At 43.9% G+C, this 283,553-nt stretch overlaps 16 protein-coding genes across 25 annotated transcripts; 8 read left to right on the forward strand and 8 right to left on the reverse strand.

Moving 5' to 3' along the window:
- The first annotated feature begins 21,047 nt into the window (after positions 1-21,047).
- LOC125023273 (thrombospondin-1-like) lies at positions 21,048-28,857 on the forward strand. Its single transcript, XM_047610429.1, has 22 exons — positions 21,048-21,200; positions 21,292-21,375; positions 21,590-22,149; positions 22,250-22,328; positions 22,419-22,508; positions 22,617-22,726; positions 23,033-23,158; positions 23,582-23,678; positions 23,785-23,958; positions 24,054-24,230; positions 24,317-24,490; positions 24,576-24,856; positions 24,940-25,158; positions 25,272-25,379; positions 25,767-25,926; positions 26,016-26,134; positions 26,448-26,682; positions 26,779-27,006; positions 27,101-27,372; positions 27,468-27,565; positions 27,670-27,809; positions 27,905-28,857. Exons 2-22 carry the CDS (start codon positions 21,312-21,314, stop codon positions 27,910-27,912), a joined length of 3,519 nt encoding a protein of 1,172 aa, XP_047466385.1. The 5' UTR covers positions 21,048-21,200; positions 21,292-21,311; the 3' UTR covers positions 27,913-28,857.
- Positions 28,858-28,861: 4 nt separating this feature from the next.
- Positions 28,862-56,619, reverse strand: fsip1 (fibrous sheath interacting protein 1). 2 transcript variants are annotated; one of them, XM_047610432.1, is made up of 10 exons: positions 56,354-56,619; positions 56,207-56,264; positions 55,953-56,125; positions 55,769-55,850; positions 55,601-55,690; positions 54,926-55,065; positions 54,602-54,682; positions 51,416-51,577; positions 38,857-39,009; positions 28,862-31,467 (listed from the first exon to the last, which is right to left on the reverse strand). In XM_047610432.1, the coding sequence occupies exons 1-10, from the start codon at positions 56,513-56,515 to the stop codon at positions 31,336-31,338; spliced, it is 1,233 nt and encodes a 410-aa protein (XP_047466388.1). In that variant the 5' UTR covers positions 56,516-56,619; the 3' UTR covers positions 28,862-31,335. The 2 variants fall into 2 exon arrangements, with proteins under 2 accessions (XP_047466388.1, XP_047466387.1); XM_047610431.1 differs by having other exon boundaries at positions 54,602-54,721.
- Positions 56,620-56,706: 87 nt separating this feature from the next.
- LOC125023274 (sushi domain-containing protein 4-like) lies at positions 56,707-63,061 on the forward strand. The gene is made up of 11 exons (XM_047610430.1): positions 56,707-56,867; positions 57,479-57,620; positions 58,534-58,725; positions 58,877-59,068; positions 59,594-59,785; positions 59,963-60,157; positions 60,345-60,536; positions 60,836-61,030; positions 61,109-61,241; positions 61,359-61,753; positions 61,839-63,061. Exons 2-11 carry the CDS (start codon positions 57,503-57,505, stop codon positions 61,862-61,864), a joined length of 1,830 nt encoding a protein of 609 aa, XP_047466386.1. The 5' UTR covers positions 56,707-56,867; positions 57,479-57,502; the 3' UTR covers positions 61,865-63,061.
- Positions 63,062-63,105: 44 nt separating this feature from the next.
- Positions 63,106-67,964, reverse strand: LOC125023276 (sodium/bile acid cotransporter-like). The gene is made up of 6 exons (XM_047610433.1): positions 67,757-67,964; positions 65,376-65,801; positions 65,042-65,246; positions 64,513-64,691; positions 63,540-63,739; positions 63,106-63,417 (listed from the first exon to the last, which is right to left on the reverse strand). The coding sequence occupies exons 2-6, from the start codon at positions 65,753-65,755 to the stop codon at positions 63,362-63,364; spliced, it is 1,020 nt and encodes a 339-aa protein (XP_047466389.1). The 5' UTR covers positions 65,756-65,801; positions 67,757-67,964; the 3' UTR covers positions 63,106-63,361.
- Positions 67,965-70,631: 2,667 nt separating this feature from the next.
- Positions 70,632-78,018, forward strand: LOC125024065 (protein max-like). Of its 2 annotated transcripts, none has more exons than XM_047611721.1 (4): positions 70,632-70,848; positions 73,046-73,153; positions 76,487-76,625; positions 76,728-78,018. In XM_047611721.1, exons 1-4 carry the CDS (start codon positions 70,813-70,815, stop codon positions 76,910-76,912), a joined length of 468 nt encoding a protein of 155 aa, XP_047467677.1. In that variant the 5' UTR covers positions 70,632-70,812; the 3' UTR covers positions 76,913-78,018. The 2 variants fall into 2 exon arrangements, with proteins under 2 accessions (XP_047467677.1, XP_047467678.1); XM_047611722.1 differs by having other exon boundaries at positions 70,634-70,848; positions 76,502-76,625.
- A 2,832-nt stretch (positions 78,019-80,850) lies between these two features.
- Positions 80,851-87,066, forward strand: LOC125023147 (ras-related protein Rab-15-like). Its single transcript, XM_047610199.1, has 7 exons — positions 80,851-81,201; positions 85,304-85,364; positions 85,461-85,521; positions 85,594-85,671; positions 85,799-85,888; positions 86,052-86,117; positions 86,218-87,066. Exons 1-7 carry the CDS (start codon positions 81,078-81,080, stop codon positions 86,374-86,376), a joined length of 639 nt encoding a protein of 212 aa, XP_047466155.1. The 5' UTR covers positions 80,851-81,077; the 3' UTR covers positions 86,377-87,066.
- Positions 87,067-87,195: 129 nt separating this feature from the next.
- gpx2 (glutathione peroxidase 2) lies at positions 87,196-88,918 on the forward strand. The gene is made up of 2 exons (XM_047610200.1): positions 87,196-87,848; positions 88,184-88,918. The coding sequence occupies exons 1-2, from the start codon at positions 87,627-87,629 to the stop codon at positions 88,535-88,537; spliced, it is 576 nt and encodes a 191-aa protein (XP_047466156.1). The 5' UTR covers positions 87,196-87,626; the 3' UTR covers positions 88,538-88,918.
- Positions 88,919-90,420: 1,502 nt separating this feature from the next.
- LOC125023808 (signal-induced proliferation-associated 1-like protein 1) lies at positions 90,421-125,189 on the forward strand. The gene is made up of 21 exons (XM_047611321.1): positions 90,421-90,727; positions 106,510-108,212; positions 108,318-108,448; positions 109,570-109,758; positions 109,915-110,089; positions 111,778-111,881; positions 112,150-112,307; positions 116,053-116,632; positions 117,459-117,733; positions 117,833-118,093; positions 118,200-118,343; positions 118,452-118,606; positions 118,704-118,786; positions 119,012-119,406; positions 120,227-120,412; positions 120,898-121,060; positions 122,040-122,241; positions 122,394-122,543; positions 122,735-122,852; positions 123,152-123,230; positions 123,343-125,189. Exons 2-21 carry the CDS (start codon positions 106,721-106,723, stop codon positions 123,484-123,486), a joined length of 5,184 nt encoding a protein of 1,727 aa, XP_047467277.1. The 5' UTR covers positions 90,421-90,727; positions 106,510-106,720; the 3' UTR covers positions 123,487-125,189.
- A 3,655-nt stretch (positions 125,190-128,844) lies between these two features.
- On the forward strand, positions 128,845-168,977 carry LOC125023321 (regulator of G-protein signaling 6-like). 4 transcript variants are annotated; one of them, XM_047610502.1, is made up of 17 exons: positions 128,845-129,199; positions 132,182-132,277; positions 155,231-155,330; positions 156,318-156,368; positions 156,452-156,558; positions 157,831-157,882; positions 158,398-158,462; positions 159,465-159,541; positions 160,258-160,339; positions 160,671-160,745; positions 161,667-161,768; positions 161,917-162,089; positions 162,395-162,520; positions 163,045-163,231; positions 164,244-164,333; positions 166,432-166,491; positions 166,801-168,977. In XM_047610502.1, the coding sequence occupies exons 2-17, from the start codon at positions 132,194-132,196 to the stop codon at positions 166,849-166,851; spliced, it is 1,482 nt and encodes a 493-aa protein (XP_047466458.1). In that variant the 5' UTR covers positions 128,845-129,199; positions 132,182-132,193; the 3' UTR covers positions 166,852-168,977. The 4 variants fall into 4 exon arrangements, with proteins under 4 accessions (XP_047466458.1, XP_047466459.1, XP_047466460.1 ...); XM_047610503.1 differs by having other exon boundaries at positions 166,435-166,491; XM_047610504.1 differs by lacking the exon at positions 166,432-166,491.
- Positions 168,978-170,507: 1,530 nt separating this feature from the next.
- On the reverse strand, positions 170,508-191,571 carry LOC125023322 (zinc finger protein DPF3-like). Of its 3 annotated transcripts, XM_047610507.1 has the most exons (11): positions 189,893-191,571; positions 182,076-182,236; positions 180,663-180,770; positions 177,624-177,748; positions 176,988-177,083; positions 176,780-176,840; positions 176,093-176,134; positions 175,503-175,643; positions 174,489-174,602; positions 173,656-174,398; positions 170,508-172,620 (listed from the first exon to the last, which is right to left on the reverse strand). In XM_047610507.1, the coding sequence occupies exons 1-10, from the start codon at positions 189,922-189,924 to the stop codon at positions 174,238-174,240; spliced, it is 1,041 nt and encodes a 346-aa protein (XP_047466463.1). In that variant the 5' UTR covers positions 189,925-191,571; the 3' UTR covers positions 170,508-172,620; positions 173,656-174,237. The 3 variants fall into 3 exon arrangements, with proteins under 3 accessions (XP_047466463.1, XP_047466464.1, XP_047466462.1); XM_047610508.1 differs by lacking the exon at positions 176,093-176,134; XM_047610506.1 differs by having other exon boundaries at positions 173,656-174,602.
- A 143-nt stretch (positions 191,572-191,714) lies between these two features.
- On the reverse strand, positions 191,715-199,529 carry LOC125024202 (zinc finger FYVE domain-containing protein 1-like). The gene is made up of 11 exons (XM_047611931.1): positions 198,066-199,529; positions 197,468-197,972; positions 196,208-196,422; positions 195,917-196,023; positions 195,720-195,828; positions 195,518-195,615; positions 195,210-195,327; positions 194,922-195,092; positions 194,537-194,717; positions 194,283-194,396; positions 191,715-192,600 (listed from the first exon to the last, which is right to left on the reverse strand). The coding sequence occupies exons 1-11, from the start codon at positions 198,600-198,602 to the stop codon at positions 192,368-192,370; spliced, it is 2,388 nt and encodes a 795-aa protein (XP_047467887.1). The 5' UTR covers positions 198,603-199,529; the 3' UTR covers positions 191,715-192,367.
- An 824-nt stretch (positions 199,530-200,353) lies between these two features.
- LOC125023942 (rho-related GTP-binding protein RhoU-like) lies at positions 200,354-201,542 on the reverse strand. The gene is made up of 3 exons (XM_047611531.1): positions 201,231-201,542; positions 201,090-201,148; positions 200,354-201,009 (listed from the first exon to the last, which is right to left on the reverse strand). Exons 1-3 carry the CDS (start codon positions 201,388-201,390, stop codon positions 200,560-200,562), a joined length of 669 nt encoding a protein of 222 aa, XP_047467487.1. The 5' UTR covers positions 201,391-201,542; the 3' UTR covers positions 200,354-200,559.
- An 11,195-nt stretch (positions 201,543-212,737) lies between these two features.
- Positions 212,738-214,347, reverse strand: LOC125023865 (glutathione-specific gamma-glutamylcyclotransferase 1-like). Its single transcript, XM_047611401.1, has 3 exons — positions 214,038-214,347; positions 213,863-213,898; positions 212,738-213,506 (listed from the first exon to the last, which is right to left on the reverse strand). Exons 1-3 carry the CDS (start codon positions 214,206-214,208, stop codon positions 213,087-213,089), a joined length of 627 nt encoding a protein of 208 aa, XP_047467357.1. The 5' UTR covers positions 214,209-214,347; the 3' UTR covers positions 212,738-213,086.
- Positions 214,348-215,765: 1,418 nt separating this feature from the next.
- Positions 215,766-222,268, reverse strand: LOC125024211 (delta-like protein 4). Its single transcript, XM_047611947.1, has 11 exons — positions 221,764-222,268; positions 221,403-221,654; positions 220,905-220,962; positions 220,090-220,353; positions 219,344-219,404; positions 219,059-219,189; positions 218,766-218,935; positions 218,273-218,492; positions 217,457-218,186; positions 217,260-217,368; positions 215,766-217,171 (listed from the first exon to the last, which is right to left on the reverse strand). Exons 1-11 carry the CDS (start codon positions 221,815-221,817, stop codon positions 217,166-217,168), a joined length of 2,055 nt encoding a protein of 684 aa, XP_047467903.1. The 5' UTR covers positions 221,818-222,268; the 3' UTR covers positions 215,766-217,165.
- Positions 222,269-245,172: 22,904 nt separating this feature from the next.
- On the reverse strand, positions 245,173-250,570 carry exd1 (exonuclease 3'-5' domain containing 1). Its single transcript, XM_047611402.1, has 11 exons — positions 249,922-250,570; positions 249,727-249,795; positions 249,603-249,636; positions 249,436-249,512; positions 249,266-249,342; positions 248,240-248,326; positions 248,040-248,144; positions 247,867-247,947; positions 247,631-247,774; positions 247,365-247,556; positions 245,173-246,134 (listed from the first exon to the last, which is right to left on the reverse strand). Exons 1-11 carry the CDS (start codon positions 250,049-250,051, stop codon positions 245,547-245,549), a joined length of 1,584 nt encoding a protein of 527 aa, XP_047467358.1. The 5' UTR covers positions 250,052-250,570; the 3' UTR covers positions 245,173-245,546.
- Positions 250,571-251,672: 1,102 nt separating this feature from the next.
- LOC125024017 (RAS guanyl-releasing protein 1-like) lies at positions 251,673-268,556 on the forward strand. Of its 3 annotated transcripts, XM_047611636.1 has the most exons (18): positions 251,673-251,830; positions 252,896-253,075; positions 253,696-253,871; positions 258,823-258,928; positions 260,427-260,489; positions 260,572-260,703; positions 261,406-261,559; positions 261,728-261,901; positions 262,714-262,830; positions 262,934-263,209; positions 263,625-263,705; positions 264,798-264,902; positions 265,087-265,196; positions 265,529-265,673; positions 265,775-265,811; positions 266,219-266,349; positions 266,935-267,294; positions 267,380-268,556. In XM_047611636.1, the coding sequence occupies exons 2-18, from the start codon at positions 252,945-252,947 to the stop codon at positions 267,512-267,514; spliced, it is 2,433 nt and encodes an 810-aa protein (XP_047467592.1). In that variant the 5' UTR covers positions 251,673-251,830; positions 252,896-252,944; the 3' UTR covers positions 267,515-268,556. The 3 variants fall into 3 exon arrangements, with proteins under 3 accessions (XP_047467592.1, XP_047467594.1, XP_047467593.1); XM_047611638.1 differs by lacking the exon at positions 252,896-253,075; XM_047611637.1 differs by lacking the exon at positions 251,673-251,830 and having other exon boundaries at positions 251,847-253,075; positions 266,219-266,350; positions 266,972-267,294.
- Positions 268,557-283,553: the final 14,997 nt, after the last annotated feature.

A 283,553-nucleotide genomic window follows, 5' to 3' on the forward strand; every position in this document is an offset into this window, starting at 1 on the left:
TCCCCCCACAAATATACCAGTTTTGGTATATAGTTTGGCTTTGGCCTATCAACTGTGTGTAGGTTGTAAATAGTTGTACAAAAATGCATGATGCATTACCTTCATTTTAATGTAAATAGTTATAAATAAATGTGTACATAAGCTTTTGAAATGTACACTTTAGATTTACATTACAAGTCATAAAAATAGTTCGTTAAACATGTTTGTATTTTTCAAAGTGAAAAAAATAACTTTTTCCAACTTGGATTTTATGGTTTTAGTGTGGTTTTAAGTCCAATGGGGTAAAACAGTTTGTCAAAATGAAAAAATATTGTAAAATGACACAGGTGAGGTTGTGCTGGAAATACCAAACAAAGCAATGTTAATCGTTTTTAAGATGAAATATAAAGAGAAAACCAAAAATAGTCAAAAACGGCCAATTGTGGTCTGCGCTCCAGAGGGTTAATATTGAATGCAAAATGATGATAAAAATGTATATTTATAAATAGTATTAGGCCGAGTTTAATATGGAACACATATAGTAGGTATGTCTCTAATTAATCTCTCCATCAGTTTGGGGGTCCTTGGCCTAAAAAATGTTGAAGACCTCTGCTGTAGAGTACAGTGATATATGCAAGAATAATGGAAATTTAGGGTACTAATGACTTACCAAGTTACAAGTTCCCAAACAAGTACCCTGAATATACCTCAGGGACCGTCTTCAGGGGCAAGGAGAACACAAGGTTTGCTACTGTCGTGGGTTCTCCAGGATGCATGGACCAACCACCAACCTGCTTAGTATCTGCAAAAACAATATGAAAGGGAAAACCATTGCTGGTTTAGAGTGGTTTCACCAAATATTGATATAATATATAGCATTTTCAATCTTTGCAAGACTAATTGCTGAATAAAAATCTTATATCCTCACTTAGTGCGTCAAGCTGTTTCTGCAGATGAGCTATGTCAGGCATGTACAAAAGCAAATGAGCACCAGATTGCATTGTGACCCAATTACTCAAACCAACAAGGGAGCTGACCTGAGACACATTTGACCACCTACCTTCTCAAGTGAAAACACTTTCACTGACATGAAACTGCATCGTTAGTGCAGATGGTGGTGATTGTTTTGTTGACAGCAACTTAAAAAGGCCCATTGATGTACGCTGGAATGGCTCCGTACAGGTATAGTTTAGAAACAGTTTGTGTTTCAAGGAACTCTTTTCATCCCTTCTATCGGCTTCAACAGACAGAGGTGTGAATGACAATTTCAGTGGATTACCAGAACACTTTTTATTTACATTTTAGTTGTGGTCGCTTTATCTTATCATCTTAATTCCCATGACACAGTCGCAATCCATGCTGTAATCATGTACTCCATCCAGTTCTTAATCATATCTACCGAGGACTATTTGCATCATCAGGCATCTGTATATAAATTAAATGATAAAAAAAAATTAAAACCTACTATATCCATGTCCCCACAGTACCGAAGGAGTCACCCTAAATTATTTGTGTTTTCATTTTTTATTTTTTACAGTCTTCATGAAATTCTTTGGCACTAATAACAAAGCCAAATATCACCAACTGTATCCACTAAACAAAGCAGTGCTCTAAGGCTGAAGTTATTACAGTCTGACCCATCTTTCTGTCAGCACGATATAAGGTTTCAGGGTCTGTTTGTAATTCATCATTTTGTAATTGCTGTCCAGAGTGGCATTCAAACAGGAACTTGCCCAGCCGCTATTTACCGTCATCCCGTCTGGAATGTTCAGAACTCCAATAATTTCCATTCTGGAAAACTATAGGGCGAAAGCCACATAAAAATCACATGCCTAAATATCTGCCGTTGTATAAAAATATCGCTCGATCCTGACCACAATCCCTAAAATAATATTATGTTGGAAACCGAGTAACAGTGCTCAGTCTAGATTTGAGACTTCAGAGCTATGAATTTTAAGGTGACGTTTTCCAGTTCCAGTAACTTAAGAGTTGTTCCTTCACATATTATGACACTGCTTTAATTCTTACATGTACGTAGCTATTCCTTTTTAGTCATATTCTCAGAGCAGCTGATGCTACGTTATTTTGGCAAATCATTATTCATCAAATTCATCTGCTAAGCAAATTCAGACATCAAAGACCACCAGGACATAGAGTGTCGAAAGAAGCCCCAGTGAGAAAGTGGAGTTAGAGCAAGATAAAAGAGCAGTTACTGTCTGCGAGGTCATACCAACAGATGTTAGATTGATCTGGGATGTGAAGTACATTTATTTGTCCTTTGTAGCTGTCTGCTGTGTGATGCCTTCATCAGGTCTCAGTGCTGCTGCATAACTGACATTCCGTTCTGTCGGATCTGAAAATCAGTCTCGCAGGATCTGCACACACTCTTAAAGGGACCTTTTTGTGTTACGGTCCCTTGTATTTTATGAAGTGCTCATTTCAATGGAATGTTTCCTGTCTTCTGAGATACTCATTGATACAAAATCCCGTTGTGATGTCTGGAAAACTTTCACTTATTTGTGTGGAAAGTTGAGAACAGACAGTGCTTGAGAGATGCTTGAGTCAATGTTAAACATACCTGACACTGTTTATTTTGGGATACACTCTGTGCATATTCAGTTTGACAAAATCAAGCCGCTTTTCTACTTGTAAGCTTGGACAAAACTGATTGTTCTATCTGCATGGAAAACCAGTCTAAGAGAATGTAAAATCTGCTGTGGTGAATTTTCTAACATACAAATGACACATGCAGTTAAAGTATTTTTGATCTTATGGAGGAAAACACAGTAAATAGTGTAAATGCAGTTGAAATAGGAAATAATATTAAGTAGAAAGTGGTAGTAAGTTGAGTCAATTCTGCATTTATACTTATAATATCTATTTATGCAGATGATACACTCTTGCGTACAGACGAAATTTCAGTACTTAATGGGTGGCATGCATTACATCAAACTTGCCGTTACTTTGTAGACTAAATGTCTTATGGTCAAGAAAAAAAAAAATATAATAAATTGGGAGCGATCAGATGTGAATGAACCCTATGTTGGGCTCCTTTCTCTGACCACTATACAACTCAAGATTTAGTAAATTACAAATACATGAGTACATACATGAATACATCATTAGGGTAGCAAACAGACCCCTTCATGGCCTATGTCACTGTGATGTCACAATGTTAACTGGAGGCAAAACAGAGGGAAGCTTGAGGCAAACACTGTCATTTTCAACCATGAAAATGTCGTCTTGCTGTATTTTTTGGTGCCAAAACTGAAAAATTCAAAACACTGTTTCAAAGTTTTATCACATACCAGCCACTGGCAGTCGTAGACCACTGTGCCTTTGGCGATTAAAAGAAAGCGCACTTCTTATCAGATAAGACTAATATGTAATGCATCATCAGTTTCAGCCTGGATAATATTATGGGTTAGAATAAATTGTGACTGAAATTATGTTAAGTTAATACTCATTTAGGGGATTCTTGTTACATGTTAATGCCAGTGCAAACTGCGAGCGAGTTAGTTACATGTTTTAGGGGTGTCCAAGCGTAAGTTGCATTTACTACGTTACCCTCCACAGTGGTTCCACTTACTTCTTGTAATATCTTTGTTGGAGAGGCTTCACTTGATATAGACAAACCAGACTTCGTCCCCTCTGTGTCCTCCTTTGGTCAATTCGTCCATCCAGTAAGTGTGGGGGTAGGTGAATATATTCCCATCAGTCAGAGTCAACTTTTTAAAATAACACTCACGGTCTTGGAGAGTGAGTGTATTAGTATATTCTCTAAAATATGCATTTTCCTCATCCATTTTTGCCAAAACAGTCCATTGAAATATGAAAACCACCATTTACAGGCAATAGTCTTTGAGATGTTTAGCATCCAGTTAAGCCCTGCCCCTCAAAAAACATCACATTGTTTACAAAACGTGAAGGGGTCTATAGAGAATCAAATAACTGCAAATAACCTGTTTGAGTTTGAAAGATTAAAGCTGGAATGCAGTTCATTTACATATTTACATCTATTACATTCAGGCCCTTGTATGGACAAGTGTGTTCAAATACTGCAGATTAAACAACTAGCGGCAGATAGATCGGTTTGTGACTCACAGTAGATCTAAGTTTGTGTCTGTGTTTCTCATGCTTGCCCAGCAGTATTTTCCATCTTACGTAAAGACAGCTAGGAACTGTTGCAAGTAGAAACACTGTAGATGTGTCCATGTCCAAGAAAATGATAGTATTTGATGCTCCAGATAAAACTGGATTTCTGCTGGCTCCATTGCTGTGGGTTTTTCTTATTGGAGAGCACTAAAAGGAGAAAGGAGAGAAGGGGAAAGGGAGAAGACACGAATGTTGCCTTAAACTTTGAGGACAGTTTGGCATTTATAAAATATTTGATGTCAGCATTATATTTACTCTACCTAAATCTTGGATTAATTAAAACTGTGAGACTTCAATCAACTTGAGGATGTAGACGTCAAGGGAAAGGGACATAGAGCAGAAAATGCCAGAATCAGAGAACAAGCCTGTGAAGTTGCCTTACATAATAGGTAACGCACTGATGATATGAAGCATGTTTCGTCCTCTGACTCTCACAAAAAGAGCATTTTCTGGCGGGTTACCTGTCCATCCCAGCTCCAGTGGTGGGCCACATTAGGGTCCATCAGATCTACGTCCATCAGAGACGCCAGGGGGTCTTGTCAAGCGTGCATTTTCTATGACACAACTCCGAGACAGACTGCATGGTGCATGAGCAGTCAACAAAGAGCCGAGACAGATAAGTATGCCTTTACACAAACTCCCTTTTACAATCAGTGAAACAACATTGCTCAGAGGTGACTCAGTGAGGTTTGCTGCGGAGAGGTGTTGGCGCCAAGTCTGCTACAATACTCAGTGTGTGATCACAGCTGCAAAGATTAATCTTAACTGTCCAGGTCTTTCGCCCGCGAAGAGAAGGCAATACTTGTGTTGTTGATTGTTTTATTCACTAAATATAATAAATTTATGCACAATGCAAGTATCATTATGTACAGACTTCTCTTGTACGATGCAGTATATTTGATGAGACCCTTCACTCTAAAGGATAAACTTTATCCACTTTGGTGAATCCCAATCAACCTCCCAAATCTGGACCTGAGAAATAATAATGTTAAAAAAAAAAAAAACACCACGCACCCATCACACACTCTTCTTGAGGTTTCGGCTGTTTTGTGTTGCTGAGGTGTACAGTAGCAGCAGCCCAGGCTGGGAAACTTGAGAGCCCCTCAGGAGGAAAATGGGATTCTAATAAATCCTTCAGCTCAGGGAGAGGTAGCTTTATAAAAACCGCCCCGTTTAAAAACACTCAGCTGTCACAGCTCGTCTTTGTTCTCGGCACTCTTGAGTGATTTCGGTGGCGACCTCTACGCTGGCGATGCTTTTTTTAAGAGCAAAAATAAATGGGGGAATTAGAACGGCTGTTTGTTCAGGCGCTGCTAATGTACACTTTTGGCAAAGATGGTAGTTTTACAATTTCATGTGATGGACTTGAGGAAATTATGTGTAAATGCTTGTCATATACAGTAAAACCTTTATGTGCAAGGGAATTCGGAGACACATAGCAGTTACATTAATGTTGACATGTGCGATATGAGGATAAGTGATATTAAATCCTTTTCAAACAATCAGCAACATTGATCTAAGCTTATTGCTTATTGCAGCATACTCACAACTGATTCCTGTTACCTTCAGACAAAACAGATTTTTGAAAAACATCTCAGTTATAGCCTGTGTAGTGAAAACAGATTTGAACACCTATTGGTTTTCCTTGGCATTGAACCGCAGCCTAGGAGATGGTTATCTTTTCCGAGTTGGAGACAGGACTATGCAAACATAGGAAGTGGTTTGGAGCATTTGAACCTTGACTGGAACACATTCAGTAGCTAATGCTTTTGTACCTGAATTTTTACCCCCCTTAACAGTTTCACCCTCCAAACAACTGGAGGAGATGTCTGCTCTTATTTGACACCGGTTAAGGTGCGATTTGTGACAACTTTATGAAAACCAATGACAGAGACAAGTCTACAAGGACACAGAGGAACTGACAGTGTCCAGACTTGAAACTATTCTGATGTTTTGCAAAATTTTAGTGTTTGGAATTCATTGTGCAAAGATCTGTCGGGCCAGTCAAAATTGATTTAACTGACTTTAAGCGGTGATGAAAAGAGGACTAGTCATGCACATAATCTGAGTGTTGTTGAGTTGATTCTGTTTACAACAAAATGACTGCTGTTGGAGAAGCAAGTGAGTTTACACTATTACATCTGTTGTAAACGATATTGACAGCAGAATAATTTTAAAGGGCAAACAGCAACAAATTCTTTCCGTTGGACTATCCAGTTGCATACCAAAGTATTTTTTTTCTCTGTATCAGTCTGTTACCAGTCTTATAGAGTCTTGCTATGCCAGGCTGGACTGTGTTAGCCCTTGAGACTAACATTAGATAGCATGCTAACATCAACAAATATTAACAGATTAGAATCTCACTGACTCTTTTCTCATCCACACTTTTATTTTATTTTTTAACTCTCACTGGAAGGTAAGTTGTCTGTGAAGATTCCCAATCATCCAGGTCATAGTATATCTCAAAGCTACTTGGATGAGTAACAAAACATCTTCAAGAAACTCTGCAAGTCCAGTTGCCTTTCTTAAGTGTGGTTTGGAGATTCCAACAGGTTGCTTCTCCATTTTTTGTCAATATAATGTGATCCCAATGCACCACCAAGCAGCCCTGGCCTGCCACATCCAATGTCACTCCAATCACATTCTCAAATACCACTCTTTCAAGGCTAACATCTGCTTTATTAAACTGAACATATCAGTTCCATCCACAGACTATAGTTCCATCAGATGCTCGTGACATGGATGGCCAAAAAACACAGTCGAAATGCCTCCTGGGTATTGAGCCAAAGCTAGTCTGAGCTAAAATGATTACACTAAACTAACTGATTTTACCACAGTTTTTCAGCAGTTTCAATTGTTTCGTGACCAGGCCTTCACTCTCTGCCAAGAACGTTAGACCTGTAAGCTATTTGACTTAGTTTGTTTGGAAAAGCCACCAAGTGGAACATGTATACACCATTAAGCATTTAGCTTCCAATTGTTTTGAGGCATGGCAGAGACAACATTGCGGAGGCGGCCCGAGCTCCAGGAGATCCTTCTGATGCTTGTAGCACCAGAGGCTCGGTTTTTGTTTTAACCGGGTTTGTTTTGGGTTTTCCACCACTTCAGATGTCAGTGTCACCCCTTAAAGTGCCGAGATCAAATTGCAACATTGCACCCCTTAATCCACTGAAGGAAAACGTCCTCTCTCGCTTCTCTCTGGCTCCGTTTCCTGAGAATACATACCTGCTCCTGTGTTGCCTGTCAGCTCTTTGTGTGCTGTTGTCAGCTTTCCGAATCGCTGCGTCAGTGGTTTCTCACAGTCGCCACGTAAAGCCTCCAGGTTAATGAGTTTTGTTGGCTGGAAAGTAACCACACAGTCCTGTGTGAAGTCTGCTCTTGGTTTACTACTAATGGACATTTTAAAGTTCAGATTTATATCAGGGCACGGTTGACTGATGCGTTGTAAGCCATTATTCAGTTCCACATTCCCCAATGACACTCAAATGGTCCGTTTTAATTACAGGATACTGGGATACATAGGCAACGACAGCAAATGCCCTCAAATATTATGAAAAGTTATAATGAGATTACAGTGATTTATAGAAACTAATTGGGTTGTGTTGTCATTATTAGCAATGCTATTATTATGGGCTAATTCGACATGATACACTGACTTCTTGATGTGTGCACAATTAATGGGTTAATGGACTTGTGTGTCAGAACCCAGAGGCAAGGCCTCTTTTTTCTCTAAGGATCAATAGTGAAGTGCACAATTGTTTCCGTGTTATTTTCAACATTAGCCTTGCTCCTTCGTCTTCCAATTTCATCAAGTCAGAATCATGTATCATTATTTGTGTAGGACTAGTCGTTCAGGGATTACTCCATTAACCATAATTATTTCAAGAAATTAAATCAGTCATGCTGTTCTTCCCCCTAGATAATTTAAAATCGGAAACACCAAAAAGTTCATGAAAAATGAACAATATATGTCCTTGTTTTGCTCCTGCGGGGCATCGGAGCCCAGCTTTTCTTGGCGCTGTTTTATGCTTCCTGATGGAGTCTGGAAAACATATATCCCTGCACTAGATGTTGCTGCTCACTGCTGTGGCTCAGCAGGCTGCTCACCCCTGTATTATGCCTCCCAATGGGAGCACCGCCGGAAAGTGTCAGTCACAAGGCTTTGGCATCTGCAACCTGGGGGAAGTAAAACACTTAGCTTCTGTTTCTTGACTTTCTCTGACACAGCGCATTGCCAAAGGCACATGCCCAACTGCGCAGGACCTCCACTGGAGTGTCACATGCAATGCAGGGTGCAGGGAGGAGGTGGTGCTAGGGGCTGGACATGAATAAGTTTGAGGCGGGCTCCTTTGGAGAAACTACTCTGTGTCATGTCATATTCAAAGTCTCGTCTGTCAGCGGCCTCATTTGACTTGTGCCAGGTCTTCTTTCAGCAGATCACAAAATACCCTCACAGGTCCAATACACACAGGTCCTGCTGTCTGTAAACACAACATGAAGACCACTGCATGATTGGGGTGTCAGTTTAACAGTTTCCCTGAGCCACAAAGAGCTTGGTGCCCATATCTCTGACTTATCCTGGTGTGAATATCAAAATTCAACTGACATTTCAGAGAAAATATCATGAATAAATGATTGGGGAGGTGGAAATATTTCCTGGCACACTTGTTGTTTGATTAGTGTGAGCTGTCGGGGAAACAATGGGCTTCAGCGGCGGAATGAAGCTCGGTGCGATCACAGATTGACACGTCTTGATCAGCATTTGCGGGAGTTTGATGAAAGAGGTTTTGACTTCTCTGCTCATCATTCATTATCTTGCTTTTTTTCAAATATGGAGATTTCTCTTGCCTTTCTTATGCCTGGAAATCATTTGCTAATTAAATAGATTTTTGTAAATGAAGCTGAGCCATGAATAAACATCATATGTACATGGATGTTGCTTCATACAAGGGGACGAGCAGAAGAAGAAGTGCTGGAATGTGTCTGAGCATATGTTTTTGTTTAGTCACTCTAAAAGACAAGGATTAGACTGATTTCTGTACTGCTTCTCATCTTTGTCCAGTGTTAACCTGCATCGATGCCTAATAGCTCTGAGATCTATTCACCTCTACACTGGAGTCATGTTCATATTGTACCCACAGCCGAAGCCAGGGAGTGGAAAATGTTGCATGCAGCTGTGTGGTGACTGGTTGGAGCATTAAGCACGTGTAGAACAAGTCACACAGCTAAAGAAAAAAAGGTTCCTAACATTTGTTCTTGGCAGTTCATCAGACATGATCCGACTGCCTACAGGAACGTCTGTGCTGCAAGTTGAGATCTTCCCCGATAAAGCGTTATGAACATGTGGACATTTCCATTTTAAAAAGGGTGGCTGCACACTGTATATAAGCTTTAACACTCCTTATTTATGGAAGAATAATCATATGCAGCTGCAGCTGCACTGCAGAGACAACGCTGTTAAAATCCTGCTTCTCTTTTTTTTTTTTTTTTCACCAGGGAAAGCCTGTAGACTGACACCCACCCTCAACTTACTTCAAAACAGATGAAAACGTGGAGTCTCCTTTTGGTCCCTAGAGACATAGCTTGAGCATGCCTCAGCTTTACCGTAAATACTCAGACATGACAGCAAGAGTTATAACTCTACCAGTGGAGGGAACCTCCAATATCTGGGGGCATGGAAAGAACAAGCAGCAGAGGAAGGGGGGAGAGGTATTCCCGTCACTCCTAAGGGCTGATCACCCGATGTTTTACCCCCTTTTTCTGAGAAATGATCTTTTTTTGGATCAGTCACACCAAAAAGGAGAGGAGCCTGAAAATGTGTGGAAAATATCTCAGATTTTAAGTTGTTCTTGTAACTCTCTGATACATGTTCTTATCTTTTCTTTTCATAATACCCGTGGGTGTTTGCTGCCAAAATAAGATCCTCACCAAACACAATTATGATATAAAAGCTGGAAAAAACTCTCGAAAGGTATTTATTGAGTGATTAATGGGGAAATTTAACACACATGTGGCGAACACATGGAGTGAGAATTAATCACTTCCAAACCTCCAGGGAATGAATAATGATTCTGAAAATGATTCACTAATCAAACAAAATAAATGCACCGTAATTACTATGATTAGAAGGAAGCTTTGGGAAAAATTACATTAAATAGTCCTGGAAGTATCCTACCTGATATCAAAAATTATAGCTTTGAGGCTTCCAGTGAACATCTGCATGTTCCGGCGTGGCCCATATTATGACTGACTGGAAGTGATGCACGCCCCCCCCCCCTCGAGAGACCTCTAGAATGAATCTGTTTTCACAACATGCATGTTGCCCAGATTGCAGCCAGTAAAAGCGTCACCTCCGTGGCTTCCAATATACTCTAATAATGTGCTTTTATTGACTTGGAGCTAAGATTTGTCAGAGAACAGCAATTCTACGAGAGGCTTCATGGGGGAAAATAACACAATGTCCTGGTCAGTGTTAGCACCTGTTATTCCTGTAACTGGTGTGTAATGGCCGAAAACATTTACCCTGCTTAATGGATTGATCGTATCCAAGGATTTCGAATGAAAGCCATTTGTGTAAATGTATACATACATTATTTCATATTCCTCACACGTGCTTGAAACCTTAAATGAGCATTTGCCAAAAACATGAGAAGCGTTATTTTTCATCCTAACATGAGCGATTGGCCAACAGTCAAGCGCAGGGCTGTATTTTGGGCGCCACTGTATTTTAAACACTGTGTGGTGGTTCACTGATGTTGAACCGCAAGGAAAATAATCAGTCGTGGTCTGTTTTAGCGCCCTCCTGAGCAACGGGGACAACACGAGGCTAGGCCTGGACCCCAGGCTGCTACTGAACAGGACTCATGTCTGGGTGAGTTACTGTGTGTGAGCAGTTGAACCAGGCATTACAATAAATCACCCACACTTTGTCTTTATGTCTTTACAGCAACACTGTGGTGTTGACTGTAACAACGGACTGTGGTTCAGTAAAACAAGCTAAATCACACTGTTTAGTTTCCTAAGATCACTATCTTGATACTTTAGATGGGAGGCAAATGCTGTGCATGACCCCCCACAGTAGCGGCTGGAGGACGAACACTGGGGGGGGGGGGGGGGGGGGGGGGTAGGTTAGTGATGAATTTTCAAGATGCAGTGACAGCAAACAGTAGTCAGCAGTTCCTCTAAGTGTTCTCCAAGCTGTTTCGAGGCCATCGCAGGCCTAGCGGTAACAGATTCGGCTGAAGCTAAAAACAAAATAAAACAGAGTCTAAAAAAAAAAAAAAAAGCCAAGAGAGTATCTGTGTTTGGGTACATTCTTCGGCAGCCTTCCCAGACACCGACGGTGGCTTCGGCGAGAGTCGGAGGCAAAACCTTGCCAAGTTTATCCAAAATACAGGAACTGAAAATGCACTGAAAACTTGCCCAAGTGGGTGATTGATGGAAAGAATGAGAGGTGGCTGGACTGGCTGAGGGAGCAGGCCCCGTGTGCAAACTGAGAGTAATCTGTTTGTATACAGTACGCCGCGTGCGCTCGTGCCACACGCTAGAAAAATCGAGTTGGAGTTGGTGTCTTTGATGCCTTTCCTGCCGGACTTGGCGGAGATTTAACCGCTGACTGGAAGGAGCAGCAAAAAGCGGCAGTAAATTTAAAAGGTCTCTTGACTTTATCGGCACAAAGAAGATAATAAAAGGAAGCGCTGTCATTAATTAGCGTCTCCAGCGTGACCCCGGCAGGGTCTGTTGACTAGTTTCCAGGGGATGAGCAGAGGAATGGCGCTAGATGGCACACAACCAAGGACACGGTGGACACTACACGACCGACTGTTTCGAATCAGCAACAAAGACTCCGTGGTTCATTTACAGACCGTAAACACGATGCCAAATAGCACAAAAGTGAAGGTGAACGCGATCAGTCTTCACCTGTAAATGTCTGGATGGGGACAAAGTACAAACAAATTTATGCGCTTTTACAAGTTTTACATCTCCGCATGAAGTCAGTCACTGGAGGAATTCGACTGTGCATGAGCATGAGTTGGCAATTCCAGGACAAGTCATGCAGAAATGTGCAGTATAACCTATAGCTGAAGGCAAATATGTCCAATAACACTACTGGAAAATATTAAATATCCCACCTGATTCTACTCAGCAAAAACATCTGTAAGAATGTAGGGAATTTCAAACACAGGGTAGCTTTTGCCCCTAAACCAATTTGGTTTTAAACAATAAATAAAGATTGTAATGAGCAGCTAGCACACACAAATTATGCCCATCTACAGCGTGACTCATGCAGAGCACACCTTGAATCACAAGCGGCAACAGCATTGCATTTCTAATTGATTTATGTCACAAACTGAAATGTAAGCTTTCTGTATATATGGAGTTCTCCAAAGTAGGTCAGTCATGTGCCACGTTTTGGTCAAAGAAACATGAGTGACAAATTTACCTCTACATGCCCCCCTGCGTACTGAGGGGCAAAGAGAAGGAGACTCCTGTCTCAGACCTGCTTCGGTGGGGGTTCCCCTCTGATCTTCTCACCTAAACAGCAAAGAATGTTCAACCCGTACATGAACTATGATGTTTTCCAAGTGTACTCTGAACTTGATTTATATGCAATGTTATCTCAAAGCATGGTATGGTCTGGGATGGTACCTGCATCATAACATGCTTGTGTAAATCTAACTGCATGAAATTTACACGGGCATAACATTATGACCATGAGTCACAACTGTTTTGGAGGCCTACACAGTGTTAGGGAGGTGGTCATAATGTTAATGCCCAGTCAGTGAACTTTTCTTGGGTTTGGATGAAATTATATGTCTGTCACCTATAGAGAAAAAATGTAGAGGCACAAACATGGTGTAATTTTGAAAAATAAATAAATAAATAAAAGCTTCACACTGTTTTAGCATCTTTCAGCTCATTATTTTGGTGTTACAGCCAGCAGTATTATTGTTTTTCAACAACTCCAATAACCAGACACTGTTCTGTTATCACAGAATGGTTAGCATCCATCTCATATATAGTATTTGGCAGCTAAAGATCTGCTTTTGCAATATAAAACAACAACAGCTGTAATTCATCCGTTTGCAGTTTGTTGTACTCCGTTGTGCGAATATCACATTTGACACACAGCTGTTTCCATTAAGAGAAACACTGAGTATTTCCGTGCATCACATTGTTATCCATATATTCAGTTCACCCCAGTTCAATTTTATTTATAAACCGTCAGTCACAATCCATATGCTTTACGGAACCCAGAGTGTAAAACCCCTGGAGAGAAAGAACTAAGACAACACTAGGAACAACACTAGCAAGGAAAGACTTCCTTTTAACAGGAAGTATCCTTAAGTAGAGCGCCGCTTATATGGTGGGGTGGGTTCTATGGTCTCTTTAGAAACACTTGGATCTCCACTGGAGTTTAAAATAAAGCTTCCCAGGCTGAGTTTGTATTCAAGTTAAGTTTTGTTTTTTAGTTTTTGAAAGTTTTCGATTAGTCTGTTGATAATGATCCAAGATAATTTCTCACATTTAAGAAGTAAATAGGTTAAGAGTCACTCGGTTCAGTTTGACTAAACACAGTGCTCTTGTAAAGAGCCCAATAAAAATCCCTGGAAGTGTTTAAAGTCACACTGAAGCAGCACTGAGCAGCAGGGCTCTCTGTGGGTAAATATCCAACTCCATTAGAAACTGCGCATCATAACAGACGTGTGATGTCATGGGAAAGATGCAAAGTGGCACAAACGCTACTGACTGCACAGCACCCGAGGATGGCAGCAAGAATGAGTCTGGGCTCACCTGGCTGCCATCACTTAAGATTGTTTCACTAGCAGTTTAATAGTCTTCAGGGTGAACGTGCCGAGAACACACTTCCTAAAATCAGTGTGGTGAGGGCCAAGAAAAGCATAGCATACTGGAATGATGTGTGTGTGGGAGGGTGAAATAGTGCAGCTAATTTTTAGTTTGTTCTTCACAGCTCAATGCAAAAGTACCATAAATGACTCTTTTTTTTCTCCTTTTATTTAAGGAATTGTGGGAGAGACGGGGCCCGATGGTGCTCTGTTAAAGTTGCCTCCCCGAACATCAAAAACCATTTCCATGTCAAAGGAGCGCCAAAGTTACAGTGAGTTCACATGAACTCAAACTTCATTCACTATTCCCAAGTGGTCCTCCCAAAATATGGCCAGAAAATACAAAGAAATCTTGTAAATTTGCAACAGAACAGTGAGTGCTCTAACATTCCTGCTGACAGAATCACAGTGGCTTAAATGCATGTCACATAATGAGCTGGAGTGACTAAAATGGTGACATGGACCCGAATATTTCCATTTTTGCCTCAGAATATTTTGTACTTGGCAGTAAATCTCATGTTACGTCAGCAGTTGTCTCATGTTGTTAAGAAATACGCCGACATTTTATTGAGTCAATACTTGCAGCTGCTCCGACCCACATGTCCTTGTGGACGTTTGGGCTCTCACACTCAGACGCACATACAATGATTTCACTACATTAAACTGTGTGTTTTAGAGCATAGTTGAACTTCCTGGGGATAGGATTAGCATATCTGAGATCAAGAATACATAAAGTAGAAACATGTGACATTCGGATATGCAGGTTGGCAGTGTATTTTCTTACCCTCTGGAAAAGCTAAACAATTAAATTTAGCTAGTAGTTTGTGAACATAGTGAAACATTTCGAAGCTTAAGAGCCCGATGTCCTCTCAGGAAGTGATAGAGGCCAAATCAGAGGAAAAAAAAGAGTAAAGGTCATAAACACAATCCAAATACATACTAATATAGAGTGGTGTCTGCTGGACATGTAAACAGGCAACTGTTTGTTAAAAAGTCACGCCAAACTTTCAGCGAACATGAGTCATACAAATGTCTGCATCTCCAAACCTTCTCAGTTAACCTTACCGATTCTTGATTTATCCAAATCAATCAATTCGGAAATCGGAGCTGGAGAAGCAGCCAGAAATACCAAAGCGGAAACATGCAACAATTTCCCGAGCTCTATGTTGCTGTAATGTGTCGATACATTTCTGGGGGGGTGCATGCTGCGTAGGAGTCTGTGCTAATGCACGAGCCTCTGCGTCAAGTTTAGCTCAGAAGCATAAATTGCACGTAAGAAGAGAAACTACATACACCAAAACCTATTTGAAAGCACCATGCTCTCAGCTGCTGCAGCTCCAAGTTAGTTGTCAAATCATGCAAAGAATACATCCTCAGTGTTGACCTAAGCTGGACTTTTCCTTGAAAATGAAGTGGTACAATTACTTGTCAACCTATTCAAATCCACCTTCCACAAAGTCATTATCCACTTGTGTGGCCATCAGGAACTCCGGAGTGATGAGCCTCAGTTCTTTCACAAACCAAACACTCTCTCATTCTGCTTTCAAAAAAGACCTTTAACATTCCTGGGTACAGTTCTTACAGCTGAGTGGCGTGTGGTCTGTCAGCTCATTATCAAAGGTGTGCATTTAGCGGCAGAAAATTCACAGCACAGCAGCAAGCACTTAGCACCATCGCTCACAAAACCTGAAGGGCTTTCTGCTTGTACAACTGGCATGCAAAGAGGACCATGGCCGACTTGGTGTCTGTCTGTAAACAGTCTTCAGTGTCCAACATAATCAGACTCTGACATCACTTGCCGGAATCAAGCAGATTCGCTGAAACCAATTAATCATTTTCTTCCATGCATACATCCAAGGATGAGTTAGCCAAAGTCCTCCACGAAAATATTCAATCCCTCTCTGGTTCTTCACAGCAGCAGTGTTTAGAGTGCCACAGTTCGTAAAACTGAAATCCAATTCATTCCTGCATATACCGCTAACTGGTTGTCCTATATATGTCTAGTATATTGATTAATGTGCATTAGAATAAGTTCAGAGTGTTGGAAAATGCTTACATGCAGAATATGTTCAGAGTACATTTTACCACAGACAGTGCAGGTCCTTATGATGCTGTTTCACAGAACATCTTTCTCGCCAAGCTGCCCCCGTTCCAAAGCCACCGGTAATATCCATATTTCCCTCTTTTATCCCATCGAGGCCAAGCACGGATTACGATCAATGATTTACAACGGTCAGTGGCTCCAAGTCGTTTTAGTGCTCTGGCCAAGGCCGAAGACTAAACAGCTGAAAGAATTAAAAATGAAAACGTTTCAGTCTGGCAACTCACTCACGTCAGTTGTTTTCATAAATTATTTCTTTGGAAGAGCATTGCAAACAGAGTGCAGTTAGTATACACCTGACCAGACAGGATTGAAAGATTAAAAATTGGTTGCCAAGTATCAACAGAAGGGTGGTAGTGTAATATCACAAAGTTGTGCTTCAGCGTCCACTTCTATTGTAAGACACAGGTAAGGTCTTCAGGCAGAGCAAACTCATCCATCAGCACCATTTGGAATTCCATTTGGTACAGCTTTGGTCGTCAACTGCATGAAACAGTTCACCAAAGTTCTGCTATATATTGTTTGGTGGATAACGGATTTGAACCGTATCAACATGGACCTGGCGTTTGTGTGGATGTGGATGGACATGTACCACCGACCTAGACCAGACCAGACGCTCCCACCCCATAGCAATGACACTCCTTGATGGCAGCAGCCATCCTCAACAGGATGCAGCCTGACACAGGCACATGCACAATCCCAAACTGATCAAGTATGATCCACAGAGGTCCCTAAGCTCAACCCACAGGACTCAAAGACCCCCACTAGAAACATCCTATTGCCAGAGGACACCCTCAGGTGACTCTTGTCCATTCTCTGATGAGTCAGAACTATTTTGGAGGCATGAAGGAAACTTACACAATATTAGGAATGTGGTCATGATGTTATGCCTGATTGGGGTATATTAAAACTATTGGAACTTTTTTTTACCATTTTTTCCATTGTTTGAGTTTAGACTTAAAGAGGGTACATAAATACATTTGCATTTCTGTTTATTTCAATTACTTGTTAGTGCTTAGCGCTTAGTGCTTTTTAATTATCTTCTTGATTAGTTTGAGACAAATAGCCACTACAAATACTGTATAGTATCATGCTATAGCTAACTTTGTCCCTTCATACCTAATGTTAGTAACATGGCTGTCAGCTATTGTTTTCCTTCTATTTCTGTCATTTCCTTGAAGCTGAATAGGATTTTTTGCTCATACTGGTTCAAGAAGACAATGCATGCTACAGTGACTCAGTATCACCTCTTGTAGTACAATATAGTAATACCAGATGGGGCTAGCTTGTTAGCATGCTTACTTCCAGAAATATTGCTGCAACATAACACATGCAAATCTTATACATTTCTTCTCATACCTTAATTTATGAAGATTTTTAACTTAAATTGTGACACATTGTCCCTCAAATGGTTATTGCTAATTATCTAACATGAATCCAGCACCTTTCCTAAAATAAACAGTGGTCAATGTCACCTTTTCAGTAAATAACCGCATTCTCTAATTTTGTCAATGACTCACGTTGTTCTGTTTGACTAGTTGCCACAGAGGCCTCTTACTCACTCTTTCCACTTTCAGTCTCCAGCGCTCTTCCCTTAAAACACAATTTACACAATCTCACGCCCCTGGGCACGGTTTTTGATAGATAAAGTGAAGAATGACGCGTTCAAGTGAGACGTGCCTGTCCAAGAGAAAGTTGTTAATACATGCTAGTCTTTCATACACACCTTTGTTTTGAAGGAGCAGTCTTATTCTCCAGTGAAAAGCTGGAGCCGCAGGCGTTACTTTGGTGGAAGCTGTCCACGTTGAATTTGGTGTGGGCTTGATGTTCGATGACTTGTTCATAACGAATTTCTAGTAAAAATCTCATCCAATCAATCAGTACGAGAACAGTGATTTGCTGCGTCATTCGTTACTCAACGTCAGTCCTATAAACTGCCCATCATCAGCCATGCTGTCATAAACATATGACTGATGCAGCTTTTAAGATGGAAAAACTCCACATTGACTTGGAGTGAATAAACAAAGGACTCTTGTTTTTAACCGACCACAATAAAAGGCTCAGATTTAACATTCAGTGTTTAGAAAAGATAACATTTTTCAGCATTTAATTTCTCAGTACTACGAAATGCTGGTGGATTGGTTCTTACTACAGCAACACTTGCTTGCAAAACTCTGCTCTCCACAAGATACAAGCTACTGCTCATCCCTTCCTCCTTTGTACGTATGTCATGGGTTCTCATTTGGGTTTAACCAGAATTCATAAATGATTTTTATCTCTGCATGTTGGGATTAAAATATATGGTTCATCAGTGCTCATGAAAATGCATGACACTGAGATGGGATGGGATGAAATAACACGCAACAAGCTTGCTATGAAGCTATGAAGTAAGATGAGATGAGATGAGATGAGATGAGATGAGATGAGATGAGATGAGATGAGATGAGATGAGATGAGATGAGATGAGATGCAATAATATGAATTGAGATGAAATGTCATAAGTTGCGATAAGATGTAGTGAGATGACATCTACGATTAAATGAGATGGAATGGGATACAATTTGAACTGTTGCATAAACACAGCCAGCTACCATCAGTCACAGCGGTGATATGTTAAGCAAAAGAAGTAAAAGGAGCAAAAACAAAGAACAACTGCTGTGTTGGGAACATGTCACATTCCATGAGAACTATGAAAATCCAGGGTAGCCATTGCTAACCAAGCTAACTGTAATACAAACAAACCGCAGTGGCTTATTTCAAGTGGTTTCACAGCGTTTCAATAAACAGAGATCTCATCCTTGGTGTTTGAAACTGCTTATACTTTAAATCTTTATAGTGGTGTGGCATTTTACAAGACTGCAAAGACAAATGAACGTAATACCAGTAAACAGGTTATATACATATTTAACACAATCTAAAAAGTACTTTATCCGATAATGTAAAGACAATGTGATATAAATATGGACTGCTAGCAGATGTTTCGTCTGCACTCGTGCAGAAAACAGTGGACAGATTCCATGATTGGAACACAATGCAGCTCCCACCCAAGCGCTGACACTGTATCTGTGCTCCTCCGGAGTATTCACTCAGAGTAAACAGTTGCTATCTATGGGCTGTTTCCGTTTTGGCTCAGTATTGTGGGTATTCATCAGAACTTGGCAAGACTCTTCACCTCCAACACAGCCCTGTAACTCGCTGTGAGCTCACAGACTCGCCCACAGAGGGTAGTCCGGTCCAGTCGCACCTACCTATCAGAGTCTTTCCCATGAATCCTTATCCCACCTTGATTCCATTTCACAGCCCCGAAGCTATTTTCCGTTTGAATAACAGTTTGACCCGCGAGGCTTCATTAGTTATCGTAAAGCTCAAGGTGAGCAGTACATGTCGTGAATAGTCTGTGTCACAGAAACGCCAGGGGCCACAACAGTCCTGCGTTCCAGTGGTATGTGCACACTGGCTGACGAACAGGTACCCAGATGTTGTATCTCATCACAGTCAGAACCCCAGGACCTATTTTTAGATATCCTCTCTGTAAATCATCACAGCAGGCAGGCGCCTCGTTGTACCCTCTTCTCTTTTTTTTTTTCCTCCAGAAGGTTTTCATCTCTGTCACACTATCTTGCAACCTCAAGTCTGCATGTGAGTCCACGAGTTATCAGACACAGATTTTCAGTAAAACGGCGGGGAGTGAGCTGAGGCAACACTCCGTGGGGACAAAGAAGTAGATTGAAACAGGGTTCAGAGGTTAGATGTCCCGCCATAAACTTCAAGGAGTGATGTCATGATTTCAAAAGAATTTCTTCTGGGAAATTATGAATTTTTTACTTTGCTGCAATGGCCGAGTTATAGATAGATAGATAGATAGATAGATAGATAGATAGATAGATAGATAGATAGATAGATAGATAGATAGATAGATAGATAGATAGATTTTGCACATAGTTTAATGAATTATTTAAAGATGGATTTTACATTAATTATTGACCATGATTATTAACATGATTATAGAGTAAATTCTGGTCAAAGAAATGACACAAAAAGACATTATTTTTTAGCATAGCAACTTATGAAGTAACTTTAACTGCTAATTTATCTAGGAACTTTTCAGCTAAATAAAGTCTCCTATGTTGTTCAATGTATATATTATTTAAGATGCATTATTTGGACTGTGATTCAAATAATCTAACATCATTTACACATAAAACTGAAACTATTCATATAGAGTGAGTCTGGTATTTTTACTTAGTAAATACTCTCAAAATATGTATCTCTTTAAACGCTTTTAACACGCATTGTTGGCACAAATAAACCCAGACAAGATAGTTCCACCTCTCACTCTCCCACACTTTTGTTACTCAATGAGTCACCTGGTGGCCAAAAATAGTTACTACACAATGAGACTTTTAAAAAGTATCCTCCTGTATGTCATTAATGTGAGCTAGAATGATCAAATGTTTGGACGTTATGGAAAATAATTGAATATTTTATGTTACTTACTACTACACTCATACTTCTACTACGTACACTACATAACAGCTTGTGTATTTCTAGTCTACTGAATTAACTCTTCACATTTGCCATCAGATTAAATAAAAAAAAAAAAAAACATCTAGATTTATTTGTTCTCTGTTTGTTCTTTTTAAGGAAAGTATCTGTTGAATCAATAGCTCATAAATGAGGCTATTTGTGAAATAATTAACTTTTATTTGACCGGAAACGACCAGATCTTGGCTTCAGTGCGGGGATGAAATATTTGTCCAGTGATGGAAATTCGGCTCAGGAATGCATCCCCCCTCCCCTTCCCTCCCGTGTGTGCGTCTCGGATATTATTCTGACTGGTTGTGAGGTAAGGCTACAAGCCCGTCCCACTGTCTCTCCTGCAGCTATCCCATTGGTCCAGTCTGGACCTCAGGAATGTCCATAAACCATTTAAATAGCGCTTATATCTGCAGGATAAGTCAGTAGAGTAACTGGAAGCGTCGGATTAAACAGGAGCTCAAAGACGCTTTGATAGAAGAGATAAAAGAAGAAGAGAAACGGGATAAATAATCGCACAAGCCAGGACGTTTCAGCACATTTTGTTTTTAAACTTTTTTTCAGAGGATTTTCATTTAAAGGTTTGTATTATCGGTTGAATTATTTGGCATTTTTAAGATTTCCTGATTTCGCCTGGATGTGTTCAGTAACGTTGTTTGTTCTTTGTAATAGGGGGCACTTGAGATTTGAAGATGGTGCTGTGTGGCATCTTTTTGCTGTTGATGCTTTGGAGTTGTGAGGGCGCACGGCTGGCAGGTGAGAATGGAAATGAGTCGTCTTAACGTTTAAAAAAGTTGTCCCACAATGAAAGGAAGTCTTGCTTTTAAGTTATAATATCACTAAAGTCCCAGCAATATTCATGTAAAGTTGATATTGATGCGTAATAGACAGGTTTTCTATTGTGGATTTCTTTACGCACGCTGTTTTACGCACGAGAAAAAAAAGTTGATTGTCTTTTCTTTGACCACAGAGAGTCGGGATGACAATAGTGTGTATGACTTATTCGATCTGAGCGGAGCAAACAAGAGACAACACGGAGTGAGTTTGGTCAAAGGCGCAGACCCCTACAGCAAAGCGTACAAGATCCTGAACGCAGACCTGATCCCCCCGGTCCCCGACAGCTCCTTCAGGGACCTCCTCGACTCCATTCAGGCTGAGCGAGGCTTCCTCCTCCTCGTCAACTTAAAGCAGTTCAAGAAAACCAGGGGCAGCATTTTAACTATTGAGAAGAACGACCAGTCCGGACCCCTTCTCGAGATCGTTTCCAACGGGAAGGCGAACACCCTGGATGTGGTCTACTCCACCGCCAACCAGCAGCAGGTCGTGTCCATAGAGGACGCGGACTTGGCCACGGGACACTGGAAGAACCTCACGTTGTTCGTTCAGGATGACCGGGCGCAACTTTTCGTGGGCTGCGAGGAGATCAATGCGCGAGAGTTGGACGTGCCAATCCAAGACGTGCTATCACCGGAGGTGGCAGACATTGCCAGACTGAGGATTGGAAAGGGAGCCATGAAGGACAAATTTATGGTAAGATCAAGAAATTATGAGAAATAACTCAATTTATCACTACAATATCAGATCATATTAATAGTTTGAGCATCTCTAACTAGGTGATTTATTTGTTTAGGGTGTACTTCAGAATGTGCGCTTTGTCTTTGGGACCACTCTTGATGCCGTACTGAGAAATAAGGGATGTCAAAGTGGAGGTAAGTCAAAGTGGAGATCTAATAACTCAATAAAAATGCTAACAGTGTCCCAGTGAACAAGAATTTTTAATTTGTCTTTTCCCCATACAGCTACCTTAACTGATGTCATGACCCTGGACAACCCAGTGAACGGCTCCAGCCCTGCCATTAGGACTGATTACACCGGCCACAAAGCCAAAGGTGAGAATTCTCCTCCACTGACAGTCAAGTATGAGTCTCTGTTCTGCTGTTCAGCTCTAAACATTATGAGTTGATTTCATTTATTGAACTCTTTCCTCTCATATCCAGACCTGCAATCTGTGTGTGGCTTCTCCTGCGAGGACATCGCCAGCATGTTTAAGGAGCTCAGGGGACTCAATGTGGTCGTTAGACAGCTGTCGAATGAGCTCCAGAAAGTGGTAAGGGCCATCAGTGTCACCGTTCACTCCGTCTTTTCCTGTGTTTCCATGTGCTTCCTACTTAACGCATTCCCAGTGTGTAGCCACTTGTCGCCTCGATGGCAGCCCCCGGGCCAAGTCTTTAATGAGACCCATAAATACACAAATATATTTGGCCGACTGTTCCATTTGCACTGCTCCGCTAAATTCAAGCAATGTCTTAATCACGGTGTCAATTTGCAATTCATTCGTACTGGAACCTTGGCAAAGTGAAAGTTTTCCACCCTCTAGCCTAAGTAACCTCTCTCTTTCTCTTTTCTCCTTCAGTCTAGAGAAAGCACATCCCTGATAAATCAAATGAACCTCCATGATCGAATCTGCATCCACAATGGCATCATGCACAACGACAAAGATGAATGGACCGTGGACGGCTGCACAGAGTGCACTTGCCAGGTAAGCGCCCTGGCACCTGCTGGAATGCAACCTTTAAACAAGCCAGGCGTCAGCTGAGGAAAGCTGTACTTCCTCCATCCCTGCTGCAGTAAAGACATAATAGTGTTTATCTTAACGCCTCCTTTTATAATGACCTAACTTCTGTCAGGAACCAATTAGCATTCTGTCTGAAACAATCAGCAAAGCAGCATGGTGCTCTCTTACCAGCAACATCAGGAGAGGTGTGCTCTTGAGAAATTAGTTGGGTGTTAGGGAAGATTATATTTTCTAGCAACACAGCAGGAGTGTCTCTGATAAGATCACTCCACTGTTAACTATGCTACAACTGTGCTTGGAACAGCACCAGCAAAGCCTCATATTTTTCTGAAGTCAGTAAGCCATGTCATTATTCTTGTACTTATTAAACTGTCTCTTTTTTTACAGAATGGTGCTACTGTGTGTCGCAAAATCTCCTGCCCCTTGATCCCATGTGTTAATGCCACTGTGCCTGATGGAGAGTGCTGCCCTCGCTGCGGAACACGTAAGTTTGCTTTTAAATAAAAAAAAGAAAGAAGTTTTTCTCTCTTAATAATTCTCCCCCAAAAGAAACTATCCTCATATTAACATCTTCATCTTTCTTCCTACAGCAAGCGACTATGCAGAGGATGGCTGGTCCGCCTGGTCTGACTGGACCCATTGTTCAGTGACTTGCGGCCGTGGCATCCAGCAGCGTGGACGCTCCTGCGACCGCATCAACAGCAAGTGTGAAGGCACCTCTGTCCAGACCCGTGACTGCTACCCGCAGGAATGTGACAAACGCTGTAAGTCATCAAATGTACTTAAAGGCTCCCATAGTGATGATAAATTTTCCCAGCTTGAGAGTACGCCGAATTAACGGTTTATGTGTTCCTCACAGTCAAACAGGATGGAGGCTGGAGCCACTGGTCGCCCTGGTCCTCATGCTCTGTGACCTGTGGGGAGGGAGTCATCACCCAAATCCGACTGTGTAACTCCCCCACTCCTCAGATGGGTGGCAGGGACTGCCAGGGAGAGGGACGTCACACCAAAGTCTGCAAGAAATCACCCTGTCCTAGTAAGTTACATGTCAGCATCAAAAGTATGCTTGACAAATGTTGTGTACTCAGTGCAAAATAACCAACATTGTTCTTAACTTTTTAGTTAATGGAGGTTGGGGACCTTGGTCACCATGGGACACCTGCAGCGTTACCTGTGGTGGAGGAATCCAGAACCGCAAACGCCTCTGCTCCGACCCTGCCCCCAAATTTGGTGGAAAGGACTGTGTTGGAGACGCTACAATGTCTCAGATTTGCAACAAACAAGAATGTCCCATTGGTAAGCATCAGAGCTTTGCTTGAAACTAAAACACATGGTGCAATCCACAACAGATCACTTTTTAAAGTACCAATGCTCTCTACAGATGGTTGTCTCTCCAACCCGTGCTTCTCTGGTGCCAAGTGCATCAGCTTCCCTGATGGCTCCTTCAAGTGTGGTAGGTGTCCACTTGGCTACACTGGAGACGGCATCACCTGCGAAGACATCGATGAATGCAAAGAGGTCCCTGATGCTTGCCACACTCATAACGGAATCCATCGATGTGAGAACACTGAGCCAGGTTACAACTGTCTGCCCTGCCCTGCACGTTTCTCTGGTCCTCAGCCCTTTGGAAGAGGAGTGGAACAAGCAACTGCTAAAAAACAGGTTTGGATCATTCCTTAGTTGCTGTGTTTGGTCCTTGTATCCAAGCAGCTTGCATTTATTTAATCCTCTATAATTTTCTTTAGGTTTGCACTCCTCGCAACCCTTGCCAGGATGGTAGCCACGACTGCCATAAAAATGCAAACTGTGTCTACTTGGGCGTCTTCTCCGAGTCCATGTTCCGCTGTGAGTGCAAGCCAGGGTATGCCGGCAACGGCCGCATTTGCGGAGAGGACACAGACCTGGACGGATGGCCCAACACTGAACTGCTGTGTGTGGAGAATGCCACTTACCACTGCAAAAAGGTAATGAAGACCCACTTGGACAGAAACACAAGAGGCCGTTATTACATATATGTGTATATATACTCTATTATTGTGATGATTGTCTCCTTAACCTCCCCTTTGTTCCTTTATAGGATAACTGCCCCAGCCTTCCCAACTCTGGTCAGGAAGACCATGACAAAGATGGCCTTGGAGATGAATGTGACCATGATGATGACAATGATGGGATCCCCGATGACAGGGTGAGTAATAGCAGCAGTTCTTTTAAACCTCAAACTGTGCTTTCCTCAGAGACCAAACATAGCAATCAGCTGCAGTCACCCTTCCTCTGGGCAGCCAGAACTTTAAGTCCTCCGTTTTGTGTGCTTTCCCCAGAGAGTTAAGGCGGAAAGGCAGTAGCACAAGAATAGAGTAAAGTAATTTCGCATAAACCAGATTTCAGGATGAGGTGGCGTGTTGCCCATAATTCTTAGTGTGGATTTGGAAACTTGGGGAAAGAAAAGTATATGGTGCTAAAAATAACCCACAGAATGTCATATCCAAGCTAAAAGCAAAGCAAGATTTTGCTCCCATAAATGTAATTTCTTTGACCAATTCATGTAATTAAACTGATCATTTGTCATTTATAGGACAACTGCCCAAGAGTATACAACCCTGCCCAGTACGATGCAGACCGGGATGATGTTGGTGACCGCTGTGACAACTGCGTGTTTGAAGCTAATACCGATCAAACTGACACCGACAACAATGGAGAGGGTGACGCCTGTGCTGTGGACATTGATGGCGATGGTAAGAAATCTCAAAGTTATGTCTTTAAGTTAGCCTAACAAGCATTTGAAATGTTGGGAAAGCTAACTTGAGTATGTTTTGCCTAACAGGTATTCTGAATGAGAACGACAATTGCCCGTATGTCTACAACGTGGATCAGAGAGACACTGACAGGGATGGTGTGGGAGATCACTGTGATAACTGCCCTCTGGAGCACAACCCTGATCAGGTAATGTCATGTTTCACCTTTACATTACAGCACATAGCCTAATCTGACACCAGCAGAGTCAAGGCCTCATATTGCATGTTGAAATTAAAAACAGGAATGTGAGAGCATGTTTGCAAAAAAAACAAAAAAACATTGCAGAGATACTGGACACTTGTCTGAGTGGACATTGCTTACATACCTGAGAACAAGGGGCTGCATTTTAATCCTGGTGAAAATCAGAACACAGAATAATTTGAAGAGAGGACAAGCATCTTACAGTGCGCGATTCAGTTTTTGGGAAATCTCATCATAAAGGAATTCTGTCCTTCCACAGATCGACTCTGACTCAGATCGCATAGGAGACAAGTGTGACAACAATCAGGACATTGACGAGGACGGTCACCAGAACAACTTGGACAACTGCCCCTACATCCCTAATGCCAACCAGGCAGACCACGACAAGGATGGCAAGGGTGACGCCTGTGACCACGATGATGACAATGATGGCATCCCTGATGACAAAGACAATTGTAGACTGGCCTTTAACCCCGATCAGGTGGACTCTGATGGTAAGCTTGCCTTTCTGTCTTTTACTACAAATCACTGGGAATCTTTTTATAGCTCCTTCTTCACAGTATTGATCTTTGTCTTTATTTTCCCCTTAGGTGACGGTCGTGGTGATGTGTGCAAAGACGATTTTGACCAAGACAATGTTCTGGACATTTATGATGTGTGCCCGGAGAACTTTGACATCAGTGAAACAGACTTCCGCAGATTCCAGATGGTTCCGCTAGACCCCAAGGGCACCTCTCAGATTGACCCCAACTGGGTGGTCCGGCATCAGGGCAAAGAGTTGGTGCAGACTGTCAACTGTGACCCTGGCATTGCAGTTGGTATGTAGTACTCAGACAAACATCTTGCTGCAAGCAACGCAAAGACACTACGTGCTAGCAGACCGATTGTAACCATTGTCTCTTTCCAATTCAGGTTACGATGAGTTCAGCGCTGTGGATTTCAGTGGAACCTTCTTCATCAACACGGACAGAGATGACGACTATGCTGGGTTCGTTTTTGGCTACCAGTCCAGCTCCCGCTTCTACACAGTGATGTGGAAACAGATCACACAGACCTACTGGTCCCACACACCCACAAGAGCTCAAGGTTACTCTGGGTTGTCGATCAAAGTGGTCAACTCCACCACGGGTCCTGGTGAGCACCTGAGGAACGCCCTGTGGCACACTGGAGACACCGCAGGACAGGTGAGCAGAGATTAGTTGCCTCAAGGTTTGATAGATAGTTTGAGAAAAGGTTTGAGGCTTTTCTTATTTCAACCATTGCGTCTCGTCATATTCAGGTGCGCACTCTGTGGCACGACCCCAAGAACATCGGCTGGAAAGACTTCACTGCCTACAGATGGCACCTGACCCACAGACCCAAGACTGGACTTATTAGGTGAGTTCCAAAAATTCAAAGACATGTTCTATTATTCAAATCCAAATTAAAATCATTCATATTAGAAAATCACTGACCTCCATTCAATAAATGTTCTTTTTTAGAGTGGTTATGTATGAAGGCAAGAGAATCATGGCCGATTCTGGAAACATCTACGACAAGACGTATGCTGGTGGGCGACTAGGCTTGTACGTCTTCTCTCAGGAGATGGTTTACTTCTCAGATCTCAAATACGAATGCAGAGGTAAGCATATGAGTGACAGTTAGACATGTCAAACAACACAAGTCATTAGTTTGGCTTTAGGCGTTAACATGATTTCTGTCTGCCTTTTCTTTCAGACACATAATTTGACCACAGCGCCTTCCAGAAGAATGTATGAAGCTATGACATGAGACCTGGATTCCCTTTTCACTTTTCCCTTGAGAAATGCACATTGGAGGTATTGGTGAGCTAACAATGAGGTTCAGTGACCTCAGGAGTTAAAGCCAAATGAAAGTTCAATGATAATTCTCCACCACTGCTCCAAACTCAAATTGTGATCGCAGCTCTGATCAGAAGAAATCGGCTCGCTAACTTCGCTCTGATCTGCATTGAAAGAGGGCCACATTTTATTGCTTTGCACACCTGAACTGTTGGTGGTATTCCTCTGTGGATGAGGGACCTAAGGGAAGAGTGTTTTTAACTTTTTTAATTATTATTTTTGAGCATTATTACACATCTGCTGTGGACTCAAACATACTTGTTTCGGTATGAAGCAGCAGGAAAGCGTTTTTAGGCTGGGGTAGAAGTACCCTTTGAAGGAACTGTTGAGGGACCATGGACAGTACGGACCGACTGTTACTATCAAAGAGAGTGAATGCTGTTTGTGTGCTTGTGCATGTGTGCCGACAGGCATAGTTATGAAGACAACCAAGTCAAAAATTTTAATTCTTCTGATGACCCCCTCAAACTAGTGTACATATATATGTAAAGTCTTGCATTTAGCTGAGGCTTAGGGCTGGCCCAAAACATTCGTCTTCTCAGGAAAGAGCACTAGAAGAAACAAGGAGAGCACAAATTTCAGGACAGCACAGGGCCCCAAAGCAGGCAAACTACACCCTGCTTTGGAACAAAAATTATTAGCGAATACTATGTTATTATCTTTACTGAATGTGTCAAGGGACATAAACAGCGAGGGCCAGTCTATTTCCTAAGAGTATTTTGAGTATGGCTGTTTGTATCCACTTTAATTCTCATTTCTGCATCTTAAAATCCTTTCAAAATATAGAATTGGACCAAAACAGTAACATGTTTAAAAAAAAAAAAAAAAAAAAAAAAAAAAGAGGCATCACTTACAGTATCTAAATATTTTGCTTCTGCACAGTGTGCATGACTGGTGTGCCTGAGCTTGTGTGTACATATCTGACAAGAGGGTAAAAAAGGAAACCCTTTATGTACAAATATTACCTCATTAGTTCTTTTTTTATCGAGGCCAGCAATACATAAGAATCACTTTTCTTAACAACAGAGTATAAATTGGTTGGCTTCTTTTTTCTTTTCTATTCTTTTTTTTTAAGCAAGACTTTAATATCATTCATATGCTGTACATAAGATATTTTTGTAACAAAAGAAGCCCGAACAGAAACGTAAAGGATTAAAGAAATGTTGTCTTGACTATGTTTTGTGCAGTTTTGATAAGTTATTATTTCTGTTATATGTCGAGGTTATTTCATTTGTGTAGATATATGCTATTTAAATAATTTATCTAGAAGCGTAGCCTCGTATGGAAGCGTTTCTGTCTGTATAAACTTATTTGCACACTGACATGAGGATGTCTTTGTTATTTTTTTTTTGTATGTGTCTTTTTTTTTTTTTTTAATTATTAGTGAAGCTTTTCTATAAACATTTGTACCATAGTTTCTACCTAAAGTGCTGTTTATACTCCTACCTGTTATTTTGTAATGTCAACTGAACAATAAAATCTTCTGGAAAAAAAAAGAAAAAAGACTTGAGCCTGTTTCTCTCTTATTTCCGTACTAAGTATCGACTTTGATTGGGGTTGTCTCCTTAGAAAAGCGAAGGGAGCCGAGCCATGCTGTGTCAAGTGACTGGAATCTATTAGCAGAGTCTAGTTGAAGCCTTGCAGAAAGGGAGTATCCTCGGGAGTCAACAGCAGGAAAGCTCAACATGAAGTATAACCCACTTAAGCGGCACGTCCATACAGATCTGATTACACATTAAACAGGCATCTCCTTTCACATCCAAATGACAGCGCTCCACGAGAGGCAGACGCAAGGAATAGTTTTCCACGTCGGTGTAATAAATTCACTGACGATGCAGATGTGAACTTAAGTTATAGCCGTTGCTGGAAGGTGAATGCGTTCTGAAATTCCATAGTTTTCATCAAAACGTAACTTATCAAAGGAGATGCGCGGCTGTTCGTGGGGTAGGTCCACACCTGGCCAAGAGTATATCATCTGCAAACAGGATTCACGCTGTTCATTTAAATCCTTCACAGGGTCAGAGAGAGCTGTAATCTAAAGCGCCAGTGAGAGCCGTGCCAGAAATCCCAGACAGTCTCAGTGTGGGTCTCTTTACATTAGGAGTGACCTCATTCTTACCATAATGAGCTCACCGTGTTTCCATTACCCTAAATGAGCCGTATATCTTCCACTCCGAAAACACATTGTGTCAGCTGCGTTTCAAAAGCAGACAAAAATACTACATATGATATAGACAGGAAAAGAATAGTTTAATTTAGCACAGTCAGAGAGGAGGAAAGTGTTCTCTTTTCAGGCCTCTGCTGAGGTGTCTGTTTAGATTCGTGGGCTGATAGCACGCCGGGCTTCACTGATAGCAGGGCCCTTGTTGGGATTTGACCTTGGAGGTTCACCTGACCGATGTTGTTTTCGGTCGGGAGGAATGTGAGATAATTCCTCCCATTTAGACGGGGTCAGAATGTGTGGGTGAGGTGAAGAGTGAGACGAACGGGCCTGTAGGTGTCCGGGGCTGAGGTCAGCCAGGTGCGGCGCTGGCTGCTCGCGCCGCGCAGGCAGGAGCAAACAGGGCCGGCTTCCTCAAACAAACTCAGAAGGATAATTCTCAAAGCCTTTTGGTAATGCAATCTACTTAAAGAGAAATTAAGCTCGGAAAAAAGGTCGTGCAGGGGTCCAGTTCCAGAAAGGGAGCTACTAATCTCAGCCACTCTGAAGGCAGCAGATCACCTATAGAGGCAGGAATGACTGGAATGTTTGCAGCTGAACCAGAAGCGACTATCAGCCCAGTGGTGCACACATCCTCCCCATCCTCATTAGCAGCCATGTCGTTGGGTGTCTGGGCACACATTACAAACACAGACGTGCTATATTTCAAAGGGGAGAGGCTTAATTTTAATACAAGGTAGTGCTCAGACATCACCCCGCAGGCCCCGCTATCATCAGCTAATGTTTATGTGTGCAGTAGAACATTCTGCGGCCACCGCACCCGGTTATTAGAGTTAATGACAGCAATTTTGTGTTCTCATCTGTGATACTTAGGTTAATACAAAGGGTGGCCCCGCTGCTCTGTTTCCTCACGCAGAGCCATGAGGACGAATAAAAGCAGCATGTTTAAAACACGTGAATACAAATAACAGCGCTCATCCTCAGTTTGACAGCCATGATTTGTGTCGCCTCATGTCTATATGACCTGATCATTACCTCTTGGTAAACCTAAAAGCGTCCTCTGAAGGAGTTCATATCTACGTCGCAGGAGTGCTCTCTATCTTTTAGGTGGACAAGTCCAGTTGTCTTTATAAGGGCCTCGTGGTGGTGGCGGCGGTGGTGGTGTCGTTCGTCTCCAGGTCCTGGATCCAGCTCTCTGTCAGCTCACATTCGTCCAGAAGGCTAAGTAATTGCTCCTCTGTCAGGTCTGGTGACTCATTCTGCAGGAGAGGACAAATATACGCATGATTTAAGACTTGGTTGAATTAAAAAAAACAAAAAATCAAGTTGCATTTGGAGCTCTGGCTGCCACAATATCGAGGTCCCACGTGCCTAATATAACAGATGTGATGACAGATTCCGAACATCCTCTTCAAAAAAAAAAAAAAGTTTTTGACAAACCCAGACAATAACAATGTTCCGCATCAATGCGTGACCTAAGGTAACAGTGGCACTTCATAACAATATATCACAATATTGCTGCGACCCCTGTGTTTAGTTGGAAGCTGCCTGATGAAAAACACTTCCAGTTGGATGTAAGTATTATTTTTCTACAGATAAGCCAGAATGCTCTCGGGCAGCCTGGGACTGCATGTGAGTTCAAGAATGAAAGCCAATCTTCTTAAACTAGGTTACGAGTCAAGGGTATTCAAAGTTGACTGTCACTAGCCATTCCTGGGATTGATGCGCTATCTGGCAGCTGCAGTTTCTGATCTCACGTTGATTGTAAACTTGCAATTCCTTTATTGTGACGGCGAGGTGGGACAGGAGTCACTTACCTATGCACGAGTGCTCGCAGACAGACCGCGGCACTGTGTTTAGACAGCTGCGACTCAACAGCCAATTTGTTCCAATAATATCAACATGTTACCTTTCAGGACGGGCGCATCCTGCCAAAAACCGTGTCCAGGAGAGGCAAATGTTAAATGTCTAAGTTGAATCGTAATCGCCGTCATCATTCTCCCAGCATGTGCGCTTGTGTTTCTAGCATTGATCCCGCGCTGAACAGAATGTCCCTGGCTTTAAAAGTAAGGATTTCCTGATCCACTTATGCTGCGCCTAATCCACATCCAATCTTAAAAGTAGGATTAATTGAGACTTTTTGTCATTTTTTACAGTCAGTGTAACAAGATATACATACGACACCGGCCCTAATCCTAACCCTTATTAAGGAGTCCAGTTAGCAGTATCCATAAAGCATCCACAAATAAATAAATTACCAAATCCATTTTTAACTTGTGCATCAGGAAAACACAGTTTGACACTGCTGCATGGTCCACTGGGTTTGGAGCTAATGCCAACGCCGTTGTTTTTCCGACTCTTCCCCACATCCCGCTGAGTCACTCAAGACTAAATCACATTCCTGCGTCTCATCTATCCCCTCTGGCTGAAGCTAATACTCTTCATCGATCATCTGCCGACCAGACCACCGTCTGAAACTATCCAGCGCCTAGCCAGGGCCCAGTTGCTGATAGACATCTCCACCAGACAGTCCTGTCCATGTTCAAAGTCCTCCAGAATGTAACGACACCCCTCGGGTCACGGCGGCCTGGGCCATGTTACTCATTTGCAGTCCCCGCAATAACACTCGCGATTACGGAGACGGATCGTCTTTTACCAATAGATGGGACACCGCGGGCGCATTCCTGCCACGGCGCCCCCTGCAGCCTTCAGCGTGTTTTGGCCTTTGACACGCAAGAGGCGAAACATGGAAATTCGCACGTGGACTTGACCTTCGCCTGCGAATGGACAGGAAGAAACGGCCGATGTACGCTCGTATGAATACACAGTACAGTCGCACACTTAGCTTAGCTTCCATGTTTATTCAGTCGAACAAGTGTTTGGAAGTGAACAAAACATTCACAGACCGACTGCAGATGAGGGTTTTTACTTGAACAGGGCAATAACAAATGCCACACCAGTTTAAGTATTAATGGTCAGAAATGCCTTTAACCAATACCAGGCGTCTAGGAGAAGGCAGCCACAAGTTAGACTTTACTACCGAGGGGAGAGGGGGAAAAAAAAAGTGTTTTCACCGCTGTGGCAAAATGCTACGGCTCTTTAAACGTGGTTGACCTCAGGAGGTGCCCTCAGTGCTTGGAAGTCCAAGGGTGTCTGTGGGTGACTGATAATGTGCCTTCCTGTCTGTCTGTTTGTCAAACAGCCACGTCTTCACAGCCAGAGGCTTCAGACGCTCGGCCTGCGAAGCACTCCATTTGGTAAACAGCAGAGAAAGGCGCAGCAATTACAGGAAAGCTGACCCGAGAACGATAAATTTAATCGAGATACTTCAGGTGTGTTCTCTTATTCTCTGCTGGGTTATCAGCGAGGTGGGAACAGCGTGAGACAGAAGTTTCGGAAACACAGCAGAAGTTTATCAGAGCCGTGGAAGCGGACACAAGAGCATGAGAAGAAGAAGAAGAAAAAAATGTAAATACATTAATTTTTTTTTTTTTTTCTTACAATCTCCTGTCAAAGGTAGAGCAGCTGTGATGCTCGAGGCTGGTTTTTCCCAGCCATGCGTCCTCTGGCATAAACATGTGAAATACAAGCTGGAGGTGGAAAATCTATAGATTCACTGAACACTGACAATCCCCCTTGGGAGAAGTTATGGGGCTTTGACAGTTTTATGAAAAGACAGCACACATCTCCTCTGTTTCACTGACATCAACTCCCTGCACTCAGGAACACCGGAGGAAGAGTGACATCGGAATATTTTCTTTCCGAATGGCGTGCTGCGCTCTATCGTCACGTTTTGCTAAGGCGTACCCAGACGCTGCAACTCGTACTTTTCTGCCTCACTGGCTGGCTTCCTCCCTGCCACCTCTTAGCAGTGTCACGTCTCGAGTCGAAAACAACTATGCTCCGGCGAGGAAATGGCTTTAATGTGGCTGCTCGTCAGCCCGTAATTATCTGTTGTTCCATGAGTAATAAGTTAACATTCTAATCCGGGCACCTTGCTTCCCTTTCCCTTTCCAAAAAAGCAACAAATGCTGATGACAAGTGACAAGTTATTTAAGTCAGAAAATCCTGGAAAACACAAAGCTGGAGTCCAATCAGACTGCTCCGCTTCAACCTCCACTAACCTACTAATGCACATGGTGACAGAGTCTTCATTCTGACTCTCTGCCCTCTCATTTGTCACCTTTTCTTTGTGAATTTGAATAGCAGCTAAATTATGGCGAGTTTAGTGTTTTTTTCTTCTTTGTCCTCAACACAAGGGAATCTAGTTCCTCCACCACAAACAATAGCAGGGTGGGCGTACCTCAGACCTCTGGTAAAAGATCAGGGTTCTCAGTCTCTCCACTGTCAGTTTTCCCCCCAGGAGAGGAATCTGACAAAGACAGAGCTGTTCAGCCCTGCAGCGATCTGCCCCGCAGTGGACCACCACCTCTGCTCTGCTCACTGTCGGCTCCTGTACACACAGGATGCTGGGACATTTTACCACAAGCGTGGGCCGCTCAGCTTTCAAGGTCACTGACTTGAGTCGCATACCTGAGCTCTATCGGCCACAGAGCCGAAGGCCGCTCCTCTGCTAATACATGGAGGAATTCTGTTGCAGGCACACCCACTCAGATGTCGAGGAGAGCCAACGAGACAAGAGCGCAATACTTTCTGCTGCAATTACTGTATATCCGTGACATCATTCGTGAATGCAGCATGTCAAAAGTCAGCTGTAATGTGGATAACACAGATAATAACTCACCTTGGGGACTTTCCGAGGCACGTGATTGAAGTCAGTCTACTGTAATGATCACTGGCTGCGTCTCAGAATCCTCACTTCACCCAGTCATTCAACAATTTGCACTAGATCAGTATGTTTGTGCACTTGAGTGACATTTTATCTTTGGTTTGTTCATTTTATGACTTGCTTGCAGTTGACTGGTTCATGTTGCCCTCCTCTTTTTTATAAACACTTCATGATCCACTGCACAGTTAGTGTCAGGGTAGGATTTCAATACCGTGTTTTACCAGTAAGACCCATGAGTCGACTAAATCGCTTATCAGATCTTATCTCTCTAGGGAACTCTAGAGAGCAGCATTTGGGTCAAAGTTTAGCCAACTTCACCAGCCAGAATTGAGAAGTTGGGTTAGCAGAACTCACAGCCTGTCACACTTTTTCATCATTCTGTGGACAATAAAACAACACAAAAAATGGCAGTAAGTTAAAAAGGCGTAATGCATAAAACAAACAACTTACGCCTTGTTGGCTAGTTGACCTTAGACTTTGCTTTGAGCAATGTGTAATTTCAGCAGGTCGCAGCTGATGTTTCTCCAGTGTTCAGTGTTGTAAATCAAACGAGTAGAAGAACAGTCTGTCAAAATACCAGGACGACTGATTGAGTTTTGACAGTTTTGCCATGCCCACAGCTGGATCTAAGTAGCGTCAACATGTTGCTAATGCTAGCTAGGCCATCTTACTTTATAGTGAGGGACAAACATGACACTGAGCGTGTGCTAATGACTCAGCAGGTGTTTAACATTGCCAAAGTGTACCATCTACTCGTAACTGGCGTACGCTATGTGTATTATTTTTCACGTTCTGTTGTTTTTTCCCTTTAGCTTGCTAACATTTAATGGGCTCTCCCAAATGCTAAATGTTGTAGGACAAGCTTCACAGCTCTCAAATGTCAGTTAGGTAAATGACAACCAACATTTCCACAAATGGATCCAAAAAGAGTCACCTTCCTAAAATGGATCACATTCATTCCCTATTAATACACATTATTAATGCACGTAATATCTTGCAAAGACCCTTCACACCTCGGTCACTCTCTGTTTGACCTGCTGCCATCAGGCAAAAGATTCAGGGTAAGTATTAAAACAAAGACTAAAAGATTCTGGGACACATACAATAGCCACGCTGAATACGCAGCTTAAGCACTGAATTTGCAGAATCAGTATAAACCGTGGGTTTTCAAAGGGGGACTGCGGAGGTACTGCAGGGGGGGGGTCGCAATTTCTTTGGTCGATTAGACATTTTTTATATACTTTGTTTGTTAATCCCCTTAATACCATTAATACCAGCTCCACAATAACTATCTATGGAGTGGGAGCACCCCTGACGCTGTGTCATTCAGTATCCAATGACACAACAACTTAGTTTTTTCCACAAAGTGTCTGTCTTTCATTTGATTGCCATAGTGGTTCACTGAAGCACGAAGCCAGACAGGGTCTTTTCTGTTGAAGTGGGCCAGTACTCTACAAAGAAAAAAAAGTTGTGAAATTGCACAGTTGGCAGAAGGACGGGGCTCAACAATGCCTGAACAATAAACCTAACAGATTTAGGCCAGCTGTGGCCTGCCACGGTGGCTGAGTATCCATCTTCACCCTAAGGAAATCTTCTAGTAGAATTCTCTATTAAAAGTTTCATTGTTACCTTGTAGTTCTCTTGGCTTACATTGGACTAAGAGAGTTGCTAATGGAAGAGTGAAAGCATGACTGATAGCGCTGGCTTAATTAGAGCCAGACTGCCCTGCTGCAACCATCCTGCTTTACAGTAAATGCTGGAGTTGTCCTTCCCTTTGCTGTTAATCTAGGAGAGCAGCCAAATGAGGTTACAGGAAAACCAGCGGCAGATCAGCTGTTGAGTGTGAGGACTTCAGCAGCTGAAAGAAGGGCCCTCTGAACTCGTCTTATCTTCTCTGTCTGGAAATGTTTATCTTTATTCTATTTCCAAGGAGATGTATCATTAACACAAAACAATGAATGTCAGGCTAATAGCGGCTTTGTAGGGGGAAGAAAATCAAAGGTGAGAGGAGAGTTTCTATCTTGGACAATGGCGGAAATTTCACTGGAAGGGGGACTATTTGGACTGAGAGACAGGAGAAAGGAGAAGGAGCGATGACGCACAGGATTCTCAGATGTGAATCCAAGTCAAGACAGCTTTTGTTGTAATAAATCACTGAAAAAAAAGGGGGAAAAAAAGGTCTAGAGTAAACACATAAATTCTTAACATATCCAACAAGGATCAATCAAACTCAACCAAGCTTTTGGACATGTTCACGTAATCTATATACAGTACATACACATATAAAGAGAGGAATACGTCCCATATTATAATATTGATATAAAAATTGTTATCACATTATTAAAAGGAACTCACAGATTCTTGAAAGTGGGCAAACAAGCAGCTTGACCTGGTGCTTCGTAATTGTGGCTTTTAAATATGGGACATACTTAAATACAAGGCTTCAGTCTTGCAGTAAATACTTGGTTTCTTTGAAACTGCTTTTAATTTTTGTGAAGGACATAACAGACATAAAACTTTGCAGTCTTTTCCGTGCTCTCTTATAAGTGAACTTCCTAGAAGTTGTTTGAAAACAGGCACTGGCTCTTTTCACTTATATTCCAGGAACAAAACCTGCATAGCTACAGGTACACAACACTGCGGGAGAGCGTCTGAGTTACGGAGGTTAAGCAAATCAATTTTATGAGTACACTTCAGCTGTGTGAAGCCAGTTGCGAATGCCTTCCCATACTAATTCGGCACAAGTAAATCTTTTCTAGCCACAAAACAAGCCCGGTGGAGCTAAGAATACGCTGCGCGAGGGTGCCGCTTACATTGAAGTCGCTTCGGTCGCTCGGCGTCACCATATAAAATGCAGTGACACAGCTAAATGTAAAGAGTGCGTGGAGGCTGGCGGGTTTGATGTTTTGTGATCATCATGAAAGAAGGGTTTCCTCAAACGGAGCTTGGCTTAATTAGCAAAGCATTTCACCAGTCCCCCCTTAATTAGGCCAAAAATAGGTCTGTTGAGTGGCACGATTGCTTTGTGATGTAAGGGTGTGGCCGTCATTTAGTGTTTTTACGACCTCCCAGTTTTTGAGTGCAAAGGCAATCTTTCATGTTTAAATTGGGATTATATACATCATGTTGTGAGAACTGATGTGAAAGGCAACGCAGCTGAATTTGTGTTCCTTTGACCGAGGATGACGATTCCCATTTCAACAATGACAGCGTCAAGTCACCAAATTTATCTCTAATGTTTTCCTTTCCTAGCTCACAAAATTTAAAGTCATAAATGTCAGAGAAAGCAGAAATCAGTCCCGTTCACCTTTGTTCTTGGAACATTCTTGTGTTGTGCCTTTAGCTACAGCTCTCCGGCTGTAACTCTGCAGAGGCTCCTAAAATCACACAGAGCTCAATGGTTTCTAGGGATCACTGCGGAGCGAAGACATCGGGTCTCTGTCGAAGAATGCTAGAAAGCAGTGAAATGCGGTGGCTCTATCGGTGTAAAGAATAATCATGCTCGACCTTTGATTGTGTACGGAGAGCGGAAGAGAAACACATTTCTGTCGAGCTGTAACTGGAAAACGCACACAGAAAAACATATGTTTTAGACAAAAGTGTAATGTGTGAAGTGAGCGACGCGGAGAGAGAAAATGGGGAAAAATATGGGCCTGCGGAGACGCGAATATTGCATGCGATTTCATCGTTCCCCCCGTGAGGACGACTGAAAATGATCTGTGTGTTTGTAATAATTTGTCACACACGTGTCTACAAATGAATGCTCAACACAGACACTGTGAGTGCTTGTGTTCTCTTGGGTGTGTGTGTGTGTGTATGTGTGTGTGTGTGTAAATGAACGTAGCTGCTTTGAACTCACAGTCATGTCCTGGCCTTGTCCCAGGATCTCCAGCTGCTGTTGGATCTCCTGGAGCCGCCTCTCCTGCCCTCTCCTCTCCTTTATATCCTGCAGGACCTTCTCTCCTGGCTGCCGGTCCCCATCGCACTTCCAGCCAGCCTCCGAGCCAGGGCCCTGATACACAACAGACGTGACCGGTTCTCACGCGCGAGAAAGAAATCGCACACAGCTTCTGCCTGTCACTTGGCAGAAGTTAAATTAGGATAACGCTGTATGAGAGCTCAGCACAATTAATTCATGTGAATGTTTCCCCTTCCTCTAATTCCCCTGCAGACGTGGAGATGATCACAGACCAGCTTCTCTGACGTACTCCTGTCAGAGAGCACAATGTAAAATCAGGGACTCATTAAAAGAAAGCTGAATGCCTCAGCTACAGTCACATTTAGTCCAATGTAAATCATACATTTATGGCATCCACGTGCACTGGGTTGACATAATGAACCTCAGACTGCATCCCAAGCAAACTTTGAAAATAGGTCAGGAGGAAATAGGAGAGTCGTGCCTGGAGGACCATCAATGGACAGCTGATAAGTGAGAGGTTTGTCTTTCTGACCACAGCGAGGATTATTTTCTTTGTGCCTCGGTCATAGCGAGCCTTTTCAATTAAAGTCATTGGATACAAATGACACAAATTCAGTGCTTCACGAATTCCAAAGAATATGTACGGTTCAGCACTCATGCCGACATGCACTCACCACGAAGGGTGCCGATAATACCACGACTCCAGTATCCAAGCTAAGATGTTTTGAAGTGCCCCATGCCAAACTTGGATTTCTGAAACCTGGATAAAGCCATAACCCAGTTTTGAGGAACCTGGTTATGTGATGTATTATGTTATGCTGGGATACTGCTACACTCTTACATCTCATCTGTGACATGCCAAGAAACACAACATCGACACCACCACATCAGCACTGCTGAAACTTCTGGTGATATGAAGAAGATAGCAAATAAAAGTGGATATGAAAAGTTTTTTTGGGATGTAAGATCAGATTAATCATATCGGACTCTTGAACATTTGATGGAACATTGTTTCACTGACTGTACTTGGCAGCTTTGGTGGGAAAAAGCATCCAAATGCTAAGCTATTCAAGTCTGAAGTAATCAGGCTACAGGATGCCGGTTTCCCAACATGTACAGCAAACTCAGGTCACAGTGGAAAAGACACATTATTATGTGGCCAAACATCTAAACCAAAGAAGTGGCTCTGAGCCACTACAGAAAACGCTGATGTTCAGCTTGTGCAACAAATGCTGAGCCTCCACGGGAGACAACATCGAACCCATGTAAGTTGATTAGTTAATGTTGCATGCATGTATACATCTTGAGTATCCCCCACTGCCAAACAGCATGAAGTAATACTCAGATGGTACTCATGTTTATCACGTGTACACCTATAAGACCAACCAGATTTCCCTTTGTTCCAGGTAAATGCCGCATCCTATATGCGATCAAAATCAGTCTTTTAACCTGATACTGGTGTGCGTGTAAATATAACCAATGAATGAAAGCTTCTTCAGGTGTAATTTAATGAACAGTAGGTGCTTTAGTGCTTGCTCTAGGGGGTTGCAGGCTCTGGACTCTGTAAAGCATCTTGAGACCATTTGTATTGTTATTGAAGCTATCTAAGTAAAATTGAATTGAACTGAAAAAGGTCTTCCCCCGCTTTTATGTTTGTGTAAGTTAAGAGGGAAAAAAAACAAAGAAAGAAAAACGCTTTACACGCTGACCAGTGGATGACCAGCATCGGGGTCATATTTTGTCCTCTAAAAATACACAGCTGCTCTATAAAAGCAGCGGTGAGGTCGAGAGGATAAAAAAAAAAAAAAGAAAAGAAAGAAAGTTGGTTCTGAGAGGATGTTGCCAACCGCAGGAGTGTTTTGGAGTGTCAGCCCAGCGCCATGTGGTTGAAATATCCATTTCTCTTGGTTAGTCTGGATGGCAGGCGGGAGCGCGTGTGATCTAATAATGTTGAAATTGATGGATATTTCATAAAATGTCGACATCTCAACGGGGACTTGCACACGGCGAAATGGAGGGTTACTGAAAACAGCAGAAATTATGAACTTAAAAATTGAGTTACTAAATCTGTTATGACACATTTATGATAGGATGTAGTTTTAGTTAAACCCAGAGTAGGAGTGGGAGTTCAGCAAAGTTGAGCCGGTATATTTTTACTCTGCCTCCGGTGAGACATGGCTACGCAGCTATGTCACATATTACATGTACGGTGTTATTAATATTAAGACTTGGCAAAAATAAAAGTTCTTCAAAAATACCTAAGTGTGTGGCCTCACCTAGCAGTGCCCTCTGTCTCCCCGCAGGAAAATAATGACAGCTTCTATCTGAAGCCCCTTTTAAGTGGGCGTTACTAGAGCCAGTCAGTTGAGGCTCACTCATCCTAGACTACAAAAGCCAGGGCCATGGCGGGACAGACTCCTGTCATCCACCAGAGTGAGAAACGCAGCATTTCCAACTAGGAAAAATAAAAATTAAAGTCTAGCTTTACCGCCGTCGTCACACCACTAAATGCATGTTGCTAAAAAAGCCCGAATCTTCGGGAGAAACAGTTTATTTAATTTGGAAACGACAGCTGACCCACTTTTCAACAACTATAGGCTGCAAACTTTAAAAGCGTGTGCGTGGTTTTACAATGATGAAGCTGTCACTGGCTGGTTTGAATGACTCTGGCATGTTTGTTACATATTTTCTCGCTAAACCAATTCTCTCTGGCTAAATTAACACCCAATAAATTCTGACGAGTGAGAGCGGAAAGTCCACAGTCTCCTTGTATAAACCTTACTAATCTGATCCTAATTAAGATACAGACACTTTTCTTAGCTTTCAACTCCTTGTTATCTCTGCAGTGGCCCTGGATCTCCCTCTCCAGAAATAATCTTGTAAGGACATAGCTGCAACAACAGAAAATCAAACTTATGTGAGAGGTTTACATAAGAAGTGAATTATTATTATTATTATTATTCTAGAGAGACTATTGCCACCATGAAGGTGCAGTTATTTGAGGTTTTATTTAGTGTATTATTTCTCTGACTTCATCTTCTCGTTATTAATATCCCGTAATCGGTTTCATGATCTCAAATAGGAGCAGTACTTTGACATAAATGCTAACATCTGCATGCTAGGCTCTCCTTAATACATAAAATGATGTTACATGGACCAAGAATTGTGTGTCTGGCGCATGAACCAAAACACTTTATATTATTATTATTACTAACATAGTAAAACCTGGTGTTGTGCGTAGCTGGAGGTTTGGTCAACGAACAAAAAAAGAAGGTCAAAAATTGGATTTGCTCAGAAAGTAGGGCGCCAGATAGAGCTCTAAAACTTCTTAAAGAAGGTCTCCAGTTTCTTTAACCCAACCAAGTTTTAGTTTGCTATGCATCTTTAATTTCTCCAAGGTATTTGGGATCAGTAGGCCCTAAGGTGTATAAAAACTAATCATCATCTTTCAACACAAAGTGGCAGTTTTTTTGTCCTCATATGTGGACACTGGGATTATTTCATTAATTATATCATAATAAATTCACCAATATGTGACAAAATATAAAACTTTTTAATACCTGAACATGGCTGAACAAAACCAGAATTGCGAACAATGAAGTCCCAACATCCTCAAAAGTGTACTTGATAATTAGCGAGGCTGTAGCTCATTGCTATTGATAAAATGTGTTAAATTTGTGCGTCATATCAATAATAATAAAATAAGTATATAAGTAAATAAATAAGTGAGATTTAACTGTAAATTTTGATGGGGTTCTGTCCCTTGTCCACTTGAGCGTCAAGTGCCAATTTGACTTTGTCGTTTCACGACTTTCTCCACTTTCATTCTTCTTCTTTCGCCCTTTGGGTGCTTCTGAAATATTTCTACATCGTACCTGAGCACTAGATTTTGGTCTCAAATGTGCTTGGAAGTATCCTTAAGACATCCAGCAGTCATGTTGAACATGACCTAGTTTAGCATGCTAGCATGCTAATATTTGATAATTTACTCATGCCAAGTTCAGCTGGAACTATCAGCAGTTGAAATGAAATTCCAAATAAATTATAACAAAAATTATATTGTTGGAGACCCTACAATATGTGAATTCTTGCTTAACAAGTGATGCTTCAAAACTGTGTGAAATCCTCAGGGCTAAACTGGCATAAAGGGTTATTTTCTATTCCATAAAAGACTATAACTTATTATTTGCAGTTCTTTGCCAACAAAGTTTCTAAAAAATATTATTGATTAAGCCCTTATGATGAATGAGCACCACAAGTTTAGATGTACTTCCAAGGTGTTGGCAGGGACAAACAGTAAATACGTCTTTGCTCTGGTGCCAGTGAAATTGTGATGATTCACCTCTTGGAGAGCAGTGACAATATAGTGTTTCTTGACCTTAATAGACTCCAGCTATTTGTGCTTCTTCTCTTGGATTGTGTGATAGTTTCGTCTCAATATGAGGTTAGACTGAGTGACTTCCAAATGGAGCTGGGGAGAGAGAGTTGCTTATCTGAACATCAGCAAAATGCTGGTAATTGTCTCTCCTCGGAGTAGCCACTTGACATGCCGTTCAAGATCGCCAATAATCACATCACATATTTGGGTCACGAAATCGCTGGAAGGCCACTTTGTTTTCTTTGAACATGAAAAACATGTCAAACATAATTAGCTTTATAGAGAAAAGTATGTCAGACTGTTGATGAAATATCAAGCGAAAGCTTTGGAGATTAACTTTGCATTAGCGCCATGAGATGATAATAGGTATGAATGATCTGTCTGCCAAGTGCACTTCAGATTCTAAAGTCATTCATGATGTGATGACTCCTGAAAGGCTGTCCTTGTTTTACCTTAATGTTCGCATTTCTCAGTACGAAAAAGAAGCAGAAACCAATGTTATTTCTCTGACTTTAACATGACTTATAATTTCTATGTTCATACTTCAAGGTAAATGCTAACATCTGCATGCTAGGTTCTCCTTAATACACACAACGGTGTCACAAAGACGTGTGAACAAAGAGCTGTTTGTCTGGCGCATGAACCAAAACATTTTCGTGCTTCAAGGTTTACATCCCAATCATAATCAAAGCCCAAATAAACCAAAATTTTCTTAGCGTTGCTCTGGGTTTAGATATGCGAAATTTCGCGGTTTTGACGGTGAAAAGAAAAACATCTGAAAATTGGATATCTTAAAGGAGTTTAACTTTGCATTAGTGCCACAAGATAACATTAGGTGTGAATTATCTGACTGCCAAGTGCAATTGAAATGAAAGTCATTCATGCATGATGTGATGGCTCCTGACAAGGCTGTCCTTGTTTTACCTAAAGGTTCAGATTTTTCAACGTGAAAAAAAAAGAAGCACACACCAATGTTAGTATTTTATTTCCCTGACTTTAAGATAACTTATAATTTCCATGTTCATCTCCTGATCATTAATATCCCCTAATCAATTTACATGATCACAAAGAGAAGCAGCGGCATTCCATCCAGACGTTGTCATAGCGTTTGAGTGAGAAACAGCTGCGGCGATTGATGGATGAGCCGCCGTTGTCCAAAGTGACGAAATAGGAAAAATAGTGGGGATTGACTTATGCCAAACATTTAACTTCAGAATAATTCAAAACAAACCTTGGATGCCTAACACTCAGCAAATCGGAGTGTGATGTTCCCTTTAAGGGAACACATAATTATATAATGTCAATCATATTAGCTCTGTTAGCGTAAGGAGCCAGTGAGGTTTGGTCGTCGGGTGCAGCTACTCCCCGTCAATGTGGGCTGCATCTGTGGCACGTCTCGCCAAATCCAACAGCTGGATCCGCTCATGCAAATGCATTTTTAGATACATCTCATCGCAACAGCAAAAACACGAAGCATCATGTATCTGCGTTTTTTTTTTGCATCTTGCGACAACATCTAGATCTCTGCGCGCCACGTAGCTCCCCACCCTTTATCTTTGCACATTAGCCGTTGAGGAGGACATAACACCTAGTGTCTGGCTTTAGGCTGTACCAGAAGCCGCCGAGGCAGCCTGATGACCTTGTTCACATGTTCAAGACAAGCTAAACAGGACCAGCATGCTCAGGGGCGGCTAATCCAAGGAAGTGTCAACATTAAAATCATAAAAGCTACTGCTTCTGTCCAAACAAACTAATTCCTACAATGTGTGGTCCTTTCAGCGAAGTTCTCCGTGCCTTCTGTTCGCGGGGAAGCTACATGTCATAGGGCAGGAAATCATTTTGTATATATAATGCAGAGAAAAATCAAACAAAGGGGAAAATTCTCAATGGGTTGTCCCTTGAAAATCACTTACGCGTCGTGGATGCTGGCCAACCTTTCAAACAGCAGCTTGTTTAAGCCTGCAGGAGCCGCAAAATGGCTCATTGGCCTTCACTCTGGGGGCCTTTGTTATATTAAACATATCTGTGGGTCACGTTAAGTCCCTCAGTCATTAAAAAAAAAACAGACTACGCAAATAATAAAAGCAGCATGTTTTTGTTGTTGCCAGTTTATTAAGCAACCAAATGCAATCGCATACAACGGCCCAGCAATAATTGCTATCTCTGCATAGCTTCTAACTGAGGTATTGCTTCAAATCTGCAATGAGTTAACAGACTGCAGTTAGTGGCAGTGTACCGTTATATTGGACTGCACTTTCTATCCACTCTACATCTGAGAACCAAATGCCAGAGACACTTTTCAATATATGTAGTTCGACAGGGGTCAAGACACACTCCTTCTCTACGATCCTGATGATTGGAAAGTGTTCTTGTGTGTTTGTGACGCTTCTTGTTAAAGACCCGTGGCTGCGCCCTGCAAAAGGAGCACTGCTGCTACGATGAGAGAAAGCCAGCTGTGCTGACTCACACGGAGATGTCTGCTGTCGGTCGGGACAGAGCACTCTTTCTCTTTCTGCGTTTTCTTTTGCTCTGCATCTCTTCAAATCTGAAGTGTAGTAGGAGCTCTGGCTGTGCCACGTGGACCCAGGCTACCTGCCAAGGCCTGTCCACATGCCTTGCCACGAGCGCTCCCTGTGAGAGCTCGGGAAAAAAGCTGTTCGGAAGCTACGGCTGAGAGTCTCCTGACTTCTCTCGATGGCTTTTATTCCGTTCTCTGTCTGCTGGGCTGACATTTTTCTCAGCCACGACCTGCTTATACCTGTCAGTTTCTGATGCAAATGTACTACAACACTTTCTATGCCATGCAGTGTCCCTATCTGATGGTGAAGAAAGGTAATGCAAGCAAATGAATGCTCAGTAAATCTTCTCACCACATTTCCTCCCCCTCCCTCCTCTGCCAAGTTACAGCCCAAATCAACCTATAACGGCTCCATAAGAAGCAATGTGAGGGTTTGTGTGTCGCATTCTTAAAAATGTCCCAGATGTGACATTCGCTTGTCTCCAAGCTACCAGAAATCATGTTTTCATATCAGTATTCTGGACAGATGACTTAGTGATTGGTGCGCATTCCTGAAGTATTAGAAGATTCACTCCTGGGTCATCTGGACTTTGTACTGCTTTTTCAGAACTGAGGGTGGTCTGGAGCAATCACTGTTGCTAAGATCAAAACCTGCTGGCGTCTGTTACGATCAGAAATGCACGGTGGATCTGATTCTGCATCGCAAATACCGACGCCACCTGTGTGTTCTACGTAGCTCAGCACAATCCAACACACAGAGGAGTCAAAAATGATCAATTTGAAGTATTCGCTTGCAAAATCTTGCATACGTTGTCCCTCCAAGCCACTGTCAGTACTTCCCAGTCTATTACTTTTACTGTTGAGAGACACTCACGGAACCATCTCCACCCACTCTCGCTAACAAACGGTAATTTTAATGTTGGCCAGATAATGACGCAGGGGAAATAAATGCGAGTCGAAGAATCGGGCCATGTTCAATATTTATAAAGAGCATCTGGAGGAGGGAGGGGGAAAAAAACTTCCCGGCATCGTTTTGCTCTGTGATAGATGCTGTGTATCGTCAAGCACAGTGTGTGACCTACATTTCAGCAGCTAACTGTCATTGCAGCCCATTAATACCAGGGCTTTGTTACTCTTTATGCAATTTCACCTGCCTGCAAGCAAAGGGCCGTGCGTATTGTTTTTTTTTTATGTGCATGAGGACTTGGTCTCACACCAGGACGTGGTTCTTGTTGGGTGGTGCTTAAGCACTGTCGTCCTAAATCTGGAAGTATTTCTTCAGGAATCTAGGCCACTCTACTAAAACATAAAGAACTGAAGGTTAAGATCTGGTTTATAAAGACTGGTGGCTATCTAAAGGTTTGTTTATTGGTAACAGATGACTTCAGCGTGTGATACAATCATTCACTTTGAAGTGTCATAATGAGTGGAAAAGTCAGAAGTTCCGTCTGAACCGTGACAAGAAAGAAACCTCTCCGAGCCACTCGACACAACCGCTTCTGTGGATAACACCAGTGGGAGAGGCGTTTATAAGAAGACAATAAACCGGGTCTCATGGGAATTACAGGGTGGGGAAGGGCGTGGAGTCTATTCTTCTCAGCCAAGTAGTGAAAAATACCAAGAATGCCACATGACGGCCGCGCCACCTCTCCGTGCAGCCGTCCGGCCATCAGGAGAATATATGTGCAAAGGTGATGGCTCACTTGAGCACAGACGTTGAACAATAAATGAATAAACGGAGGCGATCTTTAGGGTCAACGCGGCAGAAAAAGACTGCAGAGGCTGGTAAGGGAGCTGAGGCTGGTAGTCGCATTCTTTTCTGTTGTGAATTAACATATTTCAGCACAGCCATGAAGATTGAATTGCAGACGGGGACAGTTTCTTCCTCGGCACGGTGTTTTTGTATTCCTGCTGTAATCCCAATCAAAGACAAACAGGCTGCTCGCCTGTTACAAATTACACAACCTTTCAGGTTTTATTTTGCAGCCAAGGGATATGTATACTATCATGTGTCTGAATATTATGACAATTATGTTGAGCTCAGCTGGATTCCTGACTTTGCATACGAACACGGTTTACACACGATACTAACTTTGCTCCCTCGCTTTAAACAAATATAACGTGAGGCCTGAAGCCTCGCCACGGTTTTAATTATATGACCCAATAGGATACATTACCAAGCTATCTGCTGACCACATTGAGTTGGTCAAAAGGGCGTTTTCGGCAGAAATCTCAGCTCTCTCAGTTAAAATTATGGGCACTCATCAACAACCACACAGTGTGACTGAGTGACCTCATGGTCTTACATTTTAAAATATAGCCAACAAGTGCATAACAAAAACACAGCTGGAGTAACTATGCAAAATACAGAAGGAGCCGAAGCCCAGCTGATTACCAGAGGGATCCGGCGCAGTCAGACTGTGACAGCGACCGAGGGCCATTCGTCAATTTTCACTGCGACCACACTTGCAAAAAGAAAGCCACAATTGAAAGGACGACATATGTAGTTCTGATCCGTCACATCCACACCCATGTCACCAAACACCCGACATCAGCTCATTCTCATGACAGAATCAGCTGAGCTGGCCTCGGCCCGTGGGTGGTGCAGGCATTACCACACAGTGGTACAGTAGGAGGGGCGTACTGTACATTAATCCCGTGTCCCAGCAGATGTTTTTTAATGACAGAAAGGGCTATTTCAGCTGAAGCCTGAGAAAGAGGAAGAATGAACAATGCAAAAGGAACAATGCTGTCATAAGCACAATATCACCAGTCTCCAAGCAAAACAGTTTTTTCAAAATTTGAGTGCGTCATTAATCATCCAGATCGTTAATAGAGGAATCTACCTGACCTTTTTCCTATCATCAAGAAAGAGCCAGTGGCCAAAAAAAAAAAAAAAAAAAGAAACAGGCTTTTCATGACTTTCACCATTACTCATGTTGCGGTGATGAGTAATGCCACTAATACTGAGCCTGTGGCAAAGATTTATGATTGGATTTTTGTCATGTCCTTTAGTTTGCACCGTATAATATGCACCTGCTATAAAAGATAGAGATGTGACATCCGCGTGACCACATCTGTGCTGCAAAAAGAAGCACAAAGCATGCATGCGGTGCACTAATGCATTGCTACAAGCACGAGTGGCTGCTATAAACGGCCTATTTGTATCACGGCAGCCTGTAACCTTCCTACATGTGTTACTATCTCCAAATAAAAGGGAAAGCAATGTTCCCTCTTCTGTAGCTGGCACTCCTCTACCTCCTCCTCCAGGTCTGTAATTAAAGTCTGATGGGGGGCTGACTCTGTTCGGTGGCAGAGTCCTGGCTGGTGCCAGGCCTCGCAGAGAGCTGTACTACTACTACTACTGCTGCTACTACTACTATTGAGGTGACTGCAGAGGAGGAACGGAAAGAACATCAATCACATGTTATTGGGAAAGTACGCCACCATTTTTCGAAAGACACAGATTTAACTCCTGGCGGAATCCTTTATGAGGGAGTGCTCACTAGAGAGAGGCGGATTAGACACGGCCAAAAAACAAGAAACAAAACATGGACATCTAAGCAGTGATTTAGCATCGGAGGGGAAAAGGTAGTTTCAGCGGTGCTTAAGCAGAGATATGAGGGTGTTTTTTTTTGCGTACATTAGACCCCACTCAATCCAGAGCAAACAAGCAGGTTCCTGAACTGCTGTCCAAGTGGTTTCAGTCAAGAACTCAAGCTATTACCGAGAAGAAAGGTAACTGGAAAACAAAAGCATATTTCCTTTTACGACCACGTTAAGGATTTACAGCCACTGATCTGAACTGAATCACTGCGTCTGAGGAGATTTATTGTGCGGGCAGTTTGCATTTCATCTATGCCACAACAACGAGAGGCTACTGAGGCAGGGTTACAAACGATTCCTTTTTAACCCATACACGTTTGGCGTTTATTCACCGACTATCTAATATGCTGCATTTAAACGTTCAAATAGCGTGATTCGTATCTGACGTCGTTTGGAAAAGGAATGCCCGCTTTAGACGTTTGAGCACTAATGGGGAGCAGATGATGGATGGACGGATGATGAGGAACTCTTCTGACCAGGCGAGATGATGATGAAAGGGGGAGAGGGGAGGGAAAGCGGGTTGCACAAAATAACGCATCCAGCTGTCTAGTATTATCACAGTTTTGTTCTGTTGGGCGAACGTCCGCTCCATATCACGTGGAGATGATCTTGAACAAAAGAGGATTGTCTTACGATGAGTGGGCAGGGGTGTCACAGGCGTTCACCATTAGCATTAGCTTAGCCAGCGCGAATAGTCACTAACTCTAAACATCTGTTCAGTTTCAAGAAGTAGTATGACATCTTTGGCAAGTAGTCTACCTAATGATGATGGAAATGTCTGAGTCCTTAATTGAGGTGTTGGATTCAATTGTTCTTCTTTCTCTTGTGACCTTCACGCCAAAGCTTCCCTTGTTTGTAATTCTGAAATGTTTCATGCCACTAGGGCAACAAAGAGAGATGGAACAACAGTGAAACTATGAAGATAAGGGCGTCGCTCCAAAACTGATGACAAGACAAAGCGGAAGCTGGTCGGGGAGGCGGTTAATAGGCCAAGAGCAACATTAAAGGAGCTGCAGCACTTTCTGGCACTTAGTATTTTTACTGAATTTTTAGTCTCTGTTTTTCGTACAACATACAGTAAAGAAATTCAGTGCCTCAAGTTCAAATGTTAATTCCACATAAAATCGCACGAATGGCTGACAAAATTTACAGCGCTCGAGTCAGTAAAATAAATATTCTAGACACTATGACCCGGTATGTTCCAGTACTGACATTCAAGTGCTGCCGACTTTCCTTGTCTACATCCAGTGGCAGTAGAAAAACTGTTCGCAAAACTGCGTTATAAAACTTTTTTACAACTTCAAAAACATAATTTTCCGCCGACAGGTTACGCAAATGATGAGCGCTCCATCTGGCATTAAAAAACTGAGAGTGAGATAAGGTCTCGAGATAACTCGCTGAGATCACGTCTAGGATCGGGCCCAAAACCCGGACCAGGGCACGGAAAGACTTTTATAGTTAGAAATATCTATTAAGTTCGCTCTCTGCTGTAGTGATGCACGGATCGTATGTGAAAGACACTGCGTCGCATTAAAGGGTGCACAACTACATTCTCATTATCAAAATTTCAAGAAACACACCAAATATTATTATTTATCAAAAACTAAATGGCTAAATGGAGAAAATATATATTGCACCTTGTACAAAATTTCCCCCATCATGCTTTTATTAATGAGACAGCAGCCTAGGCACCATTTTTACTAGCGGCCAATAATGCATTTATGATATAGCTTTCGTATGGAAACGTGGAAAATTAGATGGAAATGTGAGGCGAGCCTCCGTTCCAGCAGCTTACGCAATTTTCCCCTCTGATGGTTAGAGTGTGTCTTGCAGAGGGTCAATAACAAAATATTTTACAACCCGTTGCCATGGAGGCCCTGCAGACCTGATCTTGTAACAAGACTTTGTTTCCTTGCAGGTCCACGTGGAATTATTGTCACCTTTTATATAAACCCACAGCTCTGACCGTGTAGCCACAGTGTGTGTTGCATACGTACCCGACACATGCTCAGGTTTGTGTAGGAGCTCTGTATGGAGTGATACTCCTCCACAGGGAGGAGAAGGCGGATTTTGGAGTCGATGTCAATCAGCTGCTCCAGGTCAGAGGGCTCTGGGGTGTAACCCTGGCCTGTAAGGACCGACACAGCCCACATGGTCTCCTGGAAGAAAAGCATCACTAGTTTAAGTCATGGTCCACTGGGTGTAAGTCTGCTTTATTTTGTGGCAACCTACATTATATATCTAATGCTTATTTAGCAACTTTTAAACAGTGATGTCTGAAACAGGGAAGAGGTACAAGTGTGACTCTAGCTCTTGGTATTTTCTTTTGGATGGCTCAGGTGCCAAAATCTGACAACTGCTCTTCCTTCCACAGTGTCTGTCTACCCCAGTGAGACTCCAGTTATGTCCTATGGGAAAATACGGGTGGGTGATGAGCTCATCACGGCGCAGGGGTGAGATAAAATCTTGCAGTAAGGCCGTCGTGCCAAAAAAGATCATAATTCTACAAAGAACACAGCTGTAACCTCCGAACTCGAAGAAAACTGGCAGAGGAAAACACAAAAAAAACTATGCAGTCACTAGGTGGAGCACAACACAAAGACCCGCAAGCTTTGGATGGCATTGATTTGCGCTGCATATGTGGATGTATTTGGGTGTTTCAATCGTCGCAGTGATTTACTTGCAGAATATCTCTATCCCAGACATCAGACAGGCCTTGGTATGTCCTTTCCGTTCACATGCATGCTTTCCATCCATTGCTTGAATTGCTCGAGTTTTTTTTTTTTAAAGAGACAACATAAAAATATCAAGCACAGAATGATTTAATGCGGCATTAGAGCAGAGTTTTACTTGTATCCTTCATGGAGAGCAACTTTGAATCTCATGGATCAAGTCGTGTTTGTGCCTGTCAGCATGTCAACATTTGTCTCAGTCTCGAGTTGAGGCTAATAAATGATAAAACACATGAAAGGGGGAGGAAACCTAGTTGACAATAACAACGATCAAATCATTCCAATCTTTTAGGGAATAACTGGTCATCTTGGGACATAAAATAATTTACCTAGATAAGAAGGTTGATACAACTCAAATGTCTGTAAAGTAATGAGGGACACTGGTCAGGAGCTAGCTTAGCTTAGCATAGCATAAATAGTAGAAACAGGGAAGATCTGACATGGTTCTGTCTGTCTGTTCTTTGCACGTACACTACTTTTTGTACCGGTTAAATGAAGAAGACATATTTAGGAAATAAATAAAGTTGTTGTTAAAATGAATTATGACACAGCCAAGCTAACCCTTTTCCCTATTTCCAGTCTTTATGCTAAGCTAAGCTAAGTTACAAGCATCTAACGGTTCTAGCTTTATATTTAGAGTTAAACTAAGTTAACTCAGCTAAGTAGATACTGGCCGTAGCTTTATTCTGCTGTTGTGCTAAACTTTGTTGAGCTAATTGACTCATGGTTTTAGCTTCATATTTCGAGTGAAACTGGAATGAAACTTTTCATCAGACTTTCTGCAAGAAAACTAATAACTGCAAAGTTATTATGCTAAGTTAACTGGGTTCTGGCTTCAGCTTTATTCTGGACTATTATTGCTTCGTCTGTTTCCAGTCTTTATGCAAAGCCATGCCAAGCTAATTGTCTCATGGATGGCTCTGGTTCACATTTAAAGTGAAACTTGTATTAAACTTTTCATCTGAGACCCTGTAAGAAAACAAGTAACAGTGAGGGTTTTGTGCTTAGATAACTGGCTTCTGGCTGGAGCTTTATTATAGGTTATAATTACTTATATAAAGCACATAAATTAGTTGTTTTGACAAATCAAGATATCTCCAATAATACTCTGTCCATTCTTTTTCCCCTAATGAGGACCACTGTTCTTTATTTTATGGAGTATCAACCTGAGTAACGCAGGTAATGGATGTGGATGGATGAATGTCTGTGCTCCTGTGCTGTAGCCCCAAATGTTCTGCGATTACTGAGCGGATCTGATTTACTGCTTCAGGTTACCACAACTACATAAAATTGTGGCGCTTGTCAGGGTGAGACACATCAAAAACAGCGTAAGAGGCAAACAGTGAGCAGCAGCTGGTGGTTGATGTGTCTCAAAGGATTCTGCCAAGAACTGGGTGAAGTCTTCAGAACTAAAGATGCATCACTGCCAAAGTCCCGGCGACATAAATCACACACTTGCTCCGTTATGGCCATTCATAATAGCAGGCCTCGCAATAACAGGAAGTCTTCCTCCAGCCAATAAAAAAAAAAACAGAGCATCTGCACTCCTCTCGGTTTGGTATCTGCCACCACAATTACTGCAGTATTGTTCTAAAAGTCGAGGCAACATCATAAATAGAGTAGCAGGACATATCCTGGCAAGCTGTCATACGGATGCAGAGCTGTTGGGGTCTGGCTAAATGGAACCGCATGTCAGAGGTAAGATGTTTTTTTCTCACTTCCCATCAGGTTTCATCCCATCTGACTTGGCCTCACAGCTGCCAAAGGTGGTTATTAAGGGAAATTAAAAGTGAAAATAAAATTTTAACTAAGGACGGTGAAGCTGGGTTCCCAGTGAAACACTGGACTGCTGCAGGTGGCAGGGTCTCATGTGAATCCTCTAAGGAAAATTGTGTGTTTTTTTAGCTTTAAGCTAAACCCTCTCCATGCATTTAGCTGTAGCTGACTTTTGTTAAAGCACGGCAGAAGGAACTGTTGTGAAAATGTGATTATAAAATGAATCCACAACATGCAGCGTTCCATGTGAACCGCATATGGCATTACACATCTGGTTCTGGATCTGAACTGCTTTGAGGAGTCTGAGTCTTCTGCCCAGAGGCTGTGTCAGAAGCCAAGCAGTCATCAAAACATGGATATCGGACCAGCGTTGGGCTAGTCTGTTATTTAACAATGGGTTCAATAATGACATTATTTAAGAGGCCAAATGTTGGACACGCATTTCAGCAAATAAATCACAAAATTAGAGATTGTATTAAAAAGGCCATGACTAAACACTGGAAAAAAATGTTAAATAAGAGTATTTTTTCATAGAAAATGTTGGTAGCAAAAGCAGTGGATGGGATCATCTGTTGGAATGGCAATGGTGCAGATGGTCTAGACATGAGGGGAACTTAAGAAAGAGAAACTCATCGTAGAGCATATGTTATCAGTTAGGGCTGTGTGTCAGCCTACCTCGCTGTCTGCGCCTCTGGCACTGTCCTCTTCCTCTTCGTCTATTTCTCTGAGGAGTTCGTCCAGACGCTCTTTCTCCGCCTGGGTCAAATGCATTTGCCATCCTTCACCACTTACTAGCTATTGCATTTCACAACATTTGGAAAAATGAAAGATTCAATATCATTATTTGTGTTACATTTATTTTTTATCCAAGGTGGTGGCCCAGTAGGGTTAAAATACGTCTAGAGACACTCGCTGGAAAAACAAACAGCGGAGGGACTTGCTCCAAGTCATGCGATACACTCCAGCACTGCATTTGGCCCAACATGAACTTTGACATACCTCAATGTTTCTCTTCACAAAGTCTTTCTGTTTCTCCATGCCTTTGGAAGCCCCACAGTGGCTGCCTTTAAATTCATCTTCCCCACTGTCTTCACTGCTTACTTTCAATGATTCTGCTGAGCTATCTGGCCTCTTTTGACCTGTCAAGAAAGGTTTGCATTATATCCCTGCAAAGGGGTTTTATTAATAATCATCTACCAACCCAGTTAATAATCACATACTTTCTGTGTAAACATAGGTTTTTACTACCACTCTCAAATATAAGGAACTTGAAAAAAGGATAGAGACTTGTGCTGACCCTCCTTCAACTAAGTTTTAAGAGCTCCCAGGCTTCATGAGAGAAAACAACTATTCTGCTTAAGTAAACAGTGCAATAATCACTGAGTTCCTCACTGTTGTGGGCTGTAGTTGACGAGAAAATAAAATTTCGATTTCAGTCTCATAAAATCTCGTAAGATCGTGATCAGGAAATTGTTCATGTGTCACATAATGGTAAAAACTTTTATGCTGCCGTTTGGCCGATATCTCACTTTGTGCACAAATGTCTGCTGCAGGAGCCTATAAGTAGTACACGAACTGCTTGAGTTCCCTGTGCTTATGGCGCCATCAAGTGCACCACCTAGGCAACAAAACTGATCAAATATTTTCCAGTGTGCTTTGTTTCTTCAAGTTTACTTTGCTCCAAGGGTTGGTTGTTTCCTTCATCCTCGCAGTCGGGCACTTGAGTTTCAAACACAGGCACAAAGTCGTCTTCTTCCTCTGTAACTTTAAGATTATAGAAACACATTTTTAATTAACTATTTTGATAACACTTTTGCGGATCTGTATGTTTTTGCCACTTACTAGAGGGTGCTTCCAAAGCCAAAAACAGCCTCGTGTTCAAAGCTTCATGTGTACATTCATGGTGACCTTCAGGTTTATTCTGCTGCGTAATAAAATAAAGTATAACATCACGCGTAACATTTTCAGTCGAAGTAGTCTTATGATCTTGCAATGTGAGCAGAATGGATGCAGTGACTGGATTTACCATCAGCTCTTGCCAAAGTTTTGCTTGAAGTTCTTTCCTTTGACGTCGGGTTTCTTTTTCTTTGACGATTTTTGCAGACAATATTTCATCAAGTCGTCTCATTTCCTCAATGGCTGTCTGTAGCTTGGAATAATCATCGTCTTCCTCAGTAACATCATCAACGCGACACGGGTCTAAAAGAAGCACCATAACTGCATTACACATGAAGCAATGTCGGATCAAAACAGGACCATCATACAACACAGACCAGTTACCTGTGGTAGGACCACTCGCAGGGGAATTGATTGTAGTTACTTCTGGGCTCCTCTGAATCTACAGGGAACCGATTTATGAAGTTAATGCCAATTACACAGCGCTGTAACCTACTACACACGAGTTGGAGATCATCTTTATGTAGTCACCTGTATATTAGGAGCATCATCAGTCAAAACGACAAGAGAAAATGGAGCTGTAGGACAAATTCTGTCCCCGTGAGGCAGCGATACGCTAGAAACACGGCTCCCTGTTTGTTCACTCGATGCAGGTCGCGATATATCGTCTAAGCTGCCTCGAATTATTTCCATACTCTGATTTTAATATCTCACAACAGACTACACTCAATAAGGTATGTCCTGTTAGTATAAGGCTAGCGAAAAACACGAGTCAACTTTTTTTCCGCCAAATGTTTGGTAACTATGGACGCAGACACCCTGGATGTTGTAACTATGGACTTTTGTTACCATGGATACCCAGCGACGGGAGGAAGTTCGGTTGAGCGGAGCGGGTCAAGCTTGGAGCCAGCTAGCGGTTAGCTGCGGCAGTACGGCTCGGGCCATTAAATCCTGTTTTCGTGCTTTCTGCGGTAGCGGTTAATGTCTCCGACGTGGCCGAAATATCGTTGACATATGTCTGTAGTGTGAGGAAGCGACGGCGGAGGTTTGTAGGCCTGTTTTCTTTTGTTTTGTTTTTTGTTTTTTTGTGTTAGCGTCAAGCAGCGAGCCATTTCAACGGCTACCTAGCGTTAGCAAGCTAACGAGGCTCAAATTGATCAAATGATATGATATTCTCTTCTGGATATTTATTTGTCATAGGCAGTAGCACATATATAAGCCACTTAACATTGTGTCATTGGTATTTAAATCGGGAACCTTTTGTTTGGGAGTCTGCTACGTTATCAATATTAGCTACTATAGCTATCAAGATAGCTCTGAAAATGGGTGTGTAGCCATTTAAGCGGAACCATTAAGGAGAAGAATCATGTGTTTAGGATGTGGTTTTCTAACGTGATTGCGTCAACGTACCAAAAATATCAACATAAGAGGTCGGTATTGTTTCCTCCTAGCGAAATGTTTATACCAGCGCCATCACTGTATTTTTGTCATAGTACCACCATCACATACTCACACCCATCCCGCTGGCAGCTGTCCAAGCTCTGCAGTGTACCTGCGCCACGCAGGTGTCAGCACAATGTGGATATTATGGAGGGGAGCCTTTTCAACATTCTGCATTTATACCGTGGTGATTCCTTTATTTACTGGCTGTTTCAGGTTGAGTTGACTCTGAAGGGGAAGATGTGCAATGGAATGATAGAGTCAATATCAAAAGTCTTTTGTGCCCACACCTCAGCCACCAAATGGTCCTTCCTGTTGCTGTTGGTACTGACTGTACTCTCCCCTGGGAAAGGGTCAGGTAAGAGATTTAACTTGTACATTAGCGATAAATTTGTTCTAAAGAAGCAGAATCAAAAGTGGGTTTGTTGGACAAGGATCAGCGAAAACTGGCCTGCCATATGATTGTGTATTATGTTTCTCCCACTTTGAACATTTTGCAATAGAATGTGATACAACACAAAACAGAATTCTAAGTGATGGCATTGGATGTACACTTCTTGTTTCAACTCAAAGCGTTAGAAGCACTTACATTTAATCTGAGGTTTATCTAGTACATCTGTACAAGTCATTAGAGCAGTGGTTCTCAGCTGGTCTGGGTTTGGGACGAACAAGTGGTGACGCTAGAGAGGGAACTATTCCTTTTTACACTCAGTCAGCTGCATATTAATTCAAACCAAAACTCTTCACTTCAGTAACGTCAGCCTTCTTTAACAGACTTAACAGTGATTTCATGTATAAACACAAAATGAAAATCTCCAACTACCGAGAAGTAGTTTCACAAAACTCCAAATATGTAGCTTTAGCTGATGCCCCACTCACTAAATATATAACAGTGTCCTATTAAAACTATTCAGTCACTTCTCCAAATCCCAGACTGCTTTGCAATTACTGAACTGTGTATTACACATCCCTACAGCAAAGCCTTTTTTAGTGTAGATGTTGACTATAAGATTTAAGATAAATTTATTTGAGTGGGGACAGTACATTTTGATGAACAACATCATGGGAGAATCCTGTTGTAAATATGCCGGATTATAGCAGAATTGCTCTTTTGCATCTGCAGTCTCTAATCAGGTTATCGTGTGTCTGTTTTAGAGATGACTTTGTTGTGTAACAGTCTCTGTTGAGCCTTAAAGTATTTGTTTCCTGAATTCTGTTGAAATACTGAGCAGTTTCACAGTATGTCTTCTTCTTTGGCCTTCTCTTCCCAGGATGTGTGAGGCCATACATGGTCCAGAACAGCTGGGTAAACCTCACAGAAACCAACAGGGGCTCGTTCCCTGTGGGCACAGTATTGCAGTACAGCTGTGACCCCGGCTACCTGCCAGATGGACCCAGCATCCTCACCTGCACCGCACTGGGGCGATGGTCATCTGAACCTCCTCATTGTATACGAAGTGGTGGTAAGATATATTGTTTTGATGATTTTTAAAGTACCAAAAAGTTGTTGTGTTAAAATCTTCTTTGCATACTTAAAAACTGGTTTACTTTCAATTAAATTTTTGAATTACTTGACACTTCAGTTGCGGTTTCATTTTATTTTTTACTCGTCAGCATGTCTACCCCTCTCTAAACCTGAGAACGGGGGCTACACGTGCCACCCATCACCCTGTCGACTGTTTTCCCATGGCACTGTGATTGAGTTCTTCTGTAATGAGGGCTTCGTTGTCAGCGGAGATTATAACTACTTGACCTGTCAGGATGGAGAGTGGGACGCACCCATGGAAGTCAGCTGTGTAAGCCAAGGTGAGTTCTCAAATTCATGATCACTCAAGAGGTTAACATCCTGTCAGCAAATGCCTGTTAATTTTGTGAAATTGTGAAATGAATCTAGGAGCTAAAGCTTTGTGTATATTCCCAGAACTGGTCTATACAGATCCCTTATCTTAGGATCAACAGTTACTTTCAGTGAAATCACTGCAGCACAGTTTAATAAAGGAATTATCAGTCGCTTGTTAAACCACTGTGAACATGGAAATACTGTAATTTAAGGCCAATCTCAGCTGTTAAGGTCAAGCTACACCATGATTTCAAGATGAATTCACATTAAATTTACAGTGTGTCCCATACATTTATACCCATAGGGATTTCTGTTACTGTTTGTTTTTTTCCTAATAGTCCAGACTTATGGGACACCCTGTATTTTTTTCTTTTATTTGTTAAACTCTGTTATTATTTTTTTACGTAACATTTGTGTTGTTCTTTTAAAGAAAGTGTTCTGTGACGGAAATCTTTTGAATAATATGAACTGTGTTTTTTTTCCCTCTTTAGGCTGTATAAGACCTTCTGTGGTCCAGCATGGCTCTACTAATCTGACAGACAGCAACAGGAGCTTGTTCCCGGTGGGCACAGTGCTACAATACAGCTGTGATCCTGGTTACGTGCCCGCAGGACCCAGCATCCTCACCTGCACCTCAGTGGGGGATTGGTCCTCTGAACCTCCTCGCTGTATCCGCAGTGACAGTAAAGACAAACTTCCTTATATTTTTGTAGTTTTGTCATTTTAATGGAATAACATCAATAATAACAATATCTATAGATTCTGATAGAGCAAACAGATGTATTGACAAAATACCTAATGAAACATAACTGCATACAGCACAGGCATTTACATGTGTATTTCTTTATTTCCCTGGACAGTTTGCCAGCCTCCGTACCAGCCTGAGAATGGAGGCTACACCTGCCACCCTTCCCCGTGCAGACGACTTTCTCACGGCACTGTGATTCAGTATTTCTGTGATGAAGGTTATATTCTGAAAGGCGACTATAATTTCCGGACCTGTCAGTATGGGAAATGGGACAGCCTAATGCCGATCAGCTGCCTAATGGAGCAAGGTAACGTTTAAGAGATTAGTCAACGTTTGTGGATAAATAATTACCATAGTCTGTGCAGACAATCTGTCACACAGGCTGGTAACGTTTCCCGTTATGCAGTTTTCTTTAGAGCACTTTAAATAAAATGCTGTTGAAATTGCGTTTGTTTTCTACAACTGTCTTTTTAATTGTTTCCCCCTTTTTTAAGGTTGTATAAGACCCTCCATGGTACAGCACGGCTCTACTAATCTGACAGGCACCAACAGGAGCTTGTTCCCCGTTGGCACAGTGCTGCAGTACAGCTGTGACCCTGGTTACGTGCTGGATGGAAGCAGCATCCTCACCTGCACCTCAGTGGGAGACTGGACATCGGAAACTCCTCGCTGTATCCGTAGCGACGGTAAAGACAAACTTTGTCACTTTCCTGTCTCAAACTGTCCCCTCTTTACACTTTGTACCAACATATACTGTAACATTAATTAATCGATAACAAAAGTGTGCAAATTATGTGCACAGATTATTGCATATTACCTGTTAAGGGTGTTGAGTTAATTTTTTTGTACAAATCTTGGGACAACAAGATAATAATAGTCACAACAGACACATGGTCAAGTGTTTCTCAGTCCTTCCTAGGGCAGGAGCTTTAGGTACGTCTTGTGGTTCCAACTGTTTTATTGTCGTTCTTGTTTCCATGGACAGTATGCCAGACTCCATATCAGCCACCGAACGGAGGTTACACCTGCCATCCCTCTCCATGCAGAAGACTTACTCACGGCACTGTGATTGAATATTTCTGTGAGGAGGGTTATATCCTGAAGGGAGACTATAAATACCTTACCTGTCAGTACGGAGAATGGGACAGTCAGCTGAAGCTGAGCTGTGTCATGGAGCAAGGTAACGATTAAGTGACAGATTTGAACTATTGGATCCATAATTGCCGTACATGTGCCAACTGTTTACCCTGTCTCACAGACCGAAATCCAGCTTTGCCGTTAGGGATGCCAGCCTTGTCCATAGTGGCATCCACAGCCAGCTCAGTGGCTCTGATTCTGCTCCTGGTGGTCCTGTTTGTACTTCTGCAGCCCAAACTCAAGTCCTTCCAACGGTGAGTCTGCCTTCAAAATCAGCTGTTTACTGCTAACATATTATAATTGTTATGAAAACTAGTCACAGAAGAAAGAAGCTGACACATTTGAACTTCCCCCTTTACCTCGACACCTAGACGTGACCAAGGGGTGTCCGGACAGCCTGTGTCGATCATGGTGGAGGGAGTCCAGGTGACCCTGCCCTCATACGAGGAAGCTGTGAGCAGTAACAGAGCCCCGGCCTCAGCCCTCAGCTCCGAGTCTCGAGTCCAGATAGTGCTGTCCGAGGGTCAGTGTGCCACAGCGCCAGAGGCTGGCCCCTCTCGGCCTTCTTCCCTCAAACAGCAGCAGTCAGAGATGGCTGTAGTCCACCCCGTACCAGCATCCTCATCCTCCTCATCACCCTCATCCTCCACCTGGGTTCTGGATCATGCAGGGGCTGCAGGGGGCACCTCATCCTCAATAAGAAGGCCGTCTGCAGGCAGCGACCAACACAGCCTGTCTCTAGACTCTGAGATGGACTACTCCGATGGTAAAAACATGCCATACCAAATATACACACTCCTTTCTACCTCCCTTGCTTTGTAATAACGTTGTTTCTTTCTTGTCATCAACAGATATGCCGCTGCTGAAGGAGGCCTGAATTATACAGGAGACTCTTACCCAAGACAACCAGCTTTGCTACTGACCCGTACTGGCGAGCAGGAATTTTTTCAACACAGCTGTCAACACAGAGAAGCCCTACTACAGAGGCTGAGTGAAGCTGTGGGACACTCAGAATAATTCATCTGATCATCCCAAAGAAAAACATGAAGGGGATTCACATGTACATACATACTTACATTTTTATAGGGTGTAAATCTATTAATCTGTCATCTCAAAGTCAAACGAATTCCTGAGGGACTGCGTCTTTGTTGACAAAAAAAAAATGTATGGGAAAGAGTTGCAAGCTCAGTTTGGGAACTAATAATGTCATCTGTGTCTTATTTACTTTTCTTTTATCACACATCCCACCATTCGAGGAACGCAAATATGCATGAAGGCCATGTTTATTAGATGGTTGTCCAAGTTATGTAAGCTCACGCCATTGTCCTCAATCATGACTCACATCATTCCACTTGTCACTGTATAGTATAATGCTGCTTGTCTACCCAAGACTGAATTGAGGGCCTGCATTCAACACATGTCATCCCTCCATCAGCCACGTATCCAAATACATTTCTTCCTCATACTCATACCCTTTCCCCCAATGGCCTTAGCTTTCCACTTCTATGCACAGGTATCTATAATATGTGAAACACGGAATCTTAAAAATGAATGTCAGTAAAAAACGCCTCCACTGCTTGGTGATATTGCGCGTGGCTTCGTCAGACACATCACTCGTACACAGGAAAATATTATCTTAATTTATTAAGGCTGCTTGGGAAATTCCTCTTTCGAAGTCTAAAAGGGAAATTTACTCGTGTATTTAATTTATTTGTGCCCGGAACGCTGTTGATCAGCCTTGGCTTTTTTTTTTCTTTTTTTGTTTTGATGCTTCCACAGTTCATGGAAAGAAAAAAAAAAAAAGGAGGTCTTTTTTTATGTTGCAGCATCAGTTTGAATTCTACTTCAGGCACGTTCTTCTGTGACACTGTAAAAGAGTATGTGTACAGTTTCGTGTGGTGTCAGTGTTCACTTTGTTCGACCGTCCATTGAGTTTTCATTTCGGACTGCGGAATGGATTTTTTTTTTTTATTTTTCGTGAAGACAGTATTTTAATATATGTAAAAAGATTTAAGTTAAGTTTTCTCTGTATATATCATGAGATCATTTTTGATTAAATATTATTTGAGGTGTTCATGTCGCTTGCGTGTGTGCTTAATTCAACACTCAATCCGTTGATAAATTCTGATTTACAGTTTGTTACATTTATTACAAATCGGCTCCACCCGTAAAAATAGGCATCATATATTTAATATATAAATAAAACCCATCGATTTAATACTTAGCATACTACTTAATGTGATTAAATAAAACTATGAAAATCCTGAAAGAGTTAACGTATTAGTAGTTATAGGGTGTATGCTTCTTCAGTCTTTCAGTCACGTGTCATTGGCATCACTGAACGGCTTCATCCTCTCAGCGTTGAGCCGTCGTCTTACGGTGCTGCCACGGTTGCTTTACCTCCGTCAACATTCATGTATATTTTTGTATCTGCGCAAGAGGAAAAAAAGGCCACGTTAGAGTTCAAAAGCTGCAACACGCTCCCGACTCCTACCCCAGAGCTCGGCCTCGCCGTACAACAACAACAATACGCAGGCAGCTGTGACATTTACCCTCAGCTGGTCGCTTGGCTCTTTGGTAACATCTGAAGCACATGGCCAAGAGGAGGGCCTCGGCACACTGGAACATGATGTACAACAGGGGGAAGAGAAACATGGGTCCGATGACATGCATGGGAAAGGCCACCTTGAGGATGGCGGTGCACAGCTGGATGTTTTGACACCCTGTCTCCATGGAGATGGTCCTGCTGCATCTAAGCAGAAGGGAGGCAATATTAGGTCTCTTAACGCTCAAGTGTACCAGTTTTATCGCAGATGACTCTTCACTTCTGTATGAGAATACTGGCAGAACGTACAAAATCATAATGCAGAAAAATGTATTGTTTTCTTGGGGTGTTGCATTCAAATGTAACTCTCTGAATGGTAAGAAACGGATTCTATTTGCACTTCCATCTTTTACAGAGCATCATATTTCCTAAACTCGTAATAATACAGATGTACAATATTTTTTTCTGAAATTTCATAAAGAAAAAAATCACAGCAAATGTAACGTGGATGCCTACATATACCATTTAAAATAAGATATGACTGTGTACAGCATTACCGCTGAGTATATTTTATTAATGTGCAAAAATCAAACTCACATTATACTTTTACATTATCCTAATTTAAATATTCACTCATCACAAAAATCCTCTAATTGTACAAAAGAATGCCCTTTGGTTGAACCGCTCAGGTATCACGCATTGTGCAGTTGCGGCATTGTTGCTTGATGTTACAACAAAAGGAACCCAGGAAGACGGGCGAAAACGCGGCCATAAAGTTAAATTTACTCCTGACAGCTGTGACGCACAACAGCCCTGAACATTTTAATTTTAGAGCAGCCATAGATTCAGTTTGGTCTGCACATTGTATAAAATGAGAGGCAAAATAAGCCTACATTCCTCCGGCTCTTTGTGAACACATAGTTTGAGATTAAGACACGATCGGAGCCAAAGAGCGGTGTGCTGAGTGTGTATTTGCTTACTGTGGACTGACTCTGCATACTACAGACATGACGTATCCCATCGTGAACCCAATCATTGGCATCAGCGCAGCCACCAACAGAATATCTGGTGTGAGGATCATCCATATGACATCTTTGACTATTTGGGCGGACAGGATGGAAACTATGATGGAGAAGATGATCAAGAGGCTGAGACCGACCTGTGGAGAGAGAGCGCTGTAGCCGTCAGTTTGTTTTCTCTAGCCAATATCGCGTGAATATCTGCATCAGAACTCTCGCCAACTTCAACAAACATCATCTGAGAGCAACCAGATCTGGAACTTAGTTGCCTGCGAAGAACCAACAACTTCCTGCTGTAATTAACCTTCCTGTTTATTTGGACCACGAGTTACACTCACACTATGTGGTGAATAAACAGTAAACAGGCCTCTTCCACGGAAGACGTTTTTTTACACAGGCATTAAATGTAGCTGCTTCATTATGTTGCTGTTTAAATAGAATAGAACTGTTCAGTTCTTTTTCCTGCTCTGACAAGGAAATGGATTCTTACATTTGTCACAGTTGACGAGTATTTTGGTGTGTAGTGATTAATGATAATCCCAACAGCACAAGGCAGCAGGGTCAGTGTGAGGGCAGTGATGATGCCCACATATGGTACGGCATTTTCCAGACCAGTGAAGCCTTGGCTGAAGATATAAAGCAGCAAAGGCATCAGACCCAGGGCAGCGATGCAGGAGCAACTGGTCATCACAATACTGGGACGGAATCCAAAAGAAAAAGAATTATTAAACTGACAAGTCCCAAATGGACACTTCTGTTTACTGACAGTCTAGTTGCCCTGACCTAGCAAAAGTAGCAAACTATGGGAAACAGGAATCAGTTACCTGAGGTTCATGTCGCCTTTCATGGCCAGAGAAAAAATATTTGATAGGCTTCCCCCTGGACAGCAGCCACAGATGAGCACGGTCACAGACTTTATGGGATCCATCTGCAGGAGTTTGGCCAGGCTGAAAGCTGTGAGGGGCATGATGCAGAACTGGGCCAGCAGAGCGATGGCCACTCCCTTTGGTTTGATTAAGTGGGCCTTAATTTTAGAAATCTCCATCTTGCAGCCAAGGGATATCATGGTGATCAAGAGGATGACGATGACCAAAATATTGATGGCTTGATTTATGGGTTTTGAGATCTTCATAAGGTCAATTGTTCCGTTGCCAGAAACATTTCCAGCCTTAGTCAACCTCTCGTATACATCCGTCACGTTCATCCTGGATCTTGTTCCACCACCTTCTTTACTGTGCTGTGACTTTCTCCTGTAACACAAAGCAAACTAAACACATTACCCTCTGAGATTTTAATATTTCAGAATGGTCTACATATTCTGAACTACACAGCATTTTGTAACCTGATAGCATTTTTGACCTATACAGAATGTGTACGTAACCTGCAGGCAAAGTTACAAAAATACACTTCTGTAATGGAAGATTTTAAAGGACCAGTCTGCAGGATTTAGTGGCACCTAGTGGTGAGGCGGCAAGTTGCAACCAACTAAATACTCCTCTCTTTACAATCATGTAGGAAAACCTACAGTAGTTGCCACTTCAATGAAGTAATCCTCACTGTAGCCAACATTTGGTTAGTTAGAAACCTTGCAATGTTCATATGTCAGACTCATTCTAATGTGAATGCGCCTAAGAGCACTCGTCTGCATTGTCCACTGAAGTGTTCCTCAAGCACCTGTTACCTGTATGTATGTATTTATTTAAAAGATTTAAAAGATTCAACTAGTTGAATTAGTAGTTAGTAGTAATTAGTAGTAGCATCATATTGACAACTTTTAAAAATTAATTGTAGCCTGTTGATTTTAGTGTGAATGCAACAACTGACAAAAACACAATGACTCGTAGTAAGAGGCCATTGTGTATGAATGAAAACATGAATACATTGCAGCCATAGATTTCCACTCAATTCCAGTGTTCGTGGGAGCAACCCGTAGACTGTAAAGAAAAGCGCACACCATGACAGATCCTCAAAAGTGAATCCAAAACATGTTGAGGTCCTGGTGGCTGGCTGCAGTGCACGTCATAGGCTCCACCCCCTCCATGGGACAAACTAATACACTACAAAATATTTTATCAAATATTTTTCGTCCAAAGATTGTTTCCCTTATTTTAAATATTAATGTTCTACGGTATCCTTTTTTTTAGGATTTGTATTGAGGGTATTTACGTCAAATTCATTTTTGACTTTGTGAGATTGTAAGTGTATTCATTAGCTAGCTAAAAGTCAGCAATAGGTAATCTATAAAGTATAGACGGGTCATCAATAACAGGGAGACTCTGACTCCCAACTCTGAATTTACAACTCCGTGTGTCTATGACTTTCTTTAACAATGGCAGGAAGTGGAGTTCTTTCAGACTATACAGCAACCTCACATCAAAGTAATTATATATATATATAGTTTGGAGACACCTTCTCATTGAATTTAAGTGAACCTTCAAAGCGAGGAATCTCAGCTAGAGCTGCCTCTGCACAGAAATGTTCCTAACCCGTAAAGTATTTGTGTCTGCTGACTGACACCCGCTGTTACTGTTGTAGAAAGTAAAGCAGCATGATGAAAAACCAGCCAACAGAAGAAACTTGCAGACATGTTGGCGCACTTAACATTCATGCCATGTCGTCACTAGAGGAAAAAACAAGCCATTACTCAAGCGGAGTAGAAGTCTTTCAACAAAGGAGCTGAATCCTGAAAATGGCAAAGCCACAACAAATATAATAAATGTATGGTTGTTTATAATATATTATTTATAATACATTTTTTCTTTCCTACCATTCTCATTAGGTTTTTTTCCCAGAAAGAATAACTATTCAAAAGTGTAAAAATGCCCAGGCAGCTTTTTCCTATAAAAAGCCTATGTCAAAAAGCCCATATATACTCAGTAAAAATGCTTTACTATTGATAGTAGGTGATATCTTACAACAATATCTAACAATCCAGTCACACAATTTTATCTCCTAATACAATCGGCGAATGTTCTGATGACATGAAAACAATAGAGTATCCTGATGCCCAAACTGATAAATACTCACAAAACAACCCACATTGGCAAACTAAAGGACATTCCAGCGTGAGAAATGTAGTTTACTTTAATACAACTCTACAGCTTCATTTCATATAAAAAGTGTCACTCTTACCCTTTTAACAGAGTTGTTGTCATAAAATGTGATAAAGGCAATTATTTTTTTTGTTTTTTTTGTTTTTTTTTACCTTCATTTCATTCCTCCGGCTGCAGCTTCAAAGCGGGCTCACCCACACACACTCGTTCCCATCTCGACTCTCACTCGTCTGTCTGACTGCTTTTCTCTGAGTTTGGCACCCCGTATCCTCCCCTCTCCGTCACATGGCCTCGCCACAACATGGTTGGCGTAAACGCTTTGTTCTGCTCCAAAAGTAAACAAAAATACCTTCTCTGGCACTCATCTGTTTTGGGTTTCATGTGTTTCGTGCACATCCTTTGAGGGAATCCAGCATTTGAGCAAATTTACTGGGAGTGACTTTCTATCCTCCGCGACCTGTTCCTGTAGATTCTCTTTTAAGTGTAACCGTGGGAAAGTTTGAAAATTAGTGGGCCTGACAGTGTGGAAGAAAATAATTGCTTCTCTAAGTTGGAAGAGCATTCCTATTCATTTGACCTCTCTTGGATGTGTAAACAGACCTTTAATTAATATTATGCAACCAACCAGTTATCTTGGCCAGAGTGGCAAGTCCTTTCAACAGGGGGCCCTTTTTAATTGTGAAACTGAGCTGCTTTTGTTAAAAGTGGACTCAATACATAGAATAAGACTAGCATGTTGTTGCCCCAGTCTCTGAAGTATGGTGAAGATTAGGTCAAAGTTAAGGGGCCACTTCTTAAAATTCCCATGCACCTCACGTGCTGCCGTTCAATGGAATGTCTAACAGGGCTCACAGGCTGATATAAATGTGGCTTAAACTTTCTACATCCCCCCCAAAAGCACATGATTCAAATAACAAACGTGAATTAAGGACTGTGCTGAACTGAACATAGAGAGTAAGGAAAGTGGAAAACAACAGGGATGGAAATCCTCTCCAGATTTTTGCCTCGTCAATGAATCGGAAAATGAAGAACAGTGAAGAAGAGGTGGTTCTAAAAAGAAATGAGGACTAGATCATATTTGGGGGGGATCACGAATGGGTTGCATTACCAGCCAGTTTTGGCAAAGAACCTTCCATTGTTTGTTAGAAAACTGAAAATCAGTTCTGGATTTCAAATGATTTTGGCCATTAAACGTGGAGTGCCACAGATATCTATCCCTGGCCCACCTCTGGTTACACTGTACTAACATAATTTTTCTCACTTATCTCATCTTCTATACCGCTTAATCCTGCACTAGGGTCGCCACCGAGCCCCTGTGCCACCCCATTCTTCTCACTTAGTACTTCAAAATTCTTTTTTGCTGATGATACTGTGGTGTTTTATATACCTTGGGCCCATTCAGTGCAGGCTCTGACTCTTCAGTTTTCTGAATCGCCTGATAACCACAGACACATAATGACTGACTAATTTAAATACTTAGGAATCTTTCTAGACTGTAATATAAAATTCACTTTAAACAAGTGGCAGAGAAAAATTGAAGCTGAAGCTCAGAATTATTTACAGGCTGAAATGCTGACCTTCCTTTTCACTCAAATCGTCACCTTGCACTTGATAATAAATGATACATTCTGTATTCACGATCGTTCTCTGCACCACAAGGTTGAATGGCGTTGCTGATGGACAAGAAGAATGAATCATGGTGCGATATTAATGTGTTAGTCTCTGACAGTCAAGTGAGTATTGACTTCTGACTTTTTCTGTTCCTAGGTCTGACTTGAAAATGATCCCTCGAGTTCCCTTACATTATCCGATGGTAGAGATTAAATGATAATGTCTTTATAATGAAGAGAGGAAATACTGAACAGACAAAGATGCAGTGGCTTGCAGGCAGCACGGGGGATGCCATTCAATCTTATGCTTAATGCTACATGTGTTGTTGTTCTGCTTTTAGAAATATGAAATAATGCATGCAAGATTATATTAATTATGTTGTTGACCATTGTTGTTTAGTTAATTCAAATAACGTAACATATTCCTGACACCGAAGGATATATCGCTGCAGTGCTCCAATAGTGACAGCAGCGATATCACGCTGCAGAAGCTATTTAAAGGTCTTATGGAGGCAAACGAGCAGCTCTGGATGGTTGGTGGGGGAGGGCTCCTGAAGTGAGCTAGGCCACCATCTGGCTTCATAATCATATGCTGGGAAAAGAGGAAGGGACTAGTTGTTGTAGCACACAATGTCCAACGCTAGACTCTAGCACAATGCCCTTTATACTACAGAATCATGTTTGTATCAACTCTGTATGTGTAGAAAATATGTGGCATTTGACATGGGTATGTGGGTTTAATGCATTTATTAATTAAAATTATTAGTATATTAGCCCTTATGTATATTTCTATATAACATCAAACACTGTGGTCTGCTGGAGAAAAAAATAAAAAGATTGAAAGTAGTGGTGGGCAGATTGATACTGAAATATACCTCTGATACGAGATCCTTATGGTCTAAAAATCGATTCTCAGTCATGTCACTGGGGGTGATGTATATTATTTACAGGAAAACAGAGCAAAGTAACTAAAGAATATGAGGCCTCTACGGCAATATAGCTACTTCTGAGTTTAAAGTAAATAAATAAATTACTGTGGTGTCTTATATTAATTATGAGGCTATGATTTGAAATACACTATTTTTATTTTTTAGATTTTCCAGACACATTAGGTGTATTTGCACAAAGTATCGGTATCAGATCGGCATCACCGATACCAGCCTGAATTTTACAGAGTATCCGATCGGAAAGGGAATCGGTGAGATCACTAATAACTGACAGTTCTCTCGAGGATGCTGTGTTTGCAAGTTGTGGGATGTAAAGCCCCAGTATTGTTCCCGCGGACGCTTGGGAAATGTAGTTCAAATTCCTGAAACGAAACCAACAGAAACTGGGCAGCGTGTCGCTAACCGACCTCATTTCCCACAAGGCCTCGCTTTGTCGCGCCTGCGCCGTGCGTGTTTTCCCGTCCATGTGTAGGCGAATCACGTGTAGCAGCACCAGGGAGAGCTGTTGGTCGTCATGTCTCTGCTGTAGCAGAGCTCCGAGTCTCAGTATTCGCCTCCAGTTGTCGCCGCAATTTGTTTTGACAGCTGCTTGTTTTCTTTTTTTTGGTCACACTTTTATTTTATTTTTATTTTTAATTTTTTAGCCGAAGAATGAGTGAAAACGATGACATCGAAGTCGACAGCGATGTATGTGTTTTAGTTTTCCTCTAGAAGTAGCTAGCACGTCTGCTAGCACAAACAGCAACTTTATCACTCCTGCAAACCTACGCTATCTGATCAAGCTAGCACGCTAGCTAGGCTCCTCAGCTAACACTGGATCTTGATTTTAAAAAAAAAATAACAGGAGGATATCTGGGAAATAGTTTTTTTTAAAACGAACTGGCAGGTTCATGAAAGTTAAAGTCACGAATCTGGTGGTTAAACTGCGTCGCGTTGCTGCGTTGTAGTGGAGCGACACTGGTTGTTCTTGTGAGGAAGCTCGGCACAAGACGACACCAGCTTGTTTAGTAATTTGACAGCACTTCTTATCTCGATCGTCCGAGTCCTCGCTCGGTGTAAACGCTCCGTAACCGAAATAAACCCCCTCTGTTTGGAAGCGTTGGGGCTGCGGACGTGAATTGAAAACACGGTGCGACAGTCGGGGACAGCAGTTAAGCTGTTGCTGCAAGCAAGGTCAGCTCATCTGAGAGGAGCTGATCCGAGCTGGCCCGTTTAGGATGTGCCTGTGTAGGAACAGCTTGTTCCCAAATTAAAATTGCAAATACGGGTTCCTTGGCTTTGCTCGGCACACATTTAAGTGGAGCTTCTGTTCATCTTATGCCAGTCATCAAACGCCAGTCTTCCTATATATAGCAGCCTTGATGAATATGTGTCAGGCAAACATTTCCAACTCCTTGTTTGCGTTGTGTGTGTATTTAAATAATTTATAAATGTGTCAAAGACTGCACCTAATGTACTTTTGTACTTTTAGTAACTGATGTAAAGAAGGAGTGAGTGGGGTTAAAGTACTCTATGTTCTCTGTTATTGCCAGATCTAACAGATTAGCTTCCACTGCAGTAGCCTGCAACGTAGACAGGAGACCAGAGCTGACTTCATGTTATTGTTATTTGTGATGGAGGAGCTGCCAAGTTCGCCTGTGTTCCTCCCCCTGCAGCCACATGCACGTTTTTTTTTTTATTATTATTATTTTTTTTTATATTCTTGTGTGCCACTAGTGCTACGGCAAAATACACTGCAGTTGCAACAACACACCTATTGTGCACACTAGAAAAATCTGCAGCGTCTTTCCTCCTTGAAGTGTGCTTTTAATGTAGTAACAAATTATGTCAGATCGTCCACGGTCAAATGTATATATACATATATATATATATGGCTTGCCCTTCCCCATGTTATTGAGCTGGGCTCTTAAGCTTTAGATCCTCATAGAGCCACTATACACAGGTCATGTACCACTGAAGAAAGGCAGATGTTCTGTTTTCTTTTCATTCATTTGAAATATTTATATTTTAATTATCACTGAAAGCCTGATTTGCTCCTAAACTACTGTTACCCGGGGAGCTTTACTAGTTTCATTTCTAACAATTGAGGTCAAAGGGCTGTGATCTTAATCCTTCGTGAATCCGACATGTTGTTAATTATAAGTAAGTCCTGCTTATGAACGACTTTCTCGGGACGCAAAGGACCTGTAATAATATCCCAGCGTGAATGACAAAAAGAAAAAGAAACGATGCCCAAGTTTGATACAGTCATTGAAGACACATGTCTTTTTGACAATTGATCATCAGCTGAAATTTTATAATTGTCATGACCCCAGAAAAAGTCACGCATTCACATGTGTCAAAGCGTATTTGCTACATTATGAGGCTTAAATGAAGTAAAGTTGTACGTGAAATGTTTGACCTACACATCAGTGCAGTCTGTACACAGCTCCTAACTGAATGTGTTTTATATTAGTACTGCAGTTGGTCTTATCTGTAGGCAGCAGGGGTACTGTCAGTGCTCTTCCCTTGTTCTTGCCTTCGCCTTCATCCGGTCCTGGCTGTTGCCACTTATCTACAATAAAATGTTCTATTTTGAAACAGCATCTAGTCTCGGCTTACTGACAGGTTCAGTAAAGGTACGACGTGGTGAGGAGTCAGACAGTAAATATAGACCACTTTTCCTCAGCACAAACTCTGTGACATGTATGATGGAGCGGTGAATGACAGCTCAGGATGTGTTTTCAACCACTTAAGCTGACAGACAATATAAAACTGATGTATGATGTAAGAACTGTGAGATTTAGACATCTAAATCTAAATGTTTCTGTTATGTTACAGAATTCACACGAACAGCTTTCTTCTTTAAGAAACACCATCGTAAATGTTGCTTTTGTCTCTGCAGGCAGACAAGCGAGCACATCATAATGCGCTGGAGCGCAAACGCAGGGACCACATTAAAGACAGCTTTCACAGTTTACGAGATTCTGTGCCTTCGTTACAAGGGGAAAAGGTGAGAGGAAAATGACAAAACATGTTTTTTTTAACACTGACACTGTATCTGCTAAGAAAACAAAGACTTTTTTCAATATTTTTTAAACTCAAATATTATGTTATTTTCCTGTCTGTGCCGCGTTTCTGTTATTGTGTCACATTGCATATTCCACCTTAAACTCCAATAAACATCTATTTTTTTGTACCTTCATTCAAATGGTGTAATCCAGGTTTATGGAAGTTTTACTGTACCATCAGAGTTTGAATAGGAATTGCTAGGTAAATTTAGTTTACATAAAACAATCAACATCACAAAAAGTTCAACCTCATAAAATTCAACATAAAAAAATAAAATTCAACCTCAAAAAAATCAACCTCAAAACAAAACAACAACCTCAAAGCGTCAACCTCCAAATTTCAGCCACAAACCTTCAACCTCAAGCTTTCAACCTCTGAAAAAGCTGGACTTAACTTTATCTACATTGAACTTTTAATGAAGTAGCGTTGTTGAAAACTGAGTTAAAACATAGCCAGTAACTGGCTGTGAGCATCTTAACCCTCAGCAGCTACGAACGACAAGCCAGTCTGAACTGAGCAGCTCCGCAGTGACGCCTGTAATGCGTTACTTAGTAATGCATTACAGGCGTCACTGTCACCAGTAATCAGAGTACTGAGTTGCTTATCCAACTCGCTGTGCGTTACTATTTTTGTACATTTCCTGAGTAAAAAGGTATGTTATTGCTTTCTTCTTATACATTTTACCACTGCTGCTGTATGTCATCGCTGGTAAAATATATTGTTTTTCCCATTTCTTTCTTCTCGATGATGAATTTTATGAGGTTGAATTTTTTTTATGTAGATTTTTTTTATGTAAACTTTGTACATAAAAACGTTTTTTTAATTTACCTAGCAATTCATATTCAAACTCTGATGGCACAGAAAAACTTCCATACAGGTTGTGGTATGTCTAAAATAAGGTAAAAGGCAGCTGGACTAGTTTGAGATAGATACATCCGACACGAGAGAAGACGTTTATCTGTTCAAGGTAGCTTACCAGCTCTCCAAATTCCAGTGCAGAAAGTCAGCTTCTCAAGCGCATTGGAGGGGTGTCCCAGATCAGAATGAGAGGAGTTTCACAAGATGACAGGGATCCACATATGAAAATAATGACTTCAGCTGTGCACACTGTAAGGAGGGGCTTGCACACTTACATGTGCATTGTTTGGCATCCTCTGTTAAAGAAAAAAAAAAACCTAGGGTGGTCACTGAAATCTCCTGAAACTAACAGCAGTAATAATAAATAAGAATGTACTGAAAATTGGCAAATGGTTCATTAAAATAAATAAATAAATAAATAAATAAATAAGGATACTGGCCTGGACAGAAATGATTGCCCCCTAGAAAAGCTTGAAAATAGTTTGAACATAGAGACAAGATAAACTCAGATTAGAGTCCCGGATGTCTTCAAACTGCCTATTTAAAGGGTGAACAGTGGTCACTAAGGAGAGAGTTGTCCCCGGGAGATTAGAAACAAAATTATAGGCAAACATGTTAAAGTTAAAGCAGCGTTTCCCACAAAAAGACACTACGTCTTAGTAAAAGCCCCTAATCACGATGGTATCCCAACTATTAGAAACTATTTATATGTTATATGACTGTTTATAGAGCATGCATTTCATATTAGCACTGTAATTATTGTAATTACTGTAATAATGCGGATATATATAGTATTTAGTGACTAATAGCAGCCGCCTGTGCAGTTGACTTACATGGATACCAAACAAAAGCTGTTGAGACGTGGCGTTCTACGGACAAATGTATGTAAGATTAAGTAATGCATTAGTGAATAAAGCATGTTTTTAACTGTTGAATTTCAATCTAATTGGGGGGCGGGTGGGCTTTGAGGACAGAAGATTTTGAGAGCAATAAGAAAAAAATATTCCAATTTGTTATGAGACCATGGCGTAAGTAAGTAAGTATGGAGTAAATTAGACCCTAGCAGGCTGCCGTAGGTTTACCATTGTATGGGAAACACTGGTAAAGGCTATAAAACCATCTCCAAGCAGCTTCAGCCTCCAGCCCTTTAACTAAAGTTGCACGTATTATTCAGAAGTTTATGGTCCACGGGACTGTAGCCAAAGCACACAGTGTTTTGAGTCAGTGCGTGGTACAATTCAACCTCGAGGCTATCAAGGCATTTTTGAGCAAAATAAGCTGGTCAGTGTCGGAAAGCTTGGTGTCGACTGTAGGTCACGGCTCCTCCAACGGGACAAAGACCCAAAACAAACAGCTGCAACACAAGAATGGCCGAGGACAAAACTCTGGACTGTTCTGAAGTGGCCGTCCATGAGGCCTGCTGTGGATGACGCTGAAACATGCAGACTGGAGCCAAAATACAGTGCCTGTCAGCAGGCCCAGAAGTCTCACCGAGAGTTATAGAAATCACTTGATTGCAGTGATGCAGCCTCAGAATATTAAGGGGTACCATCGTTTTTGCCCAGGCCATTTTCATTAGTTTGATTTTTAAAATGATTTTGTTGAACCACAGTTCAAAGTGTCTTTTTCCAGTTTTATCTTTTTCCAGTTATTTCATTGACCACCGTGGGATTTCCTCTCTTTAACAGAAGGATACCAAACTGTTTTGTGAACGTCTATGAACATTCTACGTTTCTGCATAAAAAATGATAAAAGAACTTTCTGAGGACCTCAGAGAAAGAGCCATTGTTGATCATCAAACTTTTTAAAAAGCAGGAGATGCGTCAAAGCTGCCAAAAACATACTAGTATATGTTAGAGTTTACACCATCACACCTCTTTTTTAGTTTTTTTAAGATCTGATCAGGACCTGGGTCAGTCTTTATATGATATTAAAAGATATCGGTATCAGATTGGGGGCCATCGCTAACATATATACATCATACAATTTGAGCAGATGAGTTGTTTAAAAGACTGGCAACACGTTTGATGAAGTTGAGCCTCAAGTGGCCATTAGAGGAACTGCAGTTTCTAGCACTACATGCAGCTTTATTTTTTAAGGCTGGAAGTTGCTATTTGCTTCCCATAGATCTTGCAAATGCTCAGTCACATGTTTGGTGTCTGACTTAAGATCACTGCCATGTTCCTTAAGTCTTTTCATCCAGTTGTTGTGGTGTAGTAGGATGTAGTAGTCCTGAATGAACAGGAACAAAATGAGTCAGTTGCTCATCCTGACAATGGTTTTAATGTCGTCACTGAGTACATGTGTAACACTGTGATGTCTGGAATGTTCTCTGTGCAATTGATAAGACAAGAATGTATTATATGTTCTGTTACAAAGACAATGACCCAAGGCTCAGTGACATTTCTGCTCACAGAATTTTGTTAAACAGGCCTCCCGAGCACAGATTCTAGACAAAGCCACGGAGTACATCCAGTTCATGAGGCGAAAAAACCACACACACCAGCAAGACATTGACGACTTAAAGAAGCAGAATGCACTCCTGGAGCAGCAGGGTAAGTGGGCGAACTCTGCAAAGAATTATTTTTAATGTGATGCAGGCCCTCAGTTTTATGTGACCGTGCTTCCGCCTCGCTGTCTTTGTGCGCCGCTCACAGTTCGTGCGCTGGAGAAGGCCAAGGGGAACACCCAGCTCCAGGCGAACTACTCTTCCGAAAGCAGCTTGTACACAAACCGCAAAGGAAGCGCGGTGTCCGCCTTCGACGGCGGCTCCGACTCCAGCTCCGAGTCGGAGCCGGACGAGCCGCCCAACAGGAAGAAGCTGCGCGTGGAGCCCAGCTAGACCCGGGCGGCGGTCGGCCGTCGAGACGAACTCTTTTTACCCACCAGCCCAAGCTCTTTTTACCTGTCCGCACCCAGTCCAGCCTTCTTAACGCCAGTCCAGAGGACAAGGTGGTGACTGTGTGAGAGAGGTGCTACTATGTATAAAACGCTTCTACCTTCCTTTATCCTCCTGCCAAGCATCCTGAAGCATCCCGTCACTCCTTCCGTGGATCCCCAAAGTAAGGCAGCTCTGCAGTTTTGAAGGACCCCGCGCTTTTCAAACCTCTCGATAACCGTTTATAATCACACGTGGGGATGATGACAAGGTTTGATGCCGTGAAAAAAAAGAAAAAAAACATCCCTTTCTTTCTTTTAGGTTGTTTTGGGCAACCCCTGTTATCGACTACACGACCGTTGACGATTTTTAATACGCTTATTTTTCCAGAAAGGAATGTGAAGTTGCTTTTGAAAATGAAACGAAAAAAAACTTGCATCTTCCTAACTCTGTTGCGGAAGAGGCGGCCCTCCTTATTCTGTGCAGGTGACTGAAGTTTTTGTCTTTGAAATGTTTGTGTAATCAAATAAATTCTTCTATTTATAGTGACACACCAAAATTAATTTCCTGCCCTCGTCTCAACTCCATCATGTCCGACCTGAGATTCTCCAGAAAACTCGTGAGGATAATCGAGTCGACCTGGTGGATTTCCGCAGGTTCGACTACTTACTTTCCTGTTTTTATTATTAAATAAAACGTGGGTATATTAAAAAAAAAAAAGGAATCCTCTAATGGATACTGAATGTTACACAATACAGTTACAGGACAGTGACCTTTATTTTTGTTAATGGAAGTCCATTTCTGTGTGTAGTATATTACACTGTATACTCTTAAATGGTGTCAGTTCTGCGAAAGAAATGCCTTCCCTCCAAATATTTGCCTGTGCTGGGAATGTTTCTCATTTTTCTTTATCACAGAGGTTAAACTAGTGTGTACATAATCAATATTTGTCGTTCCATTCCATGGAAATTACAGGTATGTTGTACATACTGCCAATGGTTGTCTTGCAAGTTGAGGCATACCTTTATTATGAGACTATAAATAAAACTATTTTATCCTTTTTGGATGCACGCGTGGCTGAACGTGTTTTAAATGACGTCTTGTTCGAGGCAGAAATCACAGCTGCGTTTCTTGGTGTTATATATCTGTAGGTTGAATGATGCGTTCATTAAATAATCTGGCTCGATTATTGACATTTTTAATACTCTGATAATGGAAGTAATGCGTTAACGCGTCCAGTCCTTCAGTGTCTAGGGAGCAGTTTGAAAGGTGGGGTCATGGTAAGTTATGCACAGATTTAAAAGAGGACCACGGGTTTGGCTACTTTACCACCAAGAAGAAAGAAATTATTTTTCTCCAAATTATATGGACTTTGCATGCCAGTAACATCTACAGCTGTAGTCACGTTCACATTTATGGTGACCAGTCAAAGTTAACACCATGAAAGGTTTTAAAAACAGCAATATAAAGCCAGTAAAGCCAGTGTTCGGGTTGGGGTATGTGGTGATTTCAAATGGTTGTGACGAGCTGAGGAACTTCTCTGTTGATTGAGAACAATTTCCTCCTCCTTCAGCTAAACCACGGGTATCAAATAAAACAAAAAACGTCCCACCAAAGGGTCCACTCTGGCCCAAGGGATGGATTTCATTCATTCATTCATTCATTCATTCATTCATTCATTCATTCATTTATTGCTGGCACTGCTTGTCCTCTGGATGGAGGGTCTATAAGTGTTAATCTCAACTAGTCCCTATAAATGTGGTCGCGACTTCAGCTGTAGATGCTCAGAAATTACATTGAAGCCGTTAACTCCAATTTTTCCAATAAAAGTTGCTGCTATCCTTAGGGTTCACACAGTTTCAGTGAGAGTTGTGAACATAACACAGAGCTGAGATGTAGAACTATATAGAAATTGCACTGTTTCTTTAAAAAAATTCCAGTTATTAATGAAATGCAAACACTTTCATAATGTACTTCTTTGCACTAAAACAAAGAAAGATCGAGCTGGGCCGTATGTAGCCTCTCAGCTAAACAAACAAATTGCTCTCAGATTACCTTAAAAGGGCATCGACACAAACGCGACTACAGGGCTTTTTTTTGGCTCTGACGTTGACTTATTAGAGATGTTATGCTAACAAGCAGATGGGTTCAGGACAGGTTTTGTAAAATGTCGCTGATATAACCTGATATATAATTAAAAAAAAAAAAGAAATTGAAATATGATTGTTAAAAAAAAAACATTTTACTACGTTAAAGTATATAATTTGGAAAAAAGCTGTCTGGTCCAGAGGATTTTAGAATTTAAGTTGCAGCTGTCACAAAAAGAAGTCTGCTTTGAATATTTATTCAAATGAGGTCGAATGAACGTTTTAGTAAATAAATTATGTATTTGTTTTTTGTGGTGACACACATGTTAAGTTTTGACCTGTCTCCAGTTTCCCGTCTCTGTGGTCTCCTCCTTGCAGATCATCTTTGGACATTATTACCAATGTACTTTAAGGTAAAGGTGAGAAAATAACTAGAAATATTGATGATGAGGCCACTATAATATTTTTGAGTCATTAAACCAGCAAGACCTTTGTCTTGACATTTTAAGAAACACTGGGTCATGCAGCAAGACAACAAGCCAAGTTGTTAAGTGAGTGATTAAAGAAGAATAAAATTAATGTTTTAAAATGCCCAAGTCAATGAGTTGGCCTTAATCCGTCAGAAATGTTGCTGAATGACCTGAAGCACAACATCCATGCGAGGAAACCCACCAACATCTGAGAACTGAAGTGGTTCTGATCTGAGCAACCGTTAAAATGCATCTAAGAACGTGGACGACTGAAGAGAAGCTGCTGTCGCTACAGAACAAGGAGGTCACATCAGATAGTGAAAACAACTTACAGATACATCAATTAGGCACAATATTGTAACCACTGACAGGTGAAGTAAATAACTTTGACCGTTTTGTGACAATGCGGAAACTCTTGAACCTGGCATTCGTGTGGATGTTACTTAGACATGCAGCACCTGAAATCGATCGATACCAACGTAATGAGGTCGATGTTTAAGTTTCAGGTTCTCTCTTGTAAAACTGAAGTGATGTGTCTGTGAAGGTTCTCAGTCATCCGGATTACAGTGTACTCCAAAAGCCTCTAAATGAACTAGATTCCATGCTATTTTACGTACTATAACAAGCCTGATCCACAGAGGCCCCTCCCCTCATCACATAGGACCCAAAGGCCCCCACTAACAACATTATGTTAACAGACACCACAGGACACCCTCAGAAGACCTCATGTCTATTCTCTGATGAGTCACAACTGTTTCGGAGGCACAAGGGAGACCTATACAATATTAAGAAGGTGGTCATAATGTGATGGCTCATATATATGTGTACAAATGATTCATCTTCTCAGTTACATGAGTGCACAAGACTAATACATTTCACTTGTTTGTCTGGGTTCTCTTTGCCCATTTTCAGGACTTGTGTGGATATCCGCTGATGTCATGACTCATTCTTCTATTTAGAGGGCTGTTCTTGCTTGTTCCTCATAAGCTGCCGAAGCAAAATTCTTCATTTTCAATATATATGATAAATAAAACGGTGACAGGATGCGTTTTACCTCGGTGACTACCTTTTGTACAATTTGCTGGTCATATTTTCTTGTACCTTTGAATGCAGGGGTCTGGTTGTAATGGGATTACTTAAGTAAATGACCTAAATACTGAAAACTGCACCTGAGACACAAGTCATTGTGTAAATATTGGAATTCGGGTGATGCGTCTTCAAGGATGCAGGTACAATGCTGCCTTCCAAGACCGTAGGAAATTGCAGGAATAGGATACAAGAAGTATTGGGAGGCACAAAATACAAATACAACTAAAATACATCAACATCTATGCGGTGACTGTTACAGAGCAGATAACGCGTCAGATATCTTATAAAAACTTTTAGCTGAATTAGAAATGACGGAATAAACTTTGCCGCGAGGACAGCGTGCCCTCCGAGCTCAGAAAGCTCCCAGGGGGGCTCTGAAGGCACCATCCGTTTCAGCCAGCAGCCGCCGCAGAACTGTCATGTTTTCCCTCATATGTTAGGGGTCGTGTCATTATTTATGTATTTATTTATTTATTTTTAGCCATGTCTAAACAGTACGACGTTTTGTTCAGGCTGCTCATGCTCGGAGACTCGGGGGTCGGGAAGACGTGCATGCTGCGCAGGTTCACAGAGAGCGAATTCGACTCTGCACATATTTCCACCATCGGTAAGCAATCCAACAAGTTTTCAGTGACGCCCGTTTCCAAGCTCATCATGCTGTTTCGCCACAGGTTGAACCGGATAAACACCTACGAGCACCGTGAAAGGTGTTCGTGGTTTTTTGTAGTTTGTGTTTTGCAGTTATTGCGGTTTTCAGAACTTGTTTAGTACAAGTTTCCATTGTGTTCCAAGCAGAAGTTGCAGGCCTGTTTAGTCAGGAGGATTAGTACAAATTGCCTCAAGCCATAACCGACTTAACCGATCATGGCTGTCCTGGGCCAACTACATTTTCTAATGGTGATATAAACCCAAACAGGCAAGAAGAGGGTTGAGAAAGTGCTGAAAATCCAGATTCAGTTCCACAGGAAAGCCATTATTTTTCCTCACAGTGGTTGATATTTCATCCTGTGTTTGTGTTCACCAGCTGGAACTTGTGGACTGATGAGTGCATTAGAGCTTCTTATCACTGCTTCCTCTTTTCCTGGCTGGGACCAATGACTTTGAGGAAAGTGTATGTAGTTTCCAGTGGCTGTAAACCAACGCTGTAGTGGACTGCGAGAGGAGTGATTCGTGGTCAGGTCTCGTGAGAGTTTTGCAGGGTGGGAATAAGGCTTTAGGTGGGATTAAACCCGGTTATTTGACAAAGGGGGCATGGTACTTAAAATCTCTTTGCCGTCTGATCCCTGATGCCGTGCTCTGCGTCAAGTAATGAAACAGCTGCTGGGACGCTGACACGAGCACAGTAAAGAAGCAGGAAAGACAGATTTTATGTCTGTGAGAAAAACTGGAAAAGTTTTTTAACACTGGTTTAATTTATAGGGGTTGAAGAAGATACGCAGAATAACAGCCACCATAAGTTGTAGTTAGAGTATTGTGTTGACCTAAATCAACCATCAGAGAAGGCCCAGAAGCTTGTTCACCCTCTTTCAAATCAAACTCATGTAGGTGTAATGTCCCAAGCTAAAGTTCTGCAGGCCAATGGAGTCATTCACCGATTACATGTCACCTGATCAACAAAATGCCTAATTTGTGTGTTAGGCAGTAGCAGGCCTGATTGTAATTACTTACAGATTAGTCGAATCACAGGAACCCACACCAAACAAGACAGCCGAGGCCTGTACCACGAAGCGAGCTCAAGTTATCCGGTTTCACTCCAACTTATCCAGCTGAACCTATCCAGAACAATGGCGATCTGGATAAGCGGTTTTGCAACACTGGTTATCAACCGGCTAACTCAGGCCAGGTTTGTCTTGTACGTACGTACAACGGGCGGGTTCCAAGGCAGCAGAGCAATCACGATCATGAGGCTGATCCACCAGCAAAAAGGAGCAAAGACTGGTTCTCCTCTTCTCCTTGAACATTGAATCCAACATTGGTTCAGTATACATGGTATAAACTCTGCAGGAAATGGTCAGTGTTCAAGACTAGATTACTGGCTGATCTCATGTGAGTTATGCAATGATATTTCACATTGTAATATATCATCCTCTCCGCTCACAGACCACTGCATGATTAGTCTAAACGTATTAACATCCAAGCAACTTCTGAGTTCTCCAAATATTTGGAAGTTTAACAATGATTTTTTTTTATAAAATGTTGAATTTTGTGATCAGGTGAAGTTTCTTATCTTGGAGGTTGAAAAGTTAGACACGAGTAATACCAGTAAATGGGAATGGTTTAAGTTTAAGACCAAACAAATAGCAATTGACACACAAAAAAAACTCGCGTTTAAGGAAACAAAAGCAAATGGATCTAATTGATAAAATCAATTCACTAACAAATAATTCACAACTATCCTTAGGCAATATTACTGAATTAAAGTAACTGCAATCTCAATTAGATGACATGCACATTGCTAAGGCAATTGGAGCTTATATTCGATCAAGAGCTAGATGGATCGAAAAGGGTGAAAAAAGTTCAACCATATGGTTCCACCTACCAAAACATGTTCTCCAAAATGTTGGAGGATTAGAATTTTTGTTAAGGTGCGACTTTGAAATAACAAAACTACCAATCAAATTGTCTGACTTCCATAAACAAATACTGCTCTACTGGAAAATGATGTTCACTCACAACTTCACACCGATAATAGAACCATATCAATACACAGGAAGACTTTATATAAACAATAATGGTACGATAAAAAGGTTCTGTATATAACTGACTTGATGGATGAAAATGGCAACTTACTTCAGTATAATTCATTTGTAGAAAATTTTAATGTAAAATGCTTTAATCAAATCAGTAGCCTGATTTTGACCTGTGTTTGAGCTGAGTGGGGACGAATGGCTAAAATATTCTTTTCTTTGTGTGGTTATCTGCTGGAAGATGCGTTCATGCCGTAACACTCTTCTCATGATTTGGGCTCCAATCTTGAGTCTTCAATGAAAGGGCATGTGATTCTTTCCCGAAAAGCTCATTGGCCGGTGGGTGGAGCCTTTTATTCAGGATTCAGATAAATTCTGAAAGTTACCCTGACCCGAAGCAGCTTAGCCCGGCCGTTCAGAGTAAGTTACCATGGTGATGTATCTCGATAAGAATGAATCCAGCTTCGTGGTACCGGAAACCCAGGGTTAACCCTGAAGTTACCTCGCTGAGTCTGTAATCCTGCTTCGTGATACAGGCCTCTGATCCCAGGAACGTTGGCAGACATTGGGAAAATAGGAGTAGGAGATCTCTGGTTGGTGGTCAGCTAACCAATCAGGGTCAACTGAGTAATTAGGGGCATAACATACATGGTTCCGCTCAACTCGGTAGTGATGTTCGATACCACCAATTTCCTACCCGATCCGATACTGAATAAAATTCAGACTGGCATCAGCGCTACCGATCCGATACCGATGCTTTGTGTAAATACACGCTAACGTATTCGGTAAACCTAAATAAAGTAGTGTATTTCAAATCTTAGCTTCATAAAGAATACAAGACATCGTAGTTATTTATTTATTTTAAACTCGGAGGTATATTGTGGTATCTGCCTCGTTTACTATAGCCGAGCTAATACAACAACAGAAAAAACAGAGGATACAATCATACAAAATATGTGCTGTTTCAAACAATTAAACAATGAATGATTAAAATAATAGCACCAAGAAAATGAATTATTGTTTAACTGTTTAAAAACTATTATAAACTTAAAACTTGCATCTTAATTTTGACCCTGTGCTCTCCTCTTCTGTCCTCCTCATCATAAATGCCTCGTATTCTGTGTTGTTGTGTATCCGCAACTCAATAGTTTAGTTACTTTCCACTGTGTTCCTGCATTACCTCAAATGACTGGAGTATCAAAAGTATCAATATTCTGATTTGAGAATCGATTTTAGAGCATAAAGACCTGGTATCTTTAGTATCGATATTTCCATATCGATCCGCACATCCCCTATGGGCATGGGACAATGCAAAGAACACTGGATACATTTTTTTATTAAATTAAATGATTATAACAAAGATGTAATTTACTTTATTAAGATTATGCCTTGCCTTCGCATGAGTAACCCCTCTAATCCCAATAAATAAAAATTCTCTTGGTAAAAAAAAAGAACTGAATTGTGGTATCACCGTACGTACCGTGGGCTAGGCATCGCATTTTTTCTATTTGGGTTGGATATCGTTACAACCCTATGAATAATTAAAGAAAGTATTTTCTTCCTGCAGATTATTATTAATTAGTGGTAGCACTATTGTATTTTATAGTATAATTGAACCAAGGATGATACCCCACAGAGCCTCCTTCTACTGTGGTGCCAGCGTGAAAACTAAATGAGATGCTTCTCCTTGAATCCTAAGCATTTTCTTGCATCCTTTCACCTTTCTCCGCTCCTTTGTGCTGCCACCTAGCAGCAGTGGGATCCAGATGTAGTCCAGCCTTTGTGGAGACAGTGATTTAAAAGTCACTCTGCCCTAACGCTGAATGCCATTCATTGGAGAGAACAGCCTCCCTGAGCAACGCCTCGTTTGAGCGCTCTCACACACACACACTGACGACCCTTGTGAAATCGCACGGAGACAGATTTTTCCACCCACTCGTCTCAGTTGCTTAAGTGATGCCAGTTTGTATTTGTGAAGCACTTCTCAGTGTTTTTGTCTTTTTTTTTTTTCTTTTTTATTAGGAGTTGATTTTAAGATGAAAACGCTAGAGATAGATGGAGTCAAGGTGCGGGTACAGATATGGTACGTCGAACTAACGTCACATTTACACGCTCTTTTGTTCGCATCCCATTTGTTGACATGCCCACTGTTTGTTTCTGCGTTTCCTTTTGGGTGCAGGGACACAGCAGGTCAGGAGCGCTATCAGACCATTACCAAGCAATACTACAGACGGGCGCAGGTACGATCACTCACATTCACACGACGTTGCCCGTCCTTCTTTAATCCTCGTTTTCTTTGGCTTCCCGTGCAGGGCGTCATCTTCGTGTACGACATCACGAGCGAGCCGTCCTTTCAGCACATCGCCAAGTGGGCCAGTGACGTGGAGGAAGTAAGGCGCTCCTCATCCCACTTCCGATATTCCTGATTAGTGAACTTTCAGTGGCGAGTGACAAGATAATGAAGTCCTCCATCCCTGCACTGCCTGTCTTACCTTTCTTTTAAATGATTTTCTGTAGTGCACCCCAGACAAGGTGCAGACCATCCTGGTGGGAAATAAGTCTGATGATGAGGTCGGGAGGCAGGTGACACACGAACAAGGACGCAAGGTTTGACTGCAGCTCATTTAGTGCTGTTTGATTACACATTTTATTGTGTTTTATGCATCCAAATGTTCCTAGTAGATTGTGTTTTCAGTGCACCTACATGCGGTATTCTTTTGTACCTTAGCTGTATACGGTATTTCTGACCATATCCACCTGAATCTCATAGCTAGCAGAAACCTATGGGATGGAGTTCTTCGAGACCAGCGCCACCACCAGCAGCAACATCAGTGAGGTAACTCCGAATAAAACTGAGATTTCCATAATTTTATTCAAAGAGGAGCTCCTCACTACATTCCCTTTTTTTTTTTTTTTATTCTTTGTCCTTCCTCCAGTCGTTCATTCGCCTGACAGAACTGGTGCTGCAGGCTCACAAGAGAGACGTGGACAGCTTGTTGGGCTCTCTGGACGAGTACCTGGAGAAGGCTGTCCTGGAGGAACGTAAGGAGAGTCAAGACAATGGCGGCAAAGCTCAGAGGAACTGTGCTTGTTGAAAAGAAAACAAAAAGGCACTTCATTCAGCTCCTACGCCGCCTCCCTCACAGATAAAGTGACTCGTTGGCCAAGAGGGTCCTGGATTGGTTTCAGCTTTTATTAGTCAATAAAAATGCAGGTAGATGCAGTTTCCTGTAGTTGCCAGCAGGGGGCCAATGTCGTGGCAGGGTCACTGAACTCTGCAGCCAGTTAAGGAGGCGTCAATGCACATCTGCTTCATACAGAGTTAACTGTATTGTTTATTTTCTTGTCCTTTTTATTATTTGGTGGGTGCGCAATGTATTTATTCAAATTGGCAAATATTTTCAGTGGGGTGACATGATGAGGCTAGAAGCAACTACAAAGTAGCCAGAGGAGGGAGCTAAATTATTTACAGCCAGAAACTGAAACCAAGCAGGGAGGGATTAATTTACACAAAGGACGTTTTCCCTCAAGGGAGACAGTGTTGTGCCATATTCAGGGATCTTTGAGAGTGCATGCTTAACTTATCCATCCTGAATGTGTAGCCCGTGTGTGTGTGTGACTGCCAATTGAGCGTTGTGCACTGAAACAGTTTTACTGCGAATGGATTCAGGTTCTGTTGAGGTGCCACACTTGTGTAATTATAAAATGATGTTTTGCAGGTTCATGCAACAAAAAAAATGTAAATGTAGAACTTAATAAATGTAAATGTTCTTATTTAAAACAAACAAATTGCGACTTTCTGGGTCATTAGATACAGACTGAAGGAGTGAAGTCGAGGTCTATGGAGCTCAGGTATAGATTCATCCATTTTTCATCACTTGCCATGAAAGACGTGACGCACACATGTTGAATTTTTGATGACTAAGAAAACTGATACGTGACACATTGATAATGTAAAGGCAAATAAAAGCAGTGATAGGTGCTGGCATCATATCTGAAACACGATCAAATATATTCTTATATTAATATTCTTAATATATTCTTAATAATACAATTTTGAAAGATTTCCAATGATTAGTAATGTTTGTAAAATTACAGAATATAACCTACGGGCTTATTCTAAATAGGATAATGCTTTTTTTTTTTTTCTAAATCAAGCAAAAATACTTGATGCGCTTCACATGCTGTGCTGAACTGATAGGGAGTGTAGTGTGTCAGGCAGGGATCAGCTTCCTGCGAGGCCATTTGACACCCCCGAAAGGGAGTCAATCAGGTGACCAGGGGCTTGGATACAGTCAGGCACCGGGGCTCCATCATCCTCCACTGTGGCAGCACAGGGCACGAGATGACGTTCATCGCCAAGACCTTCTACGACCTGAGGGCCACCACGCTGGAGGGAGACCCGGTGGACTTCAACGTGTTCAGGGGGCGGGTGGTCCTCATAGAGAATGTGGCCTCGCTCTGAGGCACCACCACCCGGGACTACAGTGATCTCAACCAGCTGCAGAGCAAGTACCCCCACCGGCTGGTGGTCCTGGGTTTTCCCTGTAACCAGTTTGGATACCAGGTGAGTTGAGCAGCATGGGTTCCCGTGGGAGGTTTGGTATGTTGTTGGGTCAGAAATCTTTTTATACGCTGATGACACCTATCAGAAGCTACTCTGTAATCCATCAACCCACTATTTGATCAGAGAGTCCTAGAACCTGGTCCTAGGGCAAGTTTCATAGATTTTCTTCCTTACCCACTGAGAATGACTCCATTATAGTATCCTACCCATACAGTTTATATGGATAACATGACTTTATTAGGAGCAACTGCACCTGTTACATTAGCTTTAATACTTTTTACATTTTAAATATCTGAATACCATAAAATCCCCTATAAAATGCCTGTATTTTCCAGGAGAACTGCTCTAATGGTGAGATCCTGAATTCACTGCAGCATGTGCGTCCGGGCGGTGGCTTCACACCCAACTTCACCATCTTCCAGAAGTGCGACGTCAATGGCACCAACACACATCCAGTCTTTGCCTATCTGAAAGACAAGCTCCCCTATCCCGACGATGACCCCACTTCTCTCATCCAGGATCCCAAGTTTCTGGTTTGGAGTCCCATCAGCAGGACGGACGTCTCCTGGAATTTTGAGAAGTTCCTCATCGGGCCGGAGGGAGAGCCCTTTAAGAGATACAGCAAAAAGTTCCCCACCATTGACATAGAGCCTGACATTCAAAGACTGTTAAGATTAACCAAGACCTAAGAATAGCCTTTGTCTGTAAATGACTTCTCATCTGTAACTGTCCACGCCGTCCTCCACACTTTTAAGCCTTATTACATGAGGGTGATCTTCTGAAACTCTGAGGGAATATCATCTGAGGCCTTATAAGTGCTTAACAGTAGTGGATGAATAGTGTATTTTTATCATCAAGAAAAAGAGCATTGGAATTTTGTTGAATAGTTCCAAGGTTAAACACTCACGTCCCGTCCATTCGTTTTTTTTTTGTCCTATGCTCGTGCATCCAGCAGATGGCGCTACTGATTTAACCATGCAAGCACATAACTTCAGTCACGCTTAGATGAATTAACATTCACCCCGCACACACACTCACGAAATGTTTGCACTTGAATAAAAACCCTAAAAACCAAATTGTCACTGAAGTGTGCGTTTTAATTGGACCATGTTTAGACTGCGAGCCACCATAATGATGTGTTCCTCTGAAGCACGGCTGACAAAAATAGAGGATGTCATGTCTGAAACAGCTCCGTGTAGGCATAATAATGAGGCTTGAAATACAGAAGGAAGGCTGTGGACTTATTTTAAACACACTTTAAAATAGCTCGCAAGCCTTTCTTCGCCATCATGCATCCTCTTCCCCGCTGGTTCCTTTTGTTTGTCGAGATCTCATTCACGAGAGCTAGGTTTTTTTTTTTTTTTTTTGTTAAATTTGCTGAAGCCAGCAGTCAATGCAGCTGCATGAATGTTTTACTATCGCAGTGACACCTTAAGTCCTAAATCGTGCGTTTAGGAAAGCATCGACCCTGCTGTTGTGTGATAAGCTCTCATAAAGCTTCCCTGTGCACATTTTTACATTGTTTTCGAGCTCTGTAGATTAGGACTGGATTTTCTCCACATCCACATCGGCTGATGATGACACAGGCCTGGCACTGACACAGTGCCCTAATGTCTTTGGCAGGTTGCTGAGGCATTAGCGGTGCTCAAGTCACTGGCGCTTGACAGCTTTTGTTTCCTCTGCAATGTCGAGGCCGAGGTGGCTGTGGCTTTACTTCGTGTCTTTGCATGTCACATTTAAATATTGATACATGAAACCATTTAATTAACGTATTTACCCCCACAGTGCTTTCTGGTGCGGGTTGATTTGTAAGGAAGGCGATGCTGTCGATTACGAGGAGCAAATATTGGAAGAGTAACACCAGGGGCCTCTCCCACTCTCTGCAGCTCCCTTCAACACACAGCTTGCAGAAAAATATCACCAGAGATCATCTATGTTGGAGGGATTCGTCAATCAATTAAATGTGCGAAATAAAATAATGATTTAAAAAAATAATTGAAAACGATAGTATAAAACAAACAGCTGTTCACTCATACTGGTACACAGCTCCTGACTTCCGGACGATTATATTTGTTTGTGTGTTACTTGAATAGCCCATACATGTGCATCGGCATGAAACAAGGCATGGAACAGTGTGTTTTTATGACACTGTTAAAGTCAATGTAAAGACAGGTATAAAAGAAAAGTTCAGAACGCTGCAGGAAAACATTGTTTCCAACGTTTATTTAATGTTTTTAGGTCTTAAATTGCTTAATTGGTCCTCGGTAGTTACTGAAAGTGGAATTTAAAACACAACTTAAGCAACATAATGTTGAAACAAGGACATACTAGGACGTAAAAGACGTGTAAATGAAGCTAAATAACTTTGGGATGAAAACACTGGTGTTTTTAGCTTCCCGGCATTAGCTCAAATCGTTTTCAACCTCTGTTTTCCAAGTAGAGTGAGAGCTCTTCGTTTCCTCGTCTCCCTCCAGACACTACAGGTGAGCACTGTTGCCACGGCAACGTTTGCTTTCCCCGTGAAGCCTTCTCGCGAGACTCCGGGGCAAAGGGAGAGAGAGAGAGAGAGAGAGAGAGAATGGGAGAGGGAGAGAGGGGAGGCTGCCTGAATGATCTCATCCCTCCAGCAGCTGCATACCGCAGCGAGACAAACCCGTAACTTTCTATCAAACTTCCAAGTTGCCTTTCGGAGGAGGACGCCGGGACGTCTTCAAGTCTGAAACCTGGAACCGAGACGCTTCCCCGCAAGGGGGACAAGAAAGAGCGCTGCGTAGTTAGTGCCTCGGACTTAACGACACCTTGTTGCGAGTTGGAACAAAAGGAAGGAAAACGGCTTCGTATGGTGCGACATCCGAAAAAAAGGAGCAGGAGCGGGGAAGGTGAGTGGCGGGGGGACGTGGCGCTAGCAGTCATGTGCGGGGTGTCGATCGATGCCTTGCACACAACATCTGTCGACTGTGTGGGGAGGACAAAGCACATCTTTGTGTGATAGGTGCAGCGTGAAGCCAGTGCGCAATCAGTGCTGGTGTTTTTTTGCTTTTTTAAAAAAAATTTTTTCTTTAACCAATAACAGAAACGTATGTGCCAGTGGCAGAACATGGCAGTCAGTCGTGGGCGCCGATTTGATTCACAGGTGGCACCAGTCACACTACATACAGGATGTATGAGTCCAGCGTTGCCACATGAGAGGGCGTCACGTCACCAGGTGATCGGCTGGTGACACATCTGCCTGACGCTCTGGTTTGTTTACAGCCCGCCCGCTCCGTCGGGGTGTCTGGTACATGATTGTTGAACGGGATGGCATTTTGATGAAACAGTTTGATCCCTGTTTTTTAACGTCCGTGTCAGATCTGCTCTGGTCACGTGTGGTTCTGGGGCACGTTGGAGCGGTGCCAACACGAGAGAAACAACCAGACCGTGGTGCTGACCTTTCAGTTTCTATTGCGTGTATTGTAACAGAAGTATTGTGTGCATATTTACAAAACATTTGGCTGCAACAAACCTGTCACGGTTATGCAGGCTCTGTGGTTAGGAAATTAAAGAGATCACAGACAGAGAGAGAGGAAGAGAGAGAGAGCTTGAGTCTAACTGTGTGTTGCTGCACCAGTGCTAACTTGGGCAACTTGGCATGAGTCAGGTGAATAAAAGGAACGCTTTGGAATTCAGCTCTGGGCAAGGATCAAGGATTTTTAGCATTCTTGATAGGCTTAGCTGACCTGCCGTGGCGGGCATGACTGATCACTCAGCCCCACTGCCATTTCCACTGCTGAGTCTGATCTCAGCTTTCCTCACGCTGCAGACCCCGGACCGGGGCTTTCTTATAGAAGATAAATCTTGTGCAAATGCAGCAGCATCAGTGTGAGTGTGTTTTGTGTGTGTGTGTGTGTGTGTGTGTGTGTGTGTGTGTGTGCGGGTGGAGATAATGCCCGTCCTGTTTTAATCTGCTTGACATTTCATGCGTGGGCCCCGAGTCTCCCCATTTGGGGACGAGTTCGCAGCCAAAGCAGCTTGAGACCCGATATGAGTAACAGAAGGTCGACAAGATCAGCCCAAAGATTTTGGCGACGCTGCTTCTCACGTTCCTCGCCAGTATAAATAGTTCTCCCCTTCTCTGTCTTTTTCTCTCTTTTCTGTTCTTGAAGGACAGCGTTTCTATTTTCACCTTCCGCATCCTGTATATCCCACGCACAACAATTGTTATTGTTCGTCATTTGTAGTTTTCGAACGTGCCCACACGTTCACAGGAGGATGCTTCCTGTTGCTAAGTTGGGCTCACGTTTCTATTGTCTCTTGTGCATTGGCTCGAAAGGGAATAGCCTGACCAAAGATAAAAGGCAGCAACAAGAGGAGCATTGTGCTGCTTTATAATTTGCCACAGTGGAATGTGTGGGCTGCATTTCTGCTAAGTGGCTATCATGAAATGCTTAAATTATCACTTTTCATCATATAATGAATAATAGCACTATTATTATTATTATTTCATGCTCAAGTTCCAGGTCTCTTTTCATACTGATGCTTCCTCTTTACCCTCACAGACTTTATTTGACCTCCTACTTCGGGATGGGCATCGATTTCATTGATACCGATGCCATTATCGATTCTGCTTATCAATTCGATTCTTTATCGGTTCCCTTACAAGTTCCTTCTGTGCATTTTTGGTCTAGAGTAAGTTTTGGTCTTGTAGTTTCGTGGAAATAACTGAAATTTTATTGAGTTTTTAAACAAGTGGAAAGAGCTTGCGTAAGAAAACAAATAGGAAATTGGTCTCTGAATCCTCACTGCTATGAGATTTAGCAATAGCTGCAGTTGTTGACCGGAGATTGTCGAACACATGGCCTTCTCGGTATTTACTGCCGTGCGTTGTATACAGATGTTTCAGCTTGTTGGTGGTGTTGCCACCCTTAAAAATATGATGGCACTGTTAGTCCCTTATAGTGAAGTGAAGCCACACTTCCAACTGTTTCGGTCTCTTTTCTGCTTCTTCTCTCGTTTTATGACGGTCGGCAAACAACTTTTAGGTGCATTTCCGCCACTGTCTGTACTGGGACATAAAGATCTGGCACGAAAAGTATCAATAAGGGGGATCGTTAAGCATGAAGGCCGATGGTATCGATGAATTGAACCAGTTGGAACCGATTCTTTAAAAGACTTGGTTATCACTGCCCATCCCTACTCCTACTTGTTGACCTCACTTTGAAATTGTTTCCAGCACCACCTGACTGGCTGCTGTGAAGCTTGTGCCCTCTCCTACCCCTCACTGCCCGTTAGTGGTGACAAACTGGCCGACAAAACAAACCCTGAGATCTGGCCCTCAGGGATCTGGTGTACCAAAATAGTCGGTGTCAGCCACAAGGCTAATTTCTTCATGGTCTTCCTTGACAGACACCCAACTGACTCATGTATTACTGGGTTTTGACACATTCTTTTGTAAGAGCTTGACATGTGCTTTTCAAGAAAGAGGAAGTTTTTAACATGAGTGATGCATCTGTCTGATCATTAGTCAGAAGTCAAATGACTCGATGATAATACAGCCTCTGGTTGCTCAGCGTCTTTTCACTGAGAGGGTTGACGAGTTTGACCGTGATGAGGTGTGACTGCGGGTCCTGCGTTTCCTGCCTGCTAAACTGTTGGAATGCTCTGCCTTTGTCTGGATCGGACGGTCCACTGTACACCAGGCCGGCGGAGGAAAGCTGAGGGCTCGGAAGCTACAATGGAGGTGATGTAATCCCCCTTTTTCAGAGCGCTGTCACAGAGTAAATTGCAGACAAAGGGAAAAAAAAAATCCCCTCCTCTTCACTCCCACCTTCCACGAAGTTCGGGGAGTTTCGACCTCGCCGAAAGTTCGCAGCAACTTGGACGCTGCAATTATCTGGGCGGGAGGTTCTGTAGAGGTTACTGACACTGGGAGGTAGGCATGCACCGATTGTGAAAGTCTATGCTGATGCTGATGTTTAAAATACCAATCGGACTGATGCCGTTACTTGTGTATTTTATTATTTATCCCCTTCTTGTGCCAGGGAAACACATTGTTATACTTCAGCCTTTCATTTGCACACAAACTCAGCCATGACAAACTTTTTTTATATATACAAAGAAGATTATTTCTGAAGCCCTTTCAGCTATGTACTTACATTGCCAAAGAGAAAATACATTAAAATACAAATAATAAGGTTTTGTCTGTGTCACATCCTAAATAACCACCAAAACATTCAGGTTTTGTTATATCTAAAACAAAACTTAAACCAAGGCAACTTGAAGTTCCCTGAATATGTTTCACCACTCCCTCGCCAATCAGCATCCCATCTCTGGTTTCCCCTTTTTCTTAAAGACAGAAGAAGAGTCGTACAACCATTCACATTCACAGCTTCTTTAGGATTACCAATTAACCTTACATGTATGTCTCTGGACTGAGGGAGGAAGCCAGAGCACCCAGAGAAAACACAACCCTAACCCTAACCCTAGCCCTAGCCCTAGCCGTAACCTTCTGGCTGCCCATGCAACAGTTATCCATTGAAAGATTAATGCAACCCACGAGATCACGATCAGCCATTGCCCAGACCAATGTACGACCAATAAATCTGTGTAGTCTACAGGGAGTTGAGCATTGGCACAGGTGCAAAGTGCTGCTGTTGGCTGTCTCAGACGGATCGTCGAGTCTTGATTTGGTGGTCGTCTGTGAACTAAAGCAGCCTCTGTGTGACTGCTTTTTGTCATCCTGCTTCCAGTTCTTAGGCCTAAACCAAAAGCCACAGTCATGCAGAGATCAGACACTGTGTAATTCCCCTTTTCTGCTCCCATCAAACCCCACACATGCTGAAAATAGTAGGACATGGGACAGAGATCGGAAAACGGAGATGAAAAAGAATAATTGGCACACTACCACTTAGTAAAAGAAAAAGGAAAAGAAAGTAAGGGAAGTGTGCGTGTGGGGGGGGGGATTTTCCACAATGAAATCTGGGATTCTGATGATGATGATGATGATGATGATGATGATGATGTGTTGCTGCAGGCCGTCTCTGCTGCCGTACAGCGGTGACGTGCTCATCGTTGCCTCGACATGTCTGCCGGTTTGCTGCTCTCGTCTCTGTGCTTGGCCCTGCGCACTCTCCCTGGAACGGATTACAGAACTCAGAGAACAATCAAAACATCAAGCCGAGTTTGCTGGCCTGTGTCTCATGCAGAGCTTATAGAGAGCAGCTTTGGAAAAATAATTCCACATACACACAAAAAAAAAAACAAAATACGCGGAGGTTTGGTCGTCGTTCCCTCCCGCGGACGGAAATCTGAGAAGCAGGCAGGAATGTGCGAGGGCTTGGCTGTGGCTGATCGCAAAACAGATCTCGAAGCGTAGACAGGTCTGTTCAGCTTGTCCTCATTCCTGTTAACGCTTACGACTGTTTTCCTTACTTTCTGGAGCCGCTCTAACTGTGTGATGTGGAGTAAAGCTGGAATGCAGGCACAACGGTGCATGAGGATTTCCCTCTGAGCCACACTTTTCAAAGCAATCAGCTTAAAGTTAATAATAGTTGAAGCAATAGTGAAAGAATTCTCTACAATTTGTATTGTGCTTTGTTTTCCACGTAGAAACTGAAAAACAAACACATCCCTCTCTCATATTGCCCCTCAATTTCACATCCTTTGCTTTGGAAACCAGGGAATCCATTTCCACTGTGTGAGTTCCTGCTTTGCCTCTTAGTACAGATCGCAAGCAAGAATGAGACCACTGTGCACCACATTCAGATTACTTTTTAAACAAACACAAGTCTCAGGTGGACTCGGTGCAGGAAAACTCACTTTCATGTCTTCTACTGGTGCATTATTATAGAAATAACTATATTTATTTTAGAGCGAGGAGTGTGTGGGCCGTGTAACAGTGCACTGTCTGTTAAATTGGGCCGTTTTTAGGTCTTTTTCCATGTTGCTCCAGGTGCAAAGGGCAGATACAGCCAGCCAATAACAAACATGGCTGCTTTCCCAGCCTTTCCTCCCTTGCTGGCTGTTTCCTGTGCATTTCATTGATGTATTCCTGGATACCGGGCCTAGCTTTGCAGCACAGGGAACACAACTGAAAGTGAATGTCATCCTGTAAATATGAAAAGCTGGGCTTGAATAATAGATCTATACAAATTCCCTTGAATATTTTACTTTATACTGCTTTGATTTTTTTGAATGACTCTGTTATTGGGTATGTATGCATGGGCAGTAGTGTTTGGCTAATAATCAGAATAGCCCAATCATACGATGAATGCCTTGAATGTTACTGCCTCAATCAGATCAGACCGGCCCAAACAAGTAGGATTCCAATGGATTGAGAGTTGTAATCAGGTGCTCTTTTCCGATTGTTTCACTCTAGTTGGTGCATCTTTACTATGCATGGGCTAAACATCAGATATGTTTTACATCTTGGCCATACTTCTTCCAATGAAAGAAATCAGTGCTGTCAATAAAGTTGGTGGGTAAAACCACTGCAGGCAGGCGGTAATTTTATTTTTAGCGTTCATGTATACAGTTAAGTAGGAACCTCTGATCAGAATCATTTCCAAATCTAGCCTCTGTTACTGCTGGGATGAGGTAAGGAGGTGTTGTTGCCAGGCTTGTGTTTACATGTTCCCCGTACTTGACTTGAATACTGATTAGGAGGAAGTCACCAGTGGCTGTTTGCTCCTTCAGAGAACACCCGCACCTCTACACATCGCAGCTGGCTTCCCGGGGTTTTCACATCCTGACTCATTTTCAGCCCTGATCACCTTAATTGGGTGTTTAAATGTCCAGGCAGTGGCAAGAAAACACAGTGGAAAGGAGGGCCCGTTCGCAACTCGCATGCTGTCCTCTTTCCTCCGTGACTTGTGGGGATGCAAAGTCCTGATTATTGCCAGCTGGGGGGAGGTACACAATTACTGGGACAACTGCCTGATCAACAAAGCAGATGTTAATTTGCTTGCGCCTTGCTGACGGATATTTCAGCATTAATGTTTAAGTGAAACGGGAGTATTGAAAACACTGCAACTGTTTGAGCGGTGGTGGATTCCTTGGGACTGGCTCGAGACTAAGCTAAACCACAGTTGCAAGGCTGGCTGACTGGCTGGCTGGAGTGTTCCAGCATAGTGCAGTACAGCACGAGGCAGCTGCAGCATGCTGTGCAGGTTTGCACTATGACTGTGATTTAGCAGGGCACCACTGTTATGCAACGCTAGCTGACTGATCCAAATGACTCTGTATGAATTGATTAACTCGGCGGCCTCACTGTTTATAATTGGACTGGAAGTGCGCTCGGCTATGCCCTGGACTTGTGCCAGAATCAATGACTGGAAAGGGCTTAGAACTTTGTTACTTTGTTGTTGCCGGATTTGGAGGCCTCACCAAGCCCGTTCAGTGGCATAACATTTAGAAACTACTTGCATTTTCTGATAAATAAAGCCCATTGCTGAGGCAACCCCTGAGGTTACCAGTTTGGAAAGTAGTCCGGCTTCTAAGCTACAGGGGACGACACAGTCAGTCAGGCATCTCCTGAGACATGGCAGAGAATTCCTTGAGGGTTCTTTTTGAAGCGATAATTAGAGGGCCTTCCTTTGTTACCCCTTCACCTCTGATGCTCAGAGCTTCTGCACTGTCCCCGCACTGAAGCTCTTTCAGCCTACTTGTTAAAATGCTTACCTGGCAAGGACCGGTCCTTGTTTTTCTCCTCCCCGCAAAAGGGCTAATTACAAAAATGTGCACAATTAATGCCTGGTGGCAGCGGAGGAGGCATTAAGCCAACGTGAGGGGATATTAATCAAGCTTTCACCTTGACTCTGGCATTCTAGGATGGCTGCTGGTGTTTTCCTTTTTGACTGCTTCTCTCTCTGCTAAGGATCCTGTTGTTTCCTAGCAGCACTCTCGCCGCGCTCCTCTGTCTCGCGGCAGCCTGTAGGGAATCCATACAGCTAGAATGCATCCATCTGTGTACTATAATGAGTTTATGCGTGTTACCTTGATTGCTGCGGAGATATCGCGGGCCAAGCAGCTGTTGATCGATTGAAAGATCAGTTTGACTGATGAAAATGAACTCCTGAGGATGTGCCGAGCAACTTATGATGGATTTGATTACGTTCTCTGCAGACCTTTTATAATCGGCTGTGGTCAGTGCTGCCGCCGCCGCCGCCGCCGCTGCTGCTGCTGCAGTGGAGCTCATGTTTCGCATGTTTGCTCAGCAAGGTCTCGGCCCTTTCCCAAACTGTTTAATCAAACCATCACAACTGCTCCTCTTTCATAACAACACTTCACCGCAACATGCCCAGACAAACCCATCAAAATGAAGAGAAACCCTGTGTGCCATTCCCAGAGCACATCAATCTCAAAATGCAATTTTAACCAGTCTGCGAGTTCCTATTGTGGCTTTCAAGTTGTTTGAAAGCCACCCATGTCTTTGTCACTGATAGTGTTTTCATTCTTCTTTTCCTGCCAGGCTGTTATCTGATCTGGCCATTCAGTTAATGTGTCTATGTTTTAGCAACACGATACCCTGTTGTTGTTATTGCACTGTTACATACTATTGTTTTTCTTGTTCTTGAGTGTTTCAGAGTTTGCGATAAAGCTCTTTATTGTGGTGAGGCGCGGGGGCGGTCTGATCAGGATTCTTTCTCCATAGCCCCCCGCGGTTCGGCTTGTTTGCTAGCTGTGCAATCAGCCGGAGGATGTGAGAGGACAGGGCAGTGGATGACTTCCAAACATTGCGCGCATCTGTCACATCGACACCTCTGCTGCGAGAATCTGTCAGGCTGCTGTCGGCTGACCTTGCTGCTAACACGCGGTTGTCTCCCTCTTGACCCTGTCATCCTAACCCCACATATGTACACGACGCAGACATGCTCATTAATACCATCTCATTGGTTTCCTGCAGTTGGATTTTAACTAGGTACCAACGCCGTAATAAAATGTGTGTTAAATCTCACAAGCCAAGATGACTGAGAAGCAAGGGTGCAAGCAGTTGTTTGATGTCCCCATGTGGCTAGCTTTTTAGCTTTTGGCATATTTGTGCAATGGCAACCCTCCCCTCCCCAGGACGTAGCATTCCCGCTACGTTTAGGCCGGTTTTAGGCTGGGCTTCTTTCACCTGAACCAACCAAAGTCAGATTGAACTGATCGAGCAACATTACCGTCCTCAGAGCCCAGAGCTCTCATTAGCAGGGCTGAAAATTTTAACATTGATTAGTTTGTTTTCCAATAGGAACAATGATGCCACATGGCTGGTGTTCCAATAAAGATTTGTCAGTGTCATGTATCCTTTGTCTGAGCATGGGGATTTTAAGGAATATGATCGACTCGCATTGTATTATCACTGCTAGTAGCCACAAGGTCAAATGGCAACGGCATGGTTCCCTGGCAAGAACTGTGTGTGCCCACTGAACTCCATCGGCCCTGATCAGCCTGCAACATCTGGAAGCATCTCATTTCCGGCACCATGAACTGATAACCCTTTTTTTGATTGACCCACTGTGTTCAAACTTCTGCACAGCACCAACACATGACGACCATCACATGCTGACGTGACTTTGATCCAGTGGAGCTGTCGAGATGAATTTGTCCGCGCTAGGTACATCAGACGTGCTCGGATTTGCTGTCAATCGCCCGTGATCCCCGGAATGAAGTAATGGCGTGATTGCAAGTGTTTGTCAGACCCCCTTGGCTGAGCACCATCCCCCGTCTTCTGGCACGTGGAGAGGCTGAATTATAGACAGCAAGCACACAGACTATTCACTCAGCCCTCCTCCTTGCATCAACACTGTTAATTATACTGCAGCTACTCTCCCACCATCGTATTTTAATCCTCGTCTGATGGAAGCTGCCTCATCCCTGCACGTGCACTTGAGTGGCGAGGAGAAGTGAGTGTTTGTTCGTTAACGAATAGGTCCATTGCTCCTCGGATATTTAGCCGGGGCATTTACATTTTTGTACGGATAGAAGAAAACATAGTGCCCTCATAAACACCTCGTCGTGCTCAAGCCCACACATTTCTGTTTAACAAGGTACACTGCTGGGAAATGCTCTCATTGCATCGGCGTCCCGGTTGCTCATTTCAGCCAGGCGAGAAAAGTTGTCATACACCAGTAACGGCCGCAAAATGGGCAGATTAAATGTAATTGTAGTGAAAGTGCGGTTGTTAAATTGAAGTGCATTCCTGGGAAGGTAAGTGGGAGTCCCCCCCCTGCTGCCTCTTATAGTAACAATAAGCAGGCAAGACGTGCGAAGAGCCAGGGGTTAGTCTTGAAATCAAAAGCGTTCTCACTTTTACATCACAGGGGAAACTTTCCCATATAAATCATACTTCTTTATCGCTCGGAGGAAATGTTGCAGTGCATGGCTGGGAAACGGTTTCGCCGTCCGCCTGCATGGAGCCGGATTGAGTCAAGATTGACAAATTAAGTATCTCAAGGTATCCCTCGAAGCTTCAGTGTTAAGTATCTGATTTCACAACACGTTCTAGATTTTCCTGATGTCTGCCAGCCAAGAACGCTGATTATTCTGTTTTCAGAAACTAAGCGGCAAAGACTCACTATCAGATTAATATATTAACAGGTAGAGACCAACAAAAATAGAAAATTGCTTATGCTGCATCTGCTGTCTTTGTCTTTCTGCATTTGTGCAGGAATGTACAGTCAATAAATGATTAACCACAGTACAACCTAATCCAAACCAATTATACCACAATTAAAATATGGTCTGGATGCCATTGCCAGTCAGTGGGTGGATGTATCCAGTAAGAAGCCCTCAGTTGAACTGCAGACGAGAGAAGACACATTGAACTTTGGATTTTGTGCCAAGGTCTCCCACATTTATCTTTATGGTTCAACGGCATTAATACCGTAGTGCCACCCACAAACACAAATCCATTTGTGTTGTTGACCAGTGAACCTGCTTATAATCAACCCACGGTGTGTTTGACTCATTTACTCCTGACTGTTTTAACAGGAGCGTCCAGTGTAGTGGGCCCTCATACACAAGGCCGATCTGTTTTGGCAGCACATTTGAAACAATTCAAATGTGCACCTTGTCCCCAGGACTGCAAGCAAACCAAACAAACTGCAACAGGAAATTAACCACTTTGTTGTGTACAGGACGGCAACTGCAGCAGAAAACAACCATCGGGTCAGAGCTGTGTGTAAATCAGATTCTCATCGGCGCTAGACAGCGGCATCATAATCCCTCACTGACGTCCCACCTGTCAGTCTTGCAACCAGTAACTGAAAATTTGGTTTTGAATTTTTTTTTTTATGTTCTACAATGTGACCACTTTGTTTACTTGCATGCACTTGTTAATTTACATAAATAAGAGAGAGTGAAACTGGATCCATATGCTGTGTATATAGTGTAGTTACCCACTGGTTTGTGGGCTACCATTTGAAACCTCAAATTTGGAAATTTTATACATGGCCATCTTGGTTTTTCTTGAGCCAGAAGTGATCATATTTGGGTGAGAGGGTGGAGCTGGAGACGAGCTGGGGGTGGGTCTGACTGAGAACCCAAGGATGTTACGAATGACCATGAACTCAATAGGAAAATGTTTACTGGGGGAACAAATCATGTCAGATGAAGCTTCATTCATTCAGGCTTGTTTTGTGCAGCCAGTAGACTTGTCCACCCGCTGGCCTATAGAGAGATGGCAGTTTTCTGTACTGGATTCAGGTGTCTGTACCAGAGGCTACATTTGTTTTGATTTTTGACATTAATTACGTGCACATGCATACCATAACTTTCTACACAATCCTTTCACATACAAGATTTTTAAGAAAACTTATTCTCAGTTTGGGACTCTTTCCCAGAAATCACATCTCAAGCTGTTATGTGGCAGAACAGAGTTGTCTCGGAGAAAACAGGGTTAGGGTTGCTTCGATGTGTGTGTGTGTGTGTGTGTGTGTGTGTGTTGTTTCTGCCAGTACCTGTGTATGTGCATCAAAAGCTAATGGAGTCCTCGGGTTGGAGGCAGCCAGAGAGGTCAGGGGGAGGGAAAGTGCAGCCTTGAGCAGACGTCCGCTTTAAAACCTCAGCTCCCGAATGCTGCAGTTCGGCAGCTAGGCGGCCACCTCATTAGCATTTTTTACATTCTTCTGCAGGCGACCGCACACTGCTTCTTTTCCATCGCTCTGCATAACTCCTCCGACTTTAAAAAGATGATCAGATTGCATCCAGACCTTTACGATAATGTCAAACACTCAGCAGTAAACCAACTTGAACTCGATCTTGTTAAATGTGTTAAATTTATGGGCCACGAAGTTGTGAAATAGCTGCAGAACTTTGGCTACGGTATAGCATGCTTTAAATTCATCAAATATCTCTCTGCCTAAGCATGTGGACTGCCTTGACAGGTTATCATCAGCTTTTAGAATTAAACTATGGTAATTCTCCGTTAGCCTGGACAAGTAGACCACCTAAGCTGTTAGCGGTGCAATTAACTTTTTTTTTTAAAAAAAAGCTAAATGACCCTATAGGAGTTGGACAAAGGCGTTCATTGTCAGACCTGAGGCCCACCCAAATAATTGGAAACACCGATGGATTTAGCATTGGTGACCATAAACTATGTCAAGTGGTTCAAGTGTCTATTTATTCTGCCGTGTCTCCCACGTGAAACCCCGGTGGAGTGGCTGAGGAGAGAGGAAGGGTCGAGGACACCCTGCTGGAGATAATAGGGAAAGAATATATCCTGGCAGCCCTCCAGAGCTGTCCCTTCATTTGAGGCTATGAGTGAAATTCACTTTGCCAGCGGCTCGCTATGCCTGCTACTGCAGTGATAGCGTGAGGCCCAGAGTTAGGGCAGCAGCAGCAGCACATCACAGGACAATGGTGGCGATGAATGTCGATACCCTGCCGCCGTTTTTTTGAAGCACTCCAACTACACGTGGTGTTTGCATTGCATGTGTGGTCAGCTGAGCAATTCATCAGTCCAGTCCTCATTTCACTGTAGTAGTCTCTTTATTCAGGGCTGGCATCAAAGGTCTCAGTAGGAGCTGGCTGCAAGGATAGAACGCACGCGCTCTATAAAGTGTTTTATAACAGACTATCACTTGGCTAGTCAGTGTTGCACTTCTCTTCTATGGTGTCTGCCCGAACATGCCCTACTTTTCTTCAACCCTCACTCACACGTTCATCACTTCCTCTGCCGAAATTGGTGAAATTCCAGGACCCCGGCTCGCGGTTGGATGATGCTTGTGTCGTTTGTCTGCCAGCAGGCCTGTCTGTTTTACCCTGAAGGAGTCAGCTTTTCAGGTTTGCTCAATCAGACGGGCAGGTTTGTGCCCGATTCTCAGCCCGATGTACAAAAGGAAAAAGGGAGACGGGGGGGAGAAAAAAAAAAAGGAGTGAGGATATGCAGAGATGTTTTGTTACTTCCTGTGCATCTGCTGTCATTATGGGTAACTATACCTCATGAATGTGCAAAAGACCTCAGTTTACTGCTCACTCCTAAACACTGACTCCTACTTGACAAGAAGCTTGCTCATTGTGGAGGGGTTGGTTTGGCTCTGGTGTTTACTTCTTCTTTTATATATTTTTCCCAGAAATAAAATTAGATCTGTTTTCTGCCAGTTAATATGCGTTACAGCTGTGAGTCAGTGGATTACGGAACAACAAACTGATCCTCAACAGAGACAGTTTTCAAGTGTTTTAGGACTTCTTCTGTCCTTTATTCTTTTTCTCTACACATCACAAATGTATTCTCCTATTTCTTTAGGTATTCTGTTCCTCTTGATTCCAAAAACTTGTTCCGTTTTTTTTCTCATCTCTATCTCTACATCTTATTTAATTCATTTGGCCTCATGTACGCAGCTACAGCGAGGTTCCTGTGCCAGGCAATTTTCAAAGACTGCACTGTGTTGGAAAGGGGCCCCGGTGTTGCCCAGGCCAGGACAGTGGGACCTTTGTGTCTGCTGCCCAACAGCCCAGTCAGCCCTTAGAGCAGGAAAAGATTAGGAGACGGGGTGAGCCAATGGACTAAATGGTAGGGTGCCTGTTTGAAAGCCAGTGGTGTCAGGCAAACAGCCCCTTAGCCCCATTCAAGCACGCAGTAATTACAAGCTTGTAGGGCAATCCTTTGGCTCTTTTGTCTCGACTTTGGAAACACTTGCCCAGTGTTCTGAAACTTCATTCCCTCTCTGTTTGTCGAATACTCTTTCAACTCCAGCGTGTTGTCCTTTCTCCCAGGGAAACAAACTAGCCGAGCAGGCTCAGGGAAGGGGACTCCCCTTCAGGAGACCCACGGCTGCCGAGAACAAGCTGAGCTGAGCCTTCGTGATGAGTCAGGAAAGACTCATTCCTTGGGTTCATGATCCCGTCTGATTCAGCTTCCTGCTGACTGATGTAGTTTGTTTTCTACGCTTTGTCGCAGAACAGTGCCGGGCCCACTGTCTGATTGAGCTTTAACACCGAGGATGTCTTCATAGCGAATTGTTACTACTTTTCAGAGTATCGTGAAATGAACAGAACTTTGTCTGGATCTCTATCGCTGCTTTGATGGGCCTCATGGATCATCTGGAAGGTCAGAGCGCAGATTGTAGGAACCTCATTTCTTCAACAAGCTGATATTTGGACGTCGCGAAGCTTTGTGGGATAAAACTCGGTAAAGGCTGGTAGGATGGGCTGGGAGAACACTGTTACATTATGGATGTTTCACTTATATCTTTGTGTCTCCCTGCTTTCAGCCTGACTCTCTCTGTTCCAAAGGAGAAACGCACTCACTCTCACAATGCCACCGTTTTCCTTTTAATCTGACAAGACTGTGAAGCCAGCCCCTCTGTCTTGGCGTCCGTCAGCATGGAGATTAGAGGCCAGTTTTCTGGGACGTACGTGCGCACGTGTGTCTGTCCTATTCGTCTGCGTGTCCCCGTGGACCCGGCGCTCTGGGACTGGACCTGCAGTTTAACTCACATTCCCTGACTATTTTCTATCCTCATTCACGTCAGAGGAATAGGGTGTTAGTAGGACGCAGATGAGCCCTCCTTTTTTAAAATTAATTAATGAGCGCTTCATTAATCTGCTCAAGATGCTTAATCTGCCGCCGTGCCCCAAAGAACTGATGCCCGTTCATTTGTGTGCGTCAACAGTCCTTCTTGTGTTATCTTCCTGATTTATTATTATTATCAGTGTTGTTTTTTGGGATCCACGTGCAGCCTTGTGCTGAATCGCATGGTTTGTGTTTTTGAAAGTTAAACTTTCATCAACAAATGGTCATTCTGACAGACCTTTGTCGGCATATTCATGCTGCGTGTTTTTGTCCAGTATTGGTCCACCGCGCTGCACTGTATGTACAGATCTAGAGCAGCTCAGTGTTTGAAGTATGGGTGACTGGAAACGATTTGCCGCAGGCATTCTTAAAGCTGAATCATCTGGAGAGCTTTGAGATTTTACACTTACACTCTTTGCCTGGCTTGTAAATTGATGTTGATACATCAAACAAATGGTGTTGTCTAGGGAACGTCTGACCCTCAGTCGACTGTGCCACTGCGGCAGTTTCGGTGGTCGCATAGGACTAATGCACCGCTCCCAGGCAGAATGTAGTTTGTTTATTTAAATGAAAATGACTTGAAGGACTTGGACTGCTGAAGAAGTGCAGGAGTCTTGGCATAAAGCTGGTCCTGATGTCTTCATGTGGTGTGAAAGTGGCTGTGCTGTGGACCTGTCACAGTGTGCATGTTGCTGGTGGCTAATGTGATCACAGCCACAGCCAGGCAGGGCCAAGTGAGAGTGGAGCCTTAATCTCCACCACTGTCTCACTGCCAAATTGGCCCAATTTGTCAGGCAGAGGATCATCATCCACTTTTCAGATGACTTTCAAAGGGCCCCTTTGCTTTTTGATGTGCAGCTTGGCATATTTGATCTCGACAACGGCAGCACAGCAATACGAATCTCTAATGTGTGGCTACTGAACGGGCACGCGAGGAGACGACAGATGAAGAGTCGGTGACAGAGCAGGGTTTTGAGCCATGGCAGCTGAAGAGATTGAAGTTCATTGATAGATGTAGAAGGTTGTTCTCTCTCTCATATGTAATTTTGAACTGCCATCAAAGGCATATTATATTTGGTGCCCCTATTAGGGAAAATGCATCATCTTTTTTTTTTTTCAAAGAAAAAAAATTACATTAACTTCATTTTTTAATTTGGCTGAGTTTCCATGTTACCCCCCAATGCTTATGCTGAAATTGGTTTGAAAAGTAGGCTCCCTTATCTGGAATTGAACACGTCGATGACTTTGCACTGGCTCATAAAAAGCTGTCAGAGGAATAAAAAACCATTTGCATTCTGTTCTGCAGGCAGGTTGGTGCATCCCATGTATATGCGTCTTACTTCAAGAGGAAGTGTTTGCATATTTGCAAAGATGTCTTTGAAGTTCATGAAGGACACATGTTCTTTTACTAGATATATAATCCTAAAATTGCACAATTACTAATAAAACACTGTTGACAAACTGTAGCCAAGATGTGGTGTTGATATGTATTAAATATGAGGAATTTTCCCAGTGGTACAAATAAAAATACAAATTTGTTCTTCCATACCAAAAACAGTTTAAGACCTGCTACTCAGATTGGTTTGATCTATTTTCTCTTATTTACTACAGGGAAATCTATGCAAGCCACTAGGAAGATGGATCTAATCCTTAGATGGATGTACTAATGGATTTCTCTTTTCTTTCCAGGGCTGCATATTTGGTATGAGACAGAAAATACCAAAAGTTGGCATTGTTGCAACTGAGGAAGCAGCATGCAGGCTTGAGTGCTGAAGAGGTGGGCTTGCCTTTTCACTCGCTGATCCAGACAATCAAAATTGCTCATGAAGTCAGGGAGCATCCCATCCTGGAGGCAGCCATGTCCACCTGCTAAGTGCCTTTAGCCTTTGGCACTGGTGTCATGACCAGCCTGAAGCGCCCACCCATGGAGCGCACTGTCGGGGGTTCCGTCCCCGCCACAGATGAGTTTTACACCCGCCACCTCCGTATGGTCAATGGAGGGGCTGTGCCGACCCGCACGGACAATGTCCATGCCACTGTGAGCACAGGAGTGCCTAAAATGGGTGTACGGGCTCGGGTGGCTGACTGGCCCCCAAGGAAAGACATGACAGGGCCTCTGTGGCATTCATCTGCAGACCCTGAGAACTCTGGGGCGCCCTCTGTTAGCAAAAGTCACATTAAGTTAGGCTCTATTATGAGCACTCAGGACTCCTCAATGCTGCGTAACATCCAGAATACTTTGAAGAATCGAACCCAGGCCCATGGTAACAATTACAGCCCTGATACCCGCTATCTGGCCCCAGGAGACTACAGAGGGCCTACTCACAGAAACCCAAGGCAGAAACGCATCCGTCAGCGCAGCAACAGTGACATGACTATTAGCGAAATGGAATGCAGTGGAGACAGCGGAGAGGACTGGGGTCCGCCATCAGGATCCAAATTGTCTCCTCTTCACCCCAAATATGGCAGCACCTCCTCAATAGATCAGCATGGTGTAGCTGAAGAGAGCTTCTTTGACATCCTTAAGGAGTATCAAGGGAACAAAGTTGACCAGCGTAGCCCTGCTCCAGAGAAACTGGAGGACATTCTGAATGTCAGGTCTAAGCAGGCAGTTTCTGACCTTCAGGAGGATGTCCCCGATGGCCAACTTCCTAAGGCCAAGGACAGAGAGAAGCCTCCAAAGAGACGCACCAAGTCTGAGACGGGGGGTGAGTCTATCTTCCGTAAACTGCGGAACGTGCGAGGTGAGTCGGACTCGCCCAGGGCGGGGTCTGATGTAGAGGACAGCCGAACGGAGGACTTGTGCCCCCTTCTCAAGCCATGGGTGTGTCAGAAGGGCTTTGCCCACTATGATGTCCAGAGCATGCTCTTTGACCTTAACGAAGTTATTCAGTCGCGGCAGACTGCAGGCAAGAGGAAAAACACCACCACCGGGGCGTCTGCCGCAGCTGTGGCCTCGGCTACCTCCACTCTATCATCCACCCACAGCCTGCCTTACAGCTCCCCTAGTGGCAGCCAAGAAGAGCTCAGTTCGAGGGACAGTCCTAGCCTGGATGCAGGGGACGAACAGAGCAATGAAATGCTCCTAAGTTGCCCTTGCTTTCGCAATGAGATTGGTGCCGATGGAAATGGGAGGCACAGATTAGGAGCAGGTGGAGCTGGCTACCACGGGCTCGTAGGGGGTGGAGCAGGCAGCAGTGGTTCAGGGAACCTGAGTGGGGAAAGTAACTTGTATGAAACATCTGCGAGCACACACTGCACAAATGCAGGAGTAGCAGTTCTCGAAGGACCAAAGGAAGGCCCTAGCACAATCAGCGAAAAGGGCAAACAGTACATCGTGGAGCATGTAGACCTGGGAGCCTACTACTACAGGAAGTTCTTCTACTATAAAGGTGAGGTGCTTTTAACTGCTTTAATTGCTTATCAGCATATAAATGGATCTGTTGTTTATGGCAGTGTGTGAACAGTTTTTAATTGCGTTACCTCCTCTGCCTCAGAGCACTGGAACTACTTTGGGATCGACGAGGGGCTGGGTCCAGTGGCGGTGAGCTTGCGTAGGGAGAAGCTAGAGGATGACAAGGATCATGGCCAGCAGTATAACTACCGCCTCATCTTCAGAACCAGTGAGGTCAGACATGCTGTCCTATCACGCCCACAACCTCAACCTCAGCACATCACACATCACACACGCACAGCCTGTTATTATTTTTACGTTCGCCAATTTGGGAAACAGACAGACGAGTGTTTTTCCTTGGCCGTGAGAAAAGCCCTCGTATCACTTTATCTGTCTTGCCATATAGAACATCTTTATAGCTCAATTACCATCATGCATCCTGTACCAGGAAGACCAGTTCAAGGTAAAACCAGTCTCAGGCCTCTTTTCTTGTTATGCAACTAGCCCCTGGGCTGTTCAGCTGTCTCCCAGTATCAGCAGTGTGCGAAGAAACTTCAGGAAGTAGACTCATCCTCTGGCTCCGGGGCTTGTCAACAACCTAAAAGCACTATGTAGAGAGCTTCTCCATTGCAGTAAAAATAGATAGTGCATTGTTGGCTCCCAGTTTTTTGTATGGTTTGGGATATTGGGCTTTTATTGAGTTTGGATTATATTGTCTTTAATATTTGGGTTCTTCTTATATGGTCATGCATTCCCAGACAGGCCAAAGGCATGTTCCTGAGTCTGTTTGTTGTGGACTGAAGCAGGACAGGTGCATGTGATTAAACTCCCACACTTTAGACTTAAGTACCTAAGCCCCCCCGCCCCTCATCCTACCTTCCAAACACAGGGAACACAAGTCCATTGTAAACCCAAGGCCAGCACAGCCGCAAGCTTGCACGAGGGAGAAAGTCTCTGTCCGTTCCAGCTGGTTATGATAGCTGAATGATTGAGCTCAGTCCCAGAACCCAGCACAATGCACACGTTGTGTACGCAGAATGCTTACACAAGCCCTCCCACCTCGTCTCCCTCAGTTCAACTTTCTAGTTACCCAAAACTCTGAGTCATAATTGTCTTGTTGTTTCATGTCAGCGACCCTATGTGTAGAATAAGAGGCCGCTATTACTTTAAGAACCGCCGCAGCTCTCGTGTTTATTCTCATTGTGTTTCTGGTTGGGGGGGCCATGTTTTTGTTATCGCTGTGTTTCATCTCCAAGAGAAAGTTCAAAGCACGTCCAAAATTCCTGAGGTGCATTCCTTTACTTCTCGCGCTCCTCGTTGTAATCTCCTCTTCCTCTCTGCCTCCGTCCTTCCAGTTGACAACGCTTCGAGGTTCTATACTGGAGGATGCAGTGCCTTCCACCTCAAAGCACGGCACCGCTCGAGGGTTGCCCATTAAAGAGGTGCTGGAGTACCTTCTGCCTGAGCTGGACCTGTCCTGCCTCAGACTGGCCCTCAACACGCCCAAAGTCACAGAGCAGCTGATGAAACTGGACGAACAAGGGGTAGGAGGAAAGCTCGGTCTTCCAAAGGATTAAAACTTTCCAGCTGGTTCAGAACTGCGTGCATTTGTTTATTTCTACAGCGAAGGAATTTGTATTTTTCCCTACAAACGACTAAGAGGTTTCATGTTGTATCTCTGTGTCTTCCCTGGTCCCCAGCTGAGTTTTCAAGTGAAGGTGGGGGTGATGTACTGCAGAGCGGGTCAGTGCACAGAGGAGGAAATGTACAACAACGAGACGGCTGGCCCCGCCCTGGAAGAGTTCCTCCAACTGCTGGGGGAGAAAGTTCGCCTCAAGGGCTTCACCAAGTACAGAGCCCAGCTGGACACCAAAAGTAACGGCTCCCAAACACACTCGCACATGACTCACACGCAGCAATCACAGAGTGTGTGCTTTTATTCATGCATGACCTAGATTGTGGTGCGTCTTTGAAGGCTCTAATCATTGGTGCTGATGTCATGCATGGCCTGGACACACGTATGACACTGTACGATGGATATAATATGCATTTTGCTGTTCAGTACGTTGCCAGTTGTGGCCGTTGATTGTCCATCTGTCTGTCTCATTGTCATGGATATGAAATATTGCTCTTCAGATGTGGCACAATGGTTAAAATTGACTGATTGATGACTGTAGAATTCAGTGGCTTAAGGCCAAGGACATAACTCAATTGTCTAAATGGGAGTCCATGCTCTTCACTTGCTGTCTCTGGGTGTCAGCAAGGAAACACTGTCTCCAGTCCCTCTGGCAGTCCAGCACAAGCTCATACGTTTCACTCATGCTGGGGCCTCAGGTGTTCATTGTTGTGCCACATGAAATAGCACGAGACTGTAAAAATAGCAGCACATTTGCCACCGGAAATTATTCACTGTCAGTATACACTGATCAGACATAACATTATGACCACCTTGCTAATATTGTGTCCCTTGTGTCTCCAAAAGGGGAGGGGCCTCTGTGGATCATACCACAGACACTTGATCAGTTTGAGATATAGCAAATTTGGAGGCCTTGTGCTGTTCTTCGTGTTTTTTTCAGTTGTTCCTAAAGTGTTTTTGTGCGTCCGTGTCAGGCTGCATCCTGCTGCCATCAAGGAGTGTCGTTGCTATGGGGTGGGGGTGCCAGGTCTGGTCTAGGTGGGTGATACATGGTGGTACATCCACATGAATGCCAGGTCCAAACGTTTCCCAGCAGAACATTGTATTGTCACAAGATGGCTAGTGTTATTTACTTATCCTGTGAGTGGTCATAATGTTACGGTAGATCTGTGTATATTGTGAGTCTGGAAAGACCTCACTAGATGTAATTGCGTTGGAAGAGGTATAAAACAGTAATTCTAGCTTATTGTTGCCGCTCTAAGTTAGTTTGACTTACTAGTGACTTAAAGACTTGCCTCCTGAATCGCAGTTTGAATTTCCCCTACTTCATAAAACACTTTATAGTTCTTGTACTTTGCTCCGTTGCTCCTTTGTCTATTTGTCTCTTTTGTAATTTCACTGGACTGGACCCGATAGTCTCTCTCCAGCTTTGTTTCACTTTCTCTTCCTTTTTTTTCCATCACTATAAAAGTCTCTGAGTGCTTCTGCTGAGTGCATGCAACGACAGCTCAGCTCAGTCCCGACTTAACTGTAACCCTATCGATACTTTTACCCTGTCTGCCTAAATAAACACAGATTTGTTAACGGAGTGAGTGAGGCCTGCGTTTAGATTACGCATGTCTGCTTCTCTCTCAGGCTTTCTGTCTCAACAGTCTCGACGAGACTTCTGTCACTCTCAACTGTAGTTAAAACATAATGAGCTCCGCTTACAGGATACACAAGTAATACAATTAATTGTTCTTCATAAGTCCACGTGTTGTGACATGCTTTGCTGACATTGATCCACTGTCCAGTCTTGTCTGGCTGCTCGGGCTGTGGTGAAACACCATCGTGTCTTAGACTGAAAACACTGAATGCACACGTGACACAGATGAATGGCATTAATCCCACAATAGTTCTCAACGCTCTATTGCTGTTTTTCCTGCAGCGGATTCCACGGGAACTCACTCCCTCTACACTTCATACAAGGACTATGAGCTCATGTTCCATGTGTCAACTCTACTGCCTTACACACCCAACAACAAACAACAGGTACAATTGGAGAGCACTGCTTTTTTATATAACAGGAAGTGGAAAACCACTTTCTTTGGGGGGGAAAAAACTCCCTTAAAGATAGCCTGCATGACATGATTTATGGCTCTGTAATCAGGTATGACTCCTATCTAACGTTCATTCCAAGGAATTTGTTGTCAATTCCAGGCTCCGTGTTTTTGTGTCACGCTTGAATGCTTGGAATGACTGTGCTTTGAGATTCAAAGGTCATACCTCCCTCATAAAACTTTTTGTTGTCTTTTTCAAGTTGCTGAGGAAGCGCCACATCGGGAACGACATCGTGACGATTGTGTTCCAGGAGCCGGGGGCTCACCCTTTCACCCCGAAGGTCATTCGCTCTCACTTTCAGCACGTCTTCATCATCGTTCGGGTGCACAATCCCTGCTCGGACAGCACGTGCTACAGGTGGGCGCCGCAGTGGGAAAAACGTGACGCAATGAGTTACTCATTGAGTGTGGAAGGTGTAAAGCAAAAGGGGCAACACACACATGTGTACACGCTGTGGAACCTAAGAGTCGTTATTAGTTTGTAGTCCCACAGATAATAGAGGAGGTGGACTCGGATACCGAATATCTGCTTGTTACAACACAGTCTTAACACATCTATCCCCAAAACGTTTTACCCCCCATTCAGTCTCGAGTTTCGGGTCGTGTATGGGTCACTAGAGAACCACTCATTGGAAAGAAACGCGACACCATCCAGGTTAACAGTTTCCTCCAATTGCAGGTGGGTATTTGGTTGTTAAAAGAAGCCTAATCGTGAGTTTCAGGTTGGTTTCAGATGTTCCTGAACTCCCCACCAGTCATTTAGAGATCAGGCAGCCACTTGGACGAGGATTAAACGTCCTCAAACACGTCCAGTTGCCTTTGCTTTAGCTTGATTGTTTTCTTCGTAGATGTTTTCCAGAGGGTTTGCAGCTGTGAGACAGATTCAGGTATCGGTGTGTCCAGCCAGGTGTTATCTCCGTATGATTATATCGAGAAGAAAGGAGGATCATTACAGTTTTAAGTAGGCCAGAATGACCAAGCTCCACTGGTGACGTTAGCCTCCTATCTCTGGACTGGACTCATTTTTTATTTTTTTTTGGGACCCTTAAAAGCTCCACACACTCTCACACTGCCACCAGCTGTGTTTTTTCTTTCACGTAGCTACAGTAGCATTAAGAGAAAAGCATTGACTGGAAGGCATAGGTCAAACATAAAAGCCTGTTGCCCGACCCTCTTCACGTTCTTTACGAGCTGTGTGCGGGCTTCAGCCGCACGCCTGTGTGCGTGTAAATTAGTTTGATTATGCTCAAACAGAAGACATTAGCTCTGCCGTGGCTGTCGGATTGATGGCAGCGCCCCTCAGCTGGCTTACCCTTGGCCTTGTGACGATTCCGACTGCGACTCTGTGGCGTGCACACTCATGCATGGCCACATCGCAACACACACACACACACACTTTCTGTGCTTTGAACACAGATATTATGCACACATAGTTGCTCCCTCTCGCCCTCGTACTCCCTTTTCTCCTTTTTACCTCTCCTCTCATGCTCACTTGCACACGGTGCGCGCGCACCTTTTTCCTCCTCGTGCACTAATTCACTCGAAGGCTCGCTCTTCACACACTCGTACAATACATGAATACCCCCCGCCGCCCCCTCCCCTCCCCTCGCTCTCTCTCCCTGCCTGCCACTTTGCCTTTGGGCAGCGTGAGTCGGAGTGGTCTGAAGGAGTTAGCGCCATGCACATGAAGTGCTCTCTTCACCCGCACATGCATGTGAGAGGGGAGGACTGTTGTGAGCAGTGTTTCTCAGAGCTCATGCAGTCCACCTCCGGAGCGGACAGGCCAGGCCACCCTCCTGTCTCTCACACCAGCTCCACATTTGGGCTCCTCTACACCATCGACTAGTGGACACTTCATTCAGTTAGCTTTTTTTTTTTTTTTTTTGCCTCAAGGGGGTCATCTTTAGGGACAAGAGAAAGGGTGGAACACTCCCGATTTGCCCTATGGTTGAAATGGAGAGGCACAAGACACAGAATCCTTGAGGACAATCCAGCTACCGCACCCAAAGATAACTCACTACAATCTCAGCCTTCAGCTTCTGCTCGTACTCTGTGGATCGTGGCACCATGTGTTGAGACTTCCCTCCCCGACTGTTTGTCACAAGCCTTTTCCCCGGGACGCCTTTCCCCGGTGATTTGGAAAACGCTCCGGATCTGGACGAGAAACAATCAGCTTCGAGGACTGGCTATGCCGCACTTTGTGTCGTGTTTGGTTGTAGCTAAAGAGCGGAAGTGAGTTAGCACCAATCCAGTGAATTGTTTTCTCGCCTGGCGCTGATTGCGGCAAAGGTTCGTACATTTTGCAGCAGGAATCTGAAGAACATGGTTGCTTTGTGGTGAAGGCAGGAGGTAAGCTCGTGTTGATGTCAGCATGTCGATTCCAGCAGTTGCTCTTAATGGATGCAATTATGTGTAGCTTTCAGCTACACACCGGTTCCACCTTTGTAAAGACGTAATCTTCACACTCTGAGAAATGATTACAACTCACTCAAACTAGCTTGAAACTTGATTTCCCACAAAGCTCTAGTTCTTTTTCGTTTTCTCGTCCTCATTTCACGTGTCTTTATATCTTGTGTAGGAGCACATCAGTAGTGGAGTGCCTTCTGTGATCTCTATTAATAAACCGGATGTTATGGTTTGTTAAGTCATCTAGTTATTAATAGCCCGTTGTTGCCTGCTGTTGAGATTTAGATAATGCTCAGGTCATATTGAGCCAGACCGGAGCATTAGAGGAGTAAGTGGCCTGAGGCCAGCCGGGTGCTAATCTGCAGCTTTCAACCGCTGCCTCAAAGTCACACGGGGCCAGCAAGGCGGATTGCGTAACCAGATCTTTGTTTGGGGAACGCAGGCTGTTTGTGCTCGCTAGCTCTATCGAGCGCGCTGCTTCTTCCATGCCATGATGTAGCAGAGAGTGGCAGGGTGTCAGTACTGGGAGCTCGCTTGTCACCCGGGATCGGATGTATAGTATTTATAAGCCGGGTGTAGTCAGGCATGGTTCGGAACATTTCTGCTACAGGCTGTGGTTGTGTTATCTGTTTAATGGGCTGGACGGGGAGTTTTCAGGGCTGTCACATCAGCTTACCCAAGGCCATGTTTTGGTTACCACGTACTTGTGTGCTTTTAGCGTACATACCACTGACTGTACGCTCTTACAGCCTCCTGCAGCTTCTATACTTTACGTTAGCAATTAAACTGAGAGTGAGTACAAACATGCAACCAAACGCTTTGACAAGTTGCTTCCTCAGCTGTAAAAAGAAACTCCCAATGTGTTGAAACTTGTGTTGAAATTTCCCGAACCACGTTTTTTTTTTTTTTTTTTTTTTTTATGAACAACTGGTACGTGCCTGCGTTACCTACACCTGTTTACTTATTCATAGTAATTTAACTCTAGGCCATCCATTGTCTGCAGATGGAAAAGGAGCGGTAAAGGGTAATAAGAGGAGAGCACTGCCTGTAGAAATTTTAACGCCCTCTTTTGTACTCGCAAGTGAAGCAGGTCAAAGGCAGCAATAGTAAAGATGCGCACAATGTGGGTTTTCTTTTGTTTTTTTTACAAGCCCATGTGCTCCTTGTCTTTGCAGTGTTACACTTTGCACCTTGTTTGTGTTTCATGCTATTTATATATTTATTTTCCTGTGTGTATACCTCTCTTTAGTTTTTTTTGTCTGTAACCAAACTGTACTTTTCATGCACAATGCCGCCGGTGATGGGAGGAAAAGAACTCCACCACGACATAATCTTACAAATGAAAGTGCTACAATCCAAACCTCAGTCAAGAAAAAGAAATGCGCTACCACATACAGTGTGCAAGCAAATGTAACAGCCTCTTACACAAGTACAATATGTGAGCAAATGTACTTGTTTTGCTTTTTTGCTTTAGGGAGCGTATCTATGTTCCCCCGGGTCCCTAACCCTGTCCCTAACTCTAACCCTTTTTTTTAAAAAAAAAAGGGTCCTATGTTCCCCGGTCACATACAAAGCAGGGAACATAGGACCTGGGTAACATGGGGATGATCACTTGCTTTATACAAGCTCAGGCAGCAGTCATGATGCGTGTTCTCGCAGCGATCTAACACCCTTCACTCTATCCTCTCCTCCTGCAGTGTGGCTGTCACTCGTTCCCAGGACGTCCCCTCCTTCGGCCCACCGATCCCCAAGGGCGTGACCTTCCCCAAGTCCACCGTCTTCAGGGACTTCCTGTTGGCCAAAGTCATCAACGCCGAGAACGCAGCCCACAAGTCCGACAAGTTTGGCGCCATGGCGACGCGCACGCGGCAGGAGTACCTGCGGGACCTGGCGGAGCGCCACGTGACCAGCACGCCGGTGGAGCCCACCGGCAAGTTCCCCTTCATCTCTCTGGCGCACAAGCGCCGGGAGAAGGTGCGCCCGTACAGCGGGGCCGAGCTGCGGAGCCTGGGGGCCGTGACCTGGCAGGTCCACGCCGAAGATCAGGTGGCCGGCGCCGAGCGCGAGTGCCTGCTGGCCATTTCGAACGACTTCATCATCCTGCTGGATCAAGAGGCCAAAGCGGTCGTGTTCAACTGCGCCACGCGCGACGTGATCGGCTGGTCGACGGGGAGCCCCGCCTCCATGAAGATATACTACGAGCGCGGCGAGAGCGTATCGCTGCGCTCCATCAATAACAACACGGAAGACTTCGGGGAGGTCGTCAAAAGGCTGGAGGTCAGTGGGACAGTGCTGCTGTCTGCAGCAGCACACGGCATTAGCACACACCATCTGCTGTAGCTGAGAGGGTTCACACTGAGCCCGACACCACTTCTCTGACAGGCAGCTTGTACAAACACACACATAGGGCCCTACCATGAGTTTTAGGCAGAAACCTATAAAGCTTACCCAGGACAGATAGCAGTGGCTAAAATACAAATCAAGTAGCAAGTTTGATTCACTGAGAGCAAAGGTCAAGTGTCCCTTGAGCCTGTGAACTGAATGTCAGCAAAAAAGTCTTTTAGTCAGCGTGAGGGCACGCTCACTGTCCTGTAGTACAAAAAAAAAAAAAAATGAAGTATTGTTGCTGTTCCTATCCGAGCATGAGGGCGTGGCCGAAAATTATACACTCACCCCAGAGCCCCAGCTGTTGTGCTGACTCTGTGATTATAAGTCATGCCTGAGATAACACATAGCAATTAAATAATATGATATCATCGCTGAGGTTTCCGATGCGGTGTAGGTGAGGCGGCGCTTTTGGTGGCGTGTTTCAATCATTCCTGAGACACTGAAATTCCAGTTGATGATAAACAAATTAAAGTTTTTACTGTTACCTGCTGCCGGTACTTTCACGCATGTGTTCGGACAGGCTTCATGAGAAGTGGTAGGTGACTGCAACTCTGATGTAACAACCGCTGTTTACTATATATATTTTTTAACGTCCTACAAGTAGATGAAGGGATAGACAGACCATCAAAAAGTCTGGAACAGTGGACGGATGAGGTTAAGTTCGATACATTTCCTCCACCTTGATTTGAACTTCTTCACCCTGTCTGTTCTCCAGTTGTTGACTAAGGGCAGCCAGACCACAGAGATGACACTGCGCCGCAACGCCCTGGGCCAGCTGGGCTTCCACGTCAACTTCGAGGGCATTGTAGCAGAAGTGGAGCCTTACGGTTACGCCTGGCAGGCTGGGCTCCGGCAGGGCAGCCGACTGGTGGAGATCTGCAAGGTGGCAGTGGCCTCGCTCTCCCACGAGCAGATGATCGACCTGCTCAGAACCTCCGTCACTGTCAAGGTGGTCATCATCCCTCCCCACGAAGACTCCACGCCCCGCAGGTAGAGTGGACATAGAAGATCAATACGTTCACGAGAGGCTGTGGTTAATGCAGCGGTTCGTGTCTTTAAACTGTCTGTGAATGCTTTGTGTGCCAACAGAGGCTGCTCAGAAATCTACCACATGCCACTTGTGGACTACAAGAACCACAAGGAGGGCATGCCCTATGAGTTAAAGTTCCCCTTCCGGCCCCCCAACAACAACACCAAGTGGCCCCGCACTTCCTCCAGCCCTCAAACGCGCGCTGCTGGCTCGGGGGGAACCCTGATCAAGGCCCCGGCTTCAGACTTCAGCGACCGTAACGCCGCCGCCGCCATCCCCCGCAGCGTGTCCAGCGACGGTCGACCCCTCAACCCCAAAAGGTCACAGAACAAATATAGCACTGTTACGAAACTTGCAGACACACTGACCTCATGTCTGTCTGGCTGCGGCATATGTCTCTAATCCCACCCTCATGCGTCCTCGCAGATATTCCCCAGGGAACGACAACTACGCTCTCGCCTGCTCGATCGTGATGGGCCGCGCGATGCACAACACAAACTCCCCTTCCAGTCTCCACTACCCGGACACCATGAACTCCGGCCACTGGAGGCAGAAGTCTATGCCTGATGGGTAAGTTCACCTGCTCCTCACTGGAGGCCACACTGACTAAATACATCGGAGCATCATTTTCGGCCCATTGAAGTGGCGAAATATATGACTCTTTTTATGTCCTTGCAGGTTCAATAACAACTGCCAGTCCCCTGCATCATCTGTGCGCCACTTGGCAGGCGAGGGCGTTAATGGGATCAAAGGTAGCTCTAGCACTGGAGTAGGATGGTCCCGAACCGGGGACGGCGACGCTGCCGGTAGACTCGTAGACAAAACCGGCCCAGGTAAGCAGTGCTCCTTCCACTCGGCATCCTTGAATCATTTTTACTATGCTGTAACTCATCCTCTACCTCATTATCCGTACGTCTTTGCATCCTGCAGACACCGTGGTTTCCAAGGTGGTGATTCCTCGACTCCAGCAGTCAGAGCAGAGCAGCAACGTGTCTCCTAACAAGGGCCCGAAGGTGAGCAACAATCAATAAGCAGCATATGTAATTTCCTTGCAGCTGCTTGACAGGGAGTGGAGAGCTGATAGCGGGGCTCTGTGGGAACAAAAGGGCTGCTGTTTAATCACTAGCGATGTGAGCTAGAGCATAACCAGCCTCCACCATGGACAAGCAATTAAAGTGCGTCCAACATCTGCTACAGCGGCATTTTTGATAAATGTGTTTCACTTCCCCCGTCCACAGGCGGACGCTCCATATTCGTCCAGCCAGTCGAGCAGCAACACACTGTCCAGCAACGCCTCCAGCTCCGCCCACAGCGACGAGAAGTGGTACGAGGTCGGCTCCCGCTCGGGAGTGCGGAGCGAGCTGGAGCTCAACGGCTACCTGCAGGGGGCCTCCACCGACAGCGGCATCGACGCCACCTCCTTCACCGCCACCCAGAGCAGCACGGCTTCCTCCACCGGCGCCTTCAGGGCCAAGGACAAAATCCAGTGGCAGGAAGATCCAGCGGGCAGCCAGAGCGCCACAGAAACTACGCCTCCGCCTCCGGACACTCTTGACGTCACTGGAGGCAGCGAGATCCCGGCAGGTCCCGATTGCGGCTCCTGCGGCCTCAGTGATGGCGCCTCCCACTCCAGGTGTGCTGCTGATCTGATACAGTCAGCTGTGTAGGCAGCTGAGGAATTAATACCTTGGCATCGATGTTTCATTTAACAGACAGTGATTCATTGTAATCCAGATATAACCTGCGCTATCCCAGTTGGGAAAGTCCAGAGCTCTGCGGTTCGGTATTAACAAAGGGAGAAGGGAAGAATGAAATGTGTGTGTGTGTGGTTTTTCATTTTTATGTATGTCTGTCTGTCTCCTGGTATGTGTTAGAAAGGAAGTGCTTGAAGTTGCTAGAAATGCAGACTGTGAGCTCAGCACTGTCCTCCCTCCTATTCTAAATCCCGCTTCCTTTGAATCAACTAAAGCTTTCCTCCCTCTCTTCTTCGCTCAGCCAGAAATAACTCGGCCTCACCAGACCTGTACATTTGTTTTCTAGTATGTGCACGCACGCACACGCGCAAAAACTCTGTGCTTTCGATTCTTTAATGTCAGACGACGGAGAATTGTTATTTGAAAGGGGCTGGAAATGAAGTGCAAGGACACAGTGTCCTATTTTCTGTTTATGAATTCATCAGTCGATCTTATCTACAGAGATTCTTGGAGATGTAGTGAACGAGTTTAATCATGTTTTATGTGCAATCTTAAAGCAATTTTAAGCGAAACCATTTTTTAACTCAAAGAAAAAGGCCAACTGAGAGAATTCATCAACCGTACTCATTAAACCGGAGCCAAAGTAAAATCAAAAATCCCCACAAATGAATCGTGCTGCATTTAACACTTGTGCGCTCCTGCTTATTTTATTATTTATTAAGTGACGGTGTACGTGATTCCTTTCTCCATCTCGATCAGTTCTGGTCACTCAGGGAGTAGCCCCATGTCGCCACAGAACGAGGCGGGTGCTGCCGCACCCACCTCACCCACATCCCCGGGGTCCAAGAGCTTCTACCCTCGCCAGGGAGCGACCTCGAAGTACCTCATTGGCTGGAAGAAGCCCGGGGGAACCGTCAACTCCGTGGACTTCGGCAGCACTCGCAAGTAGGAAATGAAAAGTTATATTTTTAAAAATGCCTCTGAACAGATTATAATTCAGTGCAGAAATGCTGTCGAGAGTGATTATGTTGTCATGTTTGTCCCAGAGATGGTTAACTTTAAATGGGTTTTATAGATGCGGTCAACAGTGCCCCCATGTGGTGGAGCTGGCACCGGGAAAAGGATGACTAAACATCTTTGCCTTTTTTCTTTTATGCAAGGGAACATATGTCTTTTAATTTGGCCTGAAGGGTGATAGTTTCTTTCGTGGTTGATGACTAATTCTGTTTTTAAACAGTTTGGCTGCTCAACAACCCACAGAAGTCATTAAGTTGTTACATTTCTTGTTGAGGGCAGACCAGAACCACAATGAGACCAGCAGCAGTTATTCATCATTCACTCTTCTGGGAATCTGAGCTGGTGACACCTTTGTGTTCGTTCATATACGTGATTATGATTCTATATGAACTGGCTTTCGCTTTCGTCCCCAGACGGCACCAGAGTGATGGTCTGCTGGGTGGCCAGCCTCAGCTCAGGGCCAACCTCCGGGGCTCCCAGTCGCCCCAGCGGCACACTGCCAAGTCGAGCCTGGAGGAAGACTTGAAGAAGCTCATCATGCTTGACAGCCCTCCACCCACTACAAGCGAAGAGAAGGTGCTCAGAGATGCTGTGGCTTAATTGCTTCTATTGATGCTGGTATACTGAGTGATTCGATTCCCAAGTGGGGTAAAAAAGCATGTTTTCTAGTTAGAGGAGAAAACAGAAAGCTCAGCCAATTAAATATGAATTAAAAAAATAGATGCAAAGATTTGATTTCACATATCTGTAGAAGACAAGACTAAACAGCCGAATTCTGATGTTTGCATGTTTGTAGTAATTTGCAATAACCTTGCCATCAGCCACTACAAACATATGTTAACAGGCAATTGGAATAGTTGGATTGGTCGTCTACAGGTGAAGGATGAGTTAAAGTAGTTAGAAGAATTGGAAAATGGATGAACTGGTGAATAACATATCTGATAAAATGAACACTGAACTAGCCAAACGTTAACAGAAAGCTAATAGTTGGCTAAAGTAAATTAGAAATTAATTAAAAACTAAGTTAATGTTAAATGTTCGAAACAGTCAACCGCAAAAGCAACATGAAATAGAGTAAGGCTGAAATAATAGGCGAAGCGTAATGGGTAAGTAATTAAATTAGCTCAAAGTGGTTACATTTTCTGGGTAAATATTTGACCTGGATCGATGGCAAACAGAGATGTTAGTTTGTGATGAGTGGTGAATACACGGTTGAAATCGTAAAACTAGCGATTGTAAGTGTTTAAATAGCCAAAATTATCAGATGTAAATCAGAAGCTAAATGTTTGCTAAGGGTGACAAATGTACGGTTGAAGATCAAACTAATGAATAAACGTAAAATACAAGTGATGGATAAATGGTTAAAATATACAACGATGAATGTGAAAGAAAGGCATAACACCAATCAGGCATAACATTATGACCACTGACAGGAGAAGGAAATAACATAATGATATGCCTGATCGGTGTATGTTTGTATATTTGAAAGTGACATCAGATATGTCTTACGATGTGAATCCTGTCGTTTCTCAATTGTTTCCATTCTTCTCTAAAGCCGCTGTTTCCAGGCCCACCACCCAGTCGTCGTTCCCTTCAGAGAACGCTGTCTGATGAGAGTATCTACAGCGGGCAGAGGGAGCCGTCCTCCAGTGGACAGCGCGACACGCCCACTGACCTGCTGTTTACCTGCTCCACCATACCGCGCTCACCCACCTCCCGCCAAGGATCAAGCCGACGAGCATCGCACAAATCCTTGGGTGAGTACTAGAAACATCAGAAAGCAAGCAAACGCAATCACATACAGCCTCAGCTTTAATGTGCTCTATGGCGTCACTGTTAGATTCCACAGTCTCTGTCATGGGAAATGTGATCCGATGCTTTTTTAATCTGTGGTTCCTCCTTCCCTCAGGGGACCTTTCAGCCCCAGAGAGCTCAGAGCTGGAGCTGGAGAGGAAGAGGCAGCAGCTGCAGGATCCTGTCCTCATGCCCCTGCCTGACTCCGGGGCAGATGGCCCGCTGGACTGGGCCCACCTGGTAGATGCTGCCAAGGCATTTGAGGGTAGGCACACATTGTGTTTTCATTTCACTCTCAAAATCATTTTAAGTGAAGGTTAATTAGAAATATCACATCTCTGTGTGGCTTTGAGCTCCAGCTGTCATTTTTAGTATCACAAGAAGAGGGCGCTGTTACGCTGTATTTTGCTTCCTCTCCAGATCCAATGACACGTCTTTTGACTGTTTTGTATTCAGAGCAGAGGCTGGTTTTCCTGGCAGCCCTGGAGGAGAGCTCCGTGGCTGAGAGCGCAGCCACTCCTAGCCCCCAGCAGGCTGAGCCTCAGGCGGCTCCGCTGAGACAGCCCTCCCCCGGGTAAGAGGCCTCAGGTCATGGCCTGGGACCAGTGTTTGCTTTACTCCACTGGTTTCCAGAACTGTGCCACGGAAGACCCTGCATGTTATATTCCAGTCACACACCACTGCAGCTGATATCTCTAATTAGCCCTGTTCTCTGGCTGCAAGCTAATCAGTGAGAGCAGCAGCTGTAGTGCTCGCTTGGCCAGAACGTCTACATGCACCTTCACTGAGCAGGACTTTACAAAGACATATTTAATTAATTTAATTCGCTGTAGAACTTAAGTATTTATCCCAGCTTGTTGTGCCTTTTCTCAGAGAGACTCCAGACTGCTTAAAGGGAAAGGTGAGCCAGCTGGAGTCCATGGTGAAGTCATTACAGGAGGACCTGAAGAAGGTGAGTGATGTTTCCACAGAAGCAACTGTAAAGCCTCTGCAACGTTGAAGACGTCAAAGCGAGCCCAAATGATATTGATCAGGTTGTTAATGTGTGTCTTTGTCACCATTAGGAGAAGGACGCCAAGGCGTCTCTACAGGCCCAGATCCAGAGCCTGCGAGAGGACAACCAGCGCCTCCTGGAGGAGTCCTACAGCGCCTCGGCCAAGCTCAAGAAGTTCACAGAGTGGGTCTTCAACACCATCGACATGAACTGACGCATCGACCGCTCTCCAACGGGAGTATAACCACTACTCAAGCTCATTTCAAACTTTCAGTGCAGAATCACTCACAAAAGCTGTGTGTCTCTCTCCTGGGCTCTCACAAACCAGTGCCAACATGGATTTACATGTCATCCTTTGTCAGCCCCGTGGACCTGTTGGATAGTCACCATAAAAGACTCGTTACAAGAAAACTGGGGGATAGGGAGAAAAGAGCAGTGGTGTAACTGTGCGTCAGTTTTCATCAGCATGCACTCCCTTCCTTAGGAGCTCATACATGATACGAAGCTTTGTTTCCAGTCTAATGGACTGTTGGTGTCCCTGCATGTCAGAGAGAGACGTTGAAACTAACCCAAAGGGATTTGATGTTACTGTCCTTGTTTAGCTCCCCGGCTAACCTAATTACAAGCGAACAGATTTTCACAAATTAAAAAATTCTTCATTGCCACGCGAGAGTCCCACAAAAAGACACTGTATTAGAATCAAGTGCGTTGTAAATTTGTTCATATTTAAACATTCTTCAAGTTTCCCGTTTCAGAGAGGGCAGCACTGACTATTTTTGTATTACTAACCAAAAAATAGAAGCTATATGAGACGACGGGAGGTGTTGTTTTTGATGGTAGCGTGAGTAGGTAGACGCACACAGACAGACTCTTTGCGTAGCACATACTGTAAACACTGTAAGGTCAAGTGCCTGTCTGTATCGCCTATGTCAGATTGCAAGTGCATCGAGGGTTATCGCAAGTAAAGCTTGCCTCGGACTACTGGTCACAGGAGAAGAATATATATTGTACAAACACGATAAGGGTGCCATAAAGCTAAAAATTGACAATTCAGAGTTACTTATTCAGATTCTATATATATATATAATGAATATATGATGTTGTTGACATTTCTTTTCTCATGCCTTCCCTTGATATGATAACGTATTTATGTCACAGAGGATGGCCAAGAAAAGAGAAACAGCCATATGCAATTAGAGTATGTATCTGTGATGATGAGTTATGAGTATATCGCAAATGAGACTGAAAAAGAATTATTATTATGGATTTTTTATTTTTTTTTGTTCTAAAACTTACTTACACTTCCCTGCAGCAGTGGATCGATTGACCGAGCCACCTAGTGATGACAACATGTAAAATACTACATGGAACTGACTCCGCTCTCCACCGTAGCACGTTAAAAGGCCCCAATCTGATCCGTAAAACTCTACATAGATTAAATCGGTACTGTCGGTAAGATATTGTGTATATCCTGAAATCCCAGCTACAGAGTTTTCTGTAATGTGTAAATCTGCTCGAAAGCCCGAACCTGAACTCGGTCCTTATTTAAGCCTCATACTGTAACTGTTTCCTTTTGTACTCGGATACTGTGCAACTGTATATAAGGAGAATTTAATATTCATCAGAATTTGCACCTTCGTTCTTATTTTGTACAATTATTTTTTTTTCTTTATTTCTGCTTTACTGGCTAGTGGAGAGTGAAATGAGTGCTGTGAAAGATTAAAAAAATGGGGATGAGACGAGACGAGGACCACGAGCCGGACTCAGACGAAGAGTCCCAAGCCTCAGAAAGGCAGCAGATCGCCCCTATGCCTTCATTCTTAACATGTACGACAGCATGTGATTCCGTTTCCATTGAGCTGTGATGTGTAAAAAAAAAAATGTTTATATCTATTAAAAATATTTTGTTGAATTACACTTTTGTCCTGCCGGTTGATATTCTGGGTGGGAAATTCACACCAAGAGAAAACACTTAACTGCTTCGGCTGCTGGGGTTATCTGAGGAGGCTTTAAGGGTAAATGGATACCTGTCAGTGGCCTGGCATGAGGTGACTGCCCGCTGTTGTGTTGTGATTAACAGAGAGCTGCTGTTTTTCCACTTAGAGATGATTACACAAGGCAGTTGCCCTGACAGAGACAAGCCCGGACGGGACAGATTGATGGATGAGGAAGCCCTGGGAGATGCCGGAGTGAAGACGTGAAAGATTATGGATTCAAGAAATGACTGGTGGGATGCGCTGCAGAGTTGTGGCTGCCAGGGTATTTGGTCCGTTTGATTAAAGGCTAGAGTAACTGTTTTTCTTCCCAGTCTGTTTGCGTGTGTGTGTTGCTAAAGCTACTGGTCACTAAAAATGTCACATACTGACCACAAACACATGCATTTTATATGTGATTCCCACATTAGAGACCAAATGAACAAAAGACACATGGGAAATGTCTCCTCTTCACATGGTGGATTAGCCTGTCATCAAGCTAGATCTTGATAACAGGCTAAAGTTGAGCTGATGTATTGGGGTGAAAACCAAAATTGGATAGATTTTAATTTTGAATAGATAACAAATCAAATAGCATCATATCGAAATGATCAGAATGTGTTGGTGACCCTAGGAGTCGCCCATACATTCTGATTTCATAGCATTGTTTCAATAATTCCTAAACAAGCCAACGTTTCTACTTGTATCTAAAGCCACACTTGGGCCATGGTCAACAAAGACGGAATAAAAGGCAGTGTCATTTGCATGACAGCAACCTGTTTTGTCTGATGCTAAGAGGCAAAGTTACGCAACAAGCAACCGTGGTCTGCCACAGGATGACAGAGTTAAACACTGCATGTCACACCCTTTTGGAGTAACCCCAACACCAGATTCCAAGATCTGTGCAAGATCAATGCAACACGATACCCATCATAGTGAATATTTCAAGAATAAAATACAAACGTACATAAAAATAAAAGCACTGTACTACATGCACTTACACACAGTCTCCTTCAAAGACATGGTCGTAGGCAGTTTAGACTTTTGCGTCAATTTGACGGCGTAGCTACGGCGACAGTGCAGAAAATACGTCGACCCCAGCGCCAACCCACCGCCACCCCAACCCCCACCGCAACCCCCAAGCCCCAGACTGCAAGAGCTGTGATTGGTCCGCTTGGTGCTTCCCCATCTCTGCAAACTGAGGAGGTTCAGAGATACAAACACTCGTGTGACTGGAAATTTTGGCAAAAGTTTCATAAAGTGCCACTGTTGAAAGTGAATGAAGAGAAGTGTTTCAACCATTCGCTGTATATATTATGGACAAACCCATCGTGACGACACCCATTGCATTCTGAACCTTGAAAATGAAGACTGAAGTGGGCGGAGCACGCGGTCGCCATGCTGGATGAGATTTACTCCACCCACACGCGGATATTCCAAATATGGACACAGGGGTTGTGTCAGACGTTGAGACCCGCCCACTGAACTCTCGACTACCTCAATTCAAAGCGGGAACGCCCCTAAATTACGCAGAATTTTAAACCTTAATAAAAAAAATAAACGCCCCCGTACAGTTGTCATGAATAATGAAATAAACCAATGAGACCAATTTTTTTGCACCAGGCTGTAAACATGTTTAATAATTGGGATTTACTCCCTTTTGCAGCCAGCCTCAAGCGGCCACTCGATGAACTGCACTTTTTTGCACTTCCCCATGGGCTTCAACGCTCACACTTGCTGTCAAAGATAAGGGAAATGGAAATGTCACATGATTTGTTACTCTGATTATATCGAATGAAGAGTTTTTTTCCTCTGTATCATTGAAGCAGTCCCCATAATGAAATCAAAATGACACATTAACCGACTAAAATCCAATCGTAGGCTATTTCCTTAATGTTAATTGCATCCAGAAGGGTTTGGCCAGTATAACATTCCTATGATTTTCCTTTAAGTAATGTCTCTCTCTCTCAATCTCCACATGTTTACATCCACATGCAGCACGGGACAAACGCTGCCCTTTTGTCGCCCTGCATGCAGGCAGGATCTCCGCGCTGTTGTGTGCGGCCACCAGTGTTGTTCTCTGGCAGCGATGTGACTATGAACAGGCTGTTCAATAATTTAGCATTAATGCAGATTATGGCAGGGCCGGCCCCCTCAAAGCAGATTAGAGAAGTCCCTGTCTCTCTGCCTGTCTGTCACCTTGTTAATGATGGCACTCCTTAATCCTTAATGGGACAGGACTATATGCTGGTCGCAAGTCACCCCAGCGCAAGTGCGTGTGTGCAGTAATGCTGTAGCAATGAGCGGGGGAAGGGCGCGTACGTCACTTTGCTGTTTTTCCTTGTAGATGTCCAGAAGGCTAAACGTCTGGCCGTAATAGCAGATCTATATAATGTTGGGAGGGTGACGCAGAACACAGTCCGGCTCCTTCCTTGCCCCGTTCCTGGCGATGGCATTAGAGAAATTTCTCGAGCGGGTGTGTGACCTCGGTCTCCCTTGGTTACCACGTTTCCAGAGTGCAGCAGTTTTGAGTTGCTCAAAATGTAATCTGCCTTTTGCCTGAAGAAACATAGCGAACAAATTGTACTTTTGATAATGAGAAGTGGGCTTTTCATCTGTCAGGCTCGATTAAACCCGCGTTCTAGGTTTTTTTTTTTTTTTTTTTTTTTGAAGATTTGAAGCAGTGTAAAAGAGGTGCTCCGCCTAGCCGGGTCCCCTTTTTAGATGACAGCTCGTCTCTGAAAAAGACATTAACACGCTTGGAGAGGAGCGTTGTTCTTTGATAACTGGTGAACTGGTTCTGTCAACACAAACATCTGTACGTGTGTGTGTGCGTGCGCGTGTGTGTGGCTGTGTTCACTCCGCATGCATGCGTTCACAAATTGGCCTAGCCGTGTATTTCTGGAGTATCCTCCTCGGGGGGCTTCTGGGATCTCATTTACTGCAGGAAAAAAAAAAAAAAAAAGAGGAGGAAAAAAAAGAGAAAAGGTTCATTCGTTCGTCTTGCCATTTAAGCTTGAATGATTCTCGAGTTTCCGTGAAGAGCGGGAGGAAGGAGGAGAATGTAGACGGGGAAAGAAGCCGAGAGAAGCCGAGAGAAGAAGTGCATATTAAGTGCAAACTTAAACGGGAAAGGATGTGGTGGTCGGGTCGGGTGGGGGTGGTTCCAACTTTGGCCAGCTTAAGAAAACAAGCAGCGAGGAGTAGCCCTCGTGTGTCTCATGTGAACAGGGACCGAAAAGGTTCATCTGTGTATTTATAGGCTGCTTGTTTTTATATTAGCATTTCAATATCTGCTTAATGAAATGTTTCTTATTTTCAGCATCAGTGGGCGCTGCTGCAGTGTGCATCTCTCTGTCCTCCTTTCCTCCGTGCTGTGCACCCCCCCTCCACTCTCTCTCTCTCTCTCTCCCCTCTTTGTATTCTCTCTAATTCCTTCATCCCTCCATCTTTTTCAACTTGATCTGCCCCTCTCTGTTGCACAGCATCTCCCGCCCTCCCCTTCTCTTTCTTGCTCTCTCTGCTCCTCTCCCTCTCTCTCTCCCTCTCTCTCTCTCTCTCCCTCTCGGTCTTTAGCTCTCGCTCAGACTCGAGCGCATGCAGACAGAGGGAGGAGAGGGGGGATGAACGAGGTGTGCACATGTGAGGATCTCCTGAACTGCCGGGGCAAGGCAGAGCTGGCGAAGAGGGGAGAAGGAGAAGAAGAAGAAGAAGAGGAGGAGGAGGAGGACTAGAGGAATACTGCAGTGACCAGCCAGCTTCTATCGCTCTCTCTCTCTCTCTCCCTCTCTCTCTCCGTTTCTCTCGCTGCTTCACCGCTTTCATCCCCTTTTCTTCTTCATCCCCCCTTCTCTCCCCCTTCTGCCAATTATACCATGAACCTGCCTGCTGCTTGTTGCTAAGGGGGAGCCAACCGGGGGAGCAGAGTGGACCAGGCGTTATTTTGTTTTTAAGGTAATGAATGCTTTGCTATTGGTAACTATCAGGTGTCACAGATGTTGCGTTGCACTGGGCTGCTCGCCCGCTGACAGCGAACAGGGCTCCGGGACTCACAGTGGCGGCGTGGATGAATCTGGAGCATGCATGTTGTGAACTCTTTGGCAGTTTATGCAGCTTGTTTCAGCTGGCTGGGTTTGTTTGTTTGAGCCTTTGCAGGGGGTTCTGTCCTGTGTGTGTGTGTGTGTGTGTGTGTGCAGCATCCTTTTGTGTTGTGTCTCCTCCTAAACTGGCTTGGACATGAGGATGTGCATGTGCCAGAACACACACACACACACACACACACACACACACACACACACACACACACACACACGGGGCATGTTTGATCCGCTTTCAGCAACTGTCACCGTCCCTATTCTATCTGTTTCACTTTGACACAAGCTTTCAATTAACATCTTGGACGGGCCTTCTGGGGTGGTGGGGGGGGACTTTGATTTGCATGCTTGAGCAGCTCAGTTGGGAGGAAGTTGTTCTCTGGAATTACAGCTTCCGGTCCACAGGGGACCCATTGGCCCTCCATTGTTTCCTTTAAGCAGGTGCTATGCAATCCATACCGCCTGCCTCTCTATACGGCCCTTGAGGCGGACGCAAAGATTAGCTGTCTAATGTGCTCAGCCTCTAAAAAGAGCACAGGCACGCTAGCCAATGGGGGCAGCTCAGCACTCCTCACTTCTGGTGGCAATAACAAACAGTGGGACGAGAGCGGGTGATTACTTATTCACTCGTGCGCGCCGCCTTCGCTCCACAGTGTAATAGATTAAGATGTTCAACGATGTCCACAAAGCCATCTCGCGCGTCTCGCCTTTGTGCGAGCTGGTGGCGCCGTGTGTTCCAGCGGTTTCCGTTCTCTCCCCTCTCCGCCGAAGCGATTATCTGCAGTTGTTCAAACTTGTAACGCCGCGCGGCTGCAATTACATAATACAACTACTCCAAATCCCTTTGCCAGTGGCTGGCCCTTGGCAAGAAGCAGTGTTACTAATTCACTTAATGTATGAAGGTTTCATATTGTGCCCGCTCATGTGAAATGCTGCGTGTATCCGTCGCTCTTTGTCCCTTCAATAGCTCATCGCCGCTCCTTTTCAATCAAAAATAGCTGTTGCGTTGAATAGTGTGGCCCTGGGAGTCTTTTTTCTCTCTCTCTCTCTCTCTCTCTCTCTGTCTCTCTCTCCCTGCAGCTTTATCATCTTGCACTTATTTTATCAAAAATTATGAATGTGTTGAACTGTGTAATCCACCTCCTCGCCCCTCTTCCCTCCCCACGATTAGAGGAATAACAAATGGTTTAACCCATTTAATACACACAGGAGCCTTCGGCGGCGAAGGGTGGACGGGGCTAAGGGCGCTCGCTGGAGCCCAGTCACCGCCGTAAGTTATGGAAATCCTTAGTTAAGCAGAATTAATTCTCTCGACGGCGCGCGCGCCGCGGCGCAGGGAAAGTGATGGGGACGGCGTGGAGGTTGTAAATAAATCCCTTAACAGCAGCTCTTAAAGCTCGCAGCCTGGCGGGGCGGGTTAATAACGGCGAGTGCAGTTTGCAGAGCAGAGGTGACCATCAGGTGGCAGATAATAGGGACACCAACACTTAGCATGAAAATGACAGCATGCACCGATCGGCCGTAACATTATGACCGTCTGCCTATTATTGTGTAGGTCTACCTTGTGCCTCCAAAACAGTTGTGGCTCATCAGAGAACGGACATGGGCCTCCTGAGGGTGTCCTGTGGGGTCTGGCAACAGGATGTTGTTGGTGGGGATCTTTGGGTCCTATGGGTTGAGAGGAGGGACCTCTGTGGATCAACAGATACTTGATCTGTTGAATTTGGAAGCCAGGTCAACACCTTGTGCTGTTTTTCATGTTTTTTTTTTAGTTGTTCCTAAACTATTCTTGTGTCGCCTGTGCCAGGCTGCACCCTGCGTCCATGTCTGCTGCCACCACGGAGTCATTGCTGTGAGGTGGGTGGTAGATGCCTAAGTAACACCACATCCAGAAGCTTCCCACCAGAACATTGCACTGTCACAAGATGGTCAGTGTTTTTTCACTTCTCCTGCCGGTGGTCATAATGTTGTGGCGGATCAGTGTGTAATGCACCGGCCGGCTCTGACCTCCCTTAAACCGCCGGTTCATTCATTATGGACGTCAGGTTTGTGTTAAGAAAGATGACTCATCGGCTTCACAGCCACGCTGACTGTGTGTTGAGGACACACACATCTGTGCTGTATACATAATTACTGCCCCTCTGAGTCGTCTCCGCTGACACACTACACTGCAGCGGGTTCCCTATCTTTTATATTTTATATCAGATGGACTCGAGCGCCCCTTCACTTCAGCTGTGTTCGTACGCTGAAAGAGTCACCTTGTCTGTTTTGGACACCTCCTTTAACTATGTATCCGTGCTGTGTATTCAAAAGTTCATCCTAATCCTTAAGGCTATTAAAGCCATTGCATTTTAGCCCTGCTTATTCCTATTAGACCACCCAGATCCACCGCCTGTTGCTGCGTACCAACTCCTCACCCAGTGCTATCGGCTATTTGAAATGTTTCCTCATGTCTTTTTAGGCCTCTTTGATCACGACTACTGGTCTTAACGTTTCACTGAATGAAATGTTACAGCAGCATTTTAAAATGCGGATTTCTTACAAAAGTTCAAATCCTGATCTCTGTTTTTCAAATTACACGAGGTACTCCACAGTCTCTTATGTAACAGCTGGCAACTGGAGGAAGATATACTCTTGGTTGGAAGTCACCAGTGCTGCATTGTACTGCATGTTCATGATACGACTTCACAGCTTAGTTATTATTCATCATGCTACCTGGGCTCTCGTATCTGGGTCTGTGGCGAGCGCTTCTTCGCCGAGCCAGCAGCCGAATGTCGTGACGACCGGAGGGATTCTGCGCGGCGTGTGTCAAATTGTCATGGATGTCGTGTTTCTTTGACAGGACTAAGCAAAAATGGCGGAGGGGTCCAAAGACCAGGGAGGCCCGGGCACCACCGACCCAGAGGAGGACTCCCCCAATATGATCGTCTACAGAAAGGCAAGGCCGACTCTGTGTGTGTGTGTGTGTGTGTGTGTGTGTGTGTGTGTGTGTGTGTGTGTGTTAGCTATACAGTATCTGCACTATACAGTACCCAATGTGAGAGACATTCGTTGAGAGGCAATGACACGTGCACGGGCTCCTGACAGCGCGCTGGTCCGTATCAGTGTGTATCTGCCACACATTGGTTTCACTGTCAGGTGTCACAAAGTCTCCCTTTCAGCTACCGCAAAACAAGCTCAGCTCTGCCCCTCTGAGTCCCATCAGGGCCCTCTCTCCTACCGTCACAAGTCAGGCAAACTTCAACCAGCCAATGATTTAATAAGCTCCCAATCCCTTCAGTGGAGAGTTTGGCCGGAGAGGGGTCCTTTCAGTGTCAAGGGCAATTACCTCATACCCACGGAGCCTCGCTTTCAATAGCTGCTGGTTAGCAGCACTGGAGGCTAATTACGTGGACGTTCGGCATGGGAGAAGTGGCTCATCGTTCTCCAGGGCTGGGGATCGGGAACGGCCAAGGAGGGGGTGTTTTTTTTTTTTTTTTCTCTCTCCTCAACTGACGAATAGCTTGTTATTTCTCCGCCAGCACTCTGACAGCCCACATGGAGCTTCTTTTGATCACACTTTAACCACCGGATCCGCTGCTGCCGCCGAGCCCAGTGTCTTGATTACAGCGAAAAGTGAGCAATGAGTAGGCCGCGGCTGACGGCTCCTGTCCCACTGTCCTCAGCCTCTCGATTCATCCCGCTCTTAATGGCCGTCCATTCTTATGGCGAGGTAAACAGATTAGTGGAGGGACGGGCGAGGCAGGATGTGAAATAACTGTTGACAGCGGCAGTGTCAGTTTGGTAAAAAAAATTCCCATTCGGGCTCATCGCTAACTATGTGCCGCTGTAGGCTTCGGGTGACAGCCGGAAGAGTTTCTCGTAAATATTTGCTATGAACACGTCGCATAGGAAGTAGGGGGGCTCACCTTGAACGAATACAAGGACCTCCTGTTGTAGCCGGAATCTTAATAAATCTCTCGTGCATCTTCTGATAATGATGCTTCTGGCATTGTGGGCTATAAAGAGAGCATCACGCGTCAGCAGTTGGCAGGATGAAGGGTCAAGGAAATGCATTGCCAGCAACAGTTCACTGGCCTACTGTATGTACTGGACCTGTTAGGACAGCAGCGGTGGCGTTTCCTGTCAAAGTATCTACCGGGAATGACAATCAATAATCATACCACTGAGCTACGACTACTTTTAGACAGTCTGCTTCCCTTTCCTGGAGTCTGGAACTCACGACAGGTGCCACACAGCTGTCCAAGGTATCTGTTTGCGGGCTTATCCCGCATGGTAATAGATGAGTTGTTTATGCATTCACTGCACACATCCTCCACGTATTCTAAGAAGCTGTCAGGCTGCAGAGGAGAACATGCTGTAGTCGCACGCAGCGCCGGGCATTGTCATGGATTTCACAGTGCAGCCTCATTGCGTAATGCTACACACGCCTGGAGGCAGCGCGTTTAAGAGGCTAGTTTTTGCTTGTCAGAACGCCGCCCGGGGGAACATTCGTCATTTCACGTTTTAGTCATACGCGCTGACAACAGACAGACGATCCCGAGAGTGACAGGATTTTTCCGCCCTTCCTGCCTCGAAAGTGGGATTTTTTTGATCCGACGCTTTTGAGGGGGAGAGCCGAAGAACGCGGGCCACGCGATCGAAAGTCACATCAGAGGGAAGCGTGATTGGGCCGCGGTCGTTGTCGCCTGCTTCGTTGAGTCCGGCCAGCTGTTTGTTTTCTACACCTTGCCTAGTCTGACTGATAGATGAGAGGTGCCGGGGCTGAGCGCCCGCCGCCTCTGGTCTCGGTGGGTAGGCAGACTGGCGCATTGTGAAGGCCCAGCTTTGCGGAGAGGCAGATGGCCGCCAATATGTTCTGCCGCCTGGGAAAATGCTGGCAGCTTCCTCCCGAAGGCTTGAGCCCTCGTCAGCTGGGAAACATCAGCGCCTTGGAGTGTAGAAGTGTTTAGAGGGGGAATAAATGTATAGAAGGAGAGGGTTAAACTTCCTTTGCTGCCACATCTGCTGCTGCAAAAAAAAAAAAAAGTATTACGTTAACCGTGTAGGCAGTTAGACAAAAGGTGAATGTGATGTATTTAGCCATTAGAGAGGCTGAGTGCTCGGGGAGAGGAGGAGGTTGTCTCTGTCCGTGCGGTGTAGGTGCCGCGGCGCTATCTCGCTCCGTCTCTTTCCTCCCACGAAAAAACAAAAAAAGGAAGTGAAGCAAAACAATCCGATAACTGCAGGACGTCTTGTTGCCTCGAGGAAACTCGCAGAGAGAGATTCTTCTTTACGGACTGCACACACCCTTCATGGTGGCTTAATGCTCTCCACCCGCCCCTCGTGTTGTGTTTTTTCCCCCCTATTCTCTGTTTTCCACGCTTAGCAGACTAGAATATGGTGAGTAGATGAATAGGAGCGGCACCAAGAGACGCACAAAAAAGAATCTCCAGCCACGACGAGAGGCACTGCTGTGCTGGGAAACGCAATTAAGCTGAAGAGAGTGGGTACTTACTGCTTCGACGGGGTAAAGCTCGCAAACTATTCATAGCTAAGATTTCTCGTCTCTAAGTGGATGTGTGTGTGTGTGTGTCTTCCCCCTCTGTGACTTTGGGGCAAAAAAAAAAAAAAAATCTTCCAAGCTGTGATGCTGCCTGGCTTTTGACACATAGAGCTAATTGTTGAGGAAGCCCTGGAGAACGCTTGCCCCTGCAGAGGGAGAGTTTAAGGATTTCTGCTGCATCCTCTCGTTCTTTTAATCAGGCTATTAAATGTTGGGTTAGATAATCCTTGGCAATCATCTCACACCTGAAGGCGAGTTTTACAGCTTTAGTATGTGTGGTGCAGTCCCGCAAAAACTTTCATCCAGATGGGTTTTAGTAGCCATTAGAGGGAGAATATTAGTAGCCTAATGAACCATGGCAGGAAGTTTAAAGCCACTACTTGGTGCCTGTGGCCTCTGGGTGTGCGTCCATTAACAGATAGTACACTGTGGTCCACAAGTTATTTTCTAGCTCAGTACACTAACTTTTTGTGTTGCAGTGGTGTAGTACAACAAAAGCTACGTACGTTTCATAGATCTGCACAGAATATCTACCATCTCAAGAACCTGTGTGAGGCTTGGTCAGTCTAACGATTTGGCTCAGAAAGAAATATTTCCGTTACTGGATGGATAATATTTAGTAGAGACGTGTGTGGCCATCTGAAGATGAACCTTTCTGACTATAGAGGTCCTCTGGCTGTGGCAGCTGTCTCTTTTATTTTTGGTAGTGTGTCCCTTAGAAGGCACAGTTGCTGCTAGATGCAGTATGCAAACCCATCTCGGTCGCATGCTTATCAACCTCTCATTAAAGTACGCACTAAAAATCAAAATCAATCTTACATGATCTCCTATACCTCAGCCCATATCCCAGTATCTGGCAAAACACTGACGAAAATCTTTATCTTGCAGGTATGTAAATGAGGGAGGATTTAATGGATTAAACATCCAATGAAATTCATTCTTGAATTTTCCCGTCCCTCCAGATAAAACATGTATGGACGTGCTTGATGAGGCCACTGACCAATCAGAGACCGACTGGGATTTTTGAGAGGGGTGTGGCCTCCTTAGTTGTGTTTTATACAAGAAACACATACTGTATTTCCTCTAATAGTAGTCAGGCCTTCATTTACTAAGCCGCCCAGAACACTCAGCCATTATTGGAGTCAGGCTTTTATTAGAGGGAGGCTTTTATTTCTAATTCCTTTGGTTTCATACCAGTACTCAAAGTTTTACTTAGTCTAATTTTTTTTGTTTTGTTTTGTTTCTCTTCAGCTGGTACACTGTACACGCAACTACAGCTGGGCAGGATTAATAAATGGTTAAGCACGGGTGGTCAGAATGGACGAACAAATAACTGACACACAGTTCTTTAAACAGTACTGTACACACAGGAAAATTTTACCGCAGCTTAAATGGCCATAAGGTATATGCATATTTCAAAAACTTGAAACTGAAGTTCAAGTTTTCTCCTTTGCGCCATGCTGCTAAAGCTCTGTTGTTTGACAGTGTTTCGTGGAAAAAGCCTGGGTTCATGTGGCACATCAAATGTAACTACTGCCATCTGTGGCACCTAGTTACTACACCTATAATTGGCTGACTAGCGCGCAGCCTCTGTTTGTTCGTGTAAACCATGCACCCAGCCATTATAGGAGACCCGGCTATTAATTGAATACCGGCCACTATTAGAGGAAATACGGTAAATATGTGGATACAAAAAGCACTCGATTAGCCATTTCACGGTTACTTTAAAATATCACAACTAGGTGTCTTTTTCTTACCTCTCCACTTTTCTTTTTGTCTTCCAAAGTGTTGCTGAAGAAGCTCCTTGGGTGAGCGACGAAACGTCTGCTCAGAACTCTACAAGTCCAGTTGCCTTTTTTTAAAAACCCCTTTTGGGCAAAACGTTGCTTGTTTTCCTCGTCTCTTCTGCTCCCATCTAATGAATAATTGAAACCCTTCTCAAGCGTTCTATCCGCAGAAAAATATCTGGTCCCCTGAGACCTCACGCATATTTATACTCCACACTGTTTTTATGGTCACTTGGCGTTTTTATGCATTTTAATTACATTTTAATGTGCTTCTAAATCTGGAGAAGGCGAGACAACAAGTTTAAAGAACCAAGCTGAGAATGATACATCTCAATAGCTTTCTAGAGGTATGGACACACTGAACCGTCATTTCAGAACTGTGACATGGCCTTAACTTCGCTTCTATGTGGATTGGCCATATTGATGACCTGGTTTACAGTTCATTTATTCGTTTTGCCAACCACTACCAGTGCCGATAGTGTGGGGCAGACCAGCGTCACGGGAGCTATCACTGACGAATGGCCGACTCACGGTCTGCTGTTCCGCGGCCTTGAGTCATTTGGATACTGAATGTTTGCTCCGATTTTAAGTACTATGGGGCGACCAACACTAGTCATCTCACATTCAGATCGGTTAATTGTGACTGTAAAATATCTTGAGTGACAGGGGAAGAACAAATCACTGCCAACCTTGACCCTTCCTGCACCACTCACATCACTGACTGTCAGTCAGTTTGAGACGAGTCCCAGACACGACACAGTGAGAGTTCCCTCCGCTCCTACCAGCATCAGCGATAGGGGATATGCATAATCATAGCAATCACACTACCGGTTGGTCTTTAACTCTCCCTGGACAGGCGTAGAAGATTAAATTACTGTAAATGGGAACTTTTCGCACCGTTGATTCACCAGCTCCGGCAGGGACTGACAGATGGCTGGGTTTGAAGGGCCACGAGGACTAAAGCACTCTAGTTATGCTGGTCAGAAGTAAGCTCAGCTGCCTGTCTTCCTGCTGCCGCCCATGAGTCACACACTCTTGTCTCTGTTAAGTGCTCCTGGGGCCCACGAAGGGTATATCTCTCCTTTTTAAAGACCAACCTTCATCTGAGGTGTCTATGGGCCCCTATTTGCTCTTCCTGTGTGCACTTCAGATAGTCCGGTCGCTCTGGATATCACCTCTGCGGCTGCAGGGATGAGTTTGCCCAGTGCTTTATCATGTATGACCATTTTAACACCGTCTCCACTTGCACCATGGGAGGCTTTATCTGAGGCGCTGGTATGGGCTGAACTATCAGGGTCATGTTGAAGCTTCTCTGCCTGTATGCTAAGTGCCAGTGTGGGTTGCTTTCCTAGTTGGGTCAATAAGATAAAACAACAGTAACAGTGCAAGCTCTATCTCTTATATAACCAACTCTGTTTAATGTGTCGGCCCGTCTCTTCTTTCCAGTAAAGCAAAAGGGCCGACGTATAAAAATCCTGGAAGTCCACTGAAAAAAAAGTAAATAAATAAAAATAACTGGATAATATTTTACAGTGTTTTGGCAGCCAGCTCGCTGTGTTGACAGGATTATGCACCTCATCCACCGAGAATCGCTGTGACTGATATGAAAGGCTTTTCTGCAGCGATGAGCGTCCTCCCCGCGCCAGTACCTCTCCCAATCTGTTTGCACATCGGTAACGACGTGTTCTCAAAGAGGCGCATTTAATAATGCAGCCAGTGGTGTTGTGCTTTTTATTGGGAGTGAAGAAGCGTAAAGCTGCGTACGCATGCACAGGGTGACGTTAATGTGGAGTCAGATGGGGGGGTGGGGGGTCGGCTGGCAACGCCGCGTCCCACTTCTCAATGTGCTCCAAATCCCCCTGAGCCTCCCACTTAACGCGGACTCAAAAGGCTGCTTGGAATCGAAGAAGAGCCGGAGCATGCCTTATACATCAACTGCTGTAGCCTGGATAATCTTAGCGTCTCTGCAGGACACTGGACAAGCCCACTGCACTCAGACAGGGCATGTAAGAATGCTCGAAATGCTTAGAAAATTACATTTAACTGTCTGAGTTGATGTGTAATAGCATCAGCGCGGAAGCCGGAGCCCAGCAAAACTGTTTCTGATGATGAGGAATAAGCTCTAGTGTCATCGTGTACGGTAAATGCCAGTGGGCTGCGGGAAGCAGATGTGACATTAGTGCGTTAAAAGCTGCTGGTCCTCGGTGCCTTGGGGTGACAATGTGACACGTTTGACAGCAATAACTCGCTGGGCAAACTGTAACCCCGCGGTACTGCTGACACACTAAATTAGCAAAAAAAAAAAAAAAAAAGGATTGAAGTCCCACACGGTTTTCATGACAAAGGCAGTAAAGATGATAATGCCAGATAATAACGCCAGGAAGGGATTAAGAGATGAAACTGAAAGTGATTAAAATGAATAATAGATAGATAATAGATAGATAATAACTCCTCATGAGCAGGTGCCAGGGGTCTGGAGTCGTCATTTAGATGAGGAAACAGGAAGAGGCAGGATTAGCAGTGAAGCTAGGAGGAGCTACAAACTATCGCACAGAGCTCCTAATAAGTTGGTCCACGTTTCTCTCATTCCAGATGGCTTTGTTAGTGTGAAAATATTTGCTGGAGTGTTCAGATGCAAGGGATATGAACATTAGAGAGGATATTTCAAAGCTCTCGATTTACCTACTTTGGTAACTGATGTACTCAGTCGCAGATCCAACATGCTGATGGGTCAAGGGGATTCCTAACCAGATTTGAGTATTATGTCCTTCCCATGTCCTCTTGAGGTAGAGAGCACACTTCGTGAGCTCAGTCTGAGAAGCAGGACATCAAGCTGGACACTTCTGGACACACTCATGTAAAAGTAAAAAGTCACTCGCGGACAGACTGAGCCAAGCTCCTTCCACAATGAAAATTTAAGAGAGCATAGGTGGGTTTACATGGAGCCAAATAAACCGCTTACAATCGGTTTAGAAGCACAAACCGAATGAATATGCTCCATATGAACATCTCAATCAGAATAAACAGACCCAAACCGAATTAAATTTCATTCGGTAGAATAGGGGCAGAATATGCCTTTTCCCAAACCGATCGACAGTCATGTAAACGGTGAATCGGAACGAAGTCAGGCTCCGTTCTTTCTCAGGCTCTGTCTGATGGTTCCTCAACTGGTCTTCGGCCTCAGCTTGCTTTTAATAACAACTCGCTTAGACAGCGGAAAAAATGTAAGATCAGATATAAGATGTCACATGTCTGTAAAATGGCTGTGCTGATTAAAAGTAGAAGAAACCTGAAACCTTCAATCAGGATGAGATAAAAGTCTTCATGTAAACGTGGCTACTGAGGCAGGAAGAGTCCCGACAGGTGACAGGTTCTGTTTGGATTAAGCTACTAAATTTGAAACTAAAAGTCATTTAATCCATGTTCTGACAATTTCCTTCAAAACCATCTGAAAATTTTTTCCAGGAAGTTTACTTTCCAATTGTATCATGCTTCCTCGTCCTCTCTTTTTGTTCAAGCAGTGTCATTAAGAGACAGATTGACTTTGTGAATTGATCTTGTTTTCAAGGGTGCAGTAGCATCCCAGGCTGATGAGGACGGGTCATTAAAGCGACTAACCAAATCACTTCAACATGCTCAGAATTAGCCGCAAGTCTGCTTTTGCTCAATCGGCCTGATGAAAATTTAATAGTTAGACGGAGTAATATGGATACAAGGGCAGATGGTTCATTTGTCCTGCAAAATAACAGCTTTAAGTGAACATTAAAACGCAACAGTCACACGCTCAGAGGCGGCGATCTGCAGCGCAGAGTTTCCACATTTATCACGAGTGAAAAAGTTTTCGACCGCGGCCAAATTAATCTCACCCCCGCTTCTTCTAGATGTTCCGCTCTCCCTCTTTTTTAACAACCTCCTTCTGCAGCTTTAACTCAGACTTGCTCGAACCTCCAGAGACCATGTCTAGAAAAGCCTCCTCGCCTCCCCTTGTCCCATTTTCACTCCGACTTCAGTTCCAATCAAGGAAAAGGGAGTGTTGTGTCACCGCTGACGGCCTTTGTGGTGGTGCCACACTTTGTCTTCGCGCTGGCGGAGCGGCCACTGATGACGATGTCCTCGATGAAAAAACTGATGCGCGCCACGTCCACGATTACAAGATGTTTGATATGCGAATACCTCGCTCATTAGACGGCTCGTCGCTCAAAAGAAACTCTCAGAGAATGAGGAGGAACAAAAGGATCTCGTTCCTCTTCACGCACAACGTGCACACGTTCTTAATTGCTTCTGACAAAGAGCATAGTAAGTACAGCTTGTCACACGCTGGAGACTGTCTACGAGAAACGCTGATCAGCGGCACTTTGAGCAAACTTACAAATGCGCCGTAATTGCCGCGCCATCTGCCTACACTCCCATTCCTATTGTTTATAGAAAAACTGTTTGGAGAAATGAGCTCAAAATGAAAAAAATAAATAAAAAAAAGGTGTGTTTTTTAGATGAGTGAGACAGAGAGACACACAGGCAGAGTATCATCTGTGTGCTGTTGTAGGTAATGATGGAGTGTCTCTTGCCGGAGTGCTGTGACTCTCTGTAATTGTCTCTGAGCTGAGGCTGAAGCAGGGATGAGTCACCCACGCCCCGAATGCTAATCACCCCGGTCGGCTAGTCTGACTAAACATGGCTCGGAGGAGAGACCAGATCATCTGGACCTGCTCCACCACTTTGGTTCACTTCTCCTTTACCCAGTGACAGTAACTTTGTCTCTTGGGAACTGTCCGCTAAGCCGTACACAGTCGCTACAGTTCCCCCTACATTTAAAAATTAATCAGACGAATGACTGAAACGCCAACGTTTGTCCAATGCACTCATAAAGGCCTAAACAAACCATCTGACGAAAATGATATTCTCTGCAACACGGGAGCATTTCAATCACAACTTGTGACGTTAGGGCTGCCGCACTAGTTCCCATCATGTGAGTGAGTCGGATAATCAGTGGCAAATTTTCCTCTTTCTTCACTTTCAGCTGGAAAATAACTGAAATGTCCTTGTGGGAGACCTTGCCGCGTGCCAACTCCCATTTCCACTGCAATTGTTCTGTCAATAACTCATACGTTAGAGGCAAAATCCATAACAAAGCTGTGATTACTTTCTTCAGACTGAGTGAGAGGAAAAAAAATAAAAAAATACCTGAGCAAGGCAAAGGAAAAATGCTGAACCTGGATCTTGGAACCCAGATGGAGGTCGAACCTGCTCTTTCATAAACTTTGGTCCGAGGTCGCGTTCTGTCAGCATTTCGCACGGCATTCATTTTGAATTATTGCTTCCATGTGCACATACATGAGATCCCCTAAACCAGGGAATCCTTGATCCTCCACCGGAGTGAGAAATCAATATTGATCCCGCCTTCCTTCTCAGCAAGCTGTTTAGATGTGTCAGGCAACATGAGCTTAATTCGTTCAGACACTCCGATGCATCGAAACCTTAAAGTGACACCAGTGGATTTGCTTTTGGTGGAAATTGGTCTTCATTATCAGGAAAGAAAGTAGGAAAGGAGCGCCGAAGCTTTTAAGATTGTAATAATCCTCAGAATCGATCGGACTCGGGCTGGAGAGACAGAGGCGGTAATGATGGTATCACGAGAAGACGCTAACGCGATTATTCCCACGCTTGGAGAAAGCAGCAAATGCACATTTATGAGCGTGTAAGTTTCCAAAACAAAGTGCTGTTTTGGGTTTGCATATTGCGGCGAAAGGTGCAACGAATGATGCTCTGATCAGCTCACTTACTGGTTTTAGAAATTAATGACGCCATATGACTAAACAACAATCCAACTTTGTCAAAAAAAAAAAAAAAAATTCCACACCCAACACATTACTGAGATCATCTTACTGTTTGTTAAAATAAAAAGTCGTAATCCCACTACTGTAACACAGTCCTACTGTACATTAGTCATGTGTGTCTGTCCTAACAGCCGACCACCCTGTTAAACTGTCTGGCTTAAAATCACAGTGACTCTCAGACGGGACTGGGTGCATAAAAGTTTTTCGGTCACACTGTGATAATCTTAATCCTCCTCCACTTCCCAAATAATGCTGTTAGCCAAACCGTGATCTCCTTGAGCTTAAGTGTAACATTCAACCTGAGTGAAAAAAAAAAAAATAAAATAAATAAAAGCCGTCATTATTAATGCACTTGCAGGAGGAATGCTGAACAGCAGATCTTAAAATAGGTTGTGGCCTTTTTCGTAAGCAATGTTTAATGCCCTGTCGAGTTATACATGGTCATCAGCGTCCGGCATTTTTGTAAATCTGCTTCGGCGCTGCTGCGGTGAGACGTAATGTGAGACGTGATATTTCCCCCTTTTTTTCTCTTTCTAGATAAAGAAGTCATATTTATTTTTTTCCCATTTTCCAGGGTGACCAGACGTCCTCTTTTTCCCAGACATGTCCTCCTTTTTGAGACCTAAAAATGTATCAAACTGTTTCGAACTTGTCTGGGATTTTGTTCTACTAGAGCCTCGAGACATGTTTACATGAATTTGCGTTGTGTTTCTCTGTGTGCGTCTCCCCCCATGCTGAAGCGTCCTCCTTTCCACAAACTCAAATCTGGTCACCCTACGTTACGTTTTCTACGTGAGATTTTATTCATGGGTTATAATAGGACTATCCTAAGCCATGGTCAGGGAGTGCTTTCAAACGTTGCCATTGTGGAGGAGATAATAAGGCGGTTCTGATATGCAAAACCCTACAAAAGCAGGTGTGGCTGAGCAAACCGGCTTCACAGTCCCATGCTACATTGCGGCCTGCTGTCACACAGAGATAGAACACAGCTGGAGACAGAACACAGAAGGGGGGGGAAAAAATACACTTCACCTTATTTTGAAATACATTGAAAGGATATTGGATCACAAAGCGTTGCCGGTCCCCTTCTAGGAAGCCTACTCAATAATTCAAGGGGCGCTGCAAATTCTAGCTTTTGCAGACATAATAGATGGCTCATTTTTTGGCTCCCCTGAGGAGGAAGAATAAAAGATTTATGAGCAAATTTGGTTGCTGCCCAGCGATGCATTAGGCAGCAAAGACGGCAGGCCGTTGACATTAGGGCTAATCAATCAGTGGTAAGTAAGGATTTGATGGCATAAAACGCATCTTGTGTAGCGTTAACGCTTCACTGTCTATTGATCCTATCGCTGAGACAATCAGCGTTTACGGCTCCACAGCTCTGTGACCTGTTATCGGGCGCACACATTTTGTTTTTTTGTTTTGCTTTGTTGTGCCTGTGATGTAATCGTCGGAGCTTTCCCCCGGCCACCTCGGGCCTCGCACGGTTTCATTTAAAGTCGATAAGAGTGTTTCAATTGGATGAGCGGAGGGCGAGAGTGAGCTTTGGCCGTGTCCTCTGCAGGTCAGGGAGAGGAGTCCTCCCCTCAGGGTCTGATCACAGGAAAGAACATCGCAAGTGTGTTTCGCTGCCTGCTGCCCCATGGCACTGGGAGATGAGATTTTACCGCCACATGTGAGCCCAGCTGCTCCAGTTTCATTACCCGTACCTGAGAGTTGGAGGTAACAAGGCTTTATTGGCAGCACTGTAGATATGTCATCCAGAGGGGATGGAGATATCTTCATAGCTCCTCAACAGATGTGAAGCGATGCTAATGTTGGTTACAGCTGAATGTGAATACTGTGAGTGTCTGAGGATCTGAGCAGAACCCGGAGGTGCATTTCCCCCTGGAGGTGCATTTCCCCCCCTCCATCTCTCTTAACAGGCCTTTTCACTTAGTCGCTCTGTTGTCACAGTAACCAACTTTGCCCTGAAAGCCTGTCAAAAATTCTCACACTGGCGGCGAGAGCCAGCACAGGTAACGGTGACATCAGGTCTGCAGTAACAGCAATGTGTGTTTGTGTGCGTGTGTGCATGTGGATGACAGTTGTAGCACAGTTTAGAAAAGAGGTGGCGAGGGGGCGGTGTGGGGGGGTTTAATGAAACACCGTGGAGCCGTAAAAATCCTCTCCTGTGCTGGTTGTCGTGACAGGAAATCCATGCGTCTTTAAAGGTCAAGGGCCTCTCTTCACACACTGAATGTGAGCACAGTAGCGTCTGGAGAACAGAGAGACGAGATGCCGAGGATGATTTCGAGCCCGGCTATGAAACATGCGGTGGATTGAAACATAAGGCTGTTCCACGGGGGACGAGGAGCTGCGTGCAGGTGGAGTTGCAGAATTATGACAGAGACGAGGTTTCTTTAGATCAAAACTAAGCTGACAGGAAAACTTGTGAATTGCCAGCTTCGAGAAATAAAAAAGAGTAAATATCAAAAGCAAGGATGAGCCTCCTCTCCTTTCCTCTCCTGAGGAGTAAAGTCTGCAGTGAGAGAGTTCCTCTCCTGTGTCTCAGGCATCAAGAGCAGACTTGTGGGCCCAGCGAGGGACGGGGCAAACCCAGGCTTGACTGCGCCACCCGTCTCCTCCGCCTCTGTAACCCAATTACCACCGGGCCTCGAGGAATGGGGACCGGCAGGAGTGGCGTGTCAGGGGACGGCGCCGACATCAAAGATAGACAGATGGTCCTGAGGTTTTGCCGCCTCAAACCAATTTCCCGCAGATACTATCGCACGATTAGCTGGTGCCCCAGATACGAAGTGGAGATGAAGACGTATTGATGGAGAAAGTGACAAAGATTCAAACTGAACTTAAATTCAATATCGGCGCTCTCACACACACAGCAGCAGTGAGGGAGAGCAGCTTCCTTGAGCTACTGAGCTCCTGTACAGAATCACACAAAACGTATTCACTCACCCACCCAAATAAATGAATTTGGGTGTTCCAGTCACTTCCCTGGCCACAGGTGTAGAAAATCAAGCGCCTAGACGTGCAAACATTTGTGAAAGATTGGGCCACTCTCAGGAGCTCAGTGAAATCTGGGGTGGTACTGTGATAGGATGCCACCTGTGCAGCCAATCCAGTCATGAAATTTCCTCGCTACTAAATATTGCACAGTCAACTGTCAGTAGTATTATAACAAAGTGGAAGTGATTGGGAACGAGGGCAACTCAGCCATGAAGCGGCATCCCACGTAAAATGACTCAGTGGATGCTGAGGCGCATAGTGGGCAGATGTCCCCAACTTTCGGCAGATTCAATCACTACAGACCTCCAAACTTCATGTGGCCTTCAGATTAATTCAAGAACAGTACATAAAAGAGCTACATGGAATGGATTTCCATGGCCCAGCAACTGCATCCAAGCCACACATCACCAAGTGCACTGCAGTGGTGTAAAGCACTGGCCACTGGAGATGTCTCTGGAGTGACGAATCACGGTTCTCCATCTGGCAATCTGATCGACCAATCTGGGTTTGGCGGTTGCCAGGAGAACGGTACTTGTCTGACTGCACTGTGCCAAGTGTGAAGTTTGGTGCAGGGGGGAATTATGGTGTGGGGTTGTTTTTCAGGAGCAGGACTTGGCCCCTTAGTTCCAGTGAAATGAACTCTGAATGCTTCAGCATACCAAAATATTTTGGACAATTCCATGCTCCCAACTTTGTTTGGGGAGTTTGGGGACAGCCCCTTCCTGTTCCAACATGAAAGCAAGATTCATAGAGACGTGGTTGAATAAGAATTGACTGGCCTACACAGAGTCCCGACCTCAAACTGATCGAACACCTTTGGGATGAATTAGAGTGAAGACTATGAATCACCTCTTCTTGTCCAACACCAGTGTCTGACCTCACAAACGTACTTCTGGAAGAATGCTCAAAAATTCCCATAAACACACTCCTAAACCATGTCGAAAACCTTCCCAGAAGACTTGAAGCGACTTATAGCCGCAAAGGGTGGGTCGATGTCATGCTTAAGTCTATGGATTAAGAAGGGGATGTCACTTAAGTGCATATGCGTGTAAAGGCAGATAAGCGAATACTTTTGGCAGTGCAATCAAACAGTGAGCATCCTCAGAATGGTTTAGCGTTATCCACTCCCTCTCAGACCATGGTCATTTCCTCTTTCACATTTTACCAGTGATGGGAAAGTGAGGCTTTCCTGTGATTGGGACAAAAATGACGGATCAAGAAGTATAAATTTTTCACATCCCACCTCATCCAATATTTTTCGTTACACAAATCCTTCTGTTGCTTTTCTAATTACAGGCTAGTAGCTACAAGGACACTGAACCTTGTTAGAGTCCAAGCCTGCACAGGGTCCCACAGGCACTCAGGAATGCAGGTGGTGTGCGGGGTGTTTGCACTGAAAGTCACATCTCTGCATACAAATCACTGTTAGTAAATGATCTCTAAGGTAAACCGTGCATAGGAGTGGATCGCAGGTAATGTGATTCTCTCCCATCGGAGAGAGTGACCTTTCGTGGCCGTCTGCTGCGCCTGTGGCCCATTTTTTGACACATAGTGTAACAAGTGCAGTTACGGACTAACACACGGCGGAGTAAAACCGAGCCCGTAAAAGCAGCCCCTCGAATGTGCCGAAGCCCTTCATTTCAGGCCGTCTCTTCTAAAAGTGGCCCGCCGTATCTGAGCATGGCACTTTGTTTTAGAGTGGACTGTCTGTTCAGAGGAGCAGCGGACTCCTGTTTCCCCTGCACTCAAGCCCTTAGCAACCCGTCGAGTATCCAACAACAGACGTTTACAAGAGGGGAGATGATCTTTTTCTGTCCTCCTTGAGTCTCATCAACAGAAAGGTGACCTGATGAGTCACTGTGGTTTGTGGGCAGGCTTATGCTCTCCCGAGTCTTAGCTGCTGGCGCTGATTCTTTTTGCATTTTGCTCACAAGAAGAAGCTCATTTGATAAGGAAGAGAATAAAGGATCTTGTTAATTCCTCTTTTCTTTCCCCCATTTTTTTTAGTCTGAAAACACTGACAACAAGATTATCTGTCCCGTCCAAAGAGCCTGATCTGTAATTGTAATTTAGTCAGGCTGGCGTGTCTCCCAACACTGGAGCTCAACTTGACAAACTTTTAATTGCTCAGCTCCTATTGCCACCAGTGTTGCCATGGAGATTTGGAATCTGAGCCGACACACACACACACATGTGTCCCATCTCCGAAATTTCCACATCGCACCCACTCCAGTTACCATAAGGGATCCTAAACTGGCCCAAACAAGTGTCAAACTTCTTCATCAACACTCCCTGTCATAACATATGGGTCCTATGGGTTCACAGCAAAGTGCTGCATCACAGTTGGACACTTCTGAAGCTCAGCATGTTTCCCTGAGGAGCTTCGCATCAGCAGCTAATTGGACTCTTCTTCTTGCACCCCTGGGCCTCGTTGTCAGGATTGGAGTCTCTATTGTGTCGGTGACACTCGAGAGAAAAACAAATTGCCTGTATGGGATCACCATTATGCATGAGTCCACATGCCAACACTTTAACGGTGTAAAGAATGCAACTGAAAATTGTAGGAACTGCTTTACGGGGCCAGATGTAAACGGTGAAAGGTTCTCAATTACTGCAATGAAAGAGTTTACTGACCGGTTCACAGATTGCTCCCTAATGCTCTTAATGTGACGCCTCAACCTTGACAAAAACCTGAGGAGGTCGTTTAACCAAACAATAGGCAGGGTTCCTTTTTCCGTTCCTTAATTAAATCAATTCTGTTTACAATCAGTTGCTCGTTATTATAGCAGGAATTACATATGAAAGATACTGGCAGAAGGAAAAATGTCTCCACTAGTGTGTGAAAGGCTTTTTTTTTTTTTTTTGATGCAGAAGCTGATGGGAAAACAGCTGTTTATTGCGGGAAAGAAAAGGCTTTCCCTGCAGGGCGTTCCTGTGGAGATGGCAATTTAGAGAAGAAACGGATCATTGAATATGTCTCTTTCAGGACTTTGTCGATGCCTCGGCGAAATGCAATATTAGACGTAGCAGGGGTGATTGGGTGTTTCTGACGAGGAAGACCGCCAAGAGCTTTGCGTTTTCGCTCATGTCACACACACACACACACACACACACACACATGACTGTGCATGGGTGTGCGTCAAGCAGCGATGGAGCTCATCCAAATACGATCCTTTCACACGTCTCCAACGCAGTGCAAGTTTCCAGCCATCACGCTCGGTTGGCAGGGCTTTTCCAGTCTGTGTGTAGCTCCTTGTCAGGCGACTCTCCCCCTTGTGTCACATCCAGCAGAGAAGCCTCTCACAGCTCCCTCATCATGACTTGGCATGCTAAGAGAGTTGGATGTGATGAGTGCTGTGGAGGAGAGACGGAAGATAGAAGGGAAGGGGGGGTCTTCTCTCTCTCCAGCAGGCTTTATTCTCACCTCGTTCCCCAGGGCACCACACACCAGCTGGAACTCATTTAATTATGCACCCAGTATGGCGCAGAGGTCAAAGCGGCGTTTAGAAAAGTATCTCGTGACAAGAACTTTGTGTACTTTGGAGAACTTAGTTTAAATTTATGCATTATCGCACGCAATTATCATTACGTGTTTACACGGTGCGCTCACTTCATTCAAACAAAACCAACTGAACAAAACTTTTAACAATTAGTGAAGATACTTCACAGGACAAACAACGAACAATACTCGAAATGGAGTCTACCCCGGGAACTGATCGTGCCAAAGATCTGCCGGGCCAATCAAATCATCTTCACCCAGCTTTCCATCACTGGGATAATTCACCTGAGGAGAAAGCTACGGACCGCTCACTCAAATCGCTCATAAATACTGCACAATTAAAATATCAATATATTTGATACAGGTCATTTATACAGAAAAACTGAGCCCCGTGGAGTCGTCATGAATGAGGAAATCATTCATTACCATTTGTGTTGATGCTGCAAATGTGTATTTCTGCTGGAGTTAGGCATTTAACATGGTCCAGTAACCATAGAGCATGGAGGTCCGTGGGGATTCGTGTGCTTTTGGAAAGAGATTCAAGTGGTCATTTAAGAGCTGTTTTGGGAACTTCCGTGCTGGTTTAGTTTTTTAGCACCAGATGTTGGATGAAACATTATATTTTGATGCATGGGTCAATTTTGGGATTTTGGGCTTTTTGCTTGTTTTCTTTTAGACTTGTCCAACGAATATAATACAGTTTTTAACAGATGTACTCCTATCAATATCCTGGAGTTTTTTTTTTTTTTTCAACAAACTCTGAAATATACAATAGTTCCTTTCCAAAAAAAAAAAAAAGAAAATCTGCCTTTTGACTTTTCTTATTTGTGTAGTGCATTTGCCTCTCACATGTGAACATAATGAAATGAAGCATGAAACTGAAAAGAATTTGGCTTTATCCACTGTTCTGATTTATGTCCTGGAAATGTATGCAAATTGGCACTTACATAACCAGATAATACCTCATACGTATATTTACCTTCAGAAAATAGTTTGTCACAAAAAAAACAAAACAAATCCTTTCAAAATATCATAAGTTGGAGTTATCAAGTTTTATGGGAGCAGGAGGAGGGCTTGAGGCCAGATTACTATTCTAGCGGTGTCCATGCCGGCCCACAAGTGTCTGGAAATGGAGGCACTGCAAAAGTCAGTTTTTATGACAACACAGTTGTTTGAAAAAAGCCTTGTGAAGTCTACTGTTCTATGACCCTGTGCTGGGTCAGTGCAGCTGCTGCCAACCACCGTGAAGGAGCACAGCTTAAATTTGGAGAGTGCTCCACAGCAGACAGCAAAGCGAATAATACACAAAAAGACCAATTTCGTTATGCTTTGAGGGAAGGAATGAACTGAGAGTATATGAAGCCTTTTTATATACAAACTAGTTCAAATCGAGCCAGTTCATCTGGAAGCTAATTGACACAGCCAGTGACTCAAGGCAAATTAGAAAGCAAAACAACTGGAATACTCTGAGGCAATGGCAAAGAAGCAGCTTCAAAACAGCGCTTCCATTGGTATCCAAAGCCAAAACAATCAGTCATCATCCAGGATTCACATCCAGCATCGTGAGGGCTGTTTGGTAAGTCGTTCAACCACCTGCTTGCCGCCCCGTTATGGAAAAAGATGGGTTATTTTGAAGGAATTAGTCACGATGTTTGACTCATCCATGAATATATGCAGCATTCGCACTTAGTCAGGACAATAAATAATAATTTACGACTTATTACATTACTATTTCCGAGATCTATTCGAGTTTTTCCCCAGAAAGTGTAGAGTGTCCTGAAAGCTATTGATTATTTTAAATGCCTAAATGGGGAAATATTTTAAAGGTCTCCGTGGAATTGGATACTTGGTTTTCTCATAATCTTCAAAGGCTGTTATAGTCCCTGCAGATCACAGTAAAAACAAGCAGATGAAGAAAAATGGAGGGCAGGTTTCTCTTTAGTCAAATTAGGAACATGACCAGTCTGCTGTTGCTTTTCCACTGAGTGGTCAAATCCGGAAAGCTGCTCTCGCATTGTGCCCAATGTAAACGATCCTGATAAACTTAAATGCATTTGCGACGTGACTGCGTTGTCATAATGCCTTATTCTTTAATTGCAGACTTATGACAAACTGACATATTAGTTCTGAGCGTATTTCAAACACTAATGAATCCTAAATGCTCAAAATGCGTCACAGTTTTTCCAAGTTTTTTGTAAAACTTTTCCATGCCTCATCACGATCTCATCGTCATCCACCTCCCACCTCCATGTCATCCCCAGGCCAGAGATTCGTCTCGTCGTCCATCACCTGGGCTTCCGTCGTCGCTCTCCTCACAGCCCCGATACGTCTTTCAACAACGACTTGAGTCCGCAGATGACTGGTGAATCATTAATAGCTCTATTACTGCCTGATCCATCTTTTAACAGCACAGCTCTCATTTCTGTAGACTGGGCCAGTTTTTTAATAGCTTCATCTCGGACCATTTTCGGGAAAAAAAATGGGTACAGGCTTTCAATTAGAAGGAGAATTGAATGCTTCCACGCTTACAGCCTGCCTACCAGAGTTCAACGTGTCGCGTTGACGCAGTGGTTATTTATGTCACAGATGCTCCCATTTAGACGGTTTTAACTGACTTCATTAAGTCCCAATTACGAAACCACGTTACAAGAAGTAGAGGCGGCCCGGTCCTGTTGTTAACGCGCAGTAAATGTGTTTTATAAGCTGGTGGCCTTGGTTTGTCTGGCGGTTGTGCTTCACCTCTAGCGGCACTTCATCCCTAAACCTTTATCCATCTGTAGGTTCCACACGCGGAGATGGTGCCGGCCCAAGATAAGGTGGACGTACGGCAACCGCGCGCAAACACACATCTGCACACACGTGTGCCGAGAATGCAAACATACATTTAGGTGACAAGATACACAAGACAGCGTTTCCCCTGATAATCATTTATAGAGCTTCGGTGGCGAGGGGGGGAAAGTGCTGTTATCGCATGCGAGCAGCAATGTTCAGCTCTCAAAAACCCTCCACACCAAGCTGCCACACCATTAGCTTGTACATCCAGGAGATACGTTGTGCTTTTTCTGCAGCCGCGCTAAGTACTTCTCGTCTGTTGCCGTCCTATAGGAGATAATGAGTTCTGCTTTCCACTGTATGGCACAGTTCTAGGCCCAAGGTCCATTATTTCATGAGAACAAAAGGACTTAATCCTCCGCGCGTTGTTGTGTCTTAGAGGATTTGAGGAGTCCTTCAGAGGTGGATTGGAGGAGGCTGATTTCAAAGCGTTTCTCCCCCTGTTGTTTTTGCGTGGAGGGCTGCTCTTCAAAGGGAAAATTGGAATGTTTTACAGTGTTAATCTGTTGTACCCCCCGATTGTCCTCATGTAAAACGCTGAGGCGAATGCAGACCTAAAATACCAAGGCTGTGTACACAACACAGAGGGCAAATGCTTCTCTCTCTTTCTCTCTCTCTCGCCCCCCGCCCCTCCTGTGAAAGATTTATCAACAGAGTTTTGAAGCAGTAATTCTCCATAGTGGATATTCAATAATTCATGCCAAGACACTCTCTGAAGCTTATGGTGAGAGACTGGTAATTGTCTTTCCGTGCAATTGTGTTGCTCGCTCCCATCTCTCTGCTCTGCATTAGGTGCGTGATTAAATCCCTATACATCTGCGTCGTGTTTCGGTGCAGATTTATGGGGCATGTTTATGAATCGTCCATTTAAAGCTTTGCCAGGGACGGTGAATACCTTGGACGCTAATAGCGTTTGAGTAAATGTGTTGTAGAGTGCTGCTCTCTCCACTTTACCTATTTTTAAAACTGTGGTGGATGTAAAGATCAGATCCTCCCAGATGATTAGCCCCATCATGGTAAACCCAACAGCACATTAAAGATTTAATAATTTTGTAAGTATACATGTACTATTGACCAAACCCTCCATGATGTCACCTATAGGTTTCCTGCAGGGTTTCGAAGCTCAGTGTAGTGACTCTGGCCGTTACAATCTTGGCAGTGTTTGATTCCACAGTGCAAATTCAAAAATGGTCAAAGAGGCGGAGCGTGAGCTGAGCTGAGGTGAGCTTCGAAACCCTGGCAACCTGTCACTTCCTTAATATGGTATAACTTGAAACCTTGATATGAGTTACATAAAATCCAACACTGTACAGCTGTCATGAGTGGATAAAATTAGCAACACAGACGAAAAAAGGTGTTTGATTACTGCTGTAAAATTTGACATTTTAGCGTGGGGCTGGGGGATTGGAGATTAACTCGCTTTTCGTGCCTGTCTCAAGTGGTCGTCCTGGGAACTGCAGCATTTGTTACATGCATTAGCGTATCTATTTGTTTTAATGTATCAAATTGCTAATGCTAAGCTGCGGTTCCTATGTGTTATTGGCAAAAGACAGACATTAGCATTATAATGACATGAAATAGCAAACTAGTGGCTGAGAGAGACTGAACCTTGAACTAAAAGCTAACGTCAACAGATCAAGAGTAACTTGTTAGCAAGCTAAAAGGTGCTAATTAGCACACTGACTGTCACAACATTAAACCCAGATCCACAAATACATTATAAATCCTATGATGGTGTCAAAGCGGACATCGGGGTTCAAAGTCAGTAGGGTGATATAGGATGACACAAAATTTCACTTCATTTCATCTAGCTTTTGTTTAAGTATTTCACCCCGATCTAAAGCTATGATTACCCCAGCTGACTCTGCATCCAGAGAGGCTAGCGTGGCTAAAAATAGTAAGCATAAACAGGTGTCTTTAGCAAATATCTTCATTCAGCATTTTAGAGGCTGTCTGTCTGCCACAGCGGACAGAGTTCACTTACAGATATGCCCTGTTAAATTATGAATGGACAGCGGAGGTGGAAGTAAGAAAGAGAGTCAGGCCAAAGATGGTCCAGAAGTACATCAGAATGGCACGAACTAGAGAAGAGAATCGTACTAGAACTAGAGAAAAGACTTCTCTACTGCTACACAGTGTAGCAGCTTCTGTGTGTATATATCTGAGTATGCTTAGGGATCCATAAAGAATTGAATAGTCTGCATTATAACCTTACTGGCTACTGCTCTGCGAATGTACTTGCATTTTTGTGCAAAATTCAGGATCGATTGGTTTCTAGTAAGACTCTACCATGCAACAGAGCATTCACTACTCAATACATGACCTGGCCTGACTACCTGTCCGTATAAATGACCAATCAAGCACCAAATAGTGATTTATTATTGTTATTTTGATAAATGATTACATGTTTGCAGGTCTATAAATGGACTTATTTAGTCAGTACATGTGTGCCCATGTCCTTGAGTGACTGGATGCTCACTTCGTTTGCTGTGTGACTTCTCCCCTGAGTAACGGCTGCATGGCGAGCTGTTTCGGGCCGGGCCTAATTTTAGGCGACCGATGCGTGATGTGTTTTGGGCTCTGGCTGCGTCGGAGGTGTGATGTTTATCTCTGCCTCTGGGAATAGCGGTGACAGCTTTTTTTTCAATAGGTGAAAGCTTCTGAACCGGGCCCTTGTCACTGCTAACCTATAATCATCTCAGTGTGACACTGTACGAGTCAAATAAGTCAGCAAATTGTTTAGTTCTGCTGAACCTCGAACACAAACACGTTTTGGTGTTTAGTGTTCGAGCTTTACAGATGGAAATATCCCTAAGGGTGTCACTTTAAGTGATTGTCAAAGCAGTTTACCAAGAATGATCTGCAGTGGATTCCCTCCTGTCAGTTTCTGGAATCAAATCTGGATTCATTTAAAGCTGCCATAGTTTAGAACATTATGAATTTTGTTGCCCTCCAGTGGTTGTTTCATAAAAAAGGAATACTTTCAAATTGAGTTAAGAAGCTGTCATCCTTTAGCAGCAATTTTTAGCTCGTTCTTATACTTCTTTTACTTCCAAACGTATTGTTTTGCAAAATGGAAGTAAAAGATGGAATAGTGCACATACAGGAGGACACACAAGAGCTCTGACTGATTGAATGTGTAAGTCAGCACCATGATATTAAGACACTATGCTCTTCCCAAGCGCAGCTGTAACCTAATCATCGTATTTATAATTTCTAATCACATATAATTGCTGGGAATTACTGTTATTACCACATTAACTCCTGTCACTGTCATACTTATTAAAAAAAAAAAAAGCTGTTGTCTTCCTATAACTACTTTTAATGGAATAGCTGCTGCAGGAAATATGATATGCCACTGACCAGCCTCCATCTGGCCTCCCCGCAGATTGAAGACATCGTTACACGAATACAAGATGAGAAAGCGGGAGGTGTAGCCATCCGCACAGTGAAAAGCTTCCTCTCCAAGATCCCCAGTGTCGTATCAGGTTAGTGTCTGTGTGTAAAAGTATGTATGTGTGTTTTTTTTTTTTTTCCCCCACACTCGCGTTTACATATGCTGCCATTCCTGGTGTGTGTTCGCTCTGTAATAAGGGATTATTTTATTTGATGTGCTGATGATGAGTGTGTGTGTGAGTTCTGTTTGCGAGGGGACTTTGGCGAAAGCATACAAGTCGGAATCAGTAATGCAAGTGTGACCTTTTGGGCCTGTGTAAATTGCTGCTGCCGCTGCGTTTGGGGGCAGACGATGTCCTTGCCGACGAGGCCTCGGCCATTGAGGCTGCAGTGTGCTGCTTTCTTCCTTCCCTTTTCTGTGTCTGTGCCTCTGTGTGTACGCACTGTACTCCTTTATGTTTGTGTATGAAATGAGTCACCGGGCGCTGAAGGTGGGGGTTGCTCTCTCTCGGCCCCGGGGCTGTCTCTGAATCACTCCCTCACATGGCTCCCCTGGGCCCGGGGTGGCCTTACGATCTCTCTCCGCGGCCTCTGCTGAGACGCGGCCGGGATTCTGTGCGCTGTCCAGGAGCAGAGACGCAAACAATCCTGTGAACTTTTGCACTTACACGTGTTTTAACAGCTTGGACCCACGGCTTCAAACGCATGCTTCTTCGGTGATTGTTATCGCGTTCATATATTGCAGCCTCAGTGTACACCGGTCAGCCACAACATTACAACCACTGACAGGAGTAGTAAACAACATCTTGTAACAATACAATGGGAAAACATTAGGAATAAATAATAAAAAAAAAAGGTGTTCCCGCCTCCAATTTCCAAACTGTATCTGTGGGATGTACTACAACAAGCCTGATCCACAGGGGACCCTCCCCTCAGCCCACAGGACCTAAAGCGCAAGGGAGACCTACACAATATTAACAACGTGGTCATAATGTTATGCCTGATCGGTGTAGCTAAAGCCGCTGCAGATTCTGCAACTGCGATGCCGCCTCTAACTAATGTCCCTCTCTGAGTAATAGGTGCCGATATTGTTCAGTGGCTGATGAAGAACCTCTCCATCGAGGACCCAGGTAAGCCTGCACAGAGATCCGTCAGCGCACTGTGAGCGCAGGGGAAGGCAGTTTCTCACATGCGCCTTCTCATATGTCACCAGCCGAGGCCATCCACCTTGGGAGTTTGATCGCCGCTCACGGCTACATCTTTCCCATCTCCGACCACGTCCTGACGCTCAAAGACGATGGAACCCTTTACCGCTTTCAGGTAAAGGAAACCCCACCGTCGGGACTGCGCTCGGTAGGTTTCAGGAGGTCTTTGAATACAAAGAGCAACGAGGCGGGGGTAGTTCATCAGAGGGATGCGATAAGTTTATGTGTGATGCTAATGGGACCAATCCTTTCTAAGCCTATTACTCATGCAACCAAGGTCGATGCTGCATATTCCTGCTGGACGCTGCATCAGAGCAGGGGATAGGCCTCAGAACGGCGCCTGTGGCGTCGGCCATGCGTCGCTGTCAGAGGGGGTGTTTTTGGTCTTCGCTCTCTCTCATCCAACATGAACTCTGACAGGTCCCTCTGACGGCTACGGGCTCCGTGGTGACTCATTACTGTGACTGGGCCATTAGCATCTTAATCCAGCCGGCTACAGTAGGCGAGCTCTTCCACGTGAAGCTGCTGAGCTGGCTGCGCGCTGGCTCTGCACTTTTCACCGTCACCAGGTCCCCCCCTCCACCCCCCCTCCACCCCCCCACAACTGCTCCACCTCCTCAATCTACCTCCAAATGCGTTTATCTTCACCTCCGCCGAGATTAAAAGCCATTATTGCGCCTGCCTGCGCGGCCAGGGCAGCGCGTGTCACAGTTGCTCATTCAGCAGGGGCTAAAAATATTCCCTCTGATGTTGTCGTGATGCAACAGGCCCACGTCATCAGAACATCTGAAACGAGTCCGATTGAAATGCAGCGGCCAGTTTTTGCGTAGCGGCGCTACTGTGAGAGATAGTGACGGGGGCAGGGTGGAGTGGGGGGGATTTTTATTTGCTTTGTCTGAAAATAGACGCTGGTAGAGGGCCCAGATTTGAGCACAACGGTGGCGATCAAACCTGAACTGAAATGACAGCGCTGAATGAGACTCTTTCAGCTCATCACATTCATCCGCGGCGGCTTTGCTCTCGGGCTAACTGCCTTCATGAGGAATGGTGCAAATGAAAGATGGGGTTGATGAAGTTCTAATTCTGCCCCGTTATTAAGAATGCATGATAGATGTGTGTGATCCATTATTAATGGACTTGGGAATGAACTTTGAATGTGTAATATCAGTCGCAACAGACAATTAAATATAGACAGAGAGAATGTAGCTACCATTGCTCCCCCCGGACGGCTGCGTGCAGCTCGCGGATGTCAAAGATCGCGGAAGACAAGTGAAGGGAGAGTGAGCGCCGGACTGAAAGGAGATTGCAACAGTCATACTGGAGCTCCAGATTATACGAGTAAATAAATAAAATCTGTTTCTGTTTCATTCCCTTCTGCTTTCATCAGTCTCCATACTTCTGGCCTTCAAACTGTTGGGAACCCGAGAACACAGACTATGGTGAGTCATGCGCTGTCTGTCAACTCCTTCTCCGAACCAGTAAGATCTCCCCGATGCTTTCAGCTGTCTCCCTCTTTCCCTCCGTCTTGCTGCAGAGCTGACACGCAGCCCGCAGTCCAGATCTGTTGTCCAGTATTGATCAGCAGGGCCATTCCCTGTAAGGTATCTGGCTCTGAGGAACCCCCGCCACTGGGGAGAATCCTGTGGGATGCCATTAGCACTAACAAAATAAAGGGGACAGCCACTGATTGGACCACATGTCCGGCTCTCTGCGTGGCATTTACCCAGGGCTTGTTGTTTCAAGAGACAACAGCTTGCTTCGGCAAGACGTTCATTAGTGCCGGTTCACACGGCTGAGACCTCAGTAAAACAAAAACAAAAGAGAACAAAATAAAAAAAAAATCACCAGCTATCGGAAATATTCCTTTTTTTTTTTTCGTTTTGTTGCTCCAAAGCAGACAGCCCATTTGGCCACTCGTCTCCGTACCTCACTTTTTCTCTCTTTCCCCCTCCAGCCATTTACCTGTGCAAGCGCACCATGCAGAATAAAGCCAGGCTTGAGCTAGCTGACTATGAGGCTGTAAGTAAATCATCATGTTGGATCATTGTGCATGCACCATAATATGATGTTTTTTTTTTTTTCACTGCACCAAACAATAGAAAATCCGAGGCTGGGTCCATGACCGAATCATACATCGGTGGGATACGGCATGGCCGCATAATGGGCCCCAAACATTTACAAAAAGTCTAGATATATTTCAGGGTCTACTTGGTGTCTGCAGATCAATACAGCCTCAAGTGCCGCAGTGCTCATCTCTCGCTGTTACACAATAGAAACCCACTGCACTTTAAAATTCTAAATGACTCTGCAACTATTGTCCAGTAGACTTCCTTTCTCCCCTATTCAGGTCACTTCAGGCCTCCAGGCCTCATTCCTCTCACTATTAACATGCCTGCTAGTTGGAGTATTTTTCTCTCTCTCTCTCTTCGTAATGAGGTCACATACTGTATCTTTGACAGATGCTTGTTTTGGACACAGCTTTGTGCTTAAAAAAAAAGGAAAAAAAGAAAAAGAAAGGGGACATGGGTTTGCAACAAAAGCTGTCCTGAGTTTGTGTCTCAGATCAGAGATGACATGGAAAATTGGTCCAAACTGAAAAAAAAAAAAAAAATCAACTGTGGATCAGTGTAATTGTTAGAAATAATTAAACCCGAAGAGGGAAAAGTTTGATTATGATTACAACCGATATGATAACTAGCATCAGGGATAGACACTAACCCGGCTCTGTCTGACAAAATCCACCTACTAGCTCCTTAACAGCTCATTTACACACTTTATATTCAGATTGTTTCATATGTAATGGTTTCAATAGCTGCATGTGGGTGCTTTAAATCTTATTAAAGCCTCAGCAAAGAATGTTTCAGTTTTTTTTTTTAATCAACACATACATGATAATACATTTAATGTACTGGTAAAGTATACCTGCATGAAACTCTATGGACAACAGAGTGAATGGAGACTGATTTAAAAGACACTGGATTTAAATTCTCCTCTAACGCGCACCTGGCTGACTCTTCCCAGGAGAACCTTGCACGGCTCCAGAGGGCTTTCGCCAGGAAGTGGGAGTTCATCTTCATGCAAGCCGAGGCTCAAGTCAAGTGAGTGCACATGTGTGCGAAGTGCCGCGCCAACGTGAGAGGTTGCTGGAGAGATGGAGTTCATGCACCGATTCAATACTAACCTTTGGCTACACGCCTGACGTTATTTCTCAGAGGGGGAGATGGGGCTGCAGCGCGAGTTGGCCTCCGCACGCTCTCATTATTCATGCCCTCCTTTGACTCAAAGGTTACATGCATTAAACACATCAAGTGTTTCCTGCAGGAATTCAACACAAACACACTCCTCACCAAGTTCTAATTTCTTTGTAAGACTGCCATCTGCTGGCTGGCATGTGTAGGCACAGCAATAGTCTTCATTCAGTTAGGGCACAATCGTCCTCTTTATGTGTTCATTCATTGTCTGCTCTTAAGTACAAGTGAAGGGGAAATGGAAGGAAATTAATGCTCTTGTATCTGGGGAATAACAATAGCACGGACGGGCCATTATTAAATGGCAGTCATGTAAGAGGTCGGCCCCATCAGAAGCAACACCGGGCATCGCTTATTGAAGGCAGTAGACAGGTTAAGAGCCACACTCTGGAGCTTGTTGCTCTTTAGTCTCTCATTGGTTTTGTGTGTGTGTGTGTGTGTGTGGCAAAGAGAGAGAGAGAGTGTGCGCCTTGGTTCTGAGGCACAGCCCATTATGTTTTGCCATTTGACATTTCTGTCAGAGGCGTGAGCTCTATTTATTTGTCGCTCGTTTCATCTGCTCTCAGGATCGACAGGAAGAAGGACAAGGCAGAGAGGAAGATCCTGGACAGCCAGGAGAGGGCATTCTGGGACGTCCATCGGCCAGTGGTGAGTTCAGGAAAAGAAAAAAAAGGGGAAAGGGAAAAAAAAGGTCAGGTGTTGTGTTAAAATGGAAGCAAATGAAGTCAAAGTAGTGTTGTATAGCAGGGCAGTTTTAGGACCTAAAGCCTGTAAACAGCAGATTCTCAGAGCTCTGTTGGGTTGTTGGTGTCTCAGTCAGGTTTGGTGCCAGTCATTTTATATATGGGGCTTTTGTGAGCCCTGTATGAATAGACAAACGACATCACATTGTGAGTAGGGTGGGTTGCAAACAATGCATGCTGGGGAAACAGTGTTATCTGACCCAGAAACACACTCTGTCTCCTGCCGCCTCCCACAGCCGGGCTGTGTCAACACCACAGAGATGGACATTCGCAAGTGTCGCAGGGAGAAGAACCCACACAGGGTAAAAAAGGTGAGGAGTGTGAAAACTCACAGACACTACAGAGGACAGCCACAACACCATCACATTACCCTGAAGAATTTGAAATTTTTATCGCAACACAAAACATTCTAATATGAAACGTTTTAATTAATATAACTGCTCATATTTATTTATTATTATTATTACTATTATTATTATTATTATACAGAGAGGGGAGCTACAATCTCAGAGGTAACTTAAATTACTTATTGGAAGGGTTAGGGTTAGTAATTTTCATTTTTTTTCTGTTTCTTTTTCAATTGTCTTTGCATTTGATGCATTTCTTTTCTTTTGAATGTCCAAAATAAAATAAAATAAAACTAATTAATTAAAATAAAATAAATATAAAATAAAATAAAATATTTTTAATTTATTAAATTTATTAAACATGTTTTTATAAATTCATTGATTTTGAATTTATTTTTTAAAATAATCACTATATATATATATATATACACACACACACACACATATATAGTAGTTAATTTCTAAATATATTTTTATGAAAAAAAATCATATAATTTACTGTAGTATATTCAAAAATATTATGCTGAAAAAAACATATATAACAAATATGTAAAAACATATATATTTTTTATTTTATTTGAATTATTTTTGGAGTGTTAACGAATACAAAAAAAACAAAGGTTCATCTTACAAATTATGTGCGTTCATTTCAAATGACATATACAGGCTAACAACTGTATTGTTTTGTATGCGAGTATAAAAACAAAGTCTGTAATGTGCATTGTTCTCTTCGGTTCAGTAGTGTATTCCCTGACACAAGGGTCCCACAAAGATCCCACAACAATTACCTGCAATGCATCAAGGCTAGCAACAACAACAACAACAACAACAACAACAACCATAGCATCAAAACAAGATAATGTTGCACATCTGTCTCCTCTCCAGTCGGTCTATGGGGTACCTGATGACGGCCAGAGCCAGCCGAGTCCCGTCCACATCAGCTCCCAGCCGGCCAGGAAGACCACCAAAGAGGATGTTCAGAAGGAGGTACGCCACGTTGTGATATTTTCCTTAGGTCATTACCTCCAGCCTTCCTCACTCATCCATCAAAGCCGACAATGAGGGACATGGACTGATGAGCTGTTACTTTATTTAGCGTTCTCATTACTCTCTCTCTCTTCCTGCCCTCCGTCAGATTACTTTTTTGAACATCCAGCTGGACAGACACTGTATGAAGGTTTCCAAAGTGGCTGACAGCCTGATGAGCTACACTGAGCAGTTCGTGGAGTACGACCCCTTTGTGGCGGCCGTCGAGCCGTCTAACCCCTGGATCAGTGACGACGCGTCATTCTGGGACTTGGAGGCAAGGTGAGGCTTGAGGGTCCGTGCTGGGATGCGGTCCGAGAGTTCACCAGAGGTCGATGATGCTTTAAACCAACACTGAGGTCAGGGGGAGCAGAGAGGTCTCGGTGCTGACGAACTGTTGTTGTCCTGAATTAGAGGGGATCTGTCTGCCTGTATCTCATCTCAGATGGGGGTCTAACTCTGGCATTACCAAAGGTTAACTGTGTTCTGACTTGCTGGACTTAGCTCTCTGTGGACCGTGAGGTAAAAATTACCAGATCAAAATAGAACTTATTTCCTGATAATCTGTTGCGTGTTGCCCTGCGCAGTCGTGACCCGAGCCAGCAGCGCGTGAAGAAGTGGGGGTTCTCTCTGGAGGAGGCACTGAAGGACCCAGCAGGACGAGACCAGTTCCTGAAGTTCCTGGAGTCAGAGTTCAGCTCAGAAAATCTCCGGTGAGAGATTCAGATTTCCACTTTACACTCGATTTATCTGCCCTCTGTTCTCCAATCACATTATTGTTGCTGTTAAAGGCCAGTTCTACAAATATGATGAGTAAAGGTGTTCCATAAAGTATTTTGCGGCTCATTTTCTATATTATGAGGCAGGACTGAAAAAATGCTGCCTTCAAGACCTTGGACCTTATCAAAAATTTCAACTTTGAGCTTGTGAGCACCACAAGAGGGCGCCGTTCTTGTGGGGTTTACTCTTTAAACATCTAACAACTAGTTACTTGCCGATTAGAATGTTACACAAAAATCCTCAGTATTGACATTCCACAATGATAAGTATATAATTTGTGTGAGTGCTACTGAATAGCATTTTTAGATAATTTGAATTGTCTCGAGTGTTAAAATCTGTAATATACATAAACAATGGCATCATCAGCATAATATGACAACTTTAAATATGGCAGCCTTTTGTACCGTAACTATTAATTCCTGGATGTCGTTACTGACCAGATACGATGCTGTTGTAGGTTCTGGTTGGCGGTGCAGGATCTGAAGCGACGGCCGCTCCAGGAGGTGTCGTGCAGGGCCCAGGAGATCTGGCAGGAGTTTCTGGCCGAGGGGGCGCCGAGTTCCATCAACCTGGACTCGCACAGCTACGAGCGCACCAGCCAGAACCTCAAAGATCCCGGGCGATACAGCTACGAGGACGCACAGGTGAGCAGGCTTAGCTGTTTCTTCCTTGCGGAGGGATTCACGCAGTGTTTACACGAGCGCACACTCACACGAGTCTGAGCAAACACCAGACGCCACGTAGCGTCGAGACACCTGAGCCAGTAAACACCGATAGGACTGTGGCATCTCAAAGCATGTGGGTCCAGAATTATTGCCTCTGCCCTGTGGTGTGTCTTTATACACTCACCAGAGTTCTAACTTAAGATTTATGTCATGCCTTCTATGTCATAGGTTTTCAACAGGGGGTACGCGACCCCTAGGGGGTCCGGGGAGGTACTGCAGGGCGGGTCGCAAAATCTTTGGTGGATTAGACATTTTTTATATATTTTTTTAGTTCCCGCCCACAAATTTAAATGTCTTAAATTACACATTATTATGAATCCAACATATCTTATTAAACAGCTAAGGAATGGCTCAATATTAAATGATAATAATAATGTATAGTTATACATAGCACTAGGCCATGTTTAATATTGAACACATATAGTAGGTAGGGGGTCCCTACTTAATCTCTCCATCAGTTTGGGGTTCTTGGCCTGAAAAACACTGAAGACCCCTGTTCTATGACATGCAGTTGTGAGTGGTCTTTTCCCCTGCTAACAACACCACACTGCTGCCATTTCTTCCCCCACTCATCCACTCGCCCACAGAAACACTGAACCCTTCCACCCCACTCGTGTTACACAAGTGAATGAATGAGAGGGCACGGAGGACTAGAAAGCGAGAGGAGAGAGGAAGAATGACGGAGTGTGTTTGTGCCAGGGCCTAATGAGGCGAGTAATGCCATGAATAGGTTGTTCGCTCGGTTCACCACGGATTCCTCCGGTTTCAGAGTGGGCTGGTGTTATGTGACGTGCAACGCCTCTCACTGGCAGGACATTACTCAGCTGTGTCTCGCAGGACCCCCCCTCCCCTCAACCCCCCCTCGCATCTGAATCACACAGGCGCTGGTCACATTCCCATAACCGGGCCTCATGTCTCTTTTGTCTTGCAGGAGCACATATTCAAGCTAATGAAAAGTGACAGCTATGCACGCTTTTTGCGATCCAACATCTACCAAGACCTCCTGTTAGCCAGAAAGAAGGTGAGCTGCACCCACTGACCCCGAGTTAGCCTTCACATTTAACATGACCTGGTCACTCTGATGGCATTTCCCATGTTATTGGTCTTTTTTTCATGATTTAAAAGACATCCATATACACTCACTGGCCACTTCATTGGGTACTCTGGTGAAAGAAATGCATTCCTAAATAACAGCTCCTCGCTGAACCTTATCTTCATGTGGTGTGTTGTACTGCTGAATTATATTGTGTTGCATCTACGCATTGTGACCCTGTTTAAGTCAGTGCGCTGAGGGAAATAACAGAAACACTTTTGTTGTTAATTCAGTCCAAATGATCATGAAGCTGAATTACCACTTTTCTGTTGCTGTTTCAATATAAACTGAACATTACAACAGTCATGAAGGGGCACTTAGTTCAGGATGGTTATATTAGAATGTGTGGCCAATATGCCAATATGTAATAATGGCCAGCGTGTTTCGACACCCACACATTTTGTGTTATTTTAGCTGTTTACCCACATTAAAGATACAATTATATTATAGATATGGGCTGAAAAGTTCATTTTTATACACAACTTCCTGCTTCAAGGACTCATGAGCATAATCCCAAACATGATGTTCATTTTTAATACTTTTCCAACCCAAGGACATGACCATGATCGAGTGGGTTTCCCACTTTGCCACACTTTGCCAGGCGTTCCCTGCAGCCACGTTCAGTTGTCGTTTGCCCGTGGCCTTTTCTGACTTGAGTTTTGCCTTCATCAAGTGAAAGTGGGTGAGATCATCCGGCTGGCTCGGCCACCTCAAAATGTTCCACTCGCGAACCCCACATTTGGGATACAACGCCAGACCTTGTAGCCGCTTGTTTGGTAATGAAACCCTGAGCAAATATCCTGTGTCTGTCCAGGAAGCAGCTGTTAAGTCAATTGTCTGATCACTGTTTGAACCCTCTGAAAAACAGGCAGCGGTATATCAGCATGTGTAAAATTCCTGCTCTCTTCCGCCAGTGTGGACGGGAAGGCCCTCAGATTAAAGCCGACGCTTTAAGCCCATGTTTATAACATAAATGTGACTTAAATATGCTTTGGTCAAATATATATGAGTAGTTTAAGACATTGGCAAAGGTATTTATTCATGTACTATAGGTTTACAACACTTCTTTTTATGCCACAGAATTTATTAGATTTATCCTACTTAATGCTATTAATATTAGCCCCATCTTTACCAGCTGCTCCACCTACACAGTAATACGGTGCATCAGTAATTGTAATCAGTGCAATGACGCATGTAATTCCAAAACGGATGATTGTGCAAAATAAGGAATACTGCTGGTACTGTTTGGCGTATCTGCAGGTATTTTTATTATTCCAAATGCATGGCTTTTACTTTTACTACTACACTGCGCTACTGCTGCTTTTACTTACACTTTAATGTCTTCCCTCAGCGACGTTTTAGAACAGAAATGGGAAAACAAAAAGTATCCTTTAGCGGCATTTCCCAGCTCCTAACAAGGCCTCACAGTGAGGATTCTGATGCAGCTTTCAAAGGTTCGGCCGAAAGGCAAAACGGCTGTGCCCAAAATGCGGGTGCGAGGAAACTGCTAAATTATTTAGAAATGTCAAGGGAGCAGTCGTGGAAAGAAAAAAAAAAAAAAAAATGACATCATATGCCAAACACAGACAAACTGCTGTGTAGGAGAGGAGTACGTGGATATTATAAACTCAGATGTTAATAATTTAGTTTTATTCTGCTTTTGTGGACGTCCTGCAGGCTTTCAGTGTGAGCTTTAAGACGATTCTCTCATCTGGCTGTTTAACTGTGTGATATGGAGCTTTTCAGCAAATCGCAGCTTCCTCTGTTCACGCTAGCCTTTCTGCCCTTTTCCCATTTTGGACACTGCTCCTTCTGCTGGCCTGTCACTGACCCCACTCCATTCCCTACAAAAAAAAAAAAAACCCTCCTCCTCACTCTCCTCGGCCCCTCATATCTGCAATGCCTGGCCCCGCCTCCCCCACTCCCCCCCACACCCTTTTTTTTCCAACCCCCCTCACAAACGACATCACCTCCAACACCCATACCTGACCCAAACACTCACCCTGCTTCCCCCCTCCCAAAACAGCAGCCAGCAGACACTGAGCAGGGCCGCCGCACCTCCTTGGAGAAGTTCACCCGCAGTGTGGTAAGTCATTTGGAGCTGGGGCTGTTCATATCACAAAACCACACTGGCTGGCTCACTATCAGTGGCTTTTGCAGTTGTAACCATATTACGCTCTACTGTGGCTTTTTAACCCTGTAATAGGCCGCGTGTGTGTATGTGCGTGCGCGTGTACGTGCGTGAGTGTCTGCGTGAATAAGATAACATGCTTGAATGGTAACAACGTAGCATTTTAGACGAGGCCACGTAGCTGGTAGAGATTGTCTGTGATGCATAATCTCCTTCCAGTGCGTCGGCTTAGTGATGTGTTTTTCATTTCGTCTGACCTTCCAGGGAAAGTCGCTGACGGGGAAGCGCCTGACGGGCCTGATGCAGTCGTCCTGACACAGCCTGCGCTGGAGGGGCGCGGCCGGGCCCCGCCGGGGGGTTGACTGCCACGCGGGGGCCGGGGCGGGGCCACGGATTGTGGATCTGGGCTGGACAGGGGTGCTGTGGACGCTCTCGGACGCTGCTGCGTGGACTGCCGCCGGGCCGGTAGCGCGGCGCCGGGCCTGCAAACGGAAACGCTGAAGGGAAAGACTGTGCCGACGAAAGGGGGACCTCAGCCAACACGTCACACGGCATGCAGCATACAGTAAAAGCATATCCAGTCTAGAGCTGCCCCCTCCCCCCTCTTCATCACATACTGTAGGCAGCGAGCTAGTTGTTAAGCTCGATTAATCGGTTTATTCTGTTTTCATATTGTTTTATATATCTATATCTATATATATATATATATATATATAAATATATGTGTGTGCGTGTGTGTTCCCTGGGAATTAAAAGCACATCTCTGGTTTGATAAAACTACATTTAAAAGCTACTTGCCGCAACCGTTTCAAAGATGAATATCGCTTTTAAGATAGCTGGGGCCAATCCTAACACAAGAGGCACATCGACGACACAAACCTATCTCACATCCGTCTCTGTTCTCATAAGGCTGCCAGCAATAATTGAAGTGGGAGGCCACTTTTTATCTCGCTTTCGAAACAAATCAGCCTCTTTTTTATATCCTTGAAATTTCTATTGCATCTGTTTCTTATGAAGCACACGACACGCCAGTCGAGCAGTAATCGAGAATGCGAGGCCCGCGTCCCCCCCTCTCCGCCCTCCTGTCCGTTTTCCGTCTACGAAACAGATTCTCGAAGGCCTCGCAAGATTTTTCCCGCTTCATTACATTCCAAAATCTGGCATAAGGGCTTAATGTAGCATTACCACTGCGCCGTTCATCGCATGTTTCCGCACAAGTGTCTCTGTTGAGATGTGTCCGCGACGGCGCTTTGTAATGACACTCGTGGCAAATGTTGACTGATTAATTCCTCTTGGGAAACTTGTTTGCTGCTTTCAAAACCACTCCCCCCTTTTTTTCCTTTTTTCTCTTCCTTTTTTTAGGCTGAACGGTCGGATTAATCAATTCAAAAATGCCTGTGTGAACAACTTGGAGGCCTAGATGTGATTGTGTGATTTGAGGTTTCATTTTAGTCACAGCTACAGACCACAGGTGGAACGGTATCTACTGTAGTGTAGTGTTTGAAGTTTCCAGTGCCATGGGTCCGTGTCGTGGTGATCAAACCGCGGGACCTGCAACAAGACTGTATTCTGCTGTGTTGAAGGACATATCATGATGTCAAAACTAGTAGTTCTCCGATCACGGGGATATTACAAGGCCTGTCGCTCCATGTGGGATCATTTATGTTCTTTTTTTTACTGCATGCATATCTCATATTTTCTTCTGTCAAAACAAGAAAAAAACCTGCCTATTTTTGTTTGGCAAAATGTTTGCCGTGACTCTCTACCTAATAGTGTGTTTTAGTGACTGTGGGGAAAATGATGCATGTTGGACTATAACGGAGGGTTGACAAGGAGCTGGAGCCGCACTCTTCTGTGGAAGGACGTCAGAGTGTCGAAACGGGAGCAATATCCGGTCCACGGCGTCTGCCGCGCAGTGACTGCACAGGCCTCTCTGCTCCGCCGTGGCTTCGACCTTCCTCTGCAGACAGGAAGTGCTCGGGACGGAGGAGACTCTGGTCTAACAGCTCCCCCGTGAGGCCAGTGGCTGCCACGGTGGCTCACTGTGCTGCCGAACCAGTCGGTCATCTGTTGTTTTCTATTAGAGCTGCCGCGATGCACTGTACAGGTCATATTAATAACTGTCATCATAAACCAGTAACCTCTTGAGTATAAGGTAGAGAGAGAGAGATGCTTAACTTGAGTCGATGTACCAAATGTTATCCTCAGCACAAACACGATGACTCCTTGTACCGAGCGCATTGTAAATGTAAATTTGGCTACGTATCATTATCCGAAAGCACACTTTATTACAATATAGGCACATTACTATGCATGTAACATATTCAGGGCATTTTGTGCTTTTAGTTTCTCAATCAGCAAGACGACTACTGGCACTCTAAAACACTCAAGCACCTGCTATCTATTCATGGGTACCAAATAATAAAATCTCTGGACCTGTCTGCTCCGTGCTTCTGTCCTGCTGGTGTCTGCTGCCGACATGTGATGTTTTAATTGTAGGCTACGGATGCACTGACGCGTCCAAATGTAACAGCCAGGGACAAGTTACCTCTCTTCCAATAGCCGTCGAATTATTTGAAAAGTAATGTAAGAGTCAGAGCCTTCTGTGACTCTGGAGGAGCTTTGTGTACTCTGATCATTCCTTACCAAAAAGGTAGCAATTTAGTTTAGCCTCAAGTTTAAAATATGTGTTTAAAATCAGTGCAACACTTTTTAGCATGTGTGTGTGTTGATGCTGGAACACTGACGTAGTATACTCAAACTAGGCTCAATAACAGCCACAATGCAATACACACAGTAAACATAGGAGCAGCATAAAGATGAGAAGTGCTCATCTGTCTTCTTTAAATTGTCGTTCTTGTGCAGTGCATAAGAACAAAATACTGTTTTTGTCAGTAAAATCAAGCTATGCTATAAAAAAACTCAATAAATAAACCCATTAAAATGATCATAAATGTTAGCACTAAAAGTACAAAGTCTAAAAATATTGCATTATAGTAATTATCGTAAATTGTGTAGTGTGCCCGTATTTTGAATAATAGCAGCCATAACTATATATCATGACAATTATTATGTGCTTGATTATGTGTTTAGTGCTAGCACAATTAGTTTATAGTGTGGCTCTGGGACACAGCTATGGGTGTTTATGAGCCGGGAGGCGTTTAATTAAAAGACGCCTTTGATTTGCATTATGGGAAATGTAGGATACCGAAATACCTACAAGATATATTTACTTCTGCTGCCTGAAATGTTAATAGTATTATTTTTTTTTTTAAATAATGTTCTCTCATCTCTACGGAAACCGAGCCAAGACTGGCCCAGTGAACGGGCCGATAAAACAAGCACCTTGTGAAATTGGACTTTCATGTTTTCACATAAAACGCTACAATGTCTCGCGACGTCGTCTTTAGTGGACGTCCCCCTGCTTCCGGAGGGCCAGATCTCGTAGTAAAATTGCCACGCTGACCTTTATGAGTTTCTCTATTCCAACAGCTAAATGAGCCCCATCTGGTGCTCCAGGTTCTAGCTCCCGTTTGAAATGTTAATACATTACCTGACATATTTAATGGGATCTGTGTGCAAATTGCCTCCACGATGGTATAAAACAGTTCCCTTCAATCTTTATTGAGACGCAAAAACCTCTTCTTGTCTCTTTTATTGCCAACAGTAAATGTCCCCCTCTCCTTATAGCCGACTGCTAATACGTCTTCCACAGACTCACTTGCAATCTCTCAAGCAGCACATACCGATCGATAAGTTCTCTGTGAGCTACTTTTTTTTTTTTTTTGTCATCTTGCTTCCTATTTAGAGTCCAAAGCTTCCACACACACACACACTCAAGCGGTGTTTTTCCTCTCCGTCTGAGGGTCACTCCAACCTATTGATCCAGTCTAGGATTGTTCTGCTTATCTGCTGCCTCCTAAAAGAGACCCCCCCCCCCCCCCCGCGCCTTCTCAGAAAAAAAAGATTCGGGCTTTTTTTTTTCTTTATTTTTTTGTCAGAACAATAAAAATAGTTTAACAAACAAAGACTTCTTCATTCTCTCCATTTCGACTTGTATTTACAGCTGAAGATGAAAAACAAAAAAAAAACAAAAAGAACAAAAAACAAAACAACACACGTCCATTTCATCTCCTCTTGGCTCCGTTCCCACCCCGATCCTCCCGCTCCACCCCACCGGCAGGCTTGACAGGAGAGTACCAGGGCCTATTGCTGTGTCTTTGACGAGGTATACAGGCTTTTTCAATGATTGGTGACACCTTTTTTTTCTCAAGCGGACATCACTTAACTTTTGCATTTAGGAGCTTCTCCTTTTTTGTTCAGAACTACACCGCACTAGGCCTGTTCGTAAGAAAAAAAAGAAAGAAAAAAAAAAGAAAAAAACGGTACGTAACATTTAGCAGGTTATGACTGATGACACATGCTTTCACTTACTGGCATGACTTTGGAAGAAATAAGACACAATGACCCATTTAACACCACGCTAACCGATAAACAAGAGAAGACGACGAAGACACTTGACAAGATGCATTCTTTGTCCAGTGGAGATAAACTGCTGTGTGGAGGGTCCCTGAGGGAAGTGAGGAAAGATGGTTCGAACGAGCACTTACAGTATGCCATATAACAGACACGTAGGATCGATGGTTAGCGTCAAAAACGGAGCAGCTGTTTACATCGCAGCGGTACTGAATAATCACATGTAAGGACACAGACCTCTTACACAGCATGTGCGACCTACGGACCTAAAAAGGCAGTACTTCAAGCACCTTCTAAATGTCATAAAGCAATTAGGCCCTCTAAAGCACTCAACGGAAATGTCACAGGTAACCATACAGTTTTCATTAAGGATGCAGATCTGAGCGGAGTCGCGTCCGTCTCTGAGATGAAGCTCACTGTCGTCAGAATCTGTGAAAGATTTGTTTTTTCTTTCTTTCCTTTTTTTTTTTAAACAGAAACTGTAGAGGTTTTCGCACGGCAAGCACGAGAGCAGGTGGACTCAGCAGAGAGAGAGAGCTCAAGCTTGTTATTGCAGTGTTTTCCTATAGCATGAGGCTGCAGTATCGCAAAGTCCCTCCCGGGAGTTGATTATAATGGGATCCTTGTGTGGGAGTCATTGTCCCTCCTCGCCGACTGAATACAATCACATGAATCAGGGCTTGAGTGGTTGAACAATCAACAGCAGAGGAAAAATGAAAGATGCCTGAGTAGTTGTGGCTATTGTGCACCTGATCAGGGACAGAGGTATCAGTACAGTCTGAACGAACCCAAGAAGTCATACTAATCAAACTTTAAAGAGTTCAAAACATAGAAATATTGTACAACAGAGAAAAGATGCCAAAAAAAAAAAGAAAAAAAGAAAAGAAAGGAAAAAGTTAAATCACTGCGATTCGTTTGAGATCAGAGAGGCTGAGGAGCAAAAAACAGACAGAGGGACAGGAGCAGAAAAGCCTTTGTGTCCATGTCAGAGTTTTATTACAGTAGTCCAGAGGTCTGCATGTAATAGTGGTGGATTTAAGCACCATCTCTATGGCTGCGGGGTCAGAGGGTCACTGGTCCAATCAGGTTGGAGGGGCATGGCTGTCAGAGCTGGTTTCCAGTGCAGAGCGGCAGGCTGGCACAGTGATGAGGATAATGACGTCTTAGTGTCACATCGGATCACACAGCAGACACACAGTCACAGAGCAGGAGTTGGGCAGGCCGGGGCCACGGGGGAGGGGGGGGGGGGCCCCCGAGTGCACCCGTTGGGCACAAACAGTCCAAAGGCCTGGCCTTTAGTGTTCCCATGGTTCAGAGAGGAGCTCCAGCACAGTGCAGAGAGGGATGAAATGAAGCCGGATCCTCGCGTTTCAAACGTTCACGAGGAGTCGATACACACCGTCGAGGGAGCGGTCGCTTCAATTAAGCCGCGCGGCCCGTAGAAGTGATGGATTTCTGTTCATCCATTTTAGTCAGTTATTCCGGGCCCAAATCAGGAGGGACATGAAGGCTCATTAGTTTTTTTTTTTTTTTTTTTTCGAGGGTTAAATCCTCTTCTTCACTGGTCACCTCTCAGCTCCGGGCCATAGGCCAATGTGCTGAGCACTCCTATATAAACACAGACAATAATGGTCAGAGTCACACATAGCTCTGGGATGGTCATTAACATTTTTTTTTTTTTTTAGCATGTCACACATCAAACTTAAGGATACAATGATTTAATAGTTGACTACGAATGGCAGCTGAGGACGGAACTGAAACCAGCCTTAGCACACGTATGCTATCTCCACTATGACGCCAGTAAAGAAGCTATGGTGTAAATCATAAAGTACAGGATTAAGTGAAAGTGAATAGACATAACGATGCATCTCCAATGCTCTGTTCAGACCTGGTATTCGCTTGTATCACAAGTGAACCACATAACGTGCAGGTGAGAACACATCCAGGGCGTATTTGTGGTCAGATTGCTCTGACCACATTAGGAGCTGGTCTGGGCCGCGATCGCATTCACAAAAAAACATTTTAAATAACATTATTTAATAACATTTTATTGACATTATTAAGACTCCTCTAAAATATCTTGTAAAACTTGTATAAATGAAAAAAAAATGATATATATATAATCGCCTGTATACTGTATCAGAATGACTAACTGATAGGTTGATATACACAAAGTTGCCAAATAAATTGCTTTCATTCATCAACAACTTTATTTTCTTTCATGGCTGCATGTGACATTACCATGTGTATAATCTGAGATAAATGTTAAATGCGTAATGATGCGTGTATCTTTACAGCTCATTATGTGTTGTGAAACAAACAACAGTGTGAATGGTTGTGAACCAGTAGTGCACCGGAAACTACAGCAGCTGCCGTTTGCTCTATATTCGACTGTTCCACAAATGAATCACGTTATTTGCATATTTTGCATCAGGTTCAAAACCGAGATTTCACGGCATAATGACCTGACCTGCAGCTTCAAAACAGCGTGTTTCTGAATTCTGTTGAATCTAATTGCCAAATAAATATAAAATGATGAGTTTAGTCCTAATCAAATTTCCCCTTCCAAACCAAATATTCCAGCCCTGTAATCTTTTCTGACAGCACATTTGAACTCGACCGCAGGAGATTCCCGTTGCTTACCTTTCATTTACTCAGTTTGCAACGACTATCCTGTCTTCATTCCAACAAATCCAGTAGCCTGTGGTAGTCTTTTCATTGGTTCCTTCATTTTCACACATTTTCAATCCAGAGTTAGAGCAGAAGAAGAAGCCTTCATAGTCACATCGACTGCCGATTTCAAAAACATCCAGTAGCTCTGCCACGACATTCAATCATCTACCAAACTTATCATTCATGCCTTGAAAAATTTCACTTGTTCAGTGTCTCCAGTGTTTTTTTTTTTTTTTGTCCATAACCTTTATGCTCCTTCTGCTCCAGCGAGGGGAAAAAAAAAAACACTCCAAAAACATCGTCTGCTATGCACAGAGTCACTTGTCAGAAAATGCTGACAGTCATATAGATATATATATTTATATATAAAAAAAGGTGTTCATAAATTATCCAACAATGTTCAGTAGATAAAATTCCACTTGCATTTCTGTCCTGAAATTATCACTTTGTGCTTTCTGCAAACAAAAAGACAATGAAAAAGAAGCAGCAGATTTTTGCCAGAGGTTAATCCATATATAAAAAAACGGTCTCTTAAAATCTAACAGGGTCGCTCTATCTGTGACGTCTGGATATCCCGTTGCTGTTCGTGGCCGGTTCTTCCAGCTCGTCGTCCTCAAAGCCATGAAAGGTGGAAGTGTCGCTCTCCGAGGTGGTGCCGAACAGCTCCTCGGCTCCAGTAAAAGTCCCGTCTTCCTTCTCCTCTCCGCGGTCAGCTGGGGAGCAGGACGGGGGAGCGGGAGTGTCAGTGATCAGACAAGTCTGTTTGAACTGAAATGAATAAACCCAGACGTACGCAAACTCACTTGTGCACTGGCAGGCGGAACAGGGAGACCCAGATTTACCCGTTTTCTTGTTTGAGCCGTGGCATTTATTACAGTAGTTGTTGGGAATGGTGGCCGCACCTGGACCCTTTGGACCTAAAAAGAAATTCCAGGGAAAAAAAAAAAGATACTGCTTTAGGGATGGATGATTAAACCATGGTCGCATTCAGTCTTTTGGACGCAGGCATCAATACAAAAGTGAAGGAGGAAGTTTGGAAAACAACTCAGTATGGTTATGTTACGTTCCAGAGTTATTCATACTATGACACCAAACCGAGTTTGATATGGGCCACATGAGAGTATTCAGTTTAAATCTAAATTACAACATCAGCATTTTCTCATTAAGATATTCAATTGAATTTAATGGACGAGATAACTTAGATTTAGACTCAACTTTATTGATCCTTTTGGGATGACTCCCTCCAGGAAATTATATTTCCAGCAGCTATTTACAAATTTTAAGAATTAGAAATTAGAAATAGAACAGGAAATGTACAATATACAGTATCTCTTAACCAATTATATAACAAATAACAAGTATCGAAACAACAAACCTCTGTCATATATACATATATTTGACTAAGCGTAGAAACTAATCACGATATAAGCAAGAGTACACAAATATGCGAGATATGTGTGGTATGCTAATTTTAGTCAGCTGTTTGAAACTTATATGTTTCACTATTGGTCAAACTGGTCCATTATATGTAGAAACCTTTTTAAATCCTGCTGTACGTTAACAACAAACACTGACTTGATAAGAAACGGCCAGACATACATACAGAGGAACACAAAAACATCATGTCCATAAATGTCCGTCCCCGGTGCGGAGGATTTAAGGCAAATCAGATCAAAGAAAACTCAAAAGACTTAAAATATAAATGTCACATTTTTTCCAAAGTAAACATAGCCAGGATGGCACTGGAGTGGAGCAATGTCACTGGAAAGCAGAAGTACATAATAAGAGGATAAATTAAAAACCTGAAGATGTCTTACGTTTGTGTCTGTCAGTCTGTGGTGCAGTGGGGGATCGGGATGCCACCGAGCTTCTCTCCCCGGCTCTGTCCTCCTCCGCCAGGTGGGAATGGGTGTAGTGGTAACTTAGTCCTGTACGGTTCCTGTAGCGCTTTGCACAGACTGTAACAAACCGACGGCAGACGTCCCGTCAAGCTACTGCGGCTGCATTTCATTACCTAAATGTAATATTGTCAGCACAACATTTCCCATCCTTCTTTTCTGGCCACTTGAAGAATAAACGGCACAATATGCCTGAAGTGCAATGACACATACACAAAGCTCCGAGTCAAACTCAACTTCCCAATGGCCTTTAACCGAAATAGCTATTCTATGACTGGCTGGAAGGAGGAAGAAGTTAACAATTTAAGATCTGATTACCGTATTGAGGTAAATAAAACTACGACTCAGACGGCGTAATAAGCATGGCTCAGATTCACATCACCAAGGGCACTTTTAGAAAGGTAAGATAATATAGAGACTAAATCAATAATCACACCACTTGCAAAACTATCACTCAAAAATCTATCAAAACAGAAACTACTGTCAGAGAGACATTAAACCAAAGATACCTGAGGTCGAAGATTTTGAGTTCTGCTTTTGTTTGTATCTGTCTGGAACCGAGAGAGACAAGAAGCAAAAATAAGTGGCACAAAAAACACATGAGGATGTGTCGTTCAAGAAGAGTCACAAGAACTGGAGTAAAATCCAATACCCCCTACTTGGAGTTTCCACATGCAACTTGCATGTACAGGAAAACTTGAGAGTACAGTGACACCAGTCCAACCTGCTGTCATCCTGCATTTACATCTCAGAGAACTACGTTAATAACGGAGTCAGAGAAGTTGGCTTATTGACCGGAACAAATGATCCGTGGACGTTCTCTACAGACCTCTGCCCTCCTCTCAATAAACAAGGAAGTGTGAGACACAGACTAGGCTTAGAAAACCTGCCATTAGCACTAAAAAAGAAAAATGCAATGGGATACAGAGACGTAATGTGGAGTACTGTGGGTCATTATGTGTCTGTTCAATTGAATAGACCAGTAAGAGGGGTGCGTAAAGTGCATTCAGTATGGAAAATAGTACACAATATGTCAATGACATGTGAGGTTTCAGCTACTGTCCAAAACTGACAATAGATTTTTGGTAACAACATGCAGCGAACACAACTAAATGCAAGGGAATTCAGCAGATATACTAAAGAAGTACTGGACAGTAAAGGAAAACCTCACATTGAAGATTTTTCTCTCTACTTACTGTCACAGACATATGGCTTGTCGTCATCCAGATCTGTCCTCCTGCGGCCTGAACCCCGACCCTGGGGGAAGAAGTGCTCGGTTAACCACCTGCAGGGTAATCGACGCTTTCGATGTACGTATGCATCACAGAACAAATCCCGCTGAGTTAAACGTGACCGAATGCGACTGCAGCCTGCACGGCCGCTGTTGTGCTTCCTGTCACTTACTCTTCCCTTGCCCCTGTGTCTTCTCTTGGGAGTGTCCACCTCGTAGTCGTCGTCATCGTTGAAAGCGTCTTCAGCTGCATCTGCCTCCAGGACCCTCTGAGACAGACGGAGAGAGGGAGAGGACATTTCAATGACCAAAAAGCAATTAAAGTAAAAAGAAATGTAGAAAATGTTTACAGATTATACATATACTGAAATAGGTTGTGTGTGTCTGTAAAGCTGAACTGGTTCTCTTGAGAAGGGATTAGCCATGTCTGCCTGTTTCCACTTGAGTTTAGTGGAATGTGTGATGGCGAGAGATATGCTGCTTTTGACTGTAAACAAAAAGCTACGAAGATCACCGACAGAGATTTTCTTTTAACTAAAATTAGTATTGAAATGAAACGGGCACGTAGTCGTTTTCCCATTTGCGATGTTACTCGTTATCATCAGCATAAATGAGCGGCCAGTGAACGGTCAGCAGTGAGACAGCAGTCGGCCAGTCAGCCCTGCAGGTCAGCTGGAAAAACTTGGCAGGTTGCCTTGGCAACGAGTTGGGGCACACATCACATCACTCCGAGCGCCAGAGCCCTCAATCGTTTTTAAGTGATATCACAGAGCATTTACATTCACGTGGTCTCAGGCCGGTCCGTTTACCTGGATCTCCAGCAGGCTCTCCTCGTCGTTCTTGGAGTTCCTCTTGTCTAGACCCTCTCCTCGCAGCAGAGCCTCCAGCGTAGTGCTCTGGGTGGGCAGCGTGTCCTTGGACATGAGACCGCCGTCTGCAATAAACGCAAGGCAACACGAGCTCAGTCGCCGCACGATAATGACATGCCAACACACGTCTGCTGCTCACTTTGCTAGCATGGGCTGCTTATCGCAATCAAGCACCATGATTGAGACGAGATCCAGGGGTTCCACAAACTGCGACATGTGCGAGCAGCTTTCTACTTTTTCTCTTCCACTAGACATACAGCGGTAAGAGCATCTAGCAGCAGCATTTGTTTGTAATAATGGCTGTCATTTTTATTCGCCTGCGAGAGAATGTGCCATCACAACTATTTTCACAGCAATATACTACAAAAGACCGCAGACATGTTTTGGTTTGTAAGGAGAATGCACTGTTGATAGAAAGCAAACAAGAAGTGGGCGTAATTTCCAAATCCAGCCACCGCTTTGTTGACTCCCATTTTGGAGTCTAGGAGGTTTCTCAATACGCATTCTTGCAATCCGTGCTTTTAATCTTCGGGACTTGTGAAAGTCCACGTACTGTTTCCAATTCAAAGTACAGATCTGATCAAGTACGGTCCAAATACTCAGATGAGTTCTTGCCCCGCCCGTTTTATTGAGGATGATAGGCAATTGTTCCAATTGCAGAATGCAAACTACCAAGCATGCAAGTCCAAAGTTCACATACTTTGCCATCGTGCCATCAATACTAAGTAGGTTAACTCCCAATTTCGTATTCGGAAGTTCAGACTTGAGAATATGATTCTAAAGTTTGGAAGACGGTAGTGGAACAGCAGTGCACTTGATGATGCCGACAAAATGTATTCTGGGACACCTGACCGAATAAAGTACACACAGGTTACTTCCCTATGCATCCTGGGTAAAAGGGGTGGGACAAAGACACATCTAGGTATGGGGACTGTACTTGGCCAGAAGCGTACTTTCAACTGAAACTACTTGGGTTCTATTTTACTCTAAACGGGAACAAATTCCACTATAAATTTCACTAAATGACCATTATGCTGTATTGAAGACTTAGAGTTTATGTCTCTATCCTAGTGATAGAGACATAAACTCTTGCCCATCAGTGATATGTTTACAGATATAATAAATCAAGCGACTTTTCAGACCTGGAGGCTGCTCACATATGGTCTATGGCACCGTCACTGAGCTCTGTGTAAACACTAGGCTGACTTTGTCCACAGGAATCTCTGAGGTAAATGTACTTAAATGGCTTATCACTTTAACCTGAGCACATCATGCAGATATCTCCTCCTACGGTAAAGATCCAAACAAACAGTGTAGGAGGAGAGCAGGTTGAGCCGACAAAGCAGAGCAAACAAAAGCTTTGACAGTCAGTCGGATTCACACATCTTATTTACACAATCTCTCCTCCACAGAGAGCTCCGTGATCATCCAACTGCTCTGTGGATCACAGAAAAGAGGACACACTTCAAAGCCCCCTGACTCCAGCTTTCTATCAGCCCCTCATCTCACCACTGCGCCCGCTAGGAAGACTTTTGCAGAACATCGAGGATGAAGGGCTGAAGCAGCAGACGACGGCGTAGGTAAGAGGCAGGCAGAGGAGGTGGGCGTGAGAGGCGGATGAAGCGAGCTTCTCCAAAATGGGCCCCTCCACCATGTGGCGACAGCCCCTCACCATTGTGTCTGCACACGTTGACTTTCAACTCTCCGCGACGAGACAACCCCCCCTCCCCACCCAACCCCACCCCACCCTTTCCCTCCCTCCCTCCACTCTCTCCCAACCCATGGGAGCTGGGGGGGCTAAAAATAGAGCCAGCAGCAGCCTGCAGCAGGGAGCTGATTCTGCATGCAGCCCCAGTCTCTCTAGCACACCATCAGTTAGACAGCGAGACAGACTCTGGCTGCTGCCCTGTGCAGGCCACCTCTGGCCAGCTGCACAACGTGCTCCATATAAGAGACGCCAGGTTAAATCAGGATATGTTTCCCCTCTGCTGCACACTCGCAGACACAGGCACGTACAATCCGCTGCTGTCGGAGGAGGGAAGGGAGAGCGGAGTGGCGGTGGGGTCTTAGCGAGCGGGAGCTCAGCGGAAGACAATAGGCTACAATGGGATGTGTTCGGGAGACAAAGGCTCGGTTCATATGCTATCGCAACATCTTACTTTCGCTTTCTCTCATTTGCACTGTCCGATCATTTGTAGCACGCTAGGCAGAAATTTAAACTGAAGCGTTGTTATCTTGGAGATTTCTGTCAAAACACAATGAGCCCCCTCGCAGCTTTTTACAGAAACTACTAGAAAGCGAAAGAACGCTTCGGTGCGAGATTGTCTCTTTTGTTGTGCTCATTCCTTAGGATTGTGTGACATCCCAGTGGGCATAAAAGCCTTGGGCACAGAAAGGGACAGGTACTTGAGTTCAGGAACACAACGGGCCACAAAACACACACAGACTGCATGTGGACTACTGAGACGGATGGAGAGATACAAGAGTTGCCGGAGAGAAAGGGACAAAAGCAATCAGCAAGGGAGGCGGTAAGCAGAAAATAAGTCAGAGTGAGAATATCATAGACGAGGGTAAATGTGTTGAGTGAGCTGTTTGGCAGCCAGAGAAGGCCAAACTCCATTCCATAACATTTATTAAATACTGTCTGCAGTGGCCGAACTCTGTCTCACTGCTCCCAGCAGTGGTAAATCTAATTACATGTTCTACTTCTCACAAAACAAGTTTACCAGCCGGGGTGAACACAGCCACATTTCATCCACTGAAAAATGAGTGGCAGTCTGTTCTGCTCAGCGAGCGGAGACTGAGTGATATGCTTTTAGTGAGATTATTCCAGATCATCACCAGTAATCACATGAGCTGAAGGAGGTTGAGGAAGAGGGTGGAGACTGGGGGCGGAGGAGAGGCGGCAGGAGGAGACACGGAGAGGAGCAGGGAGCGACAGGCAGGTGGCTTCTAGAGAGGAGGCCGGGCCGGTCTTACCGAGCTGGAGACCGTAGATGCCAAGGCGGGGATCTGTGGTGTTGTGCAGCCGTCTCTTCTTTCTCCAGCAGCGGGCGGGGTACGTGTACATCTGCCCTGCTGCCACCCCTGCATAAAAACAGTGATGCACATGCTAGAAAGACAGCTTCAACTCCTCAGCCGTGATGATTATGAAACGGCGCTACTTGTACGGGTCTCACTGCTGTTCACAGAAATAAAGAAGTTACTATTAGATTTTGAAACGTGGAAAGATCTTTATCCTCCTGAGATTTGAGCTTTCGTTTTCTATGCATTTTTAATTTATCCAAGGTATTTGGGATTATTAGGACCTAAGAAGTATAAAAACTAACCTTCGAACAGGAAGTAGTTTTAGGAAAGAATTATGTCCTCATATGTGGACACAGGGACTAATTCACTGTATGTTACAATAAAGTCACCAATATATAAGAAAATATAAAACACATTTTCAGAAATGCAAATAATGAATTCCCAAAAGAGTATTTGCTAATTAGAGTTATATTGCTAATATAGAGTTTAAGTTATAGCTTGTTATTATTGATTTGTTACGTTTTCTTGTCGTATTAAACTAGAAAAGCTAATATGGATGAATAAACAGGCTTCAACTGAGAAATTTGATGAGGTTTTGCACATTTTTGCACTTTTGTCACGAGATCGGCTGCAGAATGAATCCACTGAAACGCTCCTTATCATGTTTTTACACCAACTAGCATCTAGTTATGAGGATAAAATTTTAAATGAAGCAGAAGAAGCTGCAACAAAAATAACACTTAACATCCCCATATGAGGGGAGAGGATCTCAGGAGGTTAAATCAAAATGTAACAGTAATCACAGTGATCATTATTTCCATGCATTACTTGGTTCAGTTAATTGGGGGTATCCCTTGAAAAATCACAAACAGAGCTAAAGGTTCAGGTTGCTAATTACTTGAGAAAAGTAATTAGCAACAGTGCCGGTAAAGGGCTATTTTATGAAGACAAAAATCCAATAACTTTCTAAAACGTGAAGATTTTCTGCAATTTACCACTTATTTTGGATTAATCAATTCAATATTTTAGAGAACAACAGGGGGAGAAAAAAAACTAATGATTTCCCAGAGGCAAAACTAATGTGTTCAAATAACTTCTGTTTTGTGCCAAAACCAAAATAGTTTAATTATATTATAAATATATAAGTAAAACAGTTTTAAACTAAAAATGTTTTTTTGAAGAGAAAAAGTGTTGTTTTTTTGTCTAGCACATTATAGACTGAGTGACTGGTTGATGAAGCATAAAAAAAAGCAATCTACAGATTAATCTAATGAGAATTATTACTTGCAGACTCCATTCTTATAAGCTTAATGACCCATAAACACATTATTTCCATGCATCTACAGTATGTGTGTGTTTGCCCACCGGGGCTGCGATGGTGGCGTTCCATCCAGATGTAGCAGTTGTTCTGGGCCACGCCGGTTTGAGAGTCCAGGAACGGCAGGCGGACGCTGCGTTCAGCACACAGCCTGGCATTGTAACTGCGGCACTGCTCGATGGCGTCCTTGTAGAACTGGTCGCCCAATCTGCAGAAAGGTGCCAAACACAAGTTACTCTGTGTACACGATCTGAAATGACGCTGCCTTCAAACGGGGCATGCCGGTTTATTTATTATGACATGTTCAACCAATGACCCGGTAGCTTAATGCATGAAATAAAAAGTGAAAGTGAAAAAAAACAGGGCGAGTGAGTTTTTTGGGAACATGATAAACTAGAGCCCATTTGAGGGCAGCACCACCACACTATAGAAATACTAAAAGTCATGTGAAGTCATTTAACTAATTTATACAAGTGCTCAAAATGTAGAATGGCCATTTAATGTTTATTACATTATACACTGAGCTTTGGAATTTCCCTTTAGGGATCAATATAGATCTTATTTTATGTTGACTTTTGCTAATAAATAGAAATGTACTGATTGACAATATTTTCTCCATTGGCAAAGAAGCTAGATTTAGAAGGTACTGTACTTTCATGTGAATAGTGGGATTAAATAAATTATTTTGACTTGAAATATACTGTCCATTACTGATGAGGTACTTGAAAAAGACACACTAAACACGACTGCAGTGACACAATCTCTCATATGCAGATGAGGCTTATTATTATGTACGGCTTTTCTGATAATGGCCTGTTGCTTTGCTGCCAGAAACAACAATAAGATGACAGGAATTACATCCATAAAACACGAGGAAATGAGTTCAAAACATGTGTAGAGGTACGTGTTTTACACCGTCCGCACACATTGTATGCAAAACCCTCCTTACATGAAACTGACAGCTGAGCCTCTCTGGTTACCAGGTTGCCATCGGGGCAGAATTTGCAGAAGGAGAAAAACAATGCAACCCATTTACGACAGTTCAACGACTCCCGCTCCTGAGGTTAAATGTATTACTACCTCTGTGGGATCTTTGTCCGCTCTGATTTTAAGATAGATCACACTGGTGCTGACCGAGTTAGATTATCACGGCGGCAACGGCGTCTGATGTGGAGTCGCCGTCGAACAGCTAAGACTCTCGCACTCTAGTTCCACTTTTTCTTAGCGCCACTGAGATTTTGGCAGTCCCTCAGGCTTTCAGTGTTAATATTCAGAGTGAAATGGGGGAGGAAATTTCACATTCAAGCCCTCAATCGCTGCCACACGCCTGGTATGGTAATTAGCCTACTTAATTAATCTCAGCAGAGCGCCTAGCACAAGGGCAGGTTCTAATTTAACTATATCAAAGATGGGCTAAATGCTTGAAACTATGAAATCGTGACAAGGTAGTTTGTGTGTGTTCTCAAAACGCGGTCTGATTTCACAGGGCCGACAGGGTGAAGAACAGCCACCCTTCTCCCGGTATGAACGTCCCCACAACCTGAATAATGAAGTTCCTCCACGTGTTCTCAATTACAACATTAGGAGGACGGCCATTTTGAAGTGAAACTAATGAGCTGTGGGCCCGGAGTCGAGCCCAGAATCTTAAACTAGCGGCGGAGGAGGTGGGAGGCTGATTTGTCAGCGTCTTCCTGCTCCCACTCTCCTTCTCTGCCTCTGTGCTCCCCGCCTAACGCTCGCGGAGACGATGTCCGGCAGACGAACAGCCGCGTCAGGAATGCTGTCCCGCACTAACCCACGGCTCTGTGGCCGGGACAAAGCCACAGTGTGCGAGGCTTCTGGGAAAGAGAGGCTTCGTGTCAGTGTGAGTGAGAAGAGTAAACAGTCGCAGGTACAGAGCGAGTGTAGACAGGGTTAGGAAGGTGTGAGATGAGAAAAAGGGAAAGGGAAAAAGGGAAATATATATGAAAAAAAAAAAAAAAACAGGGAGTTTCAAAACAGCCAACAAGAAGGACTAATAAATACAGCACTGTTTTTCCTACTTCATGTTCTAATCATAAACACCAATTTCTCTGCGCTTCCTGAGGCTTTAACATGCAGGAATTTTTACGAGAGAAATCACACAGGGAAAGACTGAAAACAGGCTCGACACCAAGGCGAACCCGCAAGTTCACCAGTAGCTCGATCAAGGGCTTAGGATAAATATTTCGGCCATAAAAAATAATGGCACACAGATGTGTAATAAAACGTAGCATTTGTGTTTGTCTATCTGTACCATATGTGGACTGAGTGTGTTGTTTCCAACACCGAATCCCACTCAAACTAACCTGCGTGCTTCATTCCTTGATATCAACACACAGTTCTGATGGGACATATCAGTTTACTAAAAGCAGACCAGCTGTAAATGCTCCCTGAAGGCAGCCACGGGCCCAGTCTAGTGCCAAGAAACTCCTGCGATTGCTCACGTTGAACAGAACAGAGGAGGAGAGGAGGCTGATCGGTCTCGGTGGAAATGCGCAGAGGTTCGGTGGGAGGCGGGGGTGAGGAGTGAGGAGTGACGGAACAAATAAGCTGGTATAAGTCTTCTGGTGGGTGCTGCTGGCTGCCTGCGCGACGACACATTCTCCATCAGACCCCCGCCGCCCCGAGCAGCAGGTGCACTGGCTTAGGTGAGAGATCTTTCTGACACCTGTAATGAGTGACAAGACCCACAGACCAACTGCACAGGAAGGGAGAGTGCGTCACACGCACACACAACCTCCGACAGCATAGGTCAACGACCACAACTTTTCTCCTCCTTGAGGTGCACGTCTCTGTTCGCGCATTGTCTGTTGATTTGAGTCTTAACACAGCAACTGACATCAAGGAGCTAAAGATAACCACTGACTAATCTAGGCTTAATGTCGCTTCACATCTGTACCAAAATGTTGCACGTGAACACACCGCAAAGATTACAGTCAACAGCTAGCACATAATGTACATCAGGCATGACATGACCACTAACTAGGGCTAGGTGTTGTTAATTTTTTTTTTTTTGATACAAAGCCGGTTTCGATACTGGTTCTAGAAAGAGAATTTTTTGATACCAGATGCTTTAAAACAAATTTGAACAATTAACATACATTGGCAGACAGCACAACTTTTATCTTCCATTTTTACTGGTGATTCAAATCAAAAATTAACATAATATAAACATATCTTTTGCCACAACATGCCAACATAACTTGTGAAAGCCAATCGCCATTAACAACCTCAGTATTACATAGAGCAGTTACTAGTCTATGCCAGAGGGTGGCGCCACTACAGCAAGTGCGACTTTTTCCATTGTCTCTTGATTCCTTAATTTCAGTAGTGTGGAAGCCGGTTGAAGGCTATAAGCCACCCGGTCATCCAGACTTTTGGCTTGTAGATCCTGGTTTAGCTTTGCTAGCTACAAGCGCCTCCTCTCCTGTGTTAACTTGTGGCATTGTTCTCTCTGATTTGTAACCACTTTTGGCACCATATGCTTTTTATATTTATGTTAAATAAATGCAATGTGTGGAAATCTCTTCACAGTCTCCTGCCTTGCAACTTTACTAATGCTGACGCTATGCTACTAGCATCCGTGGCTAAAAGCTTCCCTCCAACTCCACGTTACACCAGCGACTTGTGTGAAAAATTATTATTGGCTATGACTGGCTATGATTTACTTTCTTGTATATCTGAATTTGGCACCAAAAGATAATTCATTTTTTGATATTCGATAGGATCAGAGCATTTCAGTCGTTACTAGAAATGTATCGAAGTTCGGTACCCAGCCCTACCGCTTACAGGGGAAGTAAATAACACTTGACAATTCAATGTTCTGCTGGGAAACTATTAGACCTGGCATTCGTGTGGATGTTACTTTGACATATACCACCTACTTACACCAGACCAGGCACCCCCACCCCTTGATGGCAGTAGCCATCCTCAGCAGGATGCAGCCTGACACAGACACACACACAAATACTGTTCAGGAACAAGTCAAAAAAACAGCAGAAGGTGTCGACCAGGCCTCAAAAACTCACTAGATCCCAAACTGATCTGTGGAATGTGGAATGATCCACAGAGGTCCCTCCCCTCGACCCATAGGACCTAAAGGCCCCCACTAACAACATCCTGTTGCCAGACACCACAGGACACCCTCAGAAGGTCCATGTCCATTCTCTGCGGAGCCACAACTATTTTGGAGACACAATATTAGTCAAGTGGTCATAATGTTATGCCTGATCTGTGCATGGGAATGCTCAGATGAGATGTAGATGGATAATAATTAGAGCAGTATGTGAATTCCCTTCTGACTGCTTACTTCTGTCACTTGTATTTGCCTTCTCATGCATTTGTTTGGTAAAGGGATCAGCCAGTAAGTGACTTCTCTTGACATGTACCGCCATTGATTTAACATGCTCAACTCACTGAGGAGCTGGCAACAGGGACTAGTGCATCTGGTATGACACACACCACACAAACTAAACGCCCACTGATGGCTCAACACATCAGCCAGTGACTGACCATTAGTTACGGTCCTAAGACGATGCAGTGGTTGAAGTGCTACTACAGTTTTACTCATTCAGTCCATCTTTTCTATCCGTTCCAATAACTCTGAAACGAAGCGAAGTGGCGAAAAGACACAACCCAGGAAATTGAAACACTTTATGTCTGGTGTAAAGATCCACAGCAGCTTCTTGGATCAACTGTGACATACCTGTAATAGTTGTGTGCACATAGTTTTCCTGTGCAATGAGGGGCTATTACAAACAGTTTCATTTATTATTTTTTTTACCACCAACTAAGGAAGCTAAAAAGGGGACATTTTAAGGTTTTAAAGATTAAAAACGATGCAATAGCTTCAAAATAAAGCAGATTTGAAGAACACCAGGAACACAAATACATGTGCAGACTAATGAAAAGATACTTTCATGAAAACAGTTTAAACAAAGCTGGTGAAAATATACCAAAAGCTGCAATGACCATGGATTTAACTTCACAGCCTGGCGGTGACGACGTCCTGGGGACCGAAAGTGTACTAGAAACACTAGAAACTTGTGTGCACGTCAGGGCCTCGGAGGTATGTACTACACATCCTCAATGTCTTCCAACTGAGTAGAGAAGGTGAGTGCGTGCATGAGAGCGAGAAACAAAAAGCAAATCTTGTGGCCACTGGGGCCTCCGCTATCAGCGTATTCCTCTCAACGGTCCACCGTGTCACATGGCTGCGTCCGTAATATGAGCATGTGTCAACACACATTTTGCATATCTGACGACAAACTGCAGCGTGCAGGGGAGCAGCCTGAAGTGATCAGCGGCCTCGACGACACGTTTTAAAGCACCATTAAGAGATCTGACCGAAATGAAAAATAAACGAGAGGGGGGAAACGATCTAAAAACACATCTTCTGTCTCTTCTGCTCTATTTAGTAGGTTTCTCAAATTTGCAGGTGCACTGCTGCTTCACAGGAAGCTCGAGCTACCACATAACAAGAGTTATGGGGGAGGGCCCAGCGAGTGACTGCATCCTGAGAACAACCTCCGATCACACCAATCAGAGCAACACAGTCTGGCTGAGGGCAGGAGTAAAAAAACCAGACCATACACCTCCACACTGCAGTGCCAATCAACGGCCTGCCTGACTCACCCAAAAGTCCACTCAACACCAATTGTCGAAGGAAGCCCAGAAATGCGAAAGGATTGGTGGTGATGTGGTGTCGGGAGAGAGAGCTGTGGAAAGAAGAGGTGCCCAGAAAACTCCAGCTGTGGCTCAAATTTTTAACGAGCAGCTTTATGGGCGCCTTTATTAATTAAATATCCCGGACTCCATTTTAATCAGCAGATTCTGGAGATTACTGCTGTCCCATGCTCAGACCTCACACAGACGTGCGCGGGCTTGCGCGCCGCGGCTCCATCCGCCACATCTCTACAACAAAGTCAAACCAGCGTTTCATTCCCTAAAGTGAATCATCTTAATACGAAAAAAAAAAAAAGGTCAAACTGGTCCACAGGAGCGACATCCAATTAGTGTCAAGTGTGACTAATTATAATCTGACAAACGTGTGAAATGAAGTCAGAAACCCGAGACAGAGGCTAATTATAGCAGATTGAAACACTTCATTAAGCACAGCTTATAGCAAGGAGACATTCCACATCAGAATGCTAAAACGTCCCCGAGATGAAACGGAGCCTTGACAGCAGACACGCACAGCGAGGGAGAGGAAGGTAAAACGCACTTTCACAACAACGATCCCGCTCCCACGGCGTAAAAAACGCAGAAGCAGCCACACAGAAGTATTATTTATTTAACATTAAGAGCTTCACCGAGCTGCTCAGGTGCCAGCAGACGGGAGCCGTGATTGTATCGGGGGCAATTCCCCCGGGTGGGACGAAGCGCTGTGAGAAAAGTGCAAGCGACTAATAAGTAAGCAAAGATTCTATTTGTTTATTTTATTCGGCTCTTTTCTTGAGCGGCGGCCACTGAGTGTGAAGGAGGTGGGTTTTCTTGCTTAAAGGCCACCTAACAAACTGAAGTCTGGAAACTGTAATAAAAAAAATAAATAAATAAAAAACACCATGTTTGGCAACAGTGCAAACTGGCCCTGTGCACAAAGAAATACAGAACTACAGACAATGAGGCGCAAGAAACAACACGCAGCATCCTTCCCCGGGTGTAGCAACAGTGCGACAGCGACGGTGGCAGCAGTGTGGGTGATGTGAGGTCCACTCTCAGCGCTACAGTCCACGGAGGTGGCAGGGTACCTCTGTGGAGGAGCAGATGGTTCTCCTGCTTGTGGCCAACACTTCCTCTCCGCCGGAGCATCTCTCTGACAGATGGGCCCAGGATCCTGGACCAAGCTAATCTCCAGCACTCCTCCACTTAAAGGCACAGTGGAGCGCCTGCTCTACCTCCACAGTCCTCCACAGAGCCATGATGATTAGAACACATCAATACATGCTGCTGTCACCCACGACCCAATGTGCATTTTCAACAGCTTCTGCGTTTAAAACAGAATTAAAAAAAAATAAATAAAATAAAAAAAAATAAAAGAAGCCAAAAGCAGGAGTCTAAGTGTTTCTAACTTACAGTAATATGTCTGCCAGAGGAATTGGTGAAACAATACAGAAGAACAAAGGAGAAATGGAGGAAAAAGGTGGAGTATTTTCTTTGAAGTTGAGAGGTTAAAATGACTAATGCACGGGCTATTTGAGACCAGAGTGACAGCCTATTTTCGGCGTCGGACTCAAATTGCTGTCACTTTTGTCGATTTCCCCCAGCAAAGCATGCAAATACAAAATGCCTCCTCCCTTGCTCGCTATCTTGCCTGCCTGCTTGCTTTACCGGGTCCTGACCACGTCTGCGCTCGGAGGAGCCAAAGTTGACATGTCGACAATTTACACCAACTATAAACGACTTTCGGAATGTCGGATGATATTCCGCAGCTGTGCCCGACCGAGCTCGAAGAAAATCGGCTTTTAATTATTCGTTGCAGCGCCGAGGCACGTTGTCGACAGTTTTCAAATAAATTTACAGCCCAGGAAAGACGACACTCTCCGGCGTTGAATGCACAGCCGTGTCTAGGAAAGGCTCCGCCAGTACGGTGAAAAATGACAAGCAGCCTTAACGCACACGCTCGAGACGAAATGTTGTTTTTTTTAAAAAAAAAAAAATACAGAGGAATAAAAGAAACTATGCCAGGCTACTTTGCTATGCAATAAGTACACAAAATGAATTCGGACAGCTTAGCCTGACGTATGCACACGGCTGGAAATGGCATGCACGGGCAGCCGCTTTCGGCGTACGAGTTGGCAACAAAGTCATTATTCACAATTTCTTCAATGTCTAAATTACTTACGCTTTTAGTGGATTCTGAATGACAGCCGCCATTTTGCTACAATGTAACGCAATATCGGCGTCTTGCAGTTCTGAGGGAAACCTACGGGAATTGACCAATGGGAGCTCGGGGTGAATTCGTGGACCAATACATTTGCAGCACAAGCGGATGGGGCGTGGCCTACTGGGGTAAACTGTCAAAATTATTTTAAAGGGTTTTCCCTTGTATTTATATTGTACACAACTGAATTACAGCACTTTTTTTTTTAAAGAGACCCCTACTGTATCTTTGATGCATATTAATGCCCTGGCACTCTCAACATGCAGTGTAGATGGCACAGAATATGAACATGGAAGCTGGGGTTTACTTCTTTATTAAAATAATTATAAATCATTTGTCGTCATCAGTAAGCACCAAGCAAATATTATTTCCTCTCGCTTTGTCTGAAGCTGTAGTGTAGGGGAGAGGAATGGAAGCAAAGCTAATGAACACAAAGGCGTGCACAGGAGCTATTCCTCCCACATACAGTAAGAGGTCTGACACAGGGAGATTTAAAACACACAAACGAAAGACGTGGAGGCAGTTGTGGATTGTGTTTTGACAGACGAGAGCTGATACAACTTTAATCTTATGCAAATCTTCCAGCAGTTTAGCAAGAATTCGCAAGTATGTTTCCAACAGTTTTAAAGTATATCAGTCATTGCTGCTTGTTCTGTGGCCTGTAGGTGAGGAGTGTTGATTGTAGCACCCAAACTGAATGAAAAAAATAATAAAAACGGACAAAATGTATGTCTCAAACACTACAAAGGTTATTTGAAGTAGCAGACAACTGCACAAATATGCATGGGAATGAACTCCAGTACAAGTGATCAGACATGAAGCATTTCCTATTCTATCTTGTGCAATATTAGCATCTCAAAGGAGGGTGTGTGTGTGTGTGTGATGAAACATTCAGACGGATAAATCTATTTTGAGACAAGGCAGACACAAAACATCCTCTCATCAGACATCAGAACCAAAAAGTTCCACGTTAGGAGCGAAAAGGGGAATCAACTTTATCTACAAAGCTTACAATCGACAACCTTTTTTTTTTTTCCTCGTGTTTTTCTTTTTTAAAACAGGTACAAGCATATGTCTAAAAGGCATCACCTTGTGCTTTGTATGATATCCACATGTAATGGTCTCGTTTGTAACACAAAACTTGCAATGATACGTTAAAGCTCTCGGTCACTAAATGTGGTTTAGCATCGCCGCGTGTGAAGGACAAAAATCACAAACAAGATGGAGGGGAAGGGGCGGTTCACATACTGTCAATACAAAGTACTTAAATATACGTAGATACAGTAACCAATGTCAAACAAAATTAAATGTACAACATGTTTCAATAACGGACGTAAAGTAACAGAATTAAAGTGAGTTGAACAGACATCTCGTCCAGCTTGTTCTGTTTTTGAGTTCTGAGAAGCAGTTTTTCATACACTCGGAGCAGGCAGTAAATATCTAGACAACAATTAAAATCAAAGTGTCAAGAAAACAACATATGAAATATGTCTCGTCACATGAATACGATAAAATGCCGCTTGGTAGAAGAGAGAGTGAGGTTCATTCAGAGGGCCGACCCCTGAACAAATAAAAGGCCATGGATCTCTCACACTGTCATGCATGCCAGAGTGCTAATAGGATTTTTTTTTTTTTTTTTCGTCCATTATATTTATATTTTTTTTTAAATTTCAAAGTAATCTTTACATTAGATTCTAGATGTATTTTTCATACAACCACAAGCACATGATAAAATAGAAACATTATACCAGCACGGACACAGTGACCTGAATGATTTTTTGGCACACCAGACATCCACCATCTAGACCCACTGCAGTAGATTTCAACTCAGTTTCGGGGACTTCATCACGTGGACATCTGGCTTTTGGCCATGGTAAGCAACAGCCTATAACAGCTGAAAAAAGGCTTAGTGCAAAAACTAAAATGTTGCAATACATGCATGCAATGGAGCCCACAGTTACACCTGCAGGGATATAAAGTATCTCTTTGCCATTACACGCCAGAGAAACAATAACAAGAAGCGCTGGAAACTAAACACACCAACCCTCCAGCACGCTCCACTAACTATTACTCTTTAAATGATATTTTTTTTTAGATTTTCTGTAGTATAAAAATAGCTCAACAGCCGTACTTAACGTAAAATTAGGGATTTTTTTGTCAATAAGAATCAAAATATTCACTCTGTGAATAAACAGAGTGGAAACGCAGGTTTCACACTCAGTCAAGTAACTCACATGTTCTGGTTGCTCTACAAAGGCCACAGGAACTTTGAAATCCCAAATCTGCTAAATGTCCTACATACTCCTAAAGAAATTCCTTTCCACAGATGACAGACAGAACCATTAGAGTTAACGGAGGTATACTTTAGCAGCGAGAGACTGCGGAGCTGAGTGAGCGGTTCTCTCTGGTGGTCTGCGGAAGGGAGGCCCGGCCCCGTTAAAGTTCTCCGGGTTTCTGGTTGCAGCTGTTGCACACGCGCACTGGGTGATCCCAGCCGCGCGACGGGACCGCTCGGCGCTCCGGGGAGCAGTCGTCGCACACCCCTTGGCCGCAGGCGCGGCAGTGGTGCTTGGACAGCTTGGCAGTGAACTCACGTTGGCAGTTGTGGCAGGACAGGATGTCCTGATCAGGCACCCAGTAGGCAGGACGGGCGGCGTCTTTCACCAGGCCTGAAGGGAAGACGGAATATAAATACGAATGACACACACTCACATGTCCGTAAGGTTAATATGACACTACGGTCAGGAGTTGCTGGACTACACCACTAGCCAGATTAGTTTAGCAAAATGGCTGAAAACAGGTTGAAACAGGAAGCCTGGATCTGCCCGAGGGTAAAACATATCACTGCCTAGAACCTTTGACAGCCACTAACTAGCATGTTTACTCTTGATTAATTCATACAAAAACCTGAGTGGAAAACAGACACTTTTTATTTAATGGTGGTTCCATTCCAGACGTGGTCTTAGCCTGAAGCAAACACTTCCTTTAGTTTCTCCGCTAGTTGATGGCCTACTGCTCCCAGGACAATCCAGCACATAACAGTCCATAAAATGTTTATTTCCCAATTATTCCTTAAATTTAGATGCAAAGTACATACCCACACAATGAGCCTCTTCCTCTATTCCTCCCATCCCTCTCGATTAAAGTTTAAATTTATTTGCATTCACTTGAGCTTTACTCGAGATTATTTTTCCTCGCTGCCGTCTGAAGCGCGCGCCGTGACTGCAAGTAAAACCAAGTCCTTGGCTGGTTTGGCCGAGGGGGGGGATGGGTTACCATGGAAACGTGGAAACATGATTTGGATTGAGAAGTAAGTGGGTTAATTTTGTTGTGATTGGAGCAGACCTCGTTCTGTGGTATTTTTGGGGTGGTCATAGATACGGAGACGTTTTCAGCACGATATCAAATTGTCAAAGAGACATTTAACTGCGCAGCGGCATATTTCATGGAGGCCTAATATATTTATATATATATATATATATATGTGTGTACTTGTGTTTTGGATTAAATGAGCTCTTTTCAAATTTTCCAACTGTGATAAAGAAACCAGGCTGTATTTGTGGTGTTTATTTGCCTGACTAACTTTTTACGACATCCTGCTAGACAGCAGAGCCAGGTTTCTTGACAGAAACGTGTCATTTTGGCTGCTGTAAAAAAATCCACTCATAAACTACGGAACAAAGTGCGTTCTTGAGGAGGTCATTGATCCAGAGGGCTGAACAATCATTGAGGAATTTTAACACATGCGTTCCATGTAAGCAACCATCCAAACATCAATATCATTGACTCCTGAGCAAATGCATACGGCAAAAGTGAGCAGGAAGTCTCTTAAAATGAACAGAGAGAGTAACTGGTCGATTCCAGGAGCAAACACTGGCCAACAGGTATGTGAACTGACAGCAGAGCGTTCCCACATGAGAAAGTCCATGGCAGTTTTAGTTAGGGCAGCGTAGATGGATTTCAGTCTTTAAGTTTATAAACATCTGTAATAAGTTAAAGACAAAATCAAATTCTACATACATTGGCATAATTTAACTGCTTTCATTTTATAGCTCAAGTGATTCCTTGATACGCTTGATTTACAGTTGGTTAATAAAGAGCTTTTGGTGACAGGACAAGTTCCGTAACAACTAGGCCATTAGGGCATCCCGCATTCCTTATAAGGGAAGCTGTTCTGGCTACGCTCCTGCATCTTTGAGATTTCAAACTAGAAATAGGACTTCCTTACTGTAAATAAGCATGATATCCCTCTTCCACCAGAGGGCATCGTGCCCATGCACTCGCATCTACTGGGTCATTTATTTCTGTTACGTAACAGTCCCCTTTATGTTTTGTTTTAGGCAATACGCACCGAGTGGGATGTCAATAGCAGTGACCACGACTCCTATGGTGCTGCTGACTGCTTCTCCAACCTTCCTGGCAAGAGTTCCGCCTTCTTCCTCCTCGAGCTCTGCCTCAAGTGCTTCTGCACAGAGAGAGAGAGAGAGAATAAAAAAAAAAAAAAAGAGCCTTACTGAAGCCATGCTCGCACAAATGTTAAATGGCAGCAGTGACACAGGCAGAGGAAGAACAGAGGTCATGTGATGTCGCCGAGGAGATCTGCACCTGCATACGAAGCCCTCTGCTCGAAGCAGACGTCACAGACTCTGACGGGGGCGAGCCCCCAGCCTCTTTCGGGGACGGGCGCAGCTCTGGCGGAGCAGCCATCGCAGAATCCCTCCCCGCAGGCACGGCAGTGGTGCTTAGTGTCGTTATCCTGGAAGACTGCGTGACACTTGTGGCACACCTTGCATGGGAAGAAAACAATAACAACAGATGTTGTTATTGACCGAGAGCTAAAGCCAAGTTTTATCTTGTGACCCGCAAACATACAGTAGGTTGTGTAATCGACACAGACAGTAAACACCCCCCCCCCCCTCCAGGACGGGAAAGTGTTGACTTGGCTGCTGGCGGCGGGTGGCGGAGGGCGGGGCTGCTGTGTGACACTCACCAAGATGAGGGAGTTGGGTTTCCAGTAGGCTGGTGCGATCTGATCTGTCAGCCAGGAGGTGACGGCCTTGGCAGGTTTGACACTGATCTCTGACACAGACTGAGCCACTAGGTTGACTCCATCCAGAAGCCGCTGTGCAGCATTGCTATTGTCCTTTAAAAAGCCATCCGACTTCAAAAAAAAAAAAAAAAATACAGGTTTTAATGAAATAAGAGAACGAATGCATATGCGTAACCTCAATCCAAGGAAACATCAGACAGAGAGAATAAACCTGCTTGTGTCACTCACCCCTGGCCAAACATGTTGGATCTCAGTGCGGACAACTGTATCCACAGGGTCCTGGTTCCCGTACCAATACTGACGGCTCCGATAGATGACTCCGCAGTTGGGACATTCAATAACATACCTGAACATACATTAAGTAGAACACAACTCAGCCTCTGCCTTCGGGACACGCACATTACGCTGAATAGAATCATTCGATCATAGGTCAGAGTCTGGGACAGCACTGCTAAAATTAGGCCGTGCAAAGGTAATATAAGCCAAACCATACCCCAGTTCCATGTGACCCTCCGGGTCATTCCCCTGCTACTCACCCAGACCAGGCGTATTTGGCGAGGCCCAGCCAAGGAGAGTCTGAAGAAGCCGAGGTCTTGGGGACAACGACCACTTCCTTGCCCCCTTCATAGCAAGCCTGGCGAGGTGACGCGACGCATGATTTCAATTTCAGGAGCATCGGCGATGGAACGCCACGGTTAAAAAAGAGCAAAGTGAGCGATAAGGTCGAGCCGTGCTTACCTTACAGGTGTAGATGCGGTTATCATACTGAGCGGAGTACCGACAGCGATGCTTCGCCTCATGACGCACTCCTTCTCCTAAGTGGTTCATGCTGTTCTTGCAGCCAGATCTGCCACAAATAAAACGAGTCAGAACGCCAAACAATACCGACGGCAATAGACTCAAAGGAAAATCACAAAAAGACGAGAGGTACTGACCCGCAACTGAGGCACAGGCTGGAGCAGGTGAAGTACTCATCAGGAAAGAAGCAGCTGTGCGCAACCAGCTCCCCTGCAATTTCACCGTTGAAGCGCTCGCTCAGTGCCTGCGGGGCAATCAAGGACCGGCAGACGCTTACATTAAACTTATACGATTAAACCGGCAGCTGTGCAGACTCGAGCACAATAATCCTTGAATGGTGAATTAGCAGAAACGTTTTTCCGTGCGATCGGTTCGGTGCGGTGCAGCAGGCTGGAAGCCGGCTGACTGTGAACTTCACGCCGCCTCACCTGCAGGGCTTTAAAGATGACCACAGGGGTGCGCGGGGAGCGGGTGGCGTTGTTGTCGAGGAGCAGCTCCAGCTTACTCTGCAAGCCACGGAAGTCAGTGGGGGGACTGAGGGTCTGCGTGCCCCAGTACTGGACTGAACTGAAGGCCTCTGGAAAGCGGGAAAGCTTCCTGAAGCGCTCCAACAGCAGCCGATCAACTGACTCAGATGACTTATCTACAACAGGACGAAGGCAGAGGGGTTACCGTTGGCTGTTAGAACCGTTATCATACTATACTCCAGATAAAACATTAGCAGTATGCAAAACCAGACTGCCTGTCATTTTAGGTGTGTGTTTGTTTGTCCCTTGTAAATGAACCCAGAGTCTAAGTAATAAGTCTATCATATTTATATTACTTGTATTCCTGGCATACACAGAGAATGTCAAAATGTAGTTGCATATGTTCACATTTTGGATACTTTATATGCCACATGTAGTAAATTTGACATCAAGTTGTCTTTAAGACCTCTTTAAGGCCACATGTTTTGATGCTACACATTATTTGTGCTGTACAATCCAAAAATTTGAATATGTTTTTCCCCAGAAGAATTGATTATTCCCATGTCTTAACATTAAGTGTGGAAAAACAACTTGTTGAAACTTGCAACTCACGTCAGCGAGATAATTAACCACAACAAAAAACATCAAGACTGTAAATCAGATATTTTATACTGTTATATTTAGTAAACCTTAAGAGACATGAGGACAAGCTGCAAGTTGCAGGTTAATCTTCACACTGCTGCACAACCAAAAAGCAGTAGCTGTTCAGCGGTAATGGAAAACACATCACACGTCACATCGTTGCGTTGAAATGCACTGAATATGGCGCGCTGTAGTGTAAAACGGTTGTTGTGAAAACAGATTTGAATGTGAAAAAACTGGCGTGACTGCATCTGCGTACGTGACACGTTTGACCTCAAAGACAGTTATCTTTATAGTCTGAAAAGTACATTTCTCAAAAAGCCGGAATGCCGATAGCTACCTCCAGTGACACAGGTGGCAGAGAAAAAGAAACACCGCAGGCTAATATTTGCTATACCTGTAATTATATGCCGTGTTAAAAGCTTACTTGTAGGGACTGCCTCTGGTATTGAACAAAAACGAAGACATGTTTTATGTTCAAGTCGCAGTCGCAAGATTTCAAATCAAGCTTTATTTATGACTGACTAATAAATCATGACAGATTATGCTGCACCGTTTAAAAGGTGGAGATGAGTTTACCTGAACCCAGCAACTTAGTGTGAACAGTTTCGTGGAAGATGATCACCGCCGGACCCAAGGTGGACAGCGGCACGTCCAGGCCACAGCGGGCCGTCGTTGCCTTCAGCTCCTTGGTGAAATGCTTCAGATAGGCGTCCGAGGCGTCACCGAGGAACTTGAAGAGGTCGTCGTGGAGACGGTCGGCGTGGGTGCGGTAAATGATCAGGTCGGAGACGGCGAGCACCTTGAGCAAGAGACGGGTCCTCTGGCCCTGTTTGGAGCTGTTCCCCAGCAGCCCCTCCGTGTCGATGACCACCACCTTGCGGGTGGGGTCGAAAGCTGCCCACACGCCCACCGTGCACGACTCCTGCGTGGGGGACGTCTTGAACACCTCCCTGCCGGTGAAGAAAGTGTGGTTGAGGGTGTGAGATTTGCCCTCTCCCGTGTTGCCAAAGATGGACACCACCTTCAGCAGCTGGTCCGGGTCGCAGCTGAGGCTCTTCATGAACGAAGCTTCGTCTTTTATCTGGGGACGGACAATAGAGAATTTATGAGTAAAAGTAGGTGCTTGCACGCAACGCAAAGTAATCAACGATTACGTGCCACTCGCGCAACTCACCTGCATTTCCTCATTCTCATCAACCAGGAGAAAACTGGACACCTTCTCCAGAAGTTTTGCTCTCTGAGATTTGGCTTCATCTGCTATCTGAACAGCAGGCTGGACGGACGTCTGGACGGACGGCGGCTGGACGGACGTCTGGACGGAGTTGACCTCCGCGGGTTTGGGGGGCGGAGGGTAAGGTGTGAGCTGGTGTTTCTTCTTGTTGCCTCCGCTGTGGGTGCGTTTCTGACAGTCTTGGCACAGGTTAACTTTGCAGTTCTGGCAGCGGACCACGGATCTATGGCGTTTGCCGCCGTCCCCGTTACCTCCTTTACAGTTGTCACAGTAAGGGACATGGCCGGGGCCTATCTGGACCCGCTCGTGGTTCTTCAGGCGCTCCTGACTGTGGAGCTCGATCTCACAGCGGACACACTGAAGGCTTCGGCACTCATCGCACTCGTACGCAGCCTCTTCAGAGCCACCACAGGAGTAACTCTCTTGACATATCAGACTAGTATTGACTCCCTTTTCTGAAGATGAGCCATGGCCACTCATCGTTTCTGACAACTTGAATACAGATCAGTGCTTTATTGGAACAGCTCTGTCAACAGCACCAGCTATTTCCAATATAGCAACTAGTGAAATGTGCACAATTTGTATTGATAGTGAAACCTGAAATACACCAAACACAATGAAATAAACTTAAAATAGCTGCATGGTGACAAGGCTGACGACTCACTGCATGTAAAAACCCAACAGTGACACAAGTTATCAAATAAGTAAAAATTCAAACTTTAAAAACGCTTTCAGGTAATGTCCTTTAGTGTAACTTAGCTTACAGCGAGGCAGCAAAACAGAATCAGCCGTCTCCTTGAGTTATCTTTTTTAACACGTAGCTTGTTCATGCATTAAAGTTAGCGTTTAGCTGCAGCAGTGCATAAAATCTATCGAAAATTCGTAATAAAACAGGTAAAATAACACAGAAACGGGTGCTGTTTTGTCAGTACCAGCCGAGACAATGAACTCTCCCTGAAAATAATGAATGTGCAAATGTTGATGCTAACAACAGGCTAACTAGCGAACTGACCCTCAACATCTAACTGGTAAATGGAACACTTAGCTCACGGCTAACCGGAGTCGACGGACACTTTCAAGTTTTTTCCAAAGGAAAACTGTAATTAGCGAGCCAGCAAACCCCAACAGTTCACAGCCGTCCAAACAAGCCGCTAGCCTCCGGTCTGTCAACTGAGCTGTAACAACATAACAACACAAACATCAGCCAGTCGATGTCAAAAGCTCGGCTATCCGCGGACTCTTGTTTTTCCTTTTTACTTTAAACCGGGAGGGAAATCCGCGCGATTCCGCTTTAAAAGTCTTTAAAAGTGTCACTGTATTTGAATCCTTCCGAGCCGTGTCATTGTTTTGTTCTTCAGCCCCCTCCCTGGCAGATTTCTCTAGCTACGTTATTTTGTTGCCAGGTCAGATCAGCTGATCAGATTATTTTCAGTCACAGGGTCAGGGGAGGGTAGAGAGCGGGTGCATGATGGGAAGTGAAGTTCTATTGGATTTAGCGTCTATATTTCGTTCCGCTCCCAAACATAATCTATGCTCCATAGATATAATATAATATAATATAATATAATATAATATAATATAATATAATATAATATAATATAATATAATATAATATAATATAATATTAAATTCAAGTTAACTTTCATTACATTTGTTGATTGTGTTTTTAATACTCTTTAATACAAATAAACCTACCCCTAACCCTGATAAAACAATTAGCCTATCTATCTATCTATCTATCTATCTATCTATCTATCTATCTATCTATCTATCTATCTATCTATCTATCTATCTATCTATCTATCTATCTATCTATCTATCTATCTATCTATCTATCTATCTGTTAGTTCAAGTATTTAATACATTATCAATGTAATTAAAATCTATCTTTGAGTAACACTTCACTAGGTGAAATGTGTGGTTTAAAAGTAATTGTTAGAAACCTTCCTTGTCATTAGCTTTCAAACAGAGGACTGATTTAAATGGCTTTTGTTTTGTAAAGTAGCGCTTCAAAGAGTCAGCAGGTGACGATTTTCCCAGATAGCACTTTGTGTTTTCCCTCCATTTTCTCCACTGACAGTAACCACAAAAACTCTGAGTTTGATGTTTTCAGAGTTGAGAATTAAGGCAAAAGACAACAACTGGAAATTAAATGTGCTTTACATTGTAGTGCATTTATTACAAAACTTACGAAACACACACACACAAAAATATGAACAGCAACAAGAATAAACAAAATGTAGAATAAAGTACAGTAAAGGTAAGAGCAGAGCATGAATTCTGACCTCGAAACCTTAAAGTTGGTGTCAATCCAGGGATTGAGTCCAGTTCTTTGGTAAAATTCTTTGGTAAAAATCAATATGTTCTGATACACAGTATATAGTCCAAACAGACTCGACCACGCTGATAATACTTACACCACTCTTTGGATTTCAGATCAGATGAATCTGAAGATTTTTCTCCACTCACATTCACAAAAAGACTTCAGCCGTTTGAGCAGACTGAGCTTCTTGGATTCACTGCCACCGTGCCTGTGCTTAATGGCAGCAAACACAGCGCAGTCAAACACGTATTTGAGGTTGTGCTGTGTCAGAGCCGAACACTCCACATAGTCTTGAGCTCTGATCCGGCGCGCCAGCCTCCTGGCCTGGACGAAGCGCACTGGTTTGGTGCTCCGCTGGTCCAGACGGATAAGGACGTCCACACTGTGGCGAAGGTCTGACTGAGTACCGACCAGAACGATGGGAGAGGTCGGGTTGCTGGCACGGATCTGTGGGATCCATTTAGAGGTGATGTTGTGGAAGGAGACAGGGTTGACGAGGCTGAAGCAGAGGATGAACACGTCCACATGGGCGTAGCACAGAGAGCGAAGATGACCACATTCGTCCTGGCAAATCAAATGATGAGAGGTGAATAGCAAATAACTCACTAGTCTTTAAAAGTCACGAAGCGGTGTGTAATATTTACCTGCCCGGCAGTGTCTATGAGCTTGACACGGGTTGGCATTCCATTCACATGAACCAAACCTGCAATTTAGGTAGAAATTATAATTATTTTGAGTTGAACAGCAAATATAAAAAAAAATAAAAAATAAAAACTGCCACTTACCAGTGAAAACATCAAACGCTGTTTGGACGTACTCTGTGTTGTATCCATTGAAGATGTAGCTGATAATCATGCTGGTTTTTCCCACTGCTCCATCCCCAACCAGCATGCAGCTCACTTCTTCTCTCAGTCTGTGTGCTTTATCATGTCTCTGACAGGCCATTTTTTTTTTTTATTTTTTTTCTTATCCTGCTACTCCATTATCCCAGCAGTGTGAAGGTCCATGCAGCACTGCAGAGCAGCATTACTGTAAAAGATGTCTTCTCCCCCAGGGGATTGTTGGTGCCAATAAAGGCAGAAGGCCACCTCGTTTTTTTGAAAGAACAAAGGCGCCCAATCAGAAGAGGCTTCTCCTCTCAACACTTCTACTGTTTCCGTTTGATGCTGATTTACATAGTCACTCCCACCAGGGCTGATTTCATCCACAGAGGTCACTTGATTTGACCTTAAAAACGTACAGTAGCACGGAGGAATATATTTACCTGCCTTGTCAGGATCTTGTTTGGAAATACATGAAGTCAGAATTAGCGCTCAAAAATGTGTGTCCGAAAAAGGGTGCAAAAAAGGCATTGTTTTTTTGTTTTTTTTTAAACGCGGCACTTATATCGTAAAACGCAACATATAACCACGTCACCTGTGATATTTAAATATAATACGCTGTAATGCAGATTTTAGCATTGCAATAAGGCAGAATAAAACCAATACATTGCGTATATGTCTAAAATAATCTTGAAAATAATCGTCGTTCATAAGTGTTTTTTTTTTTTTTTTTTTTTTTGAAGCACTGCTGTAATACCGCCCTAGCTCACTAGAGGGGGGTGCTGCTCCAGCATCTGTGTGTGTCCAATTGGCGCTTCATTCATGCAGACGTTGTTTCCAGGTGCTCTTCAGGCCAGCTTGGTGTTGCGTGATCAAGGTTTCGTGGACTTATATGATTAGACTTATATAGATCAGACTTATAGTGCACATTTGTTTTTTTGTAAGAGCAGCAGAGGTGTTTATGCTCGCAAACAATTGCTTTTAACAAGTTTCATTGGTACTATTGCAGGGCTGCGTTAGGCCACATTGGGTCAAATAGTGGCAGTGAAATGACAAAGGTCACAGCTGGGTTCGGTGAGCAGGGCATTGTCAGACTGACGTCCGCTACAGTTTTGCACAGGCTTCATGTGCCATGTTTCTTCCTGTCCTTTTTTTCTTCAGGGTGACTGGGTTCATATAAAAACACCAACAATATGATACTATACTGACAAATTTTCTATCCCAAACTCTTGCGTTCGCCATAGTGCTGAAGCTGCTAATTTTAATTAGATTAATGAAGATTTGAAATATTATCGATTATGCTTGTGAGGAATCGGCAGTACAGCATGCTGTCTATCTGCCATTTTTTTTAATTTTATTTTTTGTAGAGATGTGTTTGCATGAAAATACCTACTTGATACTGGTTTTATAAGAACGAGAAATGATGCAACACTAATCATACGTGTTCATGCTACAGTTTTCATTACACATCATTTTTTGTGCACGGCCTTGACCTCACAAAGTATGCCTACATTGTCATTACTGTCCAAATATAAAGACCATAATAATAATTAGACATTGTCTTAGCCTGCTCTGCCTTGACTGAACTCACCATTGTGGCATATTGTGCTGCGATATTTGGGTTTAGGTTGTAGCTTTATTTTCCCCAAATTCACTCGAAACAATCCACATTTCATACTCGACAATGTCACAGCTGCAGTGCAGAAGAATTGCACGAGCATTGTAAGATGTGGATTTAGAGTGCGGGAAACGTTTGGGGGAGAAAATATGGCTTTAAACAAAGTGTTGCTCCTTATCTGTCTGAGCCTGCAGGAAACTCTGCGAGCATTGTGTTGTAAGGTCTCTGCTTCCTGTTTGCCGTTGTTCCTCACTTACTCGTTCTCTTCTCCCTTTCTCTCCCCCCTTTCCCACCACCTGTGGTGTGAGTGATAGAGTTTATTCCCCATGGTAGGCGGACAACATCTGGTGCCCCCCCCTCCACCTCCCACCCAACCCCCCCACCCGCCTCCTCTCTCCTGACACACATCACGCTGCCAGCTCGACTCCCAGGCCACACCTCTGACAGCTGTGAGTCACAATGCTGTTCCTTAATCCAAGGTAAATGCCAAACACAGGAAACAGTCTTTAAATATCTCTGCATCGAAAGATACTTTTCCTGTAACAGCTCCTTTTATCATCACAGATCGACTTCTCTTTTAAATCCTGAAAACCGTCCGACTGACGCTCGTCCGACCGCGAGGGCCTCTGCAGCTCGACGCAAACGCGCGTGTTTGCGTACACCTTAATGCGCACAGCAGATGTCGACGGCGCGTTGATGACTTTAGCAGCGGCTCGCATGCATCTGTTGCTGTAAACATGTTGTTTTTTTTTCGTTTTGTCTGCATTCTCACGCTCTCGCCCTCTCTTTTCATGACTAGACACGCAGAAATGTATCCTGACACAGATTTATTGGGGTAATCTGCTTAGTAAGGGTCCCTCGCATCACACGACCCCCCCCCCCCCCCCCCCCCCCCACCACCACCACGGTGTCCGGACGACGCACTACAAACGCACACTTTTGACTTTGCCAAATTTATTTCAAGATATCCTGTGAGATCTGCTCAAATGCTCCCCTTCGGATGTGTTTAAAAATGCAGCATAGCCGAAGAGCCCGTCGTTCATCGGCTCTCACAACAATGGAGAAATCTGTTAGATAGGTGTTAAAAGATTATGCTCCTCCCTAAGCCAGAGATCAACGTGGCACGCTGCAGACAGGGCACAAAACAGTCGAGGCAAAGTGATAAACAAGCCATTTGCATAACGTTTCCGTGCATAATATCTCCTTAAGTAGATACTGCCTACAGGCTCTTAAGTGATGAGGATTAGGGTAGGAGGGGTGCGTCCATCCCCCTGGCACCCCACATAATGGAAAGGCCCTCTGTCTCCTTCTCCAGTTCTTCTAGGTGTGATTTCAGGGTCACGGACGCGGCGCGCTCGTCACTTGACCCCAGCGCAGCGAAAGTAATCTCTGAGACGCCGTTTGCAGCTCGGTGTCAAAAGGTCCTGACCCGCTTGCTTGAATTAACACTACTGTGGTGTATCACAAATCTTGTGTTTGTTGGTGGGATGAATGAGATTAATGGTAAGGTGCAATGTTGCGATATTTGCCAAGTGTAGGTTCGTCCTCACAGGGCAGTGGATTAGTGCGCTAATGTTCGCAAGCTAACCAAAGCTTGTTGCGGGTCATGAACTAAAGTAATGGATACAAATAAACAAAATGACCTGGTGAGTTATTATAATTCATCCTGGGGGGCGACCGTAAACATGTCTACGAAACGTAAAGAAAAACTACCCACAACCGCGACGTGAACTTGACGGTGCAGCCAAAAGAAACATGAATGGGTCGGAGCATCTTTAGGATTCATCCCCTGGGGACCATGAATGTCTGTACCTTTTAACAACTGAGTGTGGTCCAGTAAAGATTAGGGGAACACTGTCCTTTGAATTCATCCTCTGAGCACCATGAACGGTTGCACAAGATGCAAATCTATGCAAATCCATCAAGAGCGTACCGAGATATTCGTCAGTCGACATTTTGAACTGCTGGTGGTGTTCCATTAAAGGCCAGGGCGCCAGCAGTCTCTGGGATTCATCGTATTGTACCAGTTCCTGCACTAATCTGTCAACAGGAGCAACACACAGATTTGAAGCGGTGTTGCAGAGAAAGTCACAGGACCACCTGTGATTAGGATTTATCCTCAGGAGGCAATAAATGTCTGTACCAGATCCCACAACAACCCATCCAGTATTGGTTGAACTGTTCCAGTCTGGTTGCTCAAATGCACAGCTTTGTCCTCATATTGTCCTGGACAATTTCTTGTTTGAGGAGGGCACTCCATGTATCTTTCCAGTTTATTAGCAACAGGATACAGCTCCTTCTCAGGTCAGCTCAAATTCTAGCACCTTTCGGCCACTGCACTAAGTGATTCATGGGAATTCATTCCTGTGTGGATCTCTCTCACCCCTGCCTTACCTCGCAGCGCGACCCTGTTGTTCACATTCTTGACTTGTAGCCAGTTACTGCAGGAAAGCATAAAGCACATCTATGAATCCATTGTAATCGTGTGACTCGGGATGTACTGCCATGCTTTTTTTTTTTTTTTTTTTCCTGGATCAGTGGATTTGAAGTTAATCTGAATTAATGTTATAACCAGTGATGTATCGTTTGGATGTGAACCAGCTTAGGGTAAGTCAGTCTGTCCCAATTTTTAAGTAAAGCTTAAGTGTTTTGGGGCTTTTGTTGGCCAGCAAACACCCCCTCCCTGTCAATTTAGTTACTCCTGCTCTATTAAACCTGGCAGGGGTCCAGAAGCAGCGGACTAATCCCACTTTACCCTCCAGAGAGCGTCACAGGGGGTCCTCTGTCCTTATATCAGTAGCCTTGCTCCAGCAAACGTCAAAAAAAAAAAAAAAATTAAATAAATTGTCTTTCAGCTGATCTGCTGAGTGACTGTGACCAGTTTGATTAATAAATGGATTAATCTGGCCCACGTTTATGTATTTTATCAATCAGCTTATGAGAAATAGGAGCCTGCACGTGAACACAACTGTTTTTCTCCAGCAGTTCCACGTAAGGAACCCCTCTGTGAGGGGGAGTCATTTGTGGGAAAAGTGACGCCACATTTGTGAAGTCAGATCTCATTACAAGGAATTATTACAAAATCATTACAAAATATTGCACATGACGCCATTCTGACAGCTCATACAGTTCACTGAGTAATACATATTTATATATATATATTTATTCCTAATCACATTTTTGGACCTTTAAAATGCTCTAAATGTGTAGACTTTTTTTTATTTTTATTTTTTTAGATAGTATTGAAAAGAAATATTGAACGATTTAAGTTTAACAGTCTGATTATACCTGATATATATTATTTGCCTTTCTCTTGTTTGGACGGTTAAGCACAAAGATACAGCGGAGCCCCGGCACCTGTAAACGTTGCTAATTCACATGTTCCATCTCGTTTGGTACAAACAGTACATCGTGTTTTAATCCGTGCTCGTGTGCTGTACCATGAGATGCCTGTGAGCAGCTACTCCCTATTACGCCGATATGTTGTTTATTACTGATCTATGGAGGTGCTTGCACATAGATGTTGTTTTGTTTTTTCACTTCTGTGTCATCCTGTCTCATAATGTCAAGGAGGATTAACGCAACTTAAATGCACGGTAAGGTTCCACTAAACAGGCGTGTCGCGCAATTACGTTGTCTTATTTGACGTGGGTGGTTCTGATTCCAGTCTGTGTGGACTTAATCTTCACGAAATCTCACACCGTAAGTGCTTTCCAAGCACGCCGCCTCTCCACTATTGATGACTATTGATGATGATGGCTGACTTTTGGAATGTTGATCAACGTCATTTATAACCTGAGCATCAGTCACCCTAAAACGCCTATTGTATAAACATGAGTCAGATTTGATGATGCGAATAGAATTTTCCGTGTATTTGCCACAACCATGACCGGAATTAAGCCTTTAATGAATCACCAGTGAACTATCTTTAGGAACCGTTAAAGTCAGGAGGATACCACTTAACAAATACTCGGTGACTGAATGTTTGATCCAGTCCTTTGGCCTTTGAAGCATCTGTGTTTTCGCCTCATTTTAGTTTCACTCGGCTCGACATCAGTCCAGGCAGCAGCATATGTTTTTGCACGGTCTGATAAGTATCTAGTCAAACAGGAAGTGCTATCGCAATTGGCTGATTAACATGAGAACCTGATTTTACCAATGAATAAAAACTTTCCAAACAAACACAAGGCATCACAGCGCATCAGAGCAAACAAAAGCAAACAAACTCATCTCAGCTGAGAGGTTCTGTGCATACTGTTGCAAAGATACTGTTTACTTTAGATCAACATTGCCAATTAAGTGCAAAAGCGCAGCATAAATCCCCTGAGACTGTCGCGAGTGACACTCCGGCTGTTTGCGCCTTAGCTGCCGTCCTGTGAAATGGCACTGATATGGACGCTGTGTGAGTGTGTGGGAAAATGAGCTGCCTTTCCTGTTCGCTGAGAGAAAACACTCCAGAGAAAAATGGCAGGAAGTCTCCAGGGCCTTTTGATTCTGGCTAAGAGAGTGAGTCAGGGTACCTGTGGGCTGGGAGCTCTCATGATGACGGGCCGTCGTCAAAATGCGCCTTCAACGTCCAAATGTACCCAACATGTCAGAGAGCCACTTAACAGAAGGTCTACGACGTGTTGGATATTTTAATGGTTCATCATGAGATTATCATGAGAGAAAGGGCAGGTGGTATTATAGCATTCCTCTTAGGCTGGGCCCCGGCATGCTGCATGCTGTTCTTTTGACTTAATAGGAAACTTAATGGAACGGAGCCATCACCGACAAATGTGCTCCTTAAAAGCCACAAAGCAGAGAACGCAGAAACCAAAGCCAGGCCTATTTTATTTGCCAAGAATGTTTACCGGTTTTCCTTAGGTGCATGGCGGTACAAAATAAAATGTGTGTCTGTGTGCAGGAACAAGCAAAATATGAACCGTGCTTAAAGTCCAGAACAATAATCAGTAAATATCAATAAATATCACTATGCTTCATGCCAGTCATCTACACTTCCTCTACTGCCCTGTTTGAATGTCCTTCTCCATCATATATTATTATTATTATTATCACACATTTTGAACCTCTTACTCTTCAAACACACCTCATCTCTACCAACAGGGGGTGCCGGAGGCTTTCCCCTCGCCCTGCATCACTCCCACAGACGGCCTCAGGGCCCCCCAAAGGAAATTTCCTTCCCATTTTAACAGATAGAGGAAATTCCCACAGACACCTCTCGGTTCGCTATTCATTTCAGGGAAGAAGACCTGGGCCGCGCCTTAGTAATCGCTTGTCATTTCCTCGAGATCCTGGTTGTCCCTGATTTCATCATCTGGAATCACCAGTTGTTTACGTCTCACAACGGCTGCGGCGTGTCCTTTGGACATGTTGTGCAAAGCACATTGTTTTGGGCTCATGTTGTAATTCCAAATACAAACCAAGCAGAACGCATTGTAAGTTAGAGACATCTTCGTTGGGTGGCCCAGTCATGTGGAACAGTCTGCTATGCTGGGTGTTGTTTGTCCCAAAACAACCAGCTGCTCCTGCTTGCACAGTGTACGCACTACACTGATACCCCCTACTGATTCTTTTGGTCACTGGTATATTGAATAATTTAACTGTGCACTAGTGGCTAGGAAAGCATTGCTGAGGAAACACTTAAACTGCTCCCTGTGACCCTTGCACGGCTGCTCAGGTGAACTCTCTGTGTATATAAATGGACAGGCTAAAGGCAGAGAACAAATGTGCGCACATATACACGGCAAATACAGCTGACTTTGTAGTATGCAGTATGTCAGAGTTAACCACTGAGCAGAAAAAAATGAAACACCTGCTTCACAAGGTTTACACCACAACAGGTGTATACTTTGCGATGCTTAGAGCAGTTGACGACAGACACGCTGCCGACGTGGAAACAAGGCGGCAGAAACACCTTCACATTTGCACCTGCAGGGGCTCGTACACAGCCGTCTGCATCGCCCGCATTGTACGAGTGGCTCTCAGGTGTTTTTTTCGCTCCCCAGACTAGAAACTACACAATGCCACTTGTCCTCCTCCTTAATAGTGCTGTTAGCTCGAGTATCATTTAATGGGAGGTCTAGATCAGTGCCTCAATGCCTCACAACCAGCACAACAGAAACAAACACAACAAACACCTGGGGGCTGAATTCCCAACGCGAATTCCAAGCGCTTCACGCACGCTTGTTTCGCTCAAGTTTCGCTTATTCACTTTATTCGCCAAAAAGTTAGACGACAGACTTTCACAGTTGTGCGGTAAATATGAAGCAACACTCAGAGACGTCTGGTCTAGCTCTGTCCAAAGGTAGCAAAACACACAAATCACTGTCTTTGAAAGTAACACATTACATCTCGTACGTTTAAACCGACGTGTGACTTTTCCTCTACTACAATAAGTAGACGAGGGTTTTTGGTTGAGATGAAAATGTCTGAAAACTGTTTGATGGATTATTTAGTAAGTTATCAACAAGCTGAACATTAGCAGGTTCGCGACTCCAGTTCGCGATTGTACATACCATACCATACCATACCATACCATACCATACAATACCATACCATACCAACAAAATTTCAAAATACTTGTGTAGGTTTCAAGTTAAAACTCACAGACTGAGCAAGGTAACACCCAGCGACCAGGCCCAGGCAGCTGCTGATGGTCTCGGTGTAAATGACATTAGGGAAATGAAATCAAGAGCAGCAAAAGTGCTGTTGGTCTGGAATAGGGGAGACTAATGAAGCAGGGGGCTGCAGCTTTAATTTCGTCAAGCCTGAATCAGCCCGGAGTCCTGCTCCGCGCAGATTGGATTAAAAGGTCCAGAGGACTTGAGTCATGCTCTGTTTGCTTGAGAAGAAACAATTTTCGCTTCAACCACAAGTGATGATGAATGATTCAGATCCGCGGCGTTGATCCCTGTACAGTGATAGATGAGTTCAAACTGTGCCCCTCTGAGGCCCGAAACCAGACGACCGTCAGCACATGCCCAAGCCACAAACCACTCTCTGCCTTTTGATGTGAGCTGCCCTCTCGGTGAAATACATACCATATGGAATATTACCTTTCTATTTTCTTGATTGATGTAGAGCCGAAAGAAGGCATGCGCTTTACTGCCAAATCATTACCCATTGTTTGAGCGCCATTAATGGATGGGCTTCCTTTTGCGGCGAAGTCACCTCCATGACCGCGCAGCACTCACGTCCACTGGCAAGAGCCCAGAGAGTGGTGAGTTGACCCCCAGCAGGCGGTGCTGACCTCCCCCGTGTTGAGAGCGCCGGGGCTCTAAAGCGGATGGACTCCATTAGCAGCCCAATCACTTTCTCTTTAACGCTCCTCCAGGGCGACCTCCAGCCCTCCGCTGACCGAGCCAAGGCCAAGGGTCAGGGTTCAGACTGGGTGCACATTAGCATGCAGGTGGAGGCTCTCAAATGCGTCGGTGGAAACAATGTTTTTGGGGACGTGCGACCTCCCTCTCCACTTTGTGGTATTCCTCCTAATCGGTCCTGTTGGGCAGATAAAGACGGACATCTTTGCCTGGAGAGCAAGTGACTTCAGGAAAGGTGATGACATTGGTGAGGGATTTATAACATAGAGACACTGTGTATCCATGTGTTAAAATTTGGATTAGATTTTAATGACAAAATAATAAGAAACAAGACATGTGGAGATGTTTGCTCACACACCTTTGCGAGCTGGTATCTTCTAACGTCAAGGCTTTATGTTCCCTCTGCACCACGCTGAGGAGCCCTGACACTGAGGTGAGGGGCGTTTATCGATTGATATATTTTTTTATTGCTGCAGCTCTAATGAGACATGCAAGAGTGAGTTGTAAATCGCAATGCTCTGATGCAGCGTAACCGAGTTTTCACTGCAAACGCATAAATAAATGAATGGCCATTTCAGCCACCGCCGACACCTCACAAAGAGCCTTTGTAAAGCAGCAGATTTCTTAAAGCAGCAGCAGTCGGCCCGCATACCGGGAGAAAATGTTGATCTTGAAGTACGGCGTGTTTGGCAAGACACCAAAAATAACACGTCTCTGAGTGACAGCATAAAAAAAACACTGTATGGGCGGAGAGGATAATCCTCGCCTCAGGTGATGAATGGAGAAAACTAAACGTCATACGGACAGAGTTACCGAACACTGTTTTCTATAAGTTCTAATACAATATAATAATCTCTTCTTATAACCATTGGCCAAACCAGTTCAAACAATGAACAGAGAACAAATTAATTGGTGGGCGTGGACTCAGAACCCGAAGAGATATCCAATTCCCAATCATCACTTTATATTTGTTGCCAACTTCTACCTGAACTTGATGTTCAGATTACCATGCCGTGCTGTAGGGTTAGGGTTAGGGTTGTGTGACTCACTGTTGTCTGCCTGCCTAACGGAAACATACAGACAACAAAACAATGAGTACTTGGACAGCCTTTCTCTGAATATAAAAGCATTTTTGTTTTGTTTTTCAGTGATTAGAAAGACACTCAAATAGCTGCTTTGTATATCAGGTTTCATTTTTCTTATTATGTACCAGGATTCAGTGCCGTAGCTACATAATGGCAGATCATCGTGATATATTCGCATCAGTACTTTCTGTCTACACGGATCAGGCGTAACATTAAAACCATCGACAGGAGAAATAAATGGTGTTGACCATCTAGTGGGAGTTTAATTCTTCTTCTGGGAAACTATTAGACCTGGCTTTTGTGTGGATGTTATGTACCACCCACCTAGACCAGACCAGGCACCCCCACCCCCATACTAACACTAGACACAAAAACAGTTTAGGAACAACTAAAAAAAAACATGAAAAACAACGTGTTGACCTGGCCTCCAAATTCACTAGATTAGAGAGATTCACTAGCTCCCTCCCCTCAACATAAGACCCAAAGGCCCCCACTAACAACACTGTGTTGCCAGACACCACAGTACACACTCAGAAGGCTCATTCCCATCCTCTGACGAGTGGTCATCAAGGTGGTCACAGTGTTACGCCTGATAGGTGCATACACGTCTTTTATATGTTCAGAGGCCTCTTTCAAACACATGCTCCCTCACCCTTTCTTTCCTTTTGGAGCTCAAACCTTTGACCCACTTTTCGCTGATTTCTAGGAAAGCCAGAGCAGCGTCACAGAACTGTGCCGCTTTGAAAAAAAGTGGCCTTGTTTGTCTGCGGTTACTTTTTTTTTTTTCAGTCTGACATGTGGCATGTGCTGCACATGTTGCAGCAATGTGATCAGATGGGAAGAGAAATCCTAAATGTGCACACACATACACACAAACACACACACACGCCTGCCTCCCGTCCCTCAGTTGAACTCATAGTGTATTGGAGGGGTTGGCAGTCTTTCATGGTCTCTTGCCTCTAGTGCTGGCTGTATGCACTCCCGTACACAGGTTACTCACACCACCAGCTCCACTGAAGGTTATGTGTTTTTTTGTTTTTTTTGTTTTTTTTTTTGTTCTTGATTGTCCTTCAAGTGCTCCTCAGGTTTCTTTACAATGAGAAAAATTTTAGCATTTTGTGTGTTTGAGAAATACTTGGTTGCACAACAGGGTTCTTAGGAGAGTTTTTTCCTGACGCTTTGAAAGGAAAATGTGTTTGAGACTGCTGTTTGTGACAAAAAAAAAAAACAGCGTCCAGTTTTCCCTTTCACATGTGTGCACTGTAAAAGCGTCTTCCCCGGGCAGCCTGCAGCCCTCGGAGGACAAGCATTTCCCCTCTGCCAGCGCCGCATTCCTCGGCCACGTGATACGGGAACACGAGTATACATCAAGCATTCGACCACAAACATAAATATATAAGTGGTGAACGGGGGGCTGTTTAAAAACAGCCAAGAAAGGCAAGCCAGTTTTCCCCACACAGATTTCCTGTGTTTTTAATCAAATACATTAAAAAATATGTACAATGTCATTTTATAACCACAGTTTAAACATCACGAGTTTAAAAAATAGAAGGACGACATTTGAAAACATCACCGTAACCCGATTCAGCTTGTATACAGTATGTGGTAAGGTGTGTGCAATTTACATACTGTATTTAAATAAGGAAAAAAAAATAGATGGTCAGAAGTAGAGAACCTTCCTCATAATCTCTATTAAGCACCAAACGTCCTTAAACTTGTGCGAGAGGACTTCATTTCCCAGTAGTGCTATGTGAAAAACAAAGTTTTTATGATATGGAGTGCGTTGCGCAATCTTCTACATCACTCCCAGCAGGGATTCTTCTTGTTCGGGGAATTTAATCCCTCCACAGTCCCGGAAAATGTTCAAAACAGCCGCTTCTATGGAGAAGAGGTGCTCGTCCTCCGCCTCGGGACAGCGCAGCCTCATGAACTCCGCCAGTCTGATCAGGTATTCGCTGTTGCGGCCCGTGTTGCCGCTGCACATGGAAATCTGGGCGGCAATCTCGGCGTCCGAGGCCGGGCCGAGGTAGATGGGGTTGTCGGACGTGGCGATGTAAACAAGGGCCAGCAGCGGACCCTGACCCTTCTCCCTGGGTATGAATTCCACCATCTCCGTTACGTAACCCCCCAAAACAACCTCTCTCATATTTAGGTACTGGAGTGACTCATCCATCTGGGACTCGGTCACTTCGTAGGCCATCCCCCATGTGCAAGCCTGCGAGGAAAGAAGAATATATAGTTACATATATGTAGTACGTGTGAAGTTACAAATAGACAGAATATGACATATTCTGACATCAAGTGGAGTCTGATCATGACTAACTGAACGCACACATGACTAAGAAAAGTGGAAAGTTTGGGTGACGGATTTATCACACGGAGCTCATAAAGTAGGACATGATCAGACAGCCTAGCTAAAAACAGGTTCATTGGGGTGATTTCTCTGTTTGCTACTTAGGACTACAGTTGAATTTACAATTCTCGCCGTCGTTTTCATTCTCTCGTGACAGTAAGAATACACGGAATATGGACAACACAAGTGCCAAGGAGTTTCAAAACAAAACCACATACCTCCTGATCTTCCACCAGTGTGACCACTCTGCCTGGCTGTGGAGGGCAAAACAAGCAGAAATGAGAACACGGCAACCCAGCAGATCTTACAAGAAAGCCAAAGACACCAGGAGTCACCTGATGTCACCTGGAAATACAACAACAGCGGTGTCCAATGTTCTGAGACAGCTCTCACCTTTTCCTTATCCCCTCGATAGAAATCATCTCCCTGCCAGAACCGCCTCTTGTATCCTTTAATGTGTCCGACTTTGCTTTTCTTGTACGAAAAACCTGGTTTCCACACTAAGGAGCCATATCCAAATATCCACATGCTGCTCTTCTCCTTAATCATTTCCTGGACTTTCATCGTAGGCACTCTTAAAAAGATAAAAAATAAAAAAAATAACGTGGAGGCCGTCTGTCAATAAACAGCTGATGATTTCCTATTTTCAAGTAGCATCCGAATGCATCTGCCTTTACTGTCCCTACTTCTCCCGGTGCACACACACGTGTATTTGTTGTCCAGGGTACGTCAGAGCGACACGGCCTCGGCCAATTAAATCTCCGCAAGGGCGGGGCTTAGAGAACAGATAAACCAATGAAAAGACTTCCTGGTGGAGACAACAACTTCAGGAGCCCCTCGACTTGGAAAACAAATACATGAGTCTGCTCCGAGAAGAAACGCAGAGAAAAGCACTAGATTTGAAATTGAGCTGAACAATGTAACATGTATATTTCTTAATTATTATTGTCGCGGAGAAATATACGTTTCTTTCATAAATATAAAACAACGTTATCCCCTTTTTAAAACTGTGATAGCGCCTATTATACCGTGAAGTGTCAAACAGTCTGTTGTCTCCCAGCAGGTAATCACATTACCTATAAATAGACGGGACTGTTATATCTGTGCTCTCTTAAGCTCATTAGGTGTCTGTGTTCAGAGGAGATGTGTCTAACACCATTGTGCCCGTGCGGACTCAGACAAACCCAGGCGGTACGTGATTGGTGGGGGACATTTCTCTCCCGTCCGCCTCTTCCCGCGTCTTATATGCCACGAGCTGGGAGGTGAAGGAGGAAAGAGGCTCCTTTCTTGCAGCTTCAAACTAAACTTGCTGCCACCAAGTGGCTGCGAAAGTCATAGCTTTGTTACTGAGGCTGTTGAGACGCACCGACCTGATGCTTTGAGATTAGCTGCAGGCTGAAGGGCTCTCCGTTTGCTCCAGGCTTAGGCTCCAAAAGTGAAAGTGTGGATTTTCTCAGTGACACTGTCACAAGCTCGGTTTGCAGAGTTTCCTCATCTTATTGGTGATTCTTAATTTAGTTTTTCGGATGCCTGTCCAGGCTGTACCTTGCCTCTCGGAGTTGAATGAATGGATGCATGCACACATCCTTGCATCCATTCATTCATCCACCACTGGTTCCTTACTAGTGTCTAAGCCCTCCTAATAAGGGTGGCGCTAAAGATCTGAGCCTGAAAATTAGATGAAATCATGATGACACACTTTCTGGATAATTGAAATCCTGCACTTTTTCTTTCTTTTTTTTTTCAGTGAGTCCCATCAGAACTGCTAACAGCTAACTGATAAGCTAATCCTGGCTGATTCTTGTTTTTCTTGTTTTTAGAGTTGGAGCATCACTACTTTATGAATGAAGCACGTGTCTGAGAAAACGACAAAAAAGGTCAAACTGAAGAACATGTTGATGTTTAAAACCTGGGTTTTTACAGTAAAGGTTGGATTCAGGTTAAGTGCTTAGTTGAGATGGCTAGGGTTAGGATCAGAGGATGCTTTGCGCCAATGTGAATGTTTGTGTGTTTGCGTGGCCGAGCGAGCTGGTCGGCTCAGCTTTTCTTAGATAAAAGTAGGCCCAAAGGAAAAAAAAAAGGGTCGAGGACCACTGATGTAGACATACTGTACAGAAGGAGTTAAGCTGAAAGACCACAAGGATTCTTTATTATCACATACAGATTCTTTAAATATATATCTTCTTGTCTGCGTATTTCCTTACATGGCTGCCAATTACAATGCTGTCCACTGAATGATTGCTAGCACATCACACCGACACAGATGTCACGGACATAGACATGGAGTCACCAGAAATGCTACCAGGCCAAATATGACTGGATCTATCTACAGACACTTCCACACCAGCTGACATGGATCAAGCCTCTACATGATTCCATAACATTTAATGTAGGATCTCTATTCCACCACATGTACACTCAACCAGTGACAAACAAACAGTGTACCAGATAAGTATTCCTTGTTTCTTTTTCTTTCTTTCTTTCTTTTTTTTATAACAAATAATTATAATAAAACAACAAAAAACACTTTAAAAATAAATTCACCTTTTTTGGGGGCGTCGACTTAAAAACAGATGTACAAGCCATACTTCTAATCTCAACATATAAATATACAGTATATACAAAATAATTTTATAAAACATAGAAAGAGAAAGATCAGTGCTTCATATACTTAAATTACTAATGAAATACTAATCTTACAAAATAACATTATTGGTTCAGTAATTTCCATTGAAGGCGTCCTTGGTACGATAGTCACTTCATGTGTTTCTTTGTCTTCATTTAAGGGTGATCTTGCATAAAACAAGGCCTTATCGTGAGCCTCCCTGCATGGCGCTTTAGCATATTGCATCTTTTGATCTTTAATTGTTACCTCCACGTCGCTGTGCAAAGGAATCAAGATAAGGCAGAGCATCTTAAATACATATATAAGGCTTTGTGATCTAGGCTGCATACATTCTTTATAAAAACGGATTTGATTTTACAAAACTGACCCCAAATATCCCCACACAAATGAACCGTTTTCAGTAGTTTTTGAGTCCCTTTTTGATTTAATGCTAGTTTTCGTTTGCATAACGCATTGCAGGTCACAGGGAACACAAATGTCTGGCTCCCTCCACGGTGTCTCTCTGGCAGTACATTGATTAGTTTGATTGCCGATTACTGCAATTGTCTGGAGAGGAGGACGTCAGGACGGTCCTCTTCTTCTTCTAGTCAGCACGCAGGCACAAACGTCTCGGCCCGTCGCCCTCGGGCAAACTTGGACGGAAGCCGGAAAAAGGGTTCGAGTCGAAAAAGGCGCATCCGCGAGCCAGGTTTGCTCATTATTTCCCGCAGTCTTTTTTACATTCTCGCGCAGGTTAGTAGCTTTAGTCCTATTGCATTCAGAGAGCACACGAGCTCCATCCAGTTATCAAGTTTTCAAGAGCAGCAACTTGCATTTAAATAAATCCCAGTCTCTACACACTTGTAAACAGTCCACAAGAAGTCCAATGTTGACAGTGAATAATGTCTTCCATTTATTATACCTGGAAGAGGAGAAGATGAAAGAAACTTAGAAATAAGCTCAGCAATAAACGCAGCATAATTTCAGGTGAAATAGACTTAAAGACTTACCTCAGTTGCAATGATGCATTCGTTTTTCTCCTCTCCTATTACAAAGACAGACTGGTACATTGAATCTCTGGAAGAATATATTGTAGATATTCTACACTCTGGCCTTTCACTGTAACATAAAGAAACACCACGTCAGACATAACGTCGATACCAGGTTAAAATCAATACTGACACTTAACCTCTGCCTGTGCTCTTACCTGTACATTCTACTCAAATGTTTTTTGTCTTCTATCGTCTTTTCACAGTTTTCATCTTTGTCCAGAAGGGACAGTTCGTCCTTGTACCCCGTGGAGGATTTATAGTCCAGGTGGTAGTGGTTGATGTATTTGTGATTCGACTTTTCCCTGGGACACTCCACCTCCAAATCCATCTTTTTATTAGTGTTCTTGAGCTCTAGAGTAGAGATGAGGTTCTCTTTCTGAAAGTCGGCCTTGGAGAGGTTGTTCATGGTCTCCGAGTCCCGCTCCTTGCTCCTGTGCTTCCTGATGTGACGTATGACCACCGCCGCCATGCAGAGAAGCACCAGCAGGGCCACCGTGCCCACACCCAGCATGATGGCCGCCACGTTCAGCTTAGGGCTGGGGTCGGGGTCGGAGTTTTTTTGAGGGGGGTCGTTGCTGGTTTCGCACCGGGGCCCGCTGTAGCGGGCGGGGCAGGCGCAGGTGAGCTGGCGCTTGGCTCCGACGGCGCAGGTGCCGCCGTTGAGGCAGGAGTGGGAGGCGCAGCGGTCTGTGGGTTTGTCGCAGCGGCGGCCTGTGTACCCGGGCGGACAGGTGCAGGTGTAGTCGTTGATGCGGTCGATGCAGGTGGAGCCGTTGGCGCACGGGCTGCTGGCGCACTCGTTGATGTTGATCTCGCAGCGCTGTCCCGTGAAGCCCGAGCGGCAGCTGCACAGTCTGAGGTTACCTTGAACCACACAATGTCCACCTGCGGAAAGCATTGCAGATTCACTTTAATGCGCGTAAACATAAAGCGTAGAATTACTTTTGATGCGATAAAAACTGAAGTGTTACCGTTGGTGCATTGCAGCGAGGTACATTTATCCATTTTCTTCTCACAGTTGAGTCCAGTGTATCCCGCTGGACACTCGCACACGTAGCTGTTCCCGTTATCCCTCTCTTTGCACTTGCCGCCGTGGAAGCACGGCGTGTCCGCGCAAGTCAGCTTCCTGTGCTCGCACTGCGGCCCCTCGAACCCCTGCGGGCACACACACCTATAGCCGTCCTCGGAGTCCTGCGAGGGGGGGGGGGGGGAGAAGAAGTTTGACGTTTATCAAAAAGCTCCGTGTCAAATGTTTTATTTTATCGTATCCTGTTCGCGACTGCCCCAGCGAACCCCATTATCCTTCGCCTGAATTCTATTTACAGTACGCGGCCTGTGAACTGGGTCATCTACTGACTTGACAATCGATAGCATCCTCCTGGACAAGGCAGATAGACCGAGGCAAAAACAAAAACAGGAAGGCCTGTGTTGTGGGAAAGGAGAGAGAGAGACTTCCGGACTCACCAGGCAGTGGCCTCCGTTGTGGCAGGGCCGGCTGTCACACTCCCTGACCTCCGAGTCGCAGTTAACTCCAGTGAAGCCCGGCAGGCAGGCGCAGGTGTAGCTGCCCTGGCCCGTATTCATACACGTAGCCCCGTTGGCACAGGGCTTGTGGTGGGTGCAGTAGTTCAGATCTGTAAACAAATGGGTGGAAACGTCACTAACGGAACCGAAAGCGAGGCCACGCAATGGAGCAGCCTCATCGAATCCAGTTTCTTTCCTTTCCGCTATTTCCACGTTCAGAGGAGGGCACAAACCTTGGTTACAAAAGATGCCTCCCCAGCCTTCTTTGCAGGTGCACTGCCACGGCTCTTTACAGGTACCATGTTTACAGGTCGGATGGAGTTTACACACATCACAGAAGAGTCCCTGCCAGCCCTCTCTGCATCTGTCCACACAGGAAACACGACAGTTAGCTCAGGCATAAGCAAGACAATATCTGAAACAAGGGTATATTTATTCCACTCTTTTTGAACTATTTTGGCTCAAAACGTTAAGCTTTGGCATTTTGTGAAGGCCTACATTACAGAGCAAATACTCACTTGCACTCTCCAGGTGACGTGCAGTTTCCATTCCTTTCGTTGCAGCCTTCCAAACAGATAGCTGTAAAAACAAATAATAATGATAAACAAATACATAAATAACATGAATATTTAATTATTACATAAACTACCAATATTATCGCCAATAAATTACAATTCAGTGGAAAAGGTTCACTGGCTGATAAGGCCGTGTGTGACGCGCTAGGTAACGGGCGGCTGGAGAGCAGCAGATGCTCGTCCTGAGAAAAGCGGGACAGCTGCCGCCATTGTTGTGGGTGGTCGGTTCGAGTCCCGCTAGCAGCTGCTGTTTCTACACCGACTCAACAATGGAGGCCGCAGTTTAGTGGCGCGTGGCGGGCGATAATGCCGCGATTAACCCCGACGCGTGCTACTGAGCGACCGCCGCCCTGAATCCAAACCGCACGCGAACCAGTGGGAAAATGCAAGTAGGGCCCTGTCTTCAATTTTCCGGTGTGTCACACGGAAAACACACAACTGTGATCGTGCAACAGGTAATTTAAAGGCTTAAAACATTTTTTTAAAAAGTGTCCAGGGGTAGGATTTAGTTGTACACGGACTAATTACATTAGAAATTAAAACGAGGGTAAATGTTTTCAAACTTTACGCGCTATGAAGCCGAAGTCTCGTTTGATATCTGACTTATCGCGACATTTAAAAAAAAAATAATAGTAAGAAGAAAGGTGAAACAGAAAAGTGTCCATATGGTGTCTTTTACTCTTGCTTACGTTCTTGGCAGTATTCTCCCTTCCATCCCGGTAGACAGGCTTTTTGCCCGTCAGGCTTGCAGGTGTAGTGGCCAAAATGGTCGTCTCTCGGAGCGCACATTTTGGAACAAGTGTCCCCGTAGTAATTTTCATTGCAGATGAACCGGTATGAGTACCTTAGCTCCGTCTGCGTCCCGTTCTGCACTTCCTGGGACCACCCAGGCCCTATTCCCAACTGTCTTTGGATGGCAAAAGAGCTAATCAAGAATTCGGGGTTGGTGGTGTCTGTGGAGAAAAAAAGGGGGAAAAGAAAACACCACATTTTAGTCACATTAAAGCACTCTCACATGAAGCATAGCTTTAAATGTTCTCTATGGAGCAATTCATATATATAGCAAATATTCATTTATTCATTTAAGACAATACACAACCTGAGTACTGAAATTTCCTCTTTCCTTCACATGTGACAATTGTTATGAAGGTTCTAACAGAAAAGGTGTAAAATCCAGGAAAAGGCTGTCAAGGGGACTTTTTTTTCCGTTTTTGGCAAGGTTTCATTTTCTCTCTCAAGCCGTGTACACTTTCCCATGCACGCCAAAAATAAATCAGGGGAAGTGCAATTGTGTTGGAGGGGTTTGATTGTAAAGAATTGTCGTGTGACTCACAAGGCATCCTCACAAACACGAAGCCGTGACGCTTAAAGCCAGATGCATTTGCCAGCACTTAACAGCGAGGGGGTTACTGATTAAAAATGTGGGCTAGGTTCAGAAGTAGTGTGAACTGTACAGACACCGTGTCTCCCTCTAGTGGCGGAGACGTGGCTTGCATGTGCTCACCTCCAGGCTGATCCGCTGCAGGAGAATACCAGGCTTCAAAAACTAACGAGAAAGCACCCTGCGGAGATGAAAATCGGACATACACTTCATTCAAACATGTATTCATATATATTTTGTAGTTTTGTTCACTGAAATAGCATTTCTGGGGTCCTGTAAAGAAATCCAATATAATAAACGAGTAAATAATTCATCAAATGTTATAATGGGTGCTGCCATAATTGCACCGTTTTCTCTTTCTTTAAGAGTTTGGTTTTAATGACACTAAAAATTATGTACTGGAACTGACAGATATATTTATACATGACAACAGTGCGACATTGTGTCTATTTTCAAAATATTTTTTCAGGAAATTATATTTTTTTCTTTTTTTTCATTTCTACAATGAAAATATCAATGAAATATCTTTTCATTGTAGGATATGTCAACATAGCATTAAATGTTCTCTTTATGTAAATAGTAAAAAGTGTGAGAAGCCGACAGTGGGACAGGTGCTCTTACCGGCCAGGTGAAATTGAGCGGCAGACGCAGCCTGGCGTCCTCCTGGATGCTAAACGAGTCGGTGCCCAGAACAGGCGTGGTGGCTTTGCCAAATATGCAGTTTCCAGGAGACACCTCCGTCTGGAAGTTCTTCAAACAAACCCTGAAATAAGTCCTGCAGCCGGCCATGCTGCAGCTGAGTCCATTTGCCAGCAAACCTTTAGAATTTTGAAAATGATGGAGGTCTATCTCGAACACACCTGATCCCAAAACCTACAAGGAAACAAACAAGGAGCACAGAATAGTAATTCATTCTATTTCTTTTTATTCTCGTTGTTTTTTAAAATAGCTAGGTCGTAATGTAAAGATTATATATGTGTACCTGAGTAAATAATGTTATAACTATTGCCAGGATAGAGGCGAACCAAACGGCCATCCTTTAGAGTTTTATGTGCGTATCCTTGAAAAATCAGTTTGTCCTCCCACAAAGTAACGCTCCTATTCCAATAGTGGCGATTGAAAAAAAAAAACGAATGGGTGGTGAAACAAAGTGATCAGAATAAATATAATCCTTCTTCCAAAGCCCGTAGGACAAGATCCAGCTCCGCAATCCGTATCCAGAAGAAGAAGTTGGAAAAGACCGAGTTATCCAGTGCTTGAGGTTAGACTAATATCAGTAACGTCAATATCCACAAGTGAGTCATTCTGCGGTCTTTATGTTGCCCATCCATCGTGCCGGTCTGGTGTTGTTTGAGTTTGTTGTGCTGATGCGGGGCTTGCGTGGCAGACAGTGATGTGAGCATGTGGCGCAGCATCAGCGCATAGTGACTCCCAGTGAAGGATGTTTGACGTCCCTCCCAGTTTATATACCACCGTGCAGTGTCATTACTGACATTGTCAGTCACTAAACACCGCCCCCTCTCCCCTCCACTTCTTTTTTTTTCTTTTTTTTTCAGGAGCAGTTTCAATTCTCTTCTCATTTCCCTGCTTGCAATAAAACTTTACGCACAGATTGTTTGTCATCGAACCAAAAAAATAATAATAAAATAAAATAAATTTTATAAACAAATAAGTAAAAAATGTAAGTAGACGCGAAACAAAATTGTTTTAATTTATTGTAGTAATAGTAATCACGTGCACTGTTGGCCATTCGAGACAGAATCCTTCCTAGAAACAGTGCGCGATAATAAAATCTGTCTTCAGGGGTCACTGATTGTGCGTCTCTGCGCGTCTTCTGTGCCTCCTGGATTTCTGACCTCTCGGCCTCCTTCCTTGTTCCTGCTGTTTATTTTAGAAGATGGGGGTGGGAGATAGCTCCATGTATGATAATGGATTTACAATGTAAACACAACGTGTCGCTCATAAATCAGCTGAGGTACCCGCGCCTTCCTCACAAAACTGATGCGTAACCGAGTAAAAAAAAAAAAAAAAAGTCGTATTGTAAAGCGCTGAAAATAATATCGTGCTCAAATATTTACACACGCTTCAATTAGGCTTTATTGATTACTATCATTTGGCACTTATCAATTGTATAAGGATAGAAAAACATCTACATGCTGTGCCGCACATAGAGGAAGGAAAGGAGAACATATATGTTTATTATTCTTCATAAAAATGCCTGCACTTTATTTCACATCTCACAGTGCTCCTAAATGAAAGTGTGCTTTGTATAAATTAACAGTGTTTGTTGAACTAACATCCACTTGAGCCAGTTGGAAAAACATCTTGTCCTTTCAAGTGTACCAGGGAGTGTTCCAGGAGGGAAAAGAAAAATGAACTCAAAAGAGTATATGAAAGCTGGAGAGTAAATAAATTAAAGCGCCATATGCATATTTTTAAGAAAAATGTGTTTCTATCACATGTAAACTCACGCTGGGCACAGGCATTGTTACCTTTATCACCGCTGCAGCAGGCTGACTCGTCTGGGAGGATATACAGTGAGGGAACAGGATTTAGAAACTGTTCCCTGGCCACAAAGGTGTGCGGCCCGAGCAGCTCTCCTGCCGAGATGACTTCATCTCCAAACCCCCACCTTTGACTTATGGGTTTGAGGTTCCAGCACAGACAATGGACTATTGAGTCTGGAGCAGTGTGAGTAAGAGGCCCGGACATCTCACACCTCTGCTGTATTGAAGCACTCAGCGTTCCCACCATTGACTGAATCGCACGGATGCTGCGGCCGATCAGCGCGGCCCTGCGCATTCTTGTTCTGTTTTACGTCTAATAATGACTTTAATTCACTTATCCGTGAGACATCTCACCGCCTGCCACAGACTCTAGAGCCTCATCGGTCTCTTTTGTGTATTATGTGCGCATTGTAACGGTGCTCCTGCCCTCGCTCCATACACGTCAAAACACCCATACACTTTAATATTTGATGGGCCACGGTTAAGGTTTCTGCGGCTCAGGTTTCAATTCCTTGTAAAGAAATTGGACTGTGCTAAACAAGCAGTGAAGCTTGGAATGGCGCAGCAAAACATTGGCTTGGATCAGATACGGAGAAGCGTCTCTCTGGTGATGCACTTACCAGGCATTCCTAATATTTACATATTAATCTCCTGAGATCTTATCGCTGTTTTTATATTATTATTATTATGTAAACAGGCAGAAAGACCTGGCCTGAATTAATAAGATATTCCATAGCCATATGGGTTATTTACTCTCGGCCAATTCAAACAATAATCTGCCCGACTCTTTTCTGCTGCGTTGCTCTAGAATAAACACGGCCTTGGAAACAGACGCCGGCCCACAGCGGTTCCATCTGCAGCCTTGTATAGGACATCATTTTTCTTTGTGACAGTGTTTTGTAAAGCTGACTGCTGATTGTTCTTCTCAGCTGGCATCCGAGCCCTGAAAATAACATTTTGATCGCGAAACCAAGAGGTATGAAAGTGCCTTTCAGAGTCTTTATTAGGCAAGTTGCTGTTTATGAGAAGCAGTGATGCAGGCAGGCGAACGTTTGTTCCCAAGAATGTCTGCTCATAAGTTATTGATTTTAAGAAGACATTTGAAGTAAACATCAGTCAGAATAAAAATCGTCTAATCCAGTCAGGCGTGCTCTGCTTTGGCTTTAGTAGAAGACTTATATACTGTACATGGTGTATACATATATATATCTATACCTGAGTGTGTGTGTGAATGAGTTACTCAGAGCAGAGTTTTTCAGAGTGTCTGACAGTAGTCGCACCAACATACTGTTGATACTTATTATTTCCAAAACACACAAAGATCATTGCGTCCCTCATGATTATAGCAGGGATCAAAGACCTTCTTAAATTAATCTGTCCTCTGCTAAATGCCAACACATATTTACTGTTAATTCACCCTGAAGAGTGAGTAAACAGTAAACCTTCTGACAGCAACACCTACGACAGAGACATGTAAAAACACCCAGTTGCCGCGTGATCCGGCGTTACGATCTTGGCACCGGAGACCGATCCGACCACTTTCTCCTCCTTCCCTCTCCGAGGGAAGTGGGCCGGCTCCCGTGATATCAACAAGGCGGCCGAGCGCAATAGAAAATTAGCTACAGTGCTAACAGATGGCGCCTTTTTAGCTCAGAAATCTGCCCCGTTTAATGCGCGGCAGTTTAACACTTCTTTACAGCGCGTTTGATCTCCGCGCCCCGCAATCTGTCCGGCCAATCAATGGGGCTTTTGATGTGCCCTGCCAAACGGTCTGAGGCATCAGAGCACGACGGCCCGGGAGGAGAAATCACCTGCTGTCGCAATTAGAAAGACAAGGGGTGTTTTCATTCTCTCACAGCACCATGCTGTTCTGTCTCAACTTAATGCTCCCTTGAGAAAGAAAATAAGCATTTGTTTCTGCCATAGCTGCAGAAAGTTTATCGTGGGTGTAGGACGTGAGAGAATTCCCAGATTTCGTGCCTTATGCCAAGGATTAAATATTGAATTTCCCTCTGTTGAGAAAACATGATTGTGCTTGTCCACAGTTAGCCGCTTTGACATATGATTTAAAGCTCAACTTCCGCGCCTAATATAATTTAATGTGTCACTTCTGGATCTAAAGGGGATTTCTAATCAGCTTCTACATAACTGTGCGAGCTTTTCAACACATGTCGTAAATTCCCCCGCGTCAAAAAGCTGTGCGCGATGTCTGTTTTCACTAAGTTCAAACCTTCAGCTTCAATCCAAAGCCCCTGACATTGCGGTTGCCTGTTTAATAAGGGGCCTCGGGGTGTTGTGGAACTTTCCAGCAGCCCTCTTTCGGCGCTGTTGACAAAACACAGCCACGTCAGCACTCCTCCACCCTTACAATGCAACCAACAACACACTTTCCTCGCTGACGCCATGCGCGCAGGTGTCACCACACCTGAGTAAAGATTTGAGGCTCTTGTAAAAGGTGAGCGGTGGATGGTGGCACCAAGACATCACACGGCTCAAACGGACGAAATGTCAGTGACATCAGAGTGATCAAAGAACGTGTGAGAAAAGATACATTTTTCCCTTCTGTGCCAGATAAATGCTGTAGTTGCAGTGTTGCTTCTGATGCTACTACATGTTACAGCTGTGACTGCATTAGAGCCTCTGCTGCCTTCTGGCAGTTTTACCACAAGTTTCATTTGCCGGTACATGGGGTCGGTTGCCTTAATAAAAAGCATGGATGAAGAGGCCTGTGAGTCCTTCTCACAACATCAACTGGGTCGTAACAGATCTCCTCAACCAGAGGCTGCACCAGACATCAACTTTTATTCAGCATTTATTAGCTTAAACCCATTAGCCACTTAGTTCCAATCACAATTGTTTGAAGAACACAGTGAAACTCATCACAGATGGCTTGTATTTTAGCTCTGTAATTATGGAATCATGCACACACACCAGTGCACTAGTAATAATGTTTACAGTGGCACCCGCCATGGAGCCTGAAGCGTAGAACTAGCATAGATCGGTTGCAGAAGTACAAGCCGAGCGTGAACAGCTGTTGTGGTGTGCTAGCATGCTACAAGGAAGACTCTACCCCCTTGATGCTTCGTATTGATCCAAACAGACCTTCTCCACCTTTGACACATGAGGAAAGTCAGCAGGGACCTTGGGCATCGCCGCATCTGCCGCTTAAGCTGAGCAACGTCATATCCTGCCACATCAGGATAATGGGATAACAGATGCGTTTCCCTCTTATATAGCATCCTCCTGTTGTTGCCGTTTTTGAAGCACTCGAACAGAAAATAAATACGTGAAGGACACTCCCGGGCGCATCACATGAAAGCCAAACATGTTTTTGTGTCCATGCAATTCTTGAGTGATTACCAGGCTGTGTGTATGTGTGTGTCTTTGTGTGTGTGTGGGTGGGAGGTGAGGGGGGGGAGAAGCTACTGTAGCCTTGAGGAAATCCTCCCTCGCCAGAGTCAAAGCATCATTGCCTTATTCGAGACAAAACCACACAGCAGGAAGAGGAAAGAGATAAAAGGAGGTGAGGGAAGAGCGTGCTGGTGTGAAGAGGGCTGTTAAAGCCACACCAGTTAGCCAATCAGCATGTTCAGTCTGGGACTATGAATGAGCCTCTCGTCTGCAATTCACACGCTATCTACCTGTTGGTTGTAGGTGTGAACAGGTGCTTTTTATTTACGTGCTGCGCAGGGGTGGCCTCCCTGCTTTTTTTGTTTCAAAGGGCTCTTATTGATTTGTGAAGTTACCCCTCAGATTTGAGATGTGGGGAAATTTCCATCAAGCAAATATTAATCTTCAAAATTGCAAGCAGTTTTGGCCTCGGTGTCACCGGAGGGGAAATTCACCGTAATCACTGAACAGCATCATCATGATTAGTAATTTCACCTTGGCATACCACGCCGTTAGATGTCGTGATGTGGCGTGATTAGGAGCTGTGGTCCTGGTTTAATTATCCACACACTTAACGATCTCTTATCTGTTGTTTTTCCTCCACTTCCTGAGCGGAGGGCACATGACCCCGACAGCACACTACACTTTATTACTGTTTATTTATAAATAGAAATATTCAAGGAGTGTCTGTTGTTTTTTCCTCTCTAATTCCTGGTTTTTCCTTTTGGTTTAGTTTCCTACCTTTGCTTCCGATTTCGTGAACAGAGTTTCTTGGGAATGTTGTGCTGCCGCATGCAGGGGAGTGTTTACAAGTACACTCATCAGCCACAAGATTAACACATTCACCGGTGGAGTCAATAATACTAATGATCTCATGGTGATTTAATGATGTTTGATTTAATTTCTTCTGAGAAACCTGAGTTTTGGCGTTCATGTAGATGGATGGTCACCTGAACAACTTGTCTTGGCAACAGCAAGGGGGCCTTACCTTCATCTGTGTGTTCTCCAGCTAGGCAACGCACACAATGTCCAGCCATCCATGTGACATCAAAGAAAACGTGATTCATCAGACCATGGTCACCATCTCCCACTGCTCTATGGTCCAGTCCTCAGCATGGGCACCCTGACTGGTTTGCTGCTGCACAGTCCCATAGAAATGACTATTGATGAGCCTTGGCCGACCATGACCTCGCCGCAGTTTCACTACTTTTCCAATCTTGGACAACATTTGATATGTTCTGACCACTTGCAGACTGAGAACACCCCACAACAGCATCAGTATTGGAGGTGCCATCAAAGGCTGCCCATTGTCTAAGTTGCTCGAATCCAATCTAACACATCAAGTTTGAGGACAAAATGCTCACTTGCTGCATGATATATCCCACCCACTGACAGATGCCATAAAAGCGGAACAATCAGTGTCACTCACCTGACCAGTGATTATGACCAGGCGTTCGTAATGTTGTGACTCATCGGTATATATCAGTCAAGAGAAAATGATCGTCAGTCATCAGAGTGAAATGTGACCTCTTGTTTGGATTCCATTTAGCCCGCTGAACTGCAGATGACCTCATAACTGCTGACTGTGTACATACACACAAACCCATCTCCACTCTGCAGGACAAACAACAGATGCAAGCCCTTTTGTGCAAATTGATTGTTGCGCCGGTCAACCTAAGGCCTGTCCACGATTTGAGCAGCAGTGCACCACGCTGATAGTAGACGTGCACATGTCGTTCAGTCCGGTTTGTGTTTCTGTGGACGGCGAGTCAGCGGGCGCCGTGCCATGTTCTGACATCATTTAGGCCTCGGCCCGTGCTCACCAAGCCTCACAATGAGACAGCAGGGGCTGACCGGGTGGCGTTTGATTAATTCTCTCAGTGGGAGAATGGTGGTGTGTAGCCTGTTTGTTCAGTAAAGGCTCATTGATGTTCACTGATGAGGCTGTGCAGAAGGTCTTCGTGTCTGCGGTGATGAATATGTTCTCACAGGCCTGAGCTAATGGTCTGCGGCAGCGACGCACTCGGCCTCATTTCTGAAGTCGGCCCTGCAGGAGCTCCCTGGCTGCCAGGCCTAATGGCCGCGGAGTGTTGTTCCAACTTGACCCCGCGAGTCCCAAGGTGCCCCAGTTCTTACTCTCTCATAGGCAATTTTCGTGTCGCTGTCCAATATTTGACATATCTCAAGAGCTCTGTGCCTTCCAGACTGCACTCACAGGATGGATGTCATAGTTTTGCTGTAACCTAATTTTGAAAATGCATCACTGTGCATTGGTTGTATTTTAAAGAGACGGTTTCTTCCTTATGTGGAGAAAACACACACGATGCACAACCCGCGATCCCTCTCCGTCGTCCAACGGCATGGCAGCTGAACGATGCCTTTCTGGGACACACACATATGGATTTGTGTGTGTGTTTTTTCAGTGCTGCCGCATTTCTTATGGATTTAGATGAATCATTTACTGTGCCCCGCAAATTAATCTTTCCGTTCCGAGTTCGTGTTCTCATACGCTCAGCGGTGATTTATTAGCCACGGTGATGTATGCCTCTGATAGAGTGCAGACCTAGCACATTTGTACAGTAATTTGTTTATTTTTGAACAAAACAGTGTGATGCCAACCACATGACACTGATTTTTTTTTTTTTTTTTTTTTAATGTTTTTATGTCTACCACCGGTCAGTATGAAGCGAATATTTTCCAGAAGTGACCAAATAACAACAACAAATAACTTCTTTTTCTAGCAGAGATTAATTAAATGAGGAGATTTTATCTGTGTGTATGCTATATTATTTATTTGCTGCAATGTATACAGCGAATTTAGCCATAAAATGCTCGGAGCTGATAAGGCTCTGAGAGAGCAACAGCGTGTACCCTCTCACAGTAATTAACAAACCCGGTGCTATTCGAAACTTTTGCAACCCCCAAGGAGCATTCAGCTGACCCGTCCCATAATGCTACTCCCTGAACCGTTCATCTGCACGGTCATCTGCCTGCTAGGGCGATGCGATGTGATTCACTCAGGTGGGATTTATGGAGGAAATCATCCTGTGATTTATGCTGTCGGGCTTAAAGCTTGAGCTGGATGTTTGTTCGACTGACCACGAAGAGTTTAGAGATGCCTCATGCAGATGTTTAAAGCTTTGCACTGGACGTAAAACAAAAAGCAGATGTTAAGGATTAATGTGCTTGTGTCAACGTGCCATGATATGGAAGTGGTCCCTGGTCGTGGTGGTGACAAGTGTCCACTGGTCACTTGGTGTCACCCGCTCCACTAACAGCCATTACCCTTCGCCCTCCACCTCCCGCCCTCTCACCCTCACCCCATCCTCGGCCTTACCCCGAGCCTGGGAGCGGAATTCTGGGAACATTTTTCCATGTGAAATGCCGAGGTCCAGTTGAGGGGTGTGACGCCAGTGCATTGTTCCAGCGGCAAAAAAAGGAACCGCTTGTGATGAGGCCAATTCCTGTTGGTCCCAAAAAAACAGGCACTTTCTCACACCGACTTCCTTCCTCATTGGACAGCACAAAACAATCCCAGACCAACCAGCGAAGCGAAAAAGAAAGAAAGAAAGAGAAGGGGAAAGAGCAGGAGGAGAGGTGGGTTTGGATTTTGTAGGTGTTCGCCGTCTGTGCAGGTTGTCTAGGTGGAACTGGAAACACGGAGATTGTCCAGAATTCACCAGACTCTCCCTTTCCAATATAAATTTATCTGCAGGCACAGACCCCTGTAAAGAGCGCTCGCCATTATACACATTATGCTATCCTAGTGACTAACAGCAAGCTGGTCTTATCTTTACTGCCTCTATGATCAACATCACTTCACTGAATCTCCGTGCACTCTGCCTTTTAGTGCTCTACAATGTTTGCTTTCGGCTCCCGGGGTGAAATCGTGAGTTGATCTCAGATCACGCTGTCGTGCTGCGACTTGTTCTTGCAGCAAAAACTCTGCAGCGGCGGATTGAGACAACAGAAAAAGAGCGAGGAGGGCAGCGAGGCTCCGACTGATTGAGAGAGCAGGACTCAGGAAGCACCTGCCTTTGCGGAGAGCCGAGCATTTATCTGACCCTGCTCACATCAGGTGGTTTCCTTGTTTACGTTATCACCCCGCAGCTCCCTGTGGCCCGGCCCCTATTGGATGGCCCGGGCCACTCCTTTTTCCACCGCATTCATTGATCTTAAAGAGGGCCTGCCACTTCCTCGGCTCCCCTTTTTCCCACCAAGAGTGACTGTGCGGAGAAGGAACTCGCCCTTCGCCACCCAGGAGCTCGCCGGCGAATCCGACGAGCAAAAAAACTCAAAGCGCAGCCCGACCTCTCACCTCTGTCCTCACAACACAAACATGGCAGCCTTGAAGACCGCCTTCCTTTTTCCTCTCCTAGCCTATACTTGCGCGCGGGGGGAAAACAAGCAGGCTCATCAATTAGCCTGACTGATAACCTTGATCCTGCTGTCCCCCGTGTCACCTGTATTGCTCAACCTTAACCCAGCTGGCAAAATTTAAGCACCGATCCGCCTCAGGGGGGTAAAGGTTTTCGAATGTTTTTGTGCGCCGGCCGTTCATTATTCCGGGAATTCTTCTGAGGCAGTCGCTTTTCCCTTCTTCGTGAAAAACGCGTGCAGCATTTTTAATAGTGAAGTTATTGAGCTGTCCTGCTGAACGTTTCCTTCCCCCGTTGTTGATATAATTACTGTTAAATGGCCGCTTGGCATTCATAGTAATGCCTGCAGGTGGGCCAGACACAGGTGCCGTCTGTAATTGCAGTGCACATGAGAACCAGGAATGATTATCCAGGCTAAATACATGTAATCAATCTGTGCAGATGCGCATCTAAACTGTTTTATCGGACGTTTGTCGTCACCGGGAGGGAAGGCTCGGTGCTGTGTGTGCGCACGTGGGAGACTGCGAAAACTGCCTGTGGTGCGACTGTTGATTTAAATACCCACGTGGATGTGGCTCCTACAGTAGCTTGGATGCAGCTGTTGTAGCCTATAGCCGCCCGATCATGTCAGCGGAGATGTATGGTGTTTGTCCTGGCAAGGCTTTAGCTGCTTATGACGTCACAGATGATAAATGAAACAACATCTTCTGCAAAAGGCTACATACTAAAACCTCCTTTTTACTTCTTATAGCCAAACTGATTAGATTAGAAATGAAAGATTTTTAGTAATCCAAAACAAACCTCTCATTTCTGACATTTATCTCCATGGTCAGTCCCCCCTTCTCCTCCTCTCTGCATGGCCTTTCGGTGGCCCTGCTTTCCTTACTATCTTGTTATCTCAGCAAGTGTTTCCTGCAAGCACCTCGCTCCTCTCTGGGACATGTGGTAGAGCTTGCGCCGAGTTACGTCCATGAGGTATTGTTCTCCCGCAAGTTTGACCATCGTAAATTAGCTGGAAACGATTTGTCAGACATGAGAAAGGGGGGAGCCAGGAAAGGGGAAAAAAAAACAAAAAAAAAACACACACAACAACACCGGGGCCCTGATGTGGCCCCAGCATTGAACCGTGCGTTGAACAAATATGTTAATAGCCTCTCTAATTGCGGCAATTCAGACTATTAAAGAAAAATATTATCCAGAGCGCTCAGCTGTGGGCTAGCTGGAAGGAATTTTCTAATTTTACGCTTTAGGATGCGTTTAGGATGCTTAACTCTACTTCAGTTTCATGGCATTTTCATATTTATCACTTTCTGTGACATACAGTACAGCAGGAGGTGGAGAGTATGCACACATAGACTATGGACTTCTTTTCCCCCCTGAAAGTGACTGAGGACCTGTGCACATTTTATTTTGGCCCGGTCCACAGGAAACAGCACAAAATTAAGTCATGTACATATTTGTGAACACCATTTCCATGTTGAGTAAATGAAATGTGTGTTTATTTGAAATCGCTGAAGGAGCCACCCCTGTTTATTCCGCAGGCTAATTCCTATTGACCATCAACATGACCCTCTTTAATGAGGCAATTCCTGAACATCAGAGGATGTCTAACGCACATCCTGGCCCTTAATCAACCCCCATGCTCTCACCTATATCATCAAGGTCCCGCAGCAGTGACCTTTCCACCGGAGGGGTGACACATCCTTCTACTCCTGAGGTCTCAAGGAGTGTGCGGCCTTGTCTAAGCAGGGAGCTGCAGGCCGACTGCAAGTCGACTCTCCGCGTAATAGCTCTCCGCGTAATAGCTCTCCGTAACCTCGGACCGCCTCGGTTTGGCTGCAGCAGGACATTTTTTTGAGCGACAAAACTATGCCTTTATGTCAAGATCTGCTCTGTGCCATCCTCCCTGGGGAATCTACTGTCATGACCAGTGTTCCCATGGATGGAAGTGACCCACGGGGAAGCGAAGATTGACAGTGAGCAGAGTGGGACTAGGACTTAAAGGTCTCTGAAGAGTCAAGAGGCTAGTCGGAGGAGCAAAAATAAAAACATGCTGTAAAGCATGCCCACAACATCAGCATGGCCTTTGCTGTAACATGGGAACCCCCCAACACAAACTATGCCAATAGTCATTCCACCCCCGGACAACGAGGGCAGGTCATACATGAGGCCCTGTTTGCAGCTGGGTCGCTCAATGCTACATCATGCCAGGCTGAACTACGCTGGGAACCGAGTGAGTCAAGTACACAACCTTGAGATTAGCCCTCGATACCAGTGGAACTTCACACAGCTTTTGATATAAAGCCAAATAAGTAACGGTTTTGCAGAGCTGCTTTGATGAGGAAATTTCGCAAGCCGCGGGAAATGGACTCTGGCAGTCATCAGGGGCATGAAAAATTACTGCAATTGAATACGAAAACAACTTCCCCTTCAGTAAAACAACAGTATTCCTGCAACTGCAGCGGAAATCGGAGGGAAGTTCCTGCCTTATAGGAGAGAGGATTGTTCTCTGACTTTGATTGTTTATGCAAAGCTTAACATGTTTGCTTTAAATTATGTCACAGTGCATCACGGACGTGTTTCAGGTTTTGTGCTGGAACAAATGCTGGCATGCAACATCTGTTCATTCTTTTGTAATTAGTGCATCTGTTAAGCTCTGCATCTGCAGTTTTCCTTCTCTGGATAGGTTAAACCACTGGGTTTAACCTATCCAAAGTCTACAAATTGAAGCTCATCACTAAAATTATTGACATGCTGTAATTGCACTGCAGTATGTCTTGGCTCATTTCTTATTTACTTGTGCTGTTGCGTTTATTTTTCTAGGCCCTGTTTTATCTGTAACTGTTGCTCATTTTGATAAAATCTCGGTCAACGTTGTCCTCTTTGGCTAGCAGTAAGCAACACACACTATTTAATCTCAATGTCCTCAATTTTAGTCTTCAATAAACCCTGCCACTCACTGCTGTTTGAGTAAATATAGAAAATACCAAGAAATCTTGGCATGGAAGTTGACTAATTTATACTTCATTATTTTTTATTATTTGTTTATTCTCTGATGTCATATTTTAAAGACTGGATTGTCCAGTGTCAGTCTTGTGGGAGAAGAGAAGATGGCCACCCTCTGCTACCTCCTGCCAGCCCCATTTTGTCCCATCGTCAATCACCTTAAATAGCTGTTACCATGGCACCCTGGATTCTGCTGGGGAAGATGGCAGCATGACAACATTAAAGCAGGCGATGTTTTGTGTGATGCCGGATAACACTGGATGCCCCAAACACATCCGCTGGCTCCTTTTCACTCCTTTTGCGGCAGGTGTGTCTGTCTGAGGAACAAACGGATTCAAATGGAACAGGACTGCTAGCTTGGCTCTGAGCGCTCTGGACATCCCCGAGTGTGTGATGTGTGGATGTTTTGCAGGCCTGAGATCTGGCCAGATATTTGAAGCACTGCAGATGCAAAATCAAGATAGAGAACATAATTTAACACAGTGTAATGATTGAGAAAGGAAATCACCAAAACTATAGTTTAAATCAATATGTTCCCATGCAGTTAAATGTCATCAACACAATATGGATTTGTCTGTGGTTCAGGTTGTAGAGTGGGTTGTGCTGTAAAGTATTTTGTGCACCATTAAAGTAAGTAGAAAGGCGCTATTTAAGTGCAGAGCATTTCCAATTTAACTAAACACAAAGGCTGCAAACAATGGAAACAGCTAGCCACAAGGGAAATGAGCCACTTATTTAAACCATGAAGCCTCTAGAAATTACCGTGTCAAGTTCATGATATGTGAAGGAAAGTTTACTCCACTGGTTGCAATCAGAGGACAAAATAAAATGAAGCTAATGCCATGTCCCAAAAACTGCAGTTCCACAACTAACCTCTAGAGGCTGGCTCCAAATGCAAGTCATTCCCACTGACTGTACAAAAGCATCCAAGTTTTTGTTGCAGAAATATTGTTTTTTTTTTCATTATACAGCCTGAAACAACTGTTTTGATCTCTCTCTGTTTGTAATTAGCCGTGAGTCAGACAGAGCCAAGATGGCGACGACCGGAGCCACCACACTGAGCTTCGAAACTGTTCTTCAGGAATCCGTCTTTATGCAGTTGATGATTACAGTCTACGGAAGCCTTAAGCGGTCATGCGTTCACATATTATTGTTTCAATTTTCCCCTTGGTAGACAAAGGGAAAACAACGTTTTTTTTTTTCTTTCTCAAGATCTTGATATATTTAACTCGAGAGAGTTCCGTCATATGTGTCCTGCCATGCTGGATGATGGATGCCGCTATACTGTAGTAAAATAATAACCTAATGTAACAGGTCTACTGTAAGGTGAGCCGTTTGTTTTGTGCTCTAAATAAGGATTAAGTTTCTAGAGATCAAGATAACGATCCTTGTTATCATGGGAAAACAGAGAAAATAATATGTATGAATGCATGGGTGCTTAGGGCTTCTGTAACAATCTCCGTTTTACACACTGACCCCTTAGGTATAGATAAGTATGATATAATATGACAACTGCTGACTGTGAAGTGCTTTGAGTCATATCCTGCTCTATAAGAGGGTAACAAATGAGCCATCTTCCCTTCTGCTTTCCTACTTCCTTCTTTCCTACTCTATTTTCAGTTTTCATGCTAAGCTAAGCAAACTGCCTCCCGGTACCTGACAGACACAACAGTAGTATAACTCTATTAATCTCTCAATAAGAGCTGATTACGGCAAACTGTTCTCTCTCAATATGTATATTTGTATATGTATTGTATTGTATCTGTCAGAATACCACCACTTTTCATTTCTACGACACAGACAGCAGTCATGGTAGACACAGATAAGCATCGGGGGCCACATTGAGGCTGGTTCCTGTTTGTCCTTTGGGAGAGAGTGTCTCCCGAGTGTGTTCTGCTGCTGGTAAACCTATCAGGGCACAGAGAAGAATGGGACCCTCTGTAGACAACATGGCTCCTCCTCAGACAATGAGGCTGGACGGCGGACAATGTGTAAATCCACCTTGCCTGCTGAGTATGCTAAATTGAAGCTTAAATATAAGGCTTTTAAAAATGACTCATTACTATGTGATATCATTGTCTAAACAACAGGACATCAGAAGATTGAAATAAATATAATTAAATGGCTGATGATGTAACATTGCTGACATGAAGGCTGCTGAAGCTGTGCCGTGGTTTTGTCTGTGACACAATTAAATTTGGAAATTGTGTCATTTTCCTTCCTAATCTACACCCATTTCCCCCCCGTATGGGTATCATCCCCTGGTATAACTCACAGAATTGCAAGACTTTGTCCCTGTCAGACCTCACAATGCGTATTGTTCTAATGGGTGCCTCTGGCTGACAACCCGAGAAAAATGTGTAAAAGACGGATATATGACTGATAATGTGTAGATTATTTTTTTTTCCTCAAACATGTGTGGGTGTTTGTTTGCTGCATTTACATGCACGACCAGCACGAGCCAGAGCTGAGCTTCTTCTGTGTCAGGTCGTGTCACCGTGACCCATATCGCCTCCTCATTTATCCTGGTTTCCCACAGTGTTTCTATGCAGTTGACAAAACTACCTGCGGCCTGAGCCCCCACCCCCCGCCGCCTCCCTCCCTTCAGATTAAAGTAAAACCTGGAAACCATTTTGCTTCTCCTTTTCCTCTGGAGCCCTCATAATGACAGGAAAGTGCTCTGGCCCTGCTGCCACTGAGAGCAAAGGCACAGGCTTGATGGGAAACTGTAAGCCTGCGCATAAATGTCTCCTTTTAGGGCTCTGTGAGCTCTGTTACACCCACACTCTGCAACCATAAATTTGAAAAGAAGAAATAGCATGTGGTCCTTATCTTTATTTACACAACATAAAGTATTTTTTTTCACATACGGGAAAATAAAAAAAAGTGACCCCTAGAGTCTAGGAAGCCCAAACTTCTCATGATAGAAATCAACTACCTTTATGATTTCATTGAACGTTTTGTCACATTTGTCTCATTCGGACATATTTCACTGAACTTCCCATGTATTTGCAAACCCATTAGTTAGTAAAAAATACACAAAACCGCAGGATTTACTGCTCCTGTTTCAGCATGGCACCCACTCTACAAGGGCAATCACCACCATCCAGTTTGACTCTGCCCAGGCTTCAGGGCAGTAATCACTTGTTGATGAGGGGGCTGCATTCTGCTTACAACCCACTCTGTAATCAACCAATAGTTCATCATGTTCTTGAGGCAAAATCCAGCTCATTATCAGAGATTGTTACAAAGTGATTACAGTGGAATGATGTCATGCAACACAGATTGAAAGCATAATTAAGTTTTCCCAAACACAGTAAAATTGGCATAGACCAGATCTTTGGCACAGCAGAAGAACATGTTTTTTCCCAAATGTATGGCTGTTTATTTCGTGCACTAATCACTTTTGGTGCTCGGAGATGACCAAAAAGGTCCAGCTGTGGGGGGAGTGAAAGATGTCAGTTAGAACAGAACAGGAACACACACAAGCTCCATAAATTACCACAGCCCCTACCTACCAGGCAAACATGGCTGCCAAGGAGATCCTCTTCGGTAAGAATCAGTGGTTCCGCAACCTGCAGGTTTTACGGCTGGGATTATTGTGTCAACCTAACAGGTTCCCAGGATCAGTGAGGGGTCAGGCAGAAGATAAGAGCTGCAACACACCTGCAGGAGCAATTAAAGCATACACACAGTAAACTGTGATAGATGAACATACAGTAGTGTCACTGTGGCGATAAGATACTCAATTTTATTTTGCGTACACAGTATTTCCTACATATGGGTAAAAATTGATTCACATTTTCATTATTTGTATTCTCTAGTGAATTAGAACATGCTGCTAAGTAATTTAGTATTAAAGTAGAAATAAAATGTAACCACATCTGGCTTGATATCCTTAGATAGTTGCAATAATTAGCCCCCCCACCCCCCTTCATCCTCATTATACCAGCACTAAAATACTTTGCTCTCATTAGGGCCGAGCCATTGTCCGTCAGCAGTTAGCAACCATTTTGCCTTCCTCATTACAAAACAAAGAGAGGGGTGGTAAAACAGTTTACCCACAAATCTCCCCCTGTGTGGCCACTGGTTCCCTCCACTTATTCAGGCGGGGAAGTAAAGACCATCTGCTCACTTTATAGAACTTCAGCCTCAAAACACTCCCTTATGCACATTCACCCGTTCCATTGACAATCGACCAAACACCCACTGAAACTCGCTCCAAAACACATCTCGAAGAAGGCCAAGGTTGATTAAACCACGGCTCGGTACGAAGGCCATTGCTTTGAATGTGAATGCATGAGAGAGTCTTTGCCCCTCGTCTTCTTCTGGCCTGACATGAATGGCATCGGCCAGGGGAGAAGTTGGACTGCGTATAAGCTGAGGCGTTGCAGCCAGGAGCAGAAAAGACATGAAATAAAGATGGGTTTAAACCTAAATAATCAGTAATAAAGTATGCCGCAACAACAGCTGAAATCAGTGTGACTGCTGTAAAATGATATCTCAATCTTTTGTCGCTGTATGGACCAACCCTCAGCCCCTACATCCTCACCTCCCACTCATACTCGAGGCAGGTCGCCTGCCTTTGCACCTACGACTTCTTCGGGCAAGTCACAGTTAGGTCTGTTTGATGGCACACCATGTGGGGCCAAACAAACACAAATTAATCTCCACTCTGTATGAATATTCAGATACAGCTGTCTGCAAAACGGAGATAGCAGCTGGTGTGCTTGGGCCCCACAGATATCCCAGTGCCATGCCTGGACAGAAGCCGTGGCATCTGGGCCAAGGCGGACCCAGCCGGTCCTGGCAGGCCTATCCAGGCCCAGAATCTGCCCAAATCCCACCAGTGTCTCCCTCTGCGACACGACGGTGGTGAAAGACTCAATGAACACCTTTAGCAGGCTGCAGCAGATACATGATGACACATTCAGTATGTCTCTACTACAGGCATGAAATAGCTGGATATCGGAAACTGAAAACATCACATCAGTTTAAATATTGCCTTATATTCAGCAGAAATTCAGAATTTCTGTCTTGCATAGATGTAACTCATGAAAAGAAAAGCGTCTGTAAATCTGTAAAATACGTACGGCTGACAATTATAGCTTTTTTATTATAGCGGATGCTGAAACAGATGGTACTGTTTTGTGTATCACATTTAATTTACCATTTTAGGGGTTGTCCACATCTTGACAAAGTACTTTAAATTTAATTTAACTTAAACGAATCCCTTGGATATTTTCTTTATTTCAACCAGTCTTGGGAGAAGCATTCGCAGAGTCAATGTCACTAATGACTGCTTTCAAACCCGCAGCTGCATAAAATACGTAAAGACCACATTTTTCATTACAGCTAAATGTCATACCGGCTTCGTGGCATTTACATTTTCCCCCGATGACACAAGCGTATTTTGTCCTTTGTAATTAGCCAACTTAATCTCATACTAATCCAGTGATATTGCCATAACAAGCAACACGAGCAGAGCGAGCCGGTTGGAAGACAAAGCCAGCGATGGTGAAAGAGTTTGTGTTTGGTGCGCCTGGTGTTGCCGCCTCCCTGACTGTCGGCTGGTTGGCCCTGACAACGCAACGCTGCGGCGCTGGGCTGTCAGCGTGCCAAGCTCAGGCGGCAGCTGCCAGGCCAAACCATCGGGCACCAATTCAGCCAGCCACAGGGAGCTCTCTCCACCCCTTCTTCTTCCAGGCCCTCCCTGTGGCTACAATCACCCCTCATCTGTGAGCACACACACGCACTACACAATGCAGGCTTTAATTATGATAAACTTGCCAAAACCTAATAGGCCATCTTCTTAATCAAAGACATTTGTAGCTGAGATGGTTGCCAAAATTCTAATAACTACCAGGAGTAACGGTGAATAAACACCTTTTCCTTAAAACAACAACAGCCTTTGTCTTAAATCTTTGTGAGATTGTGCGATGGTGCTACACTGACACACCTTAAAATGTGTCCAAATAATTACACTGAAGCTTAGAGGCATGATAGAGGGCTTGTTTCATTTATTTGCATGCTTGTCAACGACACAAATCCATTGCAGACATCATTAACATCCTGCTCGTTTTGTTATTATCTCCCGTGAATACAAGTGCAGTTATTGAGCTGTGGGGACCGTAGCCAGGCCAGGCACTTATTATCTGCAGTTAAATCCAGTTGTGTGTCCCAAAATAGTGGATGGAAAGACAAACTTCCTTTCCAACAAGAAACTAAGACATTGGTATTGATTTAGCAAATTTTGTTAAAGGGCAGCCAGCAGTTGTAAAGCCGCTCATTCAGAAAAGAAGGTTGGAAGCTTGTGGTGCTGCCAGAGAAAAGTTATGACCAACGTTATTCATATTCATCCTCTGGGAAGCATGAATGAAGCATGAATATTTCATAGATATCCATCCAGTACTCAGTAACTGACATACTTCAGACTGGCTACTCATTGGTTTACACACACCAGCCACTTTATTACGCACACCTTGCTAGTAAAAGGTTGGACCCCCTTTTGCCTTCAGAACTGCCTTAATTCTTTGTGGCATACTTTCAACAAGGTATTGGGAATGTTCCTCAGAGATTTTGGTTCATATCGACATGACAGATTTGTCAGCGGCACATCTATGATGCTAATTCCCCATTCCACCACATCCCAAAGCTGCTCTATTGGATTGAGATCTGGTGGTTGTGGAAGCCATTGGAGTACAGTGAACTCATCATCATGTTCATGAAAGAGATGATATTAGCTTTGTGACATGGTGCGTTATCCTGCTGGAAGTAGCCGTCAGAAGATGGGTACACTGTGGTCATAAAGGGATGGACATGGTCAGCAACAATACTCAGGTAGATTATGGGGCCCAAAGTGTGCCAAGAAAATATCCCCCACACCAGACCAGGCAATGTTTTCCCAATCTTCTATTGTCCAGTTTTGGTGAGCCTGTGTGAACTGTAGTCTCATTTTCCTGTTCTTAGCTGACAGAAGTGACACCCAGTGTGGTCTCTGCTGCTGTAGCCCATCTTCTTCAAGGTTGGGCGTGTTGTGCGTTCAGAGATGGTATTCTGCATTCCTTGGTTGTAACCAGTGGTTATTTGAGTTACTGTTGCCTTTCTATCATCTCCAACCCATTCTCCTCTGACCTCTCACATCAACAAGATCAACATTTTCGTCCACACAACTGGATATTTTCTCTTTTTGGACCATTCTCTGTAAACCCTAGAGATAGTTGTGTGTGAAAATCCCAGTAGATCAGCAGTTTCTGAAATACTCAGACCAGCCCATCTGGCACCAACAACCATACCATGTTCCAAGTCACTCAAATCCCCTTTCTTCCCCATTCTGATGCTCGGTTTGAACTTCAGCAAGTTGTTTTGATCACCTCTGCATGCCTAAATGCATTGACTTGCAGCCATGGACCATGAGCTATTTGTGTTAACAAGCAATTGGTGTACCTAATAGAGTGGCAAGTGAGTGTATATCTCTTGTGACAATAAATATCAATTTGCAAATATAGTATTACAATAAACTCTGGTGAAAGCATCATATTAAAAACAAAAAGTCTGAACAGTGCGGTGCTACGAGAGGAAAGTCATCACCAAAGCTACAAGGATCATCCACTGGGAAGCAAGAATGGAGCAAGAATATCACAGCAGTCCGTCCAATAGTTACTGAGACACTTCACACTCGACCAAAGCGATGGACTGATTAGAATACCCATTCACCTGCCAAGCCATTGACATATACTGAATATCATTTTGTGACACTGAATGTTAATTTAGCAAATTTCCTAACGATGCAACCAATTGTTTTTAAGACTTTTCATTCAAATCAGAACATTGTCGTGCTACCGGAGGAAAGTCATGAGGATCATCCTCTAGGAAGCATGAATGAAGTATGAATGTTTCATAGCAACCCATTCAATAGTTACTTCAATAACTTAGGCTGGATCTAGTAGACTGTTTAAAACGTTCCTTCACCAAAATCATCTGTAAATATCCTCTTGGTGCGTTATAAATCTTTGGAATAGCACAACCAATTGCTGTGAAGATACACCATTCCCAGCCAAAAGTTGGAACCCTGTGTGGTGGGATTATAAGAATCATCATGAGGGAAGCATGACAGGAGTATTCACAGCAGTGGATTCATTACTAAAGCGGTGGACTGATGGAAGCGTTCATTCGGGCCAGCTGACGACTGACATTCCTAAGTCGTGCTTTCTCTGCATCAACCTGCCAATCACCCTCTGTCTGCGCTTGTCTGCTCCAGCTGAAGGTCACAATATGGCCCGCTCCCTCGGAGAGGCCCTCTGGGTCCCGATGCTCCACGCAGCCTGAGTAAACATGGCACAGCAGTTCATAAAGATGTGCATTGTACGGCTGCATCTGCGTTTGAACGTATGCGTGCGTACGGAGGGGTCTTCCTGAGTAAGGCTTCCTGACTGCTGGGATGCATGCATGCCGCTAGTGAAGTCGGTTGAAATATTGATGCTGTGTTTTGTTCTCATTTTTGCTGTACTTGAGAGGCCATCTGGACAGGTCGGCCTTTCTCACGTTAAATATTAACTCTCCCGTTGAATATGACCTGGGGAGAGCAAAAGAGGGTCATTTTGTAATGTGAGAAAAAGAAAGGAGGAGGAGGAGGAGGGGGTGGCGGTGGGGCGGGGGCGAGCTGAGCGGGATTCAACAATGGGTTTTTCCTAACAGATGGAGGATTGACTGCAGGGATACGGTTCAGTGGCACAGTGGAACCTGATATCTGATTTTGTTCCTCCCTCCCTATGAATACAATGGGATTACATGTGGTTACATGAATAATGAAATTGAGATTATTTTGTTGACATGCTTCTAATTTGTTGTGGCACAGTTAAGACTGCTGAATACTGCCCATCAGTCTTGGTTCTTTGTGCCACACTGGCCCAGGTAAGACCAGCAGATCAAGTTCTTTCAACAAGCCACTCAAACAAGTCGCTTCAGGCCAAGTTTGCCACCTAAGGCGAGTCCCCGGGGAAATAAGTCGCTGAAAACTGTCTCTGTCGGCGGGACTCGGTGAGGGGAAAGAATTTAAAAAGCTCACAAACAAACCGATTATTGACATCCCAGTGGTACGAACCCTCCGTCAGCTCTCGTCAGCACTGTCGAAGAAATGCACCGTGATCTGAGCGTGCACTTAGTCGCTGGAGTCAACAATGAATTTTAATGATGTGCTTAAGGGCGCGAACACATGGCAATTATCTAACAAGGTGCCATTTGGAGGGAGTGTTTTTTTGAGTAAGTTATCTCTCCGTTTTTAATATTTAATGAAAGTCTATTAATTATGAAGAAATCTGTAGCCTAACACTGATCGAGAAGGAGGGAGGGTTACCTAGGATCATCAGCCTGTTCTGTACACCGTGTTGCTTTGGAGCTGTAAGGTGGTGGGGCAGGAGGGATGCCTTTGTTTTGGGTGCTGTCACAAGCTGAGGTGATCAATAATGCAGCCTGGCACGTGTTTGGATGGTTTTCTTACCAGTGGACGCTATAGGTTTAAATAATGGCTCAGAAATGGACACCTCTTCTTTAGTTTAGGAAGGCCGGTTAGATTTTTAAAAGTGCTAATCATTGTTTAGCTTAAGGCTTCGTCTTCCCGCTGCTCAGTCAAAACAATAATTGGTCGAACGGCCATTTTCGGATGCTAAATCGACACAGCTGGACATCCTAAAGTTTGTGTTTATGTCTGTGCGCTACCTTTCCGACCGAGGCCTAAAAATAGCCCGGACACATCCTGCTGTGATGCTGAAGGTGCAGTCATCTTTCCCCTCTGAAGGACATAACACTGTCTGAAGTTTGGGGGCAGGGGGGAGCGCAGGGAGGGAGGAGGAAACGGTGACTACCGTGTGACAAGCGCGCAGTTCCTTCCTCCCGAGCCTGAGAAACAGGAAGTGCTGCACATAAGGCATTATTGTGACGGAGAGGAAATGCAAGGTCCTCTAAAATAAGAGCTCCAATCTGGTTGTCAATGACAGGAGCCTGTCCTCCATGGCCCCACAGAGACCCCCCCACGTATCACCCCCCCACCCTTGACAAGTTCGCTGCCGAGTGACGCAGGTATATAAAACAAGCTCCCGTTCTGCTCCCAAACAGGATTGTGGTGCGTAATAAATCCCCCGTGCCCTCTTGCAGCGGGGATAGCATTAACTTTTGTGAGGTTTAAGTGCGGCGGCTCAAAGATAACATCAAGTGAAGCGGCTTTGAGATGTGTTAAACCTTTTGTTCCCTGCTGAACCCACCCACACACTGACTGAGAAACAACGGCGTCTCGAAGGGTTAAAGGAGGCATATGGGTAGGATCCACCCTGTTTGTGTTCAGGCAGAAGCCGAGGAGGGGCCCGTTGCTAAGAGAGAAGCGAGGCTTTGTGCCGGGCTGCCTCCCAGTTAATTAAAATCCTACATTATCTGTTTCATGCTTTCAATTAGAAAGCTCTGGAAAGGGCCCAAGCCTCTGCACGTAGATAACCACAGCAATGAGTTGCGGCTAATTCAGGGGGGCCCGTTCGCGCTACGGGCTCTAGCACTGCCCTGCTGTGGAGCCCACGCCATGTTTTGATCTCAGGCACCACCTCTCGTGATCCAAGCGAAAATGACCGTGTGGTGCTTCTGTGCGAAATCTGCATGGGACCTCAAGCAGCAAATTAATTGGATAAGATTGGCTTTTTGGAGGACAGGGCAGGTGCTGGCCACCTGTGATCAACTAAATCTGAACCGCGGCGGCGACTGAAACTGCAGAGTCGGTGTCACCGTGTAGCCCGCGCCAAATCTTTTTTCTTTTTTTTTTTGTCCTTTTTTGGTCAGGAATAATCAAAAGAAGTGTCAGCCTAGTAGTGTTTTTGCTCAATTAACAGGAGATCCATCAATGCCCGTCTCTGCCTTTCACAATCAATTAGCTGCAAAACAGTAGCCAAGCTGTACAGGCAATCAATCATGCTAAACTTAGCCCAGTATGATTTAATGGGCATGTGGTGCTGTTTTTGGTCGTAGCTTGTGTTCCACCAGCCAAAACCATTGTATCCTGGCACAGCGATACACTGGGATTCTGTGTAGTATGTCTCAATCTGTAAAATAAAGCTGTGTACACAGATATTTTTTTGTTATTTTTATCCAACAGTCTGCAGTGACAAATCCTTTCTAAATTAAAATACATTTAACTGTTAACAGTGCAATCAGTTACCACTTAATGAAAACAAAAGGGAAAGGGATTTAGTGGCAAGACACCAAACAAAACTGCATAAATAAAAGAACACCTTTTAGCATTAACAACACAAACACTGAGCAATTATGTAAACCAAAGTCCAGGTAACGAAATCATTTCTTTTCAAACACGACTTTTCTCAAACAACACACGTCAAACAAACCTTTGCAATAACAGAATATTTCCTGCCATCTACTGGTCACTGTAGGAAATTATAAAGGCTAAAAAAAGCCAACATTAAGTAAAGCATGTCCCCCTGCTTTCTTCAGTATCTGAAAGAACTGAATGACTGGGTCAGTGGAGATGGCAGGTGCTGAGGACTAGATGTAAAAGGTTCTTCTTTCAAGCCACAAATGTCCTTGGGTAGGTCTTTATCACGATGGCCGAGCTGGGGCATTGCATCTTGGGTAAGTGTGTGGCTGGGACAAGGAGAAGCCACCTCCATCCAAGCTGGAGTTTTGACGTCCCCGGTGCTCTCTTTGGGGATCCGATGCGGTGGTATCTGGAGCAGGAAGCCTCTCCCTACAGAAGGTAAGGGCCTTCCTCTACCCATTAAACCCATCAGCGCATCCGTGCACCCTCTGTCCACAGCCGCAGGTGGAGGACTGTCGGCAGATGTTTGATTTTCAAGGTCCGACACAGTGGATGGAACCGCAGGGTTCGAGGGGTCTGTCTGCGTCGTGCTCTGGTCCTCTGCGGTAGGCGAGGTCGGGGATGAAGACTGAGGTTTAGGGTTGAAGCGAGCCAGCAGGCCTCGCTCGGTGACGGGATAGAGGCCGGCAGCCGCCTCCCGCCGCTCGCGACGCATTTGGTCCAGCTTCCTCAGCTCTGCAGGCAACTCCAGCTCGCTCTCCTGTGGATGCAGGCAGGTAAATGGATGCTTCTGGATTACTGACACAACACAACAGGTAAATTCATTACTGAGGAGTAAAGCAAAACATACCAGTTAGACTACTTCAGTGAGCTCTATGAAAGCAATTTACCAAAGCAGCTTAAATATGAATAATATTGAATTAAAATGGTTTAAGACCTGTGGAGAAACACAAATAGTCTGGTGTAAATCCAGTTTAGCTGTGACAATATCAGTAGGACTGGGCGGTATGACCAAAAATATATCACAGCATTTTTTAAAATTCCCACGGTATCGCAGTATGACATAATCACATGTTCACAACATCTTCTGCTGGTTGAGAGAGGAATTAATGCAGTAGACTGACTAAGGGTGGATTATTTTACTGTGATGAAGAGTAAATATTGTAGAATAGTCCCACACTAGTACTAACACAGGTTTTCAAGGCAGTTTCAGCAGTACCTGCTGATGTAGATATCCATGGACATTTACAGCTCAAAGATAAAAAAATAATAATAATAATTAAATGTTATTAAGATGAAATGAGGAAACGGGAACAATAACAGTTTCCTTTATTTTGAGATATTTATTCATATTTAAACATATTTTACCAGCTACCATAATGATTGTAGTCTGTGCGCAACATTTTTTTGTCTCATTCATAAAACTAAAATTGGGGACAATTTAAGAGACAGCTATAGCCGGGGGGACAGGTCATCCAAAACTGGGACTGTCCCCAGAAATTAGGGACGTCTGGTCCCGATAAAAATACACAACCAACCGACACAGCACCTTTTTTTGGCACAAATCTTCTTGTTCTGCCAAGTAATTTTTCTGTCTTTTTCTGCAGATTCAGATTTTTCTTCCCATCTTCACCGCACCTCGCAGTGACACGGTCACACTCTGTGTGTTTAGAAGCGCTATATTGAAAAGGTCCGGTTGGAAACAGTGTCTTGTGGCGCAACATTCCGAACGCTGTGTAATGAAATACACAATATTAAAAAATTCATATCACAATGTAAAAAAATACTGGTATTCAGTATGAACTGGTATACCGCCCAGCCCTAAATATCAGCAATATCAGAGATACTGCAGATGATGAAAAGTTTCAAAAACAAAATTTTCAATGATATAGACCTTTTTGCTGCCAGAGACAAACAAGAATTTGCATGCGTTCCTTCCATAACGACAGATTTTTAACAAACCAAAGACTTTTGTTTCTGAATTATGCACCATGTTGACACACTCCAGTTCATCTGGTTGGCAGTAGCTGCTGTTGAGGTAGGAATCCACCAGAACCATGTAGTCAGTCATGAGCATGTCCAGCAGCACCAGTCTAAGAGGCTGTAGGTGGATCACTGACAGAGCCATCACCTTCAGTAGGTGTACAGGACAAGGCCGCTTGTACCACATCTCCCTGTCCTCCTGTAAAAAAAATAAAAATTACATCACATACATATACCAGGTATGTAAAACCCATCTAGGATGGTGCGCTGTACCTTGATTAACTGTGACTTCAGCTGAAGGGATGAGAGCTGAGAGGAAGGCACCTTCAGGTGGAGACTCACCACCTCCTGAAAGGTGCTCACTCTGTTAGGAAGGAATCCTCCGGTCTCTGAGTAGAAGCACATGACATCTGCCACCTTAAGACAATAAAATAAAAGTAGAAAATATCACAACTAAATTTAGAGAAGAAAAATAAACAAACTTCTAAAGTTGGCCAATGTACATGTACCTGGGTGTCAAAGACGTTGGTTAGCTTTACGCCAAACTGACCAATCAAACATCCAGCAATGGCTCTGCAGTCATGAATGACCTGTACCGAATGTAAAAATCAGTCCTTATATGATGGTAATTATAATCATCACTGTATCAGAATAGGATTTATAATGTTTTCATACAACTCACCTTTAATATGCGCTTACTTTCCAGGATCATGGAGAGACCGTTCTTAAATCCCCGGCCTCCAAGTAACAGCAGGTCAAAGAGGTACACCTTGTACTTAGTTGCAATCTACATGAAAAATTTGTTTGTCATTCTTGTGATGAGAAGAGAAAGCAAAGGAGCAGAGGATGGACGGGAGGATCCCAAAAAAAAAAAATTCTCACCTGTAGCCAACACAGTCTTCCATTCTTAAATATCTCAACCCCTTCAGCTCCCACACCGATCACATGCTGTTTCTTGATGTGCATCACCTAAAGGATAATGCCTGAGACTGAGAATTGTATATTATATATTATGTAAGTGACACACCAACCAGCCACAACATCAAACTCACTGACAGGAGAAGTAATTAACATTGACAATCTTGTGATAATACAATGTCCTTCTGAGAACTTCTGGTCCTGGTATTTGTGTAGATGTTCATGAGCAGACATGTACCATCCACCGAAACCAGACCAGACACCCCCACCACATAGTTATGACAACCTTGGTTGGCAGCAGCAGGATGCAGCCTGACACTCACACGCACACACAACTCAAAAAACATTAAAAACAGCACAAGGTAGACGTGGGGCGGTTGCCCGTTTCACTCTATTAAAACAGACCGGTTGGAAGCACTGTGCCGAGGCTTGTATGGAATCTCTGTAATTACATGACCGATGACGTTTGAGGCTTCATACGTCACAATTAAACAATGACTAATTTGGATAATTTGCACGGCTTCATTCATTACAAGATGTAAAATGCTCGGTGTTCACTCTTGGGTTCACAGCATTGCAAAAGAACTTCTCGGAAGACTTTTGTCAACAGTGATGTTGAAATACCTGTGATCTCACTTTCCAGCAAAAATCTGTCCTATTGTTCCGAACCAAGATTTCAACTAATGTCAAGTTTAAAGCCTCAAAAGCTTGGCCTCCAAATTCACTAGATCAGAAACTGATTAAGTATCTGCAGGATATACTGGAACAAACCTGATCCCCAGAGACAACCCACAGGACCCAAAGACCCCCGCTAACAACATTTTGTTGGCAGACACCACTCGACATCCTCAGAAGGACCATGTCCATTCTCTGATGAGTCCCAACTGTTTGGGAGGCCTACACAACACTGGGAAGGTGTTTTACCCTATTGGTGTATATTAAGGGCATTGAAGTGATTTATGTAGCAGCAAACCACAGTTATCAACTTACTGCAGGTCCGAACTTCTCATGGAACTCATCGATGACCTCAAAGTTGATATACTCTTCTTCATCTTCATCATTATTGTCTGAGAAACAAAACAAAACAAAACAACAACAACAAAAAAGTTTAAGGTCAAAGTGTAGCTTCAGTGTTGTTAAATCAGTGAAAAGCTACACACCCCATGTGATGGACTTCCTGTACGGCTGAAACTTCTCCACCTTCAGCTGCTCTTCAAGTCTGTGGTGCTGAATATTTCTGCGCAAGACACGTTTAAAAGTTTGTTTCCAAGACACGGCCTGAGCATTGTTGTTATGAATAGCGGCCCATCGTTCACAGCTCACTTACCCAGAGTCACGGTTTGCTTCAGTGATTAATTCCACTGTTGATGGAATAAATACAGGTCATATACCATAACTTAACATCAAGAGTTATTCTAAAGGCCAGTCTCGATTTTCTAGAGTGGACTCACCATTCACGACCTCGTGGCCGAAGAACAATTTTGTGCCAGGAAACTTGTAGCCGTTAGTGCAACACACAACTGAAACAAACGTCACACACAATTAGCCTCTGGACAAAGACGATAATTACGCTTTGGACAGCGTCATGCCACTGCAAAATAAATGAATAAACGCGATAAAAAAAACGACCAACACATTTTACTAACCGTCCGCCAGGACCAGCGTTTTGTTGGGATTGATCCGCTGGACGACGCCGAAGTATGAAGAAGTCTTCAGGGTCAGTTTGATACGTTTTCCCTTGAATATAGCCATAAACTGGACGTCGTCCACAACCATTGTGAAGTCGGGTAAGAGTTGTTTAAAGCAGTTTAAACAGTGTTGTTGGCTTAGAAATAGTCGACGCTTTTCAATCACAAGGACAACCTAGGTCAACAACTTGACACTTGGCTACCGTTAGCTAGTTGCCGTTAGCGCGTTGCCATTGTCGTAATGAACTCAAATGAAGAATTTAATGTTGCGTTCAAACGCTCTTCGTTACTTTTAGAATCCCTATTTGTCAGGACCAGAATTATTGATAACCCCGCAAATTGTGTGAAAATGTATGTTTAATCTAATATGACAAAAAAATAAAACGTTTATGACGTCAAACTAGGGCGGCACAGCAGCCGATGCCTCCCTGTGAGAAGGTCCACGTTCGAGTCGGGCCTTTCTTGGTACTCCGGTTTCCTCCCACCTCCAAAGCCATGCTCGTTAGGCTGATTGGTGACTCTGAACTAGGCTTGCGTGTGAGCGCGAATGGTTGTTTGTCTCTGTGTTAGCCCTGCAATAGGCTGGCGACCTGTCCACGGCGTACACGGTGATGACATGAACGTCAAAATATTAGCAATTCTAAGTGTAAAGCCAACACGTGAAGAATTTGTGACTTTAGTGCCACCTAGTGGTATAAAAACACCCACACGGCAGGCGATCATGAATGCGTCTGTTGTAGGAAGTATTCAAGAAAAGATTCTAAAAATGTAATGCATCAATGATGTTACAGGGTCTGGTTTGATGTGGTCAGTGTCTTCTTCCTTGTTTGCCTTGTCGCAATAAGATAAAGATTTCACAAATCCACAACTTTGTTTGACAAAATCGGGGATAATTTAGTGTAGATGTGTCCAATATGAGTGTTTTTTATTTATTTATTTTGGATTTTCATCCAGAATAAGATGTCCCACAACAGAAATCCTTTTGAAAAAACCCTAAGTGGTAGACTCTGGCCACTCTCTGTACTGAAAGGCTAGAGTATTTAGTTTTTTATTATTTCTGTTTTGCAGATTAAGTCCACATTCATATCTATAAAATCTCTCCAGCATGACAAAACAGAACAAAAAACATTCATTTCCCTGGGCAACTTTTAGTCACCATCTTTACGACCACTCATACTAATGAAACGCTGAGTAATTGATGTATTTGCATACATGCTAGTGTAGCTTGTTCACATTGCCAATAAACTCCCTGCTGCGTAGAAAGTAACTTAATGTATCCACCAGGGGGTAACCACAGCTCAAATTCCTGCATCTAACAGTCATTCATTTTAATTAGTGTTACATTAAGTTACATTTAAGCATTTATGAATATACATCTGCACTTTGTAGGCCTATAAAACAGCAAAAATCACCTTTTCTGAAGCCAGACACATACAAAATAAGGAGTGACATTAAGCATAATGAATCTGGGTGATTAGTAGGGCAAATTGTGGACAGTAATACAGTGTAATGTAGTTCTGTTTTTGAGCGGCACATTTTCACAAATAAAACTGGGATCAATGTCATGACAAAAATGACCTGAAGAAATGAGATTTAGATGTGCCTGTAGCCACATGGGGGCAGGCTTAAGGCGCCGCCGACTGGCCTCACGACGGGAGTCACACAGAAAAGTATCCGGACTCACAATCTTATCACAAGTAGGCAGCCGCTAATACACACGTTCTCATGACTTCACTCTGGCCGTGGAAACGCACCAACTCAGACTGTTGTTAATCTGTACAGGCGGCACACGTGGAGGCACCAAATCAGAGGGAGGATGTTCTGAGGTCCAGGATGCACAGAGCTGCCTCAGCTTTTATCCCAGTTTGTATGTATTCTTTTGTCTTCTAGTGCGAGTGTGTGCTGGTCATTCTGAGCTCAAGCAAGTGATAAAAGGGGAAACGCAAAAAGCTAATTTCACAAGAGTCCCTTTTCCCCCTTTGCGTGAATTGGGTGCATATGATCACAGAAAAGCTGTGATTAAATGTGTTTCTGGTTTGAGCATTTGCTTATTTGCCACATATATTCAAACTGCATGTGAAGCTAAGAACCACAGCTCTGAACCTATAGAGGCTCTCAAGTTGAGGTTAGACTCTTGCAGGTGTGCATAAGTGTGTTTCTTCTTCCAGGAAAGATTGACTCAAACATAGACTCAAAAGTTCATATTATTTAAATCCTGTAAATCAGCAGTTTATGGCAAATGTCAAGCGATGAGAAAAAATGTCAAGCGAGCATGCTGTGAATCAATGCAACAATGTCTACATGAACTTGATAAGACGGAGCAGACCTCTTAAAGCAGCTGAAAGACTCCAGGAAACATCTCCCGAGGGCCTCCTACCGCACAATGACTTTATCCCTAATGTAAGCAGAACGTGCAAGAAGCGTTATCTCTAAAGGAAGATCCACCCTTTCCTGATCTTCAGGCTGAACAAACAACATGTTTCAGTAAGCCGAAAGGGGGAATCACAGTGCATAGATTTTCCAGAATATAGGCTATTTAAGTGAGGGGACCCCCAGGAGAGCCAGAGTTTGTGTGGGCTTGATGTGAGACAGAAACCTGTAGGTGTGGAGCCTGAAAACTGAAATCTGTGATCAAATTAGTAATCCTTAATATAGTATAGTATATAAAAATGGATTAACTGCCTCCTATTTTGTCACCCTTGCTACAAAATTCCAGGGAACTATATAAGACCTTGATTAAAATTATATATATTTATCAAAAAAAAGAAATTAAAAAAAAAAAATGCAAGAACACGACTTTTGACGCAAGTAATAATGACCTGTGATGTGTAGAGCCCACTCTGAGAGAGTGACAAGCCCGACAGCAGCTCTGCCGCCCACTCGCAGACAAGCTGGGTGAATCTTAATTGTGTAATGTTCATTGACGAGTCAGCAATGCTGGTGAGACCGCGGAGGCGCACCGAGCCGAGCAGAGCGATGCAATGCTCCCATCGAGGAGAACGCAGATGGACAGCCTAGTTCAGCCGCTCGTCGCCCAGTACCTCGCCATGGGATGTCAGTCAAAAGAGAACCAAAACGAAAGTGTAGCGGACGAAAGGGGGAAAGACGACGCGTAAGTGTCACCATCTTCTCGTGCTTTTTTACTGAGACTTTCTGGTGTTGTTTCGCGCGCCGAAAGTGTACGCACCTCTCCGCAAGCAGTGACAAACACAGGTGCCAGGGACGAACAGTGTTTTTTAACAGGAAATGAACACGTGTTGGTTTATTTTTATCAAAGATGTGTCTCGCGTTGAAATTATTTTTGGTTTTATTTTTTACGCACGGCCGCGCTCGGGTTCGTCTAGCTGGGTTCTTAGTTTCTCGCCTGCCACGCTTAAACTGCACAAGGCGGATTCAGCCTCGTTTGCTGGTCACTTAATACTTAACACTGGATGTCCGCAATCAACCGGTATTTCCCCAAGTTAAAGGAAGGAAATGAGAACAATGAAAAGTAATATCCCACGTTGGATGCAAACAATAGCTTAATATATTGTGATCACTACACATTTTAATATGTGTAGCCTAATTATCAGTGGTTTCATGTCCGTGATGTAGCTATGTACACTCGTGGGCCGTAGTCTATACATTATCTTTATAGCAAACAGAGAGAAGCACACTTTCATTACAGCCAGCCCGTCGTCCTCCTCCCTCTTCTCCTCCTCCCCCTCACTCTTATTTGTGGTGTTTCTCAAGGAGAGTGACTCCAGGATGCATCTCCAGGTCTAGAGTTTCTCCTCCAGGCCGTCCTCACCGGTTCCACAAGCTCAGCCCGGCCCAGGCCGCCCCGGGTAAATCGATGATGCCTCTGGGACACCTCACCAAGGGGGCCAGCTGGGAGGAGCTCATCCAGGCCTGCCTGCAGTCCTTCGGTAAGTCCCCGCTGACCTGCCTCGAGACCGATTGTGAGACTCACAAAGTGAAATCCTGCTGTGAAGTGGAAAGTGGGGCCGCAATCTTGTTTCTGGTTCACGCTTGTGTAACTGTGACATTTTACAGTACTTTGGCGTATCTGGATACGCTCAACCTGTAGCGAGATTGCATGCTTTTGGAGTGAAGAAGGAGTATTTGTTTTCTCAAATTTCTTTGCACTAAGCTGCATCTCAAGTCTGGACAGGCCTCCTGCTTTGGATTTCAACGTGCGTTTGTTGTTTGAAGAAGGGTGCCTGCCAGTCTGATTTTGTGTTATAGCTTCATGCGAATGGTCAGGAGCATTTGATTATTGCTGATTTTGTAACTGCTTGTGTTTCTAGCTACACTGTATTTAATGTATGAATATTTGACTGGACACCATATGCGCATAGGGTTTATTTAAAAGGGGGGAACAGAGCAGCAGTGGTTGTATTGGTTGTGGATGGATCAATCAAGCAAAGATCAGTGGCTTCATCAAGTTGTCTGGAGTGCTCTCAGAGTTATGGTGATTGCGTCTCTGAAGAGACAAGCTTTCAAATTGCCGTTGCCTAGTTACACAAATGCAGCAAGAGCAGTGGAGAAGTGTTACAATGGGCTGCACATAAAATGACATCCCATAACCACATTTATCTGTAGAGAGGTACTAATGACAGCCTGCCTCTCCTTTCTGATTCACGAGGGGAACAGAACTGATCAGAAGACTGAACGAACCACTGTGGTACAACATAATGTAGTGTCAGTGTCACTATGCAAAGCATGAGATCCATACCCACATGTACAGGATGATATCCATCTGTCAGGACAGTCTGTTATGACTGGGGTTTTCCTTGAATGACTTCTCCTGATGTACGTGAGCGCAGTGCCGGCTCACATCACAGGTGAACCCCTGAGGTCCACGAGGCTCGCCACCTTTTCAAATGTGAGGGTGCACGCAAAAGCTATTTGAAGGATTACCTGATGGCAGCTTCAAGCCCGGCTGAGCTGAAAGGTCAGCTCCCCGAACAGTGGTCCTCAGATGCTGACCAACCTTTGAAATGCAGAACAGTATGAGGTTTGGATCAATAGCCATTGACATCATCACTCTCTCTCACTCTCTAGACTGCACTGTGCTGTTTGAGGGTGCAAGTTACTTTCATTTGTATTAAAATCACTTTGCTTTTATGAAATCTGTGAGACATCCAAACATGAGTTTGGATGTCTCACAGAAAGCCCTCATCCTGTTGTTTTCAGTGCAGTCAGCGTATTTACTCCTCATTTACTCTTTAACTTCTTAGACGGTGTATGCATGCGTGCATGCATGAGAGCACTGAATTTGCTCCGCTTCTGCAAAGAGGAAGATGCATCTATTGTCAGTCATGAAAAAAACAAAACAAAAAAAAACAAAGCTAAAACAAGGGCAGCTAGACTTGTTGTGTCTCTTGATCTTTTGCTGCTTAAACTATGAACCTGGTGTTGGGGTTTTGTTGGAACACAGGCTAAGGTCTCTAACAACCAGATACCTGATACTTACCTATGATGAAGTGGTTACTTTATTTTACAGTTTTGTTGCTTACTGCTTACTCCCAAAGTGCATGACAACAGGTCTTTGGTTCTCAGTTATCCACATCATGGTGTAAAAGAACTAAGCTGAAACTAAGACAACTAGGCTTGTTGGGGTTCTTGACATTTGACCTGAGTCAGGGGAGCTCCACTTTCAGATGTTGCCAGTAGTACCCCAACTCTGAAGAAGCTACTTTGATAAGTAGGAAAACATCTTCAAGAAGCCCAGCAAGTCTAGGTGCTCATGTCTCAGTTTTGTTTTTTGGATATTGTGTTGTATCTGGATGGTGAAACCAAGTATTATTCTAATATTTTGGGGTGTTTTTGAACCATCAGCTGATTGATCCAGCTGTCTGTAAATGACATAGACTGTGTGTTGCAACCGTTATATTTCTGTCTTTAGCCTTTAGTCAACTTTAAATCACCCTCTTGAAACATTTATCCATTACTTTAAGCTTACAATATAAACTATTTAAACTATTTTAACCATTTAGTCATTAGTTGTAGCAAAAATTTCCTTTCCTGCGATTTGCTTTAGCTTACTATTACTATTAACCATTTAAGCTAACTATTGTAACCATTTAAGCTAACTATTTTAACCATTTAGCCAGTTTTAGCTTACATTTTACAAATTTATCAGCTAATTTAAAATGACATTTTTTACAATTAACCATTAGCCTACTTTAAAACAACTTCTCTAAACATTTGTCCATTACTTTAACCATAGAATTTAAACCCTTTTATCCGTTACCTTAGCTAACCAGGCTTTTTAAAATCCAATACTTTCCTCTAACACTATTTAAGCTAACTAGTACAATTAAATTGTTCTGTTTCAAACATTTAGCCATTACACTTTACAGTTTATACCATTTAAGCTAACTATGTTATCCATTTATGTCCTTAAACTATTCTAACTATTAACAAGATTTAGGCCACCCATTTCTTTTAGCAATATTGCCAATGCATTCCATTTGCTATTTTGTTTGTTCATCATTTTCAGTAGTGCGTTTCCCTTGTTACTCAGTTACAGTTCTGTATTCTTTTTATCTGTTGTAACAGTTTTCATTCTTGGAACAATGCATCAATACACTGAATATATTCAACTTGTTTCGTCTCTTGCTAACTACTTTATTTATTTTTTTGCACTGATTTTGTGGGGAATCACTGCTGTAAAGTTTGAATCCCAGCAGTGTTTTACATAAAGTCGGCGTGAGTTCATTTTATTACGGAGGTTTTTGCACAGAGCACAAAGAGAAAACTCTCGTTCCTGCATGTGACTTAGATTCTTCTGAAACAAAAGGATCATCCAATCTGATAGCCCCTGTCAAAATAAGGAAAAGTGACGTGTAGCTTTGGAGCGACTGATGAATGTCTGAGATAACCTTAAAAGTAGGCCTGTCCCTGCGTGCTCTTGGCAGTGTTTATCAGCACTCAGTATCGTGCATTTCCAGTGTACCAGGCGGCAGCTTTCCTCATTTTCCAGCCACTGACAGACAGTCCGGAGGGGATTTCCTCTTGCAATTAACCCTGCACAGGCAGGGTTAGTGGTTGGAAAGTTGTGAAAAAAAGGATGGAGCAATTGTTTACCTGATGTCATGACTTCCTGTTGTTCATTTTCCAAACGTCTGACTTTGGCTGATTCACAACTGATAATTATATTAACGCAAGCTCACAGCTACAAAGCAGAAGAGGGTAAATACGCTTTCGACATCTTTAGCATATATACCAATTTGAAAACCAGACATTGTTTCACTTGTCTTTTTTTTTACTCTCCTATTGACTTAACTAGTGCGGTTATTGACATTTACTGGGTTTAGATGGCAGCTGCCGTGTGTGTGTGCGTGTTACAAACAGAAACACACCTCTTGCAGGATATGAGTGCTGGATTAGTCAGCTGCAGGAGTGGCAAGTTGCTTACAGATAACAAAGATTAGAAAACAGGTTGCCATGGCGTCTGAGGTATTTCCAAGGTGATATTATTTAAAAGTGGGACCTCAGACGCCTGATGTCCTTGATGGTGTCAGGATCCTGGGGAGCTTAAAGGGAAACAGTTCTCTACAGTCAGCGTGGAGGAGAGAAAGATGTGGTCATGCCTGTCGGTGTATAAATCAGATTTCTAACGCTGCAAGTAATGCTTCCTCTTTATGTCTACCGCCATTTCCCTGCTTGTTACAGGGATTTGAAGTTCCTCAGTTAAGTGGCGTGATGGCTTTGTCAAAGTGCATTTGCATTTTCTGCAATTAAAGGTTGTGTAATGTTTTGTACATGCATGTGGTCTATAAGTACTATGCGGCCGGCACGATCTTTTCTCCTTGTGTGGGTTTCAAGATGCTAGTTGTAAGGCAGCGTCAGACGACCAAGACAAAGAAAGGTGGTCTGGTCACAAAGAGAGGAAGTTAGATACACAAAAGGAAAAAGGAAGCGAAAAAGGTAGTGAGACAAGCGAGCTGCAGAGGTTCACACACTCAGAGGAAAAGGTAAATCTTCTGTTATGGGGTCTGTGGATGGTATGACTAAACGCATTACAGTGTGCGGATCAGTTGGTGTTTCTCTCATGTGACCAAACCCTGCCATATCCACTGATGGAAATACCTATATCATGGTTGTCAATGTAACTCTGGAGGCTTGTTCTGTGTTGCAGCAAAAAAAAAAAAAAAAAAAAAAAAAAAAAAAATTCCTTATCTCAATGCTGAACTGAAAATTCAATCACTCTTCGAGCCCAGATAAACGCTTCTTTTGTTATTTTTTTATTTTATCTGTGGTCTGAAAATCATGGCAACTAGTCTGAAAATCTTTTTCACTATAGGTTCAAAATGATGATTAAGATTTTACCTTCAATATCGATTCATTCACCTACAGAATAGTGCATAAAATGTGAAACCTCATGTGATATATCTTTAAATGTCTTGATATCATTATATCAGCAAACATTTGCACGGAAGTAGTGAATTGTTCCTTAAAAGCAGGACTCGCGTTAATAATTGATGATCAAATAGGGACATTATCGTCCCTATAGTTAATGTTTTTTTTTGGAAATTATATAAGGTGTCATTACAGGTTGACTGAACTACTTAAAAGCTAAAAACGATAACGTGTTGGTTGTTGATTAATCTAAAAACGTCACAAGTGCCCCCAGATTTAGATAAAATGCGTCCGCAGAACATGCGCCAGACATGATTCCTCCGGCAACAAGTGCACGTCACTGCGTCGACATGATGTGTTGGAGCACATTCACATTTGATTAAATATCGACAAGGTCAACTTTAACTCGGTGATGCAAGGTTTATTTTAAGCAGATGACATGTCGTTGCGTACTTCCCCTACCCTGTGCACAGAGTAGCGTTATTCAAGTGTGTGCATTTTGCTTTGCAGATGCAGACGGTTGTGTACGCGGCAGCAGCCACCTGCTGAACATCACCCTGACCATGCACCGCCTCCTCATCTCCTCCACCGATCTTCTGGACAAACTCATCACCCTATATCCTTCACCAGTCCATTATGAACCTCTGTCAGACATTTCAAACAATGGCCCGGCCAATTTCGAGCAGCAAACGCAACGTGGGATCTGATCAGCAGCTCTGCTGCGCGCAGCTTTGGTTGTCAACGGCAACGCACAGTCAAGCTCGTACTTGGCTCACAATGCAGCTGTCAGTGTAAAATGTGATAGGCAAGTGGCAGTTTGTGTTTACTCTTGCTCTCCGTCTCTGTAGACCTTTTACATCTCATACATCATTTAACCATTTTTGGTTCCACTGTGTACCTTTCCTTCGCTCGCAGGCCTGCATCACATGCGTTCAATAACAGGGAGTCTATTACCGTTTTGTATCGGGCCTCTTTCAGCGCGTTTGATTCAGGTCCTTTCATTCGGCCCACTTTGCACCTAAAAAAGCATGTTTTTCTGTAATGTCTCGCGACCTCAGTGGAGGGCCTATAATCTAGGCTTCCATTCAGGAAACGGCGGTGGCGTCACAAAGCCCCTCAGAGGAGCTTACCGGCCCGCCAAGCAGCCTTGGGGTTTCAGGTGTTAATTACCTCTGCCTCTTTCACATACAAGTCCTCTTCAACTATATATAAACACAGACCCTTCGCTGCTTAAAGAGGCCCCTGCTCGCACAGACCGACGTCAGCGACCGCATCGGCAGAATGGCCCCTCCGCTATTTTTAACTCCCTCGTTCTGAGCCGACGACCCAAAAGGATGCCTCTAATGCATTCAGCGTGCGGTTTAGCATCAGGGAAGTGACACGGGGGCCATCACCAATCTTTGCCGCGGTCTGGGCTCGGGATTGAGTGGGCAGGTCTTCTGCTGCCATGACGCAATTAATGCATCACTCGACGCTGATTTCTGCCAGTTGCCAGTCTGTTTATGACAACTCCATTGTTTGGGAAGGAAATGTTCTGTGTATACTGTATATATAATTTGCCGGGCAGTGTTTTCACGAGCAACATGTGCAAAACGGAGGCCAGCGTGACCTCAGAGTGAATAATATACTTGTAGGCCGACGGCGCTGATCGAAACAGCCCCGCCACCAGCAAGCGACGCGCGTTAGCAGTTGCACCGCAGTATTCGAGAAGCCGATTGTGTATTTTCTTTGTACATTTTGTTATCCACTTACCTCTGTATGCCAGAGTGATTCACTCCGTGATGCTCATCGGGGTTCTGCTTCATGCAGTCGCCTCCTCCCACATTACCAAATGTCACTTGTGTTTGCCTTTTAGTTTAGATGCTGGAGTTTTATTAATGAGTTGTTTGGAGGAGAGATGCTCCTGCAGACAAATCAACCATATGTTCAGTATTTACTCAAAACATACCTGTCTTGATACGGGTTGAAGATCAGGAGATTCCTCTGGCTAAGCGAAAGCGCTGCAGAGCACGTCCTGATGCGAACCCCAGCTTTCAGTATCAACAGACCAAACTCTCATAAGGTTAATATTCACGTTTAGTCAACGATCTCAGCTCCTTAACTGTGACCCCTACGTTCAAAACAGCAATGGACAATGATCAGCCAACACAGTGCCAGAGGATATGTTACCTCATCAGGTCAGTTAAACACATTTTCAATGCACATCATTTATCTTGGGTTTTGTGTATCAGTCACATCTCTATCGTCTCTGACCTCCAGGCACTGGATCCAGGAGTTCTGGGTGATGTTCCGGTCGGACCGCAGCCTGTCGGAGAGCCTGGATGAGTTCCGGGATCTGATCCGAGAGCAGGGACAGGAGCATCTTTGCTCTCTCCTAGAGACCAAATTGATGTAAGTGTTAATCTGTGACCAGCTGGCCAACCGAGACATTAGGCCTGGACGACGCTCGGCCGTGAAAAATACTGAAATCAGTCACGATCGAGAATCAGAAATACAGAACTGAACTGCGAGCAGTAGAACTTTGGTTATGTACTTGGGTGCGAAAGTAACTTTGAACTTAAAGCAGGCTATTTTATTAATCAGACTGAGACTAGCTGTAATTTCCACAATGGAAGAACCTGCCCAGAATGAATTAGCTCATAGTTTGGTTTGTAGAACATCCATTACGACATTCATCATCCTAAATGCCTTATTTTATTTTGCGTGACTTCGCATTTCACGCAGGAAATGGATATTTTTGAACAAATGTTTTGAAAAGCTGCAGCAACTGAATTGTTGACGTAAATATTAGCATTAACATTTGAATTGATATTTTTGAATAATCAAGTAATCAACTGATTAACATACTGTGCAATTTACAGCTGCATCATTGTGTCAAATTTGATCTGCTACGTGCCTTCTTTTTTTATGCAAAAACTACATATCCCTACAACTGTTTGCATCAAGACTACAACTTAAAGTGACGCTTTAAAGGACATATAGGGCAGACCTGTTTAAATCTAAAGATTAATTTTTTTGCAGTTACTCTTTCACTGAACCTCTTATTGAGGCAGTCACAGTATATTTCAAGGCCTTTTCTTCTTTTATCTCTAGAAATGAACGAGACCGGTCGTGGAAGGCCAGCCAGAAGATGAGACCTAACACCAGTAAAAAGAGGAAGGTTTCTCTCCTCTTTGATCACCTGGAGCCCATTGAGTTGGCCGAACATCTCACCTTCCTGGAGTTTAAATCCTTTTGCAAAATATCAGTGAGTACGCACGCACGACGTTTCAAGCGCGTGTGGGTTATCTTATCTTTTGAAGTTTTTTTAATATGTTCACTTAAAGCCATTTAGTTATTTTCTCCTCGAGGGGAAACGTCTCACAGTTTCCGTGCGGCGGTTTTTTACGCTCGTCTCTCTCTGCTCTTCTGCCAGTTTGCAGACTACCAGAATTACATTCGCAGCTGCTGCATGAAGGACATCCCAGCGATGGAGCGTTCCATCGCCCTGTGTAATGGTATCTCCCAGTGGGTTCAGCTGATGGTGTTGAGCCGGCCGACCGCTCAGCTGAGAGCTGAGGTTTTCACGAAGTTTATCCACGTGGCACAGGTAGCGGTTAAGTCAGCCCCCACATCTACTCTTACAGTTTCTGTTCCTAAGTTAAGCAAAAGGCTGCGTTCGACACTTCCTCATTTCTTGCCGCTACGTATGTGCTTTTTGTTGACACACCTTTCCTAACTAATGACAGTGTGACTGCTGAGCGGCGCTGGAGATGCTGCATCATTCGCAGTTGCGTAATGCACATTCACAGATAGTTGATAATGATTCTCAAGAGCTCCACTGCGGGCTTTTAGCATCGCCTAAGATTTTCAGCAGCACGAAAATATTAAGTGAATGCATGCTAATGGAGTCACCTAAGAGGGACACACTTAGACACGGAGCAGTTTGTGGAGATGTGAGAAAAGGCTCAGTAGTCACTGATCAGGTCTTTCTCATTAAAACCACTCCGACGTGGAGCAGCCTCCTAAGAAGTGATACACCAGTCGTACTCTGGAGGACCCTCTCCCGCAGTGCAACACTAATGCACCGGCCCCTGCTACCGCTGCTCACAGCTGTCTACCTCGAAACTCTCGTGTGAGGAAACGAATTTCACACCCCAACGCACCAGTGACAGCACAAGTTAGAGGGCTGAAAAGAGAGGGAAAAGCTCCTGCAAAAAAATAAAAAGAAAAAAAGAAAGAGTGACATATCAGAGCGCAGTAAGAAAAAAAGCCAACAATATAAGTGACTTATGTAACGGGCAGTGTTGCGGATTACATAAGCAGGGCTACCTGGAACAAGTTTAATTGTGCGTGTTTATGTGTGCGAGCGTTTATGGGCTGATATGTGTGCGTTTTCCTTTTTACTGTGTGTCCCCCCAGAGTCTACACGGCATGCACAACTACAACACACTAATGGCGGTTGTGGGAGGGCTGTGTCACAGCTCGATTTCCCGACTGAAAGACACCACTTCACATGTACACGGCGAGGTCTCCAAGGTAAAGGTTAACTAACCGCACCAGACGCAGTTCAGTCAAGGGTCAAGAATTACTGTCGGGCTTTTTAAAAGTGAATAATAAACAAAAAACGTTCGCTCCTCAGGTCCTGAACGAGATGACAGACCTGCTGTCTTCCTGCAGAAACTACGACAACTATAGGCAAGCTTACAACAGGTGCACGGGTTTTAAAATCCCCATCCTGGGCGTCCACCTCAAAGACCTGATTTCAGTCAACGAGGCCATGTCAGACTATGTGGAGGACAACAAGGTGAATGTCCAGAAGCTCCAGGCCCTCTACAGCCACATCAACGACCTGATCCAGCTCCAGCAGATCCCGCCGAAGCTGGACGCGAACAAGGACCTGGTTCACCTGTTGACGGTAGTGAAACCCCGCCGCAGGACGCCGCACACACGCGTTCTTTTCACATTGTTACGTCGCTCCGCATGATTCACCAACTTGTGCCGAACGCACACACAGATGCAAATGAGCGCGTTACAGCGCGCGGATTGTCTGCGCGCGTGTGGGTGTGATGAGAGTCTATGATCTACGAGTGTGTGGGTGCCGGGCTGAATGTGAATGAGAGCGAGTTCAGATTGCTGTATTGTTGTGTTATCCGCGTGCGGCGTTTTAATCGTACTTGAATGACAGAATGCCCGTGAAGAGATAATAGTTCGCCTGCAGCCCAAATCCGCCGACATCAAAACACGTTTCAAGGAGAAACCGGCGGAGAGAGCGAGCCCTCTTTCTGTTTACCTCCCATATGTGCTGATACGAGTTCTCTCTTCTCCTACAGCTGTCCTTGGACCTTTACTACACCGAGGAGGAGATTTATGAACTGTCTTATGCACGGGAACCAAAGAACTGCAAAGCACCTGTGAGTGATAGAGACACTTTAACATTCGCGTGTCCGCCGAATTAAAATAATAGATGTTTCAGGAAGTGGGCACATTGACTTCATTTTCTGTAAAGTAAATATGAGGCTGAAGGCATCAGTTCGTCATCTTCGCTCATATGATAGAAAATATGACCGACACTTCCTCTATTTTGCCACATTGTGCTTTTTTTTTTATCTCAAAGCTACACCATTATAGACTTTTGTAAATGCTAACTACTGACGTCTTCCCCCACAGAGCGTATGTTGCATTGTTGCATTAGCTAGCTAGTTAATTACATCAATTAACTTATAAATCTCACTAAAGTTTAATTTACTGAAAAAAAAGTTGCAGTAGGTTCAAACAGAAAAATAGTTATTGTGACATTCCTGCTGTGCACTCGCATTCCTATGTGACAGCTTCACGTAGCAGTTGTCGTCAACGGCAACTGTCATCACCGTGATGCCACATCCTGTTTTTATAGCGTCAAATAACTAAGATGAAAACAGAAATGGACGCTTGAACATACGTGAGCGTTATATTAACTTCCTAAAATGATTTATTAGACATGTTCGTTTTAGTGTGGCCCAAGTCTCATCCACTAGCATGAAGGGAGCCACTAGGGGGCGGTCGACACGATTTGGATTTGCTTCTTAGGCGCTGTCATCCACTTCCTTTTTTTTACAGTCTGTGCCTCAAACATGATGTTGGAAGCTAGATCCTCAACTAAATTAAAATAAAAGATGAAAAATGCCAGAAGGAACAGTTCAACATTTTGAAAAATAATGCCTTTGATACTTGAACAAAGTACAAGGCGATTAGCTTCAATTGAAGGCAACTTATTAAAGCAACTAATCGCAAGTAATGCTATGTAAGAATCCCCCCTGATTGAACTAGAGCCTGAATTTACGGCGTGAAGTCTTTATGTGTTTTATGTATGTTAAACGTCAGCCATTTTTCATTTTTGGCACAATTTATTTTTATTTTTTTAATGGTTTACCGGTTTCCAATGTTTGCCCGTGTTTTATAATCTGTACAGTATGCTTATCCGCCTGCTTGGGATTGTTTTTAATGACCTGTTCATTTTCTATCAGCCAGCCACTCCCTCAAGACCCCCTGTGTTTGTGGACTGGGCATCTGGAGTGGCTCCTAAACCCGACCCCCGAACCATCAGCAAACATGTGCAGAGAATGGTGGACGTATGTGTTTTCTTATACGAGCCTCTTTATATAAACGTAATGCTGCATGTATTACCCGTGATCTGTTTCAACGATCGGGCTGAATGCTGTCAGTTTGTCAGCCGGCTCTTTGGTCTATTGTTCTCTGGTTAAAAAAAAAAAAAAGAACAAAAAAAGAATGGTGTTCGCTTCTTGTCTTTCGCAGTCCGTGTTTAAGAACTACGATCACGACGAGAACGGCTTCATTTCTCAAGAGGACTTTGAGAAAATTGCTGCTAGCTTTCCTTTCTCCTTCTGTGTCATGGACAAAGAGAAGTGAGTATTTGGCAGGTCACGCACTCGCTCAGAGCTCATTTGCGACTGCGGAGGAGAGGAAGCAAAAGCGGCATTTGTAGTGACGAGTGTAGCAACAGGAAACATAAAATAGCTGCACGAATTAACCATGGAGCTGCCGCTGCATGCAGAGTGGCGTAGAGCATTTGATACATGGTTACAGAGGAGTGGGCGTGATCCTTTAATAAACCATTAACAATGTACTAAAATAACATATGAACATGTCTATTAATAGTTTTGTTCTGCAAGGCTGTCATTCTCCGCTTGCCCTCTTGAACTGCACTGTACACTGTATGTCTGTCGTGGGTGTGCAGGGAAGGCCTCGTGAGCAGGGAGGAGATCACGGCTTATTTCATGCGAGCCAGCGTCATCTGCTCCAAACTGGGCCTCGGATTTGTTCACAACTTCCAGGAGACCACGTACATGAAGCCCACCTTCTGCGACAATTGCTCAGGATTTGTAAGCAAAAAAAAAAAAAAAAACGATCAGAAACATTAAGGTGCGCTTGCTGATATGCGGCGACGTTTAACTGTGTTTTTCTTCCACCTTTTCTGCCACAGCTGTGGGGCGTCATCAAGCAAGGCTACAGATGCAAGGGTAATTACTGCACTCTCACTTCTTCAACTTTGGCATGCCTATCCTTGGCTAAATGTCACTCGGTGTCATCGAAAACAAGGAGTGGCAGTGCCTTGCGGGGAGCAGGTGAAACGCACTGTGGTTTTGCGAGATGCACACTGCTCGCTGAACTTTGCAGCAAACGAAAAAGAAAAAAAAGAAAAGAAAAAAGAATAAGTCTGCACCCAGAACCACAGTTTTCCCCCTCCCCCAGTCCTGTAGAAGATCTGAGAACTATTTGTTTGGCTGACAGTAAGCATGCAAAGGTCTGAGAGCTGCATTTGCAGATCAGACGAGTGTTCAAAGAGAAGCGGGGAGACGTCAGTTTGTCGACTGGTTCCCGCGTGACATGTTGTGCGCTCTTCTTTTTTTTTTGGCCCCCTGTGCAGACTGCGGGATGAACTGCCACAAGCTGTGCAAGGACCAGGTGGCGTTCGAGTGCAAGAAGAACACCCGAGTGACCAACGCCGGCGACAGCCCGACGCCGAGCTCCACGCCGGTCACCATGGGCACCTCAGAGGGTGGGTTGAGTTGATGGCAGCCGCACTCAGTACAATCACGGCAAATACGCTGGTTTTTCACCACGCTGCTGTCAATAATTTCCACCAAAGTTTCTGTGACATGTGCCACCTGCTGGCGGACACACCCCGCACCGCGGGGTTTCCTGTAATCACTGCCCGCCACTCTTACAGAAAACAATAAAAGTCAGAATTTACGCGATTTCACTTAAGTTCGCCGCAGCCGAAAGAAAACAACCCTTGACTGCAGAGGCTGCTGTCGGGGTGATTTCCCTCCAGCTGTCACTGGAGGAACCGTTTCACTTACAGTCACTGCGTAGCTGCCCACCTGCTGCAAGAAAACTACTATATACAGAGCAGATGTACTTTCTATTTTACTTAATATTGAGAGATGCAAAGATACAAAGAAACAAGGGGGCTAGTCTGACACAACCACTCGTGAAATTAGTCTCTCTGACGTACTATTATTATAACACCACTTTTATCTTGTGTGCTGTTACAAATGAGTCAGTTTGTTTTGTGGTCACTCTTCTGGTGGTGCTGCAAGGCGAGTAAATGATTAGCGTTCTGCATTTTCCACTTGTCTCGCATCTGACGGCTGCCGCTGGCGTCCCATCTCTCCAGGTTCAGAGGACTGTCCGTTCCCTTACCCCCCCCCTGATGACGGCAAAGACTGGAGCCCAGACTCCCCGGTCACCTCCCGCCTGAGGCCTCGGAAAGTCCACAGCTTCACCCAGACGGAGGGGCCCCAGCTCTCCCCGGCCACCGTCGAGGCGTTCCGCATTAAGCCTTCTCTCTTGGTTCCGGCTCTACCCGCTCCCCTGTTTTGCTCCAGCCCGGCGCGCCAGAAAAGGCACTGTGCCACGTGGGAAAACCGAGCGTCTCTTATGCAAAAGCCCAAAGAGCAAGGGGATGAGAGCAAACCCTGCTACGAATCTCTGGAAATAGTGAGTATCTGGACCAGCGCTGCGCTGCGCTCCGATGCGCCACACCTTCTGTGCAATCGCCCTAAACCTAACGTCTCTTTCTCAGGACAACCGGAGGCTCCAACAAGACAACGAGGCACTACGTAGGAGGCTCAAACAGGTAGAGAGGGAGGTGGAGATACTAAAGACGCTGCTGAAGAGGCACGCTCTCCACCCCGTGGAGGAGGACTCCTCTTCTTAGGCTCATAAACTCAATGAACCTTCTCCAAGGAGACTGCTGCTGCCCTCTCATGGCAGCGCGTGTACATCTTAATTTATTGGTCATGAAAAGTGCAAGTATTTTATCAGTATAACATGTGAAGTGGGACGAGTTGACGCAAGCTTTTTTTAAGCGCAGCTTCAGTACACAGTGTGGTAAATACCGTAAACCGACATAATGTAAAAAAATAAATAAATGAAACATATCAAAATGACTGACAGTATGAAAAATAGCACAAAAGGCTATAGTGTTATGTAGAAGTGAGCAGGACCGGCCCCTTATCTGTCCTGACTATTAACACGAGCATTCCCCATCCTGACAAAGTAATTGCTGGTAAAAAATAAGGCGTCGGCGAATGAGAGCATCAGTATTTAAGAGTGGAATGTGTTTGATCAATTTGTGATCAGTTAACGAGCTAAGCTATTTATGTTAAACATAAAAAGGAAATCAGAGGCTGCGGCCGGATGTACGCAGCGGCAAAGCAGTTTTCAAAACAAAAAGACGTTATGACAGGTGAGTTATCCATATCATTATTATTATTATCACTTTTAATGTCCAGAGCCCGCTGACTGCAGCAACCGAATGATCACTGGGGAGCTCCAACATGCATAAACTGCTGTGGCTTTGTATCACTGTCTCTTCTCATTTCAAGTGCTCCTCTTAATATTTATTGTCCGAAACACTACACAGTTCACTTGACGAATGAGATAACTAAACATTTTTGTACATTATGGTGGTACTCTTATTGAAATATTTATGCTTTCCTTTTTGTGTGTTGGCTTCATATTGATACTTTTTTATTATTAATATCATTATTATTATAATTATTACTTTTTATTGTGCAGCCATTATTATTGTCCCTTGTGTGGCGCTGTTGTACTGTGAAGTCAAGACACATGTGTTTGTAATGCATGTTATGCACTGTAAATATAAAATATTCAAGGTGCCAGTCTGAGTGATGTCAAGGTTCCTCTTCTCTCCCAGTATTGTTCTCTGGTAGTTCTAATAAATGATTTACATTCAACCGCGTCCCGCGTGTTGCTCAATGTGGCCACTGGGGGGCAGCAAAGAACCGTCGTAACAAGGCTTCAGCTTCTTTCTAATGATTGTTGACTTCCAGTCTCCAGACATATCCTGCACTCCAACAAGCTGGCTGATTGCTTGAGACTATTCATGTCAAATACAAGAGGGGAATCAGACATATATTTGTTTAATATTCCACAGCTTACGTGAATGAGATAATATTTAATTTAGGGTTTAACACATTTGTTGCACATTTGGATTACATTCTGATTAACGCAGACTTGTAGATTAGCAGTGCATGTGAGCATCTGCGGACTGGTGGAATTATGGATTTGTGAGAGATATGCCTTAAAAGACAGACAGGCTCTGTCACCCTGTTGTCTGGAGACTGTGCCAGTCTGGCTTGTCCCTACGGCTTTCCTGCAGGTAATGAGTCCAACTCCACAGCACATGCTGGCCTGTAGATAATGAGAGGGCAACTGTCTGCTGTTGGAGATCCAAACCTAATCCATAACGTTTCCGCCAAGCCACTCCACAAATAGCAGGTGACTTTTATTTGTTGCTGTGATTCCGTGTGTACATTTCTACGGGCCTAACAGAAGAAAAAAAACAAAAAGAGCCGTTTGACTCAAATAATGTTGCGCGTCTACATCTCTGGCAGCTATAACGACGTTGCCTTGCAATGGCTTGGCAGCGAGCAGAGAGAACCTGTGAGGAAAGGATAGTCTCTGAGGCATGGCGGCGGCAGCAGCTCCCAAGCCTAACCTCGGTGACAGCTAATTTACTTTTATTTGAATGTGACACCCAGCTGCTGGGTATTAACAACCCGAGTCTTCCTGGCTGCACGCGCACTAATGCTGGATAATTTCCAATATCATGCCTGGCTGAGAGAAAGCGATGCAAGGAACATGTGTTAAACTCAGGGGGGAAGATGCCCTCGCGAAGAGGTTTTTTTTTTTCCCCCCATCAGAAAAAGAAAAGAGAAATGCATTTACCCTGACATGTTGAAGAAGTCATCATAAAGATAAAGACATCTCACCAGAATCAATTTCGAAAGCCAATACAGAACGTAAACATAATTAATTGAAGTGCATTTAAGCCTGAAGGAGATTACCAGGCGCACATATGTAGGCTAAATGATACGGAGCATAACACCATACATTGAGAGCAAAATATAGCACTTCAAACGTCAGCCTAATTACAGCAGGCAGACGGGGATGATTTATCACCCAGACATCAGTGCACTTGGGGGAACTGGGCCATTGTGAGATACCCATAAGTTAACTAAATCTGCTAAGTCTAATGAACACGCTCCAAAACTAATTAGAAGAAGATGTGGAACAACCCATTAAGTTCCCGTGATAGCGGGAGTGGGACACGGAGAACACAATGAGAACACAACACAGCAGAGCCACTGACGCAGTGCCTGTAGGATACCGCAGCCGAACTCAACTCCTCTAATTCCCTTGATTATTAAACTTGAGTTCATTAAGTTCTAATGATGGCCAAAGGACCCTCGTGGAAGAGGCAGAGAGACAAACTCCAGAGAAGATGCGGGACAGAAAACGAGGGGAAAAAGATGCCCAAATCTTCCGGACGTGGCTCGAAAATGGGAGCCGTTTTTTTTTTTTTTTTTTAATTAACCTCGATGATAGCGGTGGAGTGTAACAAGAGGAGAGCTCCTCCAACCACTGCTCAGCCGCGCTGTCACATTTTGGCCTTTAACAATCACGTAGACCCGGCTTCATAATGCAAACTAATCCACTTATCAGCGCCTGGTGAGCGCTGGATAGTGAACGAGTAGAGGCGAAGTCTGAAGCTAATACACGGGTAATGAATGTGTGGGCAACGGCGCTGGCTGTGCAAGCACCCACAGTGAAACGTCAGTTTACCTTTCTGGCGCCACATAATAAAGTCATGCGCACACACATAAAGCAATCTATGGCCGCAGAAATTCATATCCTGCAAATATCCAATGAAGTGGCTTCATATTGTTCGTCTTGCTGACTGCCAGACAATGCTTTGGCTCTGGCTTATATTTTTGGCACACTTACAACACAAAGATCTATTTAGAAGCCACAAACACGTCCGTGGTTTAGATGGCCTTGTGCATCCAGTGTATCCCTGCAACTTGTTAGTCACATTATCAATAATGCACATTACGAGAAAAACAAAAAACAAACCAAAACCAAAAAACAAGATATAGCTTGGAGTTCCATGTTGTTTAGGTAATGTGAGATTTATGTTAATACACAGTTCACCGGTGTGGCTGTCAGAATGATTTATGAAAGGTTTTTTATTCCCTGTTATTGCTCCTGAAGGTGTGCTTTGGTGGAAAGCGCTGAATGAATAAACTAAAAATAAAGCCGCTCTAACGCATTGAAATAAATGCTTCATAATGGCTCGCGCTGAGTGGAACTGAAGAGCAGATTGTTAGCATATTTCAAACGACGCTGCAAATCGCAATATCGTGTCAAGCAGAGCTAATACTGCAAGCAGAAGAGGCAGATTTAATGATGATGAAAAAGAGAGGAAGGAGTGAGTAGAAAGAAGGAAAAAAATAAAGTGCTGCAGTGCTGGTGCAACCAGAACACCTTCCCAGCCAGCAGGACCCTCAAATACGACCCATTGCTAAGATCAAGGATAGTGAAGCAGAGTAAGGCTGCAGCAAAGGAGCAGGTACAGAGCGAGGGGGAGAGTGAGTTTCCCCCAGCGAGAATTCCTTATGAAGGTGAGTAACACACAGCGAATCAAGCAGTCGTCTGTGTCTGAACCCTCAAAATTCAACATTTCCTTTGTTGTTTCCACAGAGCAGTGGGACACGGGTGCGGCTACTTATTAGTAAAAACAGAACATGGAGTACAGATCACTGAAATAAGAATATGCTATTTAGTTTTGATATTATGAGCAGGTTGTATTTGGCAGAATTGTTAAAAGGGACTATGCATCCGCCCACGTGTAAATAACCCTCCCACTGTTTTTCGTATGCAATAATGATATATTAACAGCTTTTACATGTTGGAGTGAGATTCAAAAAACAGTTTATGTCCAGATATTTTTACTTGTATTGAGATAAGTGCAGAACACAGTAAGAGAACAGCTAGCCATGCTAGCAGCTCAGTGAGCCTGAATTCAGGGGCAGTTAGCTAATGTTAGCACGCTAACACGTTTACATTGTTATTTGTGGTTTAGCAAGTATGCTAGTTTATTTAATAAAGAGTGATTAAGCATAATAGCAATTGCTAATTTGCTATAAACACATAGCACAATTGGGAATGTCACTATCTTTGGAGACGGATATAGTTTTGTGAAATAAAATATTTTTAATAATATTTTTGATGAATGAAATGTAAGGTTAGCTATTGATGTGGTTATGTTGATGTGTAAGGAGCCGTGCGGAGTTAAGTTACATGTTCGCTAATGGCCGGGGTCTTTGTTTCCCTTTATTTCCAGATTTTTCTGTGACCACTTCAAATAGCACAGTAGTGGAATTATTATGCATATGGACGTTTTCAAGATTTTAGTTATGATCTGAGTTTTGTGTCACACAGAACAGCTGCTGTCTCTAATGAATTGCCACCGTAATAATAGTCTACTGCACCGCGAATGATCTCAGCTTTTATTTGCATAAAGAGCACAGAAGTGAGATTGGATCTCAAGTGCTAGCTGGGGACACACATGGAGACACATTTTAATGCAATCACAGCTGTCCACTTACGATCAGAATACCCAGGTCAGATGTTAATGCATGGTCTGAGTGAGGCCGCTAGCAATGGGCGCATTAATCGCAGGCTAACTGCATTCAACTGTTGCTGTTCATTTCAAGTAGCGCTACCACCAAATGATTACAACCACCTGATTCAGAACACATACATACATTTAATTTTAGGTGAAACATATGGCAGTGATGATGCACAGTGTATTGCAGCATTTACTATTCAACCACTGCATTTATTATAGAATATGTGCAATTAGATAATTCAGATTCAGATTACATTACACTGAATCACCATCGTCTCCCTCTCAAAGCAGGAAAATAATCAATGACCCTCTCAGTGAAATGAGGAATGTTCCTGACTAGCTCCGTCTGGCTGTGCGCTCAGACTCACCCTTTGCATTTCCTAGGAACCTCTTGATGGCTTGTTAAAGCAGGTTATTTATGACAAAAACACACCGGGGCAAACTCTCCAAGAAACCACGAAAAGTTGCTTAGGTATGAGTGTCTGTCAGAGAGATCTGGGTGATTTGCAAGCCACATCACTCTGCATTCGGTTGCACGAGGACAAAATGTCCACAGCACTGACAGTCGCTGACAGCCTGCCAAACCAAACCCGTTCTTTCTCTGTTTGCTGATTCATTGCCTGATCACCCCAACACACCCCCCATGCCGGCCAACAAATTGCTGATGCTGTCCCACAGCTAAAGCATGGTTATAATTGTACGCGACGTTGTGTCTTTGGTGACTTTGCATTGTTTATACGTAATCTTGTAGAGTGCCACGCTCCAATAACACAGAGAACATTAACTTCAAATTCATTTCTCTTTTCATATTCTTCTTGTACCGGCAGGACTATATTGTTTTCCTCGAGGCAAGACCTCTACATCTGCTGCGCCCCGTTTGCATATTCCAGCTCATATACAGTATATTTGCACAGTGCATCTCCAAACAATCATAGTTTGTGCCAATATGTGCATTCCAGGAATCCAGATTCATTGCAAATTTCGTCGATGTAGACATAAAATAAAAATCTGAGGAACAAATTTAATAACTGTGGCACTGTTATGTTTTACATTACTACATCCAGCACAGTGTGATCGCGCATAAAATTAATCATTTGCAATAACTGCTTCATGCCCATTGAATGCACTCCTTTAAGAAGTGAAAATACAAATTGGATTCAGCTGTTAGAGAAAGGATACACACTGGCAGGAGGCTGCATATCATGTTCTGCTGCTTTCCCCCCATTGATTAATTCTCTAATTAGACACTAGTTTGGAGGAAAGCGATATTTTCAGGCATTTGATTTAACATTTCAACCCTGGAACCTCACTGAACCTGTGATATTCACATCGGCACATGCATAATCAAACCAAATTAGTTTCAGATTTCAGGGATGACTGCATTAGAAACACAATCACTTTTGCAAGAGGTGCCATCATTTGTTAAATGGAGCTTCACTTTGCCACAGGAATGCAAATAATAAGTTGTTTGCAGCTGCTATGACAACAGAGAGAGCGTGAGGCTGTCCATTTACTCTCACCATCAGTCACACACACCTCTTCATCATGGCTGGCTGAAATAGCCACAGGATAATGAAGGCCAACAGGTTGTTAAGAAGCCCGCTGGTTGCCGACCACCGTCTGTTGCTTTCTCCAGTGACACCGCACATAAGGACAAACGCGCAGCACAGTTCATCTCAAGGCCCAGAGGATACAGTGACAGTCCCTTGCACATCATAAAGGCACAAAACCATTGATATCACTTACTGCTCAAAGGCAATACATCTCTTAAAGGTCAGAAGTAGAGAATGTTCTGTTGCTACTTCCTCATGTCTTCTCTATATTCTCTTTGAAGGTCAGAATCTCTGCTGGAAAAAGTGGAAAGAAGACGCTGTGTTGTCACTTCAAGATGAAAGAAACTCGTAATTGTAATCCAAAAAAAAGAGGATTTTTTTTTTGTTTATTGCGTGGCCTTGAAACGACACAAAGGGTAGGAAGAGGGTCTGCAGTGATTTCAAAGAACTACAGAGTAAAGCTTTCATTTTGTGCAGGCATGTATTAAGAAAATGTATTGAAGAAACATTCCTCTTAGGAATTGTCAAGCGCACTGTTTAGCATTTCTTAAAGTGTCAAAGATAAATTATTTTCTACGAAACAATCCCTAGGAGCATTTTCATAACCGTGTGGTTATGATCATGCGTTTGAAGTATCTTATTTTTCAAACGGACCATGTAAACCTCTATCTCTATTTCACAAATCTGGATAATCCCTGCGTCTGGTTTTTGGGAGACACATTTGAGACACCGTCGCATTCATCCTGGTCTCTGACTGCTGCCAGCTACCTGAGTCAGTGCGGCTTCGGTGAAGCCACACGACAGACACGCAAACAACAGCAGCTATGAAAGCATCTCACTTCTGGAGACACGCGGATACAGAGTATGGTATTTGGGTGATGAATTGTTGGCAGTTTCATAATCAGACTCCATCCATACATTATCTATAACCTCTTATCCTGTGAAAAGGTCACAGGCGGGCTGGAGCCTTTCCCAGCTGACACATGGCTAACACAGAGAGACAAACAACCATTCACACCCCCATACGTAACCAATTTAGAACCACCAATTAGCTAACATGCAACAACGCACAGGTACAAGGAAAGTATCCACACACAAAAGGCCCAGAACCTTCTTTGATGTGAGGCAACAGTGTTAACCACAGCCACCACTTATCGCTACTTATAGCTACTACACTCTCGTACGGTGGAGAAAGTCAGGTCAGGGTGTAAAATAAACGTTATTACATCACCAAACATCAAAATCAAAGTGGCTCTGATCTACTGAATGTGATGTTTGTGGTGTTGGCGATGCTAAGCTATTGTTAGCATGTATACACATTATGACCACCTTTCTAATATTGTGTAGGTCTCCCTTGTGTCTCCAAAAACAGTTATGACTCATCAAAGAATGAACTTGGGTCTTCTAAGGGTGTCCTGTGGTGTCTGGCAACAAAATGTTTGGTTCCAATGGGTCGAGGGTAGAGGCCTCTGTGGATTAGGCCAGGTCAACGCTGGCTGTTTTTCATGTTCTTTTAGTTGTTCCTAAACCTAATGTGTGTGCCTTTGTCAGACTGCATCTTGTTGAGGATGGCTCCCACCATCAAGGAGTGTCATTGCTACAGGGTGGGGGTGTCTGGTCTGGTCTAGGTGCCTGGTACATCATGAAGAAACACCATGGATGCCAGGTCCAAAAGTTTCCAAGGAGAACATTGAATTGTCACAAGATGGTCGGTGATATTTATTTCTCCTGTCAGTGGTCATAAGATGCCTGATTGGTGTAAATGTTTTATAGCAATAGGACCAAAACTGGGATGATACCGGTGCGCACGTGAAAGCAGTCACTGCTAATACTCTGAGAGATTACATCTGCACTGCATGGCTCCTGTTTTTCTTCAAGGATCGCTTAGCTGATCTCTGGAGTCAGCGGTGCGATGAGCACAAGTTAATTTGGGTCAACCTGAGAAAAGTTAAACACATCACACACAACTCTCCACCATCTGCGAGCTGCCAGCCCACAGGGGAGCAACAAACTGTTCAGACTAATGCGATGTGATGCTTTTCTCCCCGCAGGTGTCCCCAGAGAGTGACCATTAGCATTGTCACTTCCTTCAGAGCAGGATCATGGTCACTTTTTCCTTCTTGATGTTTAAAATAGGTTCAGTAGAAGATGCAGAGGCCTACCTGAACCGGCCATCAGTCACCTATCTTATGTTTCTGCTGCAATTTAATAAGCACTGGTTATCAAGGCGTACTCTTTCCGTTGATCCGCACGGTCCAGAAATATGACTGACTCATGACCTACCCCGTCCCTCGTCAGCTGCGCGAGAGGAGGAAGACAAGTGATAATGTGAGCAGACAGCTCAGGCCTGTGCTGCCACAGCTCTTCGTTTATACTTCACATTGAGTGGAACCCTCTCTCCTGGCATGTCAGAAAACCTCAAACTCTCAAAGTCCTTGGGGATCAGTGAATGGCTGCAAAAACTCGGGGACATTATCCAAAGGTTTGGGTGTTGTGATGCCTAAAGTTACTGCCTGTAGCTACACACAGGCAGGAGTTGAGTTATTCCTCACTTGTACCTACCAAACTTTAGGACTTTTGTTGTTAGTTTGTGAAATTTTGCCAGTACGCTACACCGTATTACCATATATTGTATTATTATAATATTACTATATTTAGGATGTAGCACTGTGGACTTGTGTTGCAATTTCTTGAAAGAGTTCCTACTGGAAACAGGAGTGTGAGGTGGACCAGGAGAGAAGAAATAACAGTAGTAGGTATTACTGTTTTACAAAATGCCAAGATCAATATCAATTCTGTTGTGTATACAGAACTTCTTTTTGACATGTCCAAAAATAATATCTTATGGAAAGAGATTTTTATAAATATTTTTGCCATCTCATATTCTTATCATATTCTACACTTGTTTTAAGATCAGTTGTTGCTTGGTTAGCAGTGCAATCACACATGGAGAGTACCGTTTTCAGGACATCTATCTATTTTACATGTTGTTGGACAGAATTATCATATATTTCCTTTCTTTTTTTTTTACCAAAGCAAATGACAGTTGGTCAAAAAGCCAATCGCTGCCAATGAAAATGTGTGTCTCGTGTGCACGTCGGTCTCTATGGTTTCCTGTCTCTCACAAACAAGCAAAACTTGGCAAGCAAACCTGCAGAAAGAGAAATCTTAAGTAGCTTTAACTTGAATATTGACACTCTGCTGTAACGATCTGCAACGGTTTATTGGCCCAAACCTTAATGTGTGCACACATAAACACCATAACGATGGAATATAGGAGAAGTATAAAAAATACCAAGAGATAAGAATAGAGGCATCTCCAGTGAACTGGCTGCACTAACCCAAATAACCCAAGAGTTTCCTCGACAGGCTCACCTTCTCTCTTTTCCCCTTCCTGCACTTGGTAACCATGGTTACCTTGGTTGTCACTTTGTCAACCTATTTTAAGAAACTATCATCCCTTATATAGAGTACCACGGAAATGCACACTTTGTAGGAGGAAGCCACTCAATTTGTCATGCTGATGCTTTCAGGTTACGTAATGTTTAACTCTGGCTAATCGCTTTATAGCACATACAGTGTAAACACAACACTAGGCCATGTTATGTTGGCTGTACAAGTGAGTCAGGGAGATTACCAGATTGCACAGGGATGAAGTGAAGGTTTACACATTTTGACTGATCTTGGCAACTGCTTAGTTTTTTAAGTCTATCGCTTTGGTTTAGATTAATTTCCTAAAATATATTGCCAAGAAATTATAAACCAGGAGGATGAACTCCTCTTGGGAAAACTGCATGAACTGTGACAATATCATGGCTTTTCTCTTTTCCTTTTTTCTTGTGTCTTGACTACTATTGGATGGAATGCCGTTACATTTGGTATGAGCGTTGTTTTTCTTCTGCAAGATGAATTGCATTAATCCAGCATAGTGCTCCATGTGCATGAAAAATTAAAAACATTCCCACGAGCCCCGGCTGTCCTGTGTGTTTAGTGCCGCTTGCTAGCTAGTGTGCTATCATGCAAACAAGTAGCACTGAGCACAGAGGACAGCTCACTCCCCGACAACGTAAAACATTACACCTGCTAAAATGTGGCCTTTTTATCTTTTGTTGATATGAATGTTCATATGTGCTACTGTGACAAGGAAATTTCCCGTACATGGGATAAATAAAGGATTTGTTATGTCTTCTTATGCACGACGCCATTAGCTGCCTTCAGCTCAAATAAGCTGCAGTTAAACATAAGCTTGAATATTAAGGCAACTAATATGAGACATATGCAAGCTTTGCGGTGTGTAATCAAAATCGCACGAAACAGATGGTTTACTGAACAGTTTTAATCAGCAATACATCACTGATTGAGCAAATGAAAATGAAAAAAAAAAAAAAGAAGAAGAAAATCTGCCCCCCCTGCACCAAGCCAGCCAGTCATCTCTGCTTGGGTGCAGCCTTTGAAACGAAGGGCAAGTCCTTGGCTTTTCCAACCAGCAATCAACAAGTCCATATATGTTTTGATTGCTTGCTTGCAACATGGACATTTACTTGGGACTTTCTCTCTGAATAGTTTGCATTGCCACAGTGAAATAGCACGCCCACCTCTGGCTCAATGTCAAAAGGAAAATAGGTCATTATGGAATGAACGAGAGATTAAAGAGGACCTGATTAAATCTCCATCACTCGAGCCATCACTCAGCATAATGAGCGCTTCAATAAAATATGGATATGCCAATAAAATATGTATACTTCCAGCAGTCCCCCGTGTTAAACTGACTTAACTTTGGAGTCCGGCATTGGATTCCCATGAACCTTGATAAATCTGTTCAGTGGGTACCAGCTTATATTTATTCACATGCTCAAATGTTCGGATTACAATTTGGACAAAAACTAAAAAAAAAAAAAAAATGATTGAGAAACACTTCATCAGTGTTTCTGATTGCTCCAAGTGGGGTTGTGATGTTCTCATCGGATCCTGCCGATAACCTCTTTCTCTCCCGATGACGGGAATAAACAACACAGACAGCAGCTGTGACAACTCCGGCCTTGAACAGAGGAAGAGGAAAAGCCAAAAATACTGCATTTCAATGAATTATGCATCGCAAGGCATCTATTATTCAGCTGTTACAAGAGAAAGCAATGTCAATTATGGTGCCAACATGTTGTCAAGTATCATCCATAGCCTCATCAGCTCATGACGGAGATTTCAACAACCGCAAAGGCATGTTTTTTCCCACTTTTGCAACAAATGCCTGAGCGTTTGTTTCCAACTTCGTGGTTTTTCATTAGCTTAACTATTATTCTCCTAATTAGAAAGCATGAAGATATTTCCTTTTGGAATCAAGAATATCACGCTCATCCTCATTTGCTACTTTGCTTTTCGAACCATTACTCTGTTGCAGCGGACGGCTGTTTGGAGATTGATGACCAAAGTGATAGAGTGAAGGAAACTGGTCATTTAAAGGGCCTTGGACCGGGGTGCTCTAATGGACGAGCAGTTACAGAAATTCATCTTCCTTCATCGCGCCACGCGATGATTTCTCCTTTCCCTTGGGTTACACATGTGAGCATTGATTCTCCTAAAAGGCTGTCCGACTCAACGCGTATCCCGCGGAGCAGTTCTTGGGTGTCACCGATACAGAAAACAATCGCGTGACAGAGCATCATAGATTTTGTGGCAGGCTGTAATTATGTCCTTCTCTGTGGTAATAAGACACACATCTCCGGTGGGTCCATTAGAGGCTTTTGAAAATAAAAGGGAGGATGGAAGTCACAAACAAGCTCTTCCTCCTGACCTTTTGACACCCACAGGAATCCCAGGGTTATATTGTTTATTAGTCACAGCATCAGGCAGCGTGACAGCGTGTGCTGAAAATAGCTTTTTAAATAAGGGCACCCACAGCAGCCTGCCAGGGCTCAGATAATAAACCCACCTGAAATTACAGCACAGAGAGAGGAACATTAAAGAGGAACATTAGGGAATGTTCAGCTATTGATTCAAATCAGAGGAGGGTTCAGAGGAGGGGTTTTACTGTGCATGCATAATGCAGGGTTCAGTGAAATGAAACAATTAGTTTTGCAGTTTTGAGGCACGTTGGATGGCTGAAAACTTCCAAGCAATCTAAGACAATCTTTGTATCAGCATTTTTTGTTTTATTGTTCGCAGTGCACCAAGTGATTCTGTGCAGAACAGAAACTAATAAACCGTTGAAGTGTTTCGGAGACTTCCTTATTTGCTCAGATGGTGAATGCACTGAGGAATTCGATTTTTGTGGCATTGCAATGTGGCTCGGGAGCTGGCTAGTTAGAAGAAAGTTTAAACGCTGACATATAACTTGTTCCATTGAGTTTACATAATCCTCCTTTTTTGGTCTCCACCACCTCCTGGTGGAAATCTTTTCTTTTCTCTAGATGCTTCTCTACGTCGACCAACTAATGACTCTTCAAGTCAGAGTTTACAGCAATTTCTGATGTAAATAACTGCCAACAGTGACCATATGTAAATGCAGCAAGGGTGAACTGGAACAGTGAAACTGTGGCCAAAAACCCAAACCAATGGGTTTAAAGACACTACAGAATCACAGAATCAAGCAACGTTTTCACTGGGTTTCACACCAAATGAAATAATCACATTACGGCCCCTTTAAGGCATGTTTGTTTAAAGGCTTCAGTGATGCACCCTCTAACGGGTTCCCGAGGTGGTGGCCGGGGGGGATGTAGTGACAGGTGCAAACACCAGGTAACTGACAAGATGCAAGCAGACAGGGCGATGAGTCACCCCTGGCCCTGAGCGAGCTCCCTCCCCTTAACCTGCGACGGCTCCTAAACGATTACCTATTTATAACCCTTCCGCAGCAGCAGCGGGGCCACAAAGACTGACAGACGGGGAAATCTGTCTTCGCCTGAGCCCTGTTTTGCTCCGAAGCATATTGGAGACGTGATGCTAAATCCACTGCTCTTTAATAAGTGGTTTAATAGGTTTAATGGAAAGTCTTAAAGTGGAAAGCTCTAACATATGCAGCTCGGTCCCATGACACATTGAGGATTGAAGCCCATGGTTGGGCACGCATGTAATTTGTAGTTCTTCTTTTAAGACTGATGGGATAGAGTGTGAATAAAACCACATCTCTGGCAAGTCGTGCAGTGCGCCGTCATGCCTGGCTGACTCATCTCCTGGCATACCTGAGAACCCACTCTACAGGATTAACGGTGTGTTGCTCATTAGGGCTGATAATGTTTCAAAATGGTAATCCTCTGAGGTATTATTCCTTAAAAAACTCAAATCCCTTTACAGAGAGAGACACCGTGAGTACCAAAGCGTGGAATCCATAATGCAAAAACAGCCATGTAATTTCTGCTTTTCTTTTACTGCTAGGACTTCTGGCGCAGCATCACTACATTAGAGGGAATCCATCATATTAATGATACCGAGGCCACTTCATTATTCACAGAGAAGCAGCTCGCCTGTCCAAATAAATTATCATTGGTGTTCCATTAATGGAAGTTTTCAAATCTCGCCACGGAGAATGCCATTAATCTGCACACAGCCTCCCCACGGAGTGGAGCGGGCGGCTACAGCACCACGGCCAGCGATCTGTGAAGATGAGAAACTCCCCACTGTCCTTGCTCACTTTGCTTTTGCGGGAGGAAGTCCAGCCATGATTGACGTTAACTGCGACTCCGGGGTGGGTCTCTCCCAGGTTTGCACGCTTTGCATTTTCCACGCACCGCTAAAGGGAACGTGCTCCTACAGGTGAAGGGCAGAGCCGGAAAGTGGTACTTCTGTCGGAAATTGCCGATGACAAACTCCGACCTCTCCCCTCCTGATGGAGCGCTTTTAGCTAATTCGACACATATTGCATTTGTGTGTTGGATAATTGCAATGGCAAAAGCCTCTGTTGGTCCCCGGGGGACTCCCGGCGCATCCATCCTCCACTGCACTGGCACGGAGACATGGGCCAACTTCCAGCCACATGCTGTTAATATTCTGATTGAACATTTGTAGAGGGACCTTGAGAAGTCACGTACTGCGCAACTTTCGAGCGCTTTAATGAAATTGCTTCTCATAACGTTGGCATTCACCGACTATTATGTTTTTCATTATGACAGGCTACTGTAGGAGTCGAGCTCCTTTTCATTTTCTCCAGACACAGGACACCAAATAAATCCATTTCTGTTAAAGCTGCGCACTGGACTTACTAACCTGGCCATAACAAACAACTAAAGCAAGGTTCTGTGATGCAGACCGCAGAAATTAATTCTGTGGAGAAATGAATTCTGTGCGTGCCTGATTGCAACACGTTATGGTAAATAAACATACCCCCTCTTAGGCTCAGTTCGCTCCTTTGAAAGAAATAGCCGCAGTCTGAATGTGAGCTGGATCTGGTATTTATTCTCCCGCCCACTCTCTTATTCATCACTGCTTTGCATTTATGTAGGCTTACTGTCTCTGCTTCCTAACTGGCCCCAGCTCATTGCAGCCTGAGTCAAGTGGTGAAGTTGAGGCGGCGTTCTGCTCTGGTGCGAGCTTTCAGTCTGAGGCTTGCAGTGTGCCTCCAGGCCTGAAAGGAGCTCCAGCATCTATTCCTGCCAAAAACCTTTCTCGGTGTGCTGGGCGTCCTCCTGCTTCTGCACCTGAACCTGGCGATGCGGGAACTGAAGTCCCACTGTTCTCTGCAAACTGACCTCTTTGGCCAAATTGATGAGCTCCTCGCGGAGCACCTGACGTCTGCAGCGGATAGTAGCGGCAGAAAAGACTTCAGAGGTGTGAAAATGAACACGTGTAATAACCGTTCAACTATTTCTGGTCTGAAATAGTGCTGTAAATACACATGGAAAGATGTATAAATTTAATTTAGATTCAACGGTGCGTTTTCCCTCCTTATTAGTCCCACGAGCTGATTCGAGGGTCGGAGGTGCTCTATTGGCATACACGTTGCCAAAGTGTTTAATCAAACAGGAAATAATACTCGGAGCAGCCATGTGGGAAAAGCTGCTTATACCTCCCCCCCCTTTTCTTTGCAAAAGCCGCCTAGGCCAGATCAAATTAAGTGGTTTGATACTTTCTCTGCCAATCGGATTAGGCTGATTAATTCCCAAAAGTGTTTAAATGATTAAAGCTGGTTAATGGGCCTTGGGATGGTCCGTGGTGTGAGAGTTGGCTGTGATATCAAGTAGAGGTGGAGGAAAATCAATACAAAACTGTAAAGATGTAAACAGCTTTAGCGTCTCTCTTTCTCTGTGTGTGTTTTTTTTTTCTTCGTCACTTAATGGCACATGCATACCTGCATATTCAGCCTTGATGGGCTCCTTTTTTCTCGAAATTAGAAGACTCCGAGGAGAAGCCGCTTGACAAATAGCGCATTTGCTATGTAGTGACATAGTGCCTAAATTTAGAATGGAAAATGGAGCAGAAGAGGCACAGTGAGAAACATAAATATTCACAGTCCATCTACAGAAGGCTGGCAAAAGCATGGTCTGAGGAGAAATCTCGCCCTCTTATGAGAGGAGCCCAACGTGGCACCACTGAGCGTTGCTGGTTGTGCCTCACAATTTGGGGGATTCGAATCAGTCTGTGGAGTTTTTTTTCCTTCTGAAACAGATCTTTATTGGAAAACGTCCCCCTGTAATTTCTGCTATAAAGGCAAATGGAGAAAGAGAAAGATGGAGAGAAAAAAGGATAAACGGTTACAGGTTCTGCTTCCCCCCGCG

Source organism: Mugil cephalus, chromosome 17 (genome assembly GCF_022458985.1).
Source record: "Mugil cephalus isolate CIBA_MC_2020 chromosome 17, CIBA_Mcephalus_1.1, whole genome shotgun sequence".
NCBI classification, from domain to species: domain Eukaryota; kingdom Metazoa; phylum Chordata; class Actinopteri; order Mugiliformes; family Mugilidae; genus Mugil; species Mugil cephalus.

What these genes read in the sequence shown, in the direction of transcription:
- LOC125023273 (XM_047610429.1), top strand. Translation starts at nt 21,312, where the DNA reads ATGGTGCTGTGTGGCATCTTTTTGCTGTTGATGCTTTGGAGTTGTGAG. An exon ending in CGAATGAGCTCCAGAAAGTG is followed by an intron (nt 22,727 to 23,032) that starts GTAAGGGCCATC and finishes TTTCTCCTTCAG; the next exon opens with TCTAGAGAAAGCACATCCCT. An exon ending in GCAGGAATGTGACAAACGCT is followed by an intron (nt 23,959 to 24,053) that starts GTAAGTCATCAA and finishes TGTTCCTCACAG; the next exon opens with TCAAACAGGATGGAGGCTGG.
- LOC125024211 (XM_047611947.1), bottom strand. Translation starts at nt 221,817, where the DNA reads ATGGCCGTTTGGTTCGCCTCTATCCTGGCAATAGTTATAACATTATTT. An exon ending in GGGAGAATACTGCCAAGAAC is followed by an intron (nt 219,405 to 220,089) that starts GTAAGCAAGAGT and finishes TTGTTTTTACAG; the next exon opens with CTATCTGTTTGGAAGGCTGC. An exon ending in AGGCATCTTTTGTAACCAAG is followed by an intron (nt 218,936 to 219,058) that starts GTTTGTGCCCTC and finishes ATTTGTTTACAG; the next exon opens with ATCTGAACTACTGCACCCAC.
- LOC125023942 (XM_047611531.1), bottom strand. Translation starts at nt 201,390, where the DNA reads ATGGCCTGTCAGAGACATGATAAAGCACACAGACTGAGAGAAGAAGTG. An exon ending in AGCGTTTGATGTTTTCACTG is followed by an intron (nt 201,149 to 201,230) that starts GTAAGTGGCAGT and finishes CCTAAATTGCAG; the next exon opens with GTTTGGTTCATGTGAATGGA. An exon ending in TCATAGACACTGCCGGGCAG is followed by an intron (nt 201,010 to 201,089) that starts GTAAATATTACA and finishes TTGATTTGCCAG; the next exon opens with GACGAATGTGGTCATCTTCG.
- exd1 (XM_047611402.1), bottom strand. Translation starts at nt 250,051, where the DNA reads ATGGTTGTGGACGACGTCCAGTTTATGGCTATATTCAAGGGAAAACGT. An exon ending in GAAGACTGTGTTGGCTACAG is followed by an intron (nt 248,145 to 248,239) that starts GTGAGAATTTTT and finishes TTTTTCATGTAG; the next exon opens with ATTGCAACTAAGTACAAGGT. An exon ending in AACTGGAGTGTGTCAACATG is followed by an intron (nt 246,135 to 247,364) that starts GTGCATAATTCA and finishes CTGCATCCACAG; the next exon opens with GAGAGCGAGCTGGAGTTGCC.
- LOC125023274 (XM_047610430.1), top strand. Translation starts at nt 57,503, where the DNA reads ATGTGCAATGGAATGATAGAGTCAATATCAAAAGTCTTTTGTGCCCAC. An exon ending in CTCCCCTGGGAAAGGGTCAG is followed by an intron (nt 57,621 to 58,533) that starts GTAAGAGATTTA and finishes TTCTCTTCCCAG; the next exon opens with GATGTGTGAGGCCATACATG. An exon ending in AAACTCAAGTCCTTCCAACG is followed by an intron (nt 61,242 to 61,358) that starts GTGAGTCTGCCT and finishes CTCGACACCTAG; the next exon opens with ACGTGACCAAGGGGTGTCCG.
- LOC125023808 (XM_047611321.1), top strand. Translation starts at nt 106,721, where the DNA reads ATGACCAGCCTGAAGCGCCCACCCATGGAGCGCACTGTCGGGGGTTCC. An exon ending in CACCCAACAACAAACAACAG is followed by an intron (nt 111,882 to 112,149) that starts GTACAATTGGAG and finishes GTCTTTTTCAAG; the next exon opens with TTGCTGAGGAAGCGCCACAT. An exon ending in CGTAGACAAAACCGGCCCAG is followed by an intron (nt 118,607 to 118,703) that starts GTAAGCAGTGCT and finishes TGCATCCTGCAG; the next exon opens with ACACCGTGGTTTCCAAGGTG.
- LOC125024202 (XM_047611931.1), bottom strand. Translation starts at nt 198,602, where the DNA reads ATGAGTGGCCATGGCTCATCTTCAGAAAAGGGAGTCAATACTAGTCTG. An exon ending in ACCGCATCTACACCTGTAAG is followed by an intron (nt 195,616 to 195,719) that starts GTAAGCACGGCT and finishes TCACCTCGCCAG; the next exon opens with GCTTGCTATGAAGGGGGCAA. An exon ending in TCCAACATGTTTGGCCAGGG is followed by an intron (nt 195,093 to 195,209) that starts GTGAGTGACACA and finishes TTTTTTTTGAAG; the next exon opens with TCGGATGGCTTTTTAAAGGA.
- LOC125023276 (XM_047610433.1), bottom strand. Translation starts at nt 65,755, where the DNA reads ATGAACGTGACGGATGTATACGAGAGGTTGACTAAGGCTGGAAATGTT. An exon ending in ACTCGTCAACTGTGACAAAT is followed by an intron (nt 64,692 to 65,041) that starts GTAAGAATCCAT and finishes CTCTCTCCACAG; the next exon opens with GTCGGTCTCAGCCTCTTGAT. An exon ending in GTATGCAGAGTCAGTCCACA is followed by an intron (nt 63,740 to 64,512) that starts GTAAGCAAATAC and finishes CCTTCTGCTTAG; the next exon opens with ATGCAGCAGGACCATCTCCA.
- LOC125024017 (XM_047611636.1), top strand. Translation starts at nt 252,945, where the DNA reads ATGCTCCCATCGAGGAGAACGCAGATGGACAGCCTAGTTCAGCCGCTC. An exon ending in CTCCTAGAGACCAAATTGAT is followed by an intron (nt 260,704 to 261,405) that starts GTAAGTGTTAAT and finishes TTTTATCTCTAG; the next exon opens with AAATGAACGAGACCGGTCGT. An exon ending in GCGACAATTGCTCAGGATTT is followed by an intron (nt 265,674 to 265,774) that starts GTAAGCAAAAAA and finishes TTTCTGCCACAG; the next exon opens with CTGTGGGGCGTCATCAAGCA.
- LOC125023147 (XM_047610199.1), top strand. Translation starts at nt 81,078, where the DNA reads ATGTCTAAACAGTACGACGTTTTGTTCAGGCTGCTCATGCTCGGAGAC. An exon ending in AATACTACAGACGGGCGCAG is followed by an intron (nt 85,522 to 85,593) that starts GTACGATCACTC and finishes CTTCCCGTGCAG; the next exon opens with GGCGTCATCTTCGTGTACGA. An exon ending in GGGCCAGTGACGTGGAGGAA is followed by an intron (nt 85,672 to 85,798) that starts GTAAGGCGCTCC and finishes GATTTTCTGTAG; the next exon opens with TGCACCCCAGACAAGGTGCA.
- LOC125023321 (XM_047610502.1), top strand. Translation starts at nt 132,194, where the DNA reads ATGGCGGAGGGGTCCAAAGACCAGGGAGGCCCGGGCACCACCGACCCA. An exon ending in GAACCCTTTACCGCTTTCAG is followed by an intron (nt 156,559 to 157,830) that starts GTAAAGGAAACC and finishes TGCTTTCATCAG; the next exon opens with TCTCCATACTTCTGGCCTTC. An exon ending in TTCTGGGACTTGGAGGCAAG is followed by an intron (nt 162,090 to 162,394) that starts GTGAGGCTTGAG and finishes TGCCCTGCGCAG; the next exon opens with TCGTGACCCGAGCCAGCAGC.
- fsip1 (XM_047610431.1), bottom strand. Translation starts at nt 56,515, where the DNA reads ATGGAAATAATTCGAGGCAGCTTAGACGATATATCGCGACCTGCATCG. An exon ending in ATGATGCTCCTAATATACAG is followed by an intron (nt 56,265 to 56,353) that starts GTGACTACATAA and finishes GGTTCCCTGTAG; the next exon opens with ATTCAGAGGAGCCCAGAAGT. An exon ending in GGCTTTGGAAGCACCCTCTA is followed by an intron (nt 55,691 to 55,768) that starts GTAAGTGGCAAA and finishes ATAATCTTAAAG; the next exon opens with TTACAGAGGAAGAAGACGAC.
- LOC125024065 (XM_047611721.1), top strand. Translation starts at nt 70,813, where the DNA reads ATGAGTGAAAACGATGACATCGAAGTCGACAGCGAT. An exon ending in ACATCGAAGTCGACAGCGAT is followed by an intron (nt 70,849 to 73,045) that starts GTATGTGTTTTA and finishes TTGTCTCTGCAG; the next exon opens with GCAGACAAGCGAGCACATCA. An exon ending in TGCACTCCTGGAGCAGCAGG is followed by an intron (nt 76,626 to 76,727) that starts GTAAGTGGGCGA and finishes CGCCGCTCACAG; the next exon opens with TTCGTGCGCTGGAGAAGGCC.
- LOC125023865 (XM_047611401.1), bottom strand. Translation starts at nt 214,208, where the DNA reads ATGAAAGTCCAGGAAATGATTAAGGAGAAGAGCAGCATGTGGATATTT. An exon ending in ATCGAGGGGATAAGGAAAAG is followed by an intron (nt 213,899 to 214,037) that starts GTGAGAGCTGTC and finishes TGCCCTCCACAG; the next exon opens with CCAGGCAGAGTGGTCACACT. An exon ending in CACTGGTGGAAGATCAGGAG is followed by an intron (nt 213,507 to 213,862) that starts GTATGTGGTTTT and finishes CTTTCCTCGCAG; the next exon opens with GCTTGCACATGGGGGATGGC.
- LOC125023322 (XM_047610506.1), bottom strand. Translation starts at nt 189,924, where the DNA reads ATGGCGGCTGTCATTCAGAATCCACTAAAAGC. An exon ending in GACACAGGGGCAAGGGAAGA is followed by an intron (nt 176,841 to 176,987) that starts GTAAGTGACAGG and finishes TTCTTCCCCCAG; the next exon opens with GGTCGGGGTTCAGGCCGCAG. An exon ending in CTCAAAATCTTCGACCTCAG is followed by an intron (nt 175,644 to 176,092) that starts GTATCTTTGGTT and finishes GGTTTGTTACAG; the next exon opens with TCTGTGCAAAGCGCTACAGG.